Consider the following 232792-nt stretch of genomic DNA (forward strand, 5'->3'; position numbering starts at 1 on the left):
CCCTCTGACACTTGGGGCTTGCCCAGCCTGGCCCTCACCCTCAGGCACTGCGTTAGTCCATAACAGATACCAGACTAGTTGACAGACGTCGTCTTTGCTGAATATATTTCAACATGTAGAGCCCCTCCACAGAGTTTGACCGCCTCATTTGCACCAAAGCAAGAAGGGAGGATCTCAGAAAGAGCGCTCTCCCTTCTCTTTCACACTTCTGTTTGAACATGCAGCAAAGGATACAGGAACATCTTTCCTTGGACTTTTAATTGAAGTGCTTTAATATTAAAAGAAAAAAAAAAAAAGTAAAAAAAAAAAGTACACACAAGTTCTAAACTCCTGTTTTCTGCAATCGTTTACACTTTTTCTAAATTTCAACAGAATATTAGTTATGTAGGTAGTCAACACGGCTAACAAACTACAGTACAAGTTACTAATAACAGTACAAGATGCTTGGAATACATTCTTGCAAATGTGTGTGAATACCAAAGAAATCCTGCAAAGCTGAGAGGTTCTCGCACATGTTGCCCTCTCCTCTCCAGCACCTGTAGGATTTCCCTCATGGATTTCCTAACCACCAAAACACAGAAGGGCTGGTCCTTGGCAGGTGCAACATCATTAGCCACGGAGCATCATCAGTTTTATGAGTGAGGAGTGGGACTCACTCTGTGCTCAGATAGACACCTTCAGGCCAGGTAGAAACACTGTGCATGTCTCTGTGCATGACAAAGTGATGGACCTCCTTGGTTACAGCACTGAGTAACATTTTTCTGAGGGTTTCAAAATGGATCTGTATCTGCTGGAAGAAATCAGATCAGGACAGCTTAAGAACAATCGAGAGCACCCTGCATTCTCAGTTGTTCTGTGCAAAGCTGTGCAAGTCTTCCTCAAAAAGCATAAAATCTGAAGAGTAAGAGCCCATGCCACCAACTCTCCACCCTCACAAAAGGCCTGCAAAGCTATCAAGCACTTAAGAAAATGGAGTGTGAGATAAAAGGAGCAAAGGTCCTCCACACAAGCCATATCAAAACAAATATCTACATACACACATTGTAACAATACAGTCACTTCAGATTTCAAAAGAAAGGTTCACACTTTACAAAGGAGAGAAAGAGAAAAATAACACAAGAAGCTGTCCTTATGATTATGTACTGGTTTCTAAACCTGTAACCTTAGCCTGTGGCCACCAAAAATGAATACCAAGTAGCATAGCATGAACCCCAACAAGGCCTCAGTGGGGTAGCAACAGGTGACCTGGAGGTAGTGTACTTAGCTGAAAAGCAATCTGAACAAAATGACAAGCATTTTTATCCTATTCTTGTACATTTACATGATTGAAGACATTGTGACAAGCGCGCTGTGATGACGTGTCTCTCTAGCCCTACGAGCCCACCTCCTTGCCACCCCAGCATCAGTCACAGAAGGCTTTTTTTCTCATAAGCAAGAGTGATATCTGGAGTATTTGTCAGACAGAAAGCCTTATTTTCTCACTCGGTCATTCTGGCTTGCATCTGTGCTTACTGTGTGAAAAACAGGACAACCAGCTTCATCTGAGACTGCCAGATTTTTCTCACAAGCATTGATATAAAATCTTGTCACTATTGCCCTGAAGACTGATACCTCAATCGCACACTTCAGTCAGTAGCATCCCAGAACCCCTCCCATCTATTCACTGACTGGTATTAGATTATTCTGGTGGGAAGCTATGGAAGCTGGCAAACCCTTGTCAAGGCTGGCTTCTCAATTCATCAGCACATTACAAAGAGACTGAACGCTGGTGACTTCAGCTTGGAGCAAAGACACCAAAGTCAATTTCTTTTATGCAGTAAAAAGGACAAAGATCTATTCAGGTGACACAGAGATGGCATATCGAGAAGACATGATGGTGGTTCAGAGTTAGAAAACTTCCTCAGCTGTACTGTCTTTTCACTAACTGGTTTTCTATTCATATCAAATGAATTATTCCTAGTTTTCTCCAGCCATATTATCTTGATACCACAGTCAACATGTTACAAAAGTCACTATGATGCAGTCACTCAAGATACACGTGTGTCATATATGTCATGTATGGGTAGGTATGTACAGCCAAGAGGCAGAGCAGGTTCCAGCCCCCACCTTGTTATTCCCATAAGGGAAAGCAGATCTCAGTTAGGTGAGATGGAGATCACCTAGAGTATTTCCAATATTTAAAAGAAGGCTTCGAGTATACTAACAGATAAAAACCTCAAAAACTAAACAGCAGGAATGGACATTAATAGAACTGCTCCTGTTATATAGCCAACTAACTCAGGTGCTCTAAAACGTGTCTCAGCTTAAATCATTTTATCTTGCAGACCATGCAGAAGAAAGAGGTGCTGTGTCTGCAGGGAATCATTGTGCTCTCTCAGTATGGCCTAGAAGTTACCCGTTCTGCCTCCTCTTCCCTCGCCCACTCTCTTTATAACAACAGCTCTTTTGCTTCAATGGCTAGCTGGTTAGACAAGACTATTTAATTACGAACAAACTCCAAGGTCAAGGTATTAGAAGACTGGAAATAGATACCCTGCTACTTCTCAAACAAACAATGCATTGTACATTTAGAGCTTCTCTGAATTGTCCCTCCACAGAGCATAGCATCATGAGGGCAAGATTTCCATCAATCCTGAGCTGGCACCACCAGCTCTAAGAATTAAAATGTAAATCAGGCCTCCTTCCACAGCCTTTCACTCCCCTGCTAAAATCGCTCCCTGCTGCCCAGAGAAGCCACTTCTTTCTGAACATTTGTGTGAGACAGACATTTCTGTTCAAGGACCCCCAGGGTATTCAATCGCTCTCACACTGGTGACACACCAGACATCAGGAATTGTTTTGACCACTTTGTGTATTTATTTCTTAAATTACATGTAAACTAAAATAGAAAGAGACTGTATCCTATAGCCAAACTTAACTATTAGACTAGTAAGGACAATAGCAATTCACGTCCTTCCTCAGAAATTCTTCAGAAATCAAATTGGGATCTTCTCATGTTACAGGACATTTTTTCATCCTCATTCTGCACTAAGTTTTACACCATGGCTGTTGTGCGTGTCACTGACCCTTTGCTGAAAGGGATTCGCACAGGAAACAAACCTTGATGATTTCATCACCACAGTACTGAGAATGGATAAAAGTCACATCCCACTTGGTAAATCTATAGCATACCCCAGTTGTGCCATGGTCATGGGTAAGTGAATTCATGAAGACTGAAAGAGCCTCTTAGGAACACCTGTCAGACAACCACTATCTCCAGGTCACTTTGGACCTCCAGTGACCTTCCTAAAACACTTTCAGTTTTTGCAGAGGGCTTTCAGGAACACAGATAGAAATGGGTCACACAGTGTCCTGATACAGACTATGACTCCACTCACTGTGACAAGAAGCAGGATGGAAAGAGCCCAGCTGGACACCAGAGCACAAAGCTAGACATTCTATAAATACCTTTTTCCTGAGGAGATTTGATATCAAAAATCTGTAAGGTATGTAAGGTGGAACGATACATAGATGGTAACAGATATTCAAAAGGTTATTTATAAGGAAAAACTCACCAATATGGATGCCTTCACTGAGAAATGCTGAGGCAACCTCCACCAGGGAGCAATCTCCAAGAGATGCTGCCTTAGTGGTGGTCAGCCCTTAAATGAGGTCTAGAGGAGGTGGAGTCAAGCTCCACCCCTTCCAGGGGCACAGCTAAATTACTCTCACCTGTGCTCCCACAGCTGACCCAACACTTGCCTCAGCTGATTAATCAGAGGTTCAGGCTGTGACCAATTTCCCATACAAGGTATAACAAAATAATAATAATAATAAAAAAGCCCTCCAGTTATTTCTTGAAGCCATTTTTAAGGACAAACCAAGTCTTTCAATTCAGAACACATGAATGTGTTCTTGGATGTTTTGCCCCCAAATTGGATTAATCTTAAAAGAAGGGAAGTAACCTAAAAGCCCTTAACAGTCTATTTTTAAATGAGAGGATGTTTTTCATTGAATTCTCGATAACACAATAATTTGAAAATAACTGAGGAAACCGTGTAATCCCAGATGGTCTGCGCTCCATGTGCTCTTGTGAAGCTGCTATGACTCCACCGCATTAAAAAAAGACATACATTATTCCGTAGCAATTGTCCGTGACACTGAGGCTTACAACACAAATATTGCAATACCTCATCCAGTTTCTGTATGACACACCATGTTTTATTGCAGTAATGTCTCATAATAGATGAAGGTGCTGCAGGGTCCTGTTTGGCCAATTGCTATAGGACCCTGGAGTGCACTTCCATAAGGAGGGAATATCTCCCACAGGAAGGGAGTTAAGATGAGGTCTGGATGTCAGGAGAACTGACTAAAAGCTTCACACGTAATTCTGGTCAAATCCTTTCTGTGTCTTTTTCCTCTCAGCTGCTCCAAGACAGGGAGGTTCATTCCCTCTTTGCAGATAGCACTGGATGCAAGGTAATGGAGCACTGCCCTGCTACACACAGCAGAATGCCTCTAAATCAAGAAGCCAGTGTTTTTCAGCGACGTGACAGATTGAAAAATGCTTCTGGTACTTCCATGAGTGGGTTACTAAGCAACACTTTGGCTTCCAGGGAGTAGCCGTGCTGGATGTGATCTCATGTGCCAGCAGCCTGACCACATCCCCAGCTGGAGCAGTGGGGAAGGCAGGCACGTGTGCTGGCAGCGAGGCCATGTGTCTCCCACGGCTGCCAAACAAGCTCCGTCCAGACCTGCAGTGGCCACAAAGGTGATACAGACCACTCATGAGTGGCTAAAAGCAAGAAGCATGCTACGATGTACAGCCAGGAGGGAAGTCGTGCTTAGGAGGTTATGTCCCACTTGGTAAATCTATGGCACATCCCAGTCATGCCAACTCCCCTTCAGCCTTAGAACAAACAGAGCTGGAGAGGACAGGCTCCAGGGACAGATGCTAACAGCATGGGCTGTAGAAGATTTCCATGTGAGGAGAGACTGAGAACAAAAAGACTGGAACAGATTAGAGATGGGGCAGGAAGGTGAGCTCAGCACGGAGTGAAGTGAGGTCTGATGCAGCAGAAAAACATGTACTGCAGGAAGAAGCTGTTCACAGAAAATCAAAACGTAGTACACTGGAAACTGAACAATCAAGTCCAAACTCCATCAAATCAGGGAGAGATTCAGGCTGGTTGCTGCCTGCTCTGTAATGTCTGCTGAGATGTCTCACTTCACTTTGAAGCCTATGACATAGCATCACCAGAACCAGACTGAACCAGAACCAGACCAGACTCATCTGGGGCTGAAACACCTATTTTCTTGCATGTGTTGTGTGTACTCAACTAGTAAAAAGCGCACGTTTTTAAATAAAATAGACTAAGAGAGACTAGACTAGACTAATAGACTAATAGAGTAAGGACTGATACTACTTAGGCTGAGCCTTCTGAAGCCACCTGGTCAGCCACTAGGCATGAAGTCAGTCAAAGAACGTTGACTGAGAGCAGCTGAGAAGTTGGTCTATCTTTCAGTGAATTTGTAAATCATGGTCCACATATGGCAGCAATCGTACTGTAAGGGGTAATTTTTGCCTTATTTTCTTAGAATGTTGATACACCTTTGTCATTTCTACCCTCCCCCCCCCCCCCCTTCTGCTGTTTCAAGGTCAGTAACACCTACTTTGTGATCAACTTTTGGACCAGTTCCTGGTAGGTGAGCCATGTTTATGGTAAATAACATAAGTATGGTGTGCAAATATGGTGCCAATATGTACAACTTAAAATCTCCTTCTCATTAAAATTAAATACTATAGCATCACACAGCAAGTCTCTATCAACGTATTCATGTGGTTGTCACTGTTTTGAGATCATTTCTTGAACATTTCAAAAGTGCATTAAAAAGCTGATAATATCATTTTATCTGAGAGACACATTATGATGCCACAGATTTATCCTCCTCCTTTCCTCCCTTATGATTAATGGGACAATGTTGTCCCACTGTCAAATAGAAATTCAACAGCGAAGTTCCTAATTCACCCACTTCTCATTGATGTTTCTCTTTGAAACCACTTCTAGTGAAAAACAAACAAGCAAACAAACACACCTTGTCTGAGGTGGCAGACAAGGAACAGGTGAAGTAATAGCTTAACATGTACAGAAACTTCTGATTCTTAGGTGATCTGACTATCAACACAGATGACAATTTACTTGAATGCTTTTGAATCTCTCTTACATCCACAATTCAATGAGACAGATTATTCCTGGACCTGTCCCCATTACTGCTGACCCAGGCTATGGTGCTGGAAGAAAGTCAGAGTAAACTGGAGGGAGGGCTGTTGATCTCTGCTGCAACACAAAAAGGTAATGCCATCAAGGTAAAGATGGAACATTTCTTCCTGCATTTTTAAAGAATATTTTATGACTACAAAAGAGTCTAAAAGAATGGTTGTGTGACCTTAATGCAAAATTGGGATTCAGTCAGCATGTGAGTTTGATTCCCTGCAATGATCAAGGGTTTGCTGAACACTTCTAAAGGGAGAGGTGAAAGTTGGTGGTTTAGCCTGAACCTCTCTCTATTTCTGAGTTGTTCTAGACCCTTCAGATCAGCTTTGGTACACACTTTCTCTGAAATCCAGGAATATATTTAGGAGAAGAAAAACACTAGGATGGACAATGAAGGATATTCCATAATGAAGGTCAAAGGAGAGAACATGGAAATTTCTCATGCACTTGCAATAGCCTCCCTAAAAGGATGCAGGGACACTTCCCTTGTATTATATTCCTAAGAAGACTTGGAAAGAAGGGTATATTGGGCACAACATCCACATCTTTTCCTTTGATTTTGATCAGCTACTTCCCAATAAAGGTTGCTGGCAAAATTTGCACTGCGCATTGTGGACATCAAAATGCAGCCCTTACCTGGCACCTGGGCTGTGATCTGACACGCGCTCCAGGATGGTTCTTGAGATGGTGGTGGTGGTGGTCTGCCTTTCTGGCATGCGTCCTGTGAAAATCCTGAGGAATTTAAGGAAATCCTTATCCTGAATTTCAAGATTGTAAGTACATGGTTCTCTGATGAGAAGTAGCACTTTCAAAGATTGATACAGCAACAGCAGGAAGAGTCCTTTCCAAGAGGACACAACCCCAGACTAAAATATCTCAAGCACAGGTGAGAGAGATGCTAGCAAAGACCCTTCTAGATGCTGAAGGAAGAGCTCTCTCCCAGCCAACCAGGCCATTCCTTCAAGATGTGGAGATTACCATGAAATTGACTTGTAGTTTATTACTCAGAATATAAAGACTCAAAGCTGCCCTTCCCTTGCCCTGGCTCCTGAGAAATGCAGAGAGAGGGAACGTTTCCTGATGCACTGTGAAAGTGAAGTTTATGGTCTGAAAAGAAAATATCAGTACCTGAAAAATCAGCATAAAGGGCTTCATTGTTAACTTCATGCATGCACAGGGGGCAAGCTGATCTGGAAATTGTAGTTTCCTCATTTCAAAATAGCAGTAACAATGTTTATTCTAAATGCACAGGTGAATGCTGTAATAATACTTTGCATTTTCACTCAGTGTGGCAGAAATGTATTGCAAATATTAATAAGCTATTGGCTTGAGTCCCCATCAGCAAAACACCTGATGTGCTTGCTAACATTTATGAAAGAAAGGAGTAAGCCCCCCCAAGTCCCTCCTCTCCCTGTCCCTACAGTGTGGCTGCTGTTTGCCATTCCTGCAGACACTCTGCTGAGTGCTTTGATGTGGGCGAAGGTGAGACTCCCCAACCTCTCCAGCAGTGCAGATGGAAGGCAGGACTTTCAGCCCTGCTCCTCCACCCAGAGGAGAACTGCAAGCCCTGTTCTATATGGAAACAAGCCCTGCATTTCCCAACTCCACCCAGAAACACTGTATGTGAATAACTCTGGTTCCCTCAAAAGCAAATCTTTTTCTTTTTTTCTTTTTTTAAATAAATTTATACTACACAGAAAAGCACACCCAGCTCTACCTGGAATTTCCTTGTGCACAATGCATACAACCCCTCCAGCAGTGACAAGCTTAATTAATATTCCTTTCTGCCCCCACACTCTCCCCTCTCCCCAGCGACCCCTGACAGACCACATGTGTAGGTGTGCAGAACACTCAACAGACCTACACTGCAGAATGGTGTAGGAGGTTCTTCCTTTGGGGCAGAATTTACTGAGCCTCTTTTAAAGAAAGGTGAGGAATACAATTTCAAAGTTATTTAGAGTAATGTCAGCTTCAAGACACACTTTAACAGTGGCTTTCCTAGCTCAAGGACTGGCCTAATGTGTGCTTTTACTCAGATGCTGCAGATTCAATCCAAAGATGGTGACCATTTCTCTGTCTGCTGGCTTCAGAGCCACCACTGCAGCCCCAAAGCAGCCCCTCCCCCCAGCCACCACGGGCACACATGGGGCAGTCCAGCACACATAGCTATGGGGGAAAGCCAGAGCCAAGCAACAGTTTCACACAATGCAGTCTGAATTGTTCATTCCCTGCAAAAGCCTGTAATAGCTGGCACCAACGCAGCTGCCATTGTGGCCATGACAGATGTATGGCACTATTTACTGCATCCATAAAGTTGATTTTCTGTAAGTGATTTTTTTTAGGTCACCCAAAATGGGTTAAAATGAGAAGGATTTCATGAACATGCTAGACTAACATACTTTAAGTCTGTTATCCAGAGACAGCTTTGTTTAAATACATCCCCTTGACCAGTAAACATCTGTCTTTATAGTAAGGACAGGAAGAACAATTACATCATCTAGTCTAGCTTCCTCTACAGCACAAACTTTCTTCAGTCTGACATTCCTGTTTTTAACTAAAATTGTGTTTAATTAAAATACGTCTCTTGGGAACAGTCCCAAACTTGATTTGAAGAATTTGAGGGATGCAGGATCTACCGCCGTCTGTCCTAATTTGTGCTAATATACAGCTTGCCTTGCCTACACAGAGAGCTTCAAAACACATCAAAGTTTGATCACCTCAAGGGCTGGCAACAAGCTCTCACACAGAGTGTGAATCCCACCATGCAGGAGAGCAGGTACAGGGATGATTTACCAAGTCCATCACTGGTTAAAAACCAGACAAGTGAAAAAGAAACATTCCAGCTGTCTCCAGAGCAGATAAGGAGCACAGCACCTTGAATTTTGTCTCAGTTCAGATTGCCTGATTAAATGGAAACTCAACATGGCCTTGTCTAGCAGCTTTCCCTGACCAATTGGCTGTTAGCTTTAAGGTGAAATGTCCCCTTGCTGCCCTGCCCACTGCACCACAAATGTTTACCTAATGAACTGGTTCATTTTATAAAGCTGAGAGGAACCACCTGCCTAAGCCACCACAATCTGCCACTTTCAGCAACAGCCATTTGCTCCATGGGCAATGTTGCATGTCCTGCATCAAGAAGAAAGAGAAGCTCATGGAGCCAGGGTCCTCAGACTGCTTGCTGCTCATACCACATCAGTCACATGCTAGTTCAGGATGTGACTGGTTTTGCTAAGGCAGTTCACCCCAATGGCCATATAGGAACAGAGTCCTAGCAGCAGCGGTACTCTGATGGCAGCAATGTGGTTCTTTGAGGTTCTGAACTTCTTGACTGTGCTATCACCTCCCCACATCTTGGTAAAGCAGGTACAGCACCAAACATTTGGAGGCTTGATTAGTATTTCTGAACGCATGCTAACAACATCCCTGTGAGAAATTTACCAGCCTCCTTTCTAGGAGGGAGCTCAAGAAGTAGGGAGCGTGCAGCTGGAGGATGCCCTCAGCATGGGACAGCTGGCATCTCATTTACTGCTGACCGTTACCTCATGCTTCCTGGCTATGTTACAGCATGGAGCTTAAGAGATCACCATGGATAAGTTCCCTCTTTCACTGAGCTCTGACAATACTGTGCTGCAGAAGATCTAGTAATCCATCCTTCCATCATACCTCGTTAGTGGTGAAACTTCAGCAGTGCTATCGAGAAATATTTACAAACATGAAAGATAGCATTAACAGTGGCGTGGGAGAAAAAAGTGGTCCACGGTATGGATAAAATGGCAAAACAGGAGAGCAGGTGAGTATGAAAAGCACAGTTTGTCAGTCAGTGTCTCCATTTCAGGGACAGAATGCTGACTTTCTGCACCAGTCACTCCAACCAATATCACACAAAGGACTACCAGGCGCTTAGATACAAAGCTGTATGCCTAAGCAAAGGCTAAAGCAATATGTATTTTTCTACTTCCATCCCAAGGTCAACACAAACACTGGCAAATATAAAGGCAAGAACTCACTATAATGGAGCTCACTAAGCCCAGCAGCCCAGGCAGCTAAGCACCAACTTGAACACCAGAAGAACTTGACCACCTCTGCTGTTCCCATCATCAGCTCCATCATAGAATTTCCATCCAGCACTCACACCCCCAGTACCTGTCGCTCTTGCCACTACCCTTATTTTATATGGTACAGTCAAGCAGCATCTCTGCCAAGCACATACTTGTCCTCTAATCAGAGCAGCAGCATGAACTATACAGTGGTCCCAAAGTGTCAGATCAGCAGATCAGATAGGTTCCAAAGCTCCCGCAGAGGAGCTGTGGCCCTCAGGTGCTCCCCAGGCTCAGGGCAGATCCCCCTGTACATGACTCACTCCATGCTGCCCTGCATCCAGAATCACACTCTACCACCAGGACATGTCCTCAGGGCCAGCCATCAGACTGGGTGACAGCAGCTCAGCAGTTCAGAATGGGACCTCAGGAGTGAGCAGTTCCTTGGACTGGGCAGAAGAAGCTTCTCTTGACATTTGTTCTACAGCTTTATCCAGAGAGGTACCCGACACCTCATGCAGGTAGGTCCTACACCTGATGCTCAAATATCTTTATACACTTGGCTCACCCAGGACTGTAACACAGAAAGTTAATGTATTGAATGAATATCACAGGTAGCAATTGTGGCCGCTCCTGGAGGAATTTGGTCCAAAACAACTAGGATAAACACTTCCTAAACCCCTTTTCTAACAGGTTAAAGTTCTCCCACTGCAGTCTGAGACAACGTCATGAGAGCACATGGGAGAATCCAACAGCTGGCATGACTGCTGCAAGCTGAACAAAACACTAAAGGTGAAGAAACTATCTAAATAATGAAGAAAAGTGCGTAGGTCAGTATAGTTCATTCTAACTAAGTGTAATTAGCAGGAGAAAAAGGAAAAATTAGTTCACTGCTACTCTTTCACTGTGTCCTTTCAGGTACATTTCATTTTGCAGAAAAGTTTCAACCAGAATAAATATCCCAAATATAACCTTCAGTGCTCTTACCTACTTGTACAGGCAACTCAAATCACATGTTGCTTGGGACTCTCATAAATGTATGCCTTAATCCCAGTTTAATCTATGCATAGAAAGAAACGTAAATCACACCCATGAAAATGGTCATTCTGGGCTACTTGGCTGTTTGGGGGGTTGCATGCTTTTAACCTTAAAAGATGCATCGGGTCACAATGTTGTAATGTACTCACTTGTCCTCCTGGTGATGTCTTAAGTTAATCAAAGGGACTCAACTGTGAAAATACTTTTTCAATCGATGCTCTCGCTTAATGTTTCTCCGTTTTACATGCAGAGGTTTGTTTGCACAAAGTACAACTATTCCTATTTAAATTTTAAAGTAACTATGAAAATCTTTCATATTAGGTTCCAGTAAATGATTCCTTTCACCAGAGCTTGAGAAGGCTTCTGCAAAAAAATGCAGTTATAGACAATTTGGGGGTAAAGTGATTTAAAAATTGAACAAATCTTGAGAGCTATTTTGATTAAAAAACAAAGCAAAACAGTACAACTCTGGAAAAGCTGGGGGTTCTGATTAGGCAATTCCAAGATAAAATTTCAGCTTCCAATTGCAGAATATTTTAGTTTAGAAATCAGAAAAAAAGAAGAAGAAAAAAAAAACAAAAAAAAAAAACATCAAAAGTGCTTCATGTGACCCTATGCCAACGTTGTTCCTATTTTCGGCTTACTGTCGACTGCTCAGAAAACTGGAATCTCTATTTTCTGTGGTCAACTTAAAACGACAGCTTCCTTTCATTCAGTTTTCTGAGCCAGACAGCAAGTCGGTTACATGTAGAACCACTCACAGTTTTTTGTCAGTAAAAATAAAATGATGCATTGGAACTCCATGATAGCACCAGAGTGGGACAGTGCGCCCGAATATCCAAAAATACCAAATACAGCATTTAAGCGTCTGTGTATGTTCATACTGGCAGTGCTCTTCCTTCAGAAACACTGAAACCAGATGTCTGAAGATCTGCCAAATCAAAGCATTTGATCTAAGAGAGAAAGTGTCACTCCCCCAATTCTGATCAGTGCTTCTCTTGGTAACAACACATCGTTCACAACATGGGACATATTGAACTAACGCAACTAAGAATACAGAGCACTTGCAGTAAAGAGACTTCCAGGAAAGCCTTTGGGCAATAACAACTAGTGCTGCTTCCCACCAAAGCACTCACCAACAAATCCTTGGGAGATTTCTCACTAGTTCTCCTTCAGAAGAAAACTAAATGGAAAGCACAAGGCCACACAAAACTGACTTCTTCATATCGATATAACAACCCATCCCCTCCTATAATGCATGTGAGCCCATAATGGTAAGCAGCAACCATGCATAGCAGTGAAGAGATTCCATCCAGAGCATCAGGAAAGTACATGATCCTTCTAGTAGAGCCCAGGAGGTTCTGCACCAGTGACAGTGAATACCACAGATACCTCTTCCTGTACTTGAGTGTCCATTCGTTTTGATGTGGGCTGTGTCTTTGTGTTCTGGATGGGAATTGTGTGCTGGTATGACAACAGGAGCAAAGTGTTTCTTGATTGCTGGAGCTCCTCAGGCCTGGAAGCCAAAAGCTGATGCTCTCTCTCTGAGCAGCTCCCGGCACAAATGACAACTCCAACTCCCTGCAAATGAAGAAATCCTTCTTATGATACCAAATCCAGATACTCAGACTTTATGCCAAGATTGCCTTGAATAGGATATCAGCTATTTCTGACACTGGAATTGCCTGTATGCATTTGGAGCCAGCTCTGTTGCCCTTGATGGCATGCACGTAGGCTCTCTACACAAGTTACAACGCAGCTGGGATGTTCATTTCTGTTTACAGGTATTTCATACTTTGACATATCCAATACACCATCTCCCAGTCGAACAGCAGCCTTTACCTAATTATTACCACCACTTCAAAATTCTCCCATCCTTAGTCTCCTATTTGTCAAAGTTACAAATATTTAGCTGCTGAAGGTAGGACTGATAGTAATTATTCTTGTCTCATCCCTCATGTAAACTACAGCCATTGTGCTCAGATGTCTCCTTCTCCATTTCTACTGCTCTCTGCAGATTTAAGTTAGCGAATCAGTAACGCTAAGGGACTAATCCTTCTGCTCCAAAATCAAGTGGCAAACTATAACCAGTACTTGTAAATTCAGATTGAATCCTCATCAGAGGACAAAACTGCACACTGAATGCAATATAGACCTTAAAACCCTCATCCATCCAAGGCACAGACAGGTCAGAGAATGAAGGCTTTTTCTCCTAGTCCAGTCTCCTGACAACAGTATCAGCTATTCCAGAGAGGACTTTCTCATCTGGAGCTTTCTCTCTGGGATCTTGCCTTCTTAGGAAGTCTAAAGTCACTGCTCACAGGAGCTCAACCCGGCGGCCTGAACTGAGGTGTCCAGTGCCATCTGGGACATCCAAAGGTACCCATGACCTGCAAAAGAGCCGTGTGTGGGAAGAGGAAAGATAGATCAGACAAGATTGCAGAGGACATCTCAGATCACACCAGCCCTCAAAGTCTACTCAATTGCTTTCTTCCCAATGCTGCTTGCTTTTCCTTTGCTACTGCTTCCTTAACCCTTCGTGATCCTGGCCAATTTTCTGAACCTCTTTTCCACAAGGACTTCATTGTGATTTTCAAAGCAGAATTCTGACATGTTACCTTCGGGGGGCTCAAAGACTGGTGGATTCAAGCAATACATGTGATAGCCACGGTCACAGTCATCACAGAAGAGCAGCTGGTCCTGAGGCAGGGTTGTTGGAGAGACAGAGGGGAAAAGGGAGAGAAGGAGAGGAGAAGAGAGAGAGAAAATGATGTAAATTAGTCTCTTGCCAAGATGAAGACATAAGCATGGTAACCAGCACTGCTCAGCTAGGAACACAGAGCTGCAACATAGAGACTAAGAGACCACGGGGTAGGTAAAAGCCACCACATCTGTGGGCCCAAGATCAACCACCATATTCCTGAGAGGCCATAAAGAGCCCTAACTCACCACAATGGCAGATCCACTTTTAATTGGAAAATCTTCCTGAGGGCCAGAGGGCTTCCTCTCCAAGGCAGCCTCACAATCACAGAATCACACAGAATCACAGAATGACCCGGGTTGGAAGGGACCTCAAGGATCATGTAGTTCCAACCCCCCTGCCTAGCAGGGCCACCAAACATACGCCTTTACTAGATCAGGTTGCCCAGAGCCCCGTCCAACCTGGTCTTGAACACCTCCAAGGACGGGGCAATGGACAATGTAGGACCAAAGGCCATTAGGTCAGTGATATTCTGCACTAAGAAAAGAGGACTGGCATTCCCACTCTGCGGGGTTCTAGTATGGCCAAGCTCTGGATGTTATTCTTTTAGGGGAAACCTATTTCATCAAAAGCTTGGACTTAGACAGTTATCCAAAACTCAGCTGAGTAGCAAATGCCTTGTGAAGTAGATGGGAATAATACAATCGTATCTCATGGTCTGCAGCTCTTTCACACAAAGGGGGTGAAAAATCCTTCTCAGAAGTATCTTCTGACTCCTAACACAAAGCCCCTATTCTCAGATTTCCTCATTTACCACTAAAGCAAAATGAACTCTCAAGCTTCACATTCATTTCACTATAGGGAATGTAGCCTGAACTATGAAGTTCTTCAGCCACAGTCAGTTCTCCAAGTTTCTCACAGACTGTCAAGAATTCTTAGTATCAGGGGAAAAAAAAAAAAAGAAAAACAAACAAACAAACAACAACAACAAAAAAACAACCCACAGAAAGGATACTGTTCAGCTGCAGACTCTGAATCATTTGGAAACCCCTGGATTAGGTAGTTAGGTGTACAGAGAGAGGTTTAGTCATCCCAAACCAAATGTTTCCATTCCCAAGCATTATAATTAAAATCTTAAAACTGAACCAAGAAAGTAAAATCAGAGACAGAAGAAACATACCTGCCATCTCTGGGGTTATCATTCATTCAGATCTACTCCTGATTACAATATTGGAGATACTACTCTTTTGCAGCTCCCTGCCACAATGTTGATTTCTATTGAGTAAGCAAATCAGCATCTCAGGTGGCACTATGTAATACCCATGATAACTTCATCAGAGATGAGCAGCTGAACAGGTCACTGGGAAGAGCCCAGCTCTGCTCCCAGGGGTGGGCCATCCAAGGAGATGTATAGAAGCAGCAGAAAAGCCAGGACCCACACCACTGCCACATGCTTCTCAAGGCAGACATGACAGCAGCTTGCAGTGACGCTTATTGGCATGAAAAGGTAAATCAACTCACATCATTTTCAGAGGTGCCACAAAGGCTGCAGGATTTGCACTCAATGCACTGCCACTGATAGGTTTTAACAGCCTCAGTCATGTTTGTGGTGAACTGCAGGCAGGTCGGGTGTCCTGAGGAAGATCGGAAACAACGGTCATGGTTAAGGCTTGCTTACGTATTGTCAATTAATTGGCATTAATTTGGGAACAAAACGCACATGGACATGGACTGATCACAACATGGGCTGCAACTAACAGATACAAAAGAGAAAAGCAGGCATTAACCCTTTCGCTGCCGGGCACAAGAGAAAATCAGAGTCATTCCCACCCAATCCCCATTGGCAAAGCAGTTTTATTCAGAGCTCTTAAAAATAGTTTGGCCTTGTCTTCAGTTTTTTGTTGTTGTTGTTGTTCAGTTTTGGTGTTTTGTGTTTTTTGGTTTGCTTTTTTGAAAGAAAACAAGAGAAAGGATGAAATCAGAGACAAACCCAATTTCAGAAAGAGCCCATCCATCTCAACAGAAATTGGATTGCGGTTTCAATTAGCTTTGTTTCAACTGCACTGAAGGACCTAGTGGAAATGAGGTTATTCTTCATTTCAGAGCTTCACTTCCCGGTGTCCAAATGGGTGGAGCAGTTCTGTAAATGTGGCTTAATTGGAAGCAGTAGCATATAGAGAAGAAGTAAGACAAGATGGAGGGATACAGCTTTCAAGTTTTTAAGAGCTCTGCTACTAAAGTTGGTTGGCACAGAAGAAACCAAATTGCGTGGCTAACCTTCCAGGATCAAAACAAGAAACCAAAAGGAAAACACCCCAAGCCAACTCCCACAATGAACTAAATGAAAGGAATAAAGAAGGGAAAGCTAGCAGAACAGTCACATCTAGAGGGGAAGGACAAACTGCCAGAGTCACAACCCCCGCCCCTACATGCGTGTGGACTCCAGCTTTGCAAAACAGCAGTATCACAGTAGCAGGGTCAGCAATGGGCTGTCTGGAGGGGAAAATACAAACAAACAAACAAACCAAAGGTAGGATCAGTGTTCCTTCTGCAAAACAAAACAAGAAAAATATGCTGCTGAAATAAAGCACTGCACTCCCAAACCACCCCTATCCAGGTGAAGCAGTTTCTAAGTCACTTGCAATAAGCTATCACTTGCCTGCTTGGAAAGCCCTGCATTTAGTATCCCTCTCTGGCACTTGTAAGTATGTGCACTGTGCAGGGTCAGTGGCAGGGAAAATGGGACAGGGCTCTCCAGTTGTTCATCTATAGGCAGAGAAAACCTAGAAACACAGGTACCACATCTGGCACTACCACATGCTTCTTGTAGAAACTTACATCATTGAATGTGCAGGCATTTTTCACCACAGGCAGATCTGTTGTTCTTAGACAACAGCCAATGGGTAGAAAAAATCTTTTCCACCTGCACGAGCTTGACTGTTTCTTTTTAAGAGTGGAGAAAATAAAAACAGCTGTTTCTCTGATAAGAAGAAAAGGAAGGCATGGCTACTGGAGACATGCACACTGATGCGCTGTCTTCGTTACCAGATCTAGCAGCAGTATTTTTTCATGCCGTCACATCACCCACAAGAATAAACACCAACCTATATTTTCTAGTTAGTGAAGCAAACAGTTGCTGGGAATTGCTGGTTAACTGTAACACATGAGAAATATATTTCCTTTATGTGCCCAAGCTGTCACAAAATGGTAGAATAAGGATTTTGGTTCTCCAGTTCCATTCACGTGACAGAGATACGACAACTAACCTCATTCAGCAAAGAGATGTGTGAACATAAGTTATTAGCAAAGTTGAACAAAAAGCAAAGGAGCTATTTAAGGAAGGAAGACCAGTAATATGTTCATATCATTCTTCTAAGCCATTGAACAAAGAAGTGTGTACTGACGAGTTAAGAATATTGCTACCTCTTGGATCCCTTGAAATGTCATCCAAATAAGAGTCACATTTTACTGAGATTTACAGAGGACCAAGTCCAAACTGAAGTTCTGGGGACCCTGCAGTCACAACTGTCCAGAAAGAGATCCTCAGACATGATTCTTTTTCTTGCTGAGGGGACCTTGTATAATTTCTGATACTACCAAAGTAGCAAAACCCAACGTGACACTGAAACAATCCTCCAGATCTGACTCACAGCAATTGCAGAACCTCATTTTGGAGCCACTGAAGAGAACAAATGGGTCACACTACACAGCAGGGAGGAATTCATCCCAATGGCAGCAAGTCTGCATCAAGAAAGGCTGTACAGTGCTGGAGTATATCAAAGAAAACAACTCATACAGGGTGTGAATTAATCAGAGAGTTAAATAGCTTCAGTCACATTTGAAAAGAAACAGAAAGAATGGAATCAAACTTACAGAAATAAATCAAAGTTAATTGCACGCATGTATTTACGTTCTCACTTGCCTGCATGCACACATTGCTCATTGCAGACTACAGCCAGAGACTCCCTTTTCCAAATGAAGGTCAGGTTCTGTTCACTGCTTTATTTCTGTCCCTTCACACTCATTCCTGTTCTCTTCCAGCTATCCTTCTTGACTGTCTAGTTCCTCACTCTCCTCAAAAATACCTCTGCAGGTTTTCTGTGCTGTGTCTGGTATCGACAGTGTTTTGTCCTTGAAGTGATCCATCCTATTCTGTAGACCCTTTCTTAAGCACTGCACTCATCACAAGACCAAAAGAATGGGACTTCTGTGGGCTGAGGATCTCTTAGAAAACATTAATAGTAGAGTGAGGGCTGCTGTGACAACTTTTTAATAGCAAAGAAAGAATCTTTTGCAAAAAAAAGATCGACTTACTTACACCTTTGGCCTCTCTCTCCAAATGTTGTGATGATGGAGGAGTCCAACAAATGCCCACAGTCACATCGGCAGTCATAGACTACTCTCTGTAAGACCAGGGATCATGGTATGCCTGAGGCAGAAAGAAAGCCTTATGGACATCTCTTTCTGTCTCCAAGTCATATCCTCTTCCACATTAAACAACATGCCTTGTAGTTCCATGACCCAAGCCTAATGTTGCTGGAAAGATTATTTTGAATTATGCCAGTAGCTCAGTGAGGCACTGCAGCATACAGCTGTTTCAAAACATGAAAATAGTTTTCCCTGCTCTCTCTTCATCTCAGTCTCTCTGTTTTTCACTTTATTCATTTTAAAACCCAGTGTTTTTCAAAACCTAAGAGGAAACTCACACACTCAAGACTTCTTGGAGCTGCATTAGTAAACACCACCCCTGTTTCACACCTTGGCATTTCCTCCACAGAAAATATACAAGGAGGAAGCCCTGAAACTGCATGCAGCAGGTTACTGCCTGTAGATCTGATTCCATTAAAAAATACAAAGGTTGATTTAGCTCATGAACAATTTTGCTTTACACAAAAAGCATTTAAGAGCAGTTCCAGTAACAGATACTGAGGGAGTGCAGGAGCCAGAGTTGGAAAGATTTTCCTGCTTAATTTCATCAGTTATGTGGTCAGGATGAAGAAATACTTGTATTTCGCTAATCTTGTGATAAACTGCATTCCCTGTGGTTAAGGTGTGCAGCAGTCTGCAGCGGGAACTCGGTTATAATTCAGGCAGCGCCTCAGCCCGGGAGAAGTCCCGATCACTCTCACACATCTGTATCAGCTCCGCGCATCTAACAGAAGAAGTAACACATATTTATGGTGCCACTGAAGTCAATAGACAGACCTCTAAAATATACCCAGGGAGCAGTTCTCTCGAAGGAGAAGGCAATATGTTAACATCGACAGTTTCTAATCTACCATAACTATTCTCTACCTAAACTTTTGCTATGCCGCAATAACTATAAACAACAGAGACAATAAAATTTGCAGTGAGCAGGTCTCCAACAGCTCATCCCTTTGTCTTAGAGCAATATTTTAAAGTATAGATCAGCCCTGAATGCTCTCCCATCTATGTCAGAACTCTCATCTGGATCTGAACTCTGCGACCGAGGCCATATTTTACAGTGACATCCGCGTTTCACATGCCGCTGGCTTTAATTGTACACTATGTCCATTGGACACCTGAACTGAGGAGTGGGGGGTGAAAGCATTTCAGCCACCATTTCATGACTCCTGTACTCGCTACAATTGCAGGCTGGTAGTAAGGAGAATTTAAATGGAAACACCCTTAAAAATCTAACATTCTCTTCTGCTTACACTGCCTGTGCAACACTAAAGACCAAAACTGACATTAAAGGGCAGCAGCAATCTGCTGCTCCCAGGCGCTCTGTGACCAGCCAAGGCCTGCAAACGGCTCATTAGTGCTTCTTCAATAATGGATTTTGCATCACAAGATTAATTGCAGCCATGTGCTCTGTCACACCCGCCACAGACTATTTAAGTTAACAATCCAATCAATAACCTTTTTCAAACAAAGGCAGAGATAATCTTGAGGAAAAAAATAAGGCAAGACTCCTATAAAAAAAAATGTGAAATTATTTGTATGGAGCAAAAGGTATTTCCGCCCAGTTCCCAGTTCTGTCCTTTATCTTTGCTGCGTAGTAGTAGGCTTTTCAATCAATAGTATAATGAAAACCCACAGGGCTCCTGGCTATAGCATGTCAGAATTTATTCCATAAACTATTCGAGTCTTTAAACAACCATAAATACATATTATAGATATAGTGACAGAGGAACCACATCCAAACATGCACAAAAGCTGCAAGAATTCCTCTCGCTAAGACTGAATAAGCATTGCTATGACCTCTACCATCATTAGAGAGAATTATTACTGTTATTCATAAAAAAAGAAGGGAAAAGAAACTTGTAATTCTAATAAGGGATATGTTTTTATGGTTATGATATAAAACTGTAGCCTTCCTTTGTCCATCTACAAGTGCAGTTTAGCATGCTTACAGAGAGCTGCTGTCAGCAGTTCCCACATTCAAAAGCTGCCAGCCAAGTTTACCTACCAGTGAATTATTAAAAGTATTTTTTGTTTGCCTTTTAATTCCAGAGCCTTTTTAGGGCTCCACCGTTAAAGGTTCCCCAAGCAAACAAAGAGATTTGAAGGAGTCCTTAAAAAAACAAACCCTCCAACCAAACTGAAAGGCTTCCAGAATCCCAGGGCTCCCGGGAGCTGCAGTGCTAAGGAATAGATCAAACATTTCTAAGGAAGGAGGACATGGATCTTGTGGGGTTTTCCTGGCCCTTCCCATCTGGCAACAGAGGGGGGTGAGGCCTCACCAATGCTGAGTACAGGGGCAGGATGACTTCCTTAGTCCTGCTCACCACACCATTCCTGATACAAGCCAGGATGCCATTGGCCTTCTTGGCCACCTGGGCACACTGCTGGCTCATATTCAGCCAACTGTCCATCAGCACACCAAGGTCCCTTTCCGTCTGGGAGCTTTCCAGCCACACCTCCCCAAGCCTGTAGGGTTGCCTGGGGTTGTTATGACCAAAATGCAGGACCCGACACTTGGCCCTGTTGAAACTCATTCCATTAACCTTGGCCCATCGATCAAGTCTATAAGTCATCTAAGAATGATAGAATTGTTTGGGTTGGAAGGAATCAAAAAAGGCTATCTAGCCCAATTCCCCTGCAATGAAGAGAGACACATACGGCTAGATCAGGGTGCTCAGAGACCTTCCAGCCTGACCTTGAGTGTCTCCAGGCACGGGGCATCCACCACATCTCTGGGTGCCACAATATGCCAGTAACTGTGAAAGAACTAACCTCTCTAATAAGCTCTGAAACAATGCAGCTGTAGCAGAGCCATCAGTTCATGTCATTCCATTTCCTGACCCTACAGAATTACTTCCTAGCATGGCCAGGGCTGGGAAGAAGCAGAACCAAGCACAGGGCTCCTCAGGGCTGCCTACTGCTGCAAAAACAGGCACACACATCACAGCCTGGCACTCAAGTATTTGGTAATGGTAGAAGAGAACTCACTTCAATCACTCACACAAGGGGCAAATAAAATCATGCTGGGTGGGACCCAACTTCAGTTTGACAGGTATAACTGGAGTCAGTAGGAACACACTTTAGAAGCCTCAAATACCCAATCAGCAAGGCAGTTTTGGTTTGTTTTTGTTTGTTTGTTTGTTTGTTTTGCATAGTGCTGGGAGAACCTTCTGTCTTGGGCTGGCAGGGGACAAAAGTCATCTTAGCATTCTCCTGGCATACCTGCAAGCCACCCTCTCTGAGCACCCAGAGCCTGTACCCACACCTCAAGTCCCAGCCATAGGGACTAGAGATTCTGATGCAGGTGAAAGGCACAGAAATAGGGACAGACCACAGGACCAGACCATGAGACCAGCACAGCTGCTTGCCAGACTCCATATTGCTTAGCTGAGGTGAGACCAGAAACAGACCCCAACTAACGTGGATAGAAATGCCACATGCCCATAGCATCCCATCTCACAGCTCAGCAGAACTCCGCTCCCCCATTCTCCAGGCCTGCCCCTATTAGGCACTGTTGGCTGCCAGAAAAAAAATGGCTGTTTCTTCCCTAAGAAACATAATGTGGAAGCACTCAAATAACCTCATAGCAAAGCATCAGCTTGTTAATGCACTGGTAAGTCATGCCAGCACTGAACGATTCCTGGGGGTGAATTAGGTCAGAGTGACCTCCAGAAAACCAGGCTGCATCACCGCATGGCTTTATGGGTAATGATCTGCTAATTACCAGGAGGCATTTGGGCTGCTTACCAATACCAACAGGAAGGAAACCTGCCTGCAGGCACTGCACGGACTCCACATGCCAGGGACACAGCTCCTAATAACAAGAATAAAGCCATTTATAAAGCGCGAATCGGCCAGCAGACTGGCAGAGAATGCTAATGCCACCCAGCAGGTACACCTCATGGGGTGTGAGGCCTTCCCAATGCTAAGCAGGTCCTGCATTTGGTCTTAAAGAGAAGTACGGGTGAGGCAGACTGAGATGAAAACACGGGAGCGGGAGGATGGCTGCTTATCCATAGAAGATGAATCACCACAACCTGGAAAGCCAACATCCCCTTTGCCTGGGGGACGTTTTCGTTACCCTTCAACAAACTGCAGTGGAAAATAACTCGGAGGCAGTGCCGACCTCGTCGCTATGCGCTGCAGGCTCCCCAGCCCGGCCAGCTCACACACCACAGAGCTTTCAATCAACTGGCAGGCTAACTAAACCCTTTCAAAATGAGCAACCAAGCAAAAATACTTGGTCATAAACACTAAAAATAGGAGTGGAGGATTGGGTTTTGTTTTGCTTTTTAACTTGGTGAAGCCAGTTCTTCCTAGCGCATTAAATCCACCTCCCTGGCAGCCCATTTTGAACATCTCCTCCCCTCTGGGAGAGCCAAAATCTCCCACTGTAATGAGAGGAGTGGGGTGATATTTAAAATGCTAGGGAAAGAGCAGTCTGAATAGCCTTCCACTCAAGCGTTTCTTGAAAACCTCCATTAAACCCCCCATAGACCAAAATATAAGCTCTGCTCCCTCTCCCCTTCTTTGAAGTACCCTGCTACCTGCACAAACATCCAGTCCCAGCTGATGCCTGGACACCTGGCCCTTCCTTGGAGTTCCTGTTGGTACAGCCTGAGAGTATCATGTCCGCAGGGACAGCCAGTGCAGATGAGCACACCTTTATCCCCAAGCCAGTGCCCAAATAGCAGCTTGCAACACAAACTGGCTAGATAGTACACAGGAGGGTCCCACAAATGCCAGCTGCTTCCTGGAATTTGGAAATAAACCACAAAGATGATTAAATTGTCTTTGAAGTTCCAGGCAATGAAACCAACTCTCGCCCTCGCAGACATCCAATGCGCCCGCAGCTGCCCTGAGCCCACCGCATTGCAGTCTATTACATTGACAAGGACAGAACCGCAAAGCCCACAGAGCTGCAGAACAAGCCCAAGTACTGACAGCGCGAGGTTTTCCATGCTGGCCCGATTCAGCGTGCCTAACCTGAACTGGCAGAGGCTGTGGCTTCTCCCGAGGGCTTTCCCTCCTCAGCTTCTCCCTCCACTTTGATCATGTCTAATAGTGCGACAGAGGCAACACATGGGGATGTGAGCATCTCTGTGCTGAAATCAGGCCTGTGTTCATCCAGCTCACCTGGAAAGCATTCGCACAACTGCTTCGTGCCACCACAGCCCTCCTCAAGCACTGATGGCTTTGAGAGAACTTCTGCGGTGCCTTCACTCAAGTGGGAGTGACCACACAGGGAAACATGGCAGGCTGGGTTAATGCCAGTGAATTAGAGAGGCTGAGAGAGGGGGAAAGTAGAGTATCACTGATATCTGAACAAACTTTCTTTCCAGAATGACTGAAAAATGACTCTGGATTAGTGCACTGACAGAGCAGTTCCAGGATTTTCAAATCCAATGGCAAACTCCAGAGAACATTTTTAAATGCCATCAATTGAATGTTAAATAAACTTAACTATGCAGAAGACACCATGCCATTGCATAGACAGTGACCTCATCATTGTTATGTGAGGAAATTATACACCACTCAAGTAACCAATTCAGCACGATTGGTAGATGATTGATAACCTATACAAACACACCATTAACACAAGCAGTCTGACTTTCCCATGCAAGCATCACTGACTCTGCTGCTAATGTGTGTATATTCAGACATAACCAGAACTGCCTCACTCAGCTAAACACAGTTCTGAGCAAGCTACTTCAGTTGCCTGTTGATTTAAAGGAGCTCTCACAGCTATGGAACAGGCACCACTCTTAACTAACCCTGTTGTTTGTAATGCAGGATAGAAGCTGGAAAAATCCCATTGTCTTCTGACCTTCCCCTTCTCCATTAACTAGAACCTCTGGTTGGTTGGGAATTTTGAAGTGTCAACGGAGATTTTATCAACATGGCAAAGAGTCTGCACTTCCCCATCACAATCCCAGTAACATAACAGTCAGAGGGAAGCAACAGCCCAGCACACACTGCAGAGTATCAGTATACGCCCAGAATGGGGCAGTAAGAAGTACCAATTTACTTTCTAAAAAATGCAGTTTCACAGGGATCTCAGTATCTGAATAAGTGGTGAATTTGAACAAAGTGCATTTTGCCAACAGAAAGCGGGGGGAGCAGACAGGGTTAACAAACAGCACAGGCAGAAACAGACTTTTCAGAAAGGGCAAGACATTTTGTGCCAGTATTTTACAAGTAAAAGGCTTTACTTTCGTTATGCTTTAAAAGTGAGCTCTGCTTGTTTTAAAGAGAAAAAAAACTTCACAAAAGAAATGTTTCATTCAAATCAGAGCCCGCTTGGCAGAGGGAGAGGGGAGGGAAAGGCTCATTCCATTGAGAAAAACAGAACACGTTTCATTCTGAAGCAAATGAAACCATTTCTCCTTACCATGGTATCTTTCAGTTCCATCACTTGAATAGCCCTTCTGAGTAACTCTGTAATAAAATGATGCCAGAGACACCAAAAAAGCAGGACTTTTTGTTTTTCACCAGATTAAAATCCATGTGGTTTTGTAGAACACACAAGACCTTCTGCACCAGATTAACCAAGTCTGGGTGCAGGACACTCTTTAACCTGTAAAAAGTGAGCATCAACGATTTAGCCTACACAGCCCACATTTCATAGGAGCTAGATACCACTTTAGATGAAACAAGAAATTAGCTAGTTCCACTGCAGTGGACACAAGTGTCCCTCATTAAACAGTCCACTAGTCCTGCTCCTTTTCAGCACCAGAGGAATTTCTTAACAGAGACCATATGAAAGTAGAACATTATTCTATTTAATGCCAGAGAATGATCTTCAGAGTACTACTGGGATCTGTTAAGCCTTCTGACCCTGCTCTTAGCGGGATGGCTGCTCAGTGGCTCTGGCAATGACAAAGAGTCTGGGAAGTCCTTTCTTACACCAATGGTCTGACACAGTTCTGGGCACCTTATGGACCCATTCAGAGACACAAACACAAGCCTTGGTGTATAAAGGCCAAAGAAGAGCTGTGAACCTTTTCTTTAGGAATCCCAAATACACTCTGTGTACTCCCAGCAAAAGATGAGATTTCTGAGGCAAGGCCCTGTTGTAGAATCCACTGCATGCTCAAATGAGTTTTTGAGCCTGAGGAAAGGACTGGAAAGACTTTAGTGCTATTTAACAGATTTAAGCCACTCCCAGCAGAGCACTGATGCAAAGCAACTATAATTTGTGCTGGCAATGGAAAGCGTATCTCTCAAACATAAGCTCAAAACCACTCTATATGATATAAACTCCACCATGCACAGTGCTAACAGGAAGGCTATGGCTGTCTTACACTGAAATAAAACTACTCCTTCAGCAACAGTATAGCGCTCAATCATTTTCCATACAAAGACTTCCTCACACCTCAGGAGCTGGTCTCAGTACTGGCTCCTGGAATCAACATACGAGGAAGGTAATGGTAGTTGGTACATAAAAGAAATCTAAATGAGTAACCAACACCTTCAAAACTCACTCCAGCTTTACTTAAAATGTCTGTTTCAAAAAAGGTAGCTGTATCTATCATATTCTTTCTCCTGCAATCCGCAACAAAGACACCAACATGAGGACACTAACAGCAAAGACTGAAGCTGCGTAATGAGAAGGGGCTTCAGTTCAAGCAAAAAATGACTCCAACAACCACGCAATCCTGGAGATAAACTGTTTAAAGTATAGTGCTTTATCCATAGCAGTCTAATAGTTGGTTTGTAGGCCATTCAGAGCCACTACAGCTATCTTAGGCAACATCAAAACTGCTTCTAGTCATATCCTGGGTAGCAATATTAGCAACAACACTGTGCTTCAGAAATCCGCGCTTTTTAAAGGTAGATGCCATGCTTCTCCCATCATGGTGCACACACTGTGGAAACACTAATGGCTACTGGAAAAAAAAGTTCATCAGATAACAGATAGCGTAGAAGTTTCTAGATACACAACAAGAACATCTGGTGAAACAAGAAGAACAAAACAATGCAGTTAGGTTTTAAAAAATTAAAATAAAATTAAACTGAAATTAAAATAAGTTGAAAATAAGATGCCACAGGTGAGTGGCTCTCAGTTTAATCATTAAAATGAAATGTGGGGTTAAACTGTTTCAAGCACCCTGCTTTAGTGCAGCAGACGAAATATAATCTTACAATAATTTCAAGGGAACAATGGAGATTATAATACACCAGGCCACAATCTAGACAAGCTCAACCAAACTTAAGAGGAGTAATCAATGCTTATGTGCTCTCCTCTGTGTGTAGATTACATAGTGGAAGTCCTAAAGATCCATCATTAGGAAAAGGTGGGCCACATGAAAGCCCTACTACTGCTAATGAGTATCATAAATAAAAGCTTGGGTCTGCAGGGAAAAGTTTTGTTGTTTGTGGTTGTTGTTTTTTTCATGATTTAGAGGCTGAATGACCCCAAGTAGGAAGATCCTTTTCCCTGACACCAGGCAAAAGTTTGGAATAAATTTTAAATAGGTGCAGCATACAAGCTTAAGTCAAAGCAAAGAAGCCAATGGCTCTGTCAGTGCACACTGAACCCAGGGTTGCAGCTCTCAGCTTTGTCAACCTGCAGCCACACCTCAGCCCAGGGAACAACAGCCATGGGGACCACCAATACCTGCAGCAATGCTGGCAAACACTTTTACTTCCAACTTCTACCACATCTGATTCTCACCAGCAAGGACTCTTCCCCAGACAAGAAAGTAAGACAATTTCTTAGCCAGCATAACAAAGAAAATCTCCTCTGGGGGCTATTTTCTCCAGTCCAGATAATTTCTGCACAATTAAAACTTTCCTTTATGGCATTTGTATTTCCAGGTCTGTGGGTCTGTGGCTTAAGAAAGAGAGAGAGAGAGAAGAGGGGAAAAAAAAGGAAAAAAACAAAAAGCACAGAAATATTCAAAGTAAGACCTATGCAGAACTGTCCTCTGGAGACTTTACAGCCTGTAGTGACAGCTTTGTTGTGATGGGAAGCATCCCATTCATCTAAACAGAGTGGAGACAGCCATGCATAAAGGTATATTTCAACATACTTTTTCACTCCTGGTTACCTTAGCAGAAATGTCTATCTTTGCTCTGTGTATCTGTCACATTGGGGACAATGAAAGTGACAACTGAGTTCAGAGTGGGAGATGACCTATTGAACAAGAAAAGTGTACTGATGCCACAAGTAGATTCCTTCCTCTCTTCAACTTCCCTTTCTTTGATTTGTCACCACTCAGTTTTGCCCTCAGTCCAACCTCCATCTGGGTCTCTCTGTCCTACAATGCACACCAGAAAGCTCAAGAGGAGCTAGGAGAAGAAGAACAAAAGCAGCAATGGCCAGGGGCTCAGGATCTGTCATCAAACATTTTCCCTTCCAACTCTGCTTTCGGGAAGGAAAAGATTACTTGCATCCCATTGAATCCCTTCAGAAAATAGTTTTGTAGACTTGAAATTCAGATTATTGTAAAATATCTGAGAGAAAATCACAGAAAGGGAATTGGAAAAGGAAAAGCCTTTAAAACTAACAACATCAGTATGTGGTCTCAGGAAAGCATTGTAGTTGCTTTCTCAGCACAGCTCAGAAATACAGCTAGCACCTCATCCCACCTCCACAGCTGTATCTGGCCCCCAGTATCCAAAACTTTCAAAGGAGGGAAAGATCTTTCCAGCTTCAGTTGAGGACAGGTCAACAAGTAGCCCACAGGCTGCTCTACCAGATCCTAAACAAGTTCCCAGGAGCCACACTGACTGGGGACAGTAAGTGTAGCCAAAACCCTTTTGTTTCCTCCTTCCTTCAGTCAGTTTGTCGTAGGCCTGTTCAAGGTAAGGTCTGAAGGTAAGCAATGAAGCTCTCAAGTCATGCTCTGCCCAGCTGAGCAAAGAAACAAAACACTGAAGGAAACTGAGATTATACATGTAAAAACCAAAACTATACGGGAAACAGCTAATTCTCTGTGGTAAAGACACACTGACACATAGAAATGCTGAAAATCATGCAGGTAGGAGTTCATGTCGTACAATTACAACAGTTTTACAGTAACTTCTATATTTCCCTTCTGGATTCATTTCTGATGTGTTCCTTAAGAATTATTTGTCATTTAATCTGCTGGGCTTTTTTTTCCTACTACTCTAAGGACCTTGTACCCACATCAGAAGATGTCTTAAAAATTACATCCCCTCTGCTATTCTTGCAAGCAGTTGCCAAAATAAGAAGGTCCGTGTATAGCCTCTGCTGGTAGTGTAGCAATTGTTGACAAGGCAGAGAAACATGCTTTGTAAAAACAAAAGTAGATCTATCAGGGAAGAGGGAACACAGCTTTTTGTGAAAAAATGGCATGTAATCTGAAAAAGTATTTTCTCTTTCCATTCTATACAATCGTACTACTAATCTAACATGTATATGGGAAAGGGAGGTATCACGTCTGCGCTGTGAAATGCAGCAAAGGGAACCACAGATCTGGACACAGCAGACAGGAACTCCAGAGGTGGGATTAGAAATGTCATAGATAGGATCAGGTCTCCATAAGGCAACATCACTAAAATCCACACAAAGAACATCATTTAGACTCTACCTTTCTTTCTAGATTACCTTACTGCAACTTCAATCTCATAGAAAAGGTTATTAAAACACAAACACACTTAGGAAGATCATCTACCACCACCAAGTCCCAGGAAATACTCTTAAAATGAGTCCTACACAAAAGCTGCATCCTGCCTACCTTCACTATAGCAAGCAACGGGACCAGTTTCTGCAGTCCGGTGAATGGGGTCAAAAGAAAGTAAAAGAGAAAAAGGAAGAAAAGTTTTGGTTAACTTCAAGCTTCATTAAGAGATACAAAACAAAATCCAGGAGCAAAAACCATGATTTACAAAATGGAAAAGAAAAACAAAATCAATAGAGGTGGAAGTTTTATTTTAAGCTTCAAAGAGAGTATTATAAACAACAGAGAGCTTAGAAAAGTATATGTACAAGTATGTTATTCAACAACATCTTTTTAAAAGATTACTTGCACTAAAAAAGACCCTGTGGAATCGGTTTGATTATGTAATATTTACAGAGGAATATACAGTAGGGGCATTGGAAGCAGAACTTTTATTTGAAAGGAATATTACACAAACTGAATACAGACCCTAAATTTGCAAATCTTCATTACAGTTGTGCGTTTTGTTATATTTTGATTAAATAAAATCTGATTTCTTCTTTTTCTCTCGAGGCAGCTCACCAGCGCAAGCACAATGAACAAAGCAAGCCCATCCTGGTAAACAGCCTGATTATGACCTAAATTTTGCCATTCAACTTAGTGAGAGAACTCAAGTCTACCAGAGATTTAATATGGCTATTTTTGGCCCTGTGTGTTAATCCAAAGGGAGAAGGAGAAGGGGGAGGGAGCACTGCGACAGATACAAGGAGACCTCTCAAAGAGGTGAGTTTAAGGTTTAGGTGTGCAAGATGCAGGATGAGGCCTTCTGGCAGCTTCACCTGCTCAGGATGCATTTTTGTAGACAATCTTTTCACTCAAAAAACCAATATAATTCACATTAACAAAACACTTTATTATCTATACACTGGGTCTATACCAATAGATACATCTAGCTACAGAGGACAGCTAATCTCAGAGCCAAGTCCAACGCCCTTCTAATACACAAGGCTCGCATCCTTGCTAGCCTGCATCACACATGACAACAAACTATCCACTGTGAGCAGATTTGGCAGCCAACATAATTTTCCAGTGCTTGTACGAAGCAGAACTCATTTCATTAAGAAGATGGCTAACAACCCAGAATGAAGGCTGCGAACATCCCTCACTGGACAATTTAGGATTTCAGCTGTGGGAACTCAAATTCTTCTCCTGCTGAGTATCCTCTGTTGCTTACTGCTGACATGGGGGTGTACCTCTATATTTTCAAAGTCCACTACTTCATAGAAAAAGGGCAGAAATACACAAGGTTTCTACACAGGGCATCATCCTTGACTCCAGCAGGAAGCTCCATGCCAAGAGCATCCAAACAGTTAGATACTTTCCTTAAAACCCACTCACAATCAGCTGAGGAATTACCAAAGGAAAAAAAAGAAAAAGAAAAAAAGAAAAAAAAAGAAGAAAGGAAAAAAAAAAAAGAAAAAGAAAAAAATATATATATAACAAGAAGAAACAAAACAAAACAACCTAATAGTTGCTTTCCTTTCTTTAAATCTCTCTTTTAGCAGAAGTATTTCACAGAGTCGCTCAAATGAAAACCTGTTTTACTGTGCAGAAGAGACACATCAATCCTACAGGGAGAAGACAGTCCCTTGAATTGGACACAACATCTGGTAACAAAAAAATCCAGGCGCTGAGCCTGGTCTTTGCTCTTTCAGCAGTTTTTGTTCAGATTTGTGCCTAACACAACTAAAGCAAAGTAAGATTTAAGCATCTAACAGGATTATATTATTCAGGAGAAAAAAAAACAACAAAAAACCAGAACGGTCTGCACTTACCACATCCAATTTGCAAAAAACAAAGATACCCAGCACATGTATGAATGGCTTCTTTAAAGTAAGAGAGAGAGCAGAGTTGATCTTTATTTTCATTATTTAAAAAAGTTTTGTTTTTTTTTCTTAAAGTAAATATTCAGTCTTTATTTTTACATTAAGTGCTTTTTCTAAAATTCCACGTCTTCACAAAATTGCATTTAAAATTTGAAGTAAAACGTATTTCAAACAAAAATACTGTGCAACTTCAGCACTCCTTTTCTCTCTTAAATATTGAAATAAATAAAATAGTTAAGTCTTTTTTTTTTTTTTTTTTCAGTTTGTTTGTTTTTCAGTCAGTTCTACTGTAGATCAATTCCAGTTTGACCTGGGTTTATACACATGCTTAAAAGAAAGTGAAATCAAGGCTTTAAAAAAAAATTCTTTGTATTGCACCGGCTTAGGGCATCCCCAGAATTTCTCTGAACAGTTGGCAGCCAGCTTCCTGCAGTCCAGGCTCCTGTGCCAGATGAAACACAGGGACGGAAGGGTCAGGGCAAGGAGAAGTATCAGAAGTATCAAAGCATCCTGGCTTCTCTCGGCCTTCTTCTGAAATGTCTTGCTTGAAGGATGCCGGAGTCCATGAGGGCAGGGCTGACTGCGGAGGGAAAGGCAATAAAAAGTAAAACTAAACAAACTCAAACAGACAACAAAAGCAAGTGTTCTGAATAAAGCAAAAAAAGAAAAGCACAAGTCAACCTTTCAACGCTGTTTGCATTCTAGGTCTTTGAAAATATAGCTCAACAGATTCAGTCTGAACTGATGGTGGGAGCCATAAGTAAATACAAAGCAAACAAAAGGGATATGAAGGAGTATATCCAAAAGAAAGGCACCAAATGCTGTCAATATTTCTTACTGTGAACATAATTAAATCACCTTTCTCATTCAGCTTATACAGTTCTCTCTTCTCTAGAGGTTAAGATATTCGTTTATGAAATCCCGCTCTGATTACATCGCTATATTACTAATTAGTCGTACAGAGCCACAAGTGTATGCAGTACAGCACAAGAGATGTTTTCAGAAGTCTGAACCATGCAGATAGGAGCAGCAGCAATATGATAACTTGAAAAAAATAAGTGAAAAACTGAATTTTGCATTTCATTTCATCTACAAATGCACTAAGTTGTATACTCCTTGAGCTTAAAAAGCACATCTGTTTATTTCCACAAACAGGAGTGCCTTCCCCTCATCTTTCCCACACCTCATACCAGCTCTGGATGACACGAAAATCCAAAATCGTAGGAGCTGACAGTGACAGAACAATTCAAATATATAAACTGCCTGCATCCTCTTAACAGGGGTATCAGAACTTGTAACTGCAACATTAGCTTCCCCTTCCCCTCCCCTCCCCCCCCCACCCTCCTTAAATGTTACTATAACTTGCATTCTCTGATGCTGGCAACTTTACACTTGCGGAAATACAGACAGGAACACTAAAATGGTTCAGACCTAGCTCCATTACCCTATGGTATTTATACAGGTTGGGCTTTTTCAACCCTGGTAAATATCTGGCAAACAGAACAAAGGTTGGTAGTTTATTGCAATGGCTCAATCAGCAAAAATTCATCCTGGCTACATTCCTACACTGCAAGGGTTTGTCAAAACAACCCCATGCCAGCATGAACACATGTATACGCCTCATCCTTTACATATACTCACAGAGACCCATATTAAATAAAAAAAGGAAAAAATAAATGGAGAAAAAGAAATGAGTGTTTATTGGAAACATCTACATATGCTGCAGCACAAAACACGCTGGGAAGATTTTGCTGATTATATAATAAGACAACTCCCAGTAGGGTCAATATAATGTTTGCTCGAGGAGTAGGTTCAGTAAAACTGCTTGCCATGTGAAAGAGGGAAATTGCATGAGGATCCAGGTTTTGAAAGTTCCACAGTTTGATGGTATTCGAATCATAATTTTAGGACCTATATAAAAACATCACTAAAAGAATTAACCAAAGAAAGGCAAAGCAGCCAGGAGAGAATGCAGCCTGAACTCAGCCATTCTCTGGGAGCATTTCTGGTTGCTCCATGCAAACCAATGTTCTGGCTTCAATCAGGAGCCTGAGCTGAGGACTGTAAAATGGCAAACTGGATTTCAAATGAATAACTAATGTAAAAGCTTAAAGGCAAAACAATGTGGGGATGGGATTCCAATAACGCATTCTGTTGAAACAAATGGCCATCTCAGGGCTTGTCTACACCATACCACAGTTAAGTGTATTAGCAAGGAGGTTTAATTCAATAAAAGCAATAGCTAAAAAAGCTCAGTGCTGATTCTTCCGAAGCCAGTGGCAAAGTTCTGTTTGGACTGTGTTTCAGCAGCCCAGGCTTGTCATTCATGACCTTATCACATACACGCATCACTATTCTGAGCATACTACATATACAAGAAATACATATTCAACCTACATGCAAAGTGAAGTAAAACAGATTTCAGTTCCATCCTACTCTGCTACACACCTCACCATCTCCCTTTATTTTACGTCATTTTAGGACCCTGTATTTTCTTAAAATTTTCTCAATAAATACTACCATGTTTAAATAATTAAAGTGTTTTCATACAAGATACGAGATCTGCCCCTTCTTACACATCCTCTAAGTGCCAAAGAAGGAAATACGTTAGAGATCAACGCACACTCCATTTAGCCTTTGTTCTCACTACTCAGCTGCTCGAGCAGCACATCACTTCCTTATTTCCACTCTCTCCCATCTGTGAATCAGTTTGCAGAGGATGGCTCAGGAAATTCTGTGGCTTTTCTAAGATTCTTTAGTAGTAGAAAGGGGCCTGAGAAGATAGCTAACATGATTAAATAAACAGAAAAGTCTGAATTTAGGGCCTGAGATGAAACATCCTTTTATTCACATTTCATATTGGAACAGTTGTATTTTGGTACATGATTTGTGTGGGAGCATACATGTTTCAGGAGAATCTCTGGATAGACTTGCGCTAACCCTCCTCTAATAAGGATGTCTTTGGAGGAGGACTGGAAGAGCAGGGCTTGTGATTAGTTGAAGGACTGTGCCTTCAAAGATCTCCTTCTTATAAAGCTCAGAACAGCAGGTTTCATTGAACTGCTGAAATCACTGGGGAATACAGAGCATCACGGTTCTTTCTGATTTCAAAGATGACTTTACTTTTCAGATACAACCCAGAATTCACACTGAAAACTCTTTTTATGTCTTCCCAGTTTGGTTTGGGACTTGTGTCTTTGAGGATACATACAATTGGCACTGAGCAGTTCCCTCATTTCTGACCTGGCTATGCTGGTGTCAGGCTCCTCTTTATTTATTTATTTTTTTCTCTTCTTTTCCACTGCACTTATGAAACTTTCTTCTATATAAATTCTGTCTCATTAACACTGTCATTTTTCTGTCATCAATCTGGGAAGGTCTCACGCTAGCAGCCTTCCGGTTTTACTCTCATCCTTAACTTAAGAGCAAACCAACCTTCTATTCCTGTTCCAAGTCTATATTCCAGCACTGCCTACCTTGATGATATTTCATTTCCATATTAAAACTCCATCTAATCTTCAAAGATTAACATTCCTTTGTAACCTAGTTTAAACAAGTGTACTTTCAACTTCCATCTCTACATCTTCCTATGGCCAGTGCACACAGCTCTGCCTGCTCAACTCAACAGTGAGATGTAGATTTTTCCTCAGGTTGATTATCTAATAAGACACCCAGAGCAATTCAAAGACTACTCCATTCTCCATAACCGAGAATTTATTTTACCTTCTTTCCTTCCTCAGGACTAGCTGAAACTAGTGACCATTCGTACACACATTAATGGTATAAATAACAGCGATGGGTGTTTTTTATATGCAGTCATCTATAATAAATGTCAGCTGGCAGTCTCTATGCACTGTGTGAGTTGTGGCTTCTTTCTGAGGGCACTGCACTACCCAGTTGTCACAAAGATGGGTGGTTAGGTTGCGAAAGGATTAAGACTGTATGCATTGTTATAGTAACTGCATTTGTGAAACTAAACCAAGATTTAATAAATTATGGGCATCTGATTATTGTTTGTGTTCCAGAAAAGCCCAGAATGTGTTAGGCATGGTTCACAAAAGACAATGGTGAGGACTCCACTTGGAAAAATTTGTAGTTAGAGTATGCTTATTTTGCAGTTAATAAAGTGACTGGAGTTTTCAGAATGACATACCTGGATAGTTTTCATCTAGCTAGCTCAGGTGCTACTAGGACACTAGCCAGTACAGAGCTCAGCATGGGCTGCAAGGACATGCACCAAGCTGGGTGACTACAGCAGTTAGCTGTAGTCTACTGCCATCACTGAAGCAGCAGCCACATACAGGGGGCTGGTTCCAGCTATGTAAAGCACCTGTCAGGCAGCCAAAGGTAGCAAGAACGAACAAAACTCTTCACCTAAGCTTTTCCACAACTGACTTGGACAAAAGAAGTAAATGCAAATTGGATGCATGAAATCATGCTGCTCTTTGGCTTTCTATTTGGCATATTTCTGCTCCCTGTTGTTCACATGGCCATATCACAGAGCAGCAGAAGAAAAAGCTGTATTTTAAAATAAGAGAATATAATCCTAACACCATAAATGCAAGTGCAGAGATTGAAGGGCTGAAGAAACAGAAGAATCAATTTGAAGTTCATTTCTTTTAATCTAGAAGATTTTTCACATTTACGGTATTTCCTTACAAACTGGGAACAACTGTACCTGCAGAACAGATTCTGCTCTCAGTTTTACGAACCTGCATTTCATAGAAATGCACTGGACTTCACTGATATGACTGTTTACAGTAAAGTCAGTATGGAACAAGCGTGCCTACACCAGACTCATGAACTGGCGCCTATAATTAGGGAGTGTCTTCCATATTTATTTTCATTCCTCTTCATTATATTGTCTGTATTGTCTATACATATGTCTATGCACATATATTTCCGGTATATATTTACCTATACATACATATAGGATGATACATTTGTGCAAGCTAAATCCTATCACTTTCTGTGGTTTTGGAAAAGCAGATGCCTATATGCCTGTGCCTCACCTCTGGAAAACATCTGAAGTTTGGGCCTTTAGTGAATGCAGAAGAGTGGCAAAATATTATAAATTTATATCTAAGTTTTTTTGTTTTTGAGGGGAAAAAAAAAAAAAGACTAGTTTTGGGATGAATTAAATCAATTAAAGTATACTTCTCAATGCCAATGTTAAGTCAAAATATCATTGATTTGACACTAGGATGATTATAACACACCAGCAGGAACAGAAGAGCAACACAAAAAGACTGTAAATATGGGAAAAGCTCAAACAAAGTTCCCTCCTCACAAGAGAGCATGGCTCTTGAATTCTGTCTTTCTACACTAGAAACACATGGAGCTATTTTGCAACATTTCATAACACATCTAATTCTGACGGCAGTTTATTAATGTAATCTAAACATAAGTAGCGTAATTCTGGATTTACATTCAGGTACATCCACGTACTCCTAACAGAAGAATCTGGCTTATGTCATGCCTAAAGTCAGCTATTAAAAAAAAAGAAGAGAGAGGCCTCTGTAAGCAGCATGAGTGGAGCCTTTCTTTCTTTTAAGGTTTATGGAAAGAAAAAATTAAAGACTGAAAGAGCTCTCACAGATAGTACTGTGATAACCCATCAAAAGAAGCAAGAGAAATGGAATCCATCTGGACAGGCTTCATTCATGTACTAGAACAATATATATCCAAAGTCCTCATTACAAGGCTCAGATTTTTATTCTGGCATCAAACGCACACACACAGTTGAAGGCTTAGGCACTGCCCAAATAAATTTCTAAGTTATCTCTGATTTATTCCTAAAACAAAGATCAGTCAAGGGTCTCTTGAAAATCCAGAGAACAGAGATTTCACAAACACTGAAAGATATTTCAGCTAGGACATACCTTTCAAATCCTGCTGCATGTTTCCTCCTTTCTGGGATAGTCGCTGGGAAGGGAGTCACTCTCTTCTCCATTGCCCTTGGAACTTTAATGAGTATTGCTTTGGTTTATTTCAAGAGAAGCTATTGAAAAGCAAACAAAGTGTCTCACAAGACACTACAGAGAGAAAAAATCTGGGCAACACAGAAAAAATGCTGTGAAGTAAAATTTAAAAAACGGACAGAAAAGTATAGGTGAGGTATTTTTCCATATAATTTCTTCCATGATTCTCCTGCTCCATCTGTTTTGTCTTCGATGTCTATGACTTGCAATTTACATTCCATCCCTATGCCTGGAAGATACTATCCATGAAGTGAAAAGTGAAGATTAAAAAAAAAAAAATAGTAATAATAAAAGTAGAACGAAGTGAGGAAGAGATGAAGGGGTGCAGGTAGGAAGAGATCTATTGTAAAAGTGTCCAAAGGAGAGATGGAAACGTGTTCCCCAAGGTCGTGGTCTTCAATGGAGCTGCTTGTGTCTTCGAGCTGCTAAATACAGGTGCAGCAGGTGTACAAGAAGAGCCAAATTCCACATGGTACAGTAAGTGCAAAATCTCAAACACAGAAGCCATCACACCAAGGGTTTCCTTGTCCTCCAATGAAGTCCATCCACAGTGGTTCTCTAAAAACAGTTCTATCATCAAGTAGACATCCATTGCTTTTTTTTTTTTTTTTTTGCTTTTTTTTTTTGTTTGTTTTGTAATTTTATTTAAAAAGTAACTTTCTCTAATAATATATAGATTATATAAATAATAATAATTAAAAAAAAACTATTTGGGTTTGCTTTCACATTCTCCAACCCATCTCTATTTTACGTGGTTTGCCAATATATATATTAAAAGAGAAGAAAATCAACTCTGCTCGCTATTTAAAAAAATATTAAATCCACCTTTTATGTTTCCAGAGAGAAAGAGAAAGGGGAGAGGTGGGAGAAGAACAAATTAAAATGAAAAAGTAAAAACAAAAACAAAAAACACAGGAAAATCAAAACCTTCTGTCTCTTCAAAATGGTTGTCAAGAACTTTAAATGCTTGTGCTTTCAGTGTACACCCCACAGGAAAAACAACAAAAACAACATCAACAATAACAAAAACAAAAACCCAAGGACCTAAAATTAAAAAAAAAGAAAAAAATAACAATTCTAGTAGTAAAATGGACAGCAAATTGCTCAGAGTTTGTGTCTTTTTAGTTAGTTTAGCAGCCGCCCTTTTTGTCTGCAGAGGGAGAGCTGCCACCACAGCCACCTCCTCGGCTCGAGAGAGGCTCTTCTGCATCATCCTCGTCAAAGCCATGAAAGGTCGAGGTGTCGCTTTCTGACGTGGAACCGAACAAGTCCTCCGTAGTGCGTGTTGGCGCTGCTTCGTCCCTCCTGCCTTCTCTTCCCAAATGAGCTGACATGTATGATGAATATATCAGCACATGGGTTAAGCAACAGGCATCATCATCATCATTTTTTTTAAGTATCATTACTATTAAACAATACAGACTATCAAGCTTATTGGTGTGTGTTTGCACGTGCCCGTGTACCTCAACAACATGCCTTGATAGAACCACGGTAAAAAAAATAAACAAGTATCAGTTTCTCTTTCAAAGAAAAAAAAATCTACCAATAACACAGGTGCCCATATCCATGGCAGCGAAAGGGTTAATCATATTTTCCTCTCTTCAAAAACATTAAAGTATTTTCTCATGATTACTTTGATCAATTTTAAGAGATATTTAGCCCCATATAAGTAATTAGACACCATTAGCTCTAAGCACAATGACTGTCCTTCGGACTGGCATCACCTTTTACAATTTTACCGCTATTGAAATGTAACCCATTAGACATCTCATCAGCCTCGAGACTTCTATCCCTGTCCTTCACCTGATCCCAAAGAGCCTCCTCTATAGACAAAAAGACATACATTTTGAAGACTAAGCAAAAGTAAGCTAAATAAATACTTCTGTTCTGGTTTCATGGCATCTCCTTCAAAAATACCAGCACCACCCACAATAAACAATATTCAACAATAAACAATATTCAACAACTAAATCAACTAAGAAGAGAAGTGGATCTGTCATAGGAAATACTGAAAAGTGCAAGAGTATGTTAATCCAACTTTCAATATGGAACAGGAAATTCTCCACATAGAACATCAACAGCAGTAACAACAATAACAACAAAAAGAACTCTTGAAAACAGAAGTCAGATACTGAAATCTGTGAAACTATGGTTTATTTTCTACCCCAATCAAACACGTTATTAGATTAATAGTAGTAACCTTCAGAATCTCTCTGTAAGAAAGACAGAGAGAAAGATGTCTCTTGTGCCCCAGAAAATGAATGTCAGTTTGTAGGGGACAGCTGTTTTTTAACTCGGAAGCACCAACATGACATTAAGTAACCAACTGTTTGGTCTCCACTCCAGCTACAGGAATCAGCCATACAACTGCATGGTCAAGTAAACCACTTTGCTTGAGAAACGAAGAATTAAATCCTGTTCACAAAACGAAAGTGGATTTAACAAAATAATTGGTAGATGAACCACCTTACAAATATGTGATTTAAGTGGCTTTGAGAAGGGAAGAAACAAGATAATTTCCATGACCTCTCTTTCAGTATAATGAAAATATTCCCCATTATCAAGAAAGAGGAAGATGGCCACCAAAGAGTTTTCATTGTTTTAGTTTACAGATTAGTGTGTGGTTGTACCTTAATCACTTCCATCACACATCAGTCACACCATTGCAGACCCTTTTGAATGACCCAGGGTGGGTCAGAATTTGTACAAGGATAGCATTTAATGGAACTGATTTTGCACAATTTAGGTTACATGCGGATCTACTTGTTCCACCACACTAAGCCATCAAGAAAATTAATGTATTTGTGTTTCATTCTGATATAATCACCATAGCAATGTTTAAGTAGCAAAAAGTATGGATCTGTCTCACTGTGCAGTCTCAGGACAATGCTGAAATAAGTTATATTGAACTACAGCAAACAAGGGGAAGGGAATGATCTTCCAAGTTGGCACCACAGACCACATGAGCTTTTCCCTTTAGGTATTAAGAAGCAAACACATATCACGAAAAGGTCCATGTTACTGTCTGTGCAGCATTCTTTGGGATGCCTCTAGAGAAAACCAAAAGGTTCACCACTGGTCCCCTGATAACCAGTCAGTATCACTTCAGAACATCATCAGAGGTCACAACAACTGCAGAAGGCAATTTGCCAGTGAGAGCCTAGTCCTGCTCCTACTGAATCTGACTAAAGGCTTACTATGAATATCAGTGGGAGTATGAGCAGGCCATTCGTTCAGTACAAGAACACTTCACTTTGCACTTCAGCCATCACACAACAAACATCTTTCAGTGACCATGGTACAGAAGTAGCAACAATACTGAGTTTCAAGATCTCTTTTGTTTCTGCATTTACATTTGAAATTCTTATCACCACTAGTATCACCACTGACCAGAAATATCACAAATGGAAATTTGGGCCTAAGTTGGAATATGCAGTTATTAAAGGTCTTCCATTTCCTCTACTATTTCCAACATCTCTCACGTGAGCTATAAATAACTGTTCAGCTGGGGTAAAATAAATAAAGAAATAAATAAATAAAAAAGAAAAAGAAAAAAAGAAAGGAAGGGAGAAAACAACAGTCCAGAAATAAAGACAATCCAGAATGAGAAAGACACAATTGCCTATATTTAAAAAGAGAGAAGGGAAGAAAATGGAGAAATAAAAACTTCTTTAAACAAAATTAATGATAGTCATCTTGTAAGAGGATAATTCTTGACAGCTACCCCCATCCCTACCCTGTAATTTCCTCCCTCTTTCTTTTTTAAATGAAAAAAAATGCATGAAATGTGTAATCAATGGAAACGCTTGTCATGCAACTTTCATAGATCTTGTAAGTAATTTATAGTTGTAATTGCAGCATTTAAGACAGAGCCCATTCTTTCATATTGTTTTAGGGTCTTCTCCTTCTGTTTAAGGAACAACTAGTACATGTACCGAAGTCTGTAGAAGTCAATAAATACATTAAAATTTTATTATTTCATAAGATCTCATTAAAATTGTGAATCCAAAAATGTTTTCAGGACAGAAAATTTCCCAATCATCCTTTTCCATAAACACAGATAAGAGGTAAGACCTTGTATCCTATTCCCGCCCAAATGTGCTGGCTTTCTTCAAAATCTTCAGGAGCAAAAACCAAAATACAAATACACTTTTATATAAGAAAGCTGCAAGAAGAATTCACCTACCAGAGCGCCCACAGTCTGAGCACGACACAAGTTCCTCAGGCCGGCCACTTTTTTTGTTCATATTGGAGCCTCCAAGGCAGAAGTCACAGTAGTTATTGGGAATGATGACCCCATCTGGTCCTTTCTGGGCTGCAGTCAGGTTAGAAATCAGATTTACTTAAAGAGCATTCAGTTTGGACATTTCCCCCTTTACACTGATATGATGTTAAATTGGTGAGTTTGCCACACAAAACGTTGTCAGTTAGAACAAAAAAGTCAATTCTGTATATCACCTCTATCTCAGGTACTCCGTATGCTTTAGCTATTTTGTTTGCAATGCACTTCATCATTTCCTTTACAATGCAGCTGGTCTGGTCCCTCACCAGGACCTGCTGCCAGAGATCCCTGAACAGTTCAGGGAATTCATAATACACACAAGTATATAAACAATCCCTAATGCAGAATCAGACCTGAGCTGTCAGTAAGCCAAGCCTGTTTTTTCAGACAGCAGCCATAAACATAATCACACAAAGTACAATTTCAGAAAGGAAAAGCACATTCCCCAAAACTCCAAAACCACAGGAGCCCAGAAACCTATCTGGTTTTATTTCTTGAGCTTTCTTTTTGAAGAGATTACATCTCAAAGTTGTAGAGTCTTCTCATTCACAAAGTTAGTTCAAATGTTGATAAATCTTTATAGTTGCAGTCACTTCTGAGTGACGGACCCAGGGTCACACTACCTGCAGTAGGCTGTGCATGCCTAGGAAATGAGAGCAGGGCAGCAAGTTCGGCCCAAGTGAGCATCCAGCACAGGTGCAAAGAGTTGACCAAGGGTGGAAGCCTAAGCTGTACTTCAGCCAAGAAAAAAAGGAGGGAGGTTCTTATTTTCCAGCTAGGGACAGCTATAAAGGAGCAAACACACAGTGGATCTTAAGTAGAAGGGAATTCTGTTCCCCTGGAAAGAAGATATTGGCAGATGTATTTTGCATTCTCAGGTTAAGCAGAACATCAGTGCTTTTTTCCTTCTTCACAGCTGCCATTTTCCTCCTTTGCTCTCCAGAGAGAGAAAACTTCTTATTCCTATCTAGCCAGGAGCTTGGAGAGGTTCAGAGGAGTGGGAGGAATGGTCAGCATGGTCTATGTTTTTCCTTTTTTAACTTAAAAATTCAAGTGGTATATCTGACCTAACCCTACCCCGCATAGATTGCTACAAACCAGAAAAAAAATGAAGACCTTTAAACTGTGCCATCTATATTTAATTATCTTTTTAATGCATATTTTGTAACTTGCAGATTTTTAACAGATGTTTTGACAGCCTTTATTAATGGTCTTTTTGTCCGCATTCAAACTTCCCCCAAAGAACAATGACATTTTAAAGGGCTTCTGGTAGCACTCCAAGACACACACTTAAAATTAAATTTTTCTCGGAGTTCAATGGGTTGTTGGATTGGGTGCATCTATTTATTCATTCACTTCCAGCTGTTGATTATCTGAGCTTTTTTGGAAATTGGTAGCTGAAAGACTGCAAGGAAGGTGAAAATAAGGGAAAAAAAAAAATCATTAAAAAACCTAACACTGCACGTACGCCATTATCTTCCCACACAATCACCAAGTCCCTAATGTATTTAAGAAACAATGGGCTTTACGCTGATATGGTGCTGTTAAGATCTTCAGTTCTCCCAAGAACAGACATAAGCTCCCACTCTTTGGTTAGTATTTTGCCGTTTAGCAGAGAGGCATTTAAGACACGCATGCAAGATAAGCAAAAAAGAACAGCAGCCAGGTGGAAGCCTAGCACATTGATTCATTTTAAGAGCTGTAACAAAATGGTCATAAAGTTGCTGCTTGTACTCTTTTTTTCTTTCTTTTTCTTTTTTTCTTTTTGTTTAAATAGCAGATCTCCCTAACATTTATTTTTCCCCACAGCAACCCCGTTCTGTAAAAGTTAAGTAATTATTTCTTTATACTTTGCTGCATCTACAGAGTGGTTGTATGCAACACAAGCTCAGCAAGCCCAGCATCCAGTGATTCTTTTGTTCCTTATTACCTCCCTTCTCGTGTGAATTCCTTAAAGTGCTTTACAGATACTAAGAACTCACAGTATTAACCTTCAGTGAAGTCAGAAGTATTCTTTTTACTGGGCCCTAATTAAACTTCATGGTGAAGAAGCACTGCTGGATTTTACAGCTGGAAAGCCTGGTAGTAAAGTGATTGACTAGCTTCCTCAAAAAACACACAAGAATTCTGTGGTGAGGCCACAAATAGAAATAATCGTTGAAGGTGTCCGCCAGCACCATAATAAAGAAAGAATTCTACTATCATGGTGCAGAATCATATAATTGATTTAACACTCAATACAGATTAGAAGTTCTGAAGTTACATCAATGTCATCTTAAACAATGCATCTTCATAGCCAAATAATTCAGTACGGGCAATGCTAGCCTATCCGATGCTTTTTCATCCTAACAGGTGTAACAACTGGAATGAAACTTAAGTCAAGCTTGACCAGTACTGTTCTGTGAATTAAGCCCCAGGTTAAATCACAGACGGTTTGGGAATGAAGAGACTTGCAGATGATAGTAAGCAAGCAGAATTTTTACTTTCAAATGTTGGCTTTCTTTTGGTGTTTTGTTTTTTTTTTTTTCCTTGGTTTTGTGAGTTTGTGTGTGCATGTCCTAGAAGTTTAAAGTTCTATTTTACTGTTGTTCTCAAATGAGTGAATTAAGAAAGAAAGCAAAGAGGGAAAGCTATAACGTGCAATATTCATGAAAAGCATATCATACACCAGAAGTTCAGCCCTAATTCCACCTCTTAATCAATAAAACTACTCACAAAATAAGTAAGGGAATGGATGCCTAAGTGAAAGCAATTAAATTACTGGGGACTAATGTGTTGCTACTTTTCATTTGAGACATTGTAATTAACTAGGTATACACTTTTCTCACACATTAATCACAACGTGGAAGGTGTTAGCTTAAGCCACATGATGGCTCAGCTAATGAGAAGTAACTCACCTAGGTGTGCTAGCTCAATCATTTTGATTGTGTCACTGTAGCCAAGGATTTTGTCTAAAAATGCTCACAGAGAATCAGAAACCATTTTAAAGTAAAGCTTTGAAAAACAGCCATGGTCTTGTCCTAACTTACACAAAACTCCTCTGATTTTCTTTTACATTACAAACTGCAAAAACAGATCAAAAGCTTTCTGGAGCTTTGAGGAGTACTGCCTGTGCTAAGGTGTTCTCATAGGGGGGTGTACTTAAATCAGTACCTCTTGCCATTTCAACTTGGTCTCACTTTCTTGTTTCATCAAAGGCCCCGTCTTTATCTACATCTGCTCTCAAATAAGGAGTATACTGCTTTTTAAAATACTTTTTAAAAATGCATTAAGGAAGATCTGCACAGGTCAGACGATGGTTTCACTACCTGAAAGCTGATTCAAGTGAAGATAGGAGTCTGAAAATGAAGCCAGTATTTCCAAATAACTTTGGAATGCTTTTACACTGAAATATGTTTCTTCATCCTGGCCTAATCAAGTGAATTTCAAAGTATATCATGCAAAGCTGAATAAATTTCTTATTAAAATACAGTAACATTACTCACAGGAGTCCTCCTATAAAATAGGTACCGTATATTAATTCTATAGTACATTACATAGTAACGTTGCTCTGTAGACAAAACCTAAAGAGCTAAACAAATTGACTGAATTTAAACATTTAAAATAATCACATGACCATAGAATGGCTTAGGTTGGAGAGGACCTTAAAGATCATACAGTTCCATGGGCAGAGCTTCTATCCACCAGATCAGGCTACCTAGGGACCCATCCAACCTGGCCTCCAGAAATGGGGTGTCTGTAATATCTCTAGGCAGTCTGTGCCAGTGCCTCACCACCCTCTGAGTAACAAAATTTCTGCCTAACATCTAACCTAAATCTCCCCTCTTTTAGATTAAAACCATTCTCCCTTATCCTATCACTATCATACCATGTAAAAAGTTGGTTCCCCCTTCTGCTTGTAAGCTTCTTCCAAGTACTGGAAAACAACAATGAGGTCTCCCTGAAGCCTTCTCTTCCCCAGGCTAAACAATACCAGTTCCTTAACCTTTCATCATATGAGAGCTGCTCCAGCCCTCTTATCATCTTTATGGCCCTCCTCTGGACTTGCTCCAACTGCTCCACATCCTTCCTGTACTGGGGGCCTCAGACTTGGACACAGTACTACTGAAGGGGTCTCATAAGGGCAGAACAGAAGAGGACAATCCCTTCCCTCTCCCTGCTGGCCACCCCCTCTATTGAGCCCAGGATACAGTTGGCCTTCTGGCTGCAATCTTTTTGTCCATCAGGACCCTGAAGTCCTTCACTGCAGAGCCAGTCTCAGTGAGTCCTTCTCCCAGTCTAACATTCATATCTGCGACTGTCTCAACCCAAGTGCAGCACCTTTTCAAGCGCATCCCGATTCCTCTGGACGGCATACCTCCCTTCTATTCTGTCAACAATAAGTTCAAATAAAATAACTTCTCTGCTTTCTTGATTTTTAACACAGAGGTTCTGAACAGAATTCTAGCTTCCCTTTTTCTCTCCCAAAGTAATCAAAGAATGTGGAAGTTATCTTCCCTCTTTAATAATAATAATAATAAAACTGCTTGTAGTGAAATAATATCAAGGAATTAGGATTTTTCTTTTCAACATCATCTTCTGGAGCCTCATAAAACAGTAAGAATCTCAGTTTCTAGCTCTCATGGCTAAAGACAATACTTAGAACAAACAGCAAGTTCAAAAGAAACAATTATTGCCTGTTTTTAACCTGAAAACTCAGAATACAAATACTTTATGTGAGTTTCCTTTAAAATGTGACCCTTTCATACAAACAGACAAAAAGTTAAATTAGTAGAACCTTGCATTTTCTCAAATTTCTAATTCTTAAGTGAAGTTATCATAGTGATTTGGATTACAACCCCTAAAACACTTAGAGGTGGAAATCACAGTCACAGATATTTCTTCAACTTACAGGCACTACAGCATAATACTTAGCCATGGTGTAAGCTGTGCATCTAGGTCTGCTAGCATTTATCTGCTTTATATCTTGTTCACAAGTCTGGAAAGGCAGCAGAGGAGGACCAGAGCACGTGTCTCAGGTTCAGGGGGGGAGGGGGCTTGTACTTTGTTTATTTAAATGGTTACAATGAGTTGGCTACAATCAGACATAAATGCACTCCCAAAGGGATTTTTCCTAACACATTTTGTCCAGCTCTTACCTTTTTCTTCTGGGCCTGATCCAAAACCATTAAGGTCCATTGAAGGTTTCAATTCAATTCAAAAGGCCATTTACTCTGTAACAGAAATTTCCAGAGCACAACAGAGACCATGGGAACCCGTGTGCAGACCTCAATCAAGTCAGAGCACTTTGAAACAGAGAAAAAGGGGCGGGGATTTGCTTTTTTTTTTAATGAATTCTACAAGACTCTTTGTCTGAGGCTGGGTGGGGCCGTTTTCATTTCCAACACCTCCCTTCATCTCACTGCCAAAGTACAAGTCCACCATTTGGCCACCTGTGCAGCAAAATGCTGGCCAAGAGCCTGTGCCTGCCTTCACAGAGTGCCTTGGAAGACCTGGTGACAGATAGTCCCAACCTATGGCATAAGTGGCCCCATGTGCTCAGCTCGCCTTCCCCCACTGCTGACAACACTCATCCCTCACAGGTCTGGCCCGTTTCCATGGCGACCGCAGTGCCAGGCTGGGCCTGCCTGTGGTCTTGCCACCTGTTATTACTTCATCTCTCAAGTGTAAGGAATTGAGGCACAGCCCCTTAATTTGCTGCTCAGAACACATCTGTGGAGGATAGGCAGGCTCAAGCAAGGTATTACAACAAGTAAAAAAATAAAATAAAATAAAAAATCGGATATTTAGGAGAGAGGGAAGAGAAGCAGCACTCAGACCGTGGGTTTTTTTTGAAGTATAGCTTCTGAGATACCTGGTGGTGACACTGCTGTGCTGATGAGGCACAGTACTGAATCGCATAGTTTCTGCTTGGAGTGAGCATGAACCTGGATGTAGAACACTGCGAACTGCTACTGCTCTGTTCCCAGCACCAAGCTCAACCCTCTGCACAGCCCCACACCTTGCTACCCTGGGCTCCCCACACCACCCTCCACTGCACAGCATGAGCATGTCTTTCACTGGCACCCAGAGAAGCAGGCTGTGCTGCTGCAAGAGGTGCTGCCAACCACTCATAAAAAATACGGCCAGTTCGCCCTAGCAACTGGATTTGGTCTCCTTTTTGGGTTAGTTGGCGCTGAGAGGAGAGAGGAAACTATCACCTTCACACAGATTTTAGCAACTCTGTCAGGCTCCTTTGCTACATCCTCTGTGCATGGAGAGAGACAGCCAAGGAGCACTACAAGCTGCAAGAAGGGAGCGCTACCAGAAGCAGCCATTCTGGAGGAGTCACAGAAAGCCTCTGAATGCGAGGGAAAGAAGAGCAATTGATCACATCTCTTACAGGAATTGATATGACCCTAACTTGAACAATGAAGGAATGGGTTGGCAGGTGGGCAGTGGGATGCAGAGCAAGTAACTGGGACATGAGCTATTATGATCTTGGAGATCTGGGAGTCAGTGTTCCTGCATTGTAAAGTGTACTTCATACAAATGTCAGTGCAGTGATCTCAGAAAATCTTATGCAGAAGCACCTAAGACAAGGGCCAAAATCCCATTGATCGCAGTGAATCACTGAGAATAGACCATGATCTAACTCTCCAGGGCCTCACAAGAACAGCAGGAGATAAGAACAGTAGTGCAGACAAAAGAATCTGACACGTTAAAATACAGATTTTCTGATTTTGTGAGGTTCCTCTCCTGAGATTTGGCCTCTGGCCACTGAAATATAGCATTCCTGTCAGCACAGGGAATACAAGGAGTCACAGTAACCAATATGGAGCCAAGGCTAGCAGCAGCCCTCAGCATTCATACAACTGGAATTTGTTGTAGGCTTTGGCACTATAAATTGCTAACTGGAGGAATGTGAGAAGGCAGAGCACCTAAGCTCAAATTGTATCAAATCTTTTGGGTCTTACTTGGTTTGAAATATACACTGAGGACAAAAAAAAAAAAAAAAAAAAAAAAAAAAAAAAAGCATGGAGGTGGCAAGAAAAGAAAAGTATATACATATAAACACAGAAATAATATTGTTCTGTCACAAGAGCTGATGTTATCGGAGTAACACATGGCATTCAATTAGTCAAATTGCAAATATTTTCCCACAAATTACTGACAGGTGCTTCTCTGAGATTTGACCATTAAAACATAGCAGGTTCTGGCCAGGGAGTACATGAAAATACAACACATACACACACACACAAAGAAAAAAACCCCTCCAACCAGAGGCTCTCTATGGTTTCCTTTAGATAATTTGAAATTTCCCAGTATTCCAAAACTTTAAATATCTTAACATCTCAGAACACAGGCACTAAAAGTCTGAGAAATTTACAACTGCAAACAGTTTGAGTAGAAATCATTATTCATTTCCAACGTCTTTTAGTATTCTTTTTTTCTTCATTAAAACTAGCCCTAGGAAAAAAAAAAAAAAAAAAAAAAAAGAGAGAGAGAGAGAGAGAGATTAAACTAATGAGAAGTCAAATCAAGGCAATATGCATGTTCTCACTGAAAAGGCACCTGCTGCTGCAGGGTATCTTGTCACAAGGTGGGCACTGGTGCACCCTTGCATTCAGATGTGGCTCCTATCATGGCCCCAGCAAGGATAAGCACTGAGGCAGGAAAAAAGTAGGCCTGATGTAGCTTTTCAAATTGATGCTTCTTGTGGAGAGGAACAAACAGCTCATCTCCAACCGAGGGGCTGACTCTCGTCATTTATTCATGGCCAGCCCCCTGCCTGGATGGAAATAAAAATGTTTCAAAGATGACTGTGTGGGGGAGCTGGAGGACAGCTTGAAGGCAAACTGAGGTTAGCACATTAATTTTTTATCTCTGGAGACTGGGTATCCAATTATGCTTAGAGTACACAAACAACTTTGGCTGGTCTCTCCAGTTGCGATTTATCCACATCATAAAATCTGCAATGCAACTGGGCACAACAGGCCAATACCATAAAATAACATAAACAGGTGGTTTTCCAGGTTAGATGCTCAAGCTTGCAGAGTGACAGGAGTGCACGGAACTGGATTCTTGTTAATTAAGCTTATTGCAGGTAAGATTCAACTTGCACATGACAGCTAGGCCTGCAACAGTCAGCACAATGTGCTTTATTTAGGATCATCATTGGCCAAAGTGCTTGTGGGCATAAGTTCAGTTGCTGTTTACTAAGCAGCTGCCTTTAACCAATGCTTCAGACAGCAAAAATGCCACTGAAAATTCTTCTTCTTTAACTGGGAGGCAGTTTTTCTCCATGTAGACAGACTAGCCTATTCTCCTGAGAATTAAGGAAGTGCATTTATACTAGCACACTCATTCACACATACAGTTCAATAGATAGAAGTCTAGTGTGATTCCTATATCAGAAGTGTCTCCAAATTTGTGAACACCAGCTGCCCCCAGAGCTGGCCTGTACCCATAGAGTGAGATGGAATAAAACAGCAGGTGTTTTGTGGAAGTCTTGGATGCACCCTGAGCTCACAGATCTCACGCTGTCAGTGCCAACACATGGAGGAAAAGGCAGGAGAAAAAATGCTGAAAATGGTGTGGAGTTATCTCTTTTTATTGGTGGATTTGAGGAAAAGGGGAGTTGACTTTTTTAAAGGCGTTCTATAATCTCTTTTTCACAAGTCCATACTCATGCCAAAAATCAGAAAGCATGTCAATGATAAATGGGTGTGTAAGTGAAGGCAAGACTAAGCACTGAGGAAAGACTATATGTCTGTGTCAAAGGGCTAGCTAAGACATACAAAGCAGCTAAAGCTCAAACAAAGCTCAGGCCAAGGTGCTTTAAGAAAGGCAAAAGCATGAGAATACAGTTGAACTATCTCCTGTGATGCTGTACAGTCAGCAAAGCACAGCTGGAAAGAGTACTGAGAGTATTGTAGTGAGATAACAAAGGAATAAACATAAACTCTTCTTTAATACACATCTCTTCAGTGGCTATCATTTCCAGATAGGTTATTCCTATCTAAATCTCTTTTCCAGTCCTTGGATAATTTACTTAACTATCCAAACTGGTCTGTGCAGGAGGAGAAGAGTAAAGATAAATGAGTTTGGGTGTGCAGGAAACCATCAGATCTTGAGCTGGCTCCAGCCAGGGCATCAGTAACTGAATCTTGTAGGAGCTGAACTCCAAAAAGCTCACTCCTGCATAAGCAAAGCTGCCATTACTTCAGGTACTGCAATGAGCAGAGACTACAGAAGCTACTGCAGACACTTAGGTACAAAGGAAGTTCACACTGCAAATGCATGCCTGCCTGAACTTCACTGACCCAATGCTCACCTCCCACAGCGTGACAAATTCCAAATGGCTGGTTTGAATTTGCCTTGCCACTGCTAAATCAGGCTGCTCATATCTCTCTGACACACTGCTAAGCAAATAACCAGATCCTGCTCTATACCATATCTCTGGTCCCCCTGTTCAGTAGGTTGCGGATTAGCTGTTTGGATTAAAATCCCCCCCTCCTCCCTCCCTTTTCCCCCAAGCCCATGCAGAGAGGATTCTTGAAGCCCAAGCCCTGCAATACTGCAAACCTGTCAAATCTAATTCATAACACATGCCTAGCAGTTCTTAGGGGAGAGGAAAGATCTGATGCTCTGGCCCCCCACCATCCTCCTGTACAAAGGGACCATTTAATGACTGCACATTAGCAATGTGGACAATTAGCATTCACATGGAAGATAAATGGCAGCATAAATTAAATATCACCAAGTAAAAGAGCAAAGATGCAAGATCTGAGCTCAAGGCTGTAAACAAATAAACAGGCAAAAAGGAACAAACAGCGACTGCAACAGCTAAACCATTTGGGAGAGTTACCTTCCAGCCTCTGGGACTTTCCCCAGGGGTGATCTTCACATTCACATAGCTGTTGCCTGTACCTCACTGGCTCCTGTTTGGTTGTTAAGCAGATTCTTTCTGCTTGGGAATCTGAATGTCAGAGGATTTTACCCCACTGGTTTTGTAATTCTGCCTGTTTTGGGATCTGTGCTTTAGCAGATTCCGTCTGCTGCACATGCAATATACAGAAGCTATGGGGGAACACAAGCCTGAGTAGCTCCTGTTTTACCCCTTCCTTTTCCTTCCATGAGCTAATTCCTGCTAACCTTTCCACAGCTTTTCTAGCTCCTCTTCCTGCTAACTTTAATAAATTCTTAAGTACCAGAAGGATAAGGACTAAGACTGTCCTTGACCTCTGTGACAAGCTGAAGGGTAAAATACACTACCTTTCTTTGTCTGAGCATCTGTGCAAGGCCATTATGAATATTAACTCAATAAAGACTTGTAATACACTTCTCAGGTACATAGCTTTAACTAAATAGTGCAGGCATAAAAAATAATAATATATTTTTTTAAAGCCAACAATTGCAAAACTCAGAGATAATGTAAATGCTAAGTAAACAAAAGCTACTGGCTGAACATTGGCAGTTTTCAGCCTGTCTGAGATGCTCTTAGTGCACTGACAGCTCAAGTTTATCAACAGCTGGAGGAGTCAAAATTACCTTTCCTGTGAACCTACCAAACACATGAATAACTGAAAAGCAGGGCATAAAAGTGACAGAAATACTGAGATTGCCAAGTGGGAGTGGCCCTTCAAGCTCAGACAGTGGCTAGCAGCAGATGCTTTGGAGGAGGGAAGCCCCCTCCCTCCATCCCTGGGGACAATTATCAATTATCTGACTTGAAAGAGAATGTTTTCCTAGTTCCATACGTCTTCCGCTTCTTCATAACACATTATAACATGTTTGCCTGGATATTCCTTCCCATAAGCATTTTATTGCTTTGTTTGCATTGTTCATTACTCTGAACAAAAATGACACAGTTCACACTGTGATTTGAAAGGACTTTTCAAAAGTGAACAAAGGTATCTACACAAATCCCAAGGTAAAGGCAACTATCCCATAGTATTGCACACTGGAAAATTAAGAAACAGCAGCTTAGAGACTTGCCAGGCTTATGAAAAATTAGTACACAGCACAGTCTCCTTAATCTCCTGTACTGTGCCTAAGAAACAGAGGAAGGATAGACAAATATGGCCATTCAGGCATTTCTTTTCTTTCAGCCTTGCACCGGTGTGGGAAATCTAGGCATGTAACTCAGCTCACATTCCAGCACTCCTTGCAGAGGAGAACTGATATTTTTTCATAGATTTTCCAAAACTGTAACTAAGAAGTATCTTTTGGTAAAGTTGAGCATGAGGCTTTTGAGGAAGAAATGCGGGGATAAGGAGGACAGAAACTGTGAATTTCATATCAAAAAATCTGAAGCAGGGATAAAGGTGTCTTATTCAAAGACAAAACAAAGACAGCCCCCTGAAATGTGCATTTCCTTGACATCCCTACTAACTGCCACTGGGAGGTTGCTTGACAATGGGTGGGTTGGGCAGCTCTTCTTTTCCCCCCTCTCCCTGACACCTCCTCCCCACAGGAGCAGTAATGGAAAAGTGACTTGCTGCAGAGATAATGCTGGGTTTGAAATGAATTCCTGACTAGCTGAGCCAGCACTGGTGTGAGCTGCGGCTGATTAGCTCCAAGTATCCAGGTACCAATCACTCACAACGGAGCCAGGCAATCAAGCCAGCCTCCACGAAGCAAAGAACAGATGAAGGCAACATCCCCGAAAAGGATCTCAAAGGTAAAGGGAAAATACTACTCACGTTTGTGGTTTTCATTTCTGTGGACAGGAGAAGAGCGGGTCTCCTGCTCCCGGGCTTCATCACCTTCTTCACTGGCAAGATGAGTGTGAGCATAGTGGTAGCTCAGCCCAGGTCTGTTCTTGTAACGCTTGCCACAAACTGGAAGGAAAGGAAACAGGATGGAGGAGAAGAGAGAATGGGAACATCAGGACAACCTGAAACAATTACAGCATTCTTTAAACAGCACCCCCCCTCCCCTGGCAGTAGCACCACACATTCCTCATTTCTGCCTGAAATGCTCCCAGTGGGTGTCAGCGAAAGGTGACAGACAGCAGCCCTGCTGCCCCATATCCCCAGATAAGCACTCTTCCCATGCTGCCAGCAGCCCTTCCTGCTGGCCTAGACAAATGAACATCCAGTCTGCAGCTCATACAGCCCTAATCCTCTCTGCTGAGATTACTAACAAGATTGCACATAAAATTAAATGAAATGCCCCAGCTCTGATGTTGACGCTAAACAATGCACAGCAAAGGGAACTGGACCAAGAAGAAAGGACGTTATTTTCTTGATTATTGATCTCTGGGAAAAGAAAACAAAATTACAAAAGGCTTTATTTAAAAAGGCAATAAATAGCTTTGTTCACAATTCCCAGTCAAGACAAGGAGATGGAAGTCATCCACAATTTCTTCCTAGAAGAATAGTAGTAGTGATTCTTCCCCATCCAGGTTAACTTCACATTCAGAATCCTAATAAATAGAATAAAACATGATGTGGAATCCTCCTTCTGAATTTTTGTTTGTTTTAAGACTAAGTCAACAGGCATTAAGAACAAGAATAAACAATTCAGGCTGATGAAAGGTCTACAAAGTGTATACACTCAATGCAAGGGCAAACTTCATCATCAAATTCATTATATACAAATTGAGCTTCTACAAAGATTTTAATTCATGTTACTGTTTCTAGAAGTTCTCTCTCTCTTTTTATCTTCAAAGCATCCTCTGAATGTCCATTTCCTTTTATGCAGATATTTCATCTATCAAACTGTATTTGATACTGCCATTTTAGAAGACAATAAACAAAGGTAGAAGCTTAGTGGCCTTCCTGCAGTTTTTTTCTCCTAGTTACATATTCAGTCACTACAGCTTCATAGCTTCATCAGCCTGAAGGATTTCACTCAGGAGTAAGTGTTGTGTCCAGTACTCTGTCCCACATAGCCTGCTAGGAAGGTGTGCCAGAAGATAAAACAAAACTCATCAGCCTCTAATCTGTCTTTATGTTATGCCTCTTCAAAAGATCTCCAAGAGGGAAGTTACCATCCAGTCCTAAAATCTTCACTCAACTTGATACCTGAGATGAATCCTGCAATGCATACAACTTACTTCCTATTCCACAGACAACTGAGTAATTATATCAATGTCATTAAACTCTAAAAAGAAGCAAACAAACAAGCAAAAAGAAAGAACATTAAAAAGACTCACTGCAATAATTCACATCTAAGTAAAACCTCCATTTCTGCTGCTGCTCAGAAAAAGTCAGTTGATGTTCCACAGTGTAGAACAAAGGATAGAAAATTGTAAATCAAAGCCTAGCATGATAACAGATTCCACTCTCTGTCTCTTCACCTTATTTCTAAACTCCCTTAAGGAAAATACTTTGTTTTATTATAAACGTGTGATACAACCCCATGATATGAATAAAATGACTGAATTGGAAGATTAGATGCTTTTATCCCAGTTTTCTCCATTCTGCAAGAATGGTGATCATGTAGTTACTCTAACAGAACAGAGGTTTTTTTCCCAATGCAATGCATCCCGAGCAGAGTGGTTTTTAGTCTTCGAATTCACTTGATTTAGAAATGAAAATTCCTGCCGAAGGGAAGCTGGGAAGGATTAAAATGCCCAGATGCATATGTTCATCCATTCTTTCGAGCATCTGTGCTGCAAACCTAACTGTACTGCCAGATTTTTTGAACAGTTATATTGGTATTTGGTGCATGCTTTCCTCAGGACACAAGCTCGGTCTGGTCTCCCTTCTTCTAGTAGCAGTCACAGAATCATACAATCACCGAAGCTGGAAAAGACCTCTAAGAACATCCAAGTCCAACCATCTACCTACCACTAAAATTTCCCACTAGACCATGTTCCTCAGTATTTTTCTACTTGATTCTGGATAGCAGAACGACCTATTGCTCATCTGAAGAATAAAGGACAAGCAGTAAAACAGCTGCTGACAAGAAGCCACAGTTCTGTGTAACTTAGCCTCCAAATATTTGGAAAAGTGTAACTCAGAAGTCTCCATCAAACCAGAGACAGCTACAGAATTCTCACTGTTTAAATCATTACAGAAGGATAACTCTCTCTAATTAGGCAACTGTAATAACATTTATTAGAATTGAGAGAGATTATCATTCCTAGCAGATTTTTGAAGCATTTCACTTAGTATCCTGTTCTAACCACCTTATTTGTGTGTTTGAAGATAGAAGTTAATAATCATATTTTTGCTATGAAGTCCTAATACTACTCAAAAACTTCCCTGTTTAACTTATATTCAGAGCACAGACAGATGATCAGTGATGTACTAACAAAGGAGAGGGAGCATCAAATCAATACCCATGTGATATATGCTATCCAACTGTACCTTGCTCTTACTCTGCTTGATTTCACATTACTACTAACCTAGCTGTAAAAACAGATAATATCTAAAACCCAGTCCAGTTTCCCATTTTCAGTGTTGATGTTTGCTGTTGTTTTATTTTTATTTTTTTAATTTTGAATAAAATATATTTAAATATTTCTAAAAATTCGACCCAGCTTCATTCAATTTAGGCCTACATGAAAACATACCTACAATTCTAGCCCCAGTGATTCTAGCAAGATAAGCTGTTAACTTGCAAAAGCAAAGCATCCTTTAATAAAGGTCTCACACAGCTTTCTCCCTCAATGCACAGAAGGAAACTCCCAAGGTTGTGGCCTTATCTTCACTCCCTACAAGATCCTATAGGGATTTCAGCCACAGAGCTTAAGATGGCAAAGGAAATCAGATAGGTTTTCTGACTTTCCCTTCTCAAGCAAATAAATAAATAAATAAATAAATGCATATATGTATATATTTATATATATACATATATAAACCCAACAGGAAAAATCAGCAAACATCAATATAAACTAAGGCTGTAGTAATTCTGCAGCTGGGCCTTTCTTGCTGGCAAAATTCTTTGAGATAGCTTTCAAGGGTGGCAGCAAGCTGGGACGTTCCTAGCTAAAAAGGAATTTGGAAGAATTTATAAGCAGCGCTGAGGTAAAGGAGTTCTGTTTACAAAGTTTCAGCAGATCCTTTGTAGGACCAAAGATTTGCAGCTTCCAGCAGCCTTTTTTTCTGGATGTCTAGACGTTTTCTCCTTTCAAATTCATGTTCTGTCATGGAAAGATTCTAAAACATGAGTAGAAACTACAGGGATTTCCTATTCCCCAAGCAAATTAGACTTCTGTAGGGGAAAAAGGTTATCATGATATTAGTCAAGTAAAGGAGTCACTGGCTACGGTGATAGTTTGAAACCTAAAATAAAAGCTAAGCCTGAGCTTCATGGTTTCTCCAACAAATTGGAACCTTCTCAAATTCTTTACCTCTTATTTTTCAGATACAGCACATTTTATTCATCCACCATATCACCATTCTAAGAAGCAGTTTCTATAAAAGGGTGATCATTAATGAACACTTAGCTCTTATATAACTCTTCCCACTACAAGACTGGCTTTTCAAACATTAATTAATCTTCCTCCACATTCCTGAGTGGGAAATACTCATTTCAATTCTAAAACAAGAGAACCACAGGGAGGTTAAGTGGCTTGCCCACACAGTGATCTTTCGTCATTACCAGGATTAGAATTCATGAGTTCCAGCACCCAAACCAATGCTCACATCACATCTTTCTCATTTTCTGAGCTGACAAAAGCATAATGGGAACTGGTTCCCCCAGTCAGAAATGTATGCTAGTGATTATGTTCTAACACTACACAGCTCATACATAGTAACAGAGGTTGCCTTTCATAAACTTTGCTGGGTGGCCTTGCCTTTCTTTCAGTGGCTTTGACTGTTTTATCTTTAATTTTCCATGCTGAGTAGGCTCATCATCCTTGCATGTGGTAGATTTCATCCTGAATCTCAACACCGGGAAGTTGACTTCAGCTTTAATTAGGTAGCCAAGCCCAATGAAAACAGCAGGAGTTTGTAGAACATAACCCACTCCAGTTCCTCTTGCATTCAGAGGACATATTTTCTACAACCTGAAGTGAATGCCACCTTAGAAACAAGCTAAGTAAGTAAGCACTAACATGGCAGTGCAGATCAAACAGCACAGATGAGAAAGATTTTATTAGGTTACCAGACACTCTCCTATGAAGGACTTTACATTCCTTCCAAGACTGAAATGAAGAAACTACACAACTGTGTAATGGGAAAAAAGAAAAAAAAGAAAAAAAAAAACAAACAAACATAATTTGCAGGCAGTTTAATCACAAGCATTGACTATTTCATAAAAGAGAGTTCTGTTCTAAGATCTGGCCTTTAACAGCCTGTAGCTCTTTGGATACGCAAATTTCCTATCTGTTTATGCTTCTCTATGAGTAAAATTAATATGAAATACTTCCCCTTCTTTAAAAGGAGGTTTGAAATCTATGACTTAAAAGATTTCCTCATCAAATATTTAATAGCTGTGTTGCTGTCATTTTGAAATTGTTACACATTTGGTCCTTGGCAGGCTGTGAGCTATGTTCCAGCCAGCTCTCCACATACACTTTGCACAATCTGTCACCAGTATGACACAGAAGGAAACAATCCATGTTTTTAGTGGAAACAGGAAATTGAGGGAGTATAAGCGGGGTGTTTTTTTTTTTTTTTCGTTTTTCTTTCTTTTTAGTTTTTTTACTGAATCTAGCTCCTTCATTGTCTTTACTTTTCTCCTTCACCTCCTGTTCTTCATTCTCAACTGAGTTGTGTCATATACTAAACTAAAGTTAACTGCTAGCAGGTAGCCATTCCTCAAAATTAGCTTCCTGTCCCACAATTCTCTCTGCTCCAAACAAATCCCATTCCTTATCTTGCCCTGTTTTGGTGATGTAATTTTCACTGTTACATCTATGTCCATTCTTTGCATATCTAGAGATCTCAGATGTTAACACAATGTATTTTGATCTCCACGTATGGAAAGGCATTATGTTTGTACCTCTTTGATCAGCACCGTCATGCCACACACCTCTTTTACCAGAGCAGTTATTTAGGGTAGTTTCTGAGGGTAGTAAATAGTCTTTGTTTCTGTGTCTCCAGAGGGACAAGTCCCAGAAGCTATCTTCTGTATTAAGATCACAAATATGCTGAACTCCAAAGCAATACACATACAGGTTGTCAACAATGCCTATATCAAGCACTATATACTTCCATGTTTCATAAATAGCTAGCAGAATCTAAGCAAAAAGGAAATACACTGTAGGAGCAAAATCAATCGTTACAGTCAGTTCTATTTCCCCTCTTCCCATGTGTCCCACTTGAGACTTTTTTCCTGTCTGATGTTGGATTTTCTAGAGTTAATGTTGTCAATGAATGCTAAATACAGCAGCTATGGTGGGAGAGTTGCTTGTTGGGTTCTTCTGAACAACCATCTTATTCTAGATCTTACTGCTTATTAACTACTTAGAGATTCACTGGAAAGGATAATACCAAGAGATTATTTAGGGCTTACACTGCTAAAGTTTAAAGGGGAGCTGAAGCCATGATGGAGATTTATAAGAAGCATGTAAAAGCATAATGCTGAAATCAAAGTGTTTTCAAATAAGCTTGTCATTGTGGCATTTAACTGAAGGTCTGTTCTAAGAACAAGCAGTAGCAGTGTTTGACTCGTTCATAATATGAGTGAGAATTAAGACAACAGATTAAGTCTCAGAAAACATAAAATCGGCCCACAACAGGATTTATCTTGCAAGTCTTTGGTATTCCAGCAAACTTTTCAGAGAATCAATGAGTTAATTTTTAAAAAGACTACAGTAGGATCAAGTCCACTTCAAGGAGAAGACAAAGAAGGTGAGTGAAGTTATTAAGGTAATTACTAGAGGAGTCACTTTGTGATCACATACAGGAAAATAGTTCCTAAAGAGTAGGCCTCAAAGAATTACATTTGGCAAGTCATGCTAGAACAACATAACAATTAACTTTCTAAAAGAACCTTAGAGAGAGAGATCCTTAATTCACATTGAAACTCAGCAGAATTCCAGCATTTGTTGGCAGAATCTGTGATACATTTAGTGAAGAAAGGGAATGGAGAAGAAAAGAATAATCCTAGAGCTGTGGAATTTCAATACCCTGCCGGCTGATGAACCCACAAGAAAAATCACAGTAATGTTTCAAATGCTAATGATTTGAATGTATGGCCAAACTTTTTCATAAACAAAATTATGTTCTGAATAATTATTATTAGCTCATCATCAAGTTCAAAGTGTTCACCAAGAGACCAAGTTTTATACGATCTACAGGCACAATACAAGCAGATAGGCACTTAGTGGTATATTTACAGGAAACAGTTTAAGAGCCTACCTCCGGTGGAAATCAGCGAGAACTAGGAGCCTAATCTTTTGAAAACTTCACAAGGCACTTTTCTGCATCTTCAAGTACCTGAAAGAGTCCATTTTGGGCCCAATGCTTGCCTCTATTTTTACAATTAATTTGGAGGGTGGAATAGAGAATGAAAGAATCAAACATGCAGAGAGCTGATTCTTGGAGAAAATCTCAGAATAGTAATTACAAATATATCACGCAAGCTTTATCAATCAAAAATTCTTTCAAACAGTAACATAACTAGTAAATATTAACATGACATCTAGTAAAACATCAGTAAAACATGGCATAAACAGTAGAGGGCAGTATAAAGAGGAAACTAAAGATGATAGATATTCAGACTTAGTAGAAATAGGTGGATCAGCAAAGAAACAAGAAGTTACAGCAATTGGTCTACTAAATACAAACTCAGGTGGTGGACATAGGTGAAAACTCTGGCACTGAAACATGAAAGCATAGCACTGGAGATGAGTGTCCTGCATTGCAAATGGGTTTACTAGATAAGCTAAGAGATCAGCCATCACTGTACCTCTTGCAGATATATAACAGAGCAACTGGCACAAATCCAAGTTCTATAGGTAGATATAAGTGACATGTAAATGTATCTTTCATTTATCTTTCTTCAGAGCTGCTTCATACTCAGAGCAGTGCCTTCTACTTAGTTCTGGCCACTGCTATTTAAATAAGATCCTTTGAAGATCTTGCAGAGAAAAGAAACAAGCTTATTAAAAGATCTGAAGAAAACACGGGTGAAAGAAGCCACAGTAACTGTTTTTAGACATAGAAAGGAGATAGCAGAGAAAATTCATTCTAAGTAACTAGAGAAACCTGAAACTATTTATTTATTTATTTATCTGTTACAAAAGAACCAGCTTTGACAAAAGAACATAGGGATATGTGTCTCCAGATGTATGTAAGGCAGCATTAGCCACTGATCCAGCAGGGATCATAAGAAGGTTTCAGTCAGTTCTCATTTTTGGAGAAGGAATGGATCTGAATACATATCTCAGTCTCAGAGGAACTGTAAATAAAGATTATCATACAAACATAAGTTCATACTCTAAAATTGCAATTTATACAGAAATAAAACTAAAAGGAGACAAGAATATGCAGGTAAATGGAAAAAAGAAAAAAAAAAAAAAAAGAGAGAGAGAGAGAGAGAAAGGAGCAACTTCTTTTAGAGATGGGCAGGGAAAATTTCCCTAGATAGAGAGAGAAAACAAAGGTGGAAGTAATTATGTGTGTTGGTAAGTCACAATAGGGAAATGAGATGAAGCGGGCAAGGGAGAAAATGAGAAGAATGAAAGCGGGCAAATGAGGATGGGCAGCAGCAAAGTTGGTAACTTGTGGAGATTCAGCACAAAGGAAGTAGACATTCAGAGTCATGAAGTTCTAGTGCTACAACTGACTGCAACTTTTAAATCAGAAAACAAATCTACAGATAGAACTTCAGATATGCTCCCCATCCCTTCCCCCCAGCCCCTCATCACTAAATAAATAAAACATAACACAAAATATGAAGATAGCAAAATGATTTTCTTTGACTATAAGACTTGGTGGGATGAAAGTCCCCCCGTACATCATTTGGCAACTACACAATTCTTGTTGCATATGTAGGTATGTAACATTCATTCATGCTCTTCCTCCTTTAAAATCCTATGTCCAGTTTATCTTAAACAGCGGTGGTAGAGTATCTTCAACTTCTCTGGACTGACACCACAGATCTTGCTTTGTTCCTCAAGCCTGCTTTTCACTATCCATTCAAACATCTGCTCTGTCTTTTACCCAATTATTCAGGCTACATTTCGGTCTGCTCTGATACAACAGCTGATCATTCTGCTGTGGTACCATTTCCTGCCTATACCCATCTCATACCAGGTTTTCCTGCCACCTCTATTACCCAAGGTTTTTTTTCCTAAGATTGGCCAAGGCCCAATGCTGTCCAGTGCAGCTGGTGAAAATCTGACTAACTAGTTTTCCACTTGCCATTTTAATGAAATAAAGAATTTCGTGATTATGTTAGCAGCTTTGAATGACCAGATAATTCATTCTGAACTTCTGATCCAGTAGATATTCAATAAAATTAACTGAAGTTTAATTCCACAAAACAAGCAAACAATTAAACAGAGGTTCCACCTTTTCTTAAGAACATCATATGACACAAAATTTGAGAGCTTTGAAAAGATCCCTCGGTACAGAGATTCCAAATTTCTGGTCACCTTTAACACTGGGATATGCATTCACTTTTGTGTATAGCTGAATGCTTCTTCCAGCAATGGTAGGCCACTTCTGAACTAACACTGCTGTCTTACATACAAAGGACAGCGTTAGCTGGATGCAGTTATTGCATCATTTTACTGGTATAGACTAGACGTTCCACAAAACCTTTCCATTCCTGATGAAACTTAGTGATATACACTTATTTGCTACAAATACAAACACACAAGTATGAAAACATGTGCATTGTTGTGGTCGTACATTTAAATACCAAAAATAATTTGGTTTAGATACACTTATATCTTCTTCTTGGTGATCACATTCCAAATTCAAATCCCAGAAAGCATACAGAGAAAGCCACCTGGAGGTAAGTTAAAGAATATAGAGAAAAAGTAATGACCACCCATTATTGTAATTACACATATCAATAATGTGACTGAAGGAATAATGTTCTCCCAAACAGGAAACAAACTAATTATTTCTTGCCTGTATGTTTCCACATAAAACAAAAATATCTGCCTAAAATATCTCTACACGAAGAACTGCAAACTGACATCTAAACTATTGTGATCATGCTGAGATTTATCTATAAACATATTTAGCAGATTATTTCAAAGAAAAAAATTGATTAAGGAAACCATTTATTGGTGCAGTGATCACCCAAGCAGAAGAGGAACCTCAAACTGACAAGCCAATTACTCACAATGAATTATATGTAATAGTTCTAAAGAAAGTAAGCATGGGCAGTATTCCATTTCAGGATGACGGCACTGCAATTGCAACAGTTCTTCTGCTTCACAACCAGGTATGGGTTCTGTTAATACATAACCCTATTCTCAGCTATCTAGAGTAGAAAATGGAGTAGTTGCTATGTAAAATCTGGATTCTAGAACTCTTTGTGACTCACCCTCTGACTACATGTTTCTTAAAAATGAAAAGTAGCAGCCAAACGAAATAGGAAAGTTTAAACCTCCAAAACCAAAGTATAAATTTATGCTTCAAAATGTAAGCCAAGGCAAAATTCCATCATTACAATGAAGTACCAAAACAGAGACTTCAGCTCAGATTTCTGCCGCCTGCTTTGGAAGCTTAGATTTGTATCTATTCAGTGCAAATCACTACTATGCATGTTGTGAGTTCTCTCCGAATGCAGAACAAGATCAGACAGTAAAGAGACATTATGCTTGGAACAACTGCACTATTGACAAGTGTCCTTGGATTTATAGAGGGATTTTCCAGAAAAGTAGTAAATATAGTTAGTTATGTGTATACCAGCAGAAGAAAGCTCTGGAAATCAACAAGATACAGAGTGGCCTCCTATATAGTTCTTTGGAGACAGACTGTAGTTCTTCAAAACAAGCAAGAACAACTATTTAACCACAGTAGAAATCTCCCAGCTCTTCAAACAATGAAGAGCTCTTCCTCTTCAGTTCAGACACTGCCATTTATGTCAAAGGCTCTCCGGTAGCACTAAGAAGATTTACCTTGCTGTAGCAATATACCCAGCATGTTCATTGCTGTACTGTGCAGTCAATTGGTCTCACTATGAAAGATTATTTGACCATATGAGATATAGGTTTCATTTACAATACATGTCCATGTTTCTGCATGTTTTTAATATAAGCAGAAAATACCCGAAGATTGACAAGTAGTGGAGATAGGGATGTTCTAATTTTCCTCAAAACCACCACCAACTTTTAGGTCAAAAGAAGTTAAGACTTTCTGTTATTCTCCTACTTCTATTAATTTTTGTTATGTTGTTGTTGCCCTGTATGATGACAGAAGGCACTCTAGTACAAATTGTTACTGCACATACACTCTTAGCAGGCCTTAAGATGGGAAATCTTGAAAGTACATGGGTAATGTAAGAGCCTCTCCCAGAAATGACATAGTGAAGCAAAAAAGAAGGTAATAAGAAGAAATGCACCAAGAAGTAGATAATAAAAAAATACATTGTGCACTAAATATTGGAGTCCTTCACATACAGGACTCTGGCACCTTTTTGGGTAATGCCTTACTTCAGTTGCAGTCCCACTGAAAGACGTCAAACAGCATGGTTATATTCAAGGGGAGTATGTATCAAAACAGAACATTCTAATTGTGTTTCCTTCTTAGGAGGGCTCAACTCCTGATGATGCCATTGGAGTCCTTTTTAAATAAGAGATGAGAATAAGACCTTCAAAATTTAGCCCAGTGAGATTTCCAAAGGACTGAAGGGAATCACCAAGTATGTAAAGTGATGTAAGGGTGAAATACCTTTGTCAGACATTTTTGAGTTATGCTGTTGTTTGTAACTGTCTGGAACAGGGAAAGAAATACAGGGTGAATCCCACACGGGGGAAGGAAAAAAAGCCTCGAAGTCAGAAAAAGAGAAGGAAAAAGGGAAAGAAAATAAAAGAGGTGATTTATTATAGCACAAAGGGAAGTGGATTCTTGCTGAGGACTTTATTTTACTTCCTTCATGCAAAAAAAAAGAAAAAAAATACGAAGAGCAGCAGCAGTAGCTGGTGGCAAACATGCAAGACAGAGAGCAGCAGAATATTTTGCTGGAAAAGAAAAGATGAACCCAGAGTGCACCGAGCTGGCAGGACCAGGCTGGAAGTGGAGTCAGCTGTCTAGGTGCTACTTACTGTCACAAACATAGGGTTTGTCATGATCATCTTGGGAGGCAGCATCATTTCGTCTCCTGCCACCTCCAGATCCCCGAGCCTGCAAGAACAAGAGGAATGTTAACATTATTCTCCTGCCCCTAAATTCTCCAAGTGCCCCTCACCCTCCTATGAAAAATGGCAGTATAAGCTAAACAAACCCTCGGCTTCCACACGGGTTTATCAAGGGTGGGTTTGACCCTTCAACTCCTAAGATATGCACTATGTTAATGGACCTTGTAACGCAGTAGAGATCCTCTCCACAGATAATCCAAACAGTTCATCCTTAGCAGTAGGTCACTGTCAGCAAGTATTCAGACAAGTATCATTACACTTCCATTTTTTAAAAAAGTTCAAATTCCTTTCTTACTGAATATGAATGAATGAATGAATAGATGAACTGGTGGTAAAGGATAAACATAACTTTCAAACTAGCCAGAAAACAGGACTCAAATAAAGCAGAGGTAAAATTACCTCCTTTAATATTTTCGGAGGTGGTGAGGAATTGTTTGGTTTGGTTTCCTAGCTGAAAAGCACTGTTTCGAAAGGGCCTTCTAATTGGGACGAAGATACTATGGCTAACTATAAAACTGAGTCAGTTAGTGGAAAAGATTAGGTAATATGGGTACCTGCAACAGCAAAGAACTGGAATTACCCAGAAAGGTCTCTTTGCAATTCTGTGTTCCTACAACATAGCCAGTTGACAGTCCCAGAAACTGAAAACCTCTGTTTCTACACAGCACACACTGCTCTGTCCTGAGCTCTAGGGTGAAGAATGGAATTCAGCATCAAAGCCACTTGTTCATAACCCTTCGCAGCTGAGATGCCAACAAGGGGATGGTTCATATCTTCTCAATGGGAATAGTTTTGTGCAACTGGAAACTGAGACAAGGCCCTCAATTCCTTAATGTTAATGTGCTGTCTACAGATGGCAATAATTTAAGACTTGATCTTCATGTGAAGAAATACTCTGCATGTGGATGGCTAGGCAGCCCCTTGGAAATACTGTCAGCTAACCTGTTCCTGGTTAAAAGCAACAAAATGGTTTTTGCTGCTCCTCTTATTAATTTGTTGATTTCTCTCATCCTAGACAAGGCCAGTTGACTCAAACCCTTCAAACTTTTGCATGTGAAAACAGGAAAGCTTCATCAAGTAAAGCCAGAGAAGATGTAGAAATTCTGAGAGTATTAGTTCCCTATAGATTAAGCAGTCATATAATCTCTGTCCCTCTTCTATGGATTTGGTACTGAACCTGCACTATTTGAGAAGCATAAAGGAAGTTTTACACTAGCCTTACCATGGTCTATCAAAACAGGGATTTAGAAAAACTTCACATGTTATTTCCTTGGGATTTCTCACATCTAACTCTTTACACAGTCCTGAAGGAAAGACATGGATTCACAGGTCTCTGGATGGGGTATGTACTATTAGATATGACAAGCATAACTCTGCCTTCTGCAAAGAACTTTGTACAGATCAACATACTTGCAAAGTGAGATTTCTAAGGGTGAACTGAAAAACAGTTATGACCTGGAAAAAGACTCAAAGCAACAATTGTTTGGTGGAAGCTACTTCACTGACCATATCACATTAAAAATCAGTTTACTAGCCTACGATATTTTTCTCTTTGACTGTCAGCTCTGTAAATCCCCTCTGGGCTATGAAATCAATCTGAGGCAAGTTTCTTTCTTCAATCACTACTGCAAAATGTGCTGCAAGCTGAATTTAGGTCTCTGGCAGCTCCTGTACAACCTTCAGCTCAACAGAGAGTCTTCACAGACACAACTGATTATCTCTTAATAAATATTTCTTCTGGCACCTGGATTAGGACCCAATTTCCCTATCCTTCCAGGCTGCATTGGCTTTTCAGGGCTGTGAATAAACTTTAAAGTCTTTTCTGTTGTTGTTATTATTAATCAGTAGTTTTGATTCTACACACTGAGAAAGGGTCTGTTGAGTAAGGACATTTCATTTTTACATTGACACCTTTCAGAATAGGATGGCAATTTAAGGTTTGTTGCTTGGAGTTTCACTAGTCCTGCAGCCATCCGTTCCCTTCAAACACTTCTCCTCAGAAATGCAAGGGTACAGCATTCATGTCATGACTGCATGTCAGGTTTACTTTTTTCATGCACTGAACACAAAGGGGGATTTCTCAAGTCAATGACTTTTACTGGGAGCTGGGTTCCTAAATGCACTCAATGTCTTTGAAAAAGTTTTAGGGGATATTCAGCTGAGGAGCAAGCAGTCTGTACAGGTCAGTTGCATTCCTCTTCTGTCTCCTAGCAAATTGTTCTTCCTAGCTCCTATCACATTTTTCCTGTCTACCACAGATACTAAAAAGCTCCTGTCAATCCATTCCTTCAGCCTTCAGTGTCCTTCCTAATGGTTCTATGATGTCAGGGCCGGTTTTGAGGGGGTAGCAAACTTAGCAGCTGTGCACCAGAGGCTTTCATCTGTGTGCCACGTGCTTGCTGTCGGCACTCTGGTCTGTTGAATTCAGTCATCCATGACTGCCTTCATTTTTCTGACAGGACACAGCACAAGCCATGAGACATGTGAGGCCTGGGAGCCACGGCACAGCAGCCTTGAAGCAGTCCTGAAGCAACCAGAGAGGGTGGCCAGAGGGACAGATGGAGGAGTAAAGGATTAAAAATAAAATCATGCTGTAGGAAAAGGAAGGGGCATTGGAATGTCCAAAGCAGTAGATCTGCCGCATTAATCCTTCATTGATGCTGCCAGCCCTCACTCCTTCTCTGAATCCCCAAAGGCCACACTCTGCAGGATCTAGTTTCCTACAGATATCCTTCCACTCTTCTATCCTCTAAAAATACCCTGACCACCTCCTTCCCAGAAACGAAGTGCTGCCCAGGTTTCATATCCCCTAATTTCAAATCCTCAGTCCCAATTCCCTACGCTGGGTCAGGCTTACACTTGAGAAGGTTGCTTGAAGAGCAACAACAAAACAGCCGTGAACAGATGTAATTCAGGCTTCAGTTCAGGCTTACCAGTTTTCAACAGCTAGGAATCTGGCCCTAATTTTGAAATCCTAATTCATACCACATTTTACTTTGGCTATTGATGCCATCGAATAAAAACAAAAATTGCTCAAAGTATTTGGCACTCTTCAAACTTCTTTTTGCACCAAACGAAGCCAGGGCACTAGCAGAGCAGGAGTTAGTTAGCAACAGAAAAGGCAGGATATTCTGCTGTTCCTGTTCTTAATAGGGGGCCAGTTCTAGGGCAGAAATAAGTTGTAAATCTATGGTTTAAAATGAATAGGACACCTACTCTCCAACTCCTTTCCCTACAGCAGGAGTGAAAAAGTAGCAGATATTCTCAAACAGTTTCCCAAACACAGGAGTAGAGCCTTGCACATAGTAACTTCAGGACCGTGTTTGTGTAGGCCTGGAGTATATGCATACAGTTAACTCCCTACTCTTGAGCAGGCTATCTTTTATAGCTGTTCACTCTCCTTCACTTACCCTAATCCACATGCACAATTTACGTGAGAGCAGCTTATTAGAAAATACTTGTTAGCCTCGAATACTTGTTAATAGCTACAGTCAAGCTTGTGTGTGTGTATCAACTCTAAGTCCTCATTTTGGTTACTGGTTCATACAAATTTTCTGAAACTTACATTTTTCTGGAAAATTTTTTTCCAGGTGGGTGTCTTTGGCTAAGAAAGAAAGAAAGAAAGAAACTGGTTCAGGTGATTTTGAGAATAAGGAAGGTGAAATATATACTTATCCAGTTAATAAAGTGCTTTGATCTTATATTAAAGAATTTAAGCTCCAAAATAAAGAGGAGCAGAAAACTGAAACAATACAACAACAGAAGAAACCAAAAGAGAGGGTTTGATGCATAAGTACATTGTAAGTATTCAATGTGGTTTCATGTCCCTCTCTTACTCAAAAGCTATTATATCCTGCTTATTTGGCCTAAAATGTGGCCCTTCTTGCTTGACTTCTGCAAACACATCAAAAGGTATTTCTTAGAGCTCCTGTGCCCCTGCAGCATCCACTGGAACCAAGGAGAGATGAAAATGCTTGAAACTTCTGAGAATTATGTTCATTTTTATTCAGATGCCTAGCTTCAGGGGCCACAATTAAAAACGCTGATTCCAAGTTTTAAAACATTGGCTTTATTACTTAACTGGCGCCCTGCTGAAATTGTGAAAAGATGTCTTAGGTAAGAGAAGGGACGTAGACTCCCCTAAGGATAACATTGCCCATTATAAGCAAATGGAAGATTTGCCAAAGGGTTCAAGAGGGCCAAAATGTCAACCACAGAGTGCTACCTTGGAGAAAGCTGCAAAACATATTAATGCAGTTCAAGTCACTTATATTAATACTTTTTTTTTTTTTTACTTTTTTTTTAATTAGTAAATGCTGTTTTAGAATAAGAGCATCATAATAGCAGGATGTCACCATAATTATTACACACAAAAATTATAAATATGTCACTATAAATGATTCATCTCAAATTTTTACTCTTAGTGTAGTCTCTTCACATTATAATTTGCAAAAAATAAAGTGTGTATATATGTATATATATATATATATATATAAAAAAATCTGACTGCATCACTGAAAATTACCTACATTGATATACACTTTGCATATACAACACGTGTTAAAAATATACACCAGAAAGCAGAAGCTTGATTCCTTCATTTCTATTCAGTTGCACCTACCCGTCCTCTTGGCCTGTTCTTTCGTTTTGGAATATCTTCTTCCAAATCCTCTTCTTCATTCACTTCATCTGCATTTTCATCATTTTCTAAAACCCTCTGTGGTTGAACAATAAAATGGGAATGGTTAGAAGAAAAGATGACACATACAAACAACTACTGCTCTTTACCATAGAGACTGTGGGTTATTAAATTACACTTGATTAATGAGATAATGCCAAATAAGATCCCAGAATCTCTATTTCTTTTTGCTAAAGCAAAATTTGCTTTCCCTTCCACCCTCAGTCCTTCAAGGAGTTCTTATTAAAAAACACCACTGGTAGCAGTCACCTAAGGAATAAAGATCTCTAAAAAACAGCAGTGGCAGCACTGAGCACTGATATCCCAAGACTACACAAGTAGTACAGTGCCCAAATGCAGGCTCTTTCTGGAAACTGTTTGCATGACTTTTTGAATTTGGTTTCTTGAGGCTTTTTCTCTAATGTTGACAGTGCACTTTAACAAGATGTAAATCAGTTGCTGGGGATTTTTTTTCTTCTTGGAAGCAAAAACAGAGAAAATTCCTCCAGATATATCCCAGCATTTTCAATAAATCTAGAAAGCAACATCTTTCAGTTCTTACATCATTGGCACAACTCTGAAATCTGGAGAAAGGGATTTGCAACATGTGAATCACAGAATCGTAGGGGTTGGAATGGACCTCCAGAGATCATCGAGTCCAACCTCCCTGCCAAATCAAGTTCCCTACACCAGGAATACTGAGGAAGTGCAGGCTTCATTGAGGCTGATGAGAACAATAGTTACTTCAATTAATTATTTAATAGGAATAATAATGAAAATTACAATAACAATTCATTGTCTCAAATAACAGTGTCAGGGAATTTCAGGAGCCTAGGTTATATAGGAACCTTTTGAAAGGTCCCATATAGCCTATATAACCTCTACAGAATGAAATCCAGGCCAAAATATGTACAAACTGGACATGGCACAGAGGATGGCAAGATGAACCATCACAACATTAATGTGGAAAGATGCTGTGCTGGAACCCCACTCAACCTTTGTCATCCCCGTTGCAAATAATGATAGGAGCTGGAGCTACTCTTGTCATTCATTATGTGGGTGCCATGACACCATTCACATAAACTACAAGGTTTTCACATTCAAATGCATGACTTTAAACTGATGGGATGGCTTTTCTTCAATCTTTTACTATTTTTGTCACTTCCAGTTAACAGCCATTTGAGAGCCAACATAGGAAGAACATAGGAGCAAATCACAGTGGCTTAGTGTTCTTCCTACACATCTCAAGCACTGAATTCTGAATTTGTGGGAAAGACCAGAAGAGAAACTTAAAGAAAAAGGCTGTGCTTGGAAGACCAGCCATACATGTTTATTCTTATTTTATCAGCTAAACTTTGAAGACTATAATAGGACAGTGCCTTTTTTAAAATGACAGATAGTTCTCTGAACACAGTAGAGGATCAACTCTTCATCTGGTTTCATCTTTTATATTTAAATCCCAGGAAGCTATTAATATGATTAGACCATCATGAAATCTAACTTCCCATAATACTTGACCACTACACATTAGAAGGTGGAAGAGTCGAAAAAGTTCCAGTTCTACATACATTAAATATTTCTTTAAAATTCACACAATTACACATAACTTGGTCTTAAATAACTACAGCACTTGGAATGTATTGTGCATGAAGAGACTAGTGCTATGCAAGAAAATAAGAAAATAAGAACTTACTGATATGAATCTATATTTTCACTGTGCTTCACGTCTTAAATTATCACAAAAAAAAAAAAAAAAGAGGAGAAGAGAAGAGAAGAGAAGAGAAGAGAAGAGAAGAGAAGAGAAGAGAAGAGAAGAGAAGAGAAGAGAAGAGAAGAGAAGAGAAGAGAAGAGAAGAGAAGAGAAGAGAAGAGAAGAGAAGAGAAGAGAAGAGAAGAGAAGAGAAGAGAAGAGAAGAGAAGAGAAGAGAAGAGAAGAGAAGAGAAGAGAAGAGAAGAGAAGAGAAGAGAAGAGAAGAGAAGAGAAGAGAAGAGAGAAGGCTGACACCATATTGTATTTGGGGCAAGAAGGAGCTAGCTTATACTAATAATATTGTGCAGGAGAAGTTAAGAAGGAGTGCTACAAACCACTCTCTTCATTTTTCATTCCAGCATCAATTTAAGATACAGAGCATAAGTAACCATGTGCAAATTTTATGACACTGCCAGGATAATCACACGAATTCACAGCAGAAAGAGTTTAGCCTCTCTGATACATGGTCAAAAGGTTATTTTAAGTCTTCTGCAGCAAATGATAGAAACCTACATTCAATACTAATTTATGGAAGGACAGAAACCTCTGCTCTGTTAAATACCAGCTATACATGGAATGCTTCCTCTTTAATGGTGCTCCTTTATCTGTGTTACTTTATTATTATTATTATTTATAGTCAACTGCTGCAAATATGACTTCAAACCCATGTTCAAACTCATTCTAAATCTGAGACTAAAATTTGGTTTATGGTTGGGACCATCTCTACTTGTCTGTTCTGTATGCAGTTGCCTCATACTGCTGTAAATTGCAGCACATAAGCTGAGCAGAACACAGTCAAGTGACTGAGATGTTTGTGACAGAAGAAGAGAGTGAGATCCTCAGTTCATTTTGAGCATCACAGTGTAACACAATGGTTTGACAACATTTTGACAGTAGAATGACACAACCATCAACAAATGAACTACACTGCAGTAGGACAAAATCTGCTATGCTTAGAGACAAATCATAAAACTCAGCACCGCTGTCAGGGCACAGGTATCTCCTTTACCTGGATTTCTTGTATAGGGTCTTCCTCTTTAGTGTCCATCTTTTTATCTATTCCCTCTCCACGTAGCAAGGCTTCCAGTGTTGTACTTTCTGACGTGAAGCCATCTTTTTTCAGAGGCAGATCAACTTCTGAAAAACAAAAAACACCAACTTCATGTATCTCCCCTGGCAGCTCACAAGTAGAAGGACAGAGCCAACAAGCAGAAGACTGACAAACCCTCCAGCTTCCTGTATCTTGAAGGAGAGCTCTCCAAATCTCTAAGAATTCCCTTATGAGATTCATTTCTATCTTGCTGAAAATCTGATCTGTTTTGAAGAGCTGCGTTAGCTTGCAGGACAAGGCGGCCAGCCATAATACATCAAGAGGAAATAAAAGGAAGGGGAAAATACTTTTCCCTAATGTAAACTCCCTATGTTCCAATTAAAAAACAACACCAAGTCTTTCCAAGACACTGAAATAACAAATATGAAGATCTGATCTTTTGAAGTGGAGAAGTAGTTCCGTGCAATTTAGCATCTGGCAGAGTTGATATGGAACAGCTACAAGCAGCATTTTCTCACAAAAGGGCTTGGTCCACACACAGGGAAGTAGAAACCTAGTAAGTGGGGCCAATCAAAAACAAACAAAACAACCAAATGGAAATTTTGCCTTGAATTTTCATTGAATATTGACTTTCATTTTTTTACTAGATAAAATTTTCAGTTTGTTCAAAATGGGACTGTGCAAATGAAGAACCACCAGCAAACAGTTACAAGCGCAGAATCTAGCCCGTGTAGCTGGATGAACCTCAGCCACTGCATTACAAACTAACAGGTGGCTCAGGGGCAGGCCTGAGGCATGGGACTTAAAATGATAAAGAGGGTTCATAAGGTAGCTTGATGCAACGTGTCATGCAAGTGAAGGTACAAAGCATAAATCCCCTTAAAAATTCTGTCACTAGATTATGAGACAGTACATCAGACAGGCAAATATAGCATGTTAATTTTAGCAAGATGTTAAAATACACTCAGGGAAGAATTACATTTTCCTTGCAGATCTTGGCCTCTACCCTACTTGTGTAGGTGTTCATTCAGAGCAATCCTATAGGAACACATCCCAAATGTCTCTTTACCTGACAATGCCAAAGCATGGATTTCTCAAGTTCTCCCTCCTTTCTAAAATTAATTCCTTCCTCTTAGCCAATAGATTTATCAAGCAATAACGTATAGAATTGATGTTTTACAAAACAGCATCTGGTGTCCTGATTTCACAGTTCTGTTCACTTTTCATCTTATAGGTCTGTATAGTGTTTCCCGATCTGCTTGAGGCTGGCCTGCTTTTCTATCACCATGAGTTGTAAACTCCATAGGACATAAATTTGTGTGTTTATAAAACCCCAAATCACTCCTGCAATCCAAGTAATGAATGAACACTTCCACCTGAGACAGTAAATTATAATCTGCTTCCTGGGGGCAACTGTGTCCCAGGAATATGTTTGCTCCTTACGTGAAGACCTTTAAGCCAGTCAAGTACTCAAGGTCCCTGATCAGTGCTTCCAGAACATGCTTGCTCAAGTTTTCTGAAGTGAGAGAACACTGTTCAGCCAATAACCACAGAAAATCCAGCAAAATTCCAGCAAAAGCTATTCTATTCATGGAGGGAGAGGCTGAGTACAAACCATGCAGAAAATTCAAACCACTGGGATTTTCAGAGGAAACTCCCAGGACAACCGACACAATGGGAGGGGATCAATTCTATTGACCCCCTCTCATCACAAGGAGGCCTATTCAACCAGGTCTCTGTTTTTAGCATTAAGCTCTGCACACCCTCCCCTACCATGCCACCTTCTCTAACTTCTCCTTTATTTGGCCTAGAGAAAAGACAAGTCAATGGAGAAGCACAGAGACCAAAATTCCATCTATGAACTCCTGCTACTTCCCTCTGGATTCTAAATCCAAACATTTCAATAGAAAGAAAGGACTTCAGACTTGAGTTATGTGCAAGTCACAACACTTGAACCTCAAGTCACTAAGGAACCTCAACAATCATATCTGGCCATGGGCTAGGCTGGTTTCAAAGTTCTGTACCTAGGTACAAAAGGGCACATGTTTTGTATTGTGAACCTTGCAGGACTGCCAAATCCAACAGGTAATCAAATTTTCAGCAAGAGAAGAAGCTTCAAGCAAGCTCAAGGGCAACAGTAAGAAATGTGTCTTCACTACAAAAAGCTGTGCCTGTCTCTGATAAACCCAGCAAACAAATGCATTAGTAAAGGAAATGAGCAATAAAAGGGGGGGAGAAGTAAAACATATATGAAAGTAAAACTACTTCCTGTTTGTTCCAGAAATATTGAACATTTGTGGGGAAAAGCAGGCTTTAAGGTCAAAAAAGAGATTTTAAAAGGCATGCTACTTTCCAGCAGAATCGCTCCAGAAAGATTTTCATCCAAAAGTCTCATAGCATTTTCCAGTTATTAAACATCCCATTGACAAAGTAGCGTAAGGTAATACTTTTATACCCACTTTATTGATGGAGATATTCAGTATCTAAGAACTAAATAGCAGAGAGGAAACCCTGGGAAAAGAAACTCAGGACAGTTGCCTCCTACCTACCCATTGAGTTAACAGCTATTCAATTTCTTTTATTTCCTTCTCTGCCAGTAGCTTCTATGGGAAATTTTCATTCCTCAGTAGCTCTAGAAAGTGGGAAATGGCAAACTATCTTACCCGAAGTGTAAAGTTTGCAGCTTAAGAACCTATGAAGGTCCACAGATACCTTTGTAATGAATTCTGTTTCTGTAATGAATTCAGTCTTTCCTGGAAGATGCCTAGTCTCTAAAGGGAGACAGTAATGAAGTCAGGAAAATATATTTCCAAAACATTTATTGAATCCTCAGAGATAAAAGTGTCCAAAAATCTAAAAGATGGTTCAGTTAACCTAGACAAATAGTTCAATGCTATCTAATAGGTCTGACCTGAGGGATAAATGCAGTATCACTTCCAGTTATCCTACATCTAGCTCCTTTGGTAATACACAGAATAGCCCATCCTTTTCTGAATTTTGATGCACTTTTGTCCTCAATGCCTTCCTACCAGAGTGAGTTCAACAGTTGAAATGCGGTTTGAAAGAAGGAGCATTTTGTTTTATTTATTGTCTGTCCCTTTGTTCCTGCTATAAGGAAAACAGAAGTTCCTGACCAAACTTTTTTGTCATTTCTGTCCACTTCTTTCCTTTCAAAGACAAACAGTCACGGACTTTTTTACTGCCCTGCCATGAGAGATTTTCCATGTGACTTTGTCACGTCAGATCTTTCTGAATTTCTTCTCATTCTTCAGAAATCTCATCAACATAGACCAATACCACATCCAGTATATTAAGATGAAGTCACATCCTCCACTTAAACAAATGCGTTCAGCTGTTCTTTACATTGCCCACAGCATTCTCTCTCAGGAGTATCTACCTGCCTCAACAGCGTCCAGGGCTGCATGATAGGCAGAATTAGAAATCCTGTAACAGGGACCAGGACTTCCAGCAGGTAATACTTCTAATGCAAACTAAGACATCCATCCCACTGCCCATTCTCAAGGGACATTGATATCCCCACTAAGAGACCCTCAGACAGGAACCTCCCTCCCCTGGCCATGATTGCTCCAAATAACTTTGCACTATGCACAAATTTTTGTACTTAACTACTAAATCTCTCTCTCTTTCCAAGTGTTCCACTGCTAAGTTTCACAACACTGGAACAGAAACCAAACCTTGATGCACCCGCTGTTAGCTTTTTTCTTTTTTTTTTTCTGTGAAATTCTTTGTTTCATATTTTATTCTAAAAGTTTTGATCCAAGATAATGCGTTGTTTATTTTTGGAGAGGACCAAAGTTCTTCAGAAAGTCTAAGTAAATTGTCAACCTCCTTATCTGCTAATCCTTTACATAATCATGTGGAGAATTTTAAGAGCAGTGAGATACGATTTTTCTTTGGGAGGAAAAAAGTCAGTCAGAACCTCCTATATCATTATTTCCCAGGTGCTTCACTGCTTACACCTAATTACAGTTTCAATCAATTTCTCCAGTGTTCATGTAGAATTTATGGCTCTTTAAATTCTTGAATCACATCCAAATCCTCTTTAAATATAGGTAATAACATTTGCTACTCACTAATTGTTCTAAATTCTTTCTGTTCTAACTCCTAGTTTGTATCACAAGCTCTTCTTCAGACATAGCAATTTCATAGAACATAATCTTTATAACAAGTAGTTACTACTAGTAAAAGCCATGTAGCTAAAAACTTACTCTTTTTTAATATAACAATTTTAAGATAGTCTGTAGTTAAATTCCCTTTTGATTAGTATAGCAAATACAATAGCATCTGGTTAGTATAGGAGATGCAGGGAATACCATGCACTGAAAGCCAGAACTAAGCAAAATAAAAGAGTATATCAACAGAATCCATCAATGAAAGCAAAAATGTCATTTAAAACTTCTTTCTGTTTAAATAAACCAAGGTATTATTGGTGTCACAACTAAACATTGTGCATATAGTACAATGCAAATACGTATGTCTACTGATAATTAAAATTTATCTTTCTTAACTTGGCAGAGTTCAATTTGATGATTATATTAACATGGTTATTTTTGCTTACTGGCCCAGTGCAACAACCTCTCTATTTATCAAGATCACTGGCTGCAGTGGTAGGATCTGAGCAAGCATCCATGTCAGCATTATTCCAATATCTGTTTTCCATGGAGATGCCATGTCCAAAAGAATCACATTTCCACAAATCCAACAAAATGGTGTTTTTTTTCAAGTTTGATTCACCAAAATAGCAGTCCATGCCTGTCCTTAAATGTGTTAAATTTGCTTTGAGATGCATTGGAGCTAAGCAACTTTTCAATGTCTCTTTGAAAAATAAAATAAAAACAACCATTCCTTTTTCTATACAGCATAATGTATTTGTTTTACAATGGATCATTTCCATCTCCACAGTAGCAGCTGCCACCCAAGCCATCATCTCTTTGCACTCCTAAGCAGCTCCATTTCCAGTTCTAATTGGGAACAGAGATACTTATTGGGTGAGTTCCAGCATGATCTATCATGCCAGAGACAGCTACTATGCAAACCAAAGCAATCCGGCTTCCAAAAACCCTCTTAGACAAACACTGACTTTGCACATAGATTTTTTGTGTGTTTGTTTCTTGGTGCTGTTTCTTTGGAACATAAAAAGTGCCAGAGGAAACGATATATTAGGAGTCCATGAAGTGCTGTTTAAGATGGATATATCCAAAGATATTACCTTAAGAACCACTGGCTCTTTAAAATCATATAGGTGGTCTAAAAAACCACCTAATTCACAGCAAACAGAACTACTGCTGAGCAAATGCAGCCACTAAGCTCATTAAGAGGATGTGGCAGGATGTGTTTGAAAGTGCAGCACAGTGGCTCAGCAAGCAATTAAATCCCATGACAGTTTAAAATGAGAATCTATCAGTGTCACAAGAGTGTGAAGCCTCAGCATCTCTACTGTTCCCACCCCCAGCATTTTATTTATGATGGTGTAGTGGGAACATGGGAAGTCAAAAAGATTATAATGAAATATGCCATATAAAAACCAGATTAAGCCTGCTCTTCTTTTGGGAAATATGCAGAGAGAGAAGCTGTCTGTTAGCTGTCGAGTTTGCAAAAGATACCATCTTTTGGGATGGTGCTCTCTGCCAGCAGACAGAGTGCCCCAGGGGAAATGGTGGTGAAAAACCCAGACTAGCAGCATCCATCCATCCATCATATGCTCATCTCCACATCTCCAAGGCACAAATATAGCGTTAGAGTGCAAAGGGTGGGGGCAGGGGAGACGGAATCCCTTAAGAGAGAATGAGGAGACAATGCTTTACATTGAATAGCTGCATTTTGCAGTTTTTCTGTATGGACACAACCAGACTCTTCTCAGCATGTTTGTTTGCATGCTTGTTACATTCATGACCAGTACAGCGATTTGTTACTGTCCTTGGAATGGATGCTTTCAAAGCAGAGACCAGAACAAGGTACATTCTATAGAGACAGGGCTCTGCAAGCTTTGCCCTTAAGCATGTCACTGCCAGCTCAGCACAGTACTGATCTCCATTCCTCCTACAGATCTCCAAAACTTTACTTTCACTGCACCATCACCTGCTAGCCCAGGTGCAGATGCTCGATGCCAGTGTTTTTATGCTCTAATCCTGGCTTTTCATGATTCTTACCATCTCAGTCTGTTCTCCCAGCATCACTGCACCCATCTGTAGCAAACTTTACAGTGTCAGCTCTATACTTCCAGTCCTCTCCAACCCTGACCAACAGGACCTCCAGACACTCCACCCTTTCCTAAAACTAGGCTGCTACAGACACAGCTCCTCATGATGGGTCGCTAAGGCCAAACGCCCCTGGACACTTGCAAACATCAAATTTGCTTTGTTTTTAATCCAAGACAGATACAATAAATCCATGACTGAACAAGAGATTGTAAGGCTGCTCCCTTAGCCCTTTCAACTCTCCCTCTAACTCCACCTTCAAACCTCATGTGAGCTGTTACAATCACAAGGTAAACAGTGCCAGGGTAAGAATGAGAATCTGGTCAAGTAGAAAAATAAACAAATATGTTTTAGAAGCAAGACTACTTGAAAAAAAGTACCTGTTTCCTCAGATATCAGTCATTTGGGGAGGAAAGAATAGTTTGGAAGACTTCATTTAGTGAAAGTTCTCTTCAGGGGCAGAGCTCAGCTCAGCTCTGTACCCACAGGGTGCAACATGCTGAAAACATGAGATTCTATACTGCTTCAAAATGGATTTCAGAGATTACTGTGGTGTGACCTAGGGAACACTGGGAGAATAAAAAATCCACAGCACCTCTTACTTCAAAACTACTGCTCACATGGTAAGGTTGGGGGAATGGGGCAGGGACAGAAAGAAAAGAGGTGGAAGAAGACAGAGGAAGATGTGATATAGGGAGGCCATACACCTTCTTCAGCCTGAGCATAAACTGCAGAAAAATTAGAGAATCAGCTTTGAATTTTAAAATCAGGATCCAATGGAAAACCTCTATCAATCCCTAGCTAAAATATGCCTCAGGGCACTTCAACACAACAGGAGGGAGAAATAAAACTGCAAAAAAGAGCAGAGGCCCTCAAACATAAGGTTAAGTATTGTTTAGTTTAACCCATCATCAAAATGTGGACTTTACAAGCAGCTGTATTTCTTTGGCAGGCTAGAATGCCTCTATAAAATCTCACAATAAAATAAAAAACAGCCCTCTTGTTGGTTGTCTCTTAGAAGTTCTTTACAGATTTATTTCTCAGCAAACATATAAATCATTGTCACATTTAATATACTGTACCTGCTTTTCAAAGACTGCCAAATTACAATATCAGACTAAATGCTGGATCAAATAACTACCCTCGAGGTTCAAACTGTAAAAGAATATTTCCTTTCAGTAACATTATTATAGCACTCACTTGTGTTCGCGGTTGCTCTTGTATTTGTGCTCTAGATGGACTCAGACAAAGCCAGGACTTCAGCAGAATAAGAACAAACAAACATTGTAGACAGTATCAGATGACAGAGGCTGGATAACTGCTGCAATTTAGAGAAAGTTCCTGAGTATATAACCTATCCTTCCAGGTTTTGCACCACCCTTATATCGCTTCTGGCCTATTATGGAGTGACTGAACAACTTGGTCAACCTATCTGCAAGTAGTTGTATAGGTAGACTCACATGGATGGATCTTTGGCCTTTTGACCCATTAGAAGAACCAGAACCTATTTATTGTCCACTACCAAGAGAGCTATCAGCCACTCTCACAATGCACACCCTGCAGACACAGAGAGTGGGCCTCTGCTGCAACCAACACTACTATTTCTGTAAGTGACAGCACTGAATCTAGCCTCATACATAAACCATACATAAGAACAGCCATACCTTAACCTTGCTACAAATTCTGTGACATTTTGCATAGCGTCTCCTCTTCCTTATCAAGGATGGTGGAGAGGATACCTTTAGTAGCAGATAAATCTCTGTAATGCAGTTATCTCTCAACTGCAGTGCACGCGCATCCCAATTAATTCAGACTGGGCCTAGCAGAGCCAGCATTAAACCAGAGCTGATAAAGCTGCCAAAGCCAATCTGAGTCCAGCAATATTCCTTGGAGCCTGCACTGCGCTTTCTCCTACTTCGGATTGCAGGGGGTTATTTGCCTGAGTGCAGAGCTCAGCTCTACCTGAGTCCATATGCTCATGGGATGCTGCAGCTCAGTTAATGATGCCCTTCTAAAGCCCAAAGTACCAGGGAGCAGGCAGAGACACTCAAGAAGCTTAAAGGCATCAGCATGGATGCAGCAGGGTTTATTAGTGCTGCTCAGCTAGACTACAAGTGTCCTGGACCTGGTACTGCCTTTGTGCCAGCAGAGCTTATTCAGCACCCACAGCTCACTAAAATGCCAAACCTGCATAAACACCACTGAAGAACAGAAAGGCAACAGCAGTGACCAATTATTTTAGCGAGGAATAGGAAACAACAATCTTAGACAATACCCTTGTAACTGCTGCTGTCCTCCTATGTGATCTCGAGCCTAACAAAGGTGCCCTCTGCGTTGCTGTTATCTGTCAAGAGGAGATAGTTTCATCTATCCTCTAGGATTTGGTAGACTTGTTTAATATTCATAGGCATTTAGACATTCAAATAAAATGCACCAAAAAGACAAGGCGTTCTCCCAGGTTCTCACAAAACCAGGTTTAAACACTTGTTTTTTCTAACCAAGAAAAACACTGAACTGCTTCCACTCAGTGGCCAATTCATGGTTTCCAAAGAACGAGGACAATATTTACTCATATGGTTAGACGAATCTAACAGATCAAGATACATAATTGAAGAATGTTATTATAAGAAGGAAGACTTCCAATAGAAAAATAACATGAGATTCTAGTAGGGATCTCTACAGTAATAGAAAAGAACAAAGCAAATCATCCACTGCGATGCTCAGATAAGTTGCCACAAAAAAAAAAAAAAAAAAAAAAAGGCAAGGAATTCCAAGAGGCCTATAAAATGTTTAGACAAAAAGGTGAACTCTAGAATTAACAACAGAATGGTAAACAGGAAGATTAATGGCACCAGAGAAAATGCAGATGGTGAAGCCCAGACTGCAGGCTCAGCAAGACTCTGAATAGGGAGGGGGAAAAGGCAAGGTGTAAACAAGGTGACCTTCAGAGCCACTGGAATGCCTGCCAAAAGGCCAGCCAGAGGGCATCCTGAGACACAAATGTGCCATCTGGGGTAGCCTGTCTCATGACAGCATGAACAAGATTTGTCTTTTTCAAAAATTGCAAGCAGGAAAAATGAGTAGCAGCTGAAAATCTGACCATTCATTTGAAAGAGGTACCATTAAATTCACAACTAAGAAAATGACACTATCTGATTTGTAAAGAAAATAAGAAAGAAAGGCTACAGGATCTCTCTGAATATTCCCACTCACAAAGGTCTTGTGCCCACTTATAAAGCCTACACAAGCAAGGAGTGGGGGAGGAGAAACTGGTTTTCACTAAATAAATGTTCTTCTTGAGAGTTCATGTTTTTTGTTTAGAATAAAAAGAAAAGAAAAAAAAAAAAAAAAAAAAAAAAGGAGAAAGAAAGAAAATAAATAAATAAAAGCAACAACTGCAAAGCAGTCCTTTAAACCCAGGATAGTATAAATTTTCCATATCTTGGCATAAGCCTGTTCACTCCAGATGGCATATTTGGGTCGGAAGCAGGTAAGGACTCCTCAGACACGTCTCTGTGTCCAATATCTGCTTTTACAGAGTTCCCTTGCTCGCTCTTAGTGCTTCATTGGGCCTTGAATCTCCTAATAAGCTTTGAGCACGCCTGGAAGATCTCAATTCTTTGCCTCCAATAAATGTAGGAGAGAGAAATCTCCTACAACAGTTCTGCAGGGGAGCCAGGCTCTTTCAGACCTGATGCATAGATCATAGAGGTTAGTGAGGAAAATTAGAAGTAAATGTAATCAAGCATTTATTAAATACGTCAATCAAACACCACAAAGGGGAAGTGCAGGAGCAATACTATCTCTAAATAAGCCTTCTATAAAGTAAGCTAAACACATTCTGTTATGATATCCAGAGGCAGGAATTTTAGGGGAAAACAGAGTAAGCAACCACATTACAGCCCACCGCAGGAAAAAAAAACAGACCCTAGCTCTGGGAATCCAGCATAGGCAGTCAATTCAAATACCTCTTTCTTTTCAGTCTGGTTCAGAGTAGAACACAGCTTAGGATTTCAGACAAATGCGGCCCATCTGAGTTTAGTACTAGAGTCAGTTACTTCAGCATTTTGTTTATAAGCAGACATATCTGAATGTTTTTGATTACGATAGGTTGCCTACCAACTGCAATGAAGATACTGTCGCGACCTCTAGTTTCACAGCATGAACTACAGGTGCTGGATGAGCTTAGGCAGCTTGTGCAACACTTACACAGCCCCAGCACTGCTGTACCAGACAGGCTAGGCTCAAGTGAACTAGTGTTTGCTGACATGAGCTGCCAGCATGGCTCTTGGGCATATACTTGGGTACATACTGTTTTCCAAATAGCCCCATAACGTAGCTCTTCCATTTTCTTTTTGAACAGAACGGGAGTAGAGAGATGAAGCACACATCAGAAAACACTGAAGTGGCACTGAAGAAGGGATCAGGAAGGGCGAACGAAGAAAATAAGATGGAGGAAAGCTATTGTGTTTCTTGTCCTTGCCTATTGCAGCTAAGCTATGGCAGACTTGTTCTGAAAACTGCCACAGAAAACTCCGACAAATGAAGGCTCTGGGCCTTGAATTATCCCTTTCCAAATATTTCTCTCCTTTTTCCATTCTGCTAACAAACAAACAAACAAACAAAAAAATGCTATAAAGCTCCTAGATCCTAAAAACATACATTTTGGGCCATTTTCCACAGCATACAAAATACAGCAAGAATAGATGATAATGGGGGAGTAGGAGAGAGAGCATACCAAGGGAAAATAAAGTGAAATAGAGAATAGTTGCTCTCCTCTCCTTTCCCCTGCTCAGCTTTCATTTCCCTTTGTTCATCTAACATTGAGCCAAACTAAGCCAAAGGAGCTGCCGTGCTGGGCTACAAGATTGATGGCTGCAGGCAGACTCCACAGTGAAGAGACGGATGACTGGTCATTTCCCCGATGCTCTGAGAAACATCCATCCTTGCAGCCACGCTGAGCCCATTCGTGCTCCTTTTGAAAAGAGAGATAAACACAGGCAGCCAGAGGCACCTGAGTGTCTTTATTCCTCAGAAGGACACAGTTATATTCCTTTGGGTTCCTGGAGAAGGTCGCTCTGTCCATCCCTGAACATCTGGCTGTGGGATTTACTAACTCTCTCCCCCCCAGCAATCATCCATCTATTAGAGAACAGTGCAGGGTGGAAGAAAATGGTGAAGAGAATGGTGTGACAACCTCATCAATCTACAGCTACATGCTTGGCTATTTAGTTTTCCTTGCACTATTCCTAAAATGGGGAGGGGTGGGGGGAGGGTGGGGGGGGAGGAATTTGGGGAACTACTGGTATGAAAGTGAATTGTGGAAATGGCAACATGGATTGGAATAGGTCCTTATGACTATTAGAATGTTGTGCATGTACTAAAGCAGTAGGGAACTAATTAAGATTCAGGATTGAAAGGCAAAACAAAAAGTTGGATGCACTCTGGTTCCATCTGTAGCACTTGCTGAGAGTTCAGATGTACTTGAGGCTTTATCTTCAGCAGAGGGCTATTTTTTTTATTATTTTTTATTTTTTTTCCCTATTCAGACATTAAAAGAAAGCTCCCCGGAAGAATATATTGTAAGTATATTTATAGTGCTATCCCTAGTATAGCAGCTTCAGAGGCACAAAGCACTTAATCCTGACTCTTTCCATTTAGTTAATAGTATCTTTGTTTGCCGATACTGTATTGGTCTATAGCATTGTTCACAGATACAGACTCTGTGTTTCCAGTTCTCCTGCCATGCTGCTATCTCACTTAGGCATTGAGCATTACATGGCAGATGTACCCACAGCATCATTTACAAATGCAACATCACTGCAGAAATTCCTACAGCTATGAACTTCACTCTGTCACAGTAGTATATATCTGTAACCGTGATTCACTGACATTTCACAAAGCAAATCATGACAATATAAAGGCATTCAGCGTCTCTTAAAAATACAAAGAAACAAGCCACTTGCTTAGTGCTTCAGTGTAGTTTTAGCACTAACTGTATGCTTCAGTTTTGAAAACTTGTTTTTTATTCCCTCATGCAATGCTTTTTACTTTAGGCCAACAATAAAAGAATTTTCTCTACAGCTTTGTAGGACATGCATAGGTTCTTAATCATGGCCATATGTGTTCCTAAGAAATCTATCCCATACATCCCGAGGGTAATTACACACATTCAGAAGTCCATCATAAGTGAAGTTTTCATTCTTTCTCCTACATCAAGAACCACAGCTCTAGCTGATGTAAATTGCCACTCACTATAGATTTTAATGGAACTATATTCACCTACAGCAGCTAAGGTCCCAGCCTTAAATCATCCTGTTAGTTTAAGGAGAAATCGTGCTCAAAGGGCAACCTCAGTGAGATCTCTGGTCTGGAAGGTGTTGCATAGAAAAGCCATATATACCTGTTCTGCACTTCATGCTCCTCCAAACGTACACTGCATAAGCTCCCTCGCTCTCCACCAAGGAGTTTATTGCTGGGAATGGACTCCACAGCAAATGCCAGTGGTGTCTGAATTCTCAGGCATAAGATATCTGCAATTTATTAGACAATCAAATACAAAACACATGGAATACAGAAAAGATTTGAAATCCACTAAAAACATGCTTAATATCTTGACAATTGCAAGGGAGCAATTGTCCCCACAGAACGGGAATAATAGACAAAAAATCCACCGGGGAAGGTGGTGGAAGGTGCAGGGATGAGAGAGAGGACACCACCACACTCTTCATTCTACTCTCAGCAAATCTGAAAACCTTGGGTTGTAAGATCTCACGCAGGACTTTATATTAACATTCATTGCTCTTCACTTTATATACACACCAGAACCTGCTAGAACTTTTATAATACTTCAGACTACAAAACAATTCAATTTGCTACGTGCCAGGAGAACAACAAAATTGAAGGAAACTTTTTAAGAAGTCATATTTTGAATGCAGTGACATTCTATGATGTTTATTTTTAAGTCCTTTCTTACATAAAACAGTGCACACATTCTATTAAGAGATAAATCTAGTATGGGGCTCTATCTTGCAAGATGCTCAAGTACCAAACCTGCAAATCTGGTCCAAACAATTCTTCTACATGTAAATTTGATTTTAAGCATGTGACAAGTCCCATTAATTATGAAAAGATCACTCATGTTCTTAAAGCCCAAGCTCAGGTGCTTTCTTCATCTGGAGTTAGACAGATTGGCATCTTAGAAGACTAAGCTGTGGGGACTTGATCCTATAAAGCCCTGTTCATGTGATTACCAAAGAACTCCAAGGATTACTCACACAAACACATAAAATAGATGCTATGTATTCAATAGAGGATACACATTTCATAGGATCTTGTGTCCATTACACGCATCTAAACTATTCTTGTGTTTCACAAAAGTCCCTTTGCCAACATAGCTTATTATTTTTAAGGAATTTGTACTGGCCGGCAAAGTGCCAGGAGGTTTGCTGGCAAAGCTGCTCAGGTTCAGCTCTAGCTGCAAGCTTGCCACAGGACAGCTTCCCACAGCCCCTCCACTTAGCTGGAGAGTAGTTCAACTACTGGTAGCAGTAGTTCCCCAAGGTCCTCACAGCTCTTTCTTCTGCAGACCCAGAGAGGACTGCTTTGGCAGCCCATGTCTTGCCCCCAGCATCTGCTCAAAGAGCAAAGACATGCTTTTTCAAAGCCACCTTTTCTCAAAGAGTATAATCTTATCCTAAGCTCACCTACAATTCCCCCCTTTTAAGATTAAGGGGTATTTATTTCAGAAATAAATAATTCTAATGGTTATGTAAAGACATTAATGTTAATTTCATAGTAATGGGGAAAACCCCACAGCATTTTCTCTCTCCAGTAGGAATAATGTCTCCTAGAGACCTTGCATTCACAGTTAGGCTTTGGCAGCTTAGGCGGCACACACTGAAAAACCTCTTCACAAAGATGCTTCTTAGCAGCCCAATGTAGGTCAAACACAGAGTAGCCAAGAACAGTGGAAGAACAAAACAATGGACTGGATAACATAGAAAGGACCACACATAAGCACCCACACAAACAGTCTCAGGTATCTCAAACCAATATCATCTCAGTTGCCTCCAAGCTTTCCTCACACCAGTCACACTGCAGAGGCTCCAAGTTCATCACACAACTCACTCCTTCAGTTTAATGGCCTGCTACAGTAATCTAGTTGCCCCAAGTCATTTTCAAAATAGCCTGACTCCAAAGTCACCTTACTTTATTTTCACAAATATATTAAACACAGCTGAGATTACACATCAGTGGAAAAATCACCTTCAAGCATCTGCCAGGCTTCTGAACTCACAACAGCCTTGCATGGGGTCACTGTGTGCAGTCTACATTCTCATTTTCAGGGACAAGACTCAGACAAAGATTTAACAGTTTCCAAAATGGCTTTATCTCATTTAGTTGCTACTTCTGCCTTAGCCTAACCACTAACTGCTAGAGCCAGAGGGGTCTGGCTTCAATAGGCTTTTGATCAAAATCCAGAGAGGTTCCAAAGCCCAGTGGCTTTTGCAAGCAGCTTTCTCCTAATTATGCAAACTAGCTGAGCCACACAAGAACCAAGAGTAAACCCAGGTGATTCATGTGAGCAATCTTAGCTAACCAACACAGTTCTCACAATAAAATTGTGCATATAAAATACTTGCAGTGACCTGTTCCAGATCCTGCAACTGAAAGAGAAACTATTTACACAAGTTAATCCTGTAAACCTGTAGGGTAACAGCAGAGTGAAGCAGCAGCAATGTTTTTGTTTTCTTGAGTGGACTATTTATAGCATATTACTTGCTTTTCTAGAAACAAGCCTGTTTTATACCTGCAAAATCATGAAATCTCATTTGAAGGGAATATATATTCAATTTCATCCTTAAACTTACTGAGCTAAATTAGACTAAGAGCTTCTATCTCAGTGCACACGACAATGCTTAGCAAGGACAATACATGAACTAAAGGAAAAGTCAGAAGTTACCTCAATCATGGCAGTCACACAAGGCAGAAGGCCAAGTTACCAGTGGCCAAAGTGAAGTAAGAAGAGTTACACTGCACAAAACTTTAGGTAACTTTCTAAGGTTTAAGCTGCTCAGCCAGCCTTATGGAAACTGATGCAACGACTCACCTAAACTGAGTCTATTTATTTGTATAAATGGATGTGTAACAAATTACTTGTTGTCTTGGCAATCATAGTACACATACAGCCAGGTTTTGCATCAGCACTGGTACACTTTCACACCAGCTTTGCAAGGCTAAATGCTGATGGCCAAAATGCTTATTAATGGCATTTTAAAGGCTTGGAAAGTGGTAGACTTTATTCAGACATTCCTTTTTATTTAAAGGCCTCCCCTGCTCCTCCCAAGCTCTTTAAAAAGAATTATTAGCTAACTGTTAGGCACTTCTCTGAAAGAGACAAATCAGACAGATGTTTTTAGGACCTCAGTTTGAAACACTGAAGAACAGAGAGAAAAGGAGGTATTAAAGAGATATTCCACTGCCCTTTGCGCTGTACAGTGTAGTGGCAATATAAGCATGGGGTTGTTTGGCAGAACTTCAAATGAGGAGGTTGGCACCTCCAATGCAATTTCATTGCAGGATTTCCTCACTATGATTCCATGTCAGTGAATACATGCAGGAAAGGATAGGTTCTCTGGTTTTCTTGGTGCCACATAAGAAAAGGAGAACAAACTTTATCTGGCCAGAGACTCAGACTGCCAAAAGTCCAAACTGTTGGAAGCATTAAAGGGTGGCTGATGAGATGGAATAGAGCCTGGTTATGTGTGTGTATAAAAGGAAGGAGCAGATGCACAAGAAGGTCCAACATTGATGTATTTTGTCTTGGTGACAAAAGTTATTTTTTCTAACCTTAATCATAGCTCAATGCATAAAGGTCACAGAGCAGTAGCTCTTTCCTATGGTGCCACATCCTGCTGTGAACAATCTGAAGGCAAGATTAGTGGAGAATTGGAGCCTACTGTTTTTATCTGTGGCATTGATGGACTCATCTGTAAGCTGCAGGCTTATCTGATGAATAAACACCTACTTAAATTGAGGACAGTGCTCAGGTACTTTGCTGGATAAGAAGTCAAAACAAAAAACAAAAAACCCAACCCAGCAGAAATCAATATTTACTTTGGTGTAAGTAGAAGTTAGAGGTGGTAAACAATGAATTTCCCCCACCCATTTTCATGTCAGGTTCCCAATTTGCTAAAGAAATGATGAGAAGAAAAGCTGGGCTGTTGAGGAAGGATTCCTACAGAGTTGATAAATGTTCCTTCTCACGTGCTAAAATTTATTATTTTAGCCCTAATTAAAAGATAGACATATCATAATGTAAATCTTCAGTATGTCCCAAAGAGATACAAACATAGGTATGTTAATCCAACCTGAGGATTCAGCACAGCTACTGTGCAGACATGCACTGTAACACCATATGAGAACGGATGCTTATCCACCATCTCTACCATAAAAAGTATTTATTTATATATATTTTTACTTCTACCCAAGGTGCCAAAAATATTGAAGGGTATAGTTGAAAATGAGATCCACTCTATTCCTACAAAAAACTACTGGGTAGCTGTGGGAACTGCACAGTAAAATTCTTTGACGTGAGTTATGCAACACCTTCAAACATGAACCTCACCACTGTCCACAGTCTGTGAGGTTGAGCTGTTTGACATCTCAATTTTTGCCAAACACTTGATATAAATACACCACAAAACTGTTTTTTGGCACCCCCTACCAAAATCAAATCCCATTTCTAAAAAAAAATAAGAGTTAAAAATAACCTATTCCTGCCAGAGAAGAAATGTGTTAAATGTTGACTCATGCAGTAGGCTCAGTCACTCTCCTACCCTAGTTTTACGAGCAGCGAGTTCCATTCATTTCTGCAGAAGTGACTCCTGACCTACTTCAGTGTACGTGGACCAGAGTCAGGCCTTGTCCTTGCAAAAAGCACACTATTCATTGCTCCCTCTGCTGGCCCTGCAGCACAACCTGCTTCTGCGCAAGCCTGAATACAGAAGCAGATACAAGCAGAGCCCATTTCCAATCCTATCACAATGAAATATCCAGCAGGTGAAATCAGGAATTACTATGCAAAAAGGGGAAAAGAAAAATCCAAAACACACAATATCTTAAAGTATTAAAGAGTATACTATAAAAGACAGGCAGGAGAATGTTAAAAGCCAAAGTACTTACATATGCAAATATACTTGAATATAAAGCAAATTTGCAAATACATTTGAATCCCAAGAGTTTGGAGGGAAGACAGCAAAAGACACAGCATCTGGTAACAGGCAATGAAACTCTGCCTTATGTGAGGAAGCTAGACCAAGTTGTCAGAGAATAAAAGCTGCACCTATTTGCTGGCTGTTTGTGCCACGTCTGCCCCAAATTTTGATTACATCACAGAAAATGTTTTCAAAAACCACAGAAAATAAACAACTGTAATATTTTAAAACAAAACAGTAGTGAAACAGTTATCCACAGAAGTATCTTTGGTAAAGTCAGATCTGCAGAAAGCTGTCCGAAGTCTGAGCAATTGTTCCTCTGATATTATGGCCCCTTCAGGAATATCTTATCTGAATTTCACAGAAGTACTCTACTTTGACACCAGAGATATCCTGCCAGTTTTGATCCTAAGTCAATCTTTATGGATTTTAAAAGGGGGCCGTAGGTAAAGTTTAAAACACAAGCAAAATTTATCCCTTAATCACAGAGAAGTTTCCGTATGTTACATAACAGCAAAACTTTTTGTTAAAAAAAAAAAAAAGTGTATTTCCATACAGAACTCATAGGGAAACAATACTGCTGTCTGGCAGTACTGAACAAGAACCAGCAAGTGACTGTGTAGAAAAGCATTGAAATAAAAACATAAAACTGGTCAATACTAATTGGCTCATCTTAAGAAAATGCTAAAAGGAAGTTCTCATTAGTGCTTCAAATTATTTCTAGGCTCTAATGTTTTTGAGGGTATCTGACATATCAATAAGGAAAAGAGAACTCAGGAGAACTGAGTTCTGTGTTCTTGGTTTCAATTTCCAACTGTTCTACAAACTTCTGTTTAGACCTTCATACAAGTGATTTATTTTCTTTGTAGTTTGTTTCTCCAATTTGAAATAGAAGGACTTTCTTTGTATATCTTATATTCAGACCATATTAACTGCTATAATGTGGCAGATGGTATAAGACAACTTCAAAATGATCCCCGGGATAGTGGTCTAACAAGTTGCTTGAGTCTCTAGATGCTATCGTATAAATGATAGTAATGCTAATTCTGCCCTGTGATTTTTAATTTCAGCTTAACACAGTTATCTCAGTGAAGTGCTCCACCTTAAAGAGCACTGATCTCCATGGATATGCTGAACATCATCTGCAAGAGCTGAGGGCACTTGGCACTTCCCAGGATAAACATAGTACCTTCTTCTACAGTCAAGCAGTCTCTACAAGGTAAGCTGAGATGCTTGGAATAGATAATAGCTTATCTGTAAGGAATCCATTCATTTGTTCACAATCACAGAGGTGTTTCCCATATGTCAGACGACAACAGATCAGGCATTGTTCAAGGGCCGTCTGAAAATCTGGTCTCAATACTTGCCTTGAACAAGGTCCATCATAGCAAAAGAAAAATATTTTTGTTTATTTTTACTACTTCAGAGTTGTTAACAGGGAAAAATAAATAAATAAATAAATACATGGCTATTTCTGCAGTTCAGCTGAACAGCACACTACCCAGTGGTAAGTAAGAGGATGAACCCTAACACAGCTCAGTCTCACCAGAGCAGCAGCACACACATATTGTACTCCACAGCCACCAAATGAATGGGAAGGTTGCCATCTCTAAGACCTCTCTGTTGCCTTTCAGAGTTCAAAATCAAAAAAGCCATATTCTCTACATTTGTATAGCATGTGAAATGCTTAAACAGTTCTGTGTGCGTGCATGTACGTATGTATCTATATTTAGCCATCTTGTAAAACTGAAGTGGGACACTACCAATTTAAATTCCAGAGTTTGCAGCCATAGGCATCCTGTCTGTTCTCATTTACATAGCTGCAAATCTTGTGTAATACCCAACTGTCAGCAGGGTTTACTGTAGGTAATACCAGTTTCACAATGTTGATACCTGACCCAACACAGAATCATGCTATCACCCAGTACCACAAAACCACTAAGCACGTTGGGCAGGGAGCAATTAAGATTTCAAAGGTACTTGGGTGTAATCAGGGCATAACCTTTCTTCTATTTCAAAACCTCATCTTTCCAGCTGCTCTGATATTACTAAAGGCCAGAATTCAACTGCTTGCCTTTGTGGCACTTGCAATTCAAGCTGATGGTAGGAGAGTTGGAAATTCTCCTCCCTTTCCTGTAATATAACAGGCTATGCAGCTCAGTCCAACTTTCTTCTCTCTCCCATTCCCACAGTCTCACATCAACCATACAGAGGATCTCTGCTCTACTCTTCCTCTCTTATTGGGCAGGAGAACAGCCAGATAAGGAGCGTGCTTGGGAGCACAACCTGCTTCCAGTCCTCTCACTGTTCCAATGCCATGCAAATACAACTGCCCAGTTTTGCAGGCAGCTAGGCTTGCCCATACTTGGTTGAACAGAATGAGACAGAGACCTACTTTCATGAGTATCACTAACATATCAACACCTAATAACTTCAACACTTCATATCCATTACAATGATGAAAACTTGGCTGCTCTTGAGGCATAATGTTTGGTTCCAACGATACGAATCTGTTACTGAAATACAAAGATTAGTTCATGTGAAATTAAATGTCAGGAATACTTATTCATAAAGATCTGATAATAATATTGACTGCATTGTCATTGAGGCCTTTATCATAAGTAAGCTTTGGCAATACTTTCTACCACATATCTATTGGATAGGCTATTGGAGTAGGATGGAGGATGCTTAGAGCGTTAAACAAGAATTCTAGGTCTTTGTATCTCCCAAATTATCCAGAACTCTTGAACTTCTAGATGCAACTTATCTCTGTAATGAACCACTCCCAAAGCCCAAACAAGCATTCATATCCTCTTTTGTTTCCTCTAACAGCTAGATTAGAAACTTTTGAAGTTGAGATTCTCTTTTGTAATTTTGCAGTGGCACTTTTAGTAAAAGTACATCTGAAAAATAATTCTTAAATGTAAAAATGTTTTACAAATGTAAAACTTAAGAAAAATAAGGCTTAGCCCTAACCTGATGCCGTAGAATTGCATTGCTTGCATACATTATATAACATATAACCAACTCAACAGTCTCCTATCCTAAAAATCAGCTACTTCATATTAACCCAGCACAAGCAAGGCAAACAGTGACCTACTACTGAGAACAGCTCTAAGTCAAGATGAGGATGTCCAAAACCGAGGTACAGTGAAACTGAAATATTTAAATCAGTTTTCTTCCAAATTCATTTTATATGTCCTGCATCACCTCTGTGCTTCTAAGGGATTATAAATCACCATATCTGTGCCCCACATGGTCACCAAACATTTAACTGAGGAATAAAGAGGGCAGCAGAAGGTAGATTCCTCGATTCAGCTAGACTTTATTTCAGTGATCCCCTTCAGAAAATCTACAGCATTTCTATGATGCATGCTGCAAATAAATTAAACAACCTTTTTTGTTCTAAAATCATCAAAAGTTACCTTTAAATGGAGTTCCAGTGTTTTCTGTAGGTCATATACTTTCAAACTCAAGAAAGGAAAAATCCCATTTTGGCTAGTGAGACTATTCCAGATATGCACAGATGGACTGAAATTATTTCATGGTGTAACTGATAAAGAAAGTTAATCACTAGATAGAAATTGGTTGGAAAATAGATTTAAATGGCAGAGCAATATAACTTGCCTTATTTGGCTGCCAGTGGCAATGCAACAGCAGTAGTGCTCCTGAGATGCAGAAGAGACGTTTATAACAGGGAAAACAACACAGAAGCAGACATGCTGAGGTCTCTTTATCTGATAACTTTGTGGTAATTGCCTTTCATGCCCTGTGGCAAGTAGGATGCACTAATTTGGCATTCAGTGAGTACCGCACAGAATCATAATGCAAACAAAGAAGCATCTAACTCCACACTACTGCTTTGCCTTACTAAATTACAAAGGCAAACAGTGTTTGCAACATCAAAAAAAGAGTGATGTAGAGATTTCCATGGGCCAACATCATCTTCTTCCTCCTCAAGTTCAGTTTCACTGACATCTGAGTAACCTGACTTGATTTCAATTGGCCTTTTTGGCTGGCTTTGCTACAAGGTCTGGTTCTGTCTACTGGCTGAGCTTTAAGCCTTGGTCTGCACCCCAAAAGAGCAGCTGCAGACACTTCTTCCTTTTATCCAACTGCCTGCTCACATCTGCCAGCTTGAAGGTAGGGAGTCGTCAAACGTCTGTTTCTACTAATATCAACAAGAATTTTGCCTCTGATTTTATTGGGTTTACAACTTGTCCATCTACTTCTTCTTTCCTCCTTTTCATCCATCACTGCACAGAAGCAAAGTTATCAGTACTGCAGTGTATAGCTCAGTTCCCAGACACCTTTTTCTGTCAAACAGGTTTATTTTAAGATATTCTTAATTTACATTTTAGAGATTTCTTCTGTAATTTTTAAACTGGCACTGTCTCACCTCTTAAAAACCACATACAGCTGTGCACTCCCTCTTTCTCATAGCAGCTGACCCAAAGACAGCAAACCTTTATTACTATCTGCAGGGAAGAATGCACAACACTACTCTCTTCCTGACAGCTGCAGCTCCTCCACATCTGCTTTACAGTTACTCGCTCAGCATCCAGATTCATCACTTCACACAGCTTAATTGTGTGGGAAGAGTACCAAGGACAATAACAATGAAAGAAGAATGGACTAAGGTACGCATATAGGCATACACACACATACAAATGTGGCATAATTTTCCCCACATAAAAAATACTTGCTAATTTTTATTTTCTGCTTCAGGAAATAGATTTCAGGTCACACCCCTGGTCCCTTTATGATAAATCTCTTAAGTGTAACATTTTTCACACACAGTGGTCTTCTCAAAGACTAGTTGGCAAACGACAGAGGAAGATTATGTATTAATAACACATTGAGGCATGAATTAGCAAAAAATTGATCCTTCACATCCCTATACATTTACCTGTGGATGCCCAGAATTCACTCCTATGGAAGGTAAAATCAGCTCTCATTTCCTTCAGAACAAACCATGCACATTTCTGCAAGGTGTGAGTTAAGTACAGAGTTTAGTGGTTACTGTTACAGCAAACTGAGTTAAGGTGTAATAAATGCAAAGAGAAATGGATGGAGAGAAACAAAGATGGAGTCCAAGATCTAAATGCCAGGTTTGCGTGTATGCCAGCTGCTCTGCAGCACGGGAGAGAGAGAGAGGCAAACAAATACGTACCAGGTTTAATTTCCAGCAGCTTCAGCCTGGAATCCTCGGGAGGATGCAAACGCCTCTTTTTGCGCCAGCAACGTGCCGGGTATGTGTACAGCTGACCTGGGGCCAGGCCTGAAAATTAAAGGCAAGAAATAAAACATAATCACATTTCAGCCTGAAAACCACAAAGCACTGTCTCTAGCATCTTTTCTCTTGTCCTTTCAGCATCTCTTGTCAGAGGATTCAGTCCTGCAAATTGTGAGGCAGAACTATGCACTCAAGGCATCCAGCACTCCGGAGGTTCCTTGGCACCTCTAGGGATCAGGCCTACAGAGAATCTAGGTCTCACTCATACACTTCACTCAGCTCACTGAAACCAGAGCTGCACATAAATAATTTGTGATTCCTTCAGGGTAAATAGAATTTCAGACTCTCGTGGGTCATGGGGTGATGCCTCCTCCATGGGCAGAGAAAGCGCCTTGGGAAAGAAGAGATGAAGTTCCGACACACAAATCATAAGGCCCTGGTATGCAGACCAGCTTAGAAAATGTCTTCTGAGTGGAAGGAAACAAAAAATCCACGAGATCTAGCTATTAGGATTCTGTATTTTCACTTAAATTCTGGAGTTCTGTTTAAAAGCAGACCTTCGTGCCCATGTCCTGAATGAGGGAGGAAATATGGCAGTAATGTTTATATTACTGCATGCTCCATTGATTCACATTTGGTGATGCTGGCCTCTGAGCTGCCCTGGCTCTCATGATAGGCATCCCTTAGCCAGTCCTCAAGCTATGCTTTGTTCTTGTGTATTCAGGACGCAGCAGGGCCCTGTGAATGCATTGCTACTAAGAACACAAAAGCACACTGCCAAGTTACTGCCCCAGTTACCCTTGATACCCAACAAGATCCAGAAATGCTGGAAAAATGTTGTTCTCGCCCCTGCTTCCCCTGACCAATCTGTCTGCCACTTCTGCTTTTAGTCTTCTGCCTTCTGCTGTTAGTCTTGAAGGGGCTACGGAGGACAAATGAAGCTCCAAACCCACTGCCCCCAGAAAACAAGTAAGACCACATAAGAGAGAGGACAGCAGTAATGTTACCATATCTGAAATAGTACCACCAGTAAACAGCTGGACATCATTTAGGCAGCACGAGTAAAGCAAAACAGCTCAAGAACAGCAGGATGGCTGAAATGCTTGCTCTCTGACATTCCCTCTGAAACAGCCTGGAGAGCATATCAGCTCAGGAACAAAACTGATTCATTGAGCCAAATGCAGATAACAAAAAAAAAAAACCAAACACATCGAATTTATTCACCTTCTCACCTCAAGGGAATGGGCTAATCATGTTCTGCAAGCCCTTGGCTTGAAATAGTTGAGCTGTTGGGAATGCCAACAGTGTTCAGACTTCAATGATTTCCACCTGCTCCCTGGCCTTGGTGCATAAATGGAACATCTACATCATACTGCCTGGGTATGGCCAAATGATAAAATGAATGTTCACAGAGGTCCTGGCTGCCTCAGGTCACAGGGCATGCCTGGGGCTTTCCACACCCTCTTTTGTCACTGCACAGCTTCCTAGGCATTATGCCCAACACAAGAAGGATGCATCTTGGTGAGCGGCACATGTGACTGGTTTGAGAATAAAATGTGAATAACCAGTACTTCTACAGTGCTTGACACACTTCTTCATGGCACTTTGCAAACATTAACCACTGCAAACAATTGCTATTATGGTGGTGTGGATTGTGCCACTCTGATGCGAGTCATTAAAGAGGTGGAGGCAAGATGCCTCACCCTTTCACAGTAGGTTCTGTTAAAAAATTTGCTCACAGCATTGGAAAGTGGGGTTGTTAGACTAAAGAAACAGGACATAGAATCAGCCTTCCATTGCACAGACCTCCAGAGAGGAGTCCTTTGAATAAAGTGGGCACCACAGCTTTGAGCATTTGTCCCAGGCAGAGAAAAGCAAGGATCCACTGGAGTTTGGGGGTAATATCTGTTAACATGGGTTCAGTTATTGTGAACTCACATATGAACGGACAGTTCTAGACTCAGCCGAGACAACGAATGGCAACTGCAAACGATGAAAGGCCAATGAGAAACACAGCAGGTATCCTTGAATAGATGAAAGTGGAGAATTCTCCTCCCTAGGGGAAATGCAGCCCACTCCAGGTGGCAGAAAGGCTCCTAAGTTCCCCCAACACCAGCACCCAAGGTTGTGGAGCTTTTTGTTTCCATTTGCCTTTAGACAGTATTTCAGGTCAGGAATACTAAATGAGAGTGAATCCAGCACACAAGACAGATACCAAGAAGGCTGGCAGAGAATTTCTGGAGATGTTCAGGTCTCTCTATTCCTTTTTTCAATATCCTTGCTCATTAATGCACAGCCACCCAGTGAACAGAGACAGATATCAAACTTTATCTTGATTTAGACTCATCAGATACTATCTTCAATCCTCTGCCCTGGCACCTATCTGTCTCCATACTGCCTCACATGAAGCATGGACCATCGACTGTTTACACAGAGGAGAAGCAATAATAAAAGGCTCTGTTCTGAACAGAATCTAGCCCCTGCACAGCTGATCTTTCAGGGCATATAGAAATAACACTTATGCATGTCTTGTCTTTAGTTGTAGCTGAGCTGCATCTCCCTCTGGGGCCTTATAGGGCAACCAGAGAAGGTTCCAACCATTTGCTTATAGAGGAAATAGCAGAACCTGCAGTGAGTTATGTTGTTTATCTCATTAGTGTAGGAGAGTCATAACTCAAAGCTCCTGTGAAAGGCTGGGGGAGGAAGAGAGAAGAGGGAGGGAGTTATGTGCAGTATTGTGTGAAATTAACCCTGAACTGTTTATCATGAAATGCAGTTTTCTGACTCCCTTAACAAAGAAGACAGTGAGAAACTGGGTTAATACACTGAGATCCCAACTCTCTGTTTTTCAAACTCTCTGTAAAAGAAAATAGTTCCTGGATCTTTGCCATTTGTCTTTATACAGTTTTTCAGGTTACAGATAGTAAATGGCAATGAACATAGCCACCTTAGCATCCATCTTGTGTGCTGGCAAAGAATTTTTGGAGACGTTCAGTATGAGCATAAGTACAATGTGTATAGCCTGAAAACAGGGACGCTAAAACTAAGCAAGGATGCTTTGACCCACCATAACGATACTACAAGAAATAGATGATGCAAAGAGACCCAAGGGAGCACTAAATGGGCTAATAAAAATCAAGAAAGAGCAGAGCAAATATGGGGGAGGAGGGCTGCTTCATTTTGCACTGATTATTCTAATTTAAAATAACAAAGACATCAGATTTGGTGGCTGAAACAAGTGCAGAAAGCCTGATTCGCTTAAGACTCTCTATGAGGGATGTTCCACCATTAGTTCCCACTGGAGCCACTGACTCTTTTGCAGGGGAAGCCACAGGAAAGTTCAGTGCCAGAAGTGAGCAAAAAGATTTGCACAGTGAATTTGCCAAAGGTTGTCCAGAGAGCCAGTGACAGAGCTCTTGGCTCCTGGAGTGATGCTGTAACTCTTTTAGGAGGATTTCCTCCATAAATGCAGAGACACCAATGAGACCCATACAAGACTACGTTTGCTTATCTTTGTAGCAAGTGCTCTTGCCAAGACATCATTTGTGTATATAGTGGATGTATACATGTTTATTACTGAGTTCACAGGGATTAAAAAACAACATCTTGCTCATAACTTGATGTTACAAGAACAGAAAATGCACAGCCAAACTGATTAGCCAAAAAAGAAAAAGAAAAAGAAAAAAAGAAAAAAAGAAAAAAAGAAAAAAGGAAAGCTAGCCTTTCAGATTACTGGAGTAGTTTCGGCAGTTGAAGTATTCTTAGGATATATTTAATGTTGGTGAAACACCTGCTGTCTCCTGCAACAGAAGTGGCTGCATTTTATTACAGTTTTCTGGTGGTACTGCAAGACCACACTACGCCTATTTTGAGTTTGTTAGGAATAGAAGCAGTACAAAGATATGTCCCTTCCTATCCTAGGAGGTGTTTCAGATAAGCACTCTTCAGAGGCATCAATTGCTTTCCTAGTCTGCTCATGGGAGGGGAGGCAAATATCGTTTGTGTTCCTCCTGCTACAGCTGCTGCAAGCTAGCCAGTGGAGGAGGTAACAGCAGGCTGCACCTACACACAGTTCCAGGTCTGGATTTTTTTCTTTTCTTTTTTTCAGTATGGTTTATAGGAATTGACAGGGATATGTGCACATGGTCAGTGTCTGTGCGCACTTGACTCCTTCCTGCCTGGATTCTCCAGTACTCACTGAGGGGGGGAGAAGGGGGGGAATACAAATCCACTCCTGTATTGTCAGAAAATCCATGCCTATGCTAACTGTGGATCAGATACTGAGTCACACTCTAGCAAAATTCTCACTGGGTTTCTGGGTTCAAAATTCTCACAGGAGTCCTGTTTAAGTAACATCAAGCCTGTGAACTGGTGATTGTCCTCTGCTTTCAACATAAGCATTTCAGATGGACTTACTCTAATGAAGGAAAGACTGATCAAAGCCTACTAAAATAATGGTGGTCTTTTCCCCTTTGGATGAGAACTTAGCCAAAGGTCTTTGAGGATGCATATCAATTTTTTTCTGCAGCTGAGGAAACTGAGGCTCCAGAGCTGATATCCAAACTTGTCCAAAACAGAAGTTATACTTACATTTATAATCATCAGAACAACACTAATTCCAGAAGCTGGGCTCTCCTGTATTTCACCTCCACTGTACATACTTCCTAATACAACCCCTTATATTCAGCATTCACCTGAGACTTTCACCTCTGCTTCTCCACCCTGAACATAATTTCAATCCTGCTTACAGAGCAGGGCATTGTGCCTTCTACAGACTGGGATCAATAGCATTAGAAGAGCTACAATGATACAGTCTTAGAAACTACCATGTCAGGCACTTCTTCGGGTAGAGAGAGAATAATTAGGATCAGCTCTCTGCAGTTACCAAAGGAAATCCCCTGCAGGCACAGAGGTTTAGGCAGTTTCTCCTCTGCGTGGCCTGTAGCAGGTTTGAGTTCCTATTAATTAAATCCCATGAGGGCTCAGTGGCCAGACCTCCAGACATGTGCACGCACACGCAGACACAATGCTACCAACCTGGTCCCCTGTGCCGCTTCTCCATCCAGATGTAGCAGTTGTTCTGAGCAACCCCAGTCTGTGAGTCCAGGAAGGGAAGGCGAACGCTCCGTTCAGCACACAGCCGAGAGTTGTAGCTGCGACAGTGCTCAATTGCTTCTTTGTAGAACTGGTCCCCAAGCCTGCCAAAAGAGACAGGGCAGAGATTAGAAAAGGTTGCTCTTCCCCTTAAACAAGGCTAGGAAAAAGGGGGCATATATGGTTGTCTTATTCAAATGGACAACCAGAAAAACTTCCCCTGAACATGTGAAAAGCTGACTGACACCATACACTACCAAAGCAGATCATGCAGAAATTGTCATCAAAGGATGATACTCTTTGGAAACCAGACACAGATCTTTTCAGCAGGCATAGTTACTGAATGAGCACATGGTATAACCACACTGGCTCCCGACCCAGGGCCAGGCACCATGTACACAGCAGTGACCTCATTCTATTGTCTCTCTTCCCCTGTAGTTTGTCCAGCCAAGTCAGCACACCAGACAAGTCAATTTTGTGCTATAGCAACTCCTGCAGTATTATTATTATGTGCAACCAAAAAGCCAGACAGGTTTACAACTTCAATCCAGCATTTCTTAGTCCAAAGAACCTAGAAGAGCAAAAGACACGGTCCTCATATTGTGTGTTTCAGAGTCATGAAAACACACACGTTAATAGCTTGAGCCACGTCTGCAATGCTTACACTAGTTTTCTCTCTACCATTCCAGAGTTTTCCACAGTCGGGTTTAAGGCACCAACAGCAGCAGGCTACAATAGCAGCTGGTATGATCCAGCATGGCAAATCCTTTGTTCTGGAGTGCAGTGGGAAAAACCATGCTATAGACAATGTCACTTGTTTCATAAATATTGGGTCAAAAATTCTGTCGAATCTTCATATTCCCCCGAGAAAGGTTTGAAAACTCTGCCTGCTGGAGATTACCAAAATCCTCTCTCCAAATTGTTCTAAACAGGGAAAAGCATCAAAGTAGAGCTACCCTAAGGACACAAAGCAGCTGTCATGCTGGAGCACTGCAAAGTAGGTGGGCCACACTGCTGAACCTCATTCTTGATCTACTGTCAAGGTGAAATTCAGTCGTGACATGAATAGCTAGGAAAGCTACCCATCAGGGGTAAGTTCATTAGAAAATAGGAGCAGAATGAGATACAGCTTAACTTGCTCTGACTCCAACATTCATTAGCGTGCAAAAAGAGTATAACACACAGCAAGGGAGCTGGAGGGATGCACGCACAAAGGTAAAAGAGGCTCCCTTTGCTGTTCTGTTAGTTGTTTATCTGCTACCCTCTTCTATAGGCACAACTGCCATTTTAAGATGCCAAATTGGTGCAAATCACTATTTTGCTGTATCTGACAGCCTGATACTCCTTTTTTATGTCACTTGTCATTTTCACCTCATAACTTTCATGGGAGCAGTACTCTTTCCCCATGGACTGTAACAGTGTAGTATTTTCTTGTTGACATGGGCTGATATCAGAAACTTACTGAAGAACAAAAAACAGAGGCAGACATCTCTGGCTCCTCCTTCTCATTTCTGATAACCAGTTCCCAAATCTCAGGTTACTCAGTTATGGATAATGTTAAAAGATTTAATGAATCTTTCTTCTGCCTATGTACTCAATTGACTTCAACTCACCTTTGTTTTTCACACCTAAACTGTGGTGGAGCAACGAGTTCCAAAGCCAAAATATGATTTGTGGGGAAAAAGAGCATTTTCTTGTGTTTTAAGCCATATCTCAATAATTCACAATTACAAGTCCAAAAGTCTTCCACCAGGTCACTTCTTTAATGGATGCAGACAGACCAGCATGCCAAAGCTTTCAATGTGGAACGAGCATCACGGACAGGCACAGAGCCCATCTTGCTGATCTTTGCTATGTCCATTCATGATGCAATGACTTCAGCTGCTACATTTCAAAACATCCAGAAGGGAGAAAATAGGACAGTTCCCGACAAGCAAGAATTAGACCCAGGAGCCAATGCACCTTTTGGCTACATAGATTTTCCAAAGGTTGTTAAGCTTTTCCACACAGCACATGTTTGTTTGAATCTAGTATCTTGCAGCCCTGTCCCTGACCAGTGACTACCAGTCCAGGCAACAACTGGTCTAAGAGGGGCTGAAAAACAGAGCTCCTACCTGCACAAGAGAACTGAACTATGGGAAGGGACATTGCAGAGGGATGCCTCTGGACACAGAATCACCCACAATGACCTCAACCCCATTTTCCCATTAAAGACAGCAGAGAAGGGAAGGGGGGCAGAGGAAAGAAGAAAAGATAAGCTGCACTACTATACAAAGAATTTAGCTAGGAAGAAATGAAAGCTTATTAAAAGCTGTAATTAAAGTTGTACACTTGTGTAATCAAAATCAGTAACAAGGAGACTCCGGCTGATCAAAGATTAACAGCTCTTTCCACAAATGCTTCAGCTTCCACAGAGCTAAGTCAGATTCCCCTACATTAAACCAGGGATGCTCACAAGCCCCAAGGAAAAAGGAAGAGCACAGCTTCATGACAACAAACTGTCACTGCTGCACAGGTTTCTTTATGCTAAAAACTACTCCATTCATTAGAATATACACCTCACAAGGCACACACTTACTAACAAAAACAATACATCTCAGCAACCCAGATACAGCACCTGGCCAGAGATGACTGCAGTTTCCATCTTCTAAAACTGAAAGTAACTATAAATCTTTGAGCAATAAATATTTGGCTTTCAGTGACACCATCAAGTAGGGTGTAAGATTACGTTTCAGATTTTTTAAGTGGGAGAAAAGGGGGTTTGAGATCCCAGTGTGTTTAACGACCAGAGAAGCTGCCAAGTTAATGTGTCAAATTCATTCTTCACACAATGATGTACTCTTAACTGTTTCATCACATTTATTTTTAAAGGGTTACAAATACACGCCTTAGAGAAAGATAACAATCTAGGAGAAGCATTCAAGTCACCACTGTACTTCAGGAAAGCTTGCCTTGGCTCCACTACAGTGAGCACGGTCAAGAACTCACCCCCTATCTATTCACTGGGAAAGCCAGTACTCAAGTACTGTGCCCTTGAGGCTTTGTCTTGAATTTAATTCTGAATGGAATTAAAATGAAAAGAACAAACAATCAAATACTGGAAAGTAAGGAAACAGTATTTCACTATGACAGTCATATCCCTGTGGAAAACAGCTTCTCCCTGCAACTACTTCTGGATGTTTAGTTGCTTGTTTTGTTGTGGTTTTTTTTTTCCACCATTAGTTTTCACTACAGTGAATCTCACTCATTCTAAACTTCAGTTCACATTTTGAAGGAACTTATGGTTATTTTTTCCTTTGTTTTCAACACGGTGTTACATGTTCAAACAGAGTATATGCTACGATATGCAGGAAAAGTAGAAAGTGTTATTAGGAATGAGGCAGAAAAGGAAAGGTCCTATTGTGCTGGTCACTGTAGAGTCACAGAGGTGTGATAAGACTCAGCTCTCTCCCAGAAGATTTACAGTGGAACTGGAGAATAGACAAGGGCAGGAATAAGACTGTTGAGCATAGGAGTTCAAATGGAACCCAAACAGATCAGCTGAGTTTGAGTGAAACACATTAATAGAAAAAAAATAAATAAAATAAACAGACATTAATAGTGAAAAGTGTATTATATATGTATTATTATATGTCAGAAAGATTAATGAGCTGGTGTTACAAGCTTCTTAGCTTTCCCAAGTTGTATTGCCAAGGAAGACTTACACTTCATCTCCTCAAAAAATACCTGTAAAAACTATGGGGAATTTCTGTATTATTTTTATGAAAAGTATGTATGACTCAGTGCTGTGCTGTGACTGACTGCAAAGGTCGATTCTTCCCTTTGAGAGAGAAAGACAGGTCACACTAACTTGTCTAGATTTATATTCGCAATACAAAATCATCATCATACACATAGATTTCAACAATGTTGGGGGAAAAAAAAAATCAAGGAGCAGACATAAATAACTGCTGGTCAAGGGATGCAAATCACACAATATAGCACAACTGGAAATACAGAATGAAGTTTTCAGCACACTGCAAAAAAACAAACAAACAAAAAACACAACAACAACAACAAATCCACAAGTGAAACCCTGCAGGTTTCTGCCAAGTGAAACCCTGGGTGGACCAATGGCAGAGGTGACACTGCTGGGATACATGCAAGATCTGCATTTACATTTCAGCCCCAGGACACTGAAATTACCCGCTTCTCACTGACTAATAAAGATGTCCTGATTGGAAAAGAACAACTTATGCTGTTAAAATCTTCTGCAAAGCTGTATGTAAGCAACCCATTTTCAAGAGGGGTCTTTCTCCAGTACGAGATAGGGACACTATTTTGGTGGGAAAGGGTGATACCAGAACTAAACAGCTGGCTTGGAGCAGTAGAAGCGCAGTGGAAGTGAAGCAAACACTCAAAGGCTCTTGAAGCACCAGCAGCACTTGGATGCTGGCACAGGGATGTGTGGCTGAAGCAGACCTACGCAGCTTAGCAGGCTGTCTCTAGCAAAGGAGACACAATAGAATGGAGGAGCAGCCACTGAGATTTTCATTAGGTCACTGTCCTTTTAAATTTTAAGAAACACAGGTTTTCTAACAAGATCTGGGAAGCATGGTGGGAAACAAACAATACAGTGCTGTGTCAGAAGATAACCCAGACTCTCCTTCCAGAGACATTCATGAGTTAGCCTGGAAACAAAGCACAAGCACAGTCCTAGACCTCCTCACAAAGAGAAGCAGGGACAAGGGAGTCATGTAGACAGTACCCAGTCTACCAGCTGCCACTGACACAGCAGACCATGAGGTACCACTGACCAACCACACGTCCTGGCAAGTGCTGCTGAGGCCTGCACGTGACCCTTCCAACAGATCCCACAAGGCTGCTGTCAGGCCACCGCTGCTCTCCATAAGCCTTGAAATGAAGAATGCCAGAGGGTTCAATTATTCCAACACTTCTATTTAATACCTACACAAAACCTCCAGAGAATAAGTAAAAGTCATATGGGCAGCAACATAAGCCATATTATGTTGATGACACGCAGTTTTATGTATCCTTTTTCCCCCTAATTCACTCGGCACTGTCCCAAAACCTCCCAGTGCTGAGAACAAGGGTGTTGTGACTGGCACAGGTAGAAGCCGTAACAGAGTGAGCAGCAAGGATGGCTGGAAGTGGTAAATATTGCAAAACTGTGAGCTAATAACACTTACTATTCAAAGACAGACTAATGTGGACAATCTAATAGACTTGATCATCAAAAGGACCTTCTTTTCTCTCTCTCTCTCCCATCTGCATAATTCTGTTTCCAGGTGGTGGTCTGGCTATGCTCACATTTTCACATCCAGGCTAGGCTACTATGATTTGCTGCCTTTAACCAGATGAGCAACAGAGGCAGCTAGTTGCAAAAGCGTGGTGCCTACTTAATCATTAAGCAAGCCTAAGAGATCAGTACTCCCCAGCCTGCATTTCATCCATTTTCCTAATTTATTCAAGAAATAATGGCTTTTTGTTTGTTCTGTTTTTGTTGTTTTTGCAAAGTGTGCAGTGGGCTAAACTCAAGCCATTTGAAAAGCTGCTGCTTCTTTCTGGACCTGCAACAGCATATACAAATGGAAGTCTGTGCTTGGCAGAGCACAGAATCCACCAGTCTCCTGCAGTGCCTTCAGACAGCACAAGTTTACAGCCTGGAGCATCTTCCCTGAAGAAAGAATTGTGCTCTCTGCTCATGCTCACATTATGTTGCGAGATGGTAAAAAAACCATCTAAAGAAAGAAGAAAATATGGCATATACAAGGTACCAGACCATTATTAAATATTAAACAGCACTGGCTGGGACCAACCTCACATACACTGTGAATCAATGATTCTGTATTTTCTAGTATTTAGGCAGCACCTAAATGCTACGATCACATACACCTCGCAGTTTCAGAGATGTAGGATAACAAGATCCAGCAGAAGAACAGAATGACCTGAATGATGTTAGGTGAAGCATAAGAGATTGTTCAAAATTCTATAACGAACTCCAAGAGCAAGGCAGAAAATACAGGAATGTGTGGATTCCATTTTCTCACAGTGGTCAGTGGACACTGTCACTAAACAAAATTCTCTAATGATGTAAGAGGTGTGAATGTGAGCTAAGGCAAAACAGGATTTCCAGATGGGACATAGAATGATTCAGACTTCCCAGGCCTTCATATTTTAATGTAAATTTGACCGTTTTATAAAGACCAACATACATGTATCCCTGCCTATCCTAAACTCTCCAAGAGCCAGAGCTCATGCATCTGTTTCATTCCTATACGTATCAGACAATTGCACCTGATGCTCATAAAGAAGCCTGTACAACTTTCCCAAGCACATGGTCAGAGAAAAAAAACAACAGTACTAGCAGAATTGTTTAAGTAGCAGATTAAAAAAAAAACAAACACAAATTAGACCAAAAAGCAGGACACAGACTCAAGCTGCTCTACAGACAAACACACGTTAAGATCTGTAAGGACAGTTAATGGCTTTCTATGAGAGAACTGAAAGCCAGGTGAAAACAGAAAAGCTGTCAAGCAATTGTTCAAAAAGACTGTGCCAGGTGCACAGACTACATGGTGCAAGAGATCAGGAACCATCAGACAATCAACCACACATTCCTGAATTAGCACTGGCACAGCCCAGTCATTACATGAGTTAAAGAGATGCCCTGAGCTGCAAGTCTAGGTTCAATCCTTGATCAATGAAAAAACAAAGTGAGATTTTGCAGCATTCTCCTCCAAGCACCTTGCAGCAGTCCATTGCTGAGATGTAGAAGGAAAAGGAATCCTTTTTGTCTGGTATTTATCAGCAGACTTCCTCCTGGTGGGGCAGAAATCCCTAGTGGCAAGTTATGGCCAGAATCTACTGACTTCTCACTTCTTGAATCATGGGGTGAAGCAGAATCTCAACAGAGAACCTGGCCTCACTGTGTGAGCTGAATTCACTACTCTGAAAACAGTCTCAGACTGTAACTTAATCCAGTGTGAAACTACAGATATCTCATGCAAAAGAATAAATAAATAAATAAAAATCTGTTACTGAATTAAAATGAATTAAAAGGCAGAGCTCACAGCTTAGGTGAAAATGATCTGATTTACCCCATCCTCACAGTATCATGGAAGTACAACATTTCCATTTAAAGAAAAAGAAACATCAGTACAAGCTAACACTGTCAAGAGGAGCATGGTACATCAGAGGACTTCACTCACAACAGCCTGCAGGCCAAATCTGGCTTTAGAGTCATGGGCTGCTGCCATCTCTGTTCAGGGAGAAGAATCAGAGCTGGAGGTGTTTGTTTTCTCCTGAAGCTGCACACAGCCCCACACAAGGTTTATGGCAATTCTGCTCTCTGGGACAAAAAGACTGGATCATTATGCCCAATATTTAACATGCACTGTTATTGACTAGATGCAACAGGTACAGTACAAGAAAAAGTGTGCTCAGGTTACTCATTTCAGAAGATAAATTCCTCAGCCCTATTCAAATATACAGGGCTGTGAATGGCTTCACTATGTTTCTTGTTGTAATTTTGTCCACTTGTCCTCATAGTTTTCTTCCATTTTTATGGAGTTATAATAGCAGCAGCTTCCATGTCATATGGCAAACCATCTAAGGTATTTCCAGAGTCAGACATTGCATACAACCTCTATTAGACTCAGCAGAGTGACCAATTAGGTTAATCTCAGAGGCAGATTCCTTGGGGGTATCTCAGAGCATCTATTCTTTCTCGGGCCAGGGTTTCTGTTTTAAAGAGATGCAGCATCATCCAATTAAAATAACAGCAGGTGAGAATGGTAATAACCTAGACCTCTTTCTGTATCTGAGGACTGTAGTCAGAATTCAGCTTGGTCCCAGCCTTCCCCCAAAAGGTCAAAAATTCTCTCCAATTACTAAAAGAATGAACTGATAAAAACTAAAGCAGTGGCGTGTGTGTGTATATATATATATACATATTATACATATATTATACATGTATAATATATATATGTGTATTAAAGATCTTATGCTGCTGGCATTTGGGCTCACCAGACATCTGTTTAGCTTTGTGAATTCATGGTTGGTCTTAGGGCCCAACAAAGTCCAAGACAAAGCCCATTCATTCAGATCTCCATTGTGATTTCCCACACTTGGTCTATCCTTTGCATTCCTACATCTAGTAGAAAGACAAATTAGTAAAGCCCACTATCTATTGCTTGGCCTGTTTCCTGAGAGCCAGGAAGTGAGTGTTCTGCAAATGACTATGCATTGAATCCCTTGGCAGCTTTAATGGCTCACCTGCAGAACAGGGTAACGCCCAACACTTACCTCCCTAATAAATCCTTCAGATTGCTTTAGGCACTATCTGTACTAAAGGATTCTCAGGCCATGAAGAGGCATCCTCTTCTGGTTCTAGCTGTGCTGGATAAAAACAATGCCCCTTCCCACCTACCCTGCTGCTTTTTACTGCACATCTACAGCTTACTACTCCTGCACTTTCTGCCAGTAGCAATAATTGTGCAAGTGTTCCCTGATCCACTTCAGCATGGCCACTCAGTTTCTGAGTGAACCTGGCAATGTCTGGGGATGCAGAGAGCAAGCTCCCACAGCCCCAGTTGGCACCAGAGGAAGTCTGCAGCAGTACAACCAGCTGGGTAAGCAACACGTTTGTTCACAGTGGGAAGAAGCCCATTGAACTAGCTAGAGCTACATCACGCAGACAGCAAAGCCCTCCAGGGAGACACAGCATATATAAAATGGAAGTTTTTCCATACCATCACAATTACATCATCTGCCCAAGTGACATCAGCTAAGATGACAACAGCATTTCTCTTCATGCATCTCCTTTCATGAAGTCATGTGTCTTCATCAGGCATCCACGGGCAGAGATGTCAGGAAAGAGCAGGAAGGTCTGTATTTCTAGCTGCACACTCGTAACTGTCAATTCTCTGAAGTAAGGTGCTGCTCTGAAGGACCTTTGTCAGCACTCCTGGAAGTTTCCAGGCTGGGATTTCCCTCACATTTTGCACAGCTATCTAGTACACAAATGACAGGCACAAGCAAACTTCCCTACCATCAAAAAGAAAAACAAACCAACCTGAAATTACATTCACTTTTTTAGCTACTTTTTGTTTTTAATCTTTTGGCTAGAAACAACTAGTGAGCTAATTCTTCTGTGGGAACCTTATATCTCCCTGTTGCAAAGGAAATCCTGATATGGGAAACAAACCATATTACTCAGGTGAAAATGATCACTTACGTAGAAAGGAGACAGAGACTTATACAGAACCAGAATAAAATCACATAATTATTAGGGTCTACTTTGTCTTGGAAAAAAAAATCTTAGAAAAAGTCAAGATTTTAAAAAATAATGTTAATATACTGGAGTGGGCAGCACTTTCAGTTCCTCAATCACCATACGTACAACAAATAGAACACAAATAGAACAAAATACAAAAATCTACTCTATCCAGTTAATAACCATTCATCACCTTAAAAATGCTTACAATAGAAAATCATATCGTCTGTTCATAGATAATTAAGGTTATGTTTCTTTAAGTTATTATTTCTCTTGAATTCATAGGAACAATCATTCTCTTACTTGTATAAACATACTGCAGGGATGCACTTAACTCAGGTAATATAGTGTAATTCACAAGAGAACTGTAAATTATATTTTCATTTCTCACCTCCTTCCCCAGTTCTACCTGCAAATGGAAGCAGGGCAGATTACAGGAATTCCTCTGCTAAGATAGAAGAGAAGGAACAGATGTGTTGAGTCCTCCAGCACATCATCCAACAGTTCCCTCAGCAAAAAGAATCATAGAATTGCTCAGGTTGGAAAAGACCTTAAAGATCACCATGTCCAGCCACAACCTATTCAGAGCATACTTCACCTAACTGAAAGGTCTAGGCACAAGATCTTCTGTGCTTTGAGCAAATTCCCACGGAAGCAGAAAGAAGTCACTACGAAAAGACATGTTGTTTTAACATATTCCACATGCTGGTGTCCTCATTTGTGCGGATACTTACATAGCAACTAAAAGCAACTGCCCGATATAAAAAAAAAAATAAAAAATTAAAAAAAAAAGCACTCACCACAATAAGCTTTCAGAAATTCAAGTATGTGATAGATGTTCCCCTATACGTTGACTTTCCTTGCCTAGTAGCTTCAATCTTCTTAAGACACCATTTGTTTAATGCATATCCCAGTCACGCTGGGGCAAGAGATCTCCATGTGTATTCTAAGACTCACCCTGCATCTGGTCCCAGTTCAAGCACTGGATCCCAATTCAGCAAAGCACTCCATTGAATGCGCAGGTCCACTTCAATTCAAAGTCCAGCAGATACTCAAATGCCTTGCTGAACAGACATGACAGCTGAGCAGACAGCACATGCATCACTGCACTCTTAGGATGAGGTCTTACAAGCATGTGGGCAAGCAAGTTCAGGTCAGTTTGCAGTGTCTTCCTATCTGGAACTAGCCAGAGCCACTGCTTTACTTTCATTTTCCCACTGGGATGTAATGCACTGGGATAGTTAAAGCTGTAGGTCACAGAAGTGTAATCGAGGCATCATGAAACAGTCATTAATCAATCAACCAGTAGAAATACAAACTGGGTAGATATCATTATCTCTGCATTACAGATGAGATGCAGCCAATTTGCAAAACAAAGCCATAGGAAAACAGAAAGTCCTTTACTTATTTCCCAGTGTTGTGCCACCTTTTCTTCTGCAATTTGTTTTTTTCCCACGCTAAAAGATTTCCTTCACCAACTGCAATCCAACCATCTTCTTCATTCAGAGGCAAAGCTGATTCTACATCAGCACTGAATGCTAACTGATGCTCTGCTACACCAAAAGCTGGAAAAGACAGCTCACAAAAGCAGACTTTCTTTTTTCCAGACTTGATGTAAAACTTACCTGAACACAGCAGTGGCAATGACAGTCAAAGACAATGACTGAACAAGAATTTGGACATGGAAATAAACTGGACCAGGACCAGACTGACAAGTCGCTAAGGGAAAGAATTGAGGGAGTCAGCTGTCAGAGCAAGGAGAGGTTACAGAAAAAAAACAAGACACAGAGGTTAGCCCATTGCCCTGGAGTAATGGCTAGCCTTTAACACACGGCCTCTGCTCCTGTCAGTATTTCTTCTTGGACAGGTTATCTCAGGAATTTACGCTTTTCAATAATTACCTTTCAGAGGCCTCTCAATTATCTTATGGGAGGAATCTACCAGTAACCTGACCTGCATTGCTCATGCAATCATCATCCACCTCCTCTAGCCTTTCATCCCATCTCTCAAAGTAGAAGAAAGAGGTTTTTCCTATACTTTTAGTATTGCATCAGCAAGGGCTGGTGAAGTTGATAGGAATAAAGGAGTTTTAATGCTCAATGCTCCACAGACATTTATGAGCTTGTGAGCAAAAGCAGTACAATATTAGAGCAAGTTAAAATACCTCCTGTAGTAGCACTGTGTTATCCAGAGATGAAGGATAAACGTAGGTCTTGCACCATCATGAGAAGCATTATTATCTGCAAGCCACTATTTGTTTTAATAAACTTTTGGAATTTGCAGGGCTCTCTAAGTTCTTTCCTGTTACTCTCCCAAACTATCTTTCTTCCACTATATGATTTGCTTTTCTTCCCAAAGTACCAGTGCCAAAGAGAAGCTTTTACTTCTGGCACTCACTCCAGAGCCATTTGAGATGAACTAAAGTATGGGTTATTACACTCGGTAGGTTATCACACTCCCATTCATGCTGAGATCAGGGCCCTCTTATGTTAGATTTTCTGTAAGGGATTCCATTACATCCTGTACAAGCTGACTGGCGCTTAGTTATTCCCAGCACCATAGCTAGGACAGGGAGAAAATCTCTTGTTTTCTCTGTTCTGGACATAATGAGACATCTCTTCAGCCAGTCAGTAATCACAAAGAAACACTTCATCACAAAGTTCAGACAGAACATCAGGCCTGATACAAGGGAAAAAAAAGCCATATATCTTCCTATGTGGGACCCTGTCATCAACTCAGGAACAGACAGTCAGAGCACGTGGACAATCAAATCCCTGTTGCAACATGGATTTGCCTTGAAAGGGCTTTCAGCCACTTCTAACAGGTATCCAGAGGAATCCCTTTTCCTACACTAGCAGCAGAACTAACTTTGCCCTGGGAAAATGTCTGTGCCTCACTCTGGCTGCACTAGCCAAAAGGAGCCACATATTGCTTTCAGTCCGAAGAGAACTTTGGGCCAACGCACACAACCTAACTGGCATTCCCACATTCTCATCTGAAACAGGACTCTACCACAAGAAAGAGTCTGATACAGGGAGAGCATAACAGAGGAGGGCAAGAGAAAGCTGTTCTTCCTTCATTAAACTTCAATAGGTGCCTAGGTCCAGAAATGTTGTACTGTAGGTTTGGATTTATGTTCTCCAATTAACACATTTCACAGTATAAAGTATTCTTTCTGTTTTGAAGGGGGAAAAAGAGGAGAAAAAAAATCCATTCCAGGCATTTGGCACAGCAAACTTCCCCAGCTATCCTCTGGGAAGAAAAAGGAAGGGAAAAAAAAGACTTGTCACCACACAACTTAAAAAGACCCATTTTGTTGGCTCCGCTCTGTCTCGGGGGTAGATCCAAGATATGCTTCCCACCCCTCAGGCCTGTGGCCTACAGCACTTGGCATTCACTAGGAGAAGGAAAACAGCTTCACAGCAATGGAAGAGGAAGAGAAGAGCCCATCCATTGGCAGGAGTTGAGAAGGGAAGAAAGAGGAAAGATCTGCAAGAAGGTCACAATATATGGCGGGTATGAAAGTCTCCCATTTCTGAGGTCTCAGATACATCCTCGTGGTGCATACAGCAGTCAGGTGAGTCTCTCCTCTACCCTTATCTGGGGGCTCTCAGTTACGGCTAGCTGAAGAGCTGCTGACTGACAGCCACATTGCTGGCTCTACCACATGCATAACCACCATTTCCTTTTTCTCCAAATGCACACTCCTTAAGAGAACCAGAAGCCATATGCATTGAATACTTTAAAATCTCTTCATCTTCCATGAGAATTATGAAAGAAAAGCCCTTCAGAGATGCTTTGTTCAGAGGAGTTTCTGTGTAACATACACAAGACCATTGCATGCTGAATTGTTCTCTGCATAAAGAGAATTATGAGAAAACACTGTGTGATCCATTGAAACACAGGACACTTTCCCAGAAGTCAGAAAAAAATCTTATGTATTGCATAGTTCAGCAATGCTCTACTTGAGCTCCTTAAAACACCACATGTGGATTCTGGAGGAATCCGTATGCTTAATCAGAGCCTCATTTCTCAGCTTACAAAAAGGCTTAGCCATTATTTCAGAGCACACAGGAGCAGTTCTTTACTCTTTGACTCAGCAAAAGAGAGAGAAGAAGACAGACGGGAAGATGAGAAGCAACTTATTTTACCAGTGGTCAGAGTGGGTTAGGAAGAAAATACAATTGCAGAGTTCTACACAGCAATCATCCTCATGCTACAACAATGATGAAGCAACAAAGCACATCACAGCACAGTAGCAGGTTACCACACCTGAGTGATTATATCACTTCCTCTGAGTCCATTCCAGAACCAAACTCTTCAGGTTCCACTGTCACTAATCTATAGTGACATCTGTATGTAGATGGATTGTATGTACTTACAAGTGAATCACTGCTACATAGAAACTCTTGTTCATAAAGCTGCAGCGCATGACTTGAAACTGAGCTTTTTACTATGGAGGAGCTACAGAAATATTCATTTTTTAAGTACAGAGTGTGCCTGCTGTTTGTATGACATTTGCACGGCCAGAGACAATCACTTACAGGGCATTTCTGTTGTAGGGGCAATGAAGAGCTGGAAAACCCCTTGCCTTGCTTTTCGTGTGATTTCTTGCCAAAAAGTAGTTCAAGGGAAAACATATAATACACTTACATGATAGTATAGAAGGCTGCTCCAAAAGTAATGCCTCATATTTGATTATGTTGGCCCATGACATCAGATGCAGACAGTGGTGACACGCAGCATAGGCTGAACCTTCCTGCCAATATTCCATTACACTTTGTTGCCATGCAACAGACAACAGTAGAGGAGCAAACTGAACAAATGGCATCTGACATGGAGGTACGTATGAAGCAAAGGTGTGGCAATGAATTTCTTCATGCAGAAAAAAAATGGCACCCACTGACACATTAATTGACATTTGCTGAACTTTTATGGAGATCAAACAATGGATATGAGCAGAGTGAGGTAGTGTGTGGTGCATTTCAGCAATGGCAAGAGCAACATGAAAGACAAGCCACATTCCAGTTGGCCGTGCACAGCTGCCACAACATGACATGAAGAACATCTTGACCAATTAATCTATGCAAATTTGCTAATGGTGGTGTCTGTTGAAAAGCAGTATTTTGTACCTCTATCAAACAGCATAATTTTGCTCTTTGTATCTTTTGAAGTTTTCATAGAAAAAAATAGGAGTAATTACTTCTGGAATGACCTACACATGGCACTCACTTGTACTCTTTCTCCTAGTCTAACAAGACAAAAGTTTGAGGGAAGGAGGAGAAATGTATTAAGTAAAGGAAAAAGAACCTTCAGTATGAAGCCAGCTGATAAACAGCTGGCATTTATGTCCTCAATCAGTATCATCTTGGATAAAATAGTGAGAGTAGGCATGGTTATAATTTACTGTAAGTTGACATGTTTCCAAGGTTGTTTTTAATATCCAAAATCTGACACTGCTCAGAACATTTGCAGTACATGCTTTTGGCTTGTATGTTGTTTTTGTTTTTGTTTTTAAACTACCTGCATAAAAGAGAAAACTCTGATAAAATACTGGAGAACAGTCCTAGAACTTGCAGTTCTTCAGAAGGAAGATTCAGTTCTAACAATATCCACATTTTTAGAGAGCTATTAGTGTTCTGAAAACAACAAAATAACTACAGAGCTTTGTTTCCACACAGTTTCTTTCAGGGTTACATGTTACAGACACACCTGAAATACATGTTTATATTAAGTCCTGAAGGACCAAACTGGCTACTATAGTAATCTTTCCATGTGTTTACGACTGTCAATATGCTTGAGGACAACATCATCACAGGAAAAAAAAAATAGCATAAGCAGAAAAAGTACAACCTGACTTTCCTAAAATGCTACAGTGTTTTTGATACTGCAGTTCAGTAGTGCAGTGACAGGTAAATTAAGCCAAATTATGTTTTAAATGTAGTTTGGATTTAAGGCCTGAGCATGAAACTTCAGAAACATGAAGATCACATATTTTCTTGGCATTTAAGTTTGAATGCACTGAGCACTCCATGCTAATTTCCACTAGTGTTCTGCACTCTGGCTCAGGAAAAAGACTGCTTGAGGTAGAAGCAGAATGAAGCCATAGCCTCAGTGTAAGAATTTGCCTAAACATTGAGGGATTTGTTTAAAACCTGATGGGTTGAAAAGACAGGTGCCAATCCAAATCAGTCCAATGCTGCTGTTAATAGCAGCGCCCAGTGAACAAAACAGCAGTACCACTGGGAATGAGAAATTTGAATACAGGAAGAAAGATGGCAAGCAAAGAGTATAAAGGGAGTGGTAAATGGAACAGCATGTAGCAGGGACTGTGTGACTTTGAACACCATAGAACTGGAAATGACAAACTGAAAGACCCAGCAGCCCCAGGAAGCAACGTAAAAAAGATTAATCACACAGAGATCCACAAAAACATGAGCGCAAACTTTCAATATTCTAAAACTCAATAAATACAATAGTAAGAGCTACAATAACAAAGGATCGGAAATCTCAGGTATTGTAACCTTCTGAGAGAGAAAAAAGAAGGTCAAGGACCTTACCAGTGTTCTAGGGCATGCACAACTTGGAAGGATTTGTGAGATGGGATGAGTCACCACCTGGGACATCCATGCTACAGAGAAATGCAAGGAAAGAGTCCAGAAAGGAAGCTGACCAGTATCCCCAGGGATGTGAACTCCTCTTATTTTATTTTTTTTTTTACTCCAAATCACTGTATATATGAGATGACTGGGTCTCAATAATGTATTAAAAAAAGGCCCACATAAATGCTAGAACTGAAACACCAGAAGACAGAAAATTCAGGTCAGGTGTGACTCCACAACTTCCTAGATCCTGGAGTTTCATAACTTAGCATTTGACTTAATCCTTTACAAATGGGTCCCAACTTAGACTTGAGATTCAGGTACATCTCCTATTTTAACTAAGAAAACAAGCAAGGTGATGAAGTTCAAGTTCAAGAAGCTTAATGCTGGATTTATTGTGGAGAAGTCTTTTATCCTACTATTCCCATCTTTCTTCCCATATTCCACCCGCACCTGGCATCGCAGTTTTACAAATGCCTACTATATTTCCTAACCAAACCACTTAAACAATTTTGAGTTAAGTCATGTTTCTGAACTGATAGATTACATCCAATCCTTATCAACCAGTAGAGCCAGAAACTACTGTTAACAAAATGAAATTTTCATGTAGTTCCTGGGGCTGGACTTGGAAAGAAAGCAACACATTTTGAAAACATTAACAAAACCACTATAAAACATGTACAGAACAAATTTGGAATGATACCAGTGTACTAGTCCCTAACACAGATCTCATCAAAACCTGGCAATTTGAGCTCAGTGCATCCTTCCCATTAAGTCAGGCCTCCTTTAATCAAACAAACTCTAAATGCAGCCTGTTTGTCTTTTGCAAAGAAAGTGATCTTCTAGAATAGGGCTGACTCTGTTCCTGGATTCTTCAGAGTACTTTTGTCCTCCATCAGTGCAAGAGGAGAATCAGGACACTTTGTATTGTTCTTCCTATAGCTCTGTAACAGCAGAAGGCATTTTAGAGGGACTGACAAGACTTTAAAGGGAACGTATCGAAGGAGACAGTTTAGACTACTAAAATTAAAGTAATTAATCAATCCAAAGGTGATTCTCATCATTTAGTCTATTTGTTAAGTGCTTTCCTTCTTGGGTTTTGCTATGAAATTTAACAGTTTGCAATCTGTTGCAGTCCCTGGAGCTTGATTCTGCCTTCAATAAACCAAAAAACAAACTATCAGCAGAGACTGATGCAGCACTGGGAACCCCTCCTGCCCCTACTTTTATTCAAACAGTATGCTGATTAAATGGAAGTGTCAGGATACAACAGAAGTCGCATCCCAGCACACCATCAATTACTTCCTCCATAGCTAGAGTCAAGATTTGGAAACAAAAATGGCTGACCTATTTGAACAAAAATGGCTACTAAACTTAAAAGAAAAACACATTTGATTTGTTTTCTCCCTTTCTTGAAATCTCTAAGGGAGAGGGTCTGAAAATGAGTTGCTCTTCACTGTAAACCTAGATTTTCCCAGTTCCACCCCACTGAAAACCACAGGACTAAAACAAGGATGGACCTTGTCCTACCTTTCTGCTACAGACAGCATTTTACTGTCACTAAGGGAATAAAATAATCATAAGAGCATAATGATAGCATGTGCTTTGTTAGCCACTGTTCTTCACGTGGGGCAATCAGTGGCAATTCTCAGATTTAATCTCTCTCCTTCCCTAGCCATGCAGTTGATTACCTCTCTCATTCCCAGTTAAAAATCTTTGATCAGAGTAAGGCACATAAAGGAGCCTCTGACCCCAGCTAAGGGAACAACAAGAGATGACATTTGGCTCTTTGAGAGAGCAGTAGATAAAAAGCAAAAACGACAGCTGGAGTCAGGAGGAGCTAGTTAGTGGATTGCAGACCCAGGAGGGTGCGGGGTAGGGGCCTATAGAAGAGAAACAACAAGAGGCTGCAGCCAGGCTGCTCCCTCTTCTTCTCTAGGTGTCCTTTTTGAGCAAGTAAGAATGACTGCAGCAGATGTCAGGATCCATGGGGGAAATCACTTTTTTTTTTTTTTAAAGTTACCTAGAAAATAGAAGAAATATTAAAAGAGAAACCTAAACCAAAATCCATGCTTTGAAATGTAGTACATAGGAATGAATACAAAGGTAAGCACCAACTTGTAATGACCCGTGGTATGTAAATATGCTTAAGCCAGAGGGTTGGATTTTTCTGAGTCCTGTCCAACAGTGCCAATCATTTACAGAATTTGACTGGGTTTAACCTGCGATTTCTACTTCAAGATGCAAAGGAGAACTACAACAGGCAAGCAGAAGCATCCTTAAACTTCTTCAGCACATACCTCACATTCAGAGCTGGCTTACAAATACACCAGCACTGGGAATGTCCCCATAAAACAATCCAGGCATGTTCACACATGTACTCACACATGTACACGTGTCCCAGCATGTTGTACTTCTGCAGAAGATCTCACCCATTTCTAAAACATCAAGTCTCATTTGCCATTATTCAGGACACTAGATACATTTTTGTCCAAGGAATCTTAGGCAAAACTCACTGCCACTACTGTAATTCCCTTGAAGTCCATAGAGTTACACCAGAGAGAAAGGTTGGCTGCTTAATATTTGCAGCTTGCCAAAACATGCATCTGTGTTAGTTCTTTTGTTTTGGAGACAGTTCTACAAATTATCACTACAAAATAGATTAATTTTTGTTTTAAGAAGTTTGCATGCTATAGGAGCACAGCAGGAAGTCCACTTTCATCCACCAGTCCTTTTTTCTCCATACACATGGATGGGCACTATGCTTTTTCTGACTTGCAAATCCACATAGGTGTGCAAAGACAGAGCAGATTTTACTGGCTTCACAGAACAATCCAGTAAGGACAATGTTGGATGAACCTGCCAGACTGTTTCTCAGAACTCATGCGAAGAATTTTAGAAGGAACATTCAAATTAAAACTGTGTTTTAGCTTTGTGCATCAGGATCAAGAGGAAGCCCAAATTTTGCAGAAGAAAAGGGAAAGCCCTGACCTCTGAGCAAGCTTTTGTCCAATTTTCTAGGAGGAAAGTTGCACATACTTGAATAACACAGAACCACAGGGGTTGGAAGGAACCCCTGGAGGTTATCTAGCCCAACCCCTCTGCTAAAGCAGGTTCCCTAGGGTAGGTTGCACACATATTCAAGACCTACGTGGATGCCTATCTCCAAAGAAGGATACTCCACAGACTCTCCAGGCACTTGTTCCACTGCTCTGTCACCCCCAAAGTAAAGAAGTTCTTTGTGTTTGTATGGAACCTCCTGAGCTCCATTTTGTGCCTGTTGTCCCATAGGCTCCATTGAAAAGAGACTGGCCCCATCCACGTAACTCCTGCTCATTAGATATTTATAAGAATTGATAAGATCTCCTCTCAGTCTTTCTCTTCCCTGGGCTGAACATCACCAGGTCTCTCAGCCTTTCCTAGTAAGGGAGATGCTTCAGGCCACTCAGCACCTTCACAGTCCCTTGCTGGAATCCCTCTAGAAGTTTCATCTTTCCTGAACTAACAAGCCTAGAACTGGACACAGTACTTCAGGTATGTCCTCAGCAGGGCAGAATAGAGTGGAAGGATCATCATCCTCCACCTGCTGACTACTCCCTTTTCAATACACCCCAGGATACCATGGGTCTTTTTTGCCACAAGGGCACACTGCTGGCTCATGATCAACCTGTTGTCTACCAGGACACCCAGGTCCTTCTCTGCAGCACTTGTTCCAGCAGGTGCTTTGCAATGAAGGACTTAGGTACACAAGGTGTTCTGACTGATAGCAGAGGCTTTGTAATCCAAATTTCTGAAGTCAGTAATTTCCTCTCTCACAACAAAATGCTTTTAGAATTGCCATAGTTTGGAGGTTTCCCATTTCATCATTGTGGTAAAGCCACATTCAAAGAGGAGGAAGTTGTGTGAAGTCCTGAAAAGAAAGAAATGCCTCACCATCATTCTCTTTTGGTGGACTAGTCAGGAACCATCTCTCTAGACCACTCGTTTGACTCAAAGGCAAAAAGCACTTTTCAGTAAAATAAACAGCAGTTAATCAAGATGAACCTATTTGCTTGTACAGTCTCATTGGCTAAAACACAGCCCCAGCCCTGAATATTATTTATCTTGGAGGCGGCAACAATAGAAACTGAGCAACTGATTACACAGCTTCTCAACCAATTATGATCCAACATTTATCTTCTGGGTACAACAGTGGAGATTTAACTAGCTCTCTTCAGCCTTTCTTTTGTATTTTTCAAGCACCCAATGATACATTCTACATCCTGCCCACCAAATTAAAAAAAAAAAAAAAAAAAAAAAAAAAAAAAAAGAAAAGAAAAAAAGAAAAAAAGAAAAAAGCCCCAGCACCAAGAACACTTTACAATACTCAACAGCAGTCTCCCACACCTGCACCTGGAGGGCAAAGACAAACGCTGTTAGAGAAAAAACGTGTGAGCACTCAGAGGCAGGGACTTTGTTGGTACTTGTTTGTGCAGTGCCTTGTGCAGCAGGGCTCAAATGCAGAATGGAGGCTCTGGACTCAGCAAGAGATTTTTCCTCTTTCTGAATCTAGGAAAAATCATGCAAGACAATATAAGACACTCAGCTGATAAGGCTTTGGAAAGAATAATCTGTCTGCTTTCTCTGTAAATACTGATAGCTCATTACTTCAGCCTTCATGCTATTTTCACCTGAAAGGCAAACCTGCTATCATATGAACGAACTCAGCTAAAACTGAAAAACAGCACTGGTGTAACTGGAAAAAGAGACCAAAGCCAACCATTTAAGAAGGGAAAGTGCACAGCATTCACTACAGGAGTAGGGGTGTGGGGGGGGAATAAAAGCAAAAATGTAAAGACAAGGAAGAACACAAATTAAAGACATAGCATGGATGTAGGAGAACACACAAAGATCCCCCCCCAGCTCACCCCTGCCATCCATATGACAGTGCTGCTTTGTGAAACAGAACAATAGGTACATTATGCTAACCTATAATTATCCCGAGAAGAATGATAGCAAAGTCAAGGCATTACATGAACATTGGAATATTGGATACAATCCCACAAGAAGCAAGGAGGTGGAGGAGGAGCTTTAAAAAGAGATTGAAACATTCCCAGCACAAAACATCAAAGAGGGAATTTCATGTTCTCTTCATGTCTATATGGATTTTCCTTATCCTTGATTTGATTATTTAAACACAATTCCCCTTTTCATGCATTTCTTGGTTTTATGCTTTAATTGGTTCCAGCACTGTAACATCCTCTTTGACAGCATGGTGGATGTGATGCAAAGGAGCTCAGCCCAGAGCACTGCTGAAACAGGAGAAACAGGAAAGGTGAATGGAGACACAGCCCCAGCACTGGACAAAGGACAGTAAAGGGCTGGCAATTCAGTGAACGTATAATCAAGTGTTCCCAAGCACACGCAGGCAGTCAATACCTGCAGCCTCATTCCAATCAGATAGCAGGTAGTGAAACACAGGAAGCAGTGAGGCACAACTCTACACCTGCTTAAAACATGCTGCTTGCATTTGTAGCATTATGCAACGTCAGGGGAATGCTGGAAGGAAGACTCAGAACTGGGGGTTTTTACTTGTTCTGTTTGTTTTTAAGAGATTCTAGGTTGCATTAGACACTTTGCACTCATCCTAAAAGTAACAAAAAGCCTATAAATCCACAAAATCTGAAAGTTCCTCCTTGATTCTTTTTCCAAGTGTAGGTAACTATGACAACCCAGTGTAAGCAACTGTGCCTCATCATCCACAGACTGCCCAGTAGGAGGCACGCAGACAGGCAGATGAACAGAAAAACACCTTTTCATGCGCTCACCTAGGTGGACTCTGCTCCTACCCATAGAAAAGATTCCCTTCAGAGAGCATGCCCACCCACTCCAGTACATTGTGTTTCCAGGTGATTGGCAAAGATTAAAAAAAAAAACTAGCAAAATAATGATGAGCCACTGTAGGATCTTGCCATATCACCTGTGTACAGCTGTGCTCAAGGCTGCGTTCCTCACAAAGCTTCTATGCCTGTAGCTTCGTCAGACACATGACCCCTGAGCTGCAAGCTGGCTGCACCCTACAGATAGGAAATGCCAATTTGAACAGTTATTAAAGTTACTCAGGACCCAGCAGCATCAGTCTACTTCAGGCCATTTGCTCCCTAATGGCTTTGGACCTCAACAAGTACTGAAAGTCAGAAAAGAATGCAGGAGACCCCACTCTATACCAGGCAGGGCACCTCTGATCATGCAGCAGGCAGCACCTGACCCTTGTGAGGGAGCTCAAAGTGGTTGCTGAGTCCAGGTGGGTCCAGAAGCTTCTGCTATGGACAGGGGCAGGATGTTTCCTGATGAATTCATGTGTAGCGTTGATGAATGCAGGACAATGATTGGCAATGTCTTGCCTTCAAGAAGAAGGAATCTAAGCTCTTGTTGAGCTCATAAGGCATGGGGAGCTAAAAGGGACTGCTCTGCACCTAGAAAAAAGTACAATTTACTCTGCTTGAGGGAGAGAAATCACAGGCTGGAAATAGCTTGGAACTAGGCTGCTGGTTCTGAAGAAGCAGAATGCTGCCCACCAGCTCTACCTTTGCAATGGTGCAGCAGCTCTGAGCCAGCCCACTGCAAAGTCCTGCAAGGCAGCATGAAAGAGACTCTGTGCAAATCCAGCTGGTGCTCTGAGAGAAGTCCTTACAAACCAAAAGCTGTCAGCTTGGTAATTTAGGGCAGGGGGATGGAAAGGGGGGGTGAGGGAGAAGCTGAGGTACACGTTCTTTCTGTGTTTATCAGCCCTGTCTGCAGCCACAGCCAAGAAGTCAGATCCCATACTCAAGGGAAAAAAATTAAAAAAAAAAAGAAAGAAAAAAAAAAAAAAGAGATTATTAAGCATTCCCCCATTCACTGGGCTAACGGGTCCCTAGGTCCCTCTCATTTTTGGCTGCCCTGAACTAAAAGGGAAAGAAACAGAAAGGATATGGCACATTCCTGTGCTCCACCATGCCTCCTTACATCAAGGAACAAAGAGAACATCTGCAGGAGAGATAAGCAGCTGTCTGGCTCTGTTTAGCAGCATGGGGGCCTCTCTTCTTGTGCAAAGGTGTTAATTCAGACAGCAACCAAATCTTGCTTTAGTTACACCAGGTTGCTGCAGGACACTATTCACATGGGAAAAATTATTTTGGGTGTTAGGCTCCTGCAGCTGAGAGCAGAATCTGGCATGCAGGCAATTACAGAAATAAGTTACAGGAGACAGAAATTATCCAAGGCAGCCAAAACAACAGGGAATAAATACCGCTTGTTTACAGAACGCTGGATAGGGCAGCACTGATCCTTTTTGTGCTCCAGAACAGATAAACCTCAATAATAAAAACCATTTTTATTTGGATGCTATGTAATAGAAAACCTACCCTTGCCATTTCACACTTCTCTCACCACAGACACCCAGCTGATCTCATAACCCTCCTCCCTCTGCCACATCCACACACACAGCTATCCTGTCCATGCAGCAAGGCAACTCATATTTCATCTGTTCCATGGGCTTCATGAGTTTGTAACGCTGCCCACCGAGTGCTGTCAAAAAGCCACCATCTGGAAAGGATGCTGGAATGAAATCTATGCAGCTCTGCGGCCTTCTGAGCGATTACAACTATGACACTTAAACCCGCTAATGTGCTAAGCATTTTCTGGCAAAGCTGGTGAGTTACTATGGTATTCTGGGAGGGGGTGGGAGCTTTAAAAGATGTCTTCCCCGAGGAGGAGCAGAAGGAAGGAGACAAAATGTAACAAAGCAAATTCCTCAGCAGCCTGATACTGGGCAAACTCCTCAAACTTGCCGTAACAAGGAGTTATGTTTCAGAGATCCAAAAACTGCTTCTGAGGACAAAAATAAACTTGTGTGTTCCTGCCAGGTGGATGCACAGGACTGCTTTTTGTTGAATGTTTTTTTGATTTCCTAGAAGTAAAAGCTTCCCTTCTTCTTGTCCTCATTCTGGCTTTGGCCAAAAGCAGTCTGGTAGTTTTATTCTTAGGCTTTCCAGTCTTTCAGCAGAAATAACTCTGTTTCTATACATATACCTATATACACACACTTTTTTTTTTCTTTATATACATATAGATATAGATATAAATATATATGTATTATTATTAGATGAGAATCAGAGGGAAAGCTGACCCAGGAGCACTGCAGGCTCTGTATGGAAAGCCTGCAGGTCAAAGTGCTGCCCAAATTCTCAGCATTCCTACCAAGACAGGGGCCAGGCAGTTTTGGCTGAGAGCAGAGAAAGGCACAGAGATTCCAGCAGCACTGAGGCTGACACCTGGTACAGGATGTCCTGCATTTCTGCTCCCAGCTTCCTTCTCAGGGACTCCACAGTGTTTCCTCCTCAGCTATCATTCCTGCACTAACACAACTTGCTCATACAATGCCATTAGAGTAAGTGCTGTTAAGTGCTGTCAGGTTAACAAACTGGGGGTGAAAATACTAAAATAATTTTTTTTCTCAGATAAGGCCATCTTGAGAACTACTGTGAAATAGCGGTAGCAAGGTGTACTGAGTGAGAACTATGACTTAATGTTCTTTTAAGAATCAGAACATTAAAGCACTAAAAATATAGTCAAGGGAAAAAAAAACAGAAGTAAAAAAAAAATACACCAAATATTTTACACCTCTTCTACTCACCATGCATAATGCTGGAAGATGGGAACAACTCCAGAATGAAGAAGAGGGAGACACAAAAGCACAGCTCTCTCAAGTTACACCAACGTGAAGGATATTTTTTGTGAAGTAACACAACTTCATGCTTAACACTGTTGTTAGTGTCGCCTTGACCGCAGAAAGGTAAATATGCATTTGTTTTATGACTAGTAAAGAGGCACAGACAGAATCTTCCATGAGAAAGCTAGTTTATGACTGTTAGCATTATGTTCAAGAGCAGTTTTTGAACTATAAGTATATTACGATAGTAAATAACAGATAGGTAGCTTTGGAAATACAAGGAAGAAAAATGAAGAATCTGCCTTCTTTTCATTCTGCCTATGTTTTCTTCTGCCTTTGTTCTTAACTTGGCAAGTTCCAAGGGATGTAAAGGGGCCAATGAGAGAGAGAGCATTAACAGAAACAGATGTAAACAGAATTATTGCATGTGTGAACTTCTGAGGGTAAAACCTAGAGTAACCAGAAAGATGTTTCCCTGTAGCTCTACTCAGCAGACAAATGAGAGGCAAGCCTCCTCCAGCCTTCTGTGCACTTTCTTAACGTCACAGTAGTTTGACACTGTATTAAATGGGGACACCACCTCTTCATATCCCTCAGTACCACTGAGGAATTCTTCTACTATCACTGTGGTTTGTTCTTCCTCTTCTGGATGATAGATACGGCCTGAAGGGATATTCCCAAAAGATGTAATTGGGAACAATGAGGTAAGTAGAAAGCTTCATTCCTAAAGACCTTTCATGCTACACCCCACTCTTGTTCTCCTAGCTGAGAGGCTGCTAGATCTCCTCTCCTATGCACGTGCAAATGCTACCTGATATAATCTACTTATGTTAGGAGTCAAAGTGAAAGTCAGCACCCAGCAACGTACACAGCTACACCTTTGCAACCAGCTGACACCACTGAGGACAAAACACCACTTCTTTCCCCGCACACACTGTCGTTTCCCCCCCCCCCCCCCCCAAAATGCATGCAGCCCTTGTCCTAGGATCCATCATTCAGAACGTGCAGCACGAACCCCACATGACAAATCCAGGATTCCTATTCCTGAAGGGAGGACTGCATTGGGAAACTTGTGCAGCCCCAGATAAGAGTAAATGCTGCCAGTTTTCTAGGTCAGCACAGCCACCTGGTTACTATCTACAAACACTGCCTATCTCTATAAACCTCCTGAGGACTTCACTGAATCCAACCCTACAGGAGCCCCTCGAGGGAGTTATCTGCACTTGTCCTGATAGAGAAGCTAAAGACACAGGGAGGACACAAACCCTCTCCAAACGGGACCTGCTACATTTGCTCCAACACCTGCACTATTTCAATCAGCCAGACACACATTATCTTCTTCCCTGCCCACTACATGGCCACTGTGCCACAGTCATTTTAAGCTAGCAGTAGTTAGCACTGGCCTTAAAATAAATGTCCTCTGTACTTCTCTTGCTGTCGTTCCCACTGCTTTCCCCTTATGACAGCGCAAGCTCTTGCATTGTCACTCAGTGTAAAACAGCAATGTTAAAAGAAATGTTTAAAATCAGATTGGTTCTCTGGTCTGAACTATTCCATGGCTCATACAAGGAAAGGCAGCATCAGTGCTGGGACACAAGGTCAAAGACTGCAAGACTGCAGCACTGGCTTAAACACCATTACGGAACTATGCCATCAGTCAGCTAGTCTTGCACTTCCTTCACTGATTCAGTTGCTTTTTTCATATTTTGAAAGATACCAAAGCAAGGATGTTATAAGAGTTGTCTGTTGTTTCAGCATATCTTAAGGGTGTTCACTCTCACACTCAAAAGTCACAACTATGTCATTCCAGTCTCATTTTACTGTTAGCACTTTCAAAGTCACGACCATCCATGCTGCAAATTGTGATCATATGAACCCTGAAGAGGACCAGAAAGTTCTGCCAGGAACAGATCGCTCAATATCTTTATGTCTGCCATTCTAGGCTTTCCATGATGCCACAAAGTGCAACTTTCCTGCTATTTCTTCTTGCAGTGGCATTAATTTGTTCATCCCACACTTCCAGCCATACATCATTTAGTCCACACCATATAGTTTCTGTGCTTGGAATGCAAACAAGTAGTTAACATACTTTAATGCTGTGATGCTATAATATGATGGAAAGTACAGCAATAACAGCAGAGTGGCACAATGCTAGGCTACAGCAAATGAGAACAAGCCCAAATGCAGCAGCCATGGATGCAGAAACAAAATAAGAAAAACTACTTACCTCTGGAAGACCTCCAGTAGGCAGGGATCACCAGCAAAACACCCTTGCATCCACTGCCAACCCTTAAATCAGGTCTGGGAAGGGGTGGATCCTGGCTCCACCCCTTCCAGTTCTCAGGTGCATAACACACATCTGAGCTACCCTGGGTTGGCCCTATCTTCTACCAGGTGCTTAATCACTACTTCAAGCTGTGACTTAGCATTTCTGCTACAGTACTTTCACACACAAGGATAACAAAACACATGGATAGGTTCTCTCATTACAAGATTATACTTGATGCAAGTCCAAATGTAGCTCCCTGTTCACATAAATGATAATGTGAAGGTGTCCCAGTAGAAGAGCTTCCAAGCAGGAAAACGGATGGTGTTCAGTGAAACAACACAAATTCCTTCCCAACAGATATTCTGCTGCTCATTAGCCACTCTGTCAGAGAGCAGTAACTCTCGTGCATATCCCAACAAAACCTATCAGCCAAAAGGGCCTGTCTTTTCAGAAGGACAGTTCATAAGCAGCAAGCATAACTCTGTTGGTATTATTCACATCAGATACAACATTGCAGAAAATAATGAATCTTCACTCTGCTTAGAAGCAGAAATGCATCCCCTTTGACTTTTTGCCCCCTTTCTTCTCCTTTGATTTTATAGGAATCCCATTATTCTAATTCACAGCGGTGATTCAGAAAGAAACTTGTATGAACAGTGTATTCCATTAATGTGAAAGTCGGTGGACACTACCTAAGTAGAACACGACTCAAGTAAAGAACTGTGAAGGGAAATGCCTTTGTCAAATGTCTTGAGTGCCACCACAGCACAGGAGTGTCTGCTGCTTCCCTCCTGATGTCCAGCCTCCCAGCCAGAAGTCAACACCTTGCAAGCATTCCCTCACCTTTACCAATTGAAATAAACTCTAACAAAGAGAACTGCTGTTTAAATTCTTTTTTTAAAAGCTAATCTTATTTATTTTTAAGGAGAGATCTAAAGAGAAACTTAGCTGGCGCACCAAAGGGATATTAACTTTCAGAAGAGAGGCAAAGACAAGCTGAGAGACACTGCACAACTGTAGCTCCAAGTATGTCCACGTACTGCCTTGGCCTACAGCCACTCAGCATGAGGCAGATAACTATAGTCACATGTTAGGTTCAAGCGTAATGAGTCCGGCCTCTCATCAGGCTATGATATATAAACAGCATATCTATAAATAAATAAATATTCCTCTCCAATGCTCTTGGTAGCCTCAACAATCTTCTGTGATACATTAAAACAAACAGACAGGACCTTTACTCCTTCTAGCTCAGCCCGTGCTGCATGGAATACAATCACCAAGCACCAATGAGGCTATTTCATGAATGGCACTCATAGAAAGGGGTCTTCAGAACAAGACCCTCTCTTCCAAAGCTGAACATTGGAATCTTCAGAGGTGCACTGCAATTGTAAAATGTTTCTCATCAGTATGGTTATGGGCCCTCGATATTTGCCCTCTTTACACCACTGACTTGTGTATTCATTGAACCCATATTTCAAAGAAGAGCTGTGTTTCTCTGACTTAGTTTGAAACCCCAGGAAGTACAGAGTGCATAGCTGGTAGTTCCTGAAGCAATGCTCTGCCCTCAATGAGTCACTATTGAACTGAAGCCCAAACTTGATGTTAATGGAACAGCGTGTGAGTGCCCAAATCAGCTCTGATGTGGAGATCCTGACACACACCGATTGTTGGAGATCCTATAGAATTTAACATTCGGGCAAAATATACATCAGGGAGAGATTATACTCCACTAAAACTCAGTAGAGAATTTGACCTCGTGAAAAGAGCAGAGCAGCTTATTCCTGTGGGGAGAAGGAAGAGGACTGTGTGCTGATTTTGTAATGCTCATGCTAGGCTGCAAGCTTTCCGGCAAAAGTGTTCACCTCCTGTTCACCCACAGCATTACCAGGTCTTTTTGCAGCAGGATGAGAAAGTTGAGGGTCTCTTATAGTAACACTTTCAGTAAAAGGAATGTGACCAACTCCAGAGTTACAGTCTTATCAGAAGATTTTTTAACCTCCTGTTAACACAAGTCATACTGAAGGTCACTTTAAAGAAGACACTGCAAGAAAAAAAGCCAATGCTTCTGTTTGCTTACACCGCAATTTTGACTGTTCCTTACCCTTGGACATCCCTGTTTTTCAAATCCTTCATACAGAACACATGAGAAAAATGTATTTGAAAAGTTAAAAACAAGTATAAGTCAAGTGTAACATCAGTCTTCCACTGAATGCAAGTTTTGTGCTGGTAGTCCCTTTAATGCCTCCAGCTCACAGTATTTTTCCATCTTCTTCCTCCAAAATTTGTGCAGCCAGAAAGAGACAACATGTTTCCATGTTAAAACCATATAAATATTTCATAACGTACATGTACTCTTGCTTCAGTAAGCCCTATATAGGAAATCCATAATGAAATCTTAGTCTATACAATTTCATGAGTTAAAATAAACAGCTTTATCTCAAGCGTCTTAGTTTGGGGCAGTTACACAAAGCTAGCTCATTGTTTCAGAACTCAGTTGTTTAGGAAACATCATTACAATTCTCTAGCCAGCCACCTTGGAAGCTCACTAGCAAATCAGTTCGGACATAAGCTAACTGGTTTGGCACAGCCAAGCTAAGATTCCACTTGCACATAGTTCTCCTCTGGGATAACAGGAAAGCCCCAGTAGAGACTCACTATTCCACCAGAGCACTTTCACTATATTTTAGCTTTTCTACTCCTTTTTGCAGACTGGAATGTGAAAGTAATAGAAAAGGAAACAGTCACTTTCTAGAAATCTATTATCCAAGTTGCTCCCATGCCAGTAAAGGCTCAAATTGCTTATTAAATCTGAACTCATGTTATTCTTTCAAAGACTTTTTCTGATGTAGAGTGCATTAAGAATTTGTACAATTGCTTCTGAACTTAACTTTTATTCTTCATACCAGTGGGAAAAGTGAGGAGTGGATGTGGAGTTACACTTCACCTGTTCAATGCTAGAGTACCATCAGATGCTGCAAGTTTATATGTTGATGATTACATTTTCTCTACAAGGTTCATGGACAGCTACAATGATCCTCCCACCAAAAAAAAAAAAGAAGGCACGTCCTTGTGGACTATGACACATTAATATAATGTATCATATATGCTTAATATAAAGTGTGTTATCTCACTTATCCTAATGAAGACCTTGCTTTTGATGTGAAAAACATCCACAGGACTACAGGGCATGGGAGATTCTAACTGTAAATCTTTGATCCATGATTTGGTTTTCAGTGACAAATTTGTTTCTGTGAAGTCTGAGTTACACCAGAGATGAATTCTATAGGTTAATATTGTTAGAACACAAAACTGTGTTGAAGAAACAAAACAAAAAATCTCACAAAACATAACTGTTAGGTACATTTTCAAAGAGGAAAAAAGGGTTGTAGAGAAATTGAAGTGGCAGGTGACCTCATGAAGAAAATAGAGTTACTTGTTAAGACCTCAGTACTTGTTTTGCAGAGTATCAGAGGTATTGCGCTTGCTATATTGGACAAAAATAAGAAAGCACTGTAACAGAGTTATGTATTTGAGAACATGAATTCTTGGCTGTTGCAAAACAAAGCACAACAAAACAAAACAGTTATCAACTACTGACTGTTCAAAAGTGACAGGAACAAAACCAAGCCTATATTTTGCATTTGGGATCATTTCCACAATAGCCATTTTCTTACCCTAGGCTCAGACAAGTCCTGGAGTTTGTGATTGGCTCCCACTAAAAATTCCATACATCCCTGTCTAGCTTTCTACTCCTGTGATATGTTCTGTTCAGTGGAAGTCCTAAGACAGAAAGGGAAGCTGTTTCTCAGGAACAGGTGATCCTATAAAGCAAAGGTTCATAAATCCCCTATCAACCATACAATGCTTTCAGCAGTATCCTTAGAAGATAGTGCATGGCAAAGAGACTCGCAGCTGTAGGTCTCTGCCTGCAGTCTCCTTTCCCCACTATTCTCATGAGCATTTGCTTCTGAGAGATTATCTGAGATTTCTGCATGGAATTGCTTTCCGCCATCACTTCTCAAACTACAGCACACTAAAAACTGAAGAACAGGTTTCTGCTCCAAGGAACTTCCCTGAGAGTGGGACAGAGAAGGAATTCTAACACAGGAAAGGTAGGACATGAGGATAGCTGCAGAAATTAAGGACTGATTGGACTATCTCTGATATGCTCCTTCATTGGCCTTAGCAAAAAATTGGAAAGTAGATTCTTTAAGGAATGCAAGGCACTCACTGATGGTTACTGTGTAAACACAAAATGTTTTGCTTAAATACCTATTTTCTCGGTCAGCCTTGTCATCTAGAAAAGCCACTCCTGAATAATATTCCTGTCCCAGTTTTTTTGGTTGTGGGTGGTTTTTGTTGATTTTTTTGTTTGCTTGTTTTGCCTGAAGTGACAGGCTAATTCAGGAGTGGCAGAGACAGGCACAGAAGTGCCCTGTTCAAATATCAAAGGAACAGACACAGTAAGGCAGATAGACCTTCACTGCTAGCTGATCTCAGAGCAGCTCTCTCCCACACTACACCACCATTGGCTTTCCACATGACATGAAAGGGTCTCTCTAAAGTAAGAGAACTGTGCAAGTTGTAAAGACTGAACCAGCAAAATTCAGGATCAAGAAGAGAATCACATGTTAAAGTGAGTCTTACACAAAGAAAGAAAGGAAAGAAAAAAAAAATCTCACACACAAAAAGGAATATTGACTTTGTTTAGCCAGTCACTTCAGTAAGAATGAAATTAATTTGTGATACCTACAAAATAAAATTGAATCTATTGTACCACTGCTCATCAGGCACTATCAAAGTCTGGTCCAACCTGAATGCACTGCTCCATATCTAATCAAGGACATGAGCACTTTAGCAAGCAATGGGTAGACCCAGGGTCATGGAGCTCCTCACAATATACAGCCCGCTTTGCTCCCCATCTCCAGCTCCAGCTGCACAGAGTGCATCTTGCCTATTTTATTTCAGTCATAATCACCACTCAGCACATCATTAGAGCTGCCTGGACCAAGCCCAATGCTCTCTACAAAATAACAGCTGGGATAGTCCAGGCCTTAAGGGTTCACCTGAGAGGCTGACAGGATTTAAGGGGACTGTACATTGGACTGTAAGGGGAAAAAAAATAAAAAGACGCATGGAATTGTTTCTCCTCTTGCCTCATAATACTGAGCCAGGGCAAGTATTTTCTGAAGACCCTATGTAGGTCACCTCTGTGTGCCTATTTTCAAAAGAAAACATCTGCCAATACAAAGGGTTTTAAGGATTTCTACCCCTCAGCCTGGCAAGGATATAAAGCTGATGAATAAAACATTCAGCAGGCTTCTGTTCTGCCCCTTGCTGCAGCCACTGCATATCCGTCATTTACTGAAGCTGTGACTTTCCACTGCGATTCTGACCATTGCTTGGGGGTTTCCCGTTTGTTACAACAAAAAGGGCGATTTTTTTAATGCTTTCTTTTTATCACTTAAACTGGGCAAGACCTTCAGAAGACTACATCTTCTCCTTGAGTTACTATATACACACAGCGCCATAGGTGGGCATGCCACGCTAAGGAGAAATTAAACAGAAGGAGTCTGATGTGAGGCATTTACAATCTAAATTAGGCACAGCACAGCGAGGCTGACAAAAACAGTGGCACAGGAGGACACATACCACAATAGTGAGTGCTCACAGGATGTGTTCAGCGGGTGTAATGAGCTTAATGACTCTTTTTCTTGTGTCACTTCATTCCCCACTTCCCCCCCATTCATAATACTTGAATCTTTAGACAGTGAATGCAGTCTTCAACTCACTGAGGCAAAATGGCAACATTTCAAATGACTTCAGTGGCATCAGCATTTGGCTTCATATCTGGCACAAAAAGACAAGGGTGGAGAACAGCAAAGGATGGCTAGTGTAAAAGGAGTGTTTTTTTTGAGTGACTTGGAAGAAAGTTGAGTAGCACAATGCAGGGCATCAGGGGAAATGTCTTTATCCGATATAAGAAAATGCACAGAGACATCTATGGCAGGAGAATGCTGGAGCAACACAGTAAGCTGAATTAGGAGCGACGCTGGCACAACTAATAAAGCAAAGGTAATAAAATACTGGAGGTGACATTCTTTTCCAGATTTCACCAATATAAAACCACTGAGCTAATTATAAAGAGCAAACAATATGGTCAGAAAAAATCAAAAGGGTCAAGAGAGAGCAATTCAGTACATTACAGACAGGGATGTGGTGTTCAAATCAGATAAGGACACCAGAAGCCAGCACAGGGAGAGGTGTGAGCAGCATACCCTGGTAGCCCAGTGGAAGCAAAGATGATTTTTAACAAACACCCTGCTGTATAATACAAGAAAGGGGGAGGCCTAAAGGCTACAGAAAGGAACACCAAAGAAGTGGCTAATAAGAAATTGCAAATGATGCTCCTAAATTAAAACAGAAAACAAGACTGATCCTTGTCATATATGAACAGTCAGCATTCCTGCTTGAAAAAAAAAAATGTAAATAATTGTTTACAAAAGTAAGCATGTGGTGGGTCGGTATCTGTAGGAATGCAAAGTAATACAATTAACAGTAATGAAAAGCAATTTTCCCCAAGGAGCAGGGAATTTCAGACCAAAGATTTTTGGGACAGATTGGAAGAGGAGGTGGAAGAGAACAGGGGGTTGGAAAATAAATAAATAAATAAAAAGTAATCCTAATAGAATCTTAGAAGTCATAAACAAAAGATATCAATCAGCTGTGTGTTCTCTTCTCCAAAAAGACCATGGGGACTTCCCATGATACAGCAGAGGCATCAGGAAAGAGACCTCAGCTGCACCAAGAGTCTCCATGGGAATCGGCACCATCTGCTCCACTCAGCAGGGAGGGGGAAGGGGACAGGGTGGGTATTGCAACAAGACATGGTAACCCCGCATCACTGCCATGCAAGTTGCTCACAGAAGGTCAGCAGCAGCAGTAAGAAAACAGGCAAGCAAAGAATTTCCTCGAAGAAAGACCATCAGCTGCATATAAATACAAAAGAAAATATACATGATAGCGATAGAGCATAATGGAGGAGAATGATCCAATTTGTTTCCTGGTGTACGCTGGCACACTTCCAGTAAAGTCCATAAGGTGACCAAGATTTACAACAGTTTGTGGATCTGGTCCAATGAGCTAATTTTCTCATAATGCTGCATTATGAATTTGGCAAAGCAAGTTCCTACTAAGGGTCCCATCACCATGACTTTATTTGGAATCAGCAGTACTAACACAGAGGTTCCCCAAACAGCGTAGATTTCACATTTACAACAGAAAAGGAGAATCTGTAAAGGTCACGTTTTGTTTAATACACTGAAGACAACTCTCCACACACAGAGCCAAACGTTAGTCTTGCTTAGTTGAACAGTTCCAGGATTGCTGATGAGAGCAAGGCATACCAAAAATCTGGTATTGCTCACCTGAGCAGTCTCATTGGCTTTAGTAGCATTAGTCACGTAAGTAAAATGTGCAGGATTTGTTCCTTGATGCTGATCAAGCGAGATGAACAAGCGTTTAGCTAGATGAAGGTGTATTCAGCCTTAAATTAGTTACTCTGGATACTACTTATATACAGATAGCAAATAAGTAATGATAATGATTGTTTATTCAAAACAGGGTCCCAGTTACCACATGAGAGTTTCAATGTTCTTCCCTATTGAGAATCTAGCTGCCAAATATTTTTGTCTGCAGTTTTGAAGGGCTGTACTGTACTAGGAGTGTTCACATCCCAAAACAGAACAAGGAAAAAAAACTTGAAGTTATAAACCTACAGAAGGTCTTTCTGTAACATCCAGTCAAAATGTACACCTTTTCTACCTTTCTCAGGAGGCACGGGAGCCCGCATAGCACAGAATCTGATTCAGCTTAATGCAAGTTATAGGGAAGCTCCAGAAAATCTAGGAAGTCAGGAAGAATATTTTTTGTTCCCCTAAGTTTGGTGGAACTGCACAAAATAGCAGCCTGCTCATTCTTTGAATCTGAGAGTAATCAAATACTAATTTTAACTAGATCTCAGTGTCAGAGAAGGCCTATATCCACAAAGACCAGCTCCAAACAATACACATAAGCACTTGAGTATGCACATCAGCTGCAGAGCATATGGAATCCAGACTGGAATTTTCCAGCAGGGGAGCACCTTTAATACACCAATTTCCCATTCTAATTCCTGCCAATTATTCAACTGAATTTGTGATCTTCCACCTCTTTTCTTCATTGGGAAAACACTTTTCCAAAGCAAAGCTCTATTAAAGAAATTCACAGCATTGACATGTTATCAGATCAAGGTAAATTTTAAGTACCACTCACCACCACACTCAGCTAACACTGCAGAAAAACACGTTTTCATGACAATTTCCCCTCAGATTTGATCACTGCATGGGTTTATTACCTAAAGGTAAAATTGCATCATGCTTTCCAATGCAGATAGCACCATGTAATGCTGTAAATGTGTAACATAATGGAAAGTACAGCAATAATAGCAGAGCAGCACAATCCTAGGGTGCAGCAAACAAGAACAAGCCCAAACACAGCAGCCATGGATGCAGAAACAAAAGAACAAAAACTGCTTACTTTTAGAAGGCCTCAGGTAGACAGGGATCTCCAGCAAGATACCCCTACCACTGCCAATCCTTTAACATGGTCCAGGAAGGGGTGGATCCTAGCTCCACCCCTTCTGGCCACTTGGCTGCATTGCATGCAGCTGAGCTACTCTGGGTCAGCCCTGCCTTCTACCAGGTGCTGAGTCGCTGGTTCAGGCTGTGACTTAGCATTTCAGTTACACATCATTACACAAAGGAGCAGAATATGGAATATACCAAACAATTTTATAAGTCAAATAAATAAAAGTATATTTAAGTAGTGGACCTCAATGCATTTTCTTATTATGCCAAGTGAACCTATCAAATTCTACAATTCTATCCAATTCTACAAGCCAGGTTTTTGAATTATAAATCCTACTACTGCTGGAATGTGCAGAAAGTTTGAAGAAAACAGCATGGCCACAGGTTGAAGGAATACTCTGAAACACCGTGGATTGCTGCAGGGAGAGCAGCGGAAGTCAAGGGCAGCAATAAGAAGTGTAATGAAAGTGGAGTGCCTGCCATGCCAGTCAGCGAGTCTACACAGAGATTGCTCCTATAGCCACAGACAGTGCTCTTAAGATTGACTTTTCTCTCTGGCATTGAAACACATATTCTCTGAGGGAAATACAAAAGAATATAAACATAAGATGTGCCGAAATCAGCCAAGGGATCTACAGAATGGTTTGCATGCCAAAAAACCCTAATGCTAGAAACCAAGTTAACAAGGAAAGGCCCTCGGGCAGAGTCAGGAAATTGAAGCATACCAACTGTTTTTCTCTCTGCTACTTCATATCACACACAAAACAAAGGACCTCAACTTAAAAGACAAATGAAAAGGGAGGTGACACCAGTCATTTTAACTAACCAGAGAACAAAACTGTACCAGCAGTCAAGTTTGGGTTACTCCGAAACACTTCAAAAGCCGTTTTGAAATCACGCTAAACTTAAATAAATGCTAAAAGGAAACCTGGGGCAGGCCCCAGTTTTCAAGGCTGGCCCCAGTCTCTGCAGGAGGGAGAACCCAAGCACTTCTACAGGAGCAAGATAGCAGCACTACAATTCAAGGCTATCTTTAGCTCCAGCAAGCTGAGAACTATTTGCTGGTTATCAAAATAGTGCATGCATAAATGAGAGAAACAGGATGTGGCAAAACGACCAGAATCATTTAAATTTTATTCTGAATCAAGACTCTGCCAGTCTCCATACCGTATATGGAACATTTCCCCTGCAGGTGCAAGAAGTTTCTGTAGGATTTGCTCTTGCATGTAGCATCCCACAGACTAATATTTTAATAGATGCAACGGTTGATTAGTTGATTTCTTTTTCCGGTGTGGGGGGTAGGGAAGAGAGAAGGAAGAAGAGGTGGAGAAAAGACAGATAAACTGCAGGTTGGGGGGAAGGGATGTTCTTCCTCTCCAGAGGCCCAGCTGTACAAACCATATGTGGTAATATAACAAACCACCTGGTCAAAACATAAGCAAGTTAAAGAATGTTAAGAGAGAAAGGCATGAGGTATTTCAGTGGGAAATAGTCTGTTCTCAAAGAGAAAAGGGAGAATTGATTTTCATGACAGGAGATAAAGCTCAGTAGATAAAACTGGATACTGCTTGATCTGCCCAACTGAAAACACAAACAGCAACCTAGCTGAAGGAGGAAGGGAGCAGGCCCTTACAGCTGCCAGGCAGGTGCCATTCCAACAGCAGTATGAAGAAACCCAAATGGCTTCTGAGGTGCACAGAAACATTACTTGCTTGATATGAACAGTCCCTGCTGCAGCCTCCACAGAGGGACTCATCTTCAACAGCCATTCTAAACTAAGTTGCACATAATGGAGTATGTATGTTTCTAAGAGAATTTCTCAACTAGAAAAGGAGGTTAACTGTGTTCACATACAATGGTAACGAAGAAGAGAAGAGAAGAGAAGAGAAGAGAAGAGAAGAGAAGAGAAGAGAAGAGAAGAGAAGAGAAGAGAAGAGAAGAGAAGAGAAGAGAAGAGAAGAGAAGAGAAGAGAAGAGCTACCATAAAGACATTTACAAGTCCTTCCTCTGTCCTTCAGGCATACCCAAAGGCTTTACTTCAGAAAAGCTACTATGAGCCCAGACCACCTAATGAAGATTTAACTGATCCGTTGATTCACAAATGAATTAGCTGAAGGTAGACCTCTGCCCACTAGAGATTCCCTACAACCCCCTGTCCCTTATATATTCTGTTCTCAATCTAGTTTGGGTTCATTTGGGTTTGGAAGTAGGCCTATCACAAATGCTACGAAACATCCCATGGATTAATGCACCCATTCTGATGGGTTTTGAACAAAACATCAGAATCTAAGCAAGAGATCCCTAACTGTAGTGAGGACTGGTTTGGATGGAATGAATGAGGAAAAGGAAGAAGATAAATGCTGCTGTCCCTCATTTGCCTGACCATGAGTCAGAACGGTCTACAGTATCAATTTGGTGGATGACCTTTTGTTAGCCACTCATCCTCCTTGCATTTTTATTTTCCCATCATAAAGTTGGGCAAAAGCAGGCACCTTTCCTGAAGAAAAACAAATAAGCTAGCCTCCAAACCAGGTGAATAAGTTATGGAAAGATAAGAATATTCTAGCAAACCAAAACATGCCTCACTTTGTTCCAGTTTGAGATAGCTTGTCATCATCACAGGAAATAAAAAATATCCAGCTAGTAGAGTCTGCATGAATCATATTCTTTTTGTAACTTCATGGAACTCTGTAAGCAAGAGTTCATTTCCATGTACCTGCTGCATAGTCAGCTAATTGCACTGGGTTTGTTCCACAAGCAGGGACCTGGGACCATCATGCTTTTATTGAGATTCTTAGAAGCTGCCACTGCTTCTCAACTCATTTACACCATCTTACCAGTTCTCATGGTTTGATTTAACATTTAGTGCAATGTGGTGCTCTTCATCAAAGTTCAGCTCCAGAGCCACATGATTTACACAGCTGTAGCCTTCACAGGTATAGAAGAGTTTCTAACACTCTGCACTATTAAAAAAATTAAATCACAATTGTTTGCCTTCCTCTGGAGAAAAAAGGATCTGCCTATGACACAGTCTTCAAAAATAGCAATACTGCAGCTGGAGTTAAAAGTACCCCTATATGTGGGCCTAAGCAGCAGTAGTCATAGCCATGTAATATAGGCTTCTGTTTTGTTCAGCTCAGCAAACTAAATAAGAATTTCTTGGATTCCCATCTCTCATTTAATGCTACTGGGAAATGATTATCTCACCTATGGTGTTCTGGAAGAGATTTGTTGTCATCTTCCACAACAACACAAAAGCTTAAAATCTCAAAAATGTGCATAAGCTGGCAATATGTTTTAAAAATTGTCTTTAATTGAATACAGTGCTTCACTTTGATTTTAACTTTTGGGGTCTTTTGAATTATTAAGTCATTTTCATGTAAAAGGAAATAAACTAAAAACTACTGACATTGAATAAAGCTACATTGGTTTTCTGGAAAACGCTATCAACTCTTTCATTTAGAAAATTAATCAAAAATCAACCGAGTTCTATGTACTGGATTGATTCTGATGATTTGGTATACTTCACTTTGGTCAAAAAATTCCCCCATCTTCTCTAGTTTTCAGATCACTGCCCCGGAAAATCCCTGCTCCCTCTACTCAACTCACAAGTTGTTCTCAAAGCATTCTGCTTTTAAGCGACAACTTAAGCAGGGTTCAAGATAACTCTTCAATTAGAAGGAATTGCATTTATATGGATCTCAGGCATTCCTTGATTACAGACACGTGGCTATCTAAAAAATCCAGTTAAAAAAATGTTCTATTGACAGCTTGCGTTTTCCCTTCAAGGTGTTAGAAGCAAGAAAATACAGAACATATGGGAAATCCAGAGAAGGAAAAAGCTGCCCTACTAAAAGACTCCACCTTTAACCACACTTTTCAGTTTGTTTTACTTCTCATCTTTCTCTCCAGTAATACCACTGAACTGAAGCAAAGTCTATGCATCTCTGTTAAACATCTACCATAAAGCTAGAGTCAAAATCCATCTTCACCTTTCTCCGCACAGCTCTCCTTGACAGTCATTTGCTCTTACACGTATGGTGTGGATGGCATTTATGAAGTACTGGGGGGAAGCATTTCAAATCAGTTTCCTGTGAACAAGCAGCCATGGCGTTTCACTAGAAACACCAGAGAATTACCTCCCTTGGAGAAAAGCCATAGGCTTAAAGGTGTTGTGGAGCACAAAGTAGCTTCTCATTCCTTTGAATGAATGATGTTTCTTTGATCTTTTTAGACAAGATGAGGGAGTCTTGTAAGATCTTGCCTCTAAATGCACTGTAGAAAAAGAAAGACCTGTAACCACCAAAACAGAAGAAAGTGTGATTATTTTCTTCCTTCATCACCCACTCCTTGCCTAAATTCAGTGTCAGTAAACAGCAAATCCCACTGAGGCAAGTCGTTTACCACTAACAGAAGACTTCTCCTCCACCTCCTAAATCCAAAAATTATTTTTTAAATCCACTATAGGTGAGGTGCCCTCAGCAGACTGTACCTGAGTCGGCTGCATGCATACGTGTGCACGCATAGAAGCAATCTCTAGTAATCATGATGCATACATGATAATTACAATTGATCCCAGTAAGTCCTTTTAAGGCTTTTTATGAGCACTCATCATGTAACCCTTAAAATGCTTCTTTAGTGCATGCAAGATTTATTGTTCTCCTTATACAGGAAGTGAAAAAGAGTTGCTTAGTAGCTAAACAACCTGTCCAAGGACACTAAGGATACAACAGATAAATGTTGGGTGCTTTGACTCATTATGCCTGAAATCTAACTGCCAGGCATGATTCTCATGCTTGTTTCTCCAGGCAGCTTGCAGAATTCATTAATGTTTTCAGGAAACACATGATCTGAGTTGTCAAAAGGATATTCCTGCCCAACTTGACTAGACAGACAAGAGGAAGGAGACTCTTCTTTTATGTGCTTATATCTCAGCCTCAATTTTCCTGTCCTAATGGTATTCTCAGAGTTCAAGAAGAAAGAAAGACAGGTTGCTAAGCTTTCTGGAGCCTCAGCCTAGCAAAGAAGTATCCTCTTACAGCTTCAGGTGTTCAGTGATAAGTGGAAAGTCTCACATTATCTACCTTTACCAAGTGTCAGGTAAGAGGGTCAGAGGTTCTGTTTCAGTTTAAAAGCCTTGTCTTCACAGAAAATGAGAACAGTTAGGCAACATGTTCAACAAGTGACTTAGAGGAAGGTGAAGGGAGGTGTGGTAAAGGCTTCATAAAGTTCTTTTCAAATTAAGAGTTTCTGACAGAAATGCAACCATTATCATTGCATTGCTACCTACAGTGTGTCCAGCTCAACCACTGCTGCTCTGTAGCTGTACCTTTTTCTGGTATTATGTTTTTCTTAGATTACTTTTTTTTTCTCCAAACAGTACAGTTTTTCCAAGAAAAAATGTTTCAGACTCAAGTCTCAGCACTTTGGAATAAATGATCAGAAATGAGAAATACAGCATTCTATCCCACACAAAACCCACTGCTTCCAGCATGCACTTAGAGTAGCTCTATTGACACAGCTTACTGCCAATAAATCCACAAAAGTAAAGTCTACATTTCTGACTAAAGAAAATCTAACAAAGTTAAACATACTGCATGTGTTCCTTATCCTAAGGAAAAGGGTGTTAAGAGATTAATATTAGTCTGTTCCAAAAACATAAGACTTGCAAGAACTCTATTATTTTCTACTTAGTGTTCCCATTAAGCCTCTCTCAAGAGTCTATTATATATTCACCAAACACATGTGGCATAGACATCTTTCTCTTACCCTACAGAGAAGTACAGCTTAGGAAAGAAATTACCTCTTGAGAATGTGTGCTTCATACACCACAAGCCATGGTCACTGGAAGCAACATGGGTTATAATAAACATCTGTGTCCTCTAGAAAGGAATGATGAGGACCTTCCCTGACCTGTGTCCACCACATCCATGAACTGTAGGCAACTCTTTCAATGGGAAGGAGAGAGAAGGGGTAAAGACTGAGCTAACTTCCTTTCACATTAGTAGGAATTACTCATGCCATCTGAAAGAGCTTCCTTCTTTAAAGCCAGGAGAGCTGAAAGAAGCCCTTCACATTGCTAGTTCCAGGACACATCTGTCAGCAAGCCTTGCCATCAAGCTCCTGTGTTATTTAAATGTGTGCTGCAAAGAGCCTGGCTCCATCCCCCTGATGCCTTCTTCACAAGTATCAGAAAGCTTATCTTCATTTTCCCACAAAGCTGTTTCTTCCCCTGGCTGAACATGCCCTGTTTTCTCTCACCTAATGACATTAAAAATATGTTCTGAGAAATCAGTCTAAAGTTATTTTTGTTGTTTCTTCCATTCAGTATTATTTAAAAGAAACTGAAGAGACGAATCATCAATAGTACCACTTTCAAACTACCACAGTCCTAGGTTACACGTCACGGGGGAGCAGCTGCCTGCAGCAGAAAGCCGGATGAAATGATGCAGGTAGATGTCATGTATGGTGAACACATGAGCTCTTACAGACCTGTATCTCCAAGAAGACTGACAGTTGTGAGGAATTGTAATAAGCACACACACACTATATATTCTTTTATATATTAAAAATATACTAGTATTCTATCAATAATATCCAGACAGGAATGTTTTGTCATGCTTAACACAAGCACAAAAGCCAGCAACTCCTAAATGTTATTTAAATCTTCCTAAAATCCCAAGCTTGTGACTTCATCCTTCTCTCTCTCTTTCAGTTCTCTAATTTTAAAAATGTGAATAACATCACTTGGACCCATCACAGGAATTTCCTGTATTAGAACTGGTGCACTGCTTTGAAGATGTGAGCTGCTGTTCTGTGCGCCTTAATTCAACGCATCGAGAGTGGACAGTGAGGTGTATCATAATTGCACACCTTCCTGAGTATTTCTGCACTACACACACAGCCACACAGTGGTGATTAAGCATGCAAAATCCTGACCAGCATGCACTGGATTCAGTATAAAGCCTGGTAAGTCTTTTCACTGGCTCCAGAAAATTCCTCAGCACAGTTACTTCAAATAGAACTCCTTTCATGAAACTTCTCTCCCACTCACAGCTTCAAGTGCATGTCGTGAAACTCCCAGCAGTATTTAAGCTGAGACTGTAAGACAGACAAATTGGTAATGACCAGAAGCACATATAGAGCAGGCTGTGGTTCCTTTCTTAAGGAGGTATGTTAGGCCAGGAGCAGTAGAGGCAGGAATCTGCAGCACATTTGTCATGCAGAACCATCCTGGCATTAAACAAAACGCCTGTGCCAGTTTTGGAGCCCTCTCCTGAGGACCGAACAAAACAGGGTGGTAAAGTTAGCTACATATTTCTACAAGAAACTACGTAGCATTCTCTTGTATGCTTTTTGGGCAGAATAGACAAGCACCCCTACAGTCCATCACTGGATGGGAATGCCCTTACGACAGTGCAACACCTACAGCAAATGCTGAACTTCTATAAGTTTTCCTGCCACTGAACTACTTTTATTCTCCACCCTTGAAGGCGAACAGTGTGAGGAGTGTGTTCTACTTTTATGCACTTGTGAATTCTGGGCTGGGCTTTTGTATCCCTTTGTCTCAGGTCTATGAAGAGTGTGTTTGCTACTCACTGTCGCAAAAATGAGAGAGCAAGAATGAAACAGTTATTCAGGACAACATGAAGGGTTGATTCTTAAGCCTATATTTTATATGCCAAGTAGGGCCTGAGACCAGTCTAAGCCCTCAGCACCGCTTGTGGTGTTGTTAACACCTGATCGAAACATTGCAGGTTTCAAACTGAAAGACTTTACACGCTCTTTTTGTGAGCAAACTGCCACATAGCAAAACACAACAAAAGTTGAGGCTCGGTTAACAAGTCCACATTTATACTGGTCAATTCAGAAGAAGATGGGGATGGGAGGAGGGGGGAAGAAGAAGAAGAAAAACAGAAGAAACTACTCAAATTACTGCTGCACAGATGAATGGACAGTAAAGGTGGGAAACTGATGCACTTGGCAATGTTATATGTTGAGAGCTGTTGTGGAACAGTTATGACTAAGTCCTTTCGGGTCACACAAAAGCTGTTAGAACTTCTTCTAAATTCTGTCAGAGGAGAGCAAGGAGGGAGGAGAGAGGCTCAGGTCAGTTTAACCACTTGCACGTAAGGCAGGCTCAGAGAGATTTACCCTCACAGGCCTGGAGGCCTCTTTGCCAAATTCAGTGGAAGCAGAATCCATTCCATACCCACAAGCAATGTATTCACAAATAATGGGATTATGTTTCTCAGACCCTACAGATTCCAAGAAAAGGTAGTGTGTGGAAGGGGAAACAATACTGGAGTGGGAATCTCTCAAAAGCAAACAGCACCTCTGATGGCAGTACTGGGTCTCTTCAGCCTGAGTGGTTGGGTTGTCCTGATACAAGTTTCTACTGTAGACTCTTACAAGATGCAGAAAATCCAGCTTTGAAAGATGTTGCCGGAATAGGATTCTGAATAAGGCAGATAAGAGGTCTGATCTGGCATGACAAATCCTGCTTAGCAAGCCAAGGGTTAAGTCTATGAGCCAGAGGAAAAGGATCCTTGCTTCTGCTTCCTCCCAGAACAGTAACCCACAAACTTCAATGTGACAGTTGTGCAATTCTTTTTTCACATCAATGCGCTGGTGCAGAGGCATCACTGACACTGCCTCCTGCCCTTTTCAGCAAGGCCACTGCTACCTCATTTGCCACCTCCACGTTGCACTGGGAGGAGACTGGAGAGAAAGGAATTTCCATTAGCAGAGGGAGGAAGAGTTATTAGATCACCAAAGTGGTGTAGATTCTAAAAACTCAAACACAGCAAGGGGTCTCCATCTCACACCTGCCCTCAGGAACAGAAACACAATTGTCACCAGTTTTGGCGTTCACAGCTGAGGCTGTATTTGCCTTCTTGCCATGAGTGCACTCTCTCTGCAGTCCTTCCCAAACTTCCCCTTATCACTTTTTCACCTGGGGCTGGAAAGTAGGCCTTGCTGATTTCTCACAGACTTGAGTCCTCTCCTCAAGCAAACTTCCACCATGATACCCAAGGATGTTACATCAGGCCCCACAAGCTCCTCTCTCCTCCAAGGAGCTCCACAGGTAACCAGCTACTCTCATAGCTTTCATTTGCCTTTGGGTGCCCATTTTGCTTCTTAGCAGTGAAAAGGACCAGCTGTAATTGCCAGCTGCAAGATCTTTGGGTCAGAGACTGCACAGTTAATGCAATGAGTTGACAGTCTAGTGGAAGCTACCTAGAATACTGATTTCTAGTTAATATTAATTTTTACAAATACTAAAAGAAATGTTTTCCATTTGTGTCACAGTCTCTCTTTTCCTTTCTTCATTTCCCTTCTGTTCCACAAAAATCTCTCTTCCTACTTTGCTATGCCTCTACCATGTTTCCTATTGATTCTCTATTATAATTACGGGGAAACTACAATTATAGCAAGGAAAGAAACTGCATACATCCTCTTCTGTCCCATAGGAATACAAGTTTCTTTAAATTAAAATGCGACAAACCTTTAGGATCAGACACCTTTGTATCTGCACTCCTTTACTCTGCTTTGCTTTCAAAGTGAAGCAACTTATACATGTATGCACACACTCACACACACATTTTCTTTACATTTTTCTCCCAGTTCTGACCTCTTAGCCTGCTTCATCGGTGGTAACTCATCACTTCACTTTGTTAGGTAGCTTGCTTAGCATCCCCCATCTCACTTTGGCGTTTCCAAAAGTTAAAAAAATAGAATAGCCTAACAACTAGAAATCTTTCTACTTTCTTCTACTAAAAATAAGATCAAATCAGCAAAAACTGACATTGAGTTTGGACAAGTGGCAAGTCACCCTGGTAGAATGTCTCTAGGCCCCTTGAAAATAAGGATTAAACTGCAGCTAACACTTTGACAGTGTTATCAACTATCTCAAAACTGCCAGAAGACAGTTTAAAGATTTTCTATACCCTTTGGGTGTCTGTAGCTAAAACCAGAACTGAGATTACATACAGAGGAAGGCACAAAATGAAACTAAAGTACAATACTCCCATAGGCTGAAATACCAATACTGAATTGGAAATTTTCTATTTTAGTATAATATATTTACTACATTTTCACACTCACTCCAAGTTTTCAATACACCTCTCAGAACTTAGCTCAAAAAGCGGTGTATTTTAAAATAGACTGGGAGCTTTCTAGTGCACATGGTGGTGCTTTTTAAATCAGTTACAGTACCTCAAAACTGGATACCTTTTGCTACAGGGCAGACAGAGAAACAGTGCACTGTACACAGGTGACCAGAAGTAGCCAGGTTAAGAAGGAAAGCCTACAACGGGACCACCGCTGAGCATCATCACTACAGCCCTAGCTGGGGTGAGTGCCCTTTGCCCAGAGTACCTGTTTGCACTGTATAGAATAACTGTTTGCTAAGCTGTGTTTAGGTATCACTTTACACTTATGCAAAGAACAAAAGGGCATGGTGGCCTTGGAGCTTAGAGGTAAACTCTGTATATAGAATCAAGACGGACAGCTGTTGTTCAAATAATTGTTTTTACCCAAATCAAAAAGCATCTATAACTGGCACACAAGAGGTTTACAGTATCAGTGGAAACAAATTCCAAGATGAGCTGCATGAATGAAACAAAACCTGTGGGAGAAGGTGTTGCACTAAATCTGGGAAGCTTCCTGTTGCAGTCTTATATCTGGAGCAGTGGCAGAATTCACTTGAGCTTTATCTCCAGGCAGGCAGGGTTTACTGGGGGAGGAGAACGGCATTTAGGGAATTCCAGCTAACACTGCTCCCTGTGGCATCTGTTCCATGCCACATGTCTCAGTGTGGCTCTGCAGATCACCCCTGCAGACAGTCCTGTCTGGTAGATGCCATTTCTCCTTCTATTACTCTCCTCTCAGTCCATACATTTATTCCTAGTGGACATCTGAGGTTGTCCTGTAGACCTACCAGGGAGTGTTGGAAACACACAATAATATAAAGAAGTAATAACATTGCTTTTGCCTTCACATTTGGGATGGAGAATTGCTTTCATATTGTGACCACCCTGATGCCCTATGGAATTATTCCACTTGTGAACACTGACCAGACACGTTAACAGGAGCTGCTAATTTCCTTTGCTGCAGGAAGGTTTTCCATAGGAACAACACAGTACTAGCTTTTTAATATGAAATGTGTCTGGAAATTTGTTAGTGAAACTCAGAGACAGCCTGCACAAAATTGGGTCCTCTTCCACACTTCTGGACCCATAACAGCTTTGAAAGGGAACTGATGAAATCCAAGTGCCCATATCTATGTAGCAAAAGCGGTGACATAGGTCTTCTTGGTTGTGCTGCCAATGTTTGTGTTTTACCTCCAAAGAGCCCTCAAAAATGTGATTGATGTTTAAGGACTCAAGTTATGATATATAAAAGCAGCACCCTGGAGCTTCCTGCTGACTATTGAGAGGTGGTTTAATACCTTGCTAAGGGACTAAGAAGGATGGATGTTTTCATTCCTTCTATGAGATGTATGCAATATCCTCGAAACATCTAGAGGTGCCTGATCAAGGGCCTAATATACAATTGTTAATCATTCTGTCAACCTAGAGCAGCAGCCACTCTTGCATAGACAGCTCTCCTGTGGAGGATCCCCAGTGGGAAGGAGAAGAGAAGGCTTCCTACCCTAGAAACAGGAAAGGCATAGAGCTATGAGATGGAAAAAGAAGGCAGAGCTAGAATATCTGTATGCCCCAGCTGTACCAGAGAAGCATAAGGTCCATAGCAATCAGACCTAATAGCAGACAGAACCAGGAACCAAACCATTTCCCAGAAATTCAGAAATCGAGTAGAATCCAGTCAGCTCCTTGACAGATTTTAGTTCATTCAAAGGAGGAAAAAGCTTCCATTGCAGCTTCATAGTACATGCAGAGAAGATTAGGAAGAGTAGACAGGGAGCACAGGCTACACACCTCTTCACTGAAACTCGGTTTAAGGAAGAAGCAGTTACCCAGGACACAAGAGCTGGATGCCAAGAATTTTTTCTATGTCTCTATGAAATCTGGTACCACCTATCTCAGCAGCAAGTGCCAAAGCAAATTTCAGGGCCTTTGATATGTTTAATTTCGAACGAAGCATCTCTTCATCTTCTCATCAGGATTCAGGTATGCAACTGCAGAGCACAAGGAGAAGACAACAGTCTTGCGTGAAAGTGCCATCTGCTGCCTTTCATTACAAATAATAACTTACATGACATGTCTGCAAATGGTCACAGGAGCAGAAAAAGCCACACGGAAGAGCAAAGGTCACCTATGACTGCAAATCTGAGACATGACTAGAAATTCATCCCATAAACAACCTAGGAGAAGCACCAAAACAAGAAGAAAGTGCAACAGGACAGGCAGGATTATAAATAATGCTTCTTCTAGAAAATTCAGACTACTGAAGATTTCCCAGGTGTTAACCCTGACAGCACATGTTCTTAAGGAAGTGAAGAAATAATAAGTGTAGAATGAATTCAGAATTTTTCCTCCAGAACATAGTTTTCACTCCTTACCTGGTCTAAATTAGAGGCCAGTGAACAGCCAGGGGAGACAGTAAATTCCTTAACTGCAATTCCATTATGCAAATCAGCATCAAACAAACTTTGCATGCACACACAACTTTTAGCACTTACTTAGCACTTTACAACCATTAATCTCAAGCTGCGTTTCAATAAGAGATACAGAGGGTTTTATCTGTTTGCACAGGGACAATAATGTACAGGACTTGGCTAGAATTATACAGAAAGTCAACGGTGTAGGCAGAAACCAAATGCAAGTCTCTGCATTACAAGTCGGGATCATGCCATTTCCTCTGTATAGCAGCCAAAGTGTATGTTTAATAAACAGGTTGTCTCAGGTTGTTGCAAGACCTGGGTGAACTGGCACACAAATTTCCCCCTAGGGTTGACAAGAAGGAGCAAACGTTGCAAAGAACAAAATAAAGCTCGGGTTATTTAACCAGTAATCATAATTCTGTCTTGCATTTCTGGGTCTTTTACTTTGAAATTTCTCGAGGCCTTTCTTGCAACACTGCTAAGTACTATAGGACTGCCAGAGCCCTTGAAACATAAGAATGACCACACCAGGTCAGACCAAAGGTCCACCTAACCCAAGATCCTGTCTCAAACTTCAGCCAATAAGGAATCCCTAAGGAAGTGTACAAAATACTGACAGGATAGAATAATATTCTGCAGAAAATACAGTGACACAGTCTCTCAACCTCCAGCAAAATGCAATTCAGACATCTGGTATTCAATAGCTCTTGAAGGCTTTTCCGTCTGTGAAACTGACACTTTTTGGACCTAGGTTAACAGTAACACCCCATACATCCCATCGCAAAGAGTTTCGCAGCTTTATTTAATATTTTGTGAAAAGGCATCCCTGTCAGTGCATCTTTTACCAGCCTCTTGTGACCTCATTTGATGTCCTAACTTCCAGCTTCAGGAGAAAGTGAATATTCATCCCATTTGTTTCTTCCATGATGCTTCTTTCATATAACCCTCAGAAATCTTTGAACAGACTGAAAAACCCAAATTAAAGTAATAGCTCCTCATAGGGAAGTTGTTCCTTTTCATCGTCCTTGTTTTCTTCTAAGCACATCTTTGAGGTTTTGTACCCTTTTCAATGTGAGGACACCAAACTGCTCACACTGTTTTACACTCAGCAAAGCTTGGGTTCATACAGTGTCATAGTAATGACATCTTCGTTCTTGTAAATAATAACTCCAAACACTCAGACCATCTTCCCTTATTTCTTCCTTTTTTTTCTTATTACCTTATTATTTTCCCCAGCCGTTGAGCACAAAGCTCATACATTGGTGAAACTATCTATTATAACTCCAAAACCTTTCATTTTGGTGTCAGTAACTAGTTCTGTCTCCATTGGTATGTATGTTAATTTGAGATTGTTTTTCCCCACTTGCATTAATTTACATTTATCTAAACTGAACATCATCAGCCATTTTAATTAGTCCAATGTTTCAGGTTCTTGTGGTCCTTCCTCACTACTTTGTAGTGACCTTATGTTATTCCAACCTGGAATATAATTATTATAATTAGTATATATCATATATTAGTATATATACAATAAAATTAGCAATTAGCTGCTAAGTTTTCTGCCTCTCGGTCCACTTTACTTCCCAGACTATTTGCAAATACCACACAGCACAGGCCCACTTACTGACCCAGCTGGGCATCCACAGGTGACCTGAGAGAAATGATCAGTTGTTCTTAGCCTGTGTTTCCAGGTTTTTAACCAACTACTTTAATACCAGAGGAATTTCCAGGGCAGTTTAATTTCTTTAGAAGCTTCTAGAAAAGAATGTTATCAAAGGCGTTTGGAAACCAGGCTGAGCATTAAGTTGGCTGCAGAGTACAAGCAGATACTGTTGGAAGGGAGCTGTGATCCCCAGATGCAGACACAATTTCCCCGCTTCCTACCCTCCCAGTAGGAAAAGGAGAAGCACACCTCATTCTTCCCCCCAGTTCTCTATTCCTGCTCTTCCTACTTCTTCGTTCCTCATAACCAGACTAGAACTGGCATGGGCCCCTTACCCTTGAAGAGAAAGGCACCAGAAGAGTTACCCATTGCACCAGAAAGCACCAAGTCTCTGCAGAGCACAGGCATCTACATCCAGCAAGCACCGCTGCAACCAGAGCAGTGATACCCGTATTGCTGTTTGAATGCGCTGCCAGTTTAAATCAGAAAAACAAATGTCTCGCACAAGCACTGTGGAGCTACAATTTTATTATGGAGTAACTTTCATCACTCTTCAAACAATCTCCAGCTAAACTAAGGTCTAACAACCTTAATAGCATCTTGGAACAAATAAGGATTTTCATGCAATTTTATAAGCATGGGTCTGGTATCAGTCATGACAATCAAGTTCACTGTAGTATCATGTTCATAAATATGTAAGAGGAAACACTGAGCAAAATTCCAAAGAGGCCTCTCAGAAAACAAAACCACTCCGTAGCTCATAGGTAAATGGCACTTCTTAGCTGCAAGCATATCCCCTGGGATGTCTTCTCCAGTGTGACATTCCATCAATTGCCCACTCTGGGATCAAGTTCTAGTCTACATACAAACTCTTGCATATTGATTCACTCTTACCAACTTGATGCTTCTCTCCTATCCTTGAGAAACCATGACAGAAGTAAATACAGAAAACAATGACAACCTTCCTAAAATAAAGTGTGATTTTATCTTAACATTAGAATGAGGCAGAATTCTAAAGGCTTTGAAATAAGATCTATATGTACCCACTCAAGCTGAATTACAGCATTGTGAGATGGTGCAGTAGCAAGTATATCCATGTATCAGCCAGCTCTCTGCTAGTAGCTACCTCAGGGAGCACCATTTGATCTAGGGCAAGTTCTACCTTTTGTTAAACCAGAACCGGTTCAGTGTGATCCAAGTGGAGACTTCAACCTGTTACCACATAGCACCACTTACCATGTTCATTTACAGGTGGATGCTCTCAGCCTTGGTTTACCCCTGTGATTTTGTTTCTTTTTGAAAATCAAAAGCCAGCTATTAAGCTGAAGTGAGAATTATACAACCAGCATCCATCACAGGCAGCAAATAACCAGAGAGAACACACAGCATCCAAAACACTGTAGAATAGCTCCACATCTCCCACTAGGAAGATGAAAATTTCTGAATAGCACCATCCTGAAATGGCTCAGTGAAGCTAAGTGGCTATAACAAACTTCTGCACAGGCAGCAGGGATCTTTCTTCAGCTGCTATCTTAATACTGCTCTTTACCAACCCGACGTACGGAGCTACTCAGGGTGAGCACAGGTTATCTAGCGGATACGGTCTCACAGGTATCCCAGACTGGGAAGTAAATACCGTGTGTGGTTGTAGGGCATAGAGCATCATTTGAAAGCAGAGAGAATTAATGGTGCAGTTGGTATTAACATATGGACGAAACATTGCTTTAAAAGTTCAAACAGCAACTGTCAGCTGAACAAAGTTGGCACAAGGGTGGCGAATGGGTTTTGCAATTGTGCTATTTTTACTATGTAATACTGATAGTGTATAAAAGAACAAATGTTGTGTATATGTTCAATGCCAAACCTAAACCGTTGCTAACAGTGTTGTTATGATATGATTAAAATGTCACCATCATTACTTGCTGAAAAGGATTTTATTTTTCCCTCCAAGCAAGTGTTTTCATTACTGGAGTTTTACCAGACGTGTTTGTGAGAAAGAAAGGTGAAGGAATAACCCAACTCAAATATTTAAAAGCATTTAACCGTTCTGGCTCATTGACAACTGTACTCTCTCCCTGCAATTTTTAAGAGCTGCTGATGCCTCATGGAAAAAACTTTGAAAAACAGTATTGAAAAACAATTTTGCCAATGTGTCATATTTTCTGTTTTATCCCTTCCCTCGCTTCTCACTAGTAAAAGAATCTACATGAAAACAGAACCTTGATTCTTTAGGTAGACAAAATTTGGATCTGAGCTCTGCCAAAGCATGTGGGTGTTTGGATCCTGTCCATTAAAGACATTTTACTTCAGATCCAGGTTCAATCTTGGAAGCTCACAAGAAGTGCTGAGCTCCAGGATTTTGTTCAGATCCATCCCCATTACTAAGAAGTCATCTTGCTGCCCGTCCTGCGTGTTAAGCTATAGACTTCTGCTAAGGATCTCATAGGTGGCAGCTAATGTCAACATTTGCTCACACATTCTAAGCACAGGGTGTTGCTGAATATCCTACAGGGTGGGAAGATTCTGAGAAGTTAAAGGGAAAGGTAGCTAGGCTGTCTTGAAATAACACAAACTTGATTTATCTCTCATACTGGCACAACATTTTGGACTTCAGTGAATTCACACTGACTGAGTACAAACAAAACCCATAGTCTGTATGAAGCCAACGGGTTTTTTTCCACATTCAATGCCTTGAAACAACACATTCCACACCGGCCAAAGAAGCTCCTGCTCTCTCATATGCACAAGAAAACAGAGGTTCACCCCAAATCTTCCACTGCATATTACTACAAGTGGTGAGGGTGAACAAATCAACCTTCCTCAGTTCAAAAAGATGCCAAACCAGACATAATCACTAGGAAAAAAAAAAAAGGGGGGGGGGGGGGGGGGGAGGAAGGAATAAAAATAAGAGTCATATTTCAGCAAAGCCTTGGCTGCAGATTTAGCTGCAGTGGGCAGAGCAGTAGAAATACTGGGTAGATACCTTCCTTGTGAACATGCACAACAAACTTCTGACACGACCTTGCCCCCTTCTCTCAATATTTCCGTTACCTTCCCTGACATCTACCCCAAGGATGCTGAGGCAAAGCAAGAGACACAGCCTGTCTGTTCAAGTACAGCTTTCGCTTTTCATCAGTGGATTTGCCAATGGCTGGGGTAGCCGTGGAAGACTGACAGATCTGTAAGAGCCCAGGGTTTGTGTTTCACTGTTGCCAAGCCACAAGACAAAAACACAAATCTAACAGAGCATTGAAAAACTACAAGTTTGTGAGGGGTGAGCTGACACCTACCAAAGGCACTGAGAGGAAGAAGAGAACTGCAATAATACAAAAAGCAGCCTCCAGACTTCTAAAGTGCCACCTATCTGATCCTCTCATATGGTGCAGTATCTCAGGAGAAGACAACCTGGCATAGAGGCTTCAGAGGCTCTTCAGTCGGAGCTGGGAGAGAGAGAGAACTCACTCCCAGAACACCACAGTCCTTTCTGCTGAAGAAGTGGAGACGAGCAGTAATTGCTAGATGAAATGGAAAAAAATACCCAGCAACAATTCCAGGCCCACATCTCCTCTGTCTTTCACTTCATGTGGTCATTTACATCTGGGCAAAGTGAACACGAAACACTTCCAAACCACAGCAGCAGTAATTCACACTCGCTTCCATTGCATAAAGCATGAGATCGGAGAATCAGGCCCTCCCTTACAAGCAAAACGTCCCCGACAATGAACACTGAGTAAAATAGAGGATGCGTAATTCCATTTGTTTTGGAAAACAGTCAATTTAGAAAGGTTACCACTCGACAGCAGCCAAAATCTTCTTCTGAACTCCCAACATTCTCAAGCCATAGCCTTGTCAATAGCATACAGGGTGCACAAGATTATGACCAGCTCAGGCCATTAGTTTCCTTTCTGGGCAGGAATCCCAGCATAACAGATACTTATGCATATTCTGTCCTCATTTTATCTAATTACAAATATCTCTCTAGGGATGGGGAGGGGAGAAGAGGTTTGATCACACGATTTTAGGTCACTTACGCAAGGGATTGCTGGGACATGCATTGATCCAAAGAGTGCTGTAATATTGTAAAAGTTCCCAGAGCCCTCCCTCATAAAATAAAATAAAGATTTAAAAATCTCTACTTATAAATTTTTGAAAGTAATCAATAGGAAAGAGTTGAATCGCATCCTGCTGTAAATAAGTAAGAAGTACATGGAAATGCTTAAAACGCCAAGACATTGACTAACAAACAATATCATGTTTTCCTAAACACCACCTGTAAACACATTCTTTCTTTTCTATATTATACACATATATAAGCATATAAATATATTCTGCATAGACACCATTTTCTCCAAATAAGATCAATAACATCAGGAAAGAAAAAAAAAAAACAAAAAAAAAAAAAAAACACTGTACAAAGTAGTTTAAGATAAAATGACTTCACGTTGTTAATCTGGATTTTTACACAGTGGTTGCAACTCTGATGAAAGAAGCAGCGTGGTTTTACACTGCTGAACTCTTAAAAGCCACAAACTAATTCAGTGAGATATCCTAACACTAAATATAATTGCCCCTGCTTGCCCTAAATCAACACGGCCTTAGACTTCAGCAGTCGAAAGAACAGGTACAAAATAGTACACTTCCCACCACCATCACGAAGTGCTCTGGACCTGTTCTTGAGTGCTTCTCACCTTCTCTTTAAGCGTGAGAGTAACAAAGCAGAACTTGGAGAATTTCTTTAAGACAAAAATGCAAAACTTTGTTTGAAACTGTTTTGGAAAGACTGGAGAAGTTACTGGCTGAATAATTACGTTGGAAAAGGACATGAGAATTAAGCAGACACCCTTCAGGAACAGAAAACCATAGTAATACAAGGAAAAAAGTGGATCTTAAAGGTCAGATGTAGAGTGATAAAGGGAGAAATGCCAAAGTCAAGAGCTGGAACTTGAGAAAGCTATTGAGAAACAGTAATATTCTTCAGACATCAAAACACAAGTGATTAAAGAAATTTCAGCTGTTCTGCAGTGAGAATGGTACACAGATAAAACATAACATAGGAACAAGCCAAGAGCTAAAGAAAAATTGTGCCTGAGGATGCCCGAGGTGGAAGCCGCAGTCTTGCAGTGAAGGCACAAATACTGAACATCCCTGCTTCTCTGCTTGAGAACTGGAACGTGAAATCACACATCTACTAGCAAGTTCTTTAAGCAGATACTGTAAATCATGGTTAATACTATGTTGCTGAAGTTCAGAAAGCAAAACAAAATATTTTTGCTCTAAAACTTTACAAATTTTTGCAGTAAGGTTTACGGGGCCTGAGTTTATTCATATCAGGTTTTTTTAAGTGCAAAATTAAAAACAAGAAACATGAAAAATTACCAAAAATAGGAAGACAAAAAGTAGTACAAGAATGATTATATGACTGTAGAACTAGAAAAAGAAGAGTAGACAGGACTTAAGTCCTACCAGAGACAGTAAGTGGAAAGTTATTTATGGATTTCCACAAAAAAAACTGGTCTGCAGACTGATCTTTTTCACTGTTTCTGCTAATGACCTTGGCACAAGAAGCATGTGTGCTGACTACCCAAGCTGGAGGGATATTGAGGAAGTTAAGAATATCAGGCAAGAATAAGGAGGAATTAATATAGTAAAAAAAAATCAGCAGACACCATGGAGATCATCTCCTCAACAACAGCTGAAAAGGGACAGAAGAAACGTGAAGAATATCACAGGCTGGCATTACATCTGTCACGGGATGACTGTGAACAACCAACATGATACAATAACAAATACAAGATCAAAGTGTTGCCAGGAGAGGTGAAATTAAAGTTATTGTAGAGGGCATCTGGAAGAAATAGTGAGTACAGTTCTGCCTACTCATATTCAAGAAAGATAAGTGGGAGTAATCCAAGCTGAGTAGAGAAGGTAAAGGCAATAAATACTTTGGTGAATAAAGGAAAGTAAAAGATAGCATAGATGGTTTCTTCATCAGAACAAAGACGAGAGGACTCATAACGGTGTCATACAAATTCCCGATAGTGGAGAGGAAGACGTGGATGGAGTAACACTATTTAGACTAACAACTCCATTCTGGCACCAGAACAAATGGGTATAAACTGGTCACAAGTAGGGCTAGGCTAAGGATTAAAATGCTATTTCCAGCCACTAGAGAAGTGGGTTCTGGAACCATCCCAAGAGGAGTAATGGGAACAAACAGTCCAAGTGGGGATTTAAGACAAGGACTTTTCAGTTTATGAAAGGGATTATCTGACATGGTACCAGGGGACTGGACATAAGACCCAGGAACCTTCTTTGAAACCTTCCCTTCTCTTAATTGAGCCTCTGTGGCCAATTTGGTCTTTGTCTTCTTGTCTCGAAGTACCCACATAGGAACCAATTAGTGCCAAATCAGATGGCAGCTTTTGTGATATATGAGGACTGCTCTGAAAGTTATGCCTCCTATTTTATTATGTTGGCCTACAACATCAGAGATGGATGCTGGTGGTATGGCAGTAGAGGCTGAACCTTCTCACCAATATTCCATTACATTTTGTTGCCATGTGACAGGCAACAGCAGAGGAGCAGTCTGACAAAGTGGTGTCTGACATGGAAGTGCATACAAAGCAAGGGTGTGTCACCGGATTTATCCGTGCAGAAAAAAATTGCACCCATTGACATTCACTGACATTTGCTGAACTTTTATGGAGATCAAACAGTGGATATGAATACAGTGAGGTGGTGGGTTTCAGCAGTGGCGACAGTGATGTGAAAGACAAGCCATGTACCAGAAAGCCGTACACAGCTGTCACAATGTGAAATGAAGAACATTTTACCATCAGCTCATCTATGCAAATTGGCTAATGGTGGTGACTACATTGAAAAATAGTGTTTAGTAGCTACAAATCTACTCTATCAAACAGTGTTATTGTGCTTTTTGTAGTTGTTGTAGTTTCCATGGAAACAAACAGGAGACATTACTTTCAGAATAACCTACATAGATATCTGATCACTAACCAGGAACATCCATGCACTCAAGGCAAGATATTAAGTACAGAATCTTGTTTTAATAGACACTGTAGCCCAACTCAAGTTTTGATGGTAGTACAACATGCATGTCCAAGCTACTGCTGTGGTCCCTTATGCATTTGCCAAGAGCTCACCAGTGCCAGTGCAAAGCCACTCTTCCAGCTGCAGAGAGGAGTGCAGAATTCCCTCTGAAGAAAGCCTGCATCAGAGCTCATCAATGAGCGCCTCCTAGACATTAGCTTGTAGGAACCCAGCACTCTCCTGTCCCATCCTGCTTGCCAACTGCACAAAGGAGAGCTCTAAGCTCTGGGTGATTCTTGCAGCCCAACACTGGAAGTACTGGTCAGCATAATGAGCCCTTTCTGACAAACAAAACCAAAACCCAAGGGAAGTAAAATGTCAGAAACCGAAAGAAATATCCAGGTTTACCAGAATCACCTCAGACCAAGACTGAAATTTTCATGAAGCCTTTGTATGAGTTTAAAGATGTAACACTCAGCATTTGAGCTGGCCCCTCTTGGAAAAAAAGTAGTATTTATAAAGACAACAGCAAAAGGTCAAAGTCCTGCAGTCCTGAAAACAGATGCATCGGCAGGAAAACCCTGACAGGTCCTAATTGATAACCACGCTTGAGGGAAGCTGCCAGAGGAAAACTGCCGCAGCAAAGGCTACAGGGAGCTACTGCTCCAAAACCCTACTGCTGCAGAAAAGGCACATGTGGCTGCTGGAGCAGGAGATGGACATGGTTAATTGACTGGTAAAGTTTAGCAGAGATGGAATTAATGCAAAGAGCTCAGAGCCCAGGCGTGCAATTCTGTTACCAAGGGAAGGAACCATTCGGCTGGAATTTCAATCCATTTTTAGGTCAAAAACTTTCCCAAAGGCAGAGCATTCACCCTTCATCTGTTCCTCCTCCTCCCCTCCAAGGGATGCAGGGTTGCTGGTGACAGCAGGCTGAGAAACAGGCTGCCTTGTAAGGGCCAGACCGGCCTCGACTTTATGGGTTGTGTGCGTTCAGCAGTGCAGTATTCAGAAGACATTCTCAGGAGAGCCAGCCTCTGATAGCCCTTGGGTTTTGTGGTTAGTTAGGGAAACAAAACTAGAAAGCTGATAATAGAGGAGAAGGGAATTTTCTTTCAGTTCGGCTCAGCAAAATGAACACCTGAACCAGATACATTTGCAATCTAGTCAGATAAGGAGTTAGTTACTGTGGAATCACAGCAACAACATGGGAAAAATATACCCAAATAATTACTTGGTTAAATTAAAGCGTACTGCAGAGGAAGATAGGAAGGACACAAACACAAACCAAAGGCCAGATGACATACGTGACCTGACAAAGTGCTGCACCACCAGTTTTTTATAAGCAACACCCAGCATCATATTCCTCTCATCTAGCGCATCAGAGACATTTTCCTCCGTCAGAGGACTAGATTTGGGAACTTCTCAACTTCTTTTACCATTTGGACAAACACACTCTACATACTTACGAGTAGCTTCCACTTCTACATACTTAAAAGTAGCCTTGTAAAATAAATTGAGTCACTGTTCTCACATCAGTGTCTATGGATTCAATGCATTAATTATACTGAACAGGCTATCTGGTATGAAGCATGGATATTTTTAAATGCAGGGGGGATATATTTTTAACCACTTACCACTTAGTGTAATTCCTTTCGTTTTGGTGGTAGAATTTTTGCACCCCATCAGCCCATAAGCACTCTCATTAAGGACTGTTTCATGGCATTCCTCAGTTAATTCTTCCTATCAGAAACAGGCAGACAGTCTTAGTTTACTTCCACACTATTCCTGATATCAGCTGGACCAAGGACCTGCTAAGCAGGAAGGATTCCCTTTCACTTCATTCATATCATTCATATACTGCCTAACACTCAATGCTCAAAGCGAAAAAACAAGACTTCTAAACCTCCAAATGTCAGCAGCTGATGGTGTGACACTAACCAAGTCATTTAGTTATGCCATTCCTTCCATGAGAAGAACTGAGAAAAAAATCCCACAAAAGGGATTATGATGTTTACTTTGAGTATGACTATTAAGTGTTATCCTGCTCTAGAATGAAATGGCCACATTCTTGAGATTAAAAATAACATTTTTTCTAATTCATAGTATCATAGAATCGTTAAGGTTGGAAAAGACCACTAATGTCATCTAGTCCAACTATTGACCCATCACCACCATGCCTGATAACCATGTCCCTCAGTGTTACACCTGCACATTTCCTGAACACCTCCAGGGATGGTGACTCCACCACCTCCCTGGGCAGCCTATGCCAGAGTCTGACCACTCTTTCTGAGAAGAAGTTTTTCCATATATCCATCCTGAACCCCCCAGTGCAGTTTGAGGCCATTCCCTCTAGTCTTGTTGCTGTTACCCGGGAGAAGAGGCCAATCCCCACCACACTACAACCTCCTTTCTGGTCACTGTACTCCATAACATTAAGGTCTCCCCTGAGCCTCCTCTTCTCCATGCTAAATAATCCCAGTTCCCTCAGCCTCTTCTCATAAGAAGGAAAAAATATAGGTGGAATAAGTTTTGTCTACCTGTTTTATGATCAGCCTGAAGAAATCTCACTTGGCAAAACTATTCATAGTCGGCAAAAAAAGTCTTTTTCTGGTAAATAAGGAATCTCCTTTTGACCTATATTCATGCACAGGAAGTTAACGACATTTTAGCAACAGGTCATTACATTACCATGTGCTTTGCTCAGCCTGAGAGTCATACCTGACTGTAAGAATAAACTCACAACTCTGACCACAAAAACCAATGAGGATTCAGGTTTAATTTGGCAGGCTCTCATCTGCCACACCGCCACCAAGGAACAAAGCTGCCGCTCCATGCACAGTGAGGCACAGCTCTGGAGGGAGCCTTGCTTCAGGACAGCACCAAAATGCATCACCTCCAACTCCCCACCCTCCTCCAAACACCACAATTGGTCACAGGGAGCCATCCTCCCAGTTCAGAAGCCATTAAAAACATGCCAGCTCACTCTATATGAGGGACCTGAAACAAACATTTCATTTTGGAAAATGGCTCAGGAAGAACACGTGAGGAAGCAGAGCAACAAACAACACCTAAGGTGGATATAAATCCAGATAAAATATTAAAATCATTAAAGGGTTGCTGCTCCCTGAAGGTTGGAAAAAACGAAGAGAGTTAATTAAAAGCAATCTCCACACAGTGCTGAGCTAGCCTGCCCTGATAAATCAACAGCTAGGACTCTGCTGTAGAGGTCAATGGGGGAAAGAGGTTGAGAGGCAGGGGAGAGGAAAGCTAAGGAAAGATAAAACATCTAGCTGAGCTTATCAGCAACAATGAATCACAGCTGGTGACGTGAAATTGAGAAGGGTTTTCCACATATTTCCCCATCAACATTTTTTTGTTAGATTTCAACCTCTTGAATGCCTGTTTGCTATCAGCTCATGACCAGCTAACTGCTGAAGTTCCTATCCATTTGTATTAGCGTGGAGAACAGAAAGAAGGGAGAAGTCTTTGGGGCCCCATCATACCTGAAGGAGTGTTAACATCACACTCACTCACGTGCAATTCGATCACTGGGGACTTCATAACCACAACTGACAGAGGTCATGTCCCTTTTTGGAGAAGCGCCTCTGAAAGGTAATGTCTGGGCATCAGTCAGATTTCAGGAAGCAGTAAGAGTGCTGCAATTGAACCACACCTGTAGAGAAAGAGCTCACTGCAGAGTCTTCCCATCACCAGCCCTTATCCAGCGCATCACTCCTGGCTGCTAGCCTGCACTAGGCCAGCTATAAAAAATGCTGACCTCAGAGCTATGATCCCAGTCTGTTCCATATTTTACACCAACAGGTATACATTAATGAACTAAAAGCTGAAAGGAAAAGGAGCCCATAGAAAACACAGAAACCTACCATTTTCCAAACCCTTCTTTAAAATTATATATATATATATATATATATGCGTGTGTGTGTGTGTGTGTGTGTGTGTGTGTGTGTCACCAGGGTAAGCTTGTAGATAGATCTGAGTGGGCTCTGATATCTCTGATATCGTTCTGATACATTTCTGATTCTGATATCACAGAACTCATAGAACAGTAACTTCAAGTATGATGCAGCTTTTATTTGTGGTCAAGACCAAATGAGATTAGCAGTAAAACAGCTTTCTGAACCTCCATTTACATCATTGCTATCTGGAATACAGCTCCATTCATTTCAATTTTTCCCCCATCTCTGACTAATCAGATGTTGGGCTGTGGAGCCGTGAGGCTACAAACACTACAAACTGCAGAATTGCTAGAACCAGACCCAACATTTCACAGCTGTATGACACAATGCACTGAACTGATGCTCACTTACTCTTCCAAAACGTGTAAAAAAACACTCAGAATACTTTGAAGAGGTAATTTTATTCCAACAGGCATAATCTATCTTCCTGTGGCTAGCATGAAGCCAACTCCAAGCAGAAAAGCAGCATAAGCACTGTGCTTTGTGTTTTGGCAGGAGTAGCATGCCCGCATCTGATCAGATCACATCAGCAGTGCCAGCTGATGCGGTAGGGCAGGCTGGCATTAACCAGCTCAGGACGCAGCCTTATTTCTCTGCTATGCACCTGATTTTCTTTGCACCATCTGACAGATTTAGATTTTGAAGCCCTACAAAGCAGAAGCCATTAAAGCCACATGTTTGTTGAGAATTCATTCTTAACCAAAGAAATCGGGAGCCCAAATAACTTAGTCATTGCCCAACCAGAGCACTCTTTATAACACATAAAAGAGCCAAAATGATGAGGGGTCTGGCAAGAAACAAGGGGGGATAAACTAAATTATGTAGAGTTCCCTTCTTTCATGTATTTATGTACATTACTTCATTACAGTTGGCATTATATACTGATTTATTCATATTAGCAGAAAGCAAGGACAGTGTTATCAGATGTCAAAGCCTGATACGGTGCACAGTGTTGCGTGAATGGAGAGGTGATCCTCAGCCAGGCTGGCTCCATTCTGCCTTAGGGGACTGAGACCCTAGGTGTCACTTCCAGCCTTCCTCCCCAGCAGAACAACACTGATGGAATCAGCATCCCCATCAGCATCTGAGCAGGGGACTCTCTCCCAGCTACAGCTCAGCAGAACGCCAAATTAATGACTCAGGACTTGGCAAGCTCATGCATGCTGATCACAGCCACCTCAGTGCACACTCATCGACACCCATCCCTGCCCCACTCACGCTGCTCAGGTGGCTCCCAGCAGAGCCTCCCTCAAGAGCACCAGGGTGCCAGAGAAACCTTCCGTGTGGCTGCAGCTCAAACCGCACCCAGCAGGGCAGGTAAACTGAAAGCTGAGCCACATGCTGACACAGCCTCACTAGTCCCATGCTGGAGGAGATGGGGGCGAGAGGGATATTGGCCAGCAGCCGCCGAGATACCGCATTATTCTTCTCTGAAACATCTGCTGGGAATCTGTGGTTAAAATACACTCTGCTGGGAAATAAACCATATATAACAATGGGAAGAAAAAAAAAAGAGTATAGGAGGCTCATACTTCTAATAGTTTAGGTCATTAAAGATAAATAAGAATTTTAAACATTCAGTATTGAGGCAGTTACTTCAGCTATTTGTTGCACATAACTTGGTTTAGACACTTAAAAAGCAGCAGAGAGCTTTCTTCTTTCTTTTGACAGAAAAATCACTTTCTGCCTTTCACATACTGGTCCAGTGTATTGGGGCTTCTTCCACAAGAGTTTTTAAAGAGAAGAAAGAAGCACTTCCCCTCAAAAAACATTCAAATGGGCATTTTATAAGTATGCTTTATCCAGGATTGCATTAATGACATCCCTTTAAAACTGATCACCTTAAAAGAAACAAACCAAAGATAAAACTGGAACCTGCATGAAAGGATTAATCAGCAAATCATAGTCTGTGCCCAATGCAAATGCACCATGCACCCCAATGCAGCCCCAGTCTGGACCGGATGTAGCACTGCCTCTTCCTGGGGCAATGTGCCACCTGAGCCTGGGGATCCCCAGGTCAGGGCTCTGTTTGGCCAAGAGAAAGAGCATCAGCTCCCAGAGCACATTCGTCCTACTCCAACAAGTCCTCAGGTATAAACAGCATAGGAATTGTTCTTACACAAGGCAACATCACACACAGAAAGCTCAAAGATGAGCCCACAATGAATTCCTAGATTGTAAAATTGAGGTGCCAAGCAAAGAAATTCATCTTCAACCTGAAAGAGAAAGCAGGGTGAGAAAACACCAGCCTCAGCGCACGGTAATTCTAAGAATCTGGAACATTTCCTTTTTAGACAGCAGAGGCACAGCCAACAAGATAGACAAAGCAGCCCCAGGAAGCCATGCCTCCAGTTTGAGGAAAGCAGAGGAAGAAGTGTATTTCCATGAGGCTACACACTGGATGTGCCCCATTACCTTCCCTGGAGTCCACCAGCACTTGGACAGAACCCCATTTCACTTCCTGAACTGCCCCCCTGCACAGCCCAGCATGCCATTCCCATTCACCCACTGGGGACTGAACCTATTGGGCACTGTGAACCCAGACCTCGGGACACGTACTTCAGTATTACCATCAAGAAACACCTATCTTTGGAACTTTGTAGCTCATCCCAGATAGCTCAGTATTGCTTTCACACACCACGTATTTTTTAAATCTTTTATTATTTTTTTTTCCAGTGAGAGTTTTATGTCACAAGCTCCATTCATTCTCACTAGCGGAACAACTTCTCAAAAGCACTACAACAGCCACTCACACACAAGTTACTCGTATGGCCAGATAAACACTGTAACTAGTAACGCACTCATCTGGCTCCCTTCATTCAGAGCAGCGCATCCTCAGGTCTTCAGGATTTGGCTTCTCTCCTCCCCCTCCCACCCCCTACAACTTTGTTCTTAAGCTCATGTTTCCCCGCATTAATACAAAAACATTCATCCATCATTTTCCCTGAAGAGTGGTGCTGGGATACAGAAAAGAGTGTTCATGTGGGTAGCAGTCTTGGCTTGAAATGTGTCATGCTGGGGCTCATTTATGTTTTTAAGAGACTTCAGAGCCACATTGTAGAGATTTTTGGTACACGATTTAATGCATCCAACAACCCTGTTCTGTCAAGCAGAAGAATGCTCCCTTCTGCAAAGCCACATTAAAATCACCTTCACATCACTTGCAAATGCTGAACTGGCAACCTAACTGTCCATCTATCTTTTTGCTTCCACCTGCTGGAAGAAGCACTGCACATCATACTTTGTTATTAAGAATTAGCAACCAGATGCTTATGCAACAACATCCACACAATAAATAAATAAATAAATAAATGAATGAGTTGTCTCCATCAGCACATAACCACACTATAGGGTTGTTTCAGGAGTGGGTAAGAGGGTATGGAAATTTCCAGTTCTGTGTCCCAAGCTTGAAGTTGAGCCCAGGCTAACACAAAACACTGGTGTCACACAGGGCCCAAACACCTATGCTGGCCTGCTGCTGACACTAAGCAAGGAGGTGAGCACAGACCTTTTTCCACTGGTGCCACATGCCACAGAACCCATCATAACACGGAAGGCCAGTGGTCCACCAGGGTCAGAGCCGCCTGTCAGAGCGATTCTAACCTACCGGTACAGCAACTGGAAAACTGACCACTGCCACGTGCTTGTGGCAGAGCAGCTACAGACAAGGCCGGGAGGGTTTGTAAGGTCAGCTCCAGCGCTGCGCTCAGCAGGCTGCCTCAAGCTGGTTCCCAACCACCTGGCTGGGAATAAACCTCCCCAAGCACATCAGGGCTGTCCAACAGCACAGCCAGCCAAGGATGGGTTAGTCTCCATCCCATGGCCTGGCAGAGCCGAAGGAAGGAGAGCACCGCACTGTGACACTGGGACATAGCCAGCAGCAGCTCCTTCTGTGTGCATTGGGGCAGAGCTGCAGCGGGGCGACATCGTGCCGAAAAGACAGCAGCAGCAGCTGAGCGAGTGCTCCAGGGAGTGCATTTAACTGACAATCTGAAATAAAAGTCAGCTGTGGGAGTACAGACTGAGAAAGGGTGGAGGAAATCAGCTCCACTTCTAGATCAAGCTCTGTAAATTACAAGATCTTAATTACATTAAATACATTATGGTACCGTATGCACATTGCTAGTGAGGCAGGAGTGGAGGAAATGTGGCTAGCTGCTAAGGCTGGAAGCTGCACTGCTGTGCTTTAGACTTGATCTTCAATTCAGAAAGTTTCTTAACCACTTTGTCCTAGTTTAGTCATCCACAAAACAAAGGCAATAATCCCTTCCTCACAGGGGTGATGAGAGGTTTAATTAATTAATGTTTACAAAGCCCACTGAGATTTCTGACTGACACTTTAAATCATTCAGAATACCACTTCATTGCATTTGTTCCTTCTGCTGCCCCACTCAAACATCTCCGCATTAAGATATCCAAAGGAGAAGATGGAAAGAAAAAACAGAGATAGGTACACAACAATGAATCCAGCATTTCTAGCCCACTGCTGCCCATCAGCACACCGAGTGCTGCCTTTTCTGCAGGCAAAGAACTCTGTGTTTATCCAGACACCTGCTGCCCTTTCCTCACAGATCTGCTACACTCACATCTCTGCCGTTTTTGCCTCGGAGCACCGCGTAGGTAAGCAAGGTGCTGGATGGCAAAGATAGCAGGCGGTTGCGTCGGGCTGACCAGACTGCCAGAGGCAGCGAGGGGGATAAGAGCAGAGGGATGAAAGCCCCCGAAGAGAACCAGCAAGTGAGAAAAGAGGCAGAGAGAGAGGCGAGCTGAACGTGGGAGCGCCCATCACAGCCGGGGGACCGCACGCACCGCACTATTCCGTGCAGCGCGTTCCCAGGGACGCTCAGGTACACGGGAGAACGTTATCCCGAGAGCAGCACAGCACGAACGAGGCTACACATGTGTCCAAGTGCCGGGGAGAAACTGAGCTCTGGGCACCCGTAGACGCGCGGCACAGCCGGAGCTGCGGACACCTGAGCCGGGATGTCTCGGTCCCGACATTGTCCCCGGCTCGGAGCGAAACCTTTGTGCGGGCAGTTTCTGTAGGGGGCGTTTGTGGGTTTTCAGATACAATCAAAACGCAGATAAATGCAAATGTCATTCGGCTCCCTTTCATTGTCAGGGAGGACACACGAGGATAAAACGTTGTGCGCTACGTCCTTTCCCCTATTATGCGTCCTACCGCTTTTGTCCTAATTTATCCCGTGCATAATTTATTTACGCGCGTATTGTTTCCCCACCGGCAACTTTAAAGAATGAGTGAAAATTATAAAATGTTTTATTAAACAACTTCTCAATTAAATAAATGCAGGTGGTGCCGGGCACTCCGCGCCGGTCCCGCTTCCCCCGCTCAGCACAGCACTTGGGCAGCCAGGGAGAGGAGCTGCCCATTGTTCGCGCTCTCCCACGCCGCTCGAGAGGAGCCGAGCCCGCCGCTGCCCTCCCGGCTCAGCCTGGCGGGGCCGGGGCAGCCCGCTCTCGCCACCCGGGACTCCAGAGGAGCGCCGTCCGCTGAGAGCGGCTCCGGAAGCCGGGCGAGAACTGCAAGCGGGACGGAGCGCCCGGGGCGTCAGTGCGACAAGTTGCTGCGGGCGGCGCGGGTCCCGAGAACGGCGGCGGAGGCGGCGGATGCTGAGCCCCGGGATCCCCTTAAAGGAGCGCGGGGCACCTGCACTGCCGCTGCCCGCGGCCGTGTGGGCGCTGCGGAGCGCACGCGAAATGAAAGCGAAGGTTTTCTGCCAGGACGGAGCGGGAGAGCCGGCAAAGGTGTCAGCACCTTTCCGCTGCCCGAGGCTCATCCTCCCTGCAGACTGCGGAGAGACGGCGGCAGGAGCCCCTGGAACCACCTCGGAGCGGTTTTCCAACTCCAGCCGGAGGGACGCGAGTCAAAAACAAACACAAAAAAAAAGAAACAGAAGAAAAGGAAGCGGAGCCGTCCCGCAGCGCTCACTTCGGCTCCGGACTCCGTTCCGCGCGTGGAAGCGCCGCCGCCAGGTGTCCGCGCTGCGCTCCGTCCGCGGGAGCGCTGCCCCGGGAGGCAGAACTCTCCCGCGGGAGGTTACGCGGCGCCGGATCGCGCTGTCCCTAATGCCCCGGGATTAGCCGCGCGCGCCGTAACCGAAGGGAAACGCAAGAGGAGAGCCGGAGGGACGGCGGGCGCTCCCGCGTCCCTCTTAGGACGGGGACCCGGGTGGCGGCGGCGGCCGAGGCGCCCTCCCTCCCCCGGCGCCCGCTCCCGAGCCGCGAGAGGCACCGAGTCCCCGGCGCTCGGAGCGACGGAGCCTTCCGCGCGCACGGCGGCCGCGGCGCCGCTGCCCCGCGCCGCACCCCGCTCCCTCGCGGCGCGGAGCTCCCCGCCGCCCGCCCCGCCCCGGCCGCCGCCGGACCCCGCGGGACGCCGCCAGGTGCGCGCCGCCCGGGGCCGCAGGACGCGCCGCCCGCCCGGAGCCGCCGAGCCGGGGCCGCGCGCGGAGGCGGGGATCCGGGGCCGGGCGCGGCGGGCGGGCGCCCTTTCTCGTAGCGGAACCACGCGGAGCGCGTGCGGGTCTGAGCCCTACTTACGCTTTCAGGGGGTTGTGAATGACAGTCGCCATTTTGCTACAATGTAACAGAATATTGTGTCTCGGAGTTCTAAAGGTTCGCTCAGGGGAAGCGGCCAGCCAATCGGCGCGGGTCGTGCCGGCCCGCCGCCCAATCGGGCGCCGGGGGCGGAGCCGGAGCGCTGCTAGTTATTAGGGGAGCTGTCAAAGCCCAGAGGTCGCTCCCTGCCTGTGGAGCGGGGCGGCGAGCGGCCCTTAAAGGGGCAGCGCCCGCGCGGGGCACGCGGCCGGGCGTCTCCTGCCAGGGGCCGCCCCCGGGGGCACCGCCCCGCCCGGCGCCCTCCCGCCGGGGCGGTACCGCCGCCCGCCCGTCCCCCGGGAGCCGCCGGCGCTCGGCGGAGCCGCTTTCCCCCCCCCCCCCCAGGAATTTCCCTCCCGCGTCGGGTGTCCGCGGCCCGAGCCCTTACATAACGCCCGGCGGCGCTGCACGCCACGCCACGCCCCGTCCGCTCCCGGGACGGGCCGGCCATGGCAGCGAGGGACGGCGGCGGGGACGCGTCCCGGGAGCCCGCGGCCACCTGCCGCTACTCCGAGGTGCTCGCGAGGAATTGAGAAGCGCGGCCGAGCGCCCGAAGGAAGCCGCGGGCCGGACCGCCGCGATACTCGGAGTAAATCGCCGGAATGGATGCGGTTACGCCGCGTGAAACGGGCACGGTCCGAACCGGGAGCTCTCTCTCCTCGCCTCGCCCTGCTGCACCCGTCTCTCCCGAAGGACTCCCTTCCCTTCGGGCACCTCCGTCTATCCAGAAACAAGGACAACGCCTGCCTCTCCTCTCCTCGCATTCATAAAACTGAAGGAAACTCAACCACGGGCAGTTAAATCATTCCCATCGCAGGAGCAAGATAGGAGCCTACAGAGCTAGTCTGATCCACAACTTAATGAAAGAACGGAAGTAAATGTTTGAGGGATGTTCAGGTGTAACAGAGAAAACAGCAATTGCTGAGCTCATGGGATGAGCTTTGCGAGGGCAGAAAAACCTAAAGCTCTCCCAACTGTTTGTCAAAATAAAACTTTCTAATGTGTGGGCAGCAAAGGCTGAGAGATGAACAACAGAGAGGTACAGAAATCATTACATACAGATAAGGGGAAAGAGCAATGCATCACTTTCCCATTCATGCAGGATTCAGCAGGTTTGCCAGAGATTAAGCCTTCTTTAGCGTGCCTCTGGTCCCCTTTCCCATAGCACCGCCTGCTGCAGCCTGCCCACCATGTGCTCCCAGAGGGAACCCTCTCCCCCATCCGAGCCACTTGGTTACAGGAGAAGTAAGCTTCCTGTCAGCTGGAGAGTTGCCAGGCTGCCGAGATGTATCCTAACCACGGTTCTGGGAAGCAATCTTCAAGAACGTTTCCATTATCATATTACATTATATTATATGGTATAGTAGTGGTCCAGGTGACATTGACTGTAACTGCAGAAACCCCTGTTCAGTACTCACACTGTTCACAGGAAAAGCTAACCACAAACTGCCGAGTTCTCACAAGCACACGTTGCTGTGCATGCTGCACAAAAATGAATGGCTCTGAATGCAGCTGAACTGGTGACCCTCGACCAGTGACCTGAATCAAGTCCCACTGCCACAAAGATTTCTGGTTTGATGCACTGTTGTGCTAATCACCCGGCGACAAAAATGATCCAAGTGTTATCATTTACCCCAGGATGGGCAAATACCTATGTGAGGGATAACTACTCCTTTGCTTCTTGTGAAAAGAAACAGCCCAAAACCACACAGTACTGCAGAACTGGAGGCAGCACTGGGCTGCTGAGGGAAGGCACCAACATCCGGCTGTGCTCTAGGAAGTCCTGAGATACCGTAATACAAAACGGTGATGCTTTCAGAGAATTAAAACAAACCTGTTTGGGGTCATTTTCAGAAGTGTATTGAGCCCCTCTGATCCATTCTTGCTCTGCAGGCACAGGGATCTTGGCACACTCTGCATGGAGAGCAGCTTTCTCCTGCTCCTGCAACACCCCTCCTTCCCTTGCTGCTCCTGCCATGTGGACACTGGGCCTATATCAGCCACTAGCAGGCACAGCAAGCGCTGATAACCACCACAGCTACCAGCCAGAGGAGCACGTCAGAGCCACCCTGCTCAGAGGGGTCCCAGCAGGCCAAGTGCAGAGTGGCCACATCAGAGCCTGTTCCACCAGTGCAGATGGAGACATTCAATCTTGTTCACACCTAGCTTTCCTATAGCACGTTTCATGGATAACTGAACAGCATTTAGTTTACTGGTTTAGCTGTAAAGAAGGCACAGAGCACTGACTGACAGCACAATCACCACAGTGACCTACGTAACTTATTCACTGATTTACTAGTTGAAAGTAACAGAACCGTTACAAAATGTTATTAATAACAAACCATACCACAGAGAGCTCCATATTCACATACACACAGCACTCCATCATCAATTGATCATTCACAAACTAAGGTTTTGGGCTACTGTAACTCACTAATCAATAGCGTTAATGTGGATCTAAACCATGCATGAGCATCAATTCAAGCCCCACGCATCTGAAATACCTCACTTCCATACCCACTGAGTTCCAACTTCATGGTTGTTACACTCCCATTTAACTTCTGATAGTTTGATTCAAACCTACCAAAAACAGCCCAACGAGGCTTCAAGGAAATGTAAAGACATTTAGTGTTAAAGGAAAATAATGTTTCTTTTTAATGAATGGTTGCTAACTGCTTGGAGAGACAACTCTCACCATTAAAAATGGAAGGCAGGTTTTGACATAGCACAGTACGATCTCTGACATTAGCGCGATGTCCAAAGCACTCTGATCCTGTGGGACTGGAGCAAGCAGAGCTTCAGAAGGCACAGTCCACATCCTCACCTCCCAGCACATAGAACTAAGTAGGAGAAGAACAGGATCCTTTCCACTGCACTGGAAGCGTCACATCTTAGAGATCATACTGCAGCTGTCCTGAACTACCCCCTATCTCAAATGTTTTTACTATTTCCATAATACAAATTTGACCCCCCTGAGAGGGGCCAAAAACATTCCTGCTCACCACACAGAGCCTTATTTTAAGCTGAGGACCTTTTGCTGTGAAAGTTTTGCCCTCCACTCATTGTCTCCTATTTTCCCTTTTATCTTGAGTTTTCATGAAGAGTTGTTCTTTTTCTGGAGGGAGGCAAGGTTAGGCTCTTGCTTACACATTCCTCAACTCTTGTGAATTGGAAAGTGAAACAAACTACATACTAACACTGAAAGCCACTAATCTAATTTTGCTATGCAGGGAAACAAAAGAAGCAGTTGGTAGTCTACCAGAAGCCACAGGGGTTTTTTTAGCTTTAATATTTCCAGATATGCCTAGTAATATACAACCGTGCTTTGCTCAAACATATTCATATTCAAAGGATGGGATTCACAAAGATACAAGCATGATAGCGTGCTCTGTGAGAGAGGACTTAATTTGTTACAGCAAAACAGGGCCCCACATTCACAGATACCCTGCAACAGATTCTAAGTCTTAACTCCCTTTTATTTATTTAAAGCTTTGCAGGCATCTCATACACTGGTTCTTGTCAGCCCTCCTCCTCCTTTTCTTTGATCTTTCCCAATAGTTGAGTTAGCTGAAAGAGGAGAGGACGGTATCAGGGTGTCAATGTTACAGACTCAACAGCAGCCCTCTGCAGACACATCACCAACAATCTGACACAGTCAGCATAACAAAGATAACTACGGAGCTACACAGCATAAAAATCGGCGCCAATGATTCATTCTTTGTAACTTTGGGAACCGCATTCTTGAAAGGTGGCCTCCAGTTTTATTTTTTATTCTTGCTTTCTTAAAATTCCCCTCCATAGCTGCAGAAACAGCTTTTTGAAACCTCAGGGCTAGCTTCATTGCAGGCCTCCTTCTGACTTCCCAAAGTTTTAATTCTGTGCTCTGTCTCCTTTCTCATAAGCACCGAGGACACACTATAGTTAGTATGGTTCACGGACAGGTTTAACGTTTGGATCGAGCATAATGAACCACAATGGAACTCTACCTGAAAAAGAAAAGTTAACAACTCAAAGGAAAAACTAATTGCCAGATTGGCTCAAAGGGCGTTAACTTGGTATTTAGCACTTGATTGGAAGAGCTGCACCTTTACCTCATTATTGATGGGACCAGCTCACATAAAGGAATGAATATCTGACTATGACTTATCCGGTGACTCCACCGTGGAGGTTTCTTATATTTATTCAAACTGTAGGCAGAATTGAGCTGTGCAGACACAGCTTGGGAACAACAACCCATTTTCTTTCAGTATTTGGATTTATTTTCTTGTTTTTTAAATGTATTTCAGATCTTACAGAGCTAAGGGAACAGATGCTATTGGAAGAAGGATAAAACAGGTTACTGTTGCAGCACATAAAGAAGTTACACTACACTGAAAATTAAACTTAATCTGAAATTTTCTCACCTTACAACATTTTTAATTAATATTTATCAGGTATTTATTGTCAGTATTTGAAAAAACCATCAGTGCTGTCAGCCTCTCTTCCATGGAAATACAAAATAATTACTGTGTTGTAACTTTACTTTTTCTTTCCTTCCCTTCTTTTTTTTTGTTCCCTTACTTCCAAAATAATTTGGGTACAAAAGGAAGACTGAAACCTTGCCGCCATATAACTCAAAATATCTTTCCACGTGTAAAAGTTCAGGATAAGAGAAATAAAACCTGATGTGTAGGTGAAGGTGGAAAGGAAAATAATAGGTGTCAACAGCAGTTTAAAACTAGTGAGGGGGTAAGAAGGCATTAAGCTCATTTTATTGCATTGATTGGCCAAACACCAAAGGAAAATAAGTAGGGGGGAAATTAGATGCTTGTGGTTTAGTTCTCTTTTAAAACCTGCTAAATAGAAGGAGCTTTAAAAGTGTCCCAAAGTTGTTTTGATGTTTCCCATCTAACTTTATTTTGGTAGATGAGGGAAACAACAGAAAGGCACTGCCTGACCTGCTTAAATACCAGTTTAGGTCAAGCCTGTCTTTAAAGCTGGCAGGTTCATGGAAATCTTGGTGGACATGAGGTACTGGGATAACACAACATAGATCCTAGGAATTTATTAAAGTAACTGCACTTAAAGTCACAAAGCCATAGAGAAGCCAGTCCTGATTTTCCTGCCTAAGTCTCCTCAACAGCTTGTACCTGTGAAGCTAAATTGGTACATATTTCCCTAATCCAAACAGGCTCTCAGACCAGAAGTACATCCTTCAGAATTTTACTGATACTCCTACACAGAGATAGCTGTTTTGCTAAAATCTTTTACATAGAAACAGATAAGGGTGGGAGCTATTCGTTGGGAGTGCAATGTTCTGTTGTTGTTTGGGGTGTATTAAACAGGGGTGGAAGAGCTTTGATGTCAAGGACACCTGCTAATAGAGAGGCCCTCCTGCAACAGAAAGCTCTGCCTTGCAGCTCCTGTCCCCATCCATTTCTGTAGCACATCTAAGCCAGTATGTCAGTTTCTCTACAAAAGCTCAATCTTTTGCTAGAGGCATCAGGTCTTTATTGATTCTGTTACAGTGCTGCCTCAACAGAAAGCAGCTAAGAACAACATCAGATTACTAAGGAATTCTAAGCAAAGAAAGTGGCTGATAGGATGGTCTTGATGCAAGGCCCACATTTTTGCTACTACTGGCGCTGCTTGTTAGACAATTTCTAGGACTATCCTGTAGAGTCCTTGTGCAACTCCAAGAAAGCCTGTCTGTTTGTGTGCCTGTATGTATATACACACACAAGCCAGACTCTCATCCTCATGTATACTGCATATATAGAACTACTAATTTCATCAGTGTCATTGTTTCTGATTTATATCAATACCTACAAATGTAAGCTTAGACAAGTGTTACTCTAAAAAAATAATAGTTAATAGCAGTTAGCAGTGCGCTCGAGTAGGTTATAGAGTCTAAAGCCTGTTACCTGGTGTGCCAATACTTTGCTACAAGTATTACTCACATATACAATATTATTTAATCCATCTCCAGATCTCAGGCAGGTGGGATAGAAAGGATTGCTAACCAAGTGCTGAGAGTCAAACAGTAGCCTAAACACACCATCACATGAAGCTCACAAAGCCAGCTGTGCCACGTGCAGAAAATCCAAGTGCCATTCCTTGCTATTTCTTCCACAGTCTTTTTTTGTTTTAAAGGTCAATCAGCCGGGAGCATCCCAGCATCTAATTCTGAAAAAATCACCATTACCTTCAACATAAAAAGGAAAAAAGGAAAAAAGGAAAAAAGGAAAAAAGGAAAAAAGGAAAAAAGGAAAAAAGGAAAAAAGGAAAAAAGGAAAAAAGGAAAAAAGGAAAAAAGGAAAAAAGGAAAAAAAGGAAAAAAAGGAAAAAAAGGAAAAAAAGGAAAAAAAGGAAAAAAAGGAAAAAAAGGAAAAAAAGGAAAAAAGGGAAAAAGGGAAAAAGGGAAAAAGGGAAAAAAGGAAAAAAGGAAAAAAGGAAAAAAGGAAAGGAAAAAATCTCTCAGACATACCTGAAGGTACCTCAAAGATACCTTGTAACATTTAGACTGTTTGGTATCTTATCATTTTTGAGAGTAATTGAGCACTACAGTTTTCAGACAGAACAGAACTTTGTAGAATTAGGAATTAGACTGGTCACCTTCTAAGGTCAGTGCCTTCCATGTGCTGAATTCCACACTTACTTGAAAAACCCGAAGGGTTTGTCCATCTCACACACAGCAAAATGCTCCCTCCCATCTGGTGTCTACAGCTAAAGCCCTCATGAAATACGATCTAAAGGCATTAGAACAATTGTCTTAGAGTAAAAACATTTACAAGGAACAATATTACAGCTGCTGCTGCAATGCTCCAGCTTTCACAAAGTAGAATACTTTACTAAATTATTTTCTTAGGGAAGATTCTCCCTGTCTGGCTCCTGCAGGCACAGCATCTTGCTACCAAACACAAGCAGTGGGAATTCAGCTTCCAGGAACTAAATGAAGCCAACAGCCAAAAAATAGAGCCTCAGGACTGATTCTCACCCACTGTACAATCCTTCAGAAATGGTACCAGAAAGTACAACTATCCTCCATTCTTTGCCACTCCCCTTTGGCCCTGCAATAGCTTCTTACTCTCTCCTAGACACTGGCTAGATCTTCTCCAAGCTCTTTTTATTAAAGCATTTTCTCTCCCTACATAGCAATAATTTTTCTTAGCAATCATAGCCATCCACTCTCACCATCCTTCTAGACAGAGCCATTGGCGAAATCCCTTTAGGGAGAAGGAGAAAGACAACACAGAATGGTCTGAAATACACATGCATTCACTGTGGGTGAGAGGTGCTTATTGCTTAAGATCACTCTCGTATCAGAAAAGCGATGGATTCCCTTACTCTATTTATACACTTGGAATAATTCACTGGCTAACGCTTTTCCCAGCTAAATAAATGCCCACCTCCTGAAATGGATTCAAACTTCTGGAGCACTGAGGTTACACAACAAGGGTCAGCGTGCAAAGTGCAGTGCCAGAGACATGCAGCTGTTTCCCTCACTCACACTCCCTCCTTCTGATTATTGAACATGAGAATCCCACTTGTAGTCCAGATACAAACATAAGCATGTTATATTCCAAAACTGGGCTGTATCCCAAACTGGAGAGCTGAGGACATTCAAGCCTGCCCCACTTGTAAGCATAACACCAAGAATGCTGGGAAAAAAAAGCATTAATTTTGCAATTATTGTGTATTTAAATTCCAGCCCAGCCCATTCCCAAATATATAGGCTCTCTAACCCACTGCAAAAGTTTTGTTTGCAGGCTGTATCTTTACACAGGTACACTAACTCCTCAGCTTAAAGGGTTATGGAATATCTAGGTGGTTTTCAGAAAAGTCATAACAAGAGAACTGTTTCAGCAAGGAACCGCCACATTTGTCTGCACAGCCACTGAGATGTTGCATTTGCTAAAGGGGAGCTATACTATTAAATACCACACAGGAAAAAAAATACCTAGGAAGAGAAGCAACACAATGAACAGCAACCTGATAAAGCTGTAGACATCCCTGTTCACTGCAGGGGAGTTGGACTAGATGACATTTGAAAGTCCTTTCCAACTCAGAACAATCATATGATTCAAGGTTGATAGTGTTGGGATGAAACAGGAACAGAGATTTAGGAAGCAATGGCTGATAAAATCTATTTGGCAGAAAGGATCTAGAATCAGAGTAAGAGCGTATAGTCAGTGCAGAGTCACTGGAACAAAGAGCACATAACTATAGGACACCTCTAGAAAGTAACGTGAAGTATTTGTACATGCTGCGATACAGCTGCATAAGCCAAGATGAACACAGCGTAAACCCCACTCAGGTCACTATACCTGGTGCTTCATATCAGGTAACTTGGAGAGCCATTGGGTTGAGGGACCTAGTTTTAGCCTCCTTAACGCTGAATGTCTAGGTTACAGACTTTAAAAACAAACAAACTAGAACTCTGCCAGTCAGATTTTGTTCCCATTTGAAAGACGTAATTCTAACCTTAAGGCTTGGTTCTGCCAAGTTTGGCTTCAAGAGGAAGAAGCATTGGCCAATGCTGTCACAATCAAAGCAGCTCATACTGCTGCTCAGGCAGATTTGTTCTGCATGTGCAGTGGTGAGAAGTAAAGCAGAATCTCATCCGCACTTATATGGAAGTTTTTGAAATGTATACACGTCATGCTTGAAATCTGTGCAGAGTCAGCCCAGAGAGAAACCAGCACTGTCCAAAGCCAAAGAATAGATCTAGATGGAGTGAGCCCAAAATTGGCGTTTATGCTCAAAAGCACAAGGTCTGGCCTATATAATTATGAAAGCATAGTGTGAATGAAAATAATAATAATAATACTGAAAGAAACCAGAAAAGCTAACAACAACGTGCACGTACTTCTGTTACTATCACCTAACAGTCGCTCGACTCGCCTGCCACCTCCCAGCTGCACCCCAAGCGGGAGCGCAGCACGAAAGCCGGAGGAGAACGAAATCGCCGGGGGAACCCCGGACCGCCCCGCGGCCGCGCTCACCTGGGCGTGCAGCGGACAGCGCCCAGCACTGTGGCGCCCCCCGGTGGCGGCTCGTGGCACCAGCAGAGGCAGCGCGTCCTCCCTGCGAGACGCCCAGCGAGGGACGTTTCAGAGGCAGCCCTCACTCAACAAAGCGCCCTTGCGAGCGCTGCGGGTACACCGTGCTTCCGAATACACAGGCAAAGAGATTACTTTGCGTTTGTCTGCTTATAAGCAAGTTTCTTCATGCAATAATGCACACACACTCGCAAGAAACATTCCCCCACGGCTGAACGTTACCTTCCTTACGATACGTGACACAGGCACACCGATCCTAAACAGCACCGTCAGCACTTCCACATCTCTAAAGCCGCATAAGCTTCCTACTACTCAATTCCTGAATCAGAAGGTTTCTTCCTTAGAGAAGTTTGTGGCACTGGGGTTTGCTTTGGACTTGATTTGTTTTGTTTCCAAAGGGGACATAAAGTGCTTTTGAAGGTTTTGGAAACAGGCACTCATAAGCATTTCCAGCAGCAAGGGCAATCAAGATGTTATAAAAGAAAACTTAACATCAAGTTTGAGTGGCTGTATGCCTTCGTGGTTTTGAAATCCAGAACTCTGTGCATGTGGTAATACAGATGTGTCTTTGCAATGCTCCCATGGAGAAAAATCACCCCTGACTGCGTACTAAGTTACTGAAAAGCACCAGCAGAAACCTGTTGTAGCAACCAGATTCCTCAGGAGTGCAGCTGATGTTGCAGTCACAGTTGCTCATCCAGAAATCATTTCACCAGGCAGTAGGGGGAGAGGCCCAGCACTGTCCCACGCTTCCCTCTCCTACCGTGCCACGGAACCAGGGCAGAGAGAAGGGGAGAAAGCACTCGGCTCTGCAACTGAAAGTTACATTATAATGCAATCCCCATAAGGAGCTGAACTAAAACCCTGAAGAAAATCTTTTGTCTCGCTTCTTCTATTTTTTGAGGGCTTAAACTTGCAACTCTACCACTATTTCTAAATATCATACACATACATGCACACCTACACCCAGCTGTGATGGACTGCCATGTGCCATCCTGCTTCTCCCAGAACACCAGGTACACAGCTCTGTGCAAGGACAGAGAGGTTACATCCCAGGACTTTTATTTTGACCATCCTTTGTACACTTGCAAACACACACAAACACGCAAACACACACACAGTCCCTCTGCAGCACTTGGGCATGCACATGCAGGCATGAACACAGACCTACCAAGACTCATTTAACCTTTGAAGTCAGGCTGGAAGCCTTGGGACACCATCAAATTACACCCAAAAAACAACTTAAAAATAGTGCTATATACACAGCATTATTTGTCTGTCTTCTCCATTTGCTTTATTAGCATAGAGATGCTTCCTGGAAGCCAATTTTTGAAGCGTTTTATCTGCTTTTGCTCCGCTCACTTGAAACCATAGTTCTGTTTGCAGGATTCTAATTATTCATGCAGCAGCCAGCTTGGAATTCACAGGGATGATGATGATGCTTCTGGTGAAGAACAAAACAGAAGGATCAGAGGAACACCTACACAGAGTAGTGCCTTCATGCCAAAATTTTTAGTCAGGAAAATAATCAGGTGAAAGATTAGAAAACACTCCAGAAGTTCAGTATTTCTTTGCCACACAATGATTCTTTAAGGAAGTACCTGGGCTCACATTTACTGTGTGTGTCTGTCAAATAACACGAGACTTGTTAACCGCAGCCTACAGAGCCAAAGAAGCGCATGAGACATTTATTTAGTTAACGTCTTACATCACAAAGATGCCACTTAAAGTATTTAAACGTTTGTTTCATAATGATGAGAATGGGTCACTATGCAGTTTGTTATGCTCCAAAAGAAGATATATATATATATAGAGAGAGCTATATATACATATAGAGCTCTCTCTCTCTCTCTCTCTCTATATATATATATATAAATGATAGCAGCCAGTAGAAATCCTTGACAATTGCAAACTTTGGATTTCAGTATCAGATACTTCCTATTCCAAAAGCACATGCATTATGGTATTGCTTCCATCTGTCAAACTGAAAGTAAGTTTCAAGCTTGTTATGGATAGGTGTTTCCTTAGAGCTGGAAAATAAATAAATCAGACTACAGAAACATTTTCCCCTGAGGACAAAGGATAAACACAACACTAAGCCCAAGCCATTGTCTCCAGAAGAAAGCATTCAGCAGCCTCAGCATCTCAAAGCCTTCCATTTAGCCCAACTTTTGCTGAAGCTGAGCCTGAAGGATCACTATGCAAAAAGGATGCAGTCTTGAAAAGATTTGTCAGTGGCATTTTGTGAACGCACCTGGCATTACTCTCAAACATTTAGGAATCTGGGCAGGACAGTAATGCTGTCACACACATACAGAGCAGGTTCCCCTTCATCCACTCAACCCACCCAACCCATCACACCACAGATGAGTGACAGGGTAGAATGAAATAGCCTGAAAAAAATATATAGGGGCAGTAACTAATCCAGACTGTTGTCCACATACAGAGTGCACACGAAGAGCCTCCTACAGGAAAGAAAGCATGGTGGCAGGCTGAAACAAAATGCAATGGAAAAGCCAAATAAGCAGTCTCATAATTTATCCATTAAAATCAGGAACATTAAAGGGCACAGCCAAGTTACTACACCCCAAAATAACAAGACTGCACTTGAGTCGTTCTTCAGATTAACTCAGGTAGTCACATTACACATCTGACCCATAATACTTATAAGTATGTTATGGTTTTTGGATATAAGTTGTTTTGATATTCAAAGTCAATGGCTTCATATTGACTCAGCAAGATGACCCAAAAGAGGTGCACTTTGCATCTCTCTCAGGAAATTCCAAAGTTATTCTGTAAGGATCTTTTAAATGCCTTTCCAGGGTTTAGCACCTAATCTAAATTCCATAAAAATAACTCGACAGACTTAAATAGGCTTTGCATCAGATCCGTCAGGGTGTGCCTTTATACTCCATGGCCAGCCTTGCCTACCTGCTAACTACACCATGACACAGTTAATCTGGAGCTGTCTGCAGCTCTTTTGAGCGAGTTGGACCAAATTACCACAGCAAACTGTACTAACCAAGCACCGTGCTTACTGTAGGCTTTACAGGTGAACAAAACTACACCCAACTCCGTACAAGAAAGGAACTGCTGGGCCATCAAACAGGATTTATTGCCTCAGGCACTGCTCCATGCCAGTACAGCACTACTGCTGCTGCTTCTGGAGCCAGAGCAATTGGTGCTGACTTGCAGCCCCTCCACTGGTGCCATCATGACAAAGTTTTCACACAAGCCCAGCATAAATGCTGGTCACAAATCTGAATATAGGAAATGAAGGAGGAAACATGGTTTTGTAAACCAATAATGTTTTACAAAGTACTAAGAAGGCAACTTTAAACTGGAACATTTATGAGTTCATTCACCCTAATGGGTAAGATACATCTAATATGTTAAAGCTAGAACAGCTTAGATAAGACAATCTCTTTATGGCATTGCTTATATCCTCAGATTAAATCTACTATACCACAACTAATTGGACCTATCTGTGGCACACATTCACCAAGCATTTGGAGATCAGTGTTTCTTCTGTTCTACACTTTGTATATTGCAGCTCAACACGGGCCAGCAGCAGCGCAGACCCCAGATTCCACAGCAATAACTAAGCCTGAATAAATTATTTTTAACTGCAAGTCCCAAGCTCTTGCCCTCATTAGGCACAGCCACATCCTTTGTGGCTGTGCTGCATACAAGACTTTTAATAACATCATTTCCAGTTCCTGTAGCACTGCTTGTAACTACCAGCAACAGTGAGAAAGAAATCAGGGCCACTTAATAACCTCTTCCCCGTGAAACTCTCTCATTGCATCAAACCATTTTGCACTAATTCAGAAAGGCTGCACCCATTTAATATCAGACATTCACATTTCTAGTGCATTCCACGTTATTTCATCAGCAGTGAAATTGGGAATTTAGAAGCAATGGATTTTTTCCCATGCTCTGCCCTAAAAGCAAGGTCCTACCAAATGAAAGGACACTGAAGTTTTCAAGAAGGTCTCCCTGAGAGGTTCCAGCCTACTCACGCGGAAGCTTGTTGGGAACTGAACGTTCTTATTCCCACACGACCCAACTCAGCAGGAGCCATCTTTGCCCTTTTTTGCTTTGGAGGTTTTCAGCAATTTTTAGAAGACAACCTCTACAGGTCAGCAGCACTTCTTTGTTGGACACAGCCTATACACAGATCTGCACTGCACAAGGACACTCATTTGCTATTTAAATTTTATCCAGAATGAACTGAAGCAGTTTTACTTAGCTGACTTACCATCATACAATACTTCCTCCCTTTTAAGTTACGTTTTTTCCTCAGAAGTTGTCCTAGACCTTGACCTTACATACACACATTGTATTTTTCTTTTCTTTGAGGCCTGGCATTCTGAACTGAAGTGATAGAATATGTTCAGTATTCAAGGTGAGTACGCTTTACCAGGTGATATAATAGCACTGCCTGTTAGCTTTAGGAAAGCGGGCATGTGTTTTTAAGAAAGCAGGTAAATGCTGAGTCAACCTACACTCAGTTACTGTCCAGGAAGGGGGAATAGAAAACAAAACACAAACAATTACATCTTGTTGGATAATTAATGTAGCTTAAACCCCATGGTCTGGTAGCCTCTTCATGGAAGCTTTCCATCATTTTATACAGAGTGCTCTGTCATCCTTCTTATTTCCCACAAGGTTATAGAAGGCAACGTGTACTGCTCTACAGCCAGTTACTTTGGCTATTCCTTCCTTGTGTCCCACAGAGCTTTCCAGCTCCCAATTAGAAAATGCCTTGCTCAGGAAAATGATAGCTCAACCAAGCCTATAAAACATCTTCTATATCCTACCTCCTCTTTCAATTTCTATCCAATTAAGCTAAGAGCTAGAGCTCTTTGATTGCTTTGTTGGCTTGTTTTGGTTTGGTCTTTCTCATGGCTTCTTTGGACTTCAAACTGATAAATTACATCTTGTAGGCGAAACATTACCACTTCAGTTCCACAAAGCAGACGTGCAGTTTCAATTGCCTTTAGATTTTTGAAGGACTTCTTACAAAATACAGCTAAGAATAAGAGATTACCCCAATATGCATTTTACTTCAGTGATTTATCAAATCCCTAGAAATAATTTGTTATATGTTTTGGTCTACAATACCTTTTTATTACAGGTTTTTCCCCAGGCACAGTAGAGGTGACAAAGGCACAGAGAGATGTGGTTTTTTTTTAGTTTGTAGATATGGGACAGATCCCACACTGCCATTCCCAGGGGCAGTCTCCTGCAGTAGGCATATTCATTGAGATCTACATGCTGATGCCCACATCAGTAATTAGCACTGACTATAGTTCTTTGTTCCCAGCTCCTAAGCAGTGCTCAGAAGCAAAGCAATCTGCAGATCAGGAAAGGTTCCACAGAGCAGAGTATGTATGGAACTTTATGAGACATGGAACAAACTGAAGGCAACACCAAAGTCAGACACCAGTGTATATGAGGCACAGCGATCTAAGAATGAAATCTCAGACTGAGACCACAGTGATAGCTCTAGAAGCATCCAGAATATTAAAAAAGTATATAAATAGTAAGCAAGACATGAGTAGAAGTTTTGTACTACAATTATGAGACTAGGACCTGCAGATTGATCTTTTAGTTCCTTCTAAACCCCTCTCCCTGCCACCAAACAAATCAAAGAACCCACAGATACCCTCTACAAAATGTATAGATATGGAAATTGCTTACCCGTGGTAACCTTCCCTCCTCCCACCTTTCTTCCTTCAGGATGTACTCCTGAAAGACCTCAAAAGAAACTTACTCTTGCTACTTTACATGTGAGAAACAGGAAACCTCCCACACTGATCTGCATACACTGCACTGAGCTTTGTCCTCCTGCCCTGTTTCCCCTGAGGATTGCCTGCAGGAATTCTTACCTCATAAATCTCTCATTACCCATTAGCTTTTCTTTAAAAAAAAGGCAACTTGAAGCAAGAAATTCCACTACATGTCTTCAAAAACAAGAGAAGTGAGGTGGAGTGAGAGACAAAGCAAGTAGATCTTGCACCATTCAAACAGTACTTTTATAAGATGGTACATCTACAGTGTGGGATGTATTTAAGGTAATTGAGCTAGCTCATGCTCCAAGACAGTACTGTCCATTTACTGCGCATTTCTAAGAACCACACTCACATGATTATAATGCTTCCTGCACACAAGTCTTACAAATTACCTTTCTTTGAATGCGAGCAGGATACAGACTTTGAGAAATGAAGCACCTTTGTGATACTATGTTTTTAGTTAAGTTGCTATCAACTTCAAAGATTAAGTATTGCTTTCTGCAAGTGAAGCAGGTTTCTACATCAACATTTTTGGAGAAGGGTTTTTCCCTGCATTATCAGGGTCTCCACATCTGTCCAAAGCCTGTGTATTTAATATTTTTAAAAATTACACTAAAGAGATGATTCCTGTGGTTTATGTCACCAATTTTTCCTTCAGTGGGAAATCAGCTGTCAGAGACCTGACATCCACTATCGATGCGTAAAGCAAAACAGTTCGCATCTCTTTGTGCAATATTACAATCTCATGTCCAAAGCAGACAAGGGAGAAAATGAAGCAGCACACAAGATTTTGACCCCCCAAAAAGAAGATACTTCCTTGTAGATTCTGACTAGTTCTTGTCACTGGCATTTTTTAAATACAAAGCTAAAAACCAGACTTGTAATTGCAAGCACTTTGTGTATTAGACACCTGAAAACTGAACCAATGAGCCTGGAAAAAGTGAAAAAGCTGTTAGACGCTACTACTCTAACAATGGTATTATTTATACCGTGAACATAACCTTCCAACACCGACTCCTAATGTATCCCCTACAAAGATACAGGACAGCAGTACTAAAGACAAGTTTCTTCAAAGACCAGACTGTCAGAACATGATACTCTACATCATCTCTGCAAGGAATAAAAGGTCCAGTGCCAGTTTGGTGTCCCAGCAGTATAAAACTTTGTTACCATCTTTACCTGCTTGACAAATTATTTTACCATCTGCAAATGTGATCTTGCACCAAAACCACATTTCCCAAAGGAAAAAAAAAAACAACCACAAATTCTTCACAAAGAGGCCAGTTATTGTTTTGAAGTCACAAATAAGAGATCTACATCACCAGAGGAAACAAGGCAGAGCAGGCACTTCTGTCCTGAAAACCACTGGCAGTTCCCAGGTCTTCAAAATAGCATTCTTTCTACGCATACAAAAAGGGTAGTATGGAATTCCTGATTTTGTAGATTGAGGTATGTTCATGTGTATATACACATATAATTTACACATATCACCGCCTCCTGCAGAAGAGGTGAATATTGCCACATCATTAAATAATTCTTGAATTGAACCCACAAAGAACAATGACAGACATCCAAAAACAGCAAGGCACATTTTAAGATGTTAGGTAACCGATCAAAATGCAGATAAGCTATATTTAAGACATTTAGCTAAAACATCAAAAGTGTTCAAAAGGGCTTCACAGATATCTAACACTCTGCCATCTGAGAGACAGCATACTATTCTGAAAGAAAAACAGCACTAAAGCACAGCTATTTCTGCAACAGAGACTGACAAAAGATGACTGATGCGCATAAGCCTGTGTTACATCACAGGAACAGTAAGTCCGAACCAAAACAGCTAAGTAAAGCCTTCTTTTGTCCAGAGAGAAAGAGCTTTTTTAACATGATTTTAGAGCCAACAGGAGCAACTTGAAGATATACACAGTAACCCATGTGATATTTAACACCAGAGTCTTAATTACAGCTTAGCTTCCCAGGGAGATTTCAAACAAATCTACACATGCATAACAAAATGAGCAACTATCACGGCAGAGACCCTTATCTTTTGAATTCCTAAACTTAGATTTATTTTCACCCTAAAAATTAATTATGTAGAAATATCAATCCGATCACTTGACTTTGACTAAGTGAAACAAAAGCAATTCGTTGGAATTAGTGGTGTAATGGCAAAGGGACCAGCACAACAGGAGGATGTTACAAAAGAAAAAGTGCTCACCTATCTCAGAAGATCTGGGCCTGCAACAGAATCTCCACAAGTGATGGATCTCCAGAAAGTGATCCTTCCCCAGTGGCAGTCAGCCCTTAAATGGGGTCTAAGAGAGGAGCAGCCAGGCTCCACCCCTTCCAGGCCTTCACCTGTGTTCCCAGGGTCCTTTCCCCAGGTGCTCAATCAGTGGTTCAGGCCGTGACTCAACAGTTACCATACAAGGGGCTTTCAGGAAATCTTTTTCCATAATATCATAGACTATCCTCATCCTCTAAAAACAGCTTTCGTACATAAGTACAACATACCATATCATTTACCTTGCATTCTTGAGCTCTAATACCTCTAGAAGCTACAGCAGTAAATCCTTGCACATGACAAAGTCTCCCTGAAACCATCCCCTTACAGATCAAAAAGAATTGGGTTGTTAGTTTTTTTTTTCCCTCCCACCTCCTCTGAGCAGCTCCAAGTGGCAGCAGCAGCAACACAGCTCTGCACTGGGCTGTGCAGACACACAAGTGATTTGCAGCTGCTGAGGTAGCAAACACAGCCCACTCACTTGTTCCTTCCACAGGAGAAAGATGACAAGTGAAGATGACATCTCAGAGATGGGCTTTTACCAGAGACCATCTCCTGGAGCATGCTGGCCTATATCATGGGAACTATAATACCACAGCTCAATTTCTGCCAACATAATTTGTTGGTAACTACTTATGCTTGCATAATCTACAATAGATCACCTTGTTAAGCCAAAAGTCATGAAATCCCTCCACTAAAGTAATTAAAAGTATAATTGGACTTAAATGTCTTTCAGTTAAATATTCCCAAGCAACTATGTAATTCAAAAGTAGGGCTTTAAGTTTTGCATAAAGGAACACCAGTACCCCTGGACCTTAAGAGTTATAAATACAAATAAATACACCCTAAGCAGCATTGCAAAGGGATTTCATGGTGTACTTCTGCTTCTTACATTGATTTTTATAGAAATTCAATACTTGCTACAATAGAGGTCTTAACGAAATACCCCTCAGAGCTGAGAGAGAGCAGCTTTGTCTAAGTGCACTGCTGCTCTCTGGTGGGCCTGATTAGACCTTCTTCCTTATTTGTACGCCACCAAGCAGACCCTGGCAGATCTGCACTTCAAAGGCCATCAAAACTGCTCTGGGAGCAATTTAAAACTAAATGCAGCAAGCGATTAGTACTTATAAAAACTGCAGTAATTCATCATGTTAAAATCCTTGAATGGTACAGCAGCTTGTTCCTTCCTTCACGACCTGATGCAGGAGATCCCCAAAATGATTTTCAGCACCAACAGCAGAGCATCCCTGTGGGACAACAGAATATTCTTAAAACCAAAATAAAGTCAAGCAGCAACTTCTATAAGCAAAAACATCTAAAGCTCTGCATGGTGTCACTGCAAGGCACTGCAGCTCCTAAGGTACAAAGCATGCAAGGTTACATAGGATCTTAATATAACTGCTCTTATTTCACTGGAATTAAACTAAGGCTAAGTTGTGCTGTTAGTCTCCTGCTTTTGATTTTGCTTTACAACCAGTTCATGGGGCCCTGTGCATATTCCACTTACTGAAGCATGTGCTCCCCACCACAAGGATACAAGAGTAAGCAAGAATGATTGAACCTAGAAGTTGCCATCTGTAATACCCAAAGGAATCTTTAGCTACTGTTTAATCTAGAGACTTTAGTGGGACACCATCATCGATTTCCAAGCACAATATATAGTTGTAGAGATAAAGGGAATAAATTGTTGTCTATATCCACAAAAGGCAGAGGAAAAAGCAGCAGTGAATCAAATTGCAGGAATAAGCATTCAGGTAACAGATCAGAAAAACCTTTTAGGCAATGGTTTAATTAAAAAAAAGAGGTCTTAATAACACAGATCAGATCTGACGATCAGAAAAAGGCCCCAAACAATATTTCAGCGTTAGGAGGTCCCCACAGATACACTACGGGACACAAAACCACCCCGCAAACACTCCCAGCAGCTCCGCCAGCTGAGCGCCCCCTCAGCCCGCCGAGCGGCTTTTATACGCCTTTCCCGCCCAACTGCCTCTGTGTCCCCGCCCCTCCGCGCGAGAGGCGGGTGTCAGGCGACGGCCTGGCTATTCGCTGAGGGAGCCGTCCATCAAGCGGCAGGTAATAGGCGAGGGCCAATCAGACGCGCGTGTCGAGTCGAGCTGTGGCGCTCGGGTGGAAGCGGTGAGGAGCGATGTCGGTGAGGGGCGGCGGGGGGCGGTTGGCCGCGGCCCCGCTTCGGGGCACGGCTCGTGCGACCCGACCCTCGCGGAGCCGCGGGTGAGGGCCTCCGCCCGCCGGCTGCCAGGAGGCCCCTCCGGCTGAGGCCCGGCGGAGTGGCGTCAGGGCCTGGGCGGGAGGCAGCAGGCCGCCGGCAGCCCCCGCGTTCTGTCCCGCTCTCCCGAGCGCGTTGTGCGGGAGAGCTCGGAGCCGCCTCCGCGGTCGTGCTCAGCGCAGCGGCGGTGGACGTGCGCGCCATGTGGGGACGCAGCGGGCGGTGACTCGGTGCTCGCGGGAGCTGTGCGTAGCGTGCACGCCGTAGCGTGTTCCCGTCAGGGCCCGCGGCGCTGCCCTGCCCTGCCCTGCCCGATGGGAGATGCGGCGCCGCCCGGGCTGTGTCAGCGTTTCTGTCCTCTCGCAGGATTGAGGGGGCTGCGGCCGGGCCCTTCCAGGCGCACAGCTCTGAAGTACGGACCGGCCTTTGGCTTACGGACAGAAATGGGGAGAAGCCACGGGGGAAGCAAAGAGAAGCGAGGGTGGGGCTACCGCAGGCGCTGCCACCGCCCCCCTCGGCGCCAGAGACCCAATGGCAGGCACTGCTGCGACAGGCGAGTGTGGGCCGGGCCGGACCGGGGCGGGCTGTCCTGGAGGACGGTACTTTTGTTGGGTACTGGCGGTGGGAGCGCGTAGCTTTCCGGAAATGTATCGCTTGCTCACCGCTTTAGAGAAAGAGATGCACACGTACGAGTGGCTGCTTTAGCTCCGGTTGGGTAAAAGGTTAAAAGTGAAAATGTCCCCTAATTCAGCAAATGTAGAAGTGTACTTTATTAACGAGCTTGGGGCGGGTGTATTTTTTATCCCCTGGAGATTAAGTTCTTTAAAAAATTCACACGTGAGTAGCTGAACAGCAGTAGAGCTGGTTTGAGAAGTTGAATTCTGTACTCATCTTGTTTCCAATAATGTCTGACTCGTGAAAAACATTTTGGCCTGACACTTTTAGGGTTACCTTTCTTAAAAGGTGGGCGTTGTACAGGTGAGTCAGAAGAGTTTTACTCATCAGTGCTTAATGTGCCTGTTTAAACGGCTTCTAAAAGGTGAAAGGTGCAACTACCCTCTTTACTGTGGCATTTATTACAAAAGTAGAGATTTTTCTGTCTTGAAGTGTTCCTTAAGGTTTTGTTTGGCTTACGTGTTTCTGAGCCTCATCAGTGGACTTCCTGTCATGAAGGCAATGGCAAAATGTTTTTGACCTGTCATCGCTGTTCTACCCATGCTTTTTTCATTTACTTTAAGCTGTAAAGAATTATCAAGATGGGCTTCTTTTTTTAAGCAGGAGTCACGGTAACATGTCCAGAATTCATCTATTTCTGAATAGAGTTAGAGACATACAGGATCAGTAACTCTCTCTAATGTTTTAGCAATAGTTAAGCCTATTATCATTAGTGTTCATGAGAAGTTTTTAAGCTGAATACTTTTACTGTTCCTTTTCCATTGGTTAGTGTACGGTGATATACAGAATGTGCTTATCACAGACCTGAAAAATAGTGCTGTCTTAATGTGACTAACAAACTGTTCTAAAGAGACTTTGTGGAAGAGAAGTGTAGGACAACTGTGAGTCTGTCTTGAAGGCAGTACTAATTTTTTTAGGCCGGAAGAGGAGGAAGCACAAAGCCCAGTGAATCCAGGTCCCAGCTGCAGTGGAAATCCTTCTTCTTCCAGTTCAACACAGAACTCTGCAGTACCAGGTAAGAGATGCCATTTGCAGGTCAGAAATCAGCATCTGTGTGTTGACTGTATGAAAAACATAGTAGTGGGCCTGATAATAGTATGGTGGTAAGAGGATGAACATAAGCAAGAAAGTTTACAGAGAAAAATAGTATCTGAAAAGGTGATCAAAAAATATGTAGTAAGGGAAAATCTGGAAAGCAGGACAAGATGTACTTGTGGGCCCAGAATTCCATCTTTTACATGAAAACTTGTGTGCTTAGCCAAGCTGGTATAAACCGAAAAGAAACATTTCTCTCTCTTAAAATCAGTATTTGGGGAAGAATAATAATTTTGTTCTTTTGTATCTGCATTGAAGATGTTATAAAATACATACTTCAATAAAAACATTGAATAAAATAAGACAGCACATACAATATATGTGTAATGTAGATTGAATTATCCAGCCTTTTAAAGGACATATTTATCTACCACTTTGGGGAAAAAAAAACAAACAAATGCATTTCTATGCTTTCAGTATATTTGTCATCTGTAAGACGGAAGATCTGGTTAAGTGACCTGTTCATTCATTATTAGGGAGTCATCTGGCAGAACCAGACTTGATACAGTAGCAGTGCTCCTGAAGATAATGTCCCATTTGCATTCTGGTTTTCTGATTCATTAAACATCGCTAGGAAAAGCTGAGCCTGTGGGAACATGTGTGTCTCCACAGTAGGAGAGTCCTGAAACACTGCTGGCACTGTAACCTCTTAGCGACAGTCAAAGCCAGAGTATATCACTCTTTTCTTGATCAAGAGTTTGTGAGCCTGTTAGGAAATAATACGTATAATCCAAAACATGTATTGATGTGTGAGCTGATTCCATGTACTAAAGCAGTGTGATTTAATCTACCTTGCTGATAACAGTCCCTAACTGTATGCTTTTGTTGAGCAAATGCAACTTGGTTGTTTGTTGCCAGGCTGAAACATAAGAGATGATGACAGTGAGCTGAATTGCAAGTAGCCTCAAATGCAATTTGTAGTAGTAGATAAGGGTTTAAATAAAAGTTCTTGAAGACATTAATATTCACCTTTTCTGAAGTAAAATTCTTTATCTTGAGACGGCATACTGTTATTTTGCCTGTCTGTGTGAATTTACCTGAGCACTGAAGCACTAAAGCTAAATGATTCTATACTCAGATCCTCTTCGGGGGGAGCCCCTGTATGTTGTCTAATTGTACTCTAGCTTATATCAAGATCTTTCATTGGTAGTGGTGAAGAAGTGGTTTGTTCTGGGCAGGGAATTGCTTTGTATTTGGCTTGGGTGGTACTTAGTTGTCTTGTTTGCTTGGGACTGCCTTAAAAGTAGACATAACCTGGAGCAGCCCCTTGTGATTGATGCATAAAGAAAGGTCATTTTTGTTACACAGCAAAACCTCTCCTTTCTGCTTCTCTGAAGTGTGAAATCTGTGTGAAATTCACTCTGGTCAGCGGTAGCATCCCTTCTGTATCTGTGTAACAGCATTGCAGTTGCAAACTACAAACTTTTTGCTTTAAGTGGATGCCATCTGTTCCCAGTCTGTGTAGCATCCATGAGACCACCAGGGGGCAAACTTTGAGCTGTGTGACACATTCCTGTTATGATGTAGGATGTCGAAGTGTAGTAAATAAATAAAGTTGGCTGTCTGTCTGATTTTGCTTTTTTGTTTCTGTTTTGTCACTTTCTTAAGAACTGCCGGGATTTTACTATGATCCAGAAAAAAACCGCTATTTTCGCCTCCTGTCTGGACATAATAACTACAACCCACTCACCAAGGAGAGCATTCAGTACAAGGCGATGGAGAGTAAAAGACTGAGACTCTTAGAAGAGGAAGAACAACAAAGGAGGGTATGTTCTGAAAAAGACTGTAATTAGCATTTAAGTGTGCTCTGTCTTGGGGCAGATGATGAGCTGAAGTCCTTCAGCTATTTCCTATGATACAATCCCATAAGCTGTCTGAAGGAACAGAAATTTCTTTTTGCTGAGAATTTATAGCTCTTGAAGTCTCTTGTTTGGTTGTTTCACACGAGAAGGAAAGCAGGTCACTGAGCAAACACAAAAAAAATCTTGTAAAGGGACAAACTCTCAGAATAGCAAGTTGTCTAACAGTTATACTTGAGTCATGATATTGGGGGACCTGGTTTCAAATCCCTGCTTTGAACTGACAAAGTCAGACTTCTGTTGCAGGTTTTCTGTACATTTGTATGCCCAAACCCTGAGGAAAAGATTTGTTAGTTTATAATTCTACACTACTCTCTATCCTTTGCTCTCCCTAGTATTTATGAAATCTTAAAGATTTCACATGAAATCTTAAAAAAGGATGAATGGAAAAGTTGTTTCACAGTGCTGTAAGACATGCAGTTAACAGCAGTCATGCAGTAATAGTCTTGCTATGTGATCAGATTTAGTGTGTTAGAGTGAAAGCGATTTCACACCGCAGGGTGGTACTATTGATGGCGTCAAGCAAAAACAAGAGCTATCTGTACTTAAGCAGACCAGGGAGAGGGTGCTTGAATGTGCTTTGTAGACCTGAAACATTATTACACATAGGCTAGAGGAAAAAGTTACCCAAATATCCTAAACATCCAAGACCCATGGCCATGTTTGAATCATACACAAGCAAATAACTGAGTACATTTTCATCCTATTCCAGAAAACAACAAGGGCTGGACTGAACTCGTCTGTGCTGTTACAGAAAAGGCAGCTGGGTTTGCTCAGCTCCACAAGTTATTGCAGGTACAATGATTTGTTTTCTGTTTGCTGTATTGAGTTCTGCTGTCAGTACAACCATTGCTGTCAGTTCTGTTTGTTTTGTTTGCAATTCTCACTCTTCCGCTAAGGAGAGAGTAACGTTATTTATTCTGACAAAAAAGCAGTATTTTTTAATAATCGATTTTTTAGAGTGGTGAGAATTCAAATGTGAAAGATGCTTCCCTGTCTCGGGTGATTGGGGTTTAAAACTTCCCATTTCTTTCAGTGTGTGGTTGTTTGCTACATTGTTCTGTTTGAATACAGTGTAGCATTTCTTTAATGTTCTTGGGCTGACAGGGTCATTTCCCCCTGGGTTAGAGTCTCTGTGTTCAGATTCAACAACAATGTACAAAGCAAGTTAGTGGCTTGCTATGTTCCTGCTACTGAAGGTTTGTGTGGGGTCTCAATGATGAGATGAAATACCATGAATGTGGAAGATGCTATGCAGTTTTGTGGGATATATAAGCAAAATTGTAGCATGCTATTTTGCAGGCATTTTGTTTTCTGTGATTAAGAAGCAGTTCTGGCTTTCTTATCCAGAATTTTTTTCATTGGCATTTAACCTAGGCTTACCCAAGTTCTTTCTCTCCTCCCTCCCCAACTGCTTTTACAGGCTGGTCCATGAACTAAAAGTGAACTGCATGCAGAGGAGGAAGATAGAAATTCACAGTCCAGATTCCTCCGTTGCTGGAACCAACAATTTTAAAATAATTGTGGTATGTTAAGAGGACTGATAAATCTTCAGGTTAAAAAGAGCCTGTCTTCAGTGAAAATTTTAACCAAACCTCAAATTTTGCTTTCAAATATGCATTGTCCCCTTTGTGTCAGTTCCCAAAATATGAGCTAAGTAGTTTTTAACAGGTAGGAAGAAACTGTTCCTTTCCTGGAGAGGAAAATGATGAAAAGATGGATATGTAAGTGATTTTTGGAGCTGACCAGCATATTCTATGGGGAATAAACAGGAATCAAGTGGATAATTACCGTGGTGCCTTTTTGAATAGGAAAATTAGGAAAATGACAGGGGAATTTGGGGATTAACCACCCTGTGGTCTAGAGATTCTGTATAATCAACCGTAATGATTTCACATCTTATGCTATAAAGGCAATTTCTACTGGACTTGGTTGCAGTGTGTATACAGGAAAGATCACTGGAGCAAATAGCTTCCATTTTTCCATGTAGAAAGATCTGCAGGAGAGTGAAACAGAGCACTGCATAGGTGTCTGAAGCCAAAAGGGAGCTGGAAACCTATTGTCACAAAAGAAAAGTTGAATACAGCACCATCATTTTGTTGTGATTTGATCCAACACAAGGAGAATTTCCTAGTTGTGCAGAGTAGAAGAATTCCATATTCACTTTTTATAAGATTTCTTTCTTTCATTGAGTCCTCTACTGATACCAGTCTGTGCTTAATAATTAACCAGAGCAAGTGTCTGCTATAATTGGAAAGAGTATGTATCGTTGGTTAAGGATTAAACATTTTCTTACTGATATTTTTTTCTATGCATTCATAAAAAGAGCTGCTTTAAAGATGAATAGAAAGTTGATGGTGTTACAGGCATCAGAATTAATACATTTCTTCCTTTTAGGCACCTCAAGCCATTATTTTCAGTAAGTTTCCACTAAGTGCAACAATGCTTCTGTTTTACAGGCAGATGTTGCTTGTGAACGAATATTCACTGTGAATGACGTAGAGCATGGAGGATGTAAATATGGCATCATCAACCTCAGTGGTTTGGGGAAGGAGTCTCTCACTGTGGAGATGTATGACAACCTCTACTTCACAAACCGCAAAGTACTGTGTTCTGTTCCTGCTTCTTTCAGTTGTCACATTCACAAACACTATTGCTTGAGAGGCACAGGTGAAAAGCATGAGGCATGGGAAAGGGTTTAGTAGGAGTGAATGGAAGAATCTAGCAGTGTTGTATTTGGATAAGCACAAAATTGTAGTAAACTCATCTCTGATAGTCCGAGTACCAGCAGTAGTTCTCTAGGATGCTTTGCTACTATTGTAACTGAAGGCTACGCTGAAATACCACCTTCCAAGGATAGTGCTTACTTCAGAGTTGTGCGTAGCCATGGATGTCAAAACCGTGTTAAGAAAGACACAAATTTGTATGCTTCTTTCTTAAAATTAAGTTTGGAAAAGTGTATTTATTTCTGAACATGAAGAATATTTAGAACAGGCTTTGGTAATCTCTTCATGCTCAGATCTTTTAAGGGTGATCCTTTAAATAACAGGACATGCTTGATGCCTCAGTCTATATCTGGACAGATGTCTCAATACTGCCCTCTCTCTTGTGCATCTAAGAGGGGTATAACGCTAAAACAAAATACCTGTATGTCACTGCTGTGCTATTTCATGGGATATGGAAGTGTGCCCACTGCATAGTTTCATGTCATCTTTGCATGGTAATACCCTTTCATGAATTGAGCAAGAGGTCTACAAAAATAGTTATGTCTTCTTGTGTCTGAAGGTGAATTCTGTGTGCTGGGCATCATTGACTCATCCAGACTCTCATGTTTTATATCCTTTTAAAAAAGCAAAATTTCAGTTCTGTTTTGACTGTTCTGTACAGAGCAGTTGACTTTCAGCAAGACCTTTTATGTAGCTACTGTAGAACTCTTGCTTTCTAGAAAACAGGGGAATTCTAAAAAGGCTGGGATTTGCTGGATGTTGTGAGACAGGTGATGCGTGGTGCTGTTACAGATGTATGTAGTATTGTTCCCATTAAGTAAAAGGCAAAAGACTACTTTGCCTGCCCTGGAAACTTGCCGGTCCATTAATAGTGCAGATGCCAAACCAAAAATGGTCTAATGATTAGAAATTAATTGGGCAACAACAAAAAGAGATATTTATGGCAACTAACTTCTAAGAAGTGGAACACGCTGAAGTGGGTTTGGTTGGTTTCTATTGTAAACCATCCTTGTATTGACTGGGGAAAGATGAAAATGGCAGGAATTTGTTGGCATTGTGCTCTGCAACTTTGAGAATACGTTCTGCAGATTTTTCTCAAAAGGAAAGGAAAGGAAGGCTGATGGTATAGTAGAGGAAGCAGCAATGGACAGTGCAGAGTCACAGTAGAGAGGAACAAAAGGGGATTTAAAAGTGGGAGATGGACGGCAACAGAAATGCTATTAAAGTGCCATTAAAAGTGGCTAGTAAAAGAGAAAATGAAAAAAAGCTTACACCTGTGTCATGGCTTAGGGGAAAAGCTACACAATTCAGAGCTGATCCAGAAGGTGGCAGGAATTCATCATCTTGCCTAGAGATGGTTAGGAGTTGAGGACAGTTAGCTTATTCAGTGCTTTCCCCCAGTCATGTCACAGATTTAGACCACCAAATCTGAAAAGCAGCTTTCAAAACCAGTTTATGCCTGCTATAATTTTTATGAAGTATTTAAGGAAATCTAAATTGACTCTTGATTCCTTAATATGTGTACCTCTTTCTCCAACTCATCTCCATGCAAAACAGTTCTATATCAGTGCAGTGTTATCAGCTTGTAAATATGAGAAGAATCATCCGTGTAGGTCCTGCAGGTTTTTCCTATCTATAGAAAGATGCTTAGTATCTCTCTCAGCCTTATCTTTCTGGTAGTGAAAGTACAAAAACTAAAATTGGAGTTCTTTCTAGCTCATTCCTATGAAAGAAAGGAAGTGTAAGGACATAATTGTGAAGTGTAAAGCACAATAACATTCTTGGAAGATGTTACTGAGGGGAAAGTATTGAGAGCAGCAGCTGTGTCAGAGCATCTTACCCTTCCCAGCTATAAACACTACGCAGCCTTTTCCATTTTAGGGAGAAATCTTTGTTTTCCTTAACTGACTCCAGCACGCTGTGTCTCATGGGAATTGCAGAAACTCCAGGCTGTGCCAGTCTGCTTCCAGCATCATTGTTCAGCAGCACTAACCCAGGTAGGGCATCACTGGGTTTTTTTGGATAAAAAAAGAGGATATGCAAAGAGTACAAATCATGAACACACTTCAGTGGTTGATGGGACTGGTGTATTATTGTAAAAATGCAGAAAGTTTGGAGCAAAATAAGAAACAAACGTTAAATAACTTACCTTGATAATTAATTAACAAGCAGCATTCAAAGCTCAAGTTTATTTTTAACTGCTGCTGATGTAGTACTTGACTTTGGCAGTAGAACACCTCACTTGAAAGTAAACATTTGAGATTATTCATTTGAGTAGCTTGGCCTTTAACTAACACACAGAAGCTGCACCCAAGAAATACTCGAATTTCCTTATAGGCTATCCAGTGTCATTGCAGGATACTTTGTCATAGTAGCTTCTCAAGTGTGCTCAGTAGATTGATCGTAGGTGGAAAGCTGGTGAAAGTCTCACCCCATGGCTCCTTGTACAGTACTAAATATCATTCTTAGTTGCATGTAAGCATGACTCATTTAGAAAATCCTATGTTTATAGAACAAAAATATTATATGTTCTTGGGGGCAGCAGCTGTGCTAATACCTTCAGAACATACTGTACAGTTGTCTAACCTGGTGTCCCATTCAGACATGATCAGTTAAGTTTATATAGATCAAATCTGTGTCTGTGCTAGAAGAGTATGGACCCATTTTAATTATTTGATGGTATTTTATTTATGGAGCCTTGGGGGAAAGGAAAAAGGGAGGGGTGGGGGGAATGATGCATAGAGCTAGCAGGAACTTGAAAAGTCACTAAAGACAGATGGCTACTAGGCCAGTGTGCTCTGTAGAATATTTTAAAGCCTGTACCAGTCAGGTGCCCCTAGTTATGCTCAAGTCCTTCTGTCTGGTATTTTCTATTGGCTGTTTTAGATATTTCTAAGGGTCTTGCCTTACTGCAATCTCCTGAATTCTTGTTTTGAGGGAAAATTGCTGAATAGAGAGTGTGAGCAAAATAGAACTTAACCCATCTGAAACATGGTTTTAGATGTGTCTCCAGTTCTGTCTGATATCTGTAAGATCATGGCAGACATGCCATAAAGTAAATGAAAACTGAGCACTTTAAGCGTGTGAGTTGGTAGACCTTGTGCAAGAGCTACACAAGCAACAATCAAATCTAGAGTACTGTTACTTACTCAAACCTGCGTTATAAACAGAGACATCCCAGGAGAATCAGTTGTAGAATCAATAAAAGAAATGACAATACAAGTCTGTCCTTTTGTTTTGTTTTGTTTTGTTTTGTTTTCCTTTCCTGCATGGAAATTGTGGTTGGTTATTTTTCAATTATTCGCTGTCTTCACTGTCTATAGAACTTATAACAGAACTTAGAAGTTAGGCTTTAGCCAGTCTATAGCTTTTGAAGTCTTCAAAAATGGCTTGCTTTGTGCAAGTGTTATTTTTCTCTATTTTTTTTCCTGCTCTGAAGAATTTTAACAGCCTCTCAAATGTGGATATAGACAGATAAAGCGTAAGTCCTAAGCTTACAATCATGAAAATACACTTTTGTTTCCTGCATCTTGAGTAGCGCAGGGATATTAACATTGTCTCTGCTTCTAATTACAACGTTCCAGATAACAGCCAGAGAAGCTTTCTGAATTATCTTGTCCTTACATTTTATGAATGTTCCATGTGTTGTTCATTTCTTCTAGGAGATCGACCTGGAATGCTGTGCAGCTTCAAGATATCTACGGCCTGGTCCTGTGCTTGGTGCCTGAATCCACAGGCGGACAACTGCTTCAGCACAGGTGATCTGCAAAGCTAGCAACCACTTTTATCTCTGGTAAAGACTTCTTGCATGAATTTCCCACCTGCTACTCAAATTGTAACTAAACAAACATTACATCTCCCTTAGGCCTGACAAGACGAGTTCTTGTGACCAACGTAGTGACAGGGCATCGACAGACATTTGGAACGAGCAGCGACGTCTTGGCACAACAATTTGCTACCCAGGTACAAAGAATCATACACCTTTTTTTTTTTTTCTTTTTCAGAGCACTGATATTAGTGGTCTTTCTGTACTGGTGTGATAGTACTCATCATGTTGTAAGGTTATGACTACAGCTATTGTTCCTTAACAGAGGTGATATGGTCCTATGCTGGCACACAGTGTAATAGCAATGAAAGAAATAACTGATTTCAGACTGTGGCAGCAGAGTAATTTTTGTTAAATATTCAGAGATAAAAAGGAAATAATGGAAGTAGAAAGTGCATGGCAATCACGCGCTGTAGGATTGGTTTGTTTTTGCCAAATGACCTGATTTCATTAACACTCAGTTTATTGTCTTCATCAAGGAGAAGAAAATGGCTATAAAATTCTAATTGACTTGTAAACAAAGACTTAAGGAGAGGGGTCAAATTGGAACATGAGAATTCCAGTTCCTATTCTGCTGTTATGTTAGACTAAGTTCTTGCTAACCTTGCTGAACTTTTACAGCAGAGGTAAATATGTGAGGTTTGAATGGAGCTAATGAGTTAGCTGAAAACTGCTGTACTAAAAATTCTGGTTCTTAATGCCTGCGTTAATGATTCTACAAATGCACCAGAGAGCTCAAAACCTTAAGTAACTTCTGCAGAACTTGCACATCCTTTCACATGTCACACATTACACCTCTTTCTTTTGGCTTCTTCCAGACCCCAACACTGTACAACGGCTGCCGTTCAGGTGAAATTTTCAGCATTGATGTACGTCAACGCAACCGAAAGGGCCAGAACTGGAAAGCAATTCGTCTCTTCCATGACTCAGCAGTTACATCGATTCGCCTCCTTGAGGCAGAACACTACCTTATGGCATCAGATATGGCTGGAAAGGTATGGCTTTATTATCTTTAGGCTATACTGTCATTTCTAGTATCTGGGCAATAATGAGTGCCTACCCCAGTCCTGAAGATGAATGCCGGTTCTTTGTAGAGTAGTGTGGAACTGGGTGGTAGTTCCCCATTTGGGTCATTACTCCTCACTACTAAGATCCAGTTATTTACCAACAGCTGAGCGATCTCTACTCTGTTAACGTGCTCTTTGGAACAATTTCTTTACCTGGCAGATAAAACTGTGGGATCTGAGAACAGTGAAGTGTGTGAAACAGTATGAAGGTCATCACAACGAATACGCTATTCTCCCTTTGCATGTAAATGAGGAGGAAGGACTTCTTACAGCAGGTACATTGACTTTTTCTTCTCTACTTATAAGTGCATGGCAGTGATTTTCTTATCCTGGAGGAGTGTTTCTCATGTACAGATGTTGAAAGTTGTGAAGCTGGGAATTCTTTAAAATTGAGCAGAAATTTGCCTTTAGATGTTCTGTAATCAACTACTAAATCTAAAATAAGATGTTATAGATGCACACCTACTGTAATCATTCCTGTAGTGCTCTCAACTGCTTTGTTTGCAAAGTCCCTTTATTCTTTCCCCAGTGTGGTTTAAGAATAGAGAAGAAAATACTTCAAAAGAAGCAATGCATTAACAGAATGCTTGAAGCAGTATTTTTATACTGAGACTAAAGACCATATATATAGGTTTATTTGATGCTGACATGTGGCAATGGACCAAAGCTTGTAAGGAGAACTCCCCGTAAATCGTCTGTCACTTGGGCTTATGAATATACACAGCTGCAGTTTGACTTTTTTATGTTTCCTTTTTGGTAAAAAACAAAACATAACCAGAATCCCTAAATCTTCATACTTTGGCTGGGTTTCTTAAGGTCACTTTAAACATAGAGATCTTTTCTCCCTGGATCTTTCAGTAAGCGATGGAATAATGAGAATAATTCAATAATTTTTAAAAGCTGAGTTTTTCTCCACTTTGTTTTGCTCAGGAGCTTGATAATAAGGAAAGCACTCTTACCCTGCCTTTTATTGCCTAATAGGAAATGCGTATTTTTTTCCTCTTTACCCGTAAGGTGTGTAGAAACAGTCAAGTTTTTTCCCCCATATGCTCCCTTCAGCCACTGTGATGGAAATCTTGCAGAGCCACAGAAATAATTCCTGGTGTGATGCTGTGATGCTGACCACTGATGTCCTTCCTTTCCAGTTGGTCAGGATTGCTACACCAGAATTTGGAGTCTCCAAGATGCCTCCCTGCTTAGAACCATTCCTTCTCCCCACCCATCCTCCAAAGATGCTATTCCCAGTGTGGTATTTTCTTCAAGACTTGGAGGTAGACGGGGTGTTCCTGGCTTGCTCATGGCTGTCAAACAGGATCTTTACCACTTCTCCTATAACTGACACCACTGATACTCTCTTCTGACCCAGTATACAATGCTGCTAGCCTATACCTGACTTGAGAATGTTTACACACATCACCATGCTGTTACATAAAACTACATGCCACGTTTGCATCTGCTTTACTTGAGAAATTCCAAATTTCTGTCAGCAGGTTTGGCAAATCTTCCTGTATACATCTCAGGCATTTAGTTAATAAAAGCTGAATGCTGATTAATATCTTGTTGGCTGTCACTGGTGCTCTCTCAGATTCTTGCAAACGTAGGGTCAACTGCATGCTAGAAGGAGGCCAGGAAGGCATCAAGTGGCAGAAACAGTTTCAAACAGAAGCAAGAAAGAGAGGACCTGCACCCTACACACGTGCAGAGATTAGGGATAATGATGTCATTACCCTAAAGAGCTGCTGTTCTGCCACAGCAGGCTAAGCAGTCCTATGCCTGCACTCAAGGAAAATCTTCACCACCATCCTAGGCATGGTGTAATGTTATCTGGCTTTTGTGTTTCTCAGCAGAAATTATTCTTCACCTAAAGCTTTTAGCCAGAGAAACCTATTTAAGGAGGAACTGCACCCTACCACCTTCATCATGATGGGCCATCGTTTCCACTCCACCTCACACTGGCGCATATACAGGGAAAGCTCTTAAGCTCTAACTGAGGAGAAGGAATACTTGCAGTTAAGCAAACTGTTCAGTCACAAAAATGGATTTTTCCCCAGTGGCTGCCTGTGTAAGCTGCAGTGTAAGCACAGTACCCACAGCTGTTAGGAATGAGGCACTGGCTTGCGGTGTGAGCCTTCTAAGCACGCACTGAAGTGCGCCTAGTGTTGCAGCCTACCCCTCCCCTCTGCAGTCCTGCTAGTGACCTGAGCTCACTGAACACGCTTCATGAATGTCTCCAGCTTGGCTTTCTCCAGAAAGGAACCGAGTTCAAGTAGCTCTGCAGCACAAGTCTAACAGAAGAAGATTCCCTTTGCAAATGCTGTGCAAACTTGAGCCTGGACTGAAGGTTTTTACGTTTTTTTGTTCACTCATTGGTTTCCAATACATTTCTCCTTTCAAGTGAACTTGGATAAGGGAATTACACAGAGGTGCCATAAAGGGTCCTGCAGGGCTCCACGTTCAGTTCTCCCATCTTCACATGACCTTTGGGCCTAAGCAATACACTATTCTGGGAAACTGTCTCTCAGCAGCTCCTGTTGCTCGATATGCTTCATTTTTCTGCAGTTATCTCCTTCCCTTTATACTTTCTCACCCATGAGTCAATACAGAAGACAAAAAGTTATAGCAGGAAAACTGGCCTCATGGGAGCAGCATGAATACATTCTACAAGAAATGTGTTGCTAGGGTATTTAAGATGCAAGATAAATCCCAGCAAACTCTCAACACAGTTTCTTTCCCAAGCATATGTTCAAAATCCTCTAAATTTTCCTTGTATTCTGTTAACAGCCGGCTTCCCTTCTCTTGATAGCTATGGCTCTCCTGATACATCTGGTTTATCTGCAGAGCATTTTATTGTTTCCTCACAACATGGAGCAGATACCGCTTGCAGCATGCTCTGTGCTGCCACTTCTTTCTATGGAACACATTTATAAAGCTAAGCATCCCATGCTCTCATCAGATGATGAGTCTCACCTCACACTGACTTGCGGGCTTTTCTCAGTTGTTCTGTGTTGGATAAGCAAGAGACCAGTTTGTCTAGTGTGGTCACCAATTCCTGGCTTGCCTTGCTTTTCAGTTTGAGAGCATATTCTGCAGCTTATCTTGTTACAATCACTTGAGACATTTTCTGTTGCGTGCATGGCAATTACTACATGCAGCACAAGTTTCAGAAGTATTTGCACTGGCTCAGTTAATAACATATGCTGCAACTAAGCACCTGTTCAGAAAACAGAACCGTAACTAACCCCATCCCACTGCAAACTCCAGATGTTTGCATCTGACAATCAACTCAGAGTTGGGCAGTAACGTGCTCTATATTGATATTCTTGCTAGCAAACATATGGAGTTCAAACATTTGCAAGCGGCAAACCGCAATAATCATGAACTCCCTTCAGAAGAACTAATTCCAGAATGTGTAAATAGCATTTAACCTCATCAGTGTTCTTAACACCAGTAAGGTCTGCTCTGCAAGAACAAGACCCTGCAATAATCATGTCTGTCCAGTTACTGTGGGAAACACAGGCTAAGAGCTGTGGCAGAAAGACACCTTATGTAACTAAAGACAGTTTATTTTCTTTGCTCCTTTTTAGCCAAAGCCAGCAAAACAAAAAGATGCTCATTTGCTTTCTGTTGTTTCCAGGAACCAAACGTGAACACGTCCCTCCAAACCCATTTTTTTTACCCAACCAATGCTTTTGCAGCCAGTGCTTCTAATGAAGCCTGCAAGAACAGCATGAAACGAGAGGGGAAGCAGAATAAAAAGAGAGGTAATTTGGCTTCAGTAACAAACTGCAAGCAGCGTGCAGGCTCCGGTTGGTGTATTAAAATCAACCGTTTGTTTATTACACAGGAGTAGCTGGTCCCCTAGGGTACCTTAACAAAAATAAACCTGCACCACCCTCTCTCCAGCTCCAGTATCAGAATATCCTATTTCTTTGCCTCAGATTCTCTGCAAGCACCAGATCTAGCAGAAAACTTTAGAGGCCAACCCTGCACTCCAAGCTAAGCTGTAGTGTGTCTCATCCATCAGGCACAATTTGTTGGGTCCTTTTTGCTCACTGTAGCAAAGCTCAGAGAGGACAACCAGGCTTTTCTCATGGAGCACACTTGACTGACAGGTTATAGAGAAAAACCTTCAGAGCTGACAAAGAACTACACTGACATCCCTGAGCACTGAGCATCTTTGTGCTTCTCACACTAGAGCCCACAGCCACCAGGAGCACTCAGTGGAGATATGCTACATCTTAGGAGGGGAAAAAAAACCTCATCCTCTAGAAAACTTACCAAAAGCAGCTATTGAAGAATGTTCATGTCCTGAACTAGCTACTGTTGCTTCATACATCCTAGTTACCTGTGTTCAGCCAAACACCAGATTGTTTATGCAGTTCAAGGGCTCAGCACCACACACAGTGAAGTTCCAGCAGGCTCCTACAGAAAATACAAGGCCTAGAAAACCAAGGTCATGCTGTGCTTGCCATCTCCCTCAAGCCAAAGTACAGGGCATTATTGACTTTCCACAGCTGAGCTAACCTTTTTACTTTCCATCTGTTGCGTACAGCCCTTTACTGCAGTTCCTCTCTGACGGGAACTCCCTCTCCAGTTTAAAGCAGGACAGGACCCAGGTACTCTGTCCATCCTTGGTGAAAGAGCAGCAGCATTTTCCTTGTTTCCTCCCTTCAGAGAAAGAACAGCAGGTTGTTGGGTTTTTTTGCTAGTTGGAGTCCCCCAGGATATGAGAGATGAAGAGGAACTGGGCCACCTTTTTGCAGTAAGAGCAGAAGTATGACATGGACAACAGCCTTGCCATGCCATTCCTTCCTGTTCCATTGCAGTGTAGTACTTTAAGAAATGATAAAAGCTTGCAGATTGCCAGCCCCTCATCACCATGATTGTTTTAGAAGCCACAGACTCTTAGCCTTGTTTTTCCATACACACAGCATGCTTCTGTTGTCATTTATCTCCACCCTTTAAAAACCCTGTAGGTCACATACAGTAAGCTTAGATCTAACAGGTAGAAACACTTCCACTTCTCTGAGTTAAGTGCAAAAGCAGGGAGGGCATTCACTTTTGGGTCTTCTGGGCAGTAGTAAGGGATTATCTTCCTGGTGTCCCCAATTCACTGAAATATGTGGCTTCATGGCCATCCCTCCTCTGCTGTTCTGATTAAAGCCAAAATTAAAAGGCTAAATTAAGCAATTTATCAATAAAAATTCTACTCTGACATTTCTATATGTTGAACTGAACTGTGACCTATTCTAATAGCACCAGAAAATAAAACATTTCTTGCAAGGAGATGGGAATTTACACCAGAATGTGTGCACAGTCTCGAGCTGCCCTTTACAGTTCCTTCCAGAAAAGTTATGTTAGCAGACAAATGAGGTTGTGTCCCCAAATCTTGAGCTGCTGGTAACTGCCTGCACGCACTCTCTCTGAGCTGAAACAAATAGCATCAACCCAAAAGAACTTTCAAGACACAGGATTCTGGAGAGAGCAGCTAGGGGCTGAAAGATGATGGAGCAGACAGCTTAAAGCATTCTACAGCGAGCTTCATGTTTCAAAAACAGAAGCCATGGCACAAAGCAGAGAAAACATCATAGGTGAAGTATGAAAAAATAATCAAGATCACTTGGCCTTTTCTTGTTCAAACAGTGCCTTTCCTACCTGCAGTTCTATCATTCTGATACCACATTTAGCTTTCCGATTATCGCAGCACACTGCTGGTTTTGAAAGCCCTCATAGTAAGTTCTATTTATTTTGGCATTGCCATGATTTCATTGTTGATCTGCCTGCGCTGCGAACAAAAATCCTCTATGACATACACAGCTACATGCTGTGCTGACAGAATATACGTGTTGACATTGCTTTACCAAGAAAAAGTGCTCAGCTAAAGCAATAGGGAACAAAAAACAGACGGCTCGATCGCTTGTCCAAATCACTCTCTGTTCTCAAATTACTGGCAAAGGCAGATCTGTTAGTGCCAAATCCTATTACAGCCATAAGTGATAAATTAAATGCAAGGACAAAGCCTCAACATGTGACATCGTATCAACTGAAAACATCAGTTGACAACAGAATACAAAAACAAGAGGCTGCAAAATCTAAGACTGTAGTACATAAATCTGCTACGGATGGTTACACTGGAAGCAAAAGGAGAAAAAGTCTGTATCAGCAGGTGGGAAAGCAGAGTCCTGCAACGTTCAAGTGCAGACTCCCCAGATCAATGAGGGGAACGTCTCAGCACAGCCACAGCAGACAGACAGCCAGCATAAATGCCAGGCATACCTAACATGATGAGCGCTCATTTCAACAAAAGCTACTGCTGACATCAAAAGCCAGTGATATCATCACATTTACCAGAACACAACCAAAGGTCCAATTCCCAGGTGACACAACGGGGAGCATAAGTGCAACCTCACCTGCGAGGAACCAGTCAGGAGGATGAATGAACAGGAAATACAACAGAAAATCATTATAGAAGGGTGAAAGACAGAAGTATTTTTTCTTGTGCAAGACCCCAGGAACAGCTACATGTCACAGCTCTGCCATCCAGCCAGCTTCCTTGCTGCAGTTCTCAGGTACACCTGCTATGCCTGTAAGCCAGGTTTGGATCAAAGCTTTCAGGTGGATACTCTAACTGAAAACATGCACATCTGTATGAAGCTCACATATCTGCTTCCCAAGAGACAGAAACACACCACCTGTTTGAAGGTGAATCTTGGAGCTGAATTGACATAGAATGGAAACAAATCCATCAGAGTAATCGCATCAGACATTTCTCCCTCTAGAAATCCTGTCCTGTTTTGCAGTGCTTAGTTTTTCACTTGGGAGTGCTTTCAGGAGTGTTTTGCACATCATTTAATTTGCATGATTCTTATTTCAATAGACTTTTTTTGTTTTTTTTAGAGCATTTTCTAATCTGAAGAGGTGCAGATGATGTTTGATCTATCAATAACCAATCTGACATCATTTTTCTGGCAAAAGGTTTACATCATACTGTCTAATCATTCTGTAACTCAGAACATGCTTTTATCGTGCCACATCCCAGGCCAATTGAATTCATTATCTTCCCAGTAGAGCTTATTCATTTTAGCTACTGACATACAAACATTGCAGTGAACTCCATTCGATCCAAATGACACATTACCATCCTCTCTGGTGGGAATTTGATGGTAAGTTGTTAATTCATCTTTGGTGAAATGCACAATGATCTTGTGGAAATTTCCTGGATAACAACCCGCTTTCCCATCCCTACCCTTGTAACTAAACAAGATCTTATCATTCAGCATTAGATTTAATTCCTCAGTTGCATATCTTGCTCAGCCTAATTTGCAGTCTTCACATCTTGCACAGGAGTTACACTGAAGTATCAGACCTGTCTCGTTACACAGAAATGGCATTATGAAACGTCTGGGCTTTTGCAATGCTCCAAAAAGGCTGCTGTCAAATGCAGCCATTTTGCAAAGACTCGCTGTGGTTAGGCACTCCCAATACCTCCACAAGCAAAGCTTCCCAGTAGTTCATGAATACAACTGTCAAGTATTTCTACTGCTACCATTAACTTTTGTCTTCAGAAGGGCCACTCCAAGCACAAGATGCTTCTCTGCTAAATACTTCAGTGGTCCCCACACCACCCCAGATATACTGACTTTAAGCTTCCTGTGGAGCTTGCTGTCCAAAGACACCACTTAGAGTCCTTTTGCTTATAGAATCCTGATAATCGTAACATATTAATACCTCATAGGGTTAGGCTCTATTAAAACATGCATCTATCCCCTTTAAATAGTTAATTCATTTAATAGCCATATTCTTTGCTCTGTTTACTTGCAGCACCCAATACAAGCAGAGTAAGGAAGAGCTCTTGTCTGCAGAAAACTGCAGAGAACTTAAATCTCACAGATATTTTCCCCCTAATTTTGAGAAACAAAGGTCCAGACAATCCTCTCAATAATTCAGCCTGCTGCAGGTTAAACACAGCAAAAACATTTTCGATTCATTGAGCAACAGTATAAAAGATTCAGCTTCAGGATAACTGATCAAAAATGTATTCGTCAGGCTGCTAAATCACTAAGGTAGCATATATACTAAAAATGTTTAGACAATATTTCCTCTTGGACTCGGCAGTAAATCTGTTCGTGACATGGAAAAACAAAAGCAGACAAGATGTTGAAACAGATGCCAACAATTTTATACAAGGAATGTCATGGCTGCTTTCTTTGTGCATTAACATGATAGTAAAGGCTCATGCATAAATAGCACACAGGGCACAGCCTACAAACCAAGAACACATTGCTCGCCTATTAAAATAATAAGACGACTTTGAAGCACAGAATTATGCTGGATGTGCAGAATGTGTTTTAAAGAGAGGATTTCTACCTACTCGTGCCCTCCCTTGGGCATCTGTCAGTTTATGGCAGAGTTTGCTTATTAAAATGTTAGATAGTCCCCAGCAAACTTGGTCAGTACAGAAGGTGTCCTGGAAGTCTTCAAGTCTACTTCCATGCGCAGGCTGGATGTAGTCACGAAGGGGCAAAAACTCTGTACATTCTTTCAGAGACAAGTGAGAACTACTTCTTACAAGGAAAAAGTCAGAATGCTTGTTCAGAAGATAAAGTCTTTTTATAGCAGTTAATTTAATAATACAGGCCTAAAACAGGGTGTTGGGCACTCATCTACAGAAGAGCACATTTAGTAATACGAAGCTGGGGAAAAAATACCACAGTTTCAGGACACTGCATCAAACTCCAGCCACTCCAAGAAGAGACAAGTCTCCTGTGGTAGAAGTATTCTTGACTATGTAAGCCAACAACAAAGAATTTTAGGCAGTTCAATCCACAATGGTCTCTTACTTTTATAACTGGAACCACTAATCCACAGTACAAGACAGCATTAATTAGGTTAAGTGGTGGTTTTGATAATAAAAAAAAATAATAAAATAAAAAAAATCAGTGAATTCAATGCGGTCCTTTAATAAAAGAATGAAGTCCAGTGAGAGCCAGTTGCTAGGAGCAAAAAGAAAGGTTCCCATTTTTCAGGTGGATTCATAAGCTCATATTATTATTAAAAAACAAGATGTCAGATCTGTGCAGTTTTATACAACCATCTCTGAGAACCCAGAAGTTCCACAGAATCAGAGATCTTCTTCAAAAGTGAGGGGGAAAAAGAAAAAAAGAAAAATCACAACCCAAGCAAAGCAAACCTCTTGTCTCAGAATTGCCTACACAACTTGTTCTCTTGTTCTGCTCTGTACAAAACTTAATTGCAACAAGCTGGCAAACCTGAAAAAAAAAAAAGACCACAACCTGAGTATATGAGAACATTACCAGGGAGAGCCAAACCCTGCTACCTTTTGATCTGGTACTGAAATCAAAATAGCGAACTTAGAATGCTTTGCCTTGTGCTATATGAGTTGCTTTACCTTTGAAAGCTCTACTGGTCTCTACCAGAGGGTCATTCAACTTGATACCTCTTGCACTGCAAGACCACTGTTCATATCATAGTCCAAACAAACTTCCTAATGAACAGCCAGGAGCATGGCACATCCAGATGCAGGGCTGCCTGAATTACCAGGTGTAATTCATACCATCAGCATTGGAGATGCCTGTGATTTCCTGGCAGCACAGAGTCCAAGCCTTCCTCACATGGCATCACGATCAGTACGACATTCCAGAAGAAGAATCAGAAGGCTGCGCGTCTGATCCAACATAGCAAGGAACACCATCATCCATCATTTGAACTAGGAATACTCAAAGCTTCGTTAGCCAACTGCATTCTTATTATGCTAAATTATTCATATATATATATAGATATATATAGTTAAATTGGAATAAAATATACTGGATTTTGGTTTGCTCATTTACAAGGGAGCTCCTTCCCTTCCCCAGTTAATCTCAAATTAAAACCTAACGGCTGAACTGAAGTTCATTCCCAGCATTCCAAGATGGATATAATACATGAGAGGAGGCCAGAGACTGGAAACATGCACTCTGGCTGCAACAGGTTAAGAAGTGAAAGGGAGACCAAATATTTTCATTTGTAACCCTGAGAACATAAGGAATTGCAGAGATCTGGAGATGAGCCTGGGGTTAAAGGTCACCAGGCTTTTTATTGCAGTTAAAGCAGACTCGGACTGGGTGATCCCATCCACGAGAAGGAACCGCTCTGCGGTCATGTGAGCACTCATCACAGAATCCCTGGCCACAGGCCCGACAGTGGTGTTTGGAGAGCTTGATGCTGAATTCCTTCCGGCAGTTGTGGCAGTGCAGGATTTCATGGTCTGGTACCCAGTATGCAGGTCGGGCAGCATCTTTTACCAGACCTATGGAGGAAGTGGCAGAGGGAGAAAACTTGTGTAAATAAGCGTATGAAGAACACCTCCATACCTTCTCTGCCAAAGGTGGATATCTTTACACACTGCAAGTCAGAACGTTGCCATTAAGGGGAATAAGATCTACTGACATTACCTCAGTGTAACAGATGGACAGAACAGCCCAAATGGGTAATTCCGCCCCTCCTCAAAGGAACAGACTGTTTTTCCTTCAGTTCTGGCAATCTTTCCTTACTCACACTCTTTCAGAAGTTGAGACAGTTGCTTTTTCCTAACTTCAGTTTCGACTGTGGCCAAGAAAATAGTCATCCAGCCAAACATTCAGAAACACACGTACTATCTAAACTGAGGAAGATATTTACTCTTCCTTTCATTGAGTTAGCCAACGATCAGCCCACACAGCTGATGGTGGTTCACACTGTAGGCAAAGTAACAAAGTGATGATATGGGCAGTGAGTAGGAGGAAACTCCAACAACGGAAGATTCAGATGAAAGATGTTTGATGACATACCTGAACTGCTACCCAGCACATGAAAGAGCAGCAAACTCTCACCGTGATCTTTAGTGATGACCTTAGTACATTACTGATCATATTTTCATCATTACAAGTTTGCACAGCTCAATTCTCAACCCCCCAGCAGAAGTACCAAATGACAGCAGTTTCCATGAACACACTTGAGGGCATTCTGCATCTCTGGAATAAAACCAAGCCTGATAAAATGCTTCCTAATTGGCCAGTCCTTAGGGAACTGAGTGGTAGGTCACTGCAGAGATGCATCAGGGTAGCATGAATTATTTGCAGTTCATACACACAGGTTGGAACTACAGGGAGAAAAGAAAAGGTACCGACTTCAGAAAAAGCATGCCAGAAATCAAGGAGAAATATCAGCTCTAGAAGTCTCAACCAACAGTGGTATCATGGTGGAGGTGCCAGTGTGTCATACAATATCTTGAAGTTTAGTCTGAAGTTTTACCTTGTGAAATCAATTAGACATAAGATTTATCAAAAGAGAGCAGAGCTCACCTAAGGGAATGTCCATGGCTGTCACCACTGCTCCAAGAGTGTTCTGCACAGCTTCCCCCACCTTCCTGGCAATAAGCGTCCCCCCTTCTTCATCTGAAGGCAGCTCAGCCACATCTGCATGGCACAAGAATAAAGGGCTCAGCATCTATTTCCAGCACACCTTCTGCCAAATTTCAATTCATTTGCACTGCAAAAACCCAAAAGCAGCAAACCCAAGAGAGAGCTTGGGATCTCTCCTCAGTCTCTATCACCTAAATCCCCAATCTTTGATTGCAGAGTTTTCACTTTTATTTCAGGAAAAAAGTACAGAACACAGACTACTGAACCAGCTCTGATGTCAACTCTGCACCATCAACAGGTGCTAGGAAAAGGAAGCAAAGATCCAATTAGAAAGTAACTCAACCAGTGAGTAAAATATCTGGTAACTTGTTGCAAAGGTCCTCTTCCTGCCAAAAGTCATCAAGCTCTTGGGCTTCAATGCTAAAAACTAAGCCAAATCCAACTTGAACTGCGCTGTTCACACCCAGTGAGAACTGTGATCCAGGAGCCAAGGATAAAGACTTCAGACCATTACCCAGGGATAATTCTGTCACAGTCAACTCAAAATTACCTAACTGGATGCCCCTGTTTTCATAGCAGTTGTCACACACGCGCACTGGTGCTGGTCCCCAGCCTCGCTCAGGCACAGGACGGGTCTTGGAAGAACAGCCATCACAGAAGCCCTCTCCACAGGCCCGGCAGTGATGTTTAGTGTCATTATCTTTAAAAGGCGTGTTGCACTTATTACAACTCTGATCAGGACAACGTAGAAAGAAAAAACGTTAGCTTGATCTTCCATAAGGGTCTCATAGCAGAAAAATTAAGAGCAGAATCCCAGGATGGCATTACTCAGATTGAAATTGTGATAAATACAGTTACACTTAAGACTTGTGTGATATCAGTCCCCATATCTTGACCTCAAGGAAGTGGATTGGATAGGCGTATATAGAGCAGATAAGCCAATAGGTTGCTATGATCCCTTCAGTATACAACCACAAATAATTACTGCCACATCACGTAGGGCTGAATGGTGGGTACTAGGTCTCAGTAGGTTGTAAGAATTCAGAAGGCTTTTATCACTGAGGTAGTTAACCATTTCCTTTAAGACGCAGAGAATCCCTTTCTAGTTCAATCACTGGGTCCAGAACTGTGCAACTGGTATGAAACCAGAGTTAAATCTCTGCACTTAGAAAACATAGTACCATCAACCACAAAGGCAAGATTTAAGATATTGATTCTTTGCTTCTAAAAGCAAGTTCATGCTAGCTAGGATGTTTAAATGGTGATATTGCTGAGAGAAGAGGTAACAAGAGCAAGAGAGAGAACTGTTTATATGGCAGGGCTGGGCAGAATCTCTGTTCATTCTTCCTCTAGCTAAGTCAAGAATGGGAAAAGTTGATAGCAATTCAGTTTTTCCAAAACAGTAGGACAAGGGCTTGGTGCAGTAAAACAAGAAGTATTTGGAATATACAAAATGCAAAAAGGTAAGGAAAAAAATATAGCTGTGCAAAGCTTTCCTCCACAGTATGAAAGTACAGCAGCTGCTATTTACCAGGATCTGAGAGTTAGGTCTCCAGTAAGCTGGGGCAATCTGGTCTGTCAACCAGGAGGTCACAGCTTTTGTGGGTCCCAGGCTAAGTTCAGATACTGATTGTGCCATGAAATTCATCCCATCCAATAAACGCTGGGCTGCATTGTTGTTGTCTTTCAGAAAGCCATCCGTCTGGAATAAAGCAGGCATTAATTTGAGAATAAAGTCAGGGAAACATGATTTTTCAAAGGCAAATGGCTCCACAACCCACTGCTGCCATTACACTGGAGAGCAGGCATGATAAAAATTCACCAGCTCCACTTCGAAACACAGTTGTAGTGGTGTAATATTCACACAAAGCATTCATGAAATGGTTGACGTACCAGTTTTAGACAGCTGAAAAAAATGAGAAGTCCCTTGCAAAGGTTCTTCTAAACACAGAGACAAGAGACCTGCTCTAAGGGACCTGCTCTACTGAGCATTGAGCCACTTTCTCCAGAGTACAGAATAACCACCATACATGCTAGATACAGAATATCCAGCAACAAGACTTACCCCTGGCCAGACATGCTCAATTTCTGTCCTCACCACAGTATTTACAGGATCTTGGTTGCCAAACCAGTACTGCCGGCTGCGGTACACCACTCCACAGTTAGGGCACTCAATCACGTATCTGCAGAAAAGGATTTAAAGGAAGGTGGGTGATCTCAGTGAGATACTGAAAGTCCAGGGCACTAGGCAGAGTAGAAGCAACAGGCAGCAGAGATATCTTAACTGCAGTACTCACCCTGACCAAGCATATTTGGCAAGGCCAAGCCAAGGTGAGTCAGTGGAAGCAGAGGTTTTTGGCACCACACTAACCTCCATTCCTCGTTCATAACAGGCCTATAACACAAAGGATCAATTAAAACTGCATTCTTAGGAATCCCAGACAGCAGGTATTGCAGCTGTTTTGCCACAAAAAGTATGCAAGTGGCTTACAGTGGTCTCCATAAGAAAGAGGCCGCTCATTAAAACCTATGGAAGACACCACTATCAGTTATTACATCTGTAGCTATCTCTACTGTACTGAAAACTATGATGATGGCTGAAAATCTTCTTTATCCTGCACACATCCCATAGAAAAATTAACTAGTACCAAGCAATGGGTGTAAGCAATTAAAGAGAATAACTGCATTCAGTGCATAGAAGGTTAATATCACCCATGTTTTGCAGGTGGGCTCTCAGTGTAGCTAGCAAGGTGACAGTTACTCGTAATGGTGATGATCTCTATGCAAAAAATACAAGTTCAGCAGGAATTAACTTTTCTTGTCAAAGTTATGGCAACTCTCCCATTCAAAGTAATACAAGAAAACAGGCCTATGCCTGTGATGTTCCTCATTCATTGAGGCACCCCTCTCATTCTCTGTTCTTCAGACCCTGTTGCTGTCTCTACTCACCTTGCAAGTATAGACTCTGTTGTCATACTGGTGAGAGTATCTGCATCGACTTTTGGATTCATGAGGGACTCCTTCCTTTGTGTGGTTCATGCTCTTTTTACAGCCACACCTGAGAATACAAGAGCAACCCATGAACTGATATTGTTAGATACAGGACAGATGTCACTAATTGTTCATTTATGTTACTGTCCTGCATTTGTATAGGTGTTCTAACCCCAATAACTGTACATAAAGCAGCACTGTCACATACCTATCACTGAAAGGCAGGCTGTTTGGAAGTAGCTGTAGTAGCTGTTTCACAGTACAAAGCAACATCACACAACAATTTAGTGCAGAAAATGATCACTGGACCCAATTTAAATTTCACAGAAAATTTAAGTAGGACAAACCAATCTTGGAAATTGGCCAGAATAACATTAGCACTGCAGCCTTTCGTAAGAGCTGCTAGGAATTCTCTAACAAACATAAAAGAACATGAACGTAGCACTACAGTATATTAGAGAGAGAACTCTTCTTCAGCCACAGTAACATCGTACTGCTATAGTACTTTGCAGACTCAAAACTTTTGCTGTCTCAGTCTCCAGGCTTTTTCCACAGGGCTACAAGCCAAAGCTGGGGCTCTTCTTGGAAATAATCACAGTCTAGTCCTGTATGTGTGCTTTAATATTGTTTATTTAATAAAAAAAGAAATCACCGTAGAAGGTGTCAGGGGATTTCCTTAGACATTCTTTCTTTCTAAGCCCTGCGTGCAGTTCTCAGTCAAGTTACTCATGAACCAACTGTGGAAAGGATATGGGCAGAAGAGGTCTGTAGCAATACACAAAAATAGAGTAGGCAAAGGCCACATATCATATGAAGCTGGGACACAGCAATAACAGCCATCCAGTTAACATGTGTCTACTCTCAGAAGAATTCTGTCTCAAAGTACTATCTATTATCAGATATAGTTGTCAAAACATCTACAGCAGAAGAATACAAATTTCCTGTGACCAGTGCAGCAGTATTTTCTAGAAGAATGAGGGTGCGTTTGTCATCCACTTACCCACAGCTGAGACACACAGAGGAACATGTGAAATATTCATCTGGAAAGAAAGAGCTATGAGCCATCTGGTCATCAGGGATTTCCCCACTAAACCGGTCACTTAGAGCCTGTGAAGCAGAGAAAAATGGATGAAACTGGAACGAACTGAGAGCAATACAAACATCTTACAAAAATTTTTCCCTAGCAAAAGGATGGGCGATTCTTCTGGAAGCAGAGGCAGAGAGGCAGCATAAAACTAACAAATTCTGTCTTGCTAACCTGGAAACTAAGACAAAAATCAGAAACCGAGCAAGAGAGACTATTTTGTGCTTGTATTAAAATAAGCTGAATGCTTCTAAAACACTCACTGGTTGAAGTTGGGAGAGACCTCTAAAGGTCATCCTATTAAACATGGACGGCAGGGCCATCCAGAACAGAGTAGCCAGGACTGTGTCCAGGCAGCTTTTGAACATCTTCAAGGAGGAGACTCCACAGTCTCTGGTCAACCTCACAGTGAAAACATGTTTCCTGATGTTCAGGTGAAGCCCTGCATTTCAGCTTTAGTCTGTTGCCTCTAACTAAGAGGGGCCAGTATTGCAGAAACTTAAAGGAGACTTTGAAGATTTGTGTACATGTTAGAAAACAGAACATGAGAAAATGTTCTCTGTCCTTCAGCTCAAACTGCTGCCTTAATTTTTCCTCTGGCTGTTTGAATAGTTGTTCTTCCCTAAGCTGGTAAAACTACAAAAGCAAGACAAAGGGATTTGTCCCTTTTCTTGGGAGCACCAGTCCTTAGCATTGGCAGATAAAACGTCTTCAGTTTTTTGGGGTCTTATGACAAAAACAAGTAGACATGTAAGCACTGACAAAGCAATTATTTTCTGATTTCACAAAACTTCAAGGAAATTACCATTAAGATCTCCTTCAAGCTTGACTAATACTGGCCAAAGTATTCAAAAGTTACAGGAGATGGACAAAGACACCTAGCAAACCCTATGCCCTCAAGAAGCAAAAATGTTAATTTGTATTCAATAGTGATGTGAACACAGCAACCATCTTAACGAACACATACTGAGGTATACTGGCAGCTGTATCTGATACTTACTACCTTGATTATTGCATTTAGTTCTTAGAAATTCCAGTTTATTAACCATTCCAGCTGCTTTTCCCCCTGCAGCCTGTCTGCTACACAAGGAATTGTGTATATGCTAACCTGATGCTTCCTTCTGCATTTCAGCTAACTCAAATACCACACAGTTGGAATCATCTGTTTCAGTGGCCAAAAGGCCACCAACACTGTCACCTTCTGCAGATGTGCTTCCAGTGTCCCCATCCTTGGCTAGCAGGGATGCTTTTCCAGGCCAATAAAAGTATGCTGCCAATCAGGCAGCGTATGGGGAAATCTGTAGGCCAAACTGCAAACTTTTAAGACATGAAAATCCCTCCTTCATTCTGGCAAAGTGAGCCTTCTAAGCAAATCGCCAGCTGCTCACTCCACCAATTCCTTTTCACCAGCCTTCTGATCTGATGCTGCATTCTGAAACGATACAACCTTTGGCTTAATCCTATCTGGTTTCCTAGCTACTAACACATCTCCTTCCTCTTTTTCACCTCCTAGCCCTTGAGTTATACTGTTCTCAATGTTATGTTTTGCAAACCATTAACTACCTCTAAGTTATTTGCATTCTCTCCCCTTGTGTTGAGGGATTTCACCAATAATTCCTTCTGGGCCTCCTGTTCGTAAATCACTGTCATTATGTGCTCACCACTCACAGTACCCGTTGTTTCTTCTTCTCCAGTAAGTTTCTTCCCAGCTTACTTTTTTGCTTTTGCTTTGGATTTTTCTTGACACCACAGGGCCTCACTTGTGGTGGGTGGTTCTTGTTTTTTGTTGGCTGTTTTCATTGTTATTGTTTGCTATATTAAAGTAAAAGTTATCTAACTAATTTGGTTGCTACACAAAATCACTACCTTCAAAAACTTGCTTTATTTCCGGATATCTGCCATTCTATGACACTGGTTCACTTACTCTAGCTTTATTAGCTGCAACTAACAATTACCAGCAACAGTGACAGGAATAAAGATCATGATGAACTGATCTCCCAACCAGCGGACTTGCCTTTAATGCTTTGTAGATAACACCAGGCTGTCTAGGTGACCGAGTTGTGTTGTTCTCCAGCTGCTGCTCCACAGCTCGTCTAAGTCCAGAGAAATCTGTTGGAGGATTGTATGTCCTTGTTCCCTTGTAATGGATTGAGCTGAAAGCCTCAGGAAAACAGCTTAGCTTCCGAAACCGATCTTGAATGAGCTTCTCAGGAACTTCAGAAGGATGATCTGTATTTAAAAGCATCAGGAAGTATATAAACAACTGATGGTTAAAATACACATAACATTTAAATTGCATAGTGTTTTCATATGCAACACTGCACTAGCTCTCCTAATTATTTTTTCTAATGCATCTGGAATGTAGCTATCACACATTTTACAAGTAGAGAAAGAAAAACAAAAACTGTTTCCAAAAGCAGACTCTTTTCTGATATGCAGTTTTAGATTCTAAGATGAGGCTTCACAGAGACTGTAAATCCACAGGTAAAACTGGAACATCTAGATTTGGAAACACAGAATCAACTTCTAACTTGATATAACACAAGTCCACATCAGCACACTTGCTAGCTCTTCTCACCAGACCGTAACTTAGTATAGCAAGCCCTTGCACCTGATAAGTGGAGGACATGAACCTTATATGAGCAAGGAAGACTGAGTCTCCACCTTGGTATGAGGTGGAATGCTTTATAATCTGCCACAGCGGTTCAGACCTCATAGAGCTGACCACCATCTTCTGCCTGCTGTCAAGCACCTGCTGTACAGTTCAGAAGAACACTGGTCTCTTCTCCCCTGTCCTGAAACCATAAACACGCTCATCTCACAATTACCTGTCAAGACGGATGGTTGCAGCTTGTTGCAAATCCACATATTACAAGTCTTCTTTCCTATTCCTACCATAATCAGAGTAATCATGAAACCATTTCTTTTTTTTCCACTCCTGACTTTTCACACAGGAGCAGTGATTACTGTGAGTCACTGAATCTGACCTGATGAAATGGCAAATTTCAACAACTATATGAAATTCTCCATTGCTAATAAGTAAATTGCTACATAACAAAAGGAACTGCCATGGCAGGTAAGTTAAAGATAATTTAAAAGGTTCTTGGATAATCAGTATATGAAATTTCAAGTTCCAATAGCTCAAGATCTCATCAGTTAGAAAGGTCAAAATGACAGTATGGGCCAGCAGGGAGCTACTGTGGTATTACACGACAGAAGACTCCCAGATGTTCACAGGTGGCAGAACTGAGTCTTACTGCAAGCCAGTTCATAATGGCCTTTGCTCAAAGAATCAGGAATGGACAGAAGGAATGAAGAAAGGTTTCATCGTATCTTTTGAAATAGGGAAGAAGTGGGCCCAGGAGAAGAAGCTGAAATCCCTGCATAGCCAAAAACAAGATCTGCCTTGACACGTTTGAGGTATTTCACTCAGACATGCAAATGAAACAAACAATCAAAATATGCATTATCCAGTAAAACACAAGTTAAAAGCACTGGTAAAGAACATTGAAAGTGATAGGAATAATATTGTGCCTGTCCTGCTGCTTTGTCCATACCAAATATACACAGAGAGAAAATGGTGTCAAACCATCAACTCCACACTACCACAATCTCAGTCCCAACCTCATACTAACCTCAGAATCACTCTGGTTCATGGAATTTAAAAGCATAGGTTGAAGGTACTGCAAGTATTGATACTCATCAGTTTCACTATTGTTTCTCTTCCTAGTACCTACATATATTCTGGCTTTTTGTATTGCCTTCCCTCCCCAACCCACCCTTTTTTTTTTTTTTTTTTGCATCAGGCTCCTCCATTTCCCCACCAAAACCCCAGCTGTCAATTTTCACCTTTGCCTGACATATTACCCACACTCAGGATCGGGCATTATGACCCCTCCCAAGGCTGGCAGAACTCCCATCATGACTATTCAATGCCAACGCCCAGCTGGCTAAGAGGATTATTCTAGCTGATCTAGGATAGTCCACCATCATGGAACACTGCTGTTGCCACAGCCTGGCTCACAGACTAGAACTACTCAGAGCAAAACTCAAACCACATCTTCTACATGGTAGTGAAGAGCACAGAATATTCAATGCAACCTGGTAATCTATTGATAGCATCTAGTACATCAGTTAATCACTTTTTACTGCCTACTTACCAGAGCCCAGTAGCTTGGTGTACACAGTCTCATGGAAGATGATGACACCTGGACCCAAAGTTGACAGAGGAACATCTAGGCCACACCGGGCTGTGGTAGCTTTTAGCTCCTTGGTAAAATGTTTTAAATAAGCCTCTGAGGCATCACCAAGGAATTTGAAGAGATCATTGTGGAGCCTGTCAGCACGAGTACGGTAGATGACAAGGTCAGAGATGGCCAGGACCTTCAGCAGCAGCCGTGTTCTCTGGCTGAGGTTCACGGTGGCCCCCAGGAGGCCCTCTGTATCAATTACCACCACTTTGCGGACAGGGTCATAGGCTGCCCAGACTCCGACCGTGCAGGACTCTTGGGCTGGAGATGTCTTGAAGACTTCCCGGCCATAGAAGAAAGCGTGGTTAAGGGTGTGAGACTTGCCATCCCCTGTGTTCCCAAAGATGGACACTACCTTTAGATGCTGGTCAGGACTACAGTCCAGTTTCTTAATAAAGTCTTCCTCATTCCTTACCTTCAAAAGAAAACAACAATATCAACAAAAAAGAAATGTTATAGCTATGCAATTGGAGCAGACAGCATAGCTGGTTCCAGGATTCCTAAGATTAATGAGCGATTACTTCGTGTTCAGATTGTCTCAAGTTTACGAAGCACTGAGAATTCAAAAGCAAAATACTAGAAAGCAGCTTTGTAACACATACACGTCAATGGGATGTAGGTTGTTTCATCAAGTTGCTGTTTTGAAGGTGATGTCTTGCTGTAATTACATGCCTCTACTATAATGCCACCAAGCTCCCTGAGGTGGTCTCTTTTTAGACATAAGAGCAAAAACCTACTGCCAAGCCTGCCACAGCATTTACCTGGAGCATGATAGACACTTCCAGCAGCACTGGTCTCCTGGCAAGCCTCTGAACTGAAGTGCAAAGCAGGTAAATGCTTTTGCCACCTTAACTAGCACCATTCGGTGTCTGAGCACCTGTTCAAGGAAAAAAAGCTCTTCCCTTTGTTCAGCCACGCTTCATCCCTCCCACAGCAGCAGGCTGTCAGACAACTGCCTCCCCTGGCTTGCCAAGCACAGCCTCTTAGAGGCTCTCCAGCTGGCAGAGCCTCGTGTGACAGAAAAGAAAATGAAAGAAGCAACAAAGTAGTGCCCTGAAGCCAGGTGACTGAAGAAGGCCAAACTGGCTTTTACAAGTGTTTCACAACACCATGATAAACCATTTCATAATTTACTGTATTGAGTTTTCATAAAAAAATAAAAACCATAGAGCAAAAACAACTCTCCCCATGACAAGCATAGAGGTATTTACAACAGAGAGTAGGATCTTTTCTGTTCAGATATCAGAGCAACAGGAAAAGATAAACTCGGCAATGAAACAAGTCAGGGCTCTATATGGGAAACTCCTGTTTTCTTCACAGAGTCCTGCCTTGGCTATCAAAGATTTCGTGTTTCTAGTTACAGTTGCTTGTCACTTGATTTTCCATCTTCCAACAAGTTTTTACTCCACATGCTATGTGACAGGGAAAGGCATGACAGACACTTTGAGAAGGATTTGAATGCATCTCCACCATCTCGATCCTCATCTCAAGGAACCCAAGGCAGCCAGAAGACACAGGGCTTCTGTGCCTTTCAGACTGACTTGGTGGCTGGAGGCTCCTTGGCTACCTGTCCTCCACCTCCTGAGCAAGCAGTCCTAGCAAGTCTCATGATACCAGAGCCACATAGGCCATGAGGTAAAGAATAGTTTCTTCCTGTAAGTTTATCCTTGGATCATTAGATGAGTTTTAAGCTCATCCAGCCTCTGGTCAACTCCATCACGTCCATACTTTGAAAGAAAACCACAAACTAGCCAGTGCACCAGGCTGTGGTTAGGAACTGTGTTCAGAAAAAACAAACAAACAAACAGCAGACCATGGGGCCACAGTAGCTATTCACTGGCTCAAAGCATTCAAGGCAGCCTGACAGTGTGCAGAAGACAAGCAAATAAAGAACTGAAAATGCTTTCATTAGAATCTTTTCTTGTATCCGTGGGAGACCATCAAGACACTCAAAATTTATACGCGTAAGAGAGGGTCTGCTTTTTTGGTAGCTGTGATTATTGGTTCATTATCATTATGATAGCTGAGATGACAGATTCAGTTTCAATCAGTACCTCTGGAGATGCCGCTGTGGATAAAAGCAAGTTCTTGATTCATGGGATAGCTCCAAAAAACAATCACTATGTATTTGACTATATAAAAATGATCGATGCACGTAAGCAAGGAGGAATATGATCAAAAGCAACATAATCTGGATCTCCTGCCTTCCAAACTTCTCACCATAAGGGTGGCAGGCTTTTTGCCAGTGTCTGATCAAACCTAATTGCTCTGGTAATTCACTCTTTGAATGGCACAAGGAAGCATCAGTCTTCTCCAATCAGTTTAAGCACAGGCAGGGCAACACCTAAGGTTGTCTAGTCAGCACTGGTTATTATGCTGGTACCAGATAGGGAGAGTGAAAAAGGACCATTGGGGCCACAGGGATAAGGGTAATCTGTAAAGCATTCCCATCAGTGAGAAACGTGAGACACCTTGCACAAACTCCACTATATCTGAGATTGTCCCAGGCCAATCTAATGCAAATCTGTACAATACCTTCTGTTCAGCCTGCTTTAACAATGGTCCCTGCCAGGGCAACTTAATGCAGGAAGAAGAGTTGGATTGCTGAGGCAGAGAAGAGTTGATTCCAGATCAACAATCAGCTGACTTCATCTCAGGACAGAACTTGGGAGTAATTCAGACATCACCTAGGAGCACACAAATACACTGAAGTGCAGCTCATCCTATACTCTCATGGGTCTTAGTAACAGCTGAGAAAGAATTAGACAAGAAAAGGGTGCTTTCCCATACACTTTATCAGCTCTGAGACCTTCCTGAGAAGTGGTTGCATCTGGACGCTCACATCTGATGCAAAACCAGTAAGCCTACCCTATATGGGTTGTCAAAGCCCTTTGCAACCTCTGCACAGTTTCTTTAAGACCGTTAAAGACAGGATGGATGCAACATGTGTGTTGAAGCACATGGGGCTCCAGTCCTATTTCTTCATTTTTCCTCCCCCATCTCTAAAGAACTTTGCTTGATACCACCTTCTGCTGCACATGCAATGGACTAACGCTTCCATTGCTACATACACTCTCCTGCTACCCAAGAGCTCCACATCTGACACGAACAGCAGTGCATAAATATGAGAGCTTCCTTAAATTCCATAGCAATGACAAGCAAGAATGAAAACTTTGTACATCTACCTAAGATGAGTCATCTCTCTCCGATTCCTTTTCTATTTCCCTAAAGGTCATTCTGTCATTTCCAGTGTCAGACACTCATTTACACTTCTGTTATGGATCTCAAAAAGAAAAGATTAACTTCTAGAAAGAGGAGGTTTTATACCATTGTATATGACCAGGTTAGAACCTTGGTCAGCCTTATTTTCCAGGTTGGGCCACATTTCTTTCACAACTGTCATTCAGCCAGTTACTCCAAAGTCAAGTCAAACTGAAAGCGAAGGCTTTCAGGAGGAAAAACATGAAAGCTTTAGAGTCCTAAAGAGGATGCAAAAACCTCACACTGCACTGTGGTGGAATGCATTTAGATCTCAACCCCCCTTGTCATTCATACTCTGAGATGCATTATACCTAACAAAACACGTTTCCTAGTTCCAAGACATAATAAAATTAGAATTGTTTAAGAAAAGTCTAGAAACAAGAACAGATTAGATTCCTGGCCAGAAATTTCTTGGAAATAACACTATTCAAACAATAACAAATTAAAGCTTAGGAACAGAACACATTAAGTACATTGGAGTTTCCAATGACCTGTACTCACACAACTTTAGCTCTGCCTTTGAGCAAAACACATTAAGTGAATCTGACATTTTTAACCAGTTTTCTCCACTTAAAACTACTTACAAATGTTGGCTGATATTCATGGAAGCGATGCACAAAACTACAGCTGTGCCATGATGACACAGTAGTTGACAAACAAAAATTTAAGTGCATGCCTAGAGCTCGAGGTCTTACTGTCAGGTCACTACACCACAATTTCAGACGTAAAGAAAACAAGAGAAATCTGTAAAACAAACATCTTCATCTAGCTATAGCCTACGAGGCAAATCTGAGAGGGATAACTGGCAACACATCATAGTGCTGCCTCCAAAATCCACATCTCTTCAGAGGATCTTGCAAACAGACAATAAGAAAAGCTGCTGGAAACAACCCACTTTGGTCCCAGAAGAAACCTTAGTTGATATTCCCTAACGTTTCTTGCTACCAAGTGAGAAAAAACACTGGGTGGCTCCTCGTGAAGAAGAAAAGCTCTCAATTATGAAATCCATAACAACACAGATGGATGAGAGGAACCTTAGACTATCTTAATTCAAAACCTGGAACACTATAGACTAATTCAAGCTGGAAGGGACCTCAGGAAGCCATTACTCCCACTCAGCAGTTAGAGGGCTTCTAAACAAGAAAGAGGAACTTGGCTGCAGGCAGGTACTCAGGAAGAATTAAGACTGACCTTTAAGCCCAAGGAACTCTAGTTTCCTGCCCTTTTCTTTTCTTCCTCATGGCTTCCTATGGAAACATCATTTATGCCATCAGACCTTCCATGTTTAACTTAAAATCTGTAATTCAACTGCATAAGCATATTAGATAGAGAAATATGCCTGTAAAACACACATATTTCCCCAAGAGTTTGTTGAAAACAAAAAGCAGAGTAGAAAGACTATAAAACTTCCCAAGGAAAGGTCTTAAATTGCATGTCACATCGGTAGTTAAAATATTGCAATTGGGAATAAATTATTATTTATATTTATTACAGATTAATTATAATGCAATATTATATCACCCAGGAGACTCTTAAATACAGTTATCATCATTATTTTCAGTAATCTCCTTGATTGTCGAGAGAACAGCAGATACCAGCATTTTCAAGATCACAGTCCTACACAGCCTCAGGACCAAACTCCACATGACCCAATACTGGATGAAAAGAAGGAAGATCAAAGAAGGGGACTGACAAACCCTGAGGATTTAAGGTGAGATTCCAACAGTCCTCAGTTGCATACAGTTTTGGATCTCATTCTCTACACTGGGTACAGGTCTGGCTTCAATGTAAGAAAGCACTTAAAACTGAATTCTAAGCAGAATTTTTTTTGTACCCAATTTTGTCTTGACTCCAGTAGCAGCCATGGGTCCTGCTGAGATTTGTTCTGTTAGGCTCTGTACTCATCCATGAAAACACTGTTGCTGAAATGAAAATCCTTTTCAGACAAAAACTATCCTGTTCTTTCCCACAGCTCTGGAACTAGATTCAGTGACATGCACGGGTTTGTCTTGAAACAAACAGAACAAGCCTCAGTGTGACCTACAGGTCCATGCAAAGGGCAGAGGTTTTCCCTTGGTGAAGCCCTTGTCTATCAGTTACAGGACTCTTATCATTGTCTCTTTTAGGAAAGAGTTAAAACTTGCCTATCAAACCTAACGGAGGAGATAGGCTATTTCAAGGACTTTAAGACAGGATACATTTGGTGGGTGGGGAGGGAATAAAATAAAAACAACTACTACGAGTGGATGGGAGGTAATTTAATTTTATTGGAGCCCTCTATAACCTAAGAGGCAATGTTGACTGAAATATTGTTTTTAGCAGATATTCCACCATTGTAGATGACAAATGAGTCAAAAACCATCTGAAGGCAGATGACTGTACAAAAGCCTGTTATCTATTTGCAATCCGAAAACCTACATTTTCTCCCCTCTTCCTTTTAGGAGATCTCAAAATTAATAGACTTCAATGTAAATGCAACTGCTGCAGTAATAATGTTATTTCAAGAGTGTCATTAAACTCTTACAGAGAACTGTAAACAAAGCAGTAGAGATCATTATCCTGTTCACTAAGTACTCTTTTAGTTCTGTCCAGATGTTCATTTGGTCACACAGTTACCATCCTCGTGTCATAGCTGTAGCAGCAGAGGCACATCCAGTTGAAAAGATATGCCCAGAAGACAGCAAGTCAGTGAGTTCCAGGCATAACAATTAGCTTTGCTAAATGCGAAGCATGATTACCCATATGGACACTGTGATACCACTGTCTCTGTTACAAGGGGCATTCAGAAGCTTACTTACATTACAATTTCACTTTTCAGAGTAGTTACTTTAGTTATTTTCCCAAGTGCAGGGTGTTTTGATGGACAAGTTGAGGGAATGTGAACACCTGCCTTTATGTGATCCCAAAGCAAGGTAATAATAACCCAAAACAAAAGTAAAAGGTACACTACTATACTAATACTTGTGTCCCAGCGGCTTGTACAAAGCAAGATGGCACAGAAAATTGAAGTGGTAGAGGGGCTGGAGGAGAATACACTACCAGATCCCTTATCTTAAAGGAGGTGTGCATTTGTTGAATGAATGACTCTTCTCCTTCCTTCTAAAAACACTCTTCAAAATACTGTTGTATGTCTGCGGAAGAAAGAGTGCTCCCAATCTCCTATTGCAAAGTAGTTCATCCTGCTGCTTTGTTTTGAGCACAGAAAACTAATGCACTGAACTGTAGAAGATGGAACTGCAAAACTGGTAGCACAGCAGGATGGGAAAAAATCCCAAAAGCACTTGTGCAAGAAAAGCTCCCTGAAGTGCAAACAGGAGGAATTCATCAATAGAACAACAGGATCAGGAACAGAAATTACAAGTTCTGATCCAGCAGATCACATTGACCTAAAAAATATAAATCCTTCAACATTTCTTCTTCCTCTTTTGTATTTATGGTAAATACACCAGCTGTGACTCTTCAGGCTACAGGATATGGACTAAAATCCCAAGAAACTCACAGGAGACAGTAAAAAAACAAAAACAAAACCAACATTCCCCCAACAAGTTGAGCAAAACTGCAAGACTGTCATGGAAACTAGTAGTATGTATTAGAAAGTGGGTTTGTAGGTTGGTTTTGTTTGTTTGTTTTTACTACAAAGGAAAGCAACAAAACTTAAATTCTGACATAAACCAGCTTGTACTGACACACAAAAACCACTTCACTAGAAAGCGCAGTTCCTAGTGACTCTCCAATGTCTCATCTCTCGGGTTTGGCCAGGCTCAAGTAAGGAGAAAAATACAATAGTGCTTTCATCAAGTTTGCAGCAGGTGCAACAACAGCAAAGCAGGTAACAGCCCTGTGGAGCTATCATTCAGTACACACAGCTTTCTAACAAGAGGTGACACAGAGGAAGAGTATGGACTGTTACACTCTTAGAAGTTGGTTATAGTACTAAATGCTTTGTATTTAAATAAAGGCTGTGGCTCATTTTGTCATCTAAACTGTCTGCAGAGCGTCAGATAGATCCTGCTCAGTATTTGCTGAGGGAAAGAGCTTAATCCTTTAAGTGTCTAACCCTACTAGCCAGAATAAAAAGAACTCAGAAATGAGGCTGCATCTAAGAAATGCAGCTGTTTATGGAGGGGATGGGGAGGGAGAAGAAAAGAGAAAGCCCTGCTAACTGAAGAAACTCAGATCAGAGTGGATATCACAATGCAGATCCAGAAATAAATGTGTGGTCCCATATAACATTATACTACTGGGGATGTTATTTGTGTACGGTGGCAAGCTTCAGGTGAAAAAAAGACTATTTTCTTCCTGCCTCCTTGATAAGACAGGTTACAAAGTCAATTCATTTTATTTTCTTTGAAACTGAGAGAATGGATAATTCCTTGTAATAGAGAGAGTTTCCAGTCAAGTATCAGTAACTCCAAGGTAGACTGGTAACAGTCAAGCATTTTCCTTGTCTGCTGTAGTTGATGAAAGACTTTTTGCCATTTGCACAAACTACACATCCTCAATTATAGCTTTGGACACAGTGTTATAGCAGAAGCCACCAATGGCACTACAACGAAGTTCTGATCCTGTGGTAGCTCTTGACATCTGTTCCCCAAGATAAAGCTATCAAGTTGTTGTTATGCCTTGTTAAGTATTCCTTCTCCCTTGCCTCAGAAGTAGCAGCAAAGAGCTCACTGTACAACCAACACATTAACTCTCCACCCTACAGCAAACACACTGTATAAAGACCAAGCAGAAATGGCTGCTATTCCAGAAACTACATATGCATTAAGTACAAGGAAGAAACAAAGACCAGTTTAAAAGCTTGAGAAGCAGTACGAAAGTATCATGGCTCAAGCTGAAGATTCCAACCTCAGTCATGAATTCATTGTTGCATTTTGTTGCGTTGTTCCTTACCAATAAAAGTAAATAACATTTTAAAATGTGATCAATTAAGCGATTCTCTAAGTTCTTTAGAGTAGTGCCTCCCACGTGCAAGGGGCTGCCCTGGTGATCAGAAAATGGAGTTTGTTTGAAAATTCAGCAAGTTTGAGGCAAGAAATGAAAGCTGACACCTAACCAGAGCAGCAGACTCATTTGGGTGATTTACACTTATAAGAAAAGTAGGCACAGATTTGGTGTTTGTTCTAACATAGCAAAAAAGAATGAGATGCAGATGTAATGAGAGCAGTGAAAAAGATCAAAGCAATTGATGGAGGAAACAGCCCGCACAGTATCACTCTGAGTAGAAATAAACATGGAAGATAGAATGTGTCCAAAACAATTAACAAACAGATGCTGCAGTTATCAAGAACAAATTGATTGAAGTGTCAACTTCAGATATGTGACAAGGCCAGAAATTTAATATTGTGCAAAAAGAAACCGCAAAACTATAATATAGCCCAAGGAAAAAGACCAAGAATGGGGTCCAAGCTGCAAAAAAAAAAAAAAAAGCCAGTTTGTAAAATATGGACAAGAGTGTTAGTTTTGTTGTTTTGTGTTTTTTTTTTCCAGTTCTAGAAAAAAGAAAGGAAATATCTGTAGTATAAGCCAAGATGGCTGGGGACTCAGTCACAAGACATAGTGCTGTGTGGTGTGTACGACAGCAGCAGTTGAACTCCAGGAGGAACAGCCTCTCTCTGGTTCTTCCACAGACTTGCAGAATGAGCTTGGATTGAACCTTCAGAAGCACTTCCTTAACATGAGATAATAAATCTCTTTTTGAGGCACTCGGATACAGCGCTGTGATACAAATATCACAAAGCAGCCTGCACTTCACAGGGATGAGCTTAAACTAGTCAGTTTTCTCCAAACTACAGCTGCACAAACAATGGTTTCAAATGGGTCCTTTCCCACCTTGAAGTGGATTTGAAACAAGCCCAAGAACTCCTCAGCTTTTTGAGCTTACAGTTATGTCTGAAAAGTGCAAAAAGCTCAAAGGTAGCCCTGAACAGGTTAGCATATCTATGCAACATGGCACAATTATGCAGACCTCAGAACGATGATAGCTGAATCAGTGCTGTGCTGAGACCAAGCTAAGAATCTCTACCTCTCAGCCAAACTAATTTACTTCTTATGGATGAGTTACACTGCTTCTGGAATCGAAACTGTTGTTGCTGACACACTGTAAACAGTGTTTCAAGTTCAATCTCAAGTTTCAGAACAACCAGCTCCTAGAAGCAGAGAGGAACTACCAGATAGGACACAACTTCTTAAGCTGAAGAGCTCCAAGTTTCACAAGGTAAGTAAGAAATCTCTTAGCCCTATGTTTCCACATAATTGTGCTACTTTCAAGTAGGGTTCACCAGCAAGTATCTTAATCTGTTGCATTTAGCAGGAGAACCTGTTCTGCCTAATTTTGTAGGACTAGCCATGAGCACTTACATAGCCAATTGCGCATTGAACAGCAAATAAGCAATTTCCTCTCCAATTTCCTAACAAACTTCAAGTTCCAAAGGTCAGAGGACAGTTGAAGATAGAATAGTAGATAGATAGTTGAAGATACTCCATAATTCTGATAAAGCCTTCTCCTTTTTGCCCAAGCTTATAAAGCTGCATAACCTCAAATTCTGAATTTCCACATTTCAGGTTATTATGGCTTTGTTTTTTTGCTCAAGATGGAAGAATTGACTCCAGACCTCAATAAGAAGCAAGATCATTTTCAGAGAGCTTTTTCAACCCTGTTCTCATCAACTTGTTAACACCTTATAAAGGACCACTACAGTTCCAATAAGGAAGCTGGCTTTATTGCACGACATTTAAATAGTAAAGCACTTGCTTGCAAGAGGCAGTCAAAGGTCTGCCCCAGTAAGGCTTACAGATTCATGAGTATAAAAATAACTTAAAACAGTACAACCAGAAGCAACCACAGCTTGTGAGACTTCCAGGACAGCCCTGTTCTAGGGCATTTTAAACCTTGCTCTAGAAGCTAGATGAAGAACAATGAAAAACCTGCACCTTGAGATAGTTGCACCTGCCACACATTATATGAAAATGTACGAGTGCTTAGAGGAAGCACACACTTAGGATTGCTTCTACACCTGAAACTCAATCATCCAGTCCACAGACACCATCATTCTTTCCTCCCTTAAGCCTTAATATACCACTTTTTTTATGACTGGCAGAATGAATGTGTTAAATTAGGGCATAGGTACAGCCATCAGGAGAGTACACATTCCAGTGTCTCCTGAATGAGGTATAACACAAATTCACAGTGCTGCTTGGTACAGTACCCACTCCTTGTCATATGTCACACATGCTGCCAGCACTCCCATTTGCAGGGTACCTACTGTAATCCTCTCCACTCAGTTTTGTTCAGGAATAATAAACACCTCACATGTAGAGTACTTATCTTAGTTGCATGTGGCCGGATGCAGTCAATTCTCTCACCAGCTTCATTTACCAAGAGGTCTTCATGAACTTGCCTTTCAAGAAACCAGTGAGCAAGGTTTGTCTTAGGCACTGGGTCTCTTTGACCCAAGACACTCATCCTGTGCCGGGAACCAGCCATTCTCAATTTGTTACTGTTGCTGCCAGTAACACTTCAGGCATTAATCCCTCATCTCCCTAAGGCATCAGACAAAAATACAAACCAATGGATCTCACCTGTCAAACAGGCTACAGTAGCTCTTACCTGAATCTCCTCAGTTTCATCCACCAAGAGGAAACTCACAACTTTCTCAGCCATCTTCCTTCTCCTGGTCTCCTCATCCATCTCCTCCTCTTCCTGCTCCTGGGCTTTGCCAGCATGGTACACAGTGACAGGGTGCTTCCTCCTGTTCCCCCCAGCATGTGTTCTCTTCTGACACTCTACGCAGAGGTTGATTTTGCACACCTGGCACCTCACCGCTGCTATCTGTCTCGATCCCGTCATGCTGGCGTGCATGATGTTCCCATTGGCACCTTTGCAGGAGTCACAGTAAGGAACATGGCCAGGCCTTATGCGGGTCCGTTCGTGGTTCCGCAGCCTTTCCGGCTGGTGCAGCTCCTCTTCGCAGCGCTGGCACTGCAGGCTCCTGCACTCGTCACACTCAAAGACGGCTTCATCTGTCCCACTGCAAACGTAGCTCTCCTGGCAGAGGAGGGCTGTGTTCTGGCCCTTCTCTGCAGTCTGTGTGTGGGCACTCATCTTCAGATTTCTTTACAGCAGTAATTTTCCTTCCTAGTTGTGCTTTAAATAATGATACTGTGAAAAATCACTTGCAAATTCAGTATTTTTCACAGGTGAAAGAAACACAACAGGAATTCTGTCCGTACTTAATTCTAAGTAACTAAGAGATGTTTCTGTAAGATTCATACATCAACTTGCCTCCCTGGGAGCCCTCTGAGGCACAGGTGAAGTTCTTCTTCTCCCACCTAGGCTGAAAACATGCAGTTGGTTTAATTTGTTGTTTATACCCAAATGCTGGCACCTGTTCTTTCACTCCATCAGTGATAGGACAAAACCAGCCCGGTGCCCCTGGGCAGGTGAAGGCAAGGATTTCCCTAAAGCAAAGAGCAAACGGAGACATTAGTAATGCAAAAGAAAGAAAGGCATTAGAAATACGTCACTACGTATATATGTACACACGGCGTTGTGTCAATACTAGAAAATTCTTTGCTTTCACCCCGAGCTAAGCTCCTCCTTCAGAGTTCAGGGTATTTATTTATTCACCGGAAATTTCCCGACGCGCTCTGCCAGCCCCGGCGGTGACGAGCAGCCCCGCTCTCAGGATTCCAGGAGGCTTCTCCCTCCCTCCGGCCCCCTCCGGCCCCCTCCCCCGCTGCCTCCCGGCCCCCGGAGACGCGCCCGTCGCCTTTGTCTGTGCGCACCGCGCTCCGGGGCCTGGCCTCTTTCTCTACCCGCGGCTCCGGGGCGGCGCCGGCCGGGCGGTGCGAAGCCGGCGGCCCCGTTGCGTAACGGCGGTGCGCCCAGCACCTACCTCTGGCCGCGGCCGGAGCAGCGCGGAGAGATGTCGGAGCGCTGCCGGGAGCTGCGTCGCGAACAAAGGCGACCGCGACCGGGGCGTCGCGAGCCGGGCTATTGTTTACAGTTCCGCGGCCGCCCGCCTTCCCCTTCCTCCCCCGGCACCCAGTGACCGAGGAGTCGGCTCCCGGCCGCTGCTTCCTCCGCCCCGCCTGGGCTGCCTCGGGGAGCCCGCTTCTCCTCCCCCGGCGGCCGGGGCGGGCCCCGAGCATGCAGGCGAGGCGCCTGGCGGGGCAGGGAGGGCAGGACCGGGGCACCCGCCGCCACCGCCCTGTGCCCGCTCCGCTGTTGTCAGCGGGATCAGCTGATCGCGGGGATCCTCGGGCTTGTTGCTCACCGCACAGACGGGAAGCGGCGGCGGGCACGCCGGGAGCTGTAGTCTGAGGCTCGGCCTCACGGGGTGCGCCGAGGCGCGGCGCCTGTTGGGAGTTGTAGTGCCGGGCCGCCCCGACCGCCATCTTGTCCGCGGGACGGAGACGCTGCCCCCGCGTTCTGTTCTGCTTTATGTGCGTGTTCAAGGAAAGCCTGACAAGGAACAGCGCTTGCTCTTCCTCCTCTCAGATAGACTGTGGCTGGCTGAAATACTAATGGGTGCTCATTGGAGGAGGATCTGTGGCTTCACTTCAGCAAGCTGATGCATCAGTATCCATAGAAAGGCAGCTAGAAATTGCTCTGCTACTTGGTCCAGTGGTTCGGCTGGATACAAATTATTCATAGAATGAGTTAATTACATAACTGGATATCTATGTTAACAGCAGTGACAGTGACTACACCTTTTGTGAGGTGAAGTACTACCATTTCATGAAACTCACAGCACATCCAGTGCTAACACCACTAGTAGCCAAGACCTTCCTATGCCCTTCTGCATCACTAGGCATATAGAGAGTGTATCTATTGCTCTTCTGAGCGGTTCAGCGATGATGAAGGCAGGAACGGGCTGCCTAGAGAGGTGATGCAGTCACTGCCCCTAGAGGAGTTGAAGAAATATGCAGCGTGGCACTGAGCGATGTGGTTGGGGGGCATGGTGGGGATGGGATTGGACTTGATGGCCTCTTCCAACCTGAATGCTTCTATGATTCTAAGATTGGCACAATGTTCATTTTCCCTAATCTCCCTCCTACTGTTACAGTGATACGTTTATAATCAGTATTTTGCATAAAAGATTAATCAGAAAAATGAACTGAATATACTGATGTCTGTAGGAATAAACTGTCACAAGCCAAACATCTTCAGAGTGAAAACTGTAAATGAAAAATGTAAAGATTGTGCATATATTTAATACAAAGGAAAAAGAAACTTGAATGTCACAGCACTATGGAAAGCCAAGGAGCCAAATCAATGAGTTCGACATCTAATAGATCCTCCTCAAAGTGCTTAGACTTCATAGTGAGAGATTTAATGGTATGAGGAAGGGAAAACAAAACATAATCATTAGCTTTGTGGTATTAATGAAAGTACAATTAAAGGCTACGCTTATTTACAATACCAAAAAATAATCATAATAATTGCACAAATAAACTTGCTACACCTTTAACAGTATTTTAATGCCTAGGCCCAGTTTCTACATGGCATACTTTCTGTACAAAGCCTAAACGTTCTGCCCCCATTTTTTCTCTACTTCTCCCTTACCAAAAGTGCAGCACTACTCTGCCTGGAATAGGAAGTCTATGCACTATTTCTGTACGTGGCCCAGGCTGTGTTCCTCTGCCACAGTCAGGCTTTTGGCTGTCCCTTAAACAGACAGGCAGTAACGATCCCAAATCCCAAAGCCTGTACTCCTACACCAGCACATCACCACTGGAGTGAGTCTTTTTTACCTGCTAATTTTGGAGTTGTGCACCCATAAAATACTTTAAACGAAGCACAGCTGAGGAACAATCTGACCTTTTTACTCTGAGATACCTCCTGCTATGTTTAGAATGATTTCTTACACCTGAAATACAAAACAATCTGCAGACATAAATAGTTTCTATTTATTTTCAGTTGAAATCTTCGAAGCCCTGTACTGGACCTTTTTGACTGACTTAAAAATAGTCAGCAGTAACTAAGGGAATCAAGTGAACTGCGATCAGTAACTGGAGTATGGCATCTCGGTTTCACAACTGAAAGGTAAAAGGATAGCAAAGAAAATTCTGAAATCCAGGAGTAGAAAGAATACAAATCTGGAAGTAATTATTTTTATTGGATGCTTCACTGATTACAAAGGGTATTGGAGGCAAAAGCTGATGATTTGTACAAGTAAATGCACATTGGTGACTTTCTCCAGCTAAACAACAACGAATGAATATCCATATGATGAAAGCTATTGTCTCAGACATACGTAGGACATATGTATGAGCTGTACTTAATAGAGCAAAGGCGCTATTCCCAGAGAGGAAGGAATTTTGTTGAATCTTTAAGTACTTTGTAAAGCTGAGATCTCTGCCCTTGCACACGAAGGCTTGTAAAGCAAGGTACTGAGAGGTACCTGTTTCAGCTCAGCTGTTGGCTGCTCAGTAGCAGGTATGAAATCCGTTGGGTAGATTCCATCTCCTTGGTACTGAAGTCAGCAATTTCTGTGGTTTTCTTTCCACTGTGGGTGGATGGGATGGTTTGTCATTACATGTTCCTTTGAGTATCCTTCATGTTATGGTATATACGTGCAGCGGGAACACATGCCATGTAGATAACAGGACTTTTTCCATAACCAATCCAAATGTTCACAGGGGTTGATGTTGTGACCCATTTTGCAATCACCCTCCAGACTGCTTTTCTTCTGTTCACAGCTGCGTGCTGTTCCCATGCGCAGTCACCTTGCCGTCAGCAGTTGCACCCTGAAATGATCTGGAGGGGAGGTGTACAATGTTTCTTAATGCAGTCTGGATGTAGGTGAGGGAAAGCAGCAGCAGCAGTCCCCAGACAGGACAACTTGCCACACAGCGCAGAGGCTTTTCTTTCTTTCTTTTTTTCTTTTTACTGCGCACACCGCACCCTAAGGCACCCGCTCTTTTTGCTAGTTATAAATCTTTTCAGGTGAGGTCCTGCCTTCCATACATCCTTAAGCCGACGTAGGGCTGCTTTCCTTTGCAGGCCCCTAACGCTGGCTGCACTGTAACGAACCCAAAACTCGCGTTCCCTCACAGCCGCGCTCGCGGGTCCAGCCGGCACGACCGCCGTCACATCCCGCTCACAGCCGAGCGCGGCAGCTCGCAAATGGCGGCTCCCGCCGGCGAAAGCTCCCGGGGCCTCGAAA

At 41.7% G+C, this 232792-nt stretch overlaps 3 protein-coding genes across 11 annotated transcripts; 1 reads left to right on the forward strand and 2 right to left on the reverse strand.

Moving 5' to 3' along the window:
• Positions 1-255: 255 nt before the first annotated feature.
• Positions 256-167072, reverse strand: DPF3 (double PHD fingers 3). 6 transcript variants are annotated; one of them, XM_072337811.1, is made up of 12 exons: positions 166974-167072; positions 99634-99794; positions 94534-94641; positions 71882-72009; positions 69066-69161; positions 68010-68048; positions 64352-64430; positions 52923-53060; positions 41140-41268; positions 15552-15664; positions 13948-14029; positions 256-12910 (listed from the first exon to the last, which is right to left on the reverse strand). In XM_072337811.1, exons 1-12 carry the CDS (start codon positions 167003-167005, stop codon positions 12840-12842), a joined length of 1176 nt encoding a protein of 391 aa, XP_072193912.1. In that variant the 5' UTR covers positions 167006-167072; the 3' UTR covers positions 256-12839. The 6 variants fall into 6 exon arrangements, 4 of the variants coding, with proteins under 4 accessions (XP_072193912.1, XP_072193911.1, XP_072193913.1 ...); XM_072337810.1 differs by lacking the exon at positions 166974-167072 and adding an exon at positions 135108-135124; XM_072337812.1 differs by lacking the exon at positions 166974-167072 and adding an exon at positions 126489-126507.
• Positions 167073-186179: 19107 nt separating this feature from the next.
• On the forward strand, positions 186180-199179 carry DCAF4 (DDB1 and CUL4 associated factor 4). Of its 4 annotated transcripts, none has more exons than XM_072337469.1 (14): positions 186180-186226; positions 186747-186933; positions 187973-188070; positions 189759-189916; positions 190722-190804; positions 191433-191535; positions 192469-192612; positions 193295-193344; positions 194653-194732; positions 196398-196493; positions 196601-196698; positions 197380-197556; positions 197789-197903; positions 198774-199179. In XM_072337469.1, the coding sequence occupies exons 2-14, from the start codon at positions 186824-186826 to the stop codon at positions 198965-198967; spliced, it is 1506 nt and encodes a 501-aa protein (XP_072193570.1). In that variant the 5' UTR covers positions 186180-186226; positions 186747-186823; the 3' UTR covers positions 198968-199179. The 4 variants fall into 4 exon arrangements, with proteins under 4 accessions (XP_072193570.1, XP_072193567.1, XP_072193568.1 ...); XM_072337466.1 differs by lacking the exon at positions 186180-186226 and adding an exon at positions 186239-186289; XM_072337467.1 differs by lacking the exon at positions 186180-186226 and adding an exon at positions 186258-186305.
• A 4842-nt stretch (positions 199180-204021) lies between these two features.
• ZFYVE1 (zinc finger FYVE-type containing 1) lies at positions 204022-229903 on the reverse strand. Its single transcript, XM_072337470.1, has 12 exons — positions 229517-229903; positions 228229-229079; positions 217266-217770; positions 215120-215334; positions 213022-213128; positions 211980-212088; positions 211328-211425; positions 211096-211213; positions 210562-210732; positions 209581-209761; positions 208971-209084; positions 204022-207937 (listed from the first exon to the last, which is right to left on the reverse strand). The coding sequence occupies exons 2-12, from the start codon at positions 228721-228723 to the stop codon at positions 207705-207707; spliced, it is 2346 nt and encodes a 781-aa protein (XP_072193571.1). The 5' UTR covers positions 228724-229079; positions 229517-229903; the 3' UTR covers positions 204022-207704.
• Positions 229904-232792: the final 2889 nt, after the last annotated feature.

Source organism: Excalfactoria chinensis, chromosome 5, assembly GCF_039878825.1.
Source record: "Excalfactoria chinensis isolate bCotChi1 chromosome 5, bCotChi1.hap2, whole genome shotgun sequence".
NCBI classification, from domain to species: domain Eukaryota; kingdom Metazoa; phylum Chordata; class Aves; order Galliformes; family Phasianidae; genus Excalfactoria; species Excalfactoria chinensis.

Excerpts from the sequence above, each read along its gene's own strand:
- DPF3 (XM_072337811.1), bottom strand. The coding sequence starts at position 167,005 with ATGGCGACTGTCATTCACAACCCCCTGAAAGC. Across the intron at positions 69,162-71,881 it reads ACCCTATACAAGAAATCCAG|AGGGTTTTAGAAAATGATGA; the intron begins GTAAAGGAGATA and ends GTTCAACCACAG. Across the intron at positions 53,061-64,351 it reads CAAACCCTATGTTTGTGACA|TTTGTGGCAAGCGTTACAAG; the intron begins GTAAGTAGCACC and ends CTTTCCTTCCAG.
- DCAF4 (XM_072337469.1), top strand. The coding sequence starts at position 186,824 with ATGGGGAGAAGCCACGGGGGAAGCAAAGAGAAGCGAGGGTGGGGCTAC. Across the intron at positions 194,733-196,397 it reads GTTCAGCAGCACTAACCCAG|GAGATCGACCTGGAATGCTG; the intron begins GTAGGGCATCAC and ends CATTTCTTCTAG. Across the intron at positions 196,494-196,600 it reads GGACAACTGCTTCAGCACAG|GCCTGACAAGACGAGTTCTT; the intron begins GTGATCTGCAAA and ends CATCTCCCTTAG.
- ZFYVE1 (XM_072337470.1), bottom strand. The coding sequence starts at position 228,723 with ATGAGTGCCCACACACAGACTGCAGAGAAGGGCCAGAACACAGCCCTC. Across the intron at positions 213,129-215,119 it reads TTATCTACAAAGCATTAAAG|GCTCTAAGTGACCGGTTTAG; the intron begins GCAAGTCCGCTG and ends TCTGCTTCACAG. Across the intron at positions 210,733-211,095 it reads TTGAGCATGTCTGGCCAGGG|ACGGATGGCTTTCTGAAAGA; the intron begins GTAAGTCTTGTT and ends GCTTTATTCCAG.